At 38.0% G+C, this 235,577-nt stretch overlaps 30 protein-coding genes and 2 non-coding genes across 55 annotated transcripts; 14 read left to right on the forward strand and 18 right to left on the reverse strand.

The window, feature by feature from the left end:
* Nucleotides 1–461: 461 nt before the first annotated feature.
* LOC113777938 (3-ketoacyl-CoA synthase 6) lies at nt 462–2,380 on the reverse strand. The gene has a single exon (XM_027323173.1). It carries the CDS (start codon nt 2,265–2,267, stop codon nt 777–779), a length of 1,491 nt encoding a protein of 496 aa, XP_027178974.1. The 5' UTR covers nt 2,268–2,380; the 3' UTR covers nt 462–776.
* An 11,640-nt stretch (nt 2,381–14,020) lies between these two features.
* Nucleotides 14,021–19,979, reverse strand: LOC113777943 (probable dolichyl pyrophosphate Man9GlcNAc2 alpha-1,3-glucosyltransferase). Its single transcript, XM_027323180.1, has 9 exons — nt 19,317–19,979; nt 18,910–18,938; nt 18,311–18,640; nt 18,000–18,183; nt 17,790–17,897; nt 15,798–15,959; nt 15,266–15,405; nt 14,802–14,914; nt 14,021–14,698 (listed from the first exon to the last, which is right to left on the reverse strand). Exons 1-9 carry the CDS (start codon nt 19,977–19,979, stop codon nt 14,259–14,261), a joined length of 2,169 nt encoding a protein of 722 aa, XP_027178981.1. The 3' UTR covers nt 14,021–14,258.
* Nucleotides 19,980–22,653: 2,674 nt separating this feature from the next.
* Nucleotides 22,654–22,725, forward strand: TRNAQ-CUG. The gene has a single exon. It is a non-coding gene; the product is annotated as a tRNA-Gln (tRNA).
* Nucleotides 22,726–25,308: 2,583 nt separating this feature from the next.
* Nucleotides 25,309–31,263, forward strand: LOC113778165 (ubiquitin receptor RAD23d). Its single transcript, XM_027323463.1, has 12 exons — nt 25,309–25,555; nt 26,478–26,639; nt 27,056–27,103; nt 28,575–28,651; nt 28,756–28,854; nt 28,963–29,140; nt 29,725–29,865; nt 29,967–30,032; nt 30,111–30,158; nt 30,246–30,352; nt 30,477–30,555; nt 30,971–31,263. The coding sequence occupies exons 1-12, from the start codon at nt 25,490–25,492 to the stop codon at nt 31,085–31,087; spliced, it is 1,188 nt and encodes a 395-aa protein (XP_027179264.1). The 5' UTR covers nt 25,309–25,489; the 3' UTR covers nt 31,088–31,263.
* Nucleotides 31,264–32,791: 1,528 nt separating this feature from the next.
* LOC113777695 (30S ribosomal protein 3, chloroplastic-like) lies at nt 32,792–35,661 on the reverse strand. 4 transcript variants are annotated; one of them, XM_027322860.1, is made up of 3 exons: nt 35,305–35,661; nt 34,871–35,180; nt 32,792–32,912 (listed from the first exon to the last, which is right to left on the reverse strand). In XM_027322860.1, exons 1-2 carry the CDS (start codon nt 35,539–35,541, stop codon nt 34,899–34,901), a joined length of 519 nt encoding a protein of 172 aa, XP_027178661.1. In that variant the 5' UTR covers nt 35,542–35,661; the 3' UTR covers nt 32,792–32,912; nt 34,871–34,898. The 4 variants fall into 4 exon arrangements, with proteins under 4 accessions (XP_027178661.1, XP_027178663.1, XP_027178662.1 ...); XM_027322862.1 differs by lacking the exon at nt 32,792–32,912 and having other exon boundaries at nt 34,559–35,114; XM_027322861.1 differs by lacking the exon at nt 32,792–32,912 and having other exon boundaries at nt 34,559–35,177.
* A 1,712-nt stretch (nt 35,662–37,373) lies between these two features.
* LOC113777945 lies at nt 37,374–39,974 on the forward strand. The gene is made up of 4 exons (XM_027323182.1): nt 37,374–37,500; nt 37,599–38,779; nt 39,059–39,261; nt 39,401–39,974. Exons 1-4 carry the CDS (start codon nt 37,374–37,376, stop codon nt 39,972–39,974), a joined length of 2,085 nt encoding a protein of 694 aa, XP_027178983.1.
* A 4,013-nt stretch (nt 39,975–43,987) lies between these two features.
* Nucleotides 43,988–51,101, reverse strand: LOC113777392 (NADPH-dependent diflavin oxidoreductase 1). Of its 7 annotated transcripts, none has more exons than XM_027322429.1 (13): nt 50,848–51,097; nt 50,687–50,764; nt 50,493–50,597; nt 49,991–50,082; nt 49,485–49,669; nt 48,432–48,526; nt 47,785–47,859; nt 47,582–47,710; nt 46,815–46,946; nt 45,718–45,837; nt 44,959–45,175; nt 44,281–44,865; nt 43,988–44,189 (listed from the first exon to the last, which is right to left on the reverse strand). In XM_027322429.1, the coding sequence occupies exons 1-12, from the start codon at nt 50,992–50,994 to the stop codon at nt 44,336–44,338; spliced, it is 1,905 nt and encodes a 634-aa protein (XP_027178230.1). In that variant the 5' UTR covers nt 50,995–51,097; the 3' UTR covers nt 43,988–44,189; nt 44,281–44,335. The 7 variants fall into 7 exon arrangements, with proteins under 7 accessions (XP_027178230.1, XP_027178231.1, XP_027178233.1 ...); XM_027322430.1 differs by having other exon boundaries at nt 47,582–47,692; nt 50,848–51,096; XM_027322431.1 differs by lacking the exon at nt 43,988–44,189 and having other exon boundaries at nt 44,337–44,687; nt 44,836–44,865; nt 50,848–51,101.
* A 506-nt stretch (nt 51,102–51,607) lies between these two features.
* On the reverse strand, nt 51,608–80,314 carry LOC113778049 (protein SWEETIE). Its single transcript, XM_027323302.1, has 48 exons — nt 80,054–80,314; nt 79,617–79,824; nt 77,558–77,664; nt 76,938–77,174; nt 76,734–76,823; nt 76,577–76,661; nt 76,023–76,087; nt 74,810–74,917; nt 73,574–73,663; nt 73,391–73,471; nt 72,569–72,637; nt 70,708–70,833; nt 70,307–70,410; nt 70,003–70,135; nt 69,824–69,924; nt 68,702–68,812; nt 68,408–68,575; nt 68,170–68,256; nt 67,865–67,958; nt 66,924–66,992; nt 66,698–66,820; nt 66,550–66,618; nt 66,330–66,434; nt 65,984–66,072; nt 64,991–65,147; nt 63,990–64,139; nt 63,721–63,770; nt 63,479–63,578; nt 63,319–63,375; nt 62,709–62,776; nt 62,211–62,304; nt 61,523–61,743; nt 60,687–60,831; nt 60,513–60,581; nt 59,194–59,250; nt 58,964–59,050; nt 58,751–58,879; nt 58,441–58,644; nt 57,871–58,326; nt 56,712–56,777; nt 55,282–55,379; nt 55,087–55,183; nt 54,812–54,944; nt 53,948–54,258; nt 53,738–53,869; nt 53,486–53,647; nt 53,254–53,379; nt 51,608–52,907 (listed from the first exon to the last, which is right to left on the reverse strand). The coding sequence occupies exons 1-48, from the start codon at nt 80,216–80,218 to the stop codon at nt 52,197–52,199; spliced, it is 6,564 nt and encodes a 2,187-aa protein (XP_027179103.1). The 5' UTR covers nt 80,219–80,314; the 3' UTR covers nt 51,608–52,196.
* A 121-nt stretch (nt 80,315–80,435) lies between these two features.
* Nucleotides 80,436–87,064, forward strand: LOC113777895 (T-complex protein 1 subunit zeta 1). The gene is made up of 16 exons (XM_027323126.1): nt 80,436–80,576; nt 80,685–80,825; nt 80,921–80,984; nt 81,655–81,790; nt 82,329–82,480; nt 82,574–82,621; nt 82,808–82,900; nt 84,080–84,186; nt 84,268–84,382; nt 84,469–84,555; nt 84,689–84,893; nt 85,040–85,134; nt 85,995–86,063; nt 86,153–86,260; nt 86,348–86,466; nt 86,708–87,064. The coding sequence occupies exons 2-16, from the start codon at nt 80,692–80,694 to the stop codon at nt 86,781–86,783; spliced, it is 1,608 nt and encodes a 535-aa protein (XP_027178927.1). The 5' UTR covers nt 80,436–80,576; nt 80,685–80,691; the 3' UTR covers nt 86,784–87,064.
* A 1,024-nt stretch (nt 87,065–88,088) lies between these two features.
* LOC113778221 (uncharacterized protein DDB_G0275933) lies at nt 88,089–90,743 on the reverse strand. Its single transcript, XM_027323544.1, has 3 exons — nt 90,550–90,743; nt 89,560–89,707; nt 88,089–88,469 (listed from the first exon to the last, which is right to left on the reverse strand). The coding sequence occupies exons 1-3, from the start codon at nt 90,602–90,604 to the stop codon at nt 88,400–88,402; spliced, it is 273 nt and encodes a 90-aa protein (XP_027179345.1). The 5' UTR covers nt 90,605–90,743; the 3' UTR covers nt 88,089–88,399.
* A 2,758-nt stretch (nt 90,744–93,501) lies between these two features.
* LOC113777884 (14-3-3-like protein GF14-C) lies at nt 93,502–96,466 on the forward strand. Its single transcript, XM_027323109.1, has 5 exons — nt 93,502–93,618; nt 94,511–95,023; nt 95,115–95,237; nt 95,770–95,886; nt 96,190–96,466. The coding sequence occupies exons 2-5, from the start codon at nt 94,541–94,543 to the stop codon at nt 96,250–96,252; spliced, it is 786 nt and encodes a 261-aa protein (XP_027178910.1). The 5' UTR covers nt 93,502–93,618; nt 94,511–94,540; the 3' UTR covers nt 96,253–96,466.
* Nucleotides 96,467–96,959: 493 nt separating this feature from the next.
* Nucleotides 96,960–101,744, forward strand: LOC113777881 (ultraviolet-B receptor UVR8-like). The gene is made up of 11 exons (XM_027323104.1): nt 96,960–97,223; nt 97,310–97,454; nt 97,682–97,792; nt 97,889–97,949; nt 98,214–98,332; nt 98,834–98,919; nt 99,026–99,227; nt 99,476–99,529; nt 100,321–100,431; nt 100,798–100,854; nt 101,182–101,744. Exons 1-11 carry the CDS (start codon nt 97,192–97,194, stop codon nt 101,407–101,409), a joined length of 1,206 nt encoding a protein of 401 aa, XP_027178905.1. The 5' UTR covers nt 96,960–97,191; the 3' UTR covers nt 101,410–101,744.
* Nucleotides 101,745–102,260: 516 nt separating this feature from the next.
* LOC113777882 (GDT1-like protein 4) lies at nt 102,261–104,882 on the forward strand. 2 transcript variants are annotated; one of them, XM_027323105.1, is made up of 12 exons: nt 102,261–102,333; nt 102,423–102,491; nt 102,579–102,638; nt 103,063–103,110; nt 103,299–103,390; nt 103,492–103,528; nt 103,640–103,702; nt 104,054–104,122; nt 104,269–104,313; nt 104,412–104,473; nt 104,636–104,708; nt 104,793–104,882. In XM_027323105.1, the coding sequence occupies exons 1-12, from the start codon at nt 102,313–102,315 to the stop codon at nt 104,859–104,861; spliced, it is 708 nt and encodes a 235-aa protein (XP_027178906.1). In that variant the 5' UTR covers nt 102,261–102,312; the 3' UTR covers nt 104,862–104,882. The 2 variants fall into 2 exon arrangements, with proteins under 2 accessions (XP_027178906.1, XP_027178907.1); XM_027323106.1 differs by having other exon boundaries at nt 103,646–103,702.
* Nucleotides 104,883–104,921: 39 nt separating this feature from the next.
* LOC113777883 (membrane protein PM19L-like) lies at nt 104,922–105,993 on the reverse strand. 2 transcript variants are annotated; one of them, XM_027323108.1, is made up of 4 exons: nt 105,840–105,993; nt 105,585–105,762; nt 105,462–105,510; nt 104,922–105,336 (listed from the first exon to the last, which is right to left on the reverse strand). In XM_027323108.1, the coding sequence occupies exons 1-4, from the start codon at nt 105,970–105,972 to the stop codon at nt 105,172–105,174; spliced, it is 525 nt and encodes a 174-aa protein (XP_027178909.1). In that variant the 5' UTR covers nt 105,973–105,993; the 3' UTR covers nt 104,922–105,171. The 2 variants fall into 2 exon arrangements, with proteins under 2 accessions (XP_027178909.1, XP_027178908.1); XM_027323107.1 differs by having other exon boundaries at nt 104,922–105,342.
* A 590-nt stretch (nt 105,994–106,583) lies between these two features.
* On the reverse strand, nt 106,584–110,590 carry LOC113777880 (RHOMBOID-like protein 9, chloroplastic). Of its 2 annotated transcripts, none has more exons than XM_027323101.1 (7): nt 110,434–110,590; nt 109,343–109,716; nt 108,410–108,590; nt 108,133–108,298; nt 107,533–107,733; nt 107,248–107,402; nt 106,584–107,041 (listed from the first exon to the last, which is right to left on the reverse strand). In XM_027323101.1, exons 2-7 carry the CDS (start codon nt 109,674–109,676, stop codon nt 106,795–106,797), a joined length of 1,284 nt encoding a protein of 427 aa, XP_027178902.1. In that variant the 5' UTR covers nt 109,677–109,716; nt 110,434–110,590; the 3' UTR covers nt 106,584–106,794. The 2 variants fall into 2 exon arrangements, with proteins under 2 accessions (XP_027178902.1, XP_027178904.1); XM_027323103.1 differs by having other exon boundaries at nt 107,563–107,733; nt 110,434–110,587.
* A 1,555-nt stretch (nt 110,591–112,145) lies between these two features.
* LOC113778233 lies at nt 112,146–117,690 on the forward strand. The gene is made up of 13 exons (XM_027323558.1): nt 112,146–112,541; nt 113,058–113,155; nt 113,269–113,355; nt 113,432–113,603; nt 113,713–114,585; nt 115,025–115,167; nt 115,252–115,449; nt 115,531–115,621; nt 115,719–115,887; nt 116,435–116,545; nt 116,626–116,722; nt 117,008–117,126; nt 117,364–117,690. Exons 1-12 carry the CDS (start codon nt 112,320–112,322, stop codon nt 117,075–117,077), a joined length of 2,331 nt encoding a protein of 776 aa, XP_027179359.1. The 5' UTR covers nt 112,146–112,319; the 3' UTR covers nt 117,078–117,126; nt 117,364–117,690.
* Nucleotides 117,691–119,215: 1,525 nt separating this feature from the next.
* Nucleotides 119,216–122,748, reverse strand: LOC113778154 (thylakoid membrane protein slr0575). The gene is made up of 9 exons (XM_027323447.1): nt 122,367–122,748; nt 121,949–121,995; nt 121,631–121,733; nt 121,315–121,401; nt 121,136–121,219; nt 120,371–120,424; nt 119,920–120,000; nt 119,692–119,737; nt 119,216–119,575 (listed from the first exon to the last, which is right to left on the reverse strand). The coding sequence occupies exons 1-9, from the start codon at nt 122,679–122,681 to the stop codon at nt 119,520–119,522; spliced, it is 873 nt and encodes a 290-aa protein (XP_027179248.1). The 5' UTR covers nt 122,682–122,748; the 3' UTR covers nt 119,216–119,519.
* A 3,361-nt stretch (nt 122,749–126,109) lies between these two features.
* On the reverse strand, nt 126,110–128,316 carry LOC113777888. 2 transcript variants are annotated; one of them, XM_027323118.1, is made up of 6 exons: nt 128,240–128,316; nt 127,768–128,134; nt 127,651–127,695; nt 127,246–127,527; nt 126,928–127,091; nt 126,110–126,506 (listed from the first exon to the last, which is right to left on the reverse strand). In XM_027323118.1, exons 2-6 carry the CDS (start codon nt 127,997–127,999, stop codon nt 126,243–126,245), a joined length of 987 nt encoding a protein of 328 aa, XP_027178919.1. In that variant the 5' UTR covers nt 128,000–128,134; nt 128,240–128,316; the 3' UTR covers nt 126,110–126,242. The 2 variants fall into 2 exon arrangements, with proteins under 2 accessions (XP_027178919.1, XP_027178918.1); XM_027323117.1 differs by having other exon boundaries at nt 126,928–127,094; nt 128,240–128,312.
* A 3,777-nt stretch (nt 128,317–132,093) lies between these two features.
* LOC113776691 lies at nt 132,094–137,376 on the reverse strand. Of its 11 annotated transcripts, XM_027321746.1 has the most exons (9): nt 136,241–137,376; nt 135,082–135,369; nt 134,725–134,823; nt 134,005–134,085; nt 133,544–133,559; nt 133,396–133,455; nt 133,196–133,257; nt 132,747–132,790; nt 132,492–132,627 (listed from the first exon to the last, which is right to left on the reverse strand). In XM_027321746.1, exons 1-9 carry the CDS (start codon nt 137,172–137,174, stop codon nt 132,586–132,588), a joined length of 1,626 nt encoding a protein of 541 aa, XP_027177547.1. In that variant the 5' UTR covers nt 137,175–137,376; the 3' UTR covers nt 132,492–132,585. The 11 variants fall into 11 exon arrangements, 8 of the variants coding, with proteins under 8 accessions (XP_027177546.1, XP_027177549.1, XP_027177553.1 ...); XM_027321745.1 differs by lacking the exon at nt 132,747–132,790 and having other exon boundaries at nt 132,094–132,584; XM_027321747.1 differs by lacking the exon at nt 132,747–132,790.
* A 2,546-nt stretch (nt 137,377–139,922) lies between these two features.
* Nucleotides 139,923–141,443, reverse strand: LOC113777600 (allene oxide cyclase, chloroplastic-like). The gene is made up of 3 exons (XM_027322748.1): nt 140,893–141,443; nt 140,682–140,803; nt 139,923–140,538 (listed from the first exon to the last, which is right to left on the reverse strand). The coding sequence occupies exons 1-3, from the start codon at nt 141,107–141,109 to the stop codon at nt 140,137–140,139; spliced, it is 741 nt and encodes a 246-aa protein (XP_027178549.1). The 5' UTR covers nt 141,110–141,443; the 3' UTR covers nt 139,923–140,136.
* Nucleotides 141,444–148,172: 6,729 nt separating this feature from the next.
* On the forward strand, nt 148,173–149,924 carry LOC113777682 (protein rough sheath 2 homolog). Its single transcript, XM_027322844.1, has one exon. It carries the CDS (start codon nt 148,695–148,697, stop codon nt 149,868–149,870), a length of 1,176 nt encoding a protein of 391 aa, XP_027178645.1. The 5' UTR covers nt 148,173–148,694; the 3' UTR covers nt 149,871–149,924.
* Nucleotides 149,925–154,294: 4,370 nt separating this feature from the next.
* TRNAD-GUC lies at nt 154,295–154,366 on the forward strand. Its single transcript has one exon. It is a non-coding gene; the product is annotated as a tRNA-Asp (tRNA).
* Nucleotides 154,367–155,609: 1,243 nt separating this feature from the next.
* On the reverse strand, nt 155,610–157,252 carry LOC113777859 (geranylgeranyl pyrophosphate synthase, chloroplastic-like). The gene has a single exon (XM_027323077.1). The coding sequence runs from the start codon at nt 156,940–156,942 to the stop codon at nt 155,782–155,784; it is 1,161 nt and encodes a 386-aa protein (XP_027178878.1). The 5' UTR covers nt 156,943–157,252; the 3' UTR covers nt 155,610–155,781.
* Nucleotides 157,253–160,576: 3,324 nt separating this feature from the next.
* LOC113777823 (dolichyl-diphosphooligosaccharide--protein glycosyltransferase 48 kDa subunit-like) lies at nt 160,577–164,517 on the reverse strand. Its single transcript, XM_027323034.1, has 13 exons — nt 164,080–164,517; nt 163,850–163,986; nt 163,170–163,295; nt 162,907–162,960; nt 162,705–162,818; nt 162,320–162,375; nt 162,188–162,229; nt 161,991–162,066; nt 161,797–161,868; nt 161,566–161,691; nt 161,374–161,478; nt 160,927–161,010; nt 160,577–160,834 (listed from the first exon to the last, which is right to left on the reverse strand). The coding sequence occupies exons 1-13, from the start codon at nt 164,363–164,365 to the stop codon at nt 160,787–160,789; spliced, it is 1,326 nt and encodes a 441-aa protein (XP_027178835.1). The 5' UTR covers nt 164,366–164,517; the 3' UTR covers nt 160,577–160,786.
* Nucleotides 164,518–165,721: 1,204 nt separating this feature from the next.
* Nucleotides 165,722–170,104, reverse strand: LOC113778032. The gene is made up of 4 exons (XM_027323279.1): nt 169,597–170,104; nt 167,751–168,374; nt 167,390–167,565; nt 165,722–166,892 (listed from the first exon to the last, which is right to left on the reverse strand). The coding sequence occupies exons 1-4, from the start codon at nt 169,680–169,682 to the stop codon at nt 166,294–166,296; spliced, it is 1,485 nt and encodes a 494-aa protein (XP_027179080.1). The 5' UTR covers nt 169,683–170,104; the 3' UTR covers nt 165,722–166,293.
* An 8,203-nt stretch (nt 170,105–178,307) lies between these two features.
* LOC113777946 lies at nt 178,308–183,755 on the forward strand. Its single transcript, XM_027323183.1, has one exon. The coding sequence runs from the start codon at nt 178,308–178,310 to the stop codon at nt 183,753–183,755; it is 5,448 nt and encodes a 1,815-aa protein (XP_027178984.1).
* Nucleotides 183,756–188,386: 4,631 nt separating this feature from the next.
* Nucleotides 188,387–190,791, forward strand: LOC113777704 (BES1/BZR1 homolog protein 2-like). The gene is made up of 2 exons (XM_027322874.1): nt 188,387–188,821; nt 189,586–190,791. The coding sequence occupies exons 1-2, from the start codon at nt 188,588–188,590 to the stop codon at nt 190,303–190,305; spliced, it is 954 nt and encodes a 317-aa protein (XP_027178675.1). The 5' UTR covers nt 188,387–188,587; the 3' UTR covers nt 190,306–190,791.
* Nucleotides 190,388–196,270, reverse strand: LOC113777947. The gene is made up of 5 exons (XM_027323185.1): nt 196,214–196,270; nt 196,025–196,152; nt 192,908–193,221; nt 192,174–192,820; nt 190,388–190,444 (listed from the first exon to the last, which is right to left on the reverse strand). The coding sequence occupies exons 1-5, from the start codon at nt 196,268–196,270 to the stop codon at nt 190,388–190,390; spliced, it is 1,203 nt and encodes a 400-aa protein (XP_027178986.1).
* Nucleotides 196,271–197,323: 1,053 nt separating this feature from the next.
* LOC113778257 (anthocyanidin 3-O-glucosyltransferase 5-like) lies at nt 197,324–199,138 on the forward strand. Its single transcript, XM_027323593.1, has one exon. The coding sequence runs from the start codon at nt 197,436–197,438 to the stop codon at nt 198,846–198,848; it is 1,413 nt and encodes a 470-aa protein (XP_027179394.1). The 5' UTR covers nt 197,324–197,435; the 3' UTR covers nt 198,849–199,138.
* Nucleotides 199,139–204,593: 5,455 nt separating this feature from the next.
* Nucleotides 204,594–206,186, forward strand: LOC113778177 (anthocyanidin 3-O-glucosyltransferase 5-like). Its single transcript, XM_027323476.1, has one exon. It carries the CDS (start codon nt 204,630–204,632, stop codon nt 206,055–206,057), a length of 1,428 nt encoding a protein of 475 aa, XP_027179277.1. The 5' UTR covers nt 204,594–204,629; the 3' UTR covers nt 206,058–206,186.
* Nucleotides 206,187–209,706: 3,520 nt separating this feature from the next.
* On the reverse strand, nt 209,707–219,192 carry LOC113777752 (aminopeptidase P1). The gene is made up of 16 exons (XM_027322941.1): nt 218,730–219,192; nt 218,399–218,462; nt 217,758–217,897; nt 216,534–216,818; nt 216,303–216,425; nt 215,933–216,211; nt 215,355–215,441; nt 214,819–214,880; nt 213,713–213,779; nt 213,157–213,291; nt 212,941–213,021; nt 211,845–211,899; nt 211,578–211,682; nt 211,417–211,488; nt 210,567–210,691; nt 209,707–210,079 (listed from the first exon to the last, which is right to left on the reverse strand). The coding sequence occupies exons 1-16, from the start codon at nt 218,826–218,828 to the stop codon at nt 209,915–209,917; spliced, it is 1,944 nt and encodes a 647-aa protein (XP_027178742.1). The 5' UTR covers nt 218,829–219,192; the 3' UTR covers nt 209,707–209,914.
* Nucleotides 219,193–220,156: 964 nt separating this feature from the next.
* LOC113778725 (probable NAD(P)H dehydrogenase (quinone) FQR1-like 2) lies at nt 220,157–223,284 on the reverse strand. The gene is made up of 2 exons (XM_027324208.1): nt 222,518–223,284; nt 220,157–220,656 (listed from the first exon to the last, which is right to left on the reverse strand). The coding sequence occupies exons 1-2, from the start codon at nt 223,045–223,047 to the stop codon at nt 220,428–220,430; spliced, it is 759 nt and encodes a 252-aa protein (XP_027180009.1). The 5' UTR covers nt 223,048–223,284; the 3' UTR covers nt 220,157–220,427.
* Nucleotides 223,285–235,577: the final 12,293 nt, after the last annotated feature.

The following is a 235,577-nucleotide window of genomic DNA, read 5'->3' on the forward strand; positions in this document are numbered from 1 at the left end:
TGACACGCATTCATATTTGCTCCAGCATACATTATCAATATAGAAAAGATGAATCCAATAAATTAGAGAAAAATCTTTTGCATGGTTTTTTTATAGTAAATAGCAAGAAAAGATCTTTGATAGTAATATATTTGCGTGTCAAGAAATTCACATGGCTACTAATGAGAGCTAGTAGTTGTTCCGGCACACGCAGTCCCCCCCAATCTTGAAGGAACTGCTTTTAAATCAGCTGAGTTCAGTATCATACAAAGTAGTACCAATTCTTTTGAGCTCTTAAATTCTCAAATCTACTTGCCTGCTGACAACAGCTAAGCTGCTTCTTTTTCATTTATAGTCAACAGAAAAGAGTTAGCCTATTCCAGGAAAAGGACTCAAGCTTCTAAAAACTGGACAGTGGTATCTCCGAAAATACCAGTAGTAGCGAATTCATTGTGAACGGTAAAAAGGGAAATGAGAATACAGATGTCAAGAACATTTACTTTTGTGTGTTCATCCAATTATAAACGTGGTCTCAAATGGTACATGATATTAACTGATGATGGTATCTCAGAAAATAAAAGAAATCACAGCTTTTGACGTAGAAGTAATAAATTAAAATCTCTCTCATGACACCTACACCTAAATGCAGTGCAGCATTTTCTGCAGACACATTTGACAGAATTGAAAACGTAGTAGTGGATGAATATTTATGGCCACTTTAACAAAGTTCGACAAGTAACTTTAACTAACAACATCAACAATGATCATGAATAGCTTAATTAGCTCTAACCATTACTTCACAGCTTCACAACTTCCGGAATATGCACAGGGTACTTATCAATGCAGTCTTGCCATGGCCCCTCCATTGGCGCCTTGATTGTCCTGTTACACTTCCAAACAGCACTGTTACACTTAAATCCACTGCCAAATGCAATCTGCCAAACTCTAGCTCCCTTCTTCATCCTTCCTTTGGCTTCAATGTAGTTCAATTCATACCAAAGTGAAGACGAGGAAGTATTTCCAAATCTGTGCAACGTCATTCTTGAAGCCTCAACATGTTCAGCTGACAACTGGAGGTTCTTCTGGAGCTCATCGATCACGGCTCGTCCACCAGCATGGATGCAGAAGTGCTCAAAAGCCTGCTTAAAATCTGGAATATAGGGTTTCCATTTGGGATTGAAAATCTTCCTCCCAATAAGGGTGAATAAAAAGAGAAGTTGCTCAGAAGCAGGAAGGACCAGTGGCCCAATTGTTGTGATGTTGGACTTCAAAGCTTCACCTGCAATAACCATGAGGTCTTTTGATAGATTAATCCCAACTTTTCCCTGTGGATCTTCTTGTTCGTATACACACCTATAGGCCTTATCATCAGCGCCCTTGTGAGTTCGAACAACGTGGACCAATCGATACTTTGCCCGGCTCTTTTCGCGCCTCTTGTTGGATAGTAAGATTGCAGCACCACCCATCCTGAACAAGCAATTAGGAAGAAGCATGGCTCGTTCATTGCCTTTGTAGTAGTTGGGAGTAATGATCTCCGTGCTGACAACTAGAGCATAGGAGTTGGGATATACTTGCAAGAGGTCTCGTGCTAAATCAATGGATATTATTCCAGCACTACACCCCATCCCGGACAGATTGAAGCTCTTTATATTACTCCTCAATTTGTACTTGTTAATCACCATAGCTGACAAGGATGGTGTAGGAGAAAACAGGCTGCAATTCACTATCAAAATATCGATATCTTTAGGCTTGAGACCTGTTTTCTTCATCAATGAATCGATGGCTGAGAATATAACTGTTTCAGCTTCAGCTCTCGCATCTTCCATTGTGGGGTTTGGAGGGATATAATGAATAGCTGGTGGCAAGCAAGTCTCTTCTCCCAAGCCCGATCTTTCAAGAATACGCATTTGGAAATCCACGCTTTTTGGACTGTCCTTGAGGATCAATCTTGAATGCTCCATGAAGGTCGAGAAGGGGACACGACATGTCACAGGTGGCTTGTAACAAGCGTAATCTACTAAGTATACTGAACGAGGTTTGGACATGAAGTAGACCGTAGCTATGAAGATGATGAGGAATGAAGAGCATAGGACTTGGACGAGATCAAAATGAAGTGATCTCCAGATATTGAGCATTTCCTCGGGTCCTAATCTTAGGATCTCTAGCACCACTCCAGCCATGATGGGCACGAGCAAGAAGGTTAGAATGTGGTTTACGAGATACTGATAGCCGAGTTTAACATATTTTAGCTTGACTGAGCTTGAGAAATCAGGCAATATTTGTGGCATCTTGTTCCTTTTTTTTTGGGGGGGTCAGAGATATATGTAGAGGATGGATTGGGCTTGGGAGGGGGACGTTGGCGAAGTTGAGCAGAATGGGCAGAAGGGGTATGGAGGAAGGGTGGAGAGCGAAGAGAAAAAGGGGGATTTAAAGGCTAAAACTGGAGTTGAGATAGCAATGAATGGAGGCAGATGAGAGGATTAAATGAACATCTTAACGTCACACAACGCTCTCTTAGCTGGAGTTTTCTTTGATGTCCTAACCTCCCCAAACAATTTAATCTTTAAATTCTAGCATTTTCTTTCCGTATATACATAATCCTTTTGGTTTTTATGAAAAATTTTATGATAGTCGAAATATGGTACTGAATTTTACGTGTCATAAGGCGTGATTGAACAAAACCATCTTTTCTGAAAATCATATTTTTTGCAACTCCAATCCCCACGTCAGTACTCCCCCCAAACTTGCCCTTTTACTATTACAGTAAAGCAGTGCCTCCTACAAATTTCAATACTTAAATTCTGACTTATAAATACGTCCGGGTTTAGTGGTAGTAATAGCATTTAGCATGGGTTTATCCTTCTCTCTTTTTGTGATTATATGCTTCTGGTTCTGTCCGAAGTTGCCATATATACATGAAAAGCACCGTTCCCACTCAAAGAGGATATACAGGACGGGCACATGCGTAGGCCTAAGTAGCGCACATATTTATTGACTGTTTATCCACCAAAGGTTGCGTTAGATTTGTGTCGTTTTCTTCAAAACTTGGTATTCTGACCGTAGCAAAACCAGCGTTGGTGTTAATTATTCTTAATCAAAACGACGCTTTCTCACCACTGGTTCTGTCATCCTCACGGGCCTCAGTGTTTAGCGTTGGTGTTAATTATTCTTAATCAAAACGACGCTTTCTCACCACTGGTTCTCATCCTCACGGGCCTCAGTGTTTAGCGTAGAAATATTTCCCTGTGACAAAGTCGGGCGTACGTCCATGCTTCCTCAGCAGTACTTAGCTGCTTAAATAGTTTGTTTCTCTCCAAAACACTACATAAAATGGAATAAAACAGAGCAACCTGCAGGACTTCACGTTCATGAATCTTTTTTTTCTTTTTCAACTCATTATTGTGTAGGCTTTTGCATGTTAAATCAACAAAGTACACAGAGATCTGTCATTGTTCAAACATGAGAGTTAAGTTTTAAAAAAAAAAAATTTTAAAGAAAATAAAACAGGAAGCCATTTCTATGTTTCCTTCATTTTTCTCCCATTGATTTCTGTTCTGGGTGGGAACGGAGGGAGGTGGCAAGTAACTATCACAAACCATTTATGAGTTTCACATTATCAGATTATTAGAAGATAATATAGTGGTTGAATAAGAAATAATGATCAGAGATTACTTTCCCGACGGTTGGGGTAGTTGTAAGTTAAGTGCCGGGACAAATAAGTTCTCATGCCACCTTGAGGTTTAGCACAATTGTTAGAAGCTCCCTTTAGATATGAAATGTTGCACGTAACTCCCTCAGTTTGAGGTTATGTACAATGGATTGAGCCCATCATCCTGATACTGCAAACAATCCTCTTCGCAAGACATTTGTAAGCTTAGGTTCCGTTTGATAAAACTGAATCTGAATTCTGAAATCTAAATTCTGAAATTTGAATACTGAAACAATTAATTTGTTGAATTTTAAGCAGTGAAAAGAAATATATGAATGTCTGAATTTTAATGCTAAACCTATTTATACTGTTCGATAAACATTTATAACTGAATGCTTAATAAATTAAATTTGACAATTTTGCCCTTATATCTTTTCATCTAAAAAAGAAATAAAACCTTTGATTTAATTAGCTAAAAATATTAGATATGAAAATGATACTATTTACTATTTATTTTTAAATCAAATTAATATAAAAGATAAATTATATTATATGAGAAGTATAGAGAAGAAGTGAAAGTCATTCAAAAGGGAGAAAAGAGAAATAGAAAATTATTAGATAGAGAATATTAGTTTGTTTAATTATATAAGAATTTTGAACATAATTAATAAACAAGGGTAAATTTGGTAGATAAAATAAGGTAGTTGAAGTAATTCTATTGATTTTTATCAGAATTAAGCATTCAGTTAAGATTCTTGTGTTGAAAAAAATACACACAAGTTCAGCACTATTTAACAAGTTCAGCAAATGGATTTTCATTTATCAAATACTCAAAACATCTGAATGTCTGAAAAAGTTTAGATTCAGCACTTTTTTATATTATCAAACAGACCCTTAGTTATTCAAATTTGAAGAGCGCTTCAGGTAATTGTGGTATTTTACTTATTTCTTCTTTTTTTTCTATTAAAAATATTGGTTAAGAAATTGATAATTCATTTATGTGGTCAAGGGAGATAAGTGTAAGTATTTAAGTTTCGGGGAGCTTTTTGTGATTGCACCAAACTTCAGGTGAGGGATATACGATTTAACATCTTCTTTTTTTCATATTTCCCAGGTTGGGGGTCCAGTTCTGTACAACTCATGATTGCAAATAAACTACACTCATTAGCAAGTGTTGCTCAGGATCTATTAAATATTAACGGAGTGTGAAGCAAACCAGTATGTGATAATGCCATGTGTTTATCTTTTTTTAATACCTTTCTAAAACCCTAATAACCAGGGAGAGAGAAAGATGAATATCTGTTTTTCTAATTATAAGAGGCCCAATTTATGTTGTCTTGAAAAGAAGAGATTTATGCTGTCTTGAAAAGAAAAGATAATAAGAGTCGTAATAAACTCTAGTCGATGACATTCTTTCATAATTAATCCTGTTAAATCCTGTTGTTGTTGTTGTTGAGGTCCTAGATTCAAATCTCCTTTTAGCACTATCTATTTGTAGTTTTTTAAATCCCGCTCTTCTTTTATTAGCAAGAAAAGGAAAACTTCAAAGAAAATCATGGATTACGACCCAATGTTGGATTCCGATATCTAAATCTAAAGAGATCAAGCTATTGAAATTTAGATGAGCTGTTCGTGGCAATAATTATTTGAGCAAATTGCGCGAAATGTCACTTAACTATTTCGAAATGTCGGTTCTGATCACTAAACTTTTTTATTAGCCAAAAATGTCACTGAACTAGTAAATTTGTACCATTTTAGTCATTCCGTGTATTTATGCCGTTAGGAGAGACGAAAAATCACTTTTTTAGGGGCAATTTCGTCTACACCTGTTAAAAAATTTAGACCCTCCTTCTTCTTCGTCCTCATCTTCTTCCTCAAAGTCACAGCAAAAATTAGACCCACCTGAATTTCTCTGCCCAATTTCTGGGTCTTTGATGTCTAAAAATCAAAGACCCAGACTCCCTGGGCAGCCCTCTGAACCTCAGACTCCCGTGACTTAGTTAGTACAAAGCTGCCACACAATTCTCACGTGTTGATTCGGACGAGTCAGACTCAATTCCATCCCGCAAACTTGCCACCAGGCTGGCCACCGCGCCGCCATCCAACAACGCCGACCGCCCCTCCAGTGACACCGCCAAATTGCATGAAAAACATTCCCTTTTCTCTTTTCTTCTTTTTCCTTCTTTTCTTTCTTTCTTTCCTTCTCTTCTTTCTTCCTTCTTCCTGCTGTCCGCCGCCGCCCCCATCGCGTCACTGCCTGCCGCTCGATCTCCACCAGCCGCGCGCCACTCCAGTCGCGCGACCAGCGCGCCACGCTGCCTCCCTCCAGCTCCAACCCTCCGCGCGCCCATCCTATACGCCAGCGGGCAGCGCGCAGCAGCCGGCCACCTGGTCGCGCGCCGCCGCGGCTATCAGCACTCACACGCCGCACGCCAGCCGTGCGTCTCTTCCGCGGCCAGCGCGCGACGTCTCCCTCTCTGCGCAGCCAGCGCGCGCGAGCTCCAGCACCAGCAGCCATCAGCAGCTTTCTGCGCAACTCCACCGTGCGCAGATCCTCGCCGTGCGCAGACCCTCGCCGCCGCGCCTCCAACCGAGCAGAAAACAAAAATGGAGGGTTATTCTCTAGCCCTCTCAGCAGCTCCGTTTCAGAAACTGAAGGTTCCTGTTGAGAGGCCGTTTTTGCTTGAACAATGGTGGTTTCCATGGAAGAATAATCAGGTGGGGAGGGGATTTCGACACGGGATTGTCGACACCGGTTGATAATTGAAGATTTAAGAGCTAAATTAGGAATTACAGCGAAAAAATCAGGGGTTGAGCCATCGGATAAATTTGGGATAACCCCTAAATCCTTGCAAACTTGAACAGCAACCCGCTCTAAAGTTTGGCCAGAAGAAATCACCACAGGATCAGACATCAAAGACCCAGAAATTGGGCAGAATAATTCAGCAAGTGGGTCTAATTTTTGCTGTGATTTTGAGGAAGAAGATGAGGACGAAGAAGAATGAGGGTCTAAATTTTTTAACAAATGTGTAGACAAAATTGCCCCCAAAAAAGTGACTTTCCGTCTCTCCCAACGGCACAAATATACGGAGTGATCAAAATGGTACAGATTTACGAGTTCAGTGACATTTCGCGCTAATAAAAAAATTTAGTGACCAGAACCGGCACTTTGAAATAGTTTAGTGACATTTCGCGCAATTCGCTCTAATTATTTTAAATTTCTTTTTAATTCCATCCTCACTATAATCAGACACGACTTTTGAACAATTTAAACAACAAAAATGGTGATTGGATCAGCGGTAACACTCTTACTATTCACGCCAATTGACTTGGAGTATTCCTTTTTTTAAAGAAGACACTGAGGATTGACTTAAATCTCTTATCTCTTCGTTGCCCCAAAAACTACACAATCGAGTACGTACGAAATATGCAAAGCCGTAGTAGCAGTAATAATTAACGCTCTTGTTCACACCTAATTCAAGATTTTTACTCTTTGTGGGGAAAATGGTGGGTTTTGACTTCACACCTGAACGTGCAGCTGGAGAGAGCGATGGTTTCTCCCAATTGCAGCACTACTTTTACATTTATTTTAATCACATGAAAGTTGAAAATAAATGCTGCAGCAAACAAATTGCCAGAGAGAAGGTTTTGTTATGTGGATGCTAACAAGTAACCGTGTAGAATGGGTCTAGTCATCGCTTCCTCTAGAATTGACTTGTGCACAGCTTGGTTGACCCCCCCCCCCCCCCCCGTATTAATAAACCTTCGTTCCACTTGTACCCCTACACCCCCGTTTGGATTGTGAATCTGGGAAAAAAACTTTAAAAATATTTTTTCTTTTCTGATACATTTTTTCTTTTTTATCTCACGTACATTCTTTAGCTAGTGTATTAATTTCTACCCAAAAAAAATTAGTAGATTTATTCGGAGCTGTATTTTTTTTTTTTCATTTTTCCCCCAATTTTAATTGTCTCGATCAAAGCTTAAGACACATGCTACCTAATTTTAAACACGCATTTATGGTTTTTTGTATGTCGGTTTATATTTCATTCGCCTATCTCTAAATATGTAGAGCCATTAAATTTTTTTTTTTTTTTGGTGATGTGCTTCTGTTTTGGGCTGGTAGTACGCTCTTTGGCTTTTACTCTTCTTTACTCCTAAGGTTGATCCGTATCTTCTTTACCCCATAAGGTTTTTACGTTTAGTTTTTGCACAAGTTCATCGCGAAGGATAACTTCTCTCTTTGTTAAAAAAGGGAGTAAAGGAAATTTTTTCACAACGACAAAACGCGAAGTGACAAGGATATATACATGGAAGTGAAAGAGCTGGAAATTCACTCTAGAACCGACATTAATTGGCACACCGCAGCAGCAAATGCCCAGTGTAATTAACTCCAAGGGGAACCATAAAATGCAAAAGAAAAGAACTTTTCCTAATAAATATTGCACCAACACTTAATGAAGTAGTGCTTCTTGTGAAACTTCTTATCACGAGACACGCTGTGCTTTTAATAATAAGAACAATTTGCTTACCATTTCTGCTTCTGGAATCCGAAAGAAAATGGACAGAGAAGAGAAGCTCGCTCAATGGCCCCTATCAAGAATTCATTCCAGAGAAGTACTGTCTGACACAACATTAGTAGTTGCAATATTTTGGGTTGAGTTGGATGGTAAGACAGAAGAGATTGCGAGTAAGAGATCCGGATTCAAGATCTATAATTTATCAAAAAAAAAAAGAAGCATTATTTTTTATTTTCATAATAAAATGTACATTGATGTGCGACTTAAAGGAACGGCGAAAGAGATCACAATCTATGCTTGACTCATTCAAGGGCCAAGGGGAATTGCGAGGAATCAATGTTGCCTTTAAGAATCATACATTGATCAGCCAGCAACACCATAAGTTTACATGAGAAGCTGAAATGGACCATACTTCAGTTTGCACCATGCAGTTAAAAAAAAAAAAAATTTTCTGAAACTCTGAAATGAGAAAAGAATTGCTAATAATATCAAGTTATTTAAATATAAGGGGCTAGACGTATTTGAATTGAAGATGTCTGTCTATTTTATGGAAGAACTTATATTTGCATTAGTTCACAACCTAAATCGGAGTTTGCATCCCGTGTCATCATTTACACTTTGGCGATTTCGAAGATGATTAAAAGGTTAAGTGTGATCCATATCATTATATAAATCCATGAGAAATAAAAATATATAGTACGTACTTTAATCCTTATCTTATGGGTCAAACTTATCTATCAACTATCATGTACGCATTCAATTAGTACTTAGTATACAAGTTAGATTTTAGTGTTGTGTTACTCCTCGGAGGAAAGAGACCTGTCCTCAGAACTGTAGTTACGATTTACTACTACTTTAAGAGCAAGTGCCCAATAATCAAACTATTGGTAGTCCATGATGGCTGCAGCCTGCGACTCGATCGGGACTTTGTTTACAGCTTCATCTCTTTAATTTGTCCGTCCAGTTGCAGTCTATTTATTATATAAGCTAATTCCATGAACAATGTCGACATATCATGAAAATGGAGCTGAATGAAGATAGAAATGGCATTATTAGATTTCCGCTGCTAGTCTTGCATTGATCAGGTACTCATCCTCTTTCTCAAACTAAACACTATTCAAGAAAAAAGGTTAAAATCGCACAGTCGCAAAAATTGTTTTCCACGGGAATAACTTGGATTTACCCTTAAAAAATAAATAAACAACTTGGGAGGTTCAATGCGATTTTGACTATTTGCGTTCCGTTTAGGGTTCAAAAATGCGAAAGTGGACTTTGGACAGCAGGGGAATACTACTGTTCCTGCAAGACACGAAAAGGGAAAGACATGCATGCATGGAACTACGTAAAACAAGGGCAAAAAAATAATAATAATAATTTGAAAAGGTGAAGATTTTGCCAAGTGTTAACTTTTTTTTTTTCTTCAGTAGTATTATTGTCATCTCCATCCATAGATCAATCAACATTTAGTCGCCCATCACAGTAAGAGCGTTCATAAAAAATGGAAATGGCTTGTCAAAATGGGTCCAACCTGAAAACATATATTAATTGACTGACGCATCCAGTCTTTTCTTTCTACTCTGCTTTTAATTGTGTTGTTTACAGTTCTTCGGTCATCTCACAATTAACAAACGTCAATTTTTAGTTTCGAAACAGAAATTAAGCTTTGAAAAGTTAAAGGTTAGGATAATCTCAAGCCCCGCTGACACGTTATTTGTGATTTGTGAGCCAAGTTTAAGGATCTGTAATTAAGAATGGATTAGCCAAGTAATTAGTCAATGACACGACTGTTTTACAAAGTCCGCTAATTGTTAAGCACCTAGCTAGACGGTGTGTACTGGTACGAAGTATCCCAACACGACGACTTCAAATTAAAATTTACACGAGTACTTCTAAGTGGGACCTGGAAAATCACAATAATGTCAACAAATTTAAGCCGTATCATCCCTAAATCTGGACTTCCCAAGAGTTCACTTCAATTATATGCAATCCCAAATTTAACCTGAATTTCGTTTTAGATAATACTGGTATGCAGTCTACATTACTTGCAAGAAACCTAATAATAATCTAATTAAGCAGTGATTTCCGGCTTTCTTGCTATAGGAGTTGGCTTGTGCTTGTGGTTTTTTAAGGTGAAGACTCATACTGCTGGGGGTCCACGAGTTAATTAAGTTCCATAATAGGTACTTCCCCCCAGCGAGCTGATCTGAAGTTAAGGTGATTAAGTTGAAACTGGCAACTCGTTCTCCAGTTGGAAAACATTTTTCATGATCCATGCCTCTCTTCCCTACAAAAATCTAATGTCTTGTTATATATCCAGTTTGTGAAGTGGTCAAGTCATTAGGGACAAGTTACTTCTTCTACGGTCACACACCATCGAAAACTTCAGCAAGTCTGGTTTTGTTTTTTCTTTTCTTTTGACTGGCTCCAAGAAATTTCCAGAAGAGAGAGAAGTGCAATAATGCATGGCCCTAATACTACTTACTTATTTCAGTGGAAAATAACGTTGAATTGATTCGTGTACACTTTCATCTTCGTATGAATATTGAACAGAAGATCACTTCTTCACGTAGCCAGATGTCTATTTGGAAAAACTCACCCCGGCCATGTGTTTGTTTAATCAAACTTTAAACGTTAAAGGTAATAGATTAATTACAAGTATTTGTCGAACCATGTTACTAAGATCTAACGCATAAATTCGTAGAATTAAATTATGGGGATGATAATCTCTGACTACTGAAATCCATATGGGGTAAAAAAAAAAAAGGCTCTATGATGCTAGTACGTAATAAAAGCCGGACAATATGTGGATCTCCTCTGACGTATTCCCATAATCGGAAGCACATCTCTTTTATCTCATTATTTCGGGTGTTGACATGAGTCCCAATGATAATTACGTGAGTAATTGGAAAGGCTTATGACACTGGATATGTTACGTAGCCGAACTTATTGTTTTGGTTATATTTCGCTGTTATATACTATTCACTATAATCAATAATGGTTCCCAAAAGTAATACAACATGCCTCTGCCAGCCGATTCCTAAACCCAAACAATTTAATCAACATAATGACTCTAGTTTGAGAGTCTCCCTCACCAGTAATTGAGCTTTGAGAGCGCGGAACGCTGCTCAGCCCCAGATTGCATTTGTTTAACACACACAGTCACACACATATATACACCAGCAGACACACACACATATGTGTATATATATATATATATATATATATACACCAGCAGTTGTATTATCGTGACACCAACATTTTTTTTTCCCATTTTTCATTTTTTTTCCTTTTGATTTTACCCATTAAATCATTGAAGTTTAAGCGAGCGAGTTCAAGTAACAATCTCGGTTACTCATTTTAGTCAGACCAAAAATAAGTAGGTGGAATTTGGTCCATAGTCAAGTCGAACCCATGTGAACATAATGAACAGTGTCGGTCAAACGATATCGGTTTCTTCCCTCCTTTCTTTAAGGGAAAACGATTAGTGTAATAATATATATAGGTCTTCTTCTCTCCTTCGATCAATATCACTAATTTCATTTTCGACAATGAAACCACTCGGATTGGTCCCAGCCGACTCCATGTTTCATAATGCGTCCAACTTCTACGGCTGTCAAGAATTTCACACTTCGCCAAAAAAAAACCGAATTTACGATGCACTTTTAGTTTCTTTTTCTGCCATAGAAAACCCAAGCCATCAAAGAAAGTGTTCTCTCAGTTTCTTGTTGTCCTTGCTCCATCCAGGATAGAATACAACAACCCCCCCCCCCCCACCCAAAAAAAAAAACAACACTGGTTTAGGATCTTTAACAAGTTAATTGTCCTAAGTGAGTCGAGGGAAATTAGAAACGTTGCCCGTTGCTACATCTAAGTGAGTCGAGGGAGCATCAAGTATATATCTAGAGACCAACATGGAACTGAACCTGTTAAAATCGAGCAAAAATAAAAGATTGGAAGACTGGAACATTAATTTAACCAGGCATCCTGAGAACGTACGTGGTGTGAACTAAAACAGACTTCCAAGAAACAAATGCTTACAATTCCATTTTATGAAGATGATCTTGGGTCCCAATTGTTCTTGGCTTCTGCTGCTGGAAATTTTGGTTTGGGATAGCACTACTAGTTAGTTCGATCAGAAGAGCCCTTTCTTGCTGCTTAAATGAAATACGCACGTGTAACCATAACAGTAAGACACTTTCCATGCAACAACAACAATAAGAAGCCAGAAGGGACGTCTCAGTTTTTCAATGAATCCGCAGTCTGCATGCACGGCAAGCCTCTCCATATATACTCCAACCACCACTTGTATATATGGTTCGTTGTTATACAATATTTGATTTGAATTCCTTCTTATGTGAAGTAGAATAGTAGTGTATTCATCAAAAGAAGGAAAGAAATTTTTTTTTTCTTAAAAAGAAAAGATTAAAAGGCAGCTTTACTTTTATCTCAAGGCATGCTGAAAGAAATTTGTGCTGTCTACAAACAATGCGGCTTTTTAATTAGATATGAATAATAGAGTGAGAGTGGACCACACGCGGCATAATTTCTTTGGGCAATGAATGCAGCCCAATTAAGTGTGGGGAGTATTGGATTTTTCTTCCTCTCTTCTCTCGGCATACATGATACAACGTGTCAACTGTGATTGGGTCAACCACACCACACCACACGTCAACGGCTGGCGATTAAACATCAATAAATGTGTGGATGAACGAGGAAAGAGGTGCATCAATCCTTCAACCGCCAACCACTCTATTATTAAAGACAAAAACCCAAAATTTTGATGAGCAACAGCAACAGCAGCATGGTCTTATACCCTCAATAGTACCAGTGCCACCACACTTTTTCGTGGATAATGTGATCAATATGAAAGTCAACCCCGGTTTGATTTCATTTCAAGTTTTCAATCGCCGCTCTCGCAGACAAATTAGGAATGGTGTCAACCAATTTCACGAAAAAGGAAAAAGATGTGGAATCATTCCCAATCCGACTCCCAAACTGGTGTAGATTGATTTTCTGCATATTAAGGATTTACACCCCAGGATTTGTTCAGAATTGAACAAACTTTGAATTTTCTTATTTTGGGTGTTCCAATTGTTGATTAATCTTTTTTTTTTAATGCTCTAGCAAATTTTGAGGCGAAATGGTCCATACGGACAATGGCCTTGGTGCTTTTTTTTTTTTAATTATATATATATATAATGTGTTGAAGCAAACCATTTGGATAAACAAAAAGACAGAGACAGGATGTAATTATTTGGATGAAAGATTGCAATGAAGAGGGCTAGAGATTACAGCAATTAAACAAACAACGGGACAGGTTCAATTTCTGTATTTCTGTACAGAGAGAGAACTAGTCAAGAGCCAATTAAATAACATGAGTGGACATTTATGTATACGGTTCAAAGATCAGGAGAAACGACAAGGACCTTAGATTGTAACTTCCACATCGTAGTTGTGTGAACGAGAAGCATCTCTTCCCAGGCCACCCCACAACAATGAGCCACTGACAATCAATAACCTTCGGTCCTCAGTTGACATGTACCACAATAACATAACCTTCGCTACCTGCAAACCAAGAAATGTCGAGCAACAACGCATAGTCAGAAACTTCGATCAATTTCTTCCTCTCTACTTGCACATTTGCCTTTCATTTAACATGGAAGTAGTACTGATTTTTGCCATGCCATGGGGAACATTCTGCAGTTTGTCGTCCTTTTAAAACTAGCTGTTAAAAATAAGTGTTATAATCAACACGAGTAGTAAGATATTCATTTTCCAGAACTTCTCATCTCTATAGTACAAAAGTCATCTTAAACCAAATTTCAGACGATACTAGGTAATTTAGATAGCAATTGTTCCAATATGCACAGAATAAAAACTACTTTCCTTCAGATTTTCAGATTGATTAAAATAACATAACACATTAGTGCCTCCTGTTTTGCAGTCTTAGCTTCAAGTTACACCACCTTTTCTAGCTAGTAGAGAAGCTGGGGTCAAAGGTTACAAATCCATGAAAAAAAATGCGCCAATGTCTGTTGATTGCCTCTTCATACCGCCACTGACGTTCAAAGCCAGAAAAGCAAGGACAATCACGAGATGAACCACAAAAATCAGAGGTGTTTTTTGGCCTCTGTGGATAGAGCAGAGAGCTTGGATGGCGTCCATTGCTTAGTGTTGGTGTATAGAAAAATTACTACGAACTGGGAGAAGCAAAGAAGCATGATGACCGCTTCAAAAAGGAAAGGGTACTTCCTTGGAGGTGCTATCGTCAAGTAGACAACATGCAGCACTAGAAAGCAAGACAGAAGAAATAATCTTAATGTGCCAAAGGAAGATTGAGTCTCTTTTTTGTGTTGTCTCCCACCAGGCGAATGGTAAAGAAGGATAAAGAGACCATGTAAAGCAATGTATGGGATAATCAATTTATCCCGGGTAAGAAGAGGGAACATAGACACTAATGCATTTTGTGTCAGCCACAAGAGAACGAAAGGCTTTTCCATGGCCAAAAAGCTTGCAGGGAGGAGTGGCAGCAGGATGGATTTCTCATGTACTGCAAATTTACCAACAAAAGTAATGTACGCAGTTAGTACCTAAGATATTGTACCCCGATTAGGGAAAGACCGATGGATAAAAACATTGACATATTCAAGTACCTTGAAATGAGAACAAGTAGAATGCAAGAGCACTGTTCAAAAGCCCATAAAGGAAACTTGATTTTCTTGGTTTCCATATCAGCTGAATCATGGAAGGTAGACAAGCAGAAATGGTTGCAGTAAGACTCAGAAGTTTTAGGGGTTGCATATTCAACAATCTCTTCCACTTTACGAGGATTGAAGTAGTACACCAAAAATTCGCCACATAATCCTCATATATACCTCTTTCAAAAGGAGCCAGACGGGATAGAACCTGCATCAGTAAGCTGCTAAGATAGGCTTACAGGGTAAAGAAGTTTACAAGTGGCACTTTTACAAGCCTGCTATGACAACACTTTACTCCAAGAGATTCATCCTTTTGTTGTAGCAATAAGAATGAAAAACTACATCACATACAAGATATTTGTAACAGAAAGAAATAGACAACAGACTTATCAAAGACCAAATACTCACAAGCAGAAATGGTTGCAGTAAGACTCAGAAGTTTTAGGGGTTGCATATTCAACAATCTCTTCCACTTTACGAGGATTGAAGTAGTACACCAAAAATTCGCCACATAATCCTCATATATACCTCTTTCAAAAGGAGCCAGACGGGATAGAACCTGCATCAGTAAGCTGCTAAGATAGGCTTACAGGGTAAAGAAGTTTACAAGTGGCACTTTTACAAGCCTGCTATGACAACACTTTACTCCAAGAGATTCATCCTTTTGTTGTAGCAATAAGAATGAAAAACTACATCACATACAAGATATTTGTAACAGAAAGAAATAGACAACAGACTTATCAAAGACCAACAGTAGCCCTTTACCCCATTAAGATATGGTAATTTGTCAGTCTCTTCTATATATAGGATCTCTAGGGCCTAAAGCCTAAATTCTGCATTAACTTCAACATATATGTCTCACTATCCTTCACTAATTGTCTTAGTCCTTCTCTAGCAATGATAAAATAAAGAAATAAGACCAAGACAAAGCAAGAGCAATGGGATTTTTACCTCTAAGGATGCTTCTGCTGAATAAAGATATGGGCTCCAAACAACAGCAAAGGTCCCTAGCACTGCCAAGCCCAGTTTTGCCACCTCAATTACTGGATTTTGTTGCCTTAGGCATTTGCCCAAGAGATAGCTGAAAAATGCAGGAGCAAAGTATGCACTCATCTGCATAAAACCAACTCAAGATCAATGCTCCAAGAAGATTGATAAGCTAAGAAAGCAACAACTAAATTTTCGGTTTCTTTTACGCAGATGTAATGTATACATAATTTATTCTCCAAATACTTTCAAGACTCTCATTTCAGGGATATCTCCAAACCTCACCCTTTGATCCATAAATTTCAAATTTCCTAATGAACTTGGAAAAAATCTCTCACTGTCTCTAAGCAATTTTCTGACAAATTTAAATAGCTTAGGCTCAACTGAAGTAATTGATATGTAAGATGAGCCAAGTCAGATTATGCTTTAGCAGAGATAATATGCAGATCAGGAACGTCTTCTCAGATAAATATATATATACACGTATACATATATTCAAGTCCAAATTGATAGATCAGTTGACAAGCCAAAAGTAGGGTTGGACAACTAAAACCATGATTCTACCACATGACATCCAAATATAGGCGATTACTCTTCTTCTATTCCTGTAACTTTGAAAACACTGAACTTTAGAAGATATTTTTCCATTTCTCAAAAGTTTATTTTCCCAATAAGAAAAGCGACAATCCTTCACTTACTCCATGCTTCATATTCTGAAACATTCCAGTAATGCTTTAACATGTTATGTTTCATCAAGTTTTAATGCATCCCTACTCCTTCTAGCATATCTCCAATTTCCTTTTTCGTCAAATTCCAGATAAACAGTACTGTTCATCTTCTGTAGTTTGAGGATTCTCCACAAGTCCAGTTTCTAAAATGTATACCACTAGGCATGCTCTGGTACTTATTCAAAGCTATCAATTATCCCACCCCCCAAAAGTAGAATACAAGCTCTGCTAAAGCATCATGCAATTTCTGTAGCCATACCAGAAACAGACGTCAAAAACAATATTGTGAAACATTGTGTTCAACCAATCAAGAAATTGATGAAAAAATGATAGTATATGTTCCTTTGTTTTCTTCTAACTCTATCTTCATGCCTGGTCATGGTGCAATATAACATTCAAAAGCTAAGAAGACATGCCATATGGCAACATGATTCACTCGAAAGTCACGGGAACAAAAGAAGGGTACCTGTTTATGGTTGAGTGCAAGACTAAAAAGTACAGAACCAACAACATCTCTATCAGACAGAATTGCTGCAACAGCTGCAACAGTGAGGCCCAAACTAATACAATTGTACTGAAGAAACGCAAAAACCAACATCAATGCAATATTACTAGTATTAGAACAACCACCAAAATAAAAATTCCAAGCAAGAAACCATGTGGGACTCACTCCTACCTGAAAATGACCATGATCAATCAATATGAGACATGGGTTCAATAAAATCAAGGCAATGTGCCACGCTACACTAGTCTTCTCCTTGATAGGCTTCCCAGAATAATACACATTGATAAAATAAAGCACTGCAGGAAAAAATATCAAAGCATCAGATGATAAAACCGTCCACCTCATCAACAATTTCCTGCACAAAACACAACCCAATTCTCAAAATCTTCCCAAAAAACCAAAAGGGAAAAAAATCCAACATTTTAACACCTCCACTAAAATGAACAACTGCAGCATTTCATCGAATACATTAAATGCATTACCCAATGTAAGACTCATAGCCACGAGAAGTGTAAAGTGAAACAGATCAAAACATCGTAATAAGAAAGCTTTGATGATCAAGGCCCCAGTAGTTGATGAAAAAATGATAGTATATGTTCCTTTGTTTTCTTCTAACTCTATCTTCATGCCTGGTCATGGTGCAATATAACATTCAAAAGCTAAGAAGACATGCCATATGGCAACATGATTCACTCGAAAGTCACGGGAACAAAAGAAGGGTACCTGTTTATGGTTGAGTGCAAGACTAAAAAGTACAGAACCAACAACATCTCTATCAGACAGAATTGCTGCAACAGCTGCAACAGTGAGGCCCAAACTAATACAATTGTACTGAAGAAACGCAAAAACCAACATCAATGCAATATTACTAGTATTAGAACAACCACCAAAATAAAAATTCCAAGCAAGAAACCATGTGGGACTCACTCCTACCTGAAAATGACCATGATCAATCAATATGAGACATGGGTTCAATAAAATCAAGGCAATGTGCCACGCTACACTAGTCTTCTCCTTGATAGGCTTCCCAGAATAATACACATTGATAAAATAAAGCACTGCAGGAAAAAATATCAAAGCATCAGATGATAAAACCGTCCACCTCATCAACAATTTCCTGCACAAAACACAACCCAATTCTCAAAATCTTCCCAAAAAACCAAAAGGGAAAAAAATCCAACATTTTAACACCTCCACTAAAATGAACAACTGCAGCATTTCATCGAATACATTAAATGCATTACCCAATGTAAGACTCATAGCCACGAGAAGTGTAAAGTGAAACAGATTTAGGATCAAAACATCGTAGGATAAGGCCATGGAAGTAGCTTTGATAAGCAGTGAGCGGCGGGTAATCAAGGCCCCAGTAGTTGAGATCATTAATGGTGCTATTTCGGTACCATTCTTTAACGGGTAGATTAATGGTGATCTCCATCCAATGCCTCTGGGCCTCGTAATCACCGTACTTGGGCGGATTTCCAGCGCCGGAATATGGGTGCAGAGATACGCATACCCTTACTAAAAGTGCGAAAAGGCTGATGCCAGATGAATCAGGATCGCCACTCGGCCATGTCCTACAAGAATTTATGGACTATCATGTCATTTGGTCAAACAGATACTGACTAATGACGGTTTGTATATTCTAGTAGGCTATCATTGGGATGCTAGATAGTTTGTGCAGAATTTTGTGCAGTGTCATATCACTTTTATATTTATGTCAAGTATCTTGATTTTCATCTCTCATCCACTGAAGCATCAAGTGGATAAGGTCCTCGGTCAATGTCAGACAATTCAGTGTATGCCAAGATTTGTCATTGCTAGTATCTAGCAGTTGTACTTGTACCTAAGCATGTAAAGAAGCATATTACAAAGCTAACAAATAAAATAGAAGAGCAATGCAGACAAAAGTTCACCAAGCAACAGGAAAAGGAAAAACAGCACACTTTGTGTTTCCATTTTATGGAAAGGGCAAATTATCCAATTGGCCCTTGAACTCTTTGTCTAAGTAAAAATAAGCCCCTCATCTATTTTTTGCTGACTTTAAGTCCTCGAACTTGTAAAATTGGACACCCGTGACCCTTTTAGCCAGTTTCTCCGGTTTTGCAACCGGAAAGTGAATTCACACGAATGCCAGTATGCTTTTAAGAAGGGCATTTTTGTCAAAAGATTCAAAACTCGCGCGACGCTAGGGTTTCAGTACCCCCTCTTTCGATCTCTTCCACACACAGTAGAACACGGTAGCTAACGCACAGTTGATTTGAGGCCATGGTCATATAAATAGCTGGCTTTTCTACCAGAGACACTGACTTGCTTGAGCTGCTGAGTAGATAGACCCAGCACATCGTCGGGAAGAACTGCAGTCTCACCACCGCAGAGCACTACAAAGCAATTGTAGATTGAGGTGCCTGCTTTGTAGGCGAGTTGCTGATAGAGAATGCTCTTGGTGAGGGCAAGGAATGGGGAGTGGTGAGACTCAAATGCCGGAGGCTGGTGGGTATCGATCAGGGTAGCAAGTAAAGGGTCAACAACGCGGAGGTGGTGGAGAGCGGCATTGATTTCACCCTCGGCCGACAGGGGTTTGATGATCTGGGGCAGAACCCTAGCTGATTGGACAGCACTACGCCTCCGATTCTTGGGCATAGATGCCGTGGGTGTGGAAACTGTGGTGGAAGTAACAGCAGTGCTGGTCGACGCAGAGGTAGAGGTGGTAGTGGTGGTGGTAGAGAAGAAGGAAGCAGTGGTCGGAATAGGTATGGCAGAAGGGGAGGAGGAAGAATCAGTAATTTGTTGGGCTTTGGCCTCGGAAGTCTGCAGGGTGGGCATTGAGGAGGAGTTAACGGCGGTGAGAACAACGGGGGTGGTGGCAATGGTGTATTTTGGAAGGATTGGAGGGCTTCTGGGAAACGTCGGCATTGATGGTGTCCATAGGGGAGGAGACGAATGGGAGGGAGAGGGAGAGGTTGCGGGAGAGAGGAGAGGAGAGAGAGACGGCATCGGTGGAGAAGTCAATGAGGAGAGAGGAGAGATGAGTTGTTCCTTTTTTGCTTGACAAAAATGCCCTTCTTAAAAGCATACTGGCATTCGTGTGAATTCACTTTCCGGTTGCAAAACCGGAGAAACTGGCTAAAAGGGTCACGGGTGTCCAATTTTACAAGTTCGAGGGCTTAAAGTCAGCAAAAAATAGATGAAAGGCTTATTTTTACTTAGACAAAGAGTTTAAGGGCCAATTGGATAATTTGCCCTTATGGAAATGACCAGGAAGGAAGCTATGAGAACAAACCAAATGAATAAAAAATTCAAAGCTTTAATCTGATTCGTCAAATGTAGCCTTCTTGTTTACTGTTATCAAAAATTTCATCTAAAAAAGTAGTGAATGGTAAGTAAACCATTCCTCTAATGGTGACTGTATGATGAAAGTACAGGAAACAATTGATCAAGTGACTAAAATTTATACAACGAACAATCTAACTCTTAGCAAATAGTAAACATCCAATCATAGCAAGTCATTGAAGGAAGTAAAACAGTGGCCTATAACTTGTAAAGATTGTTTGAACGATCTAATGATTACAAAAGGAAAACAATTAACCACTGCAAATCAAACGGTCCAAAGTTAAGCAAGATATCAAAATTATTTTAAAAAAGTAAAAAATTTCAAATAAATTAAAACCTTAAAAGTTGCTTTGTGATTAAATACAGCTTAGCTACAAATGATAATTCTTTGACTGTTTCATTTTAATTATGTAAAATAGATTATATACATCTTCCCTAACACACACTTATGTAAAAAAGGGTTACAGGTACGATAACATGAAGTTGATGGGCTATTTTCGCATTTTATCTAAAAGCAAGTAGACCGGCCCATATGTCAAAAGTTTGCAGTCCGAACTCAAGTCATTATCATGGCATTCCATGGTCTAAAAATCATTGACACTAATACTAATACATATATATTATAGGGAATTTATATTTTAATTCAAAACAATAATATATACTTATATATATATATATTATAGTATAGGTTAAAGTATATGAAAAAGGCAAAACAATTCAAAGAGACGTATACTTATTAAAAAAAAAAGTTTATTTTGTAAGTATAAAATGAATTTTCTTTATTTTAATATCTTAAATAAGTTGAAATCAAAATTTGTTTACCTGTTAGCTGTCAATATATGATAAAAATTTGAGTAAAATAATTTAATTTATAATAATTTACATCATAGAGCAATTGTAAGCCTATTTATCAATATATCATGTTATACACATGCGTCAAAATTTTTTAATAGTAAAAATATAATATTTAACTGATTCATTTTCCTCAAATTTAGAAATTTTTTTCTTCCATCTTGTAATCCTAAAATTGTTGAGTGAGCTCAAGTCATTATCATGACATTCCATGATCTAAAAATCATTAATATGGCCCAAAATTCAATTAAATATACTCGAGTTCTACTTACGCCCCCATTCGAAGCCAACAGATCAAAACAGCTTCCACCTTCCATAGTGTCACGTCGCAGCACCGCAAGCAACCACAACATGAAGCAACTCATTCTTATAATATAGTAATAAGAAAGATACGTCGGGTACCAAAATGCTAGAGTAAATTGTACTTAGAGCAGGTATCTAGGCAGTGACCATCAAGGTAGAGACTATTATTAATCAAGTACCAATACGTTATCTTTTCCTTATGAAATGATTCCGTGTCTTGTATCTAATAAGGAAACAAGTTTTAATGAACCAAACGTTATAATGTTCAAGCTCAGTCTGAAATTCTAGTGAATTGGAACATTAGTAGTGTCCAAAATATGGCTTGAATTTCTAACGAATTCGAAGATTCTAATATTCAAGTTTGGTGTGAATTCATGATGAATTTGAAAAATTCTTTTTGAGATTAATTTGATTATTAAAAATTTCAAATTTGAATAAGCTTTTATCAGAAGAAACTGTCTGCAATAATCAAATTCAAGTAAATGGATATTTAATATATAATGCAATCGTGTAAAATTTGTGGAAATAATAATGACATTCAGATTTAAGTTTAGTATGATTATTTATTTATTTATTTTTACTTCCAATAGGTTGTGACCTCTCCAACCTTGTACTTTTTTTTTTTTTTAGAAGCTCAACCTTGTACTTAAGGACACAACAAAAGTTTAAAAAATGATCAGCATGTGTTAACATTACAAATTTACAATAGTGCTATTTCTATATATATTACATGGACGTGTGGATAACGGTCTTAAATAAGAGGGCTTTTTTCAAACGTAATATTTAAACTAGAGGACTCAATTGGTACATTTCACTTTGGTATGTTTTGAAGGACCGATTCATGCCTATGTAAAATCTTGTATTTGATACATATTGAACCAAATTAGAACTTTAACCTTGATCCTTTTTTTTTTTTTTGTTGGACTGTTGTTGTCAGATTAATATTGAATGAGTTTTGGTTCACTCTAGTCAAGTACGGAGTAGTTGTATCCATTTTTAAACCTATGATTGATTTCTTCCCTTGATTAATAGGAATTAAGAGAGATAGAGAGAGACCGAGAGAGCATCTAATACTAACTTCATGCTTGGGCTTTCATCAAATGGTCCCATGGTCTAGTGGTCAGGACATTGGACTCTGAATCCAGTAACCCGAGTTCAAATCTCGGTGGGACCTTGAGGCGCGTGCGTTGGTACCTTTTCACTTCGGAGGCCTGTTTTTGCCAACTTGTTCTTGGTGCGGAGATAATCAAGAAAATAACAGATATATTTTCTTTAAATGTAGACATGCTACTTATTTTGGAGCTTTGTTTTTGCCATTTGTTATATGCAATTGTGTGATTCTTTTACTGGAGTGAACTTGTGTAAAAAGATCACAGGATTCAACTCCTTGGTGTGGGGATTAATTAAGAAAATGACGGACATTTCTTTGAATGTAGATATTTAATAGAGGGCTGGAACCTAGCTAATCTAAGTCTGGATATTGGAGTTGTTAATGCTTCATGTTTTTAAAGACTTGATGCAGTTGATATTGCAAAGTGGCGAAGAGTGGGAGAACGATCTCATTGTGGATGATTTAGTATGCAAGAAATGACATAATAATTTAAGGTAATGAAACCATAATTTGTTGAAATTTGTAGCTGTCATCAAGGGTTTAGTATGGGTAAAAGAAGTGTGAGTTGGGACTTTGATTCTTGAAAGTCATGTTTTTCAGAAAATGAATTCTAATGTAATGGGTTTTTCTGATTTTGGCAATCTATTAGACAAGGCTCGAAAACTCTGTAAAACCTTTCAAGATTGTAAAATCTCTTATATTTGTATAACTATAAATTTGTCAACCTATGATTTAGCAAAACTTTGTCTTGATTTGGAATGCACAAGTGTACAACTATCTGGTAGGATGATTTCCCTTTCTCCATTGATCAAAGTTATAATTTATGATTTCAATGAATGAAATTTTTGTTTTACTCTTTAAAAAAATCCTTAAGCAATTATTACGCACCGAGTATTTTACATATTTACCCCTTGACATTTGTCGTATGTTTTACTTTAGAAGCATTATTTTGATGAACAAAATACGGAAAAATACACGTTGATTTAAAAATTCATGGGATCCAATTTGGTCCGCTCCGAGAAATAGAGTACTCGATTCGCATTATTTGACTAGGTTAGAAGAGGACCAAGCACTCGCTTATATACAAGGTGAGTTAGGATCAGAGAATTAAAAATCCATGGGTATTCGATTTGCCCTGCATTTTTTAAATTTTTTATATACAAAATATTATTTTTAGATCCAACTAAATAGTTTTATTGAGCAAATTACACCCCAAATATGAATGCCTGTAATTTGTTCACATGATTCATTTGTAAAGCTCATAATATTATTTTTTTCTAGAAAAAAGTTTAATTGATGTAGAATATGCATTAAAAAATGGGGCAATGCTTATAAAAATTTTCATTAGTTTTGGATTTTTATTTTTCTTTTCTTGTATTCTCTTTGCATATTTGTTTCTCCGCATGAGGCCTTTTTCTTTGGGTAAAATCTATATTGAATTTTAGATAAATATGTAAAATATAAAAATAAATTATTATAAATTATTTTTTAGAAAAAAATTAAGCAACGAGAAGGATGGGATGGTACTTACCAATCCAACTCTCTTTTAACGAGTACCTATTGATATGCGAAGCGAATAAAGATCAAAAAATGTGTGCCCACCCTTGTGTGCAGGAAGAGTGATAGAAAAGTGACCGCATAGTTAAAAATTCGCTAAAGGTGCGTGTTTTTTTTTAAATAATTTTGGCTAGGGGTCTAAACTTTCAAACTTTTTTCTTATCCTACAAACAGCAATTAATCCTCGCCAAATGGAATAATAAACTTTCTTCGTTTCTAATAAAGCTTGCCCTTTTGTACTATTTTTTTTTGGACACTTCACAAGATGAAAATTGAAAATATTTGCTTACAAATACTTTTGCATCAGTGCACTAAAATGAACATTCTTACAAATACTAAGAATGTTCATTTATTGTGAGAGTTCTTAATGTGGGGTAGTAGAGAAACGAAAAGCTACATGCAATTGATCAAGGTTTCAGCTATTGTTACTATTGTACTCTATAACATAATGGTATGTTTTAGTATAACAGATTTACATAGCAACACAACGTGTAAGTGTTCAACACAAGAATCTATGGTGCTACTCTGCACAAAAAAAAAAGAAAAAAGAAATCGTTGTTGCTTTTGCAATTTTTTTTTTTGGTTTTTTGCACTTGTTGTTTAAATGCATACTTTATTGATTTACTATATAATATATTGTATTAGTGCAGATTTTATAAAGTGCTATTTTGTCTGATAATTATAAAAGACCTCGATATCGAATTCTTGGACTCAGATAAAAGAGTCAAATATTTAATTAGTATCTTTAAATTCAATATTTCAACAATAACATTGAAAATATATAAGCATGATGCTACTATTTAGCTCAATTAGTAAGAATTTTAATCAAGTGACTTTTAAATCCTTGTTCATTATTTTGACATAAGCATTTTTTACTTGTTTAACTTGATTTTGAAGTTTAGAATGACATTTCATGCTAATGCATTGGCTTAAAAGAGCAGGCCTAAGCAGGGAGATACTCGTAAGATCCGATAAAGATTGGGGACCTTTACAGATTCTCCCGAACAACAGAGGCGAGTTGCACAATAATTTTTGAGTGCGATTTACCCCCCAAGTTGCCAGTATAAGAGGGGCCTCGAAAGTGTCTCAATAGCTGCCTTTTTCACTGACTTGAGCTCGCGATATTCCCCCTCTCTCTTCCTCTTTTCCACCCTTATCATATATTAAATTTTTACCTTTTTTTCTATAATAATTCACCGGCGGCGACCGGAGATCGGAGACGCCGCGTACCGGAAATTGTACGGACGCCAGTGGCAAATCGTAGCCAAAGATGAAGGTTTCAGTTAAGACTTTGAAAGGCACCCACTTCCAGATCGAAGTGAAACCCGACGACTCCGTACTTACATCTCTCCCTTCTATATCTATTTACAACACACTTCCATGCAGACATATAGATGTGAAAACTAATTTTCGTCACTGAATTTCGTGTTTCTCGAAGTGAATTGGGTATCTAGATGATTAAACTGTAATTAGGGTTTTTGGTGTTGGCAAGATTTTACTATTTTTTTTTCCTATTCACTTCTATTGGCGGCGCTTTCTCGGGATTTTTTTATCATAATTCTGGTGAAATGCTATGTTAACCATGCAAAATATTTGTTCCAAAAAAAACAAAGCGTATGTGGATGGTTAATGATTTATTATTTTTTCTTAAATCGGGGGATGTTACTTACAGCGTGAAGAACCTTGCAAAGTCGGTATTTTGAGCATAGAAGTATCTGCATTAATGCTGACATGTACATATGTTGTGACTTATCGGTATACGTGTGAACTGCAAGCAGAAGTATATGTGAAAAGTGATGTGCTACACCTCGTTATTATTATGTCCTGTATATCCCCTTCCGTCCCCTCGTCAAGTTTAAAAAACTCCAGTTTTGCAGTCAATCTCAAAGTCTTGCCTTTACCAGTGGCCCATGGCCCCTTTCCGCGTGAGAAAAGAAAAGGAAAATGCCAAATGCAATAAGATTTTTTTTTCACTAATATGTATTCTCTTGTGAATGGCTGATCGTGAGCTTAGAAGTTTTGGCTAATAGATGTGTTTCTCTGCATTTGATGCTGGTTCAGTTTGATCCAGCTTCATGCATTACATGTCTATTTTTTATTCCTATGCTGAAAAAATAAGTCCTTTTGAATTTGTACTTGGAGGATTACCTTGCGACATAATCGTGTAGTACAGACGCACATGAATCTTGCCTTGTGTTTTGTTGATTTCAGCTATACTGGTTATCACAGTGAGATGATGTTGTCACTGTTTTGTGTAGGTTGCTGATGTGAAGAGAATTATAGAAACGATTCAGGGTTCAGATGTCTACCCGGCTGCACAGCAGATGCTTATTCACCAGGGAAAAGTTCTCAAGGATGACACCACATTGGAGGAAAATAAAGTTGCTGAAAATAGTTTCATTGTTATTATGTTGACCAAGGTATTGTTGTGTTACATGCCCAACTATGACTTGTTTAAGGATTTTATCGTGGACAAAGCAATAGACGTCATGAGTTAGCCTTCATTTTCTGGTTGGGCTGCGAGCCTGAAGGAAGGTGTTGTAGGACTTAGTTTGAGTTGTAATGTCTGAGCACTATATAGTCCTTTCTTCAGTTTCTGAAGCTAGAGTCGGGAGAATTGGCATTGGATTGACCTTTGGAGAGTACTTGTCTTTGGCTAATCTTATTATGAAACATTAGTATGTTAAATGAGAATTATGTCATTCTTTTCCATATTTGAAGAAGAAAATTAAAGCTTGGCATGCATAAAAAAATAGTATTTGGAATTGATTACAGTTGAATCATGAATTTTATCAATTGGGATTGATTACACTTTGAATCATGAATATGTTTGCAGAATAAAGTTCCAACAAGTGGGGGCTCATCAGGAACAACTGCAAATACAGTGAGTAGAGAATTATTTGACTAAATCCTTCTGCAGATCTTTGTCATCTTCTTTTTCCTGTTTGATCTTCATTTCCTTTTTATGGAAAATACAGAATGAAGTAAATAATGCATATTACAGTTGCTTGCATTCGCATATAGAATATGACATTGAGTTGTTCTGAGTGATGTTTATGTAGCCTTATGAAGTTAATGGTCCTATTTTATCTTTACTAGCTTTATAGTAATTAAGGTGTATAAACGTATTATGGTTACTTCCGTGTTAGGGGTGCAAACGAGCCGAGTCGAGCCGAGCTTTGGCCTAGTCGAGCCGAGCCTCCAGTTAATTTTGTGAAGCTCGAACTCGAGCTCGAGCTCGACGAGCTCAAAATGTCAAGCTCGAGCTCGAGCTTAAAAAATAAAATTTAAAAAAATAAAAAATAATTATATATTTTTAAAAATGAATAAAATAATAATTTTTTAATAAATAATAAAATATTAGGGATATATGTGTAATTTTACTATAAAAATAAAAAATAAAAAATAAAAAATATATATAATTGAGCTCACGAGCCGCTTGCGAGCCAACGAGCTTAATGTTTTTGAGCTCAAGCTCGAGCTCGAGTTCGATTTAATTAGCTCGAGCTCGACTCGAGCTCGATATTGACCGAGCTCGAGTCGAGCTCGTGCTCGCGAGCTGCTCGATTCGTGAACACCCCTATTCCGTGTTGTCAGTTGCTTGAACGCATTTAATTTTACAGTTGAGGAGATAATTGCTTATGAGTAGTTCTTTAGGGGTACTCTTCTGGTGGGGGAAATTTGTCTATTGATATCATGTAATATTGCTCTTCATCATTTAGCTAAAAATTTGAAGCATGGTAGCATTCAGGATACTCATACTTTCAGTGGGAATGAGTAGATTAGATGCCTACAGTTATTGGACTTTGTCCGAAATTTCTAATGGCAAAGTATTTGATATTTGCATATCTATTATTAGTGCAATAAAAATAGAAGGATTAGGTTGCTGAATGGGAAGTTTGTAGTTTGATGGTCTCTTGATTTTAGTTCTTTGACAAGTAATATGCAGTAGAAGAGAAATTAGACCTTCAATTTGCTGTCAAGTTCAAATTTAGTACTTCGTCATGACAGGAGAAGTTCTGACTGATGGCATGTTCTGTCTGAAAAATGTTTCCTATTCTTTCCATGAGCAAGCAAAAGCACAAAATGGCAAGGTTGTTTTGGTGGTTGAATTCAGATGGTAACTTGCATATGGCCTGTATACCTATATATATCCTCTCTGATTGGATTTGGATCTTTCGATGGGAACACTCTTCTAGAATAATTGTTTAACCAACACATAGCTTGCTTCTTTTTATTTTATTGCTTTTTGTTGTTGTTTTTGTGTGTGTGTGTGTGCTTTTTTTAATGTGTGGTGTGTGTGCTGGCAAATTCTATACACGGAGGTTCTAGGGCTGAGAATATCATCTTTGTAGGTGCAACCTGCAACTGCTGCTGCTCAAGCAACTCAACCTGTGACAGCACCTCAAGCTTCTGCTACGAATGTGTCACCGTAAATATAATTTTTAATTTTACTGGAAGTGTTATAAATTGTCAGAAAACAGCTAGAGATTCTCACTTCTCACTTGAATTCATTTACCTCTGTACTATGTGCAGGCCTCAGACTGCTCCTGAATCAACTCCTGCTCCTGCTCCTGCTCCTGCTCCTGCTCCTGCTCCTGCACCTGCACCTCCACCTGCACCTGCACCTGATTCGTGAGTCTTTGTCATATTTTTTGTTGCTGTTGGAACTCTTATGTGTACTTAGCACTGTGATTTGGAGACTTGGTGCATTGAGTAATTCACCTTTTTTCTTCATAGCAGTTCAGTGACAGATGTGTATGGCCAAGCGGCATCAAATCTGGTGGCTGGAACTACCTTGGAGAGTACTATTCAACAAATACTTGATATGGGTGGAGGGAGTTGGGATCGGGATACGGTAATCCGTGCTTTGCGCGCTGCATATAATAATCCAGAAAGAGCCGTTGAATACCTTTATTCTGTGAGTATCTTTTATTTTTTTGGTTTGTGCGGGTCTCGTGTGTCTCCTTCAGGGCTATGATTTGTTTCTTCATAACAACTTGCACGGCAAATGATATCTTCATCTTATCCTGCTATCTTTGTGCTGAAATAGTGGCTTTATTATGGGAAAATGGTGATTGTGTGTACTTGACCCATTTTTTTGGCCTTGATGTTGATTCAATTTGATAAAAAAAATTTTGGCCTTGGAATTGATCAAATTGATGTGCTCATTGCTTTGTTTATTTTCCAAAATGCGATTGAATTGGTTGACAGATTGTGAGGAAGATTTTTTCTTTTGAATGATTTAAATATATGTGGTTTTACTGAAATTTAATTTTCTTCTTTTGTACTTCACTCTCCTCCTTTGTTCTGCAAGCTCACGAGTCAAAAGTTATGTTGCTTATTGAGTGCTAATTGTTGAAAGTGATTTCATTAATAGAATGATGTTAGTGGAGAAGTTGAAAGGTGTCACTTGCATTATAACCAATAATTCAGTGTGAATTTTTCTACCCTCTTAGCTCATACTATTACTTCTAACTGGAAAAGATCCTGAATTTGATATAGGGTATCCCTGAAGCAGCTGAAGGCCCTCCTCCAGCCCAAGCTCCTGCAAGTGCACAGTCAGTGAACCCATCAGCCCAGGCTCCACAACCAGCAGTACCTTCCAGTGGGCCAAATGCTAATCCTTTAGATCTTTTCCCACAGGTAGGGGAATTTATAAAGAACAGGTGTTTTTTGATTACAAGATTTGACTTCACATGTTTGAAGAGAAAAAGGATATACCATGAATTTTGAATGTGGATCAGGGCCTCCCAAGTGGGGGTACAAATGCAAGTGCTGGCAGCTTAGATTTTCTACGAAATAGTCAGCAGGTAAATAAGATGCTTTATCCAGGATCTAGGATTATGTGGGAGTAATGAGCATAATCTGATTTGTCTTTACCTTTCCAGTTCCAAGCTTTACGTGCAATGGTGCAAGCCAATCCTCAAATCCTGCAGGTACTGGTGGTAGACATCAAATTATCGTTTCGGCTATTTTAGGCTTTGCTTAGCATTGTAGGAATGACAGCTCTTCTTCACCTGCAGCCAATGCTTCAAGAGCTCGGAAAGCAAAATCCGCACTTAATGCGGCTCATTCAAGAGCATCAGGCTGACTTCCTACGCCTAATAAATGAACCTGTTGAAGGGGAGGGGTGAGCGCGTTACTGGTAGTTCTGTATAGATGTGTTGGTATATTTAACCTATTTGCAGATGCCTATATATTTCTTGATGCATGAAACTGACTAATGTGGTTAATTATGATTGTGCCGGTCTCAGGAACATATTGGGGCAACTTGCTGAAGCAATGCCACAGGCTGTGACTGTCACACCTGAGGAACGTGAAGCAATTGAACGTGTATGCTTATAAATCTCCTTTATTATTCACATTATGCGATAAGCTAGTTTGGTTTGGTTTGGTTTAGTTCATGATTGGTTTCACGTTGGAAATGCCAAGGTGTAGACCATGTTAGTGCTTGTTTGGTTCTCTAAGTTAACATGTTGAAGTTCCAAAGTACCTTTGCCTTGAAGTTATGGCTGGTTGAGTTCATTAAGAAACTAAGAAACATGATTAGGCATAAACCAACAAACACGTTAACTTATGTTTTAAAGTTGAATTTTGGTATTTTCTGTGTGTATCTTATTAATCTATATCATCTCCATTCTTTTTGTGATATTTATTTGTTTGATTAGCTGGAACCTTGTCCTTGAGAGAGATTAAATGCAAGTAAAATGAAATTTGTCATGATCATCATTTGATGTCATTTTGGCAGCTTGAAGCAATGGGTTTTGATCCAGCCTTGGTATTGGAAGTATTTTTTGCGTGCAACAAGAACGAGGAACTAGCTGCAAACTACCTGTTAGATCATATGCACGAGTTTGATGAATGATGTGGGATGAACACTGTACTTACCTCCCCAGTCTAGTTATTTAAGTTCTTTAATGTGCTTTGACTTTTGACCTGCCATGTGGATTAATTTTATTTCACCGTTCACAGTGGCTTAGCTTAACTCTGTATCTCTTGGATCTTATATAAAGAAATGTTTGGTATGTTCTTGTCATCGAAGATGAGCTTTTGCTTGTTTCCTTTGCATGTTTTCTCTGATATGGAGACGTTTCTTGCTTCAGCTGGGCAATTTTTATCGTCAACATGTGCGGTGATTAATTGTAAGAGCTTGATCCAGTCTCTGGGAGTAATGACTGGCGAATTAAGTCATTCTAGGCGGAATGAAATTCTCACTCAATAACTAATCCACTGGCAAGATTTGATCCCGGATTGCAATTAGGCAGTTTGTCTGTTAGATCTTTTCATATTAAGCGTTCAATTAGGTGAGTAGGGTGATTGCTTGTCAAGCTTCATACGGCTGGCTGAACAGAACAAGAGAATTATGTCACCAAAGGGATGGGGAATAGACGATTTCCTGTGTTTGAAGTCGTTATTTTTTCCCCCATTTCTGAAAGGTATATGAATTAAAGGACTTGGTAATAGTAATTCAGTATACCTTTTTTTTTTTTTTTTTTTTTTTTGCATAGTCTAATAGTATCCTATCCGCACAAAGGAGAGTATTCCAACCAAAACAAGAAAATCTGGACATGCGAATGTGCCTTTTTATTACCAGAACATGTCCATTCCCCGTCAAAAGCACTCAACACGCAATTTTGCACTATACGAAAACTATGGTCCGCGCTAGTTTGTTAGAATTGCTGAACATTGTGCTGGAAGCAGTATTTAACATCTCAGTCCAATTATCTGCCTTTGGTCGGATCTCACGACCCTTGGACCCCGACATGTTCTTTCTTTTAATGACTTTGAATAAATAATCTCCGTTTACACACACTATGATCGAGCAACTGTCATCTGATCAACAAAAATTTACCCAGTGTTGCAGGTATAGCACTCATGCAGTCCAAGTTTGTTGGATATTTTTCTTTTTTCCTCCCTAAGCAAAGTCAAGAAACCAAAAGAATCGCAATGATGGGAAATACAGCAGAATCGAAGCAAGAAAACAAGCCAAGAAAACGTTTTCACCCATGTCAACAAAAATTGTACCCATTGAAGATCATTTTCGTATTCACTGTGGCGCTTTTGTAATGTCAAGCATGTGAGATTAAAAAAAAAAAAACGTGCCTAAAGAATCTAACCTTTTTCCCTAAATAATCCATATCCAAACGGACTCTAAATTCTTTGCAAAAGTTTCCAACTCCTTCAATGGGTGGCCACGCTTACTACGGGATGAATTCTTAAACACACCTGGAACTTGTAGAAACCAACAACTGGTGATGAATGATGATTATTCTTGAACAGTGTATACAGGCTTCCACAACTGTTCGACATTTAACTATCAGTCACAAAACAATACAAAGCCACACACCCACAAAGAAGGCTCAAACATCCCATGGAATTTAAGGCTAAATGTTAGGCTCAAAAGTCATAGGCTTCTATAGGAAAAATATAATGCTCGCGTGAAATTAGTTAAATTTGGTTAGTTTTTGACAATTCTCCTAATAAAACTCCACAAGATACAGTTAACAATTTTCTTCACAAGGTTGCATTTGCTATATAAGCCGGTGTGTTTTGTGAAAAATTGCACGTAGAAAATGAATGTTGCCAATAGATTGAAGAAGCATAAGGTACAATGGAAGAAATATATTCTTTAGCAGTACCTGGGGATATCAAGTGAAAAAAACATACGGAGTTCAGGGCTTTAGCAGTACCTGGGGATATCAAGTCAGAAAAAAAAAGGCATATGGAGTTCAGGGTTAATATGCATTGATACAGCAAGCCATATCTCACATACGATCTTTGAGCAACATTAGCAAAATCAACCAATGTATAGATATTGGGTTGATATTAATTTATGTCATGTTTCCCTTCCTGCGATCACCTCAACTTTCAAACCAGATTCAAATTTTCATGCCCATCTCAATAGTGTCGTACCCTCATAAGAGATCAAGTATTCTCCAGAATTTTGGGCTTGGTTCCCTCAATCTAGATTTTTTACTTCAATTGTTAGACCAAATACAGAATCATACTTGCAGAAGCCCTAAACATGCCAGAAACATTTGGAACAGCATCATGTCAAGAGACTTATTGCAATCCTTGCACAGTTTCCTATTTCCTGATTTCTTTTTTGCCCACTACGTGACCAATTTCATCCATGCAAACCAAGACCCTGTCAGAAAGGAGAACTGCAACCTTAAATAGCTAAATATGACAAAAGTTCATGAACTTCTTTGAAAATGAAGGGTGAGTCAGAAAAACTCTGACTTGCTGGCACTTTCACAAATGAGCATGTTAGACTTTTTTGTGTCAAGTACAGGAAGCAGACAACTGGACTTTCTCCCACAGGAACAATAAATTAAAAGTCAAATAGAAAACAGAATCACTTTCCCCATGTGGTAAAAGATTAACATATCCTTTTAATGTTGCTTATAAAAGGTTTCAATCTCCCAGCAAATTACTTTCAGGGAAGCTTAAGAGCTTTATTCTACAACCCTAAGAACTAATGGATTTGAAACTAGTAATTCGCTGCAAAGAAATACTGAGATACAGAGACCAAGGTGGTAACTATTGTTTCCATCTAAGCACAGTGGCAGGTGTTCCCATGCCTATTTTAGTGTTCTTGAGCTACTTCACCTAGGACCTAGGTTTCAAATACCATGTCTTCCTTCTCATAACCTCAGAATGACCATCTACTGCTCTTGCTCAACATCCCCTCACAACCATTATCGACTCCTTTGCCTCCCCATCTCAAAAACAACTATGACCAAGAAAAAAGTTGGCTAACATCTCCTAATAGCTTGGGCATGTGATCTACAAGCAGCACAAAGACAGATGCATTTGTGATGACAAGAAGCTTTGTGTGGACTGCAAATAGACAAAAGCATGTTAAATTTTTCTTAATTTTTCTGTTTTATACTCAATAAAGATGAGAATATGAACAAAAAGGATGTTGTCTGCAGATTTTCCTATGCTTAAAAGACAAGCTATTTACCTAAGAACCTTTTCAACAATCAACAGTTCGTCCTTCAATTTTTCATTTTCATGCAACAATGATGAGATTCATATGTTATTTTAGGAGATTTATTAAGCATTGTAAAATGCATGGCTACAATTCACTATATGAGCTTAGATAAAGGAATTTGTACTCCATAGAACTTCAAAGCCATCATTTCACTTTGCGTCACATATGTTACCAACATAGATCTCTTGCAGTATCACAATATGTTAACAACAATTCTGAACTCAATGGCTGCCATGTAGACGTTCTCAACTTTCAATTTTGAAATAAGATCTATCATGCTTAAACGTACTTCCAATCCTGGAGGAAATAAATAATTCTTAAATCCACATTTCCGTCTGATGAGCAGATGTTTTGTGCCAATTAAATAAAAAGCACGTCATTATTCTCCTCATTGCGAGGGCAACTCCACCCTTGAAATTCCAAAATGCTCTAATGCAAATTCACCAATATCTTAGAAAATAAATGCCAAAAAAAATAAAAAATAAAAAAGATGGTATGGTGTTGGTAGTAGATAACAATCTACTTTGGCATATACAAGAAAAGGTGATATCCATCAAAATTCATAAGCAACAATCAAGCAGCACGAGAACTCTAATCAACAAGTCACAACAACAAGAGATGACTCAAGAATTTCTTCTGCTCAAGTACCTAGACATGAAAATCGCTCTGTAGAAGCTTACGCCAAATCTCCACCGCTCTGCTGCCACAAATTGATAATATCTGTGGCCTGATTAAGAAGAATGACCATCTGCTTCTGAGATATCCAGGGCTTACTCTCCAGCAAAAGTCTGAGCTCCTCCCAAGCATCTTTCCTTGGCCAAAAGTAGTAAGGACTTAGAGGGATTGTTCCATATCCCGGAATCACTTGGTCTATTGAAATCCCAATATTCTTCTGCATCCATACAAACTTTAAGACCAGCCTAGGTTTCTCCATTGGCTTCACAACTACTTTAAGCTTCTTAAAAAAAACCCCAACCAATTAGGAAAAAAATTAATCTTTTTCACAAGACCAAGCCTTTTTTCTTTTTCAAAGTAAAAAAATATACAAACTTGGTGTATAAAAAGAAAGGTAGATGTCGCACCTGTTTCTGAGGTAGGTTTGAGGAGATGGATTCAGGGGTGGGCGTATCCTGGGCAACTGCTGCTGAAGAGGCAGAGATGCTGAATGTTCTCCCCTTGTTCAATTGACATGAATTCAAAGAAGAGGGCTTGGGGATTTTGAGAGAGACCCATAACTTTTGACTGGGAAATGAAGATGGGGAGGAGGGCTTTAAATTGGAAAAACAACTAACAGTCGGTTGAATTGTTGTAGTATACATCTTTCAGAAAGTGCGTGAGATTATACGCGAGATTGTGTATATATAGCTTCTGGCAGTGCGGGCGAATGGCATGAGGATGACAAGACAGCGGCTTTGCCACTTCAAGCTTAGGGACTTGTAAAGTCGTGCGGTTTGGAGGAGTGGCAATTTATATGTCTGCATCAGCCTATCATGGCATATCCTAGGCAACTTACCGTCATCTGTAACTTCGCTGGTCAATTTTATGTAACTCCGAGGGTCCGTTTGGATTCCTTGTTTTTGCCTCTGTTTTCAAAAACTGTTTTTCACCATATTTATAATATTATAATATTTATAATTAATATTAATTATATTAATTATATTAAATATTTATTTATTTATTTATTCATATTATAAATATGTTATTTTATTTAAAATATATTTTTATATATTTATATAAATATTATATATATTATATATTATATATATTATACATTTATACATAATATATATATTTATGTATACTTATAATATACATTTATATTATGTATTATATATACTATAATATATTTATAATACATTTATATATTTATATTAATATACATAATATTAATTTTACATTTATACATAATATTAATATATATTTATAATATATTAATTTATAAATTTATATAATATTCATTTATAATTTATACATTTATAATAATATACACTTATATATTTATAATATATATTTATATTTTTATATAAATATATTTATTTATAAATATTTATAAATGCATTATAAATGCGTAAATGTATATAAATATAAAAATTATAAATTATAAATTATAAAAATACTCAAAAAATATGTTTTCAAAATACCTCTAAAAATAATCCAAAAAAATTTACAGTAAAAGTTTTTCATATAATTTTTTAAAAACAATCCCAAAAACAACTAATCCAAACAGACTTGTATTTTAAAAATGAAATGCTACAGTGTTGTTTTTGAAAAATAATCCAAAAAACAGCTAATTCAAACGGACCCCGAAGTTACCAAATTACAAGTGCTACGGGAACATCTTCTTTTTACATGCCTTTCAACAAGTTCTAGACGTTCTGTTTCGCACGGTTAAAGGAAGTAAGAAATTTAGTTGATTAATCTATTAACCATCTCGAGTTTTTGGGGTTTGCCATACACAGGTTGATGCAAAACTCCACGTGCATATCAAATACCTTTTCTTTTTAATAAAATAAAAAATGATTACTTACCTATATTTTCAATGACTCGAACTTGTGATATGTCAATTACAAGTGAAACATCAAACTCATGGAAGAGGAAATGTAAGAGAGAAAGGAATACGGAAAGAGAAATGTAAGAGAGGGAGAGATGTAAGACGGAGAGAGAAATGTAAGAGAGAAGCTCTGAGAAACTGTACGGAACCATGGAAGAGGAACTGAGAAAACCAGATCGAATAGGAGATAGTGATGAAGGAAGGATAGACGGTAGTGCCCGACGTGAACTCAAGAAATTTAAGCGCAGATCTTCAGGGGAAGTTGTTCCCAACCCGAGCCCCAGATCCGAGGATGGAGTGAAACCAGCTTTCACCGCACCCATTCCTCTAGCGTCACCTTGGTCCGAGAGGTCTTTTCTCGAAGCGCTGAAGGAGAAACCAAGCACAAAGGATTTCTACGACGGCTCTGAGGAGGAAATGGAAGTAGCTGAAGAAAGTCTAGAGGAAGAAAAAGACTTGGGGAAAGAGGCAGAAATCGCAGCCTAGAAATTTCCGAGAGTGGTAATAGAGAAAGGAAAGAATACCGATTTCTGGAAGCCTTGGAGGAAAAGTTTGATTGTGAAAGTTTTGGGACGAACAGTCAACTTCCGAGCTCTGGAAATGAAACTGAGAGAACTGTGGAAGCTGGATCAGTATTTTGAACTAATAGATCTGGAACATGGCTACTTCATCACTCGGTTCTTCAAGAAGGAGGATTATCAAAAGGTCTTAGGGAAGGACCATGGATGTTCCAGGGTAACTATGTTACCATAAGCAAATGGAAGCCAGATTTTAGGCCAGCGCAAAAGGATGTAAAGACAACATTAGCCTAGGTAAGATTGTTAGGTTTGCCGATTGAATATTATGTTGAAGACTTTCTCATGAAAGTGGGGAATATAGTGGGGAAGGCGGTGAAAGTGGACAGCCAAACTCTGGAAGTGACTAGGGGGAAGTATGCGAGGATTTGCGTTGAAGTGGACTTAAAAAAGCCACTAATACCATTTATTTGGGTGAACAATGATTTGCAAGCAGTTGAATATGAAGGGCTAGATGCGATCTGTTTTGAATGTGGCCAATATGGCCACATTGCTTCTAACTGTCACAAGAATTCCAACAATGCAGAGGGAACGGATGCACAGGCTAACACTGTGACTGGGGAGGGTCATCGGACAGAGAGGGTAGTGCCGGAGGCCAACCCCTATGGGCCATGGATGCTGGCGAAACAAAGGAGGTACAAGCCAAAAAACAGAGTGCAAGGTTTTAGGCCCCAAGAAGGAAGTGGACTGGGAACTGCCAAATTCGCTAAAACTATTGGAGAAAACCGTGAAGGGAAGAAGAAAAATTTTTCAAGAAAAGGAGACAAAGCCCAGGGTGGAGTACAAGGGCGGTATGAACAAGGGGAAACAAGCATGACACAATTTGGGAAGAAACCACAGGAGGAGCGTGAAGGCCCAAACAGTTGGGGAAACGGTTCAGGATCTAGGTTTATGGCTCTGAACGAAATGGAATCAGAGGGGCTAGCTCAAGAAAAGGCAACTTCAAGAGATGTCCTGAGGGATATCATTAACGCCATCCCAATCCCACCTGATGGAATAGTATTCAAGGGAACAAAGTCAGCATTGAGCAAACAAGGGAAGGAAATATCAAGGCCAAACAAGAAGGTGGAAGTTCTTGCCTTCAAAAAGCAAAAAACAACAGGAGCAAAAACAGGAGGGAAGAGCGAGGCAGGCCAACATGCTATTAAGTTTGTGGTTAAGGAGAACCGAGATGAAATCTGTATTGCTTTTACCCTAGGAGTTAGCAAAGAAGGGGTGGAATGTAAGCAAGGTAAGGAGAGGGAAAGTTGGTATCAAATGGTAACAGCCACTGACGCGCTGGAGCAGGAGAAAGCAAAAAATCTGGATCCAGGGGAGGGTTGTGGTATTGAGGGCTTTCACCTAACAAATCATGAGTTCCCAGCTCTTGTAAGGACGAATATTAGGGATCAGACCCAACATCACAAGGTGGTGACCAATATTGAAAGCAGGGTAAGTGCAGAGTAGGTGAGCTCGACTGGAGCAATGGAGGAGGGGACGTAAACCCATCCTTCCTAAATCTGCAAGTTAATAGTCTATATGGATACAAGAATAATTTGTTGGAATTGTAGAGGAGATGTGAATAGGCGATTCTGGAGGAATTTAAAGGAGATTATAAGGAAAAATGACCCTATCATTTTGATTCTAGTATAAACAAGAACAAGTAGTGACAAAGGCAGCATGATTCTACGGAGATTTAACTTTAACCAGATGGCTTTCGTTGAAGCGCAGGGATTTTCAGGAGGAATATGGATGTACTGGAATGATCGGGAGGTGGAAGTAGAAATAGTATCTACTAACTGGCATATCATGAATGTGGTGGTGAAAAATAGAGATGGGAATGAATGGTTGATGTTGACAATATATGTCTCACCAGAAGTAGAGTTGAGAAAGCTGCTATGGAAGTACCTGCAGGAACTTGGAGAGAAAGTCAAGTTTCCGTGGCTACTGCGGGGAGATTTTAATGAAGTTGTTGACTCAACTGAGAAGAGAGGGGGGCGACACTGTAGGGAAATACTTAAATAGCTTAATTGAATGCATTCGGAGATGTGAACTGATTGACTTGGGATTCAGTGGTCCAGCTCTTACATGGAACAACTGCAGAGAGGGAGGTGCCAATGTTGGGAAAAGACTAGATAGAGCGTTGTGTAATGGGATGTGGAATCTGGATTACCAGAGGGCTAGTGTTACTCATCTTACAAGAACTCACTCAGATCATCATCCGATAAGAGTGAATACTAAGAAGGAGGATGGACAGATGGGCAGCAGCCCGTTCCGGGTAGAGAATGCTTGGTACACTCACTATGATTTCTACAATCAGGTAGAGCAAAACTGGAACAATAATAAGGATTTGCTGGAGAATGTGAAGATATTTACAGAAAAAATCAAAAACTGGATTAGGGAAGTATTTGGTAACATTCTTAGAAAGAAGAAAAGATGCCATGCTAGAATTAATGGAATCCAGAGGAGTCTTTCACGAGCACCGTCTATTCGCCTGCAAAAACTTGAAGAGGAATTAATTGCTGAGTATAATACAATCCTAGAGCAAGAGGGGATAATGTGGCATCAAAGGGCAAAGGTGGAGTGGTTGAAATACGGGGACGGAAACACGAGGTTCTTTCACTTGTCAACTACTATTCGCAGGTGAAAGAACACAATACAAAGTCTGAGGGATACACAAGGAAAGTGGCAAGAAGACCCAGACACGGTGAGAAACATTGTGCTGAACTTCTTCAAGGACCTATACAGTGACAGAGACCAACATAGAATTGCCAGCCAATTTCACAGCTTTGCAACCCTGTCAACTAGGGAGGGAGGAAGACTGACCAGACCAATGGATGAAGGGGAGATTAAAAGGGCACTGTTTGAGATGAGGGGAGATAAATCACCAGGCCCAGACGGGATACCCGCGAATTTCTACCAAAGATGCTGGAACCAAGTAAGTGGCTCATTTATTAAGTGCATTCAACAAGTCTTTAGAGAGAAAAAACTCCTACTAGGCATGAACAATACATATATTGCCTTCATGCCTAAGGTGAAATATCCTGAAACGGTAGCTCAGTTGAGACCAATATCCTTGTGTAATGTATGCTACAAAGTCATTACCAAGATTATTGTGAATCGTTTGAGACCTATGCTAAAAGAGTTGGTTGGCCCTAACTAGGCTAGTTTCTGTCCTGAAAGATTTACAACAGATAACATTATAATCATCCAGGAAATGATCCATACAATGAAGAGGAAAAAAGGAAAAAAAGGTTATATTGCAATAAAAGTGGACTTGAAAAAAGCTTATGCCTAGGGATGGCAACGGGGCGGGGTTGGGGCGGGGAACCCAGCCCCGCTACCTACAAACTCTCCCCGTCCCCCGTTTCCCCCGCCCTGCTTAATAAAAATTTGTTATATATTTTATTATGGTTAAATTTTAGTAAATAATCGAGTACTAAAATATTAACACATCATCCAATTATTATTCATTATAATTTTACAATTGAAACTTATAAAAACAATCAAACAAAAATTATTTGAATACAATCTAATATGATGAAATAAATATAACTAAAATAGTCAAGTTTTCACTTTTTGCACAAATACAATCACTAATTCATTATTGTGCTTGTACTTTTTTTAAGAAAAAAATGTTATTGTATTAAGTGTAATTAGAAATTTAGTATAAATGTATTAGTAAATTTAGTATAACCAATTAATAATTGGTATTAGTACACATATATAATTAATAATATCAATTATATTATATATACTAATAGACATTATATAATACATATAACTAATAATATTATTATCATAAGTTTGTAACTAATTAAATTATATATTATATATATATAATTACATACATATATATATTTTATATATTTATTTTTTTAAAGCGGGTGGCGGGGCGGGGGATGGGGCGGGGGTACACTCCTCCACCCCCCGCCCCGTTTCTAAGCGAGGAGAAAAAAATTCCCCCCGCCCCCGCCCCCGCCCCGCGGGTGTCCGTGGTCACCCGTCTCCATTGTCATCCCTACTTATGATCGTGTGAGATGGGACTTTTTACAGCAAACCCTGAAATTTGTGGGTATTCCCCAAGATCTGGTAGTTTTAATTATGAATTGTGTGCGGGCAGAAAGCATGGAGATTCTTTGGAATGGAAAAAGATCAGAACCGTTCATCCCATAAAGAGAAATTAGTCAAAGGGATCCCATTTCCTCTTACTTATTCATCCTATGTATGAAAAGATTGAGCCACATTATAAATAAAACAGCAGGTGAAAGGAGATGGAGAGGGATGAAGGCTTCAAGATCAGGGCCAGAAATTATTCATCTAATGCTTGCGGATGATCTTTTTCTCTTTGCCGAAGCAAGTGTAGAACAAGCAGTGGAAGTGGGGAAGATATTGCAAGAGTTCTGTACTTTATCCGGACAAAGAGTGAACGTGAGCAAATCAAAACTGTTTGCATCCTCAAATGTCTCACGGCAATTGGTAAGGGAAATGTGCAGATTGACAGGAGTTAAGTAGACACAGGACTTGGGAAAGTATTTGGGCATGCCAATTCTGCATAATAGGGTGACTAAGGCTACCTACACAGAATTGCTGGATAAGGTAAGAAGCAAATTGGCAGGATGGCAAAGGAAACACCTGTCCTTTGCAGGCCGGGTAACCCTGATCAAGCCGATGATTACAACTATCCCAAATTACTCCATGCAAACCAGCTTGCTCCCATGCTCAGTGGTAGAGGAGATAGAGAAGACAACAAGAGGGACAACAAGAGGTTTTCTCTTGGGGGACAGCTCAAATCAAAGGAAAATTCACCATATAGGGTGGGGAAAGGTGACACAACCCAAAGGTAAAGGAGAACTAGGGATCCGAAGGCTGAGTAAAGTTAATAGAGCATTACTAGCTAAAGTAAGCTGGAGGTTTACGGATAGAGAAGAGGCGCTGTGGAAGAAAGTGTTAAGAGAGAAATATTGCGGAGGACAGGGAGACCTATTCGCAAAAAAACAGGCGAATCTCACGCTTGGAAGAGTATATGTGAAGGCAGTAAAGTTACAGCTAGAGGAAAGAAGTGGAGGGTTGGAAACGACAATCTTGCTCTTTTCTGGACAGAAAGGTGGATGTCAGATATACCACTAATTGAAGAAGTTGAAGTAGACTTAAACCCAGAGGTTCTGAAAGGAAGGTAGGAAAGTACTGGAGGGAAGGAGAAGAATGGAAATGGGAAGAACTGGAACGAGTATTGACACAAGAAACACTAGCTAAACTCAAAGGATACTGTGTGGTACAAGGTGAGGATAATCCAGATGTAATGAGTTGGAGCCCAAAAGTAAGAGGGAACTTCACGTTAGCTTCAGGATATGAAATCCTATTAGAAGAGGAGGACTTGGGGCCGAGAGGAGAGGATTTGGAAATAGAAAGGCCCAGAGAGGTGGCAGTTGGCAAATTACTCACACAAAGAGAGAAGAAACGAAGGCACTTGGCTCTGGATGATAAATGCCTGATATGCAGAGAGCATGATGAAACTACACTTCATGCTCTCAGGGACTGTATCTGGATCAAAACCAATTGGAAAAGTTTGGTGTTCCCACATGTTTGGGAGGAGTTTTTCATCAAGAACACAGTAGATTGGGTAGACTGGAACCTAACGCAAGAGGGCATAGGAGCTGGGGGGAGAGTGATGTGGCAGCTAATGTTCCAACTAACGGTGTACCATGCTTGGAGGGCCAGAAACAAATTTGCTATTGAAGGTGAGAACTACCTCCTTAAAATCTCCCCAGCAGTTCTGAGGCAAATGGCAGAACAAGCAAAGCAGCTTCTATTCAATGGGAGACGCAGATTCCCTAGGCAAGAGTGCTTTATAAGATGGATTCCACCAATTGAAGGAGTGGTTAAAGTTAATGTGGATGGTGCCTCGGAAAGAAATCCTGGCAGAGCTAGAGTAGGAGGGCTCATTAGAGATGCGGCAGGGATATGGTTAGGAGGTTTTGCAGAAAGTATAGGGGAAGCAAGCAACATAGCAGCTAAGCTATGGGGAATTCTTAAAGGAATGCAGTTGGCTTGGGACAAAGGATACAAAGATGTCATCAAAGAGTCGGATTCGAAAGTGGGGCTGGAGTTGATAGAAGATGCAGTGCCCACCTCGCCTTACCACAATTTGGTGAAGCAGATTAGAAACATGAAGAGCAGAGAATGGTCGTGCAGGCTGCAACATAGATGGAGGAAAGGAAACAGGTGTGCGGATTGGCTGGCAAAAGAAGCAATCCAGTTACAGTTACCAGGCGGACTAATGGAAGAGCCACCGGATGGACTAAGGGAGTTACTAGGAGCTGATATAATTAGGGTCACAACCCCACGCTTAGTACCTTGTTAATAGGCAGTTGCCTGTCCTTTGTATTCAAAAAAAAAAAAAAACATCAAACTCATAATTTATTAATTTATTAATTACAAGTGAAGTGTCTTCTTATTAACAAGACTGCACCTCATTGTCCAATACCTTACAAAGCATTGAACAAGGCTCCCAGATGTACACGAGACAACTAACTATTTAGCGGGAGCTGATTTTATAATTTGTTACAACTTTCTAGAGTTGGCAGGTGCATTCGTGATTGAGTAGTTAAAGATGGCACACGTCTCTGTGTCATCGCTACTTTGTTGAAGCATTTCCGATTTCTAAAAGAATAAGATAACTTTAATCAATTAATTGCCATTACATCTCAAGAATGCTATTTCCAAACATTATGAAAATGGAAAAGAACTACAGCTATGTATAGTTTATTTGACTTGCAGATATGAAAACTACAAAAATCTTTATACACGAAGAAGGATACAACATAAGTGAATACTCTAGGTAAAGCTTCCTCCTTCATTCCTGCAAAATAAAAGAAACAATAAGGGTAAAAAAAAAGAAAAGAAAAGAACAAGGATTCATGATGTAATATTCGCACTATAAACTTCTTTACCTCTAAGTCTTCTTACGTCTGTTTTCTCAGTAAAATTGGGTAGCCACGCATGCCCTCAAGACCAGGCTTCGACATGGTACTTGCCAGACTTTTCCAGCGCGTGAATCCACCTTGCAGCAACTTCTTTCGTAACTCCACCCTCTAAGGAAATTATTTCCTCCAGAGCTGCCAATACATCAGAGGGCATTTTGTTAGCAGAACCTGCAACGTAGACAGCAGCCCCCCCAGCAAGCAGATTCCAGATTTTCGTGCTTTGTTCTCGCATTTTATGTTGCACATACACCTTTTGTGGCTGGTCTCTTGAGAACGCAACATAAAATCCTCCACCTTTGTCCTCTGAAAGTACTCCGCCACTTTGTAAATGGGACAACCAAAAGTCTCGATATAAGAAGTCATTCTCCTCATTTCTGCAACCAAAAAAGAAAAGCACTGGAGCTGTCGGACCAGATTTACTTTGAAGGGCTCTTTCCTCCACAAATCCACGGAATGGAGCACAACCAGTCCCGGGTCCAATGAGAATAAGTGGAACTGAGGGTGAAGGTGAAGGAAGAGAACCTTTGTGAAACCATGCCGGAATTAGGACTCCTGTTCAATATAATAGTTAAAAAGTCAATAACCATGGGCTTAGTGGAGTTACTGAAAACACACTGCATATAATACTGTAGTGATGGACCATACTTTGCTGCGGATGAAGTCCAGCTAGCCATGTTGAACAAAGACCCTTGCGCGTCCTTTTGTATGGTGTTGTCCAAGACACAACGCTCACCGTCAAGTGTACTTGGTTTGGGTGAGCAGAATTAGAAGAAGAAATGGAGAAAGCTCTCGTCTTTAGTGGAGGAATTAACTGTACCAACCATTCAAGTGGCATTTGCACAGAAGGGAAATCTTCTAAGACCTGAAATCTCCAATGAAACGACACACATAATGTCAATGGAACACAAGAATAATCCTCCACATACTGCAACGAACATTCCAGCATTACACCAAGAAACGCCAAGAATTAGCATGTCAAGTGGTCCTAAACCAGCATAAATAGAAGATCATCATGTTTTACAAGTTCACATTGAATCAACACCATGTGATCATGCATAAACAGGTCTATAATGGGAGCAAACTCACTAAATCTACAGCCAAGCTCTAAGCAAAAATATCAGGCTCCATGACTCAAAATTTTCACTTTCGTGGGACAGATGACCTGAGAGAGCAAATTCATCTCAGTGACAAAAGATATAATAAATTGGAAATTCCACTATATATTTGGAAAGATCGCCAGTGCATCCTCTACAATGGACGTGCATTCCAAGTATCATTTCTGAAGGCAAAATTAACTAAACTGCCCATGTTATAGTGGAAGAAAGTAAACTGTCATGCACAATCAAACAGATCAAAAGGTAACTATCTCTGGTGGTTAGTTCATATTATTAATAAAGGTGGCACCTCCAGCACAGTTCTTCGTTCCTTTTGGTTGTATTGATATAGATCATCTCTTCCTTCAGGCGACGCAAAATACTGCAGCCTTTCCTTCTCATGTTGAGCACTGGCAAAATTACTCATGATCTGCAAAACTTCAGCATATCAGTTTTGCTCACCAATCAAAAGCAAATTGATAACATAACCTTCATAGCAAAGTAGAAGTTTAGAATACTTGATTATCTTGTACAAATACATGATTGGTTCCAAAGTCAAGACTTGTCAGATTCCTAGAAAGCAAATAATAAACAGGACAAAACAAAATATTTTGACCAGACTGCAAATATAACTTTAGTTAAAGATGACTGCAAATACAAATTAAACCACAAGAACAAGAAATGAACATGTACATCACACTCAATCTAGCAGTGCACATAGCTTTATCAAAGAAGCACGAGTGCAAAAACCAAGTAAAGTGAAGGCACATGGTGACATGTTCAAAGCTAGAAAAGTGACAGTTAAAAATTACAGGAGTTGTCCACAATGCATCGGAACGCACTGTAGTTTAGATGTTGAAGAGATAAGAGTTCCCCAACTCTAGATCATTAGGAAAAACTATTAACAAGTAAATTGTGCTGGGTAAAAGCATTTCTTTGTATAAGAAATTTGGTAATCAAAATAAAGAAAGAGTAACTCATGACTATTTTCTGAGGAAATACACTTGAAAATATACTTCACAAATCAATCAATCAACATGTTGACTCTTAATTACTGACTCAATTTGCATCAGTAAGCAAAACTATGAATTTGATAACTACAAAGACCACGTTAACCACCATGAAACTCTACTCAAACAGACATGAAAAATTTGTAGATCAGCTCTTACAACAGAAATTCAGTTATAAACTGATTTCATCAGTCAAAGTTTGTGCAGCGGCAGAATTCTCTGATTACCTTTTTAAAATGTCAGCACTTGAATATGTCTAAAACCCAAATATCTTAGAAAATAATGAATGCAGGATTTTCAAGCCACCAAGAAAGCAGAAGAACTAAAAAAAGAAAATTTGAAGGAAGACGTATAAAATGTCGACATTGAAAATTAAATAGGCAGAATTATATCTGACCTCAAAGAAATAGCGTCTGGGCGAAGCTGATGCAATATCCATTGTTAATTCCACAAAAGTTTTCAATTTCACAGGGATGTCCGGAGCATGGTTAGTATCACCCATGGAATTCTCTTTCTTGCTTGGTTGAACCTGGAAATAAGTAATTCTTAATTAGCACCTGAACAAGCAAAAAGCAACCTATCAAAGAACAAATCCATCTCATGCAAAATTTATGTGCATACATCCGGAATTGACAGCCATCACCAAGTAAGAAGAAGAGGGCAAACACTAGAGGCAAAAGGTGAAACAAAAGTAGACAGGAAGACATACAGTGAGAAGAAGGAGAAGAATAATTCCAAAAAAGATCATCTGACAGGGATTATCAGGGCACATAAGAAACTATCAATGTACTTCTCATTCTATAAGGATGAACCTGGAAAGAACTATCTATGGTGTCCAACAAGTATAATACATGCAACAAGTACAAAAAAAGTTTTCACAAAGAAGTGGTCATTCATTATGTCTAAATTATACCTCCATTATGATGCATCAATAACAAGTGTCAAGTAATAGCCATGACCAGGAAAAGATGAGTAACAAAGGAGAATGGATGCACAAAGAATTATGTGATTCAAAATTCAAAAACAAAGAGCTAGCGTATGAAGACAAACAACTCAAATGACAGCAACACAATAACGAAGCAAAATCAGGCTTCAAAGTTCCAATCTTAATACATAAATTCTGTAAAATGACAGAAAAACAACTACATTCAGAGGACTGCTTACAGTGATGTAAGCTTCTGGGTTCAAATTACAACGCTTCATGAAAGCATCAACTGCAACAGGATCTTGGCTGGGAAGCACCTCGAGAACATCACCAACATCATAGTGAATAGACTGAAACAAGGAAAAAGACTGTCCTGTGAAATATAGAACGTCAATTTTGCAAGTCATAAAACTGACAAATTCTGCCTGATTTCATGACTTACTGATGAAACTGCTTCGAACTCTAAGTGCCATACATCCTTGCCGCTACCTGGCCTAGTTAATGGGCAGTTTTCTGTCTAGACCAGTGAATTGACAAAAGCACAAGTAAAGTGTATGAATTTTAAAAAAAAATATTAAAGAACCAGAACAATAACATTTCTTTAAGCTGTCCTCTAGACAGGTTCCACGCAGTCATACATGCTTGACAAAAGCATATGCATGTATTCAAGAGTAGGAGTGTAAGTGTGTGGGGTGGTTTTTTTTTTTTTGGGGGGGGGGGGGGGGTGGAAAGAGTACATGTTTAACAGATGCCAAACATCCAGTTCAGTTTATGCGGGGCTATTTTTTTAATAAGTTAAACGGGTACTAGCACATGTTACAAGCACTCTTTATCAGTAAAAGCTTTAAGCAATTTGCCTAGAGAATTAGCATAACATTGTATATGTGCTGCAGCGAAGATCTAAGAATGGTTTGTGTAATAATTAAAGAAGCCCCAGAGACTGGAACAGGCAGCAAAGCGTTCAAGAAACATTCAAAGAAGTACGTTAGTCCAGAACTTCCCAAGCCATTCAAATTTTCCATGTCATGTCCCTAATATGTATCATACAGATTATGCTCATTACTTCAAAACTTCAAGAAATCACCATACCAAATTTAGAAAGCAATCAGGCCTCATCTTGCCAGAAGATTTCCCAGGGGACATTGAACGAGTTCTCTCGATCAGCATCTCAAGACTTTTGAAGTCTGCAACAGCCATAAGTTTCATTCTCAGGTGGATTGCATACCAAATGCAGACAATAGTAGACATGCAGGCATCCAATATCATAAATTTAAAGTCATAAGAAGCCAAAAATTGTAGGTAGAAAATGTTAGATTCCAATCATTTTTGTTCATTTATGGCATTGTATCAAGTACTAATCTTCTCTCTTTCTAAGGGCTTAATCTTCTATGTAGATGATGATTCTAACATGCTGTTCTATTTTAGGCAATGTCCTGGTTCGATTTTCAGCACCTATCATGATAACCAGTGCCAAATTATTGAATCGTGAAATAATCCAGTTCACATGTGGAAGTATGTGCTTGAATTTACAAAATAGTAAATTAATCTCCTCTCTAATTGAAGAAAAAGTTTTAACTTCGGAACTGGTGGCCAGGGGTTGCTCTTGCCCTAATCACTTTGATTTTTCAGTCACCTCTATTTTTTGCACAAATACCCCCATTAGCTTTGAAATTTCAACTCAGCTTTATACTCTGGGCTGCTGATCATGGTGCCATTGCCTGTTCAAAAAGGTGAAAAATTAACCAAGGAGAAAGGAACTTGGACAATGACGTCTAATAGTAGCTAAAGAAGCCACAAACTTGTGTTGAACAGTATTGATAACACTCTGAACTTAATCTTTATGCTCTACTTGTCCGTGTTAGAGTATGCTTGAGAAAGCAAAGGATAGGGCAACACAGAGAGAACAGCTATACTCTTCTAGAAGCTTTCAGTACTCTGCAAGGCTTACGGTATTGCGACACTGCCAACTAGAAGGGAGAATAGCTTCACCTTTGTACGTATTGGAAAATAAAGAATGTTTATAAGCTTGTGACTAAGTAGATAAACATGTAGCTGAATTGTATGAATAGGTGAGACAATAAACAACATACAGCCCCCAAATTAAGGGTTAAGTTCACCAACCAGTCTAAGGAAGCAACTCACCAATGGCGGCTGAACATTGAGAATTTCCTTTACCAACATCATGATATGTTATCTGTATCTTCGGCTGATCCACCCAAGTACCATTTAATGTGGCAGTATTTGGATCATTAGGGAACAAATTAGGAGCCTTATTGTACAATGTCTTCCACAATTTGGACATCCAAGGGTCCAGAGCTCCTTCATACCTATAATTGCAGCATAGTGGGTAACAGTCAGTTTTGGAAAAGCAAAGACAAGAATGCAAGGTGATAATCTATTTTACCTGACAAAAAGATTAAAGACATATCCATAAGCTCATTTAACTGATAGAAGCAGTAGTAGCAACAATATAAAAACTTGACTATGACATTTTCTATGTCCCATTAAGGAATCATAAAGCAAAAGCCACAATGTGAAGATATATATATAAATATAAATATATTCTATCTACCAATTTTCAATTCCTACCCAAAAAAATGCAGAAAAAGAAAAGATTTGGTTGAATGTTGCTAATCACAGAATCATACCCTGATGGATGCTGATCATCTCCAAGACCTCTTTCAATCAGGGATCTAGCACCAAGATCCAACAGTCTTTTGTCTAGCTTCTTCGCAACAAACTGCAACAAGAACACACAAAAATGATACGTAATTCAGCATTCAAACTAGTCACAATACACAATTGTTTCACAGTTACCATAGCATGAACTTGTGACAGTATTGAGAAATAATGCCAACTCTGCTTGCGTACGGACAAGTTTAAATAGAAGCTAATATTTTATCCTTCCGAAACAAAATATTCGAATTCATACTTGCAAATGAAAATCTAAAATGAAACGTCAAACTATAACGCATACTTTTCAGTCAAGAACGTTTATGCGCCAGCAATTAACAAGTGAAAATATTTATAGGCAGGCAAGATGAAAAAGCTCAAAATCCCAAGAAAAAACAGCAAAATTGAGCTGAGCGGGAGAGGAAGAACGGGAGTACCATAGGATTAACCTCCCTAGGGTATAGAAATCATCATTACATTATATTTCTGGTAGCTCGAATCACCCAATCCAAACACGCCATAATCAACTCCTTTAAGCCACTCCTTACTTAAACTCCTCTGCAATAAAAACCTCCAAAACCCCTATAAAAACCAAAATTTCAGCAAAAGCAAAATCCAAACACAAGCTCCCAATAAATCAGAACCAAAAAAGCAAAAAAAAGCGTATAAACCTTCATGGAATCCGGAACGTCCCCTTGGCCGGTGGTTGAAACCACAAAAATGACCGTCTCTTCAAAAGGTAAACTTTTCTGTAGCAGTAAATGCATGAACATAGGTACGTCTAGACAGAAAAAATTCGTGTATGCACGTACTAATCGGGAAAAAGGCGTACGGGTTCAAAGTCATCGATGCAGAGGACGGAGACGGGGCAGCAGCGGCGATCGGCTTCGCGACCTAATCGCTCAGCTGCGTCCATGGCATTTCCAGTTTCTGAAGCGTAAAGTATTAGCAGCTTCTTCTTGTTCGGCTCGTCCTCCATGATCGGCTAGGCGATAGACCAGCTTGCTCACAGCTTGTTCCGGTTTTCCCAATGCAGTGCTGTGCAGCCTTCTTTACAAAATTCGTTCCGGACTGGGACAGGAAGCCTACAGCAATGGGTGTGATCATTTAGGCCCAATTTCTATGTTGGTCTAGACTTTTGTGTGCGCTAGGCCAGGATTAAGATGGAGCCCATAGGCTTTGTAATGAATGAATGGATTTTGTGCTTTGAATTCATTTTTTCCCATTTGTCTGTTGAGCACCAAGCATTTGCTAATCTATCATTCATATTTTTTCAAGTTCTGGAGTCGAGCTAATATCCATCTTGTTAAACAATTTAAGGTTTGCTATATATTTTTTTGAAACCTTACGTTTTCCCAATTTGGTGTGGAAGATCATGGAGTTGCTTAATGATAATTGAGAATATGATTTGCGAAAATGCTACAATTCCTTCTGAGAGCACAGTACCATGATTCTGATCCACTCACATTATTTAGTGATTTAAATAATCTATTTAGTGATTTAAACTCTTAAAATAATCTAAGAGTTGATAATTATTATTGTTTCTCATTGAAAAGAAAACATTATTATTGTTAGGTAAACCACGCATCGAATTGTGGAAGTACAAATAGTGGTAGTATAAATCTGCTTCAGCATTCAGCATAACGACTGATGTTCTAGTAGGTCGAAATATATGAATTTACGACAACGAATTAAAGAAAGCAGAATTCTGATACTCAAAAATAAATTACAAAAAAAAAAAAAAAAAGAAAAAGAAAAAGATGCTGACACATGGCCGCGCAGCAAGCATTTCAAAATTTACAACAAACTAAAGAAATTCAATTTTCGGCGTGCTTCGCAAATATGCCACCTCTATGACTTCACTAAATTTGCCGACTGACACTCCACGGACCAACAATGCAGACTACTTCTGACAAGCATTTTTTCCTGGCACCTTTCCTAATGGATGGATCTCTTCTCTCCGTTCCAGCTACTACCAGTATCATCATTTTCATCTTATCCGCAAGATATAATCAGTTTATAATTTGCTAACTCCGTCCCCAACCCACTGCTCCATGTTGATCAGAAACTCTTCAAACGATGGATGTGAGCATCTTCAATATTTATTTCACCTGACCACTTCCCTGCTCTTCTCCATGATGTGTGGAATCAGACGCGAGTTGGTCATGGATGTCGTCCCTATCACTCCAAGTCCAACTTATTTTTGTCGCAAGACCCTGCACTGGTGCTAACATGGTGTTCATTGTCTGGATGACTATGTTCTTCAACATTTTGAAAATCTGGCGATGACAGACTCTCTTCAGTGCTGGGTGCTATTGTAATCTTTTCCATCTCACACGCCTTTTTGTACTCTTCTACTTCAACAGGACTAGTGACAGCTTCACTACGTGTCTGGCTTGAAATAACTTTGCTGCTGTCAGGTTGGAGACCATCAAGTTGCTCAGTACTGCGGCGATCACATTCAGGATCATGGATTTCTTCTACCTGATTTCTGACCATCGCAGAGTCCAAAATACCACCTGCTTCTGCTTCCGCATCTGCATCATTTGCAACAATGACTTCTTTTGCCTCATCTGAATCACGTGGCCTAAGGTGCCCTTCAAAGTCATGGATCGGAATAGAAGGGTTTTTAGTCGAGTCAGGCTCTTCTGAGGTTATGCTGGAAGTTGAAGCAGCTTCTTTTGTTGAGGCAGGAAATGATTGGAAAGTGTCCCAATCATCATCATCATCTTCTTCCTCGCTTTTATCATCCGATTCTCTCGCCAGGGATGATGGTGAACTTTGCTGCTTGGTTTCTTCTGTTTGTGCAGGAATCTTTATCGCTAATGGTGGCACAATAGGCTTCTTTTCTATTATATTCTGCTCCTGCTTCATAGAAGCACGAATAATATCCTGAAAGTGCAACATCTGTTTTAGATCTTGAAGTCCATTAGAGTTGAATAAAAGCGAGACAATGCAGTTCATCATGGGATTACATGGAAAGAGTACACAATACCATACAGACTAAGAACGTGATTTGCAAAAGAGACAGAAGGTATTGAAGTTCAAGCATAAGATAAGCATCAACAGCATGCACATAATCACTTCAACTGAAGCTACAATAAAAGAAGTAATATAGCTTTTCAGCAATAGTGCTGGTACAAGGACGTCATTTATCAAACAAGGGCAAAAGTGAAAACTAAAGATACCTGAACAAACATGGCATTTCCTTCAAAAATGTAAAATAAAGGAAAAATACCTGAAGTTGCTGTCTTCTTGTAATAGGCATTGTTAGCAGAACATCCTTGAAATAAACTCCAGATTTTGGACTCTGAGCAAGCTGTGAAACAAGTTTTATAGCTGTGCTTCTCAATTCATTAAGGTCCTGTGGGTAACAGAGACAATGGTGCTAATTTAGTCCAGTTTAAACGTTTTCAGAATTCAAAGACGCAAATCAAACACCGAGAGTCCAATTCTCAGCCTGGTGTTACCTGAGAAAGATTTTCCTCTGATGCTGAAAAAACCATGAAAATTGCTTCCAAAAGCAAACTTAAAATGCTTTTCTGACATTCAGAGTCTCTTGATAGTGCTTGGAAAAGCATTAGAATTTTTAAGCACTCCCCAACTATGGTAACTGATTCCCTGATAGGTTTCTGTAGTCATTTGTAAAGCATGTGTCAGGTTTCTTTAGGATGATTAGACAATAAAGTCTTTGAAGTGGGGAATACATAATTAGCTATCACCTCCAAAAATTTTTGGATCACAATGAGGAGGTCTCCGGCAAGCTCTCCAACAAAGAATATCTCAAAAGAGTTGCATGTATCACTGCTCTTTTGTAGCATGCTTTTCAATACTTGCAAGCTAATCACTTGAACCTGTACATGAGAAGTTTTGCATCGTGAATGACAAGTGACTACAGCTCAAAACCACACAATCAGTTGTTACTCAGTTACCTGTATGTTGTAATCACTAAGAACAGCCTGGATACATTGATTGCTATTGTATAAATCAGTTGATAAACTGGGATCATTTTCTTTCCCTTCACCAAAGGATTCAAGCTCAAAAGCTACTTTAGCAAATGAAACAACATGTTCAAGAGAAAAAGCAAGCCTCATCTGCAGCAATTTCCGTTGGTTGGACCTCTTATCCTCCATTTGATGAATACTGTCGACGCATTCATTAATCAAACTAACAGATGCATTTAGACAAGCATGGTTGATTGTTCTCAATTGGCAAACACCATCGTAATCAAGTTCAGATTTATCTGCGAATAAAACTGTTTGTCATCCCAGACATTTTACTCTAACATGGGACAAAATGATCTAACAGCATAATACATAACAAGAAGCCATATCCTGTGTCTTAGTAGGCTCTGCTAACTATGTTGATTTGCAACAGATTTGACTTCCTATTATATTCCAAGTACTAGGAACAAATTCTAAGTTACCATCAGGAAAACCATAGGCTCATGCAGGCCACTATATTCTATGAGAACAAAAAACATTTTTCACCATTAGTCTGTAAGAAGTGCCAAGAAAAGAAAATTAGAATATTATAGTTTTTCACCATTACTCTGTAAGAAGGGGCAAAATGGCTGCATGAGAGAATCTGAACCCCCCCCCCCCCCCAAAGCTCTCCCCCCAGAATAAAGGGGTATAGTCAGAATTTGATGGCCAGACTATTAGGTTAGTTTCTTGATCATAAAACACGGAATGCAAGCAAAAAAGTAATTGGAGATTCATGAATCACAGTGACTAGGATTTTCTTAGCATCAAGACGTTGCAATTGGAAAGCATACATCAATACTGGTGGCTTACCAACATGCCCCTTCACAATGGAAATGATAGACAGAACAAAGTCATTAACTCTGGAAAGGGACAATTCAGTCGATGCTGCTCCAATTGATTTGCAGCCAATTAAAAGAAAACCAAACAAAAGTTTTAACTGCATCTGCAATACAAGTTATGTTAAATAAGCAAGGTATAAAAAAATTTGGACAACATAAAAGAGAAAAAGACAGTATATTCTATCTATCTGATACCCCCTACTATAAGGATCATGTAGTTACACATGCCAGTACTTTAGAACCCACCTTACGATCAACCCGTCTCAGAAGTGTTGCAGCTGCACTAAGTGAGACCAAAACGGTATTTTCCCAATTCAATTGATAAGGAGAAGCTGCATCACAACTGAAAATAAAACAGCAAGAGGCTTCTCTTATATTCTATTACATAAGTTAATTTTTTATCTGAGATATGGAACCAAACAATGTTCATCACTTGGATACCTCGCAAAGAACTTGAAAAGAAATGCTAAACAAAGTTCCGAGGACAAGTATGCAAAATTTTCTTTTTCCACGAAATCCTTCGGGCAGTTCTGCAAAATCTGTTAAAATAATGGAAAGAAATGATGAAAATCTCAGAATCTAGCCTCATGATGGTAACCTGCTCAATCATAGAGAAGAACTAGAACATTAAGCAGAAAAATTTGGGCATAATAACTTGGGGATGAAATGTGATACTTTTAAATCATGGTTCAGAATAAAGCAATATATGCACACTGGACTAAAAATGAGAAACATACATACTCAGATTTTAATTGTTAAATCATTTAGTTTCCCATCTATTCAAGTACCACCTTACTTAATCCAATTAATACAATATGATTTTAATTTTATTCCTGCGCATTAACTGCATAGGCCTAAATTTTATCATATATGTAAATTATGCTGAACTATCTACAGTTATTTTGAAATAAAACAGACACTAAAATGTTCTGAAATCCTTCATAACACACTTGTTAGTTCTTCAGCTAGTCAATTAACTACCAGGTATTACGAAAAAAGGAAGAAAATGGAGAACCCTTTTTCAGTTTATCTATTAGATATTACCACAAAGCTGTAAGATTAACATTTTCATGACAAAGTTGATCCTGCAGATTTTGTGGTGTGATAGTTTGTTGTTTTTCAAGTACTACATTTAAATCTCAAAGTTCAAATACTCCAATAACTGAAGTTGTCTTTTCATGTGCTTCAGCTTCTTCCTATAGCTGGTAATGTAAAGGGATTCATGAAAACCTGTTTAAGAATTTGAAGGCTTTTTCTCTTTTTATCTTCCAAAGTATAAAAAAGCCAAAAGCTACTTCCTAAAGCACCTGAATGACTGCTTCTTGTAATAAACTAAAAATAAACAGAGAGGAACTCAAATGTCAAAGTCAGAATCAGCTGAGTTTAGGAAAAGAGAAATGAGCGTAACTCTTTTATGAAAAGGTTCCCTAAGAAAAAAGCTAAATCACACTGACCTCTCCAGAGTCCAGTCATAATGTCATAACCTCCACTGAAGTTTTTGAAATTGCATTGACCACTTTTAATGTTTTACATCACTTCATGCAGACATCATATATCACAATAACATCAATTGAAGTTTGTTGACATCATCATCTAATTAAAAACGCCCAAAATAGCCTTGCAGGATTAAATCAGGGAGGTCATTCGAGCAAGAGATAATAGCCAATTTTGTGGAAAATCACACTACAGAAATGGAAAAGACTGAAAAGGAATTGCGAATCGGATTAGAAATCATGAGGGCCAGGCATGTAACTGAGGCGGGAGGAGTTGCTGGTTCAAAAATGAATGTATTTCACGCAACAGTTATTATCCTCAAACAAGGTTCATGGATTTCTGGAAACTTTACGGGTAAAAGGACTTGTGAAAATCACCTTTAACATGACAGAGACTGCAAGACTATCCCATGAATTGCCTGCAACTATTGAATACAAAAAAACCTGCATACAGTGTAAATAATTTGTCACATAACAGTTTAAACAATTTGAGAAATTGTTGAATTGAACTAGAATACAGCAACAACACTTAAATGAATAGCAATCCAAGAAGTCAGCAACCAGCATGATTAAAATGGTTTCACATATTTCAGAATGACTAGAGGAGGACAAAGGCTTTAATGCTTATGTGGTGTTAATCCAAAGATACTGATTAAATACCAAACAAATGGTCAAAAACCAACAATCACACAAGATGAATCAAATGCAAATGCACAACAGGAAGAAAACATGACCAGCTTGCATTTATTTACAGATGTAAGTAGCAAAAACCACATCTGCTTCATGGGATATTTTCCAACCTGAAATTTGATGCAAGGTTGCATCTAACAAGCGAATCTGGCAAAGAGCTGCTCAGACTTGGAATGCAGTGGCTAGTAAAAGCTAAAGATAAATTTATGTCGGAGCATGAGCAATAAAGACCAAATCTTGGATTTTTCAGGCCAAGACAAAGGTGGAATCAGACCAAACTAAACAAAAAGATTGTGTATATTAAGCAGCACAACAAGATGGATATCCTCTGTTAAAAACAAAGTTGAAGCAATGAACTTCATCCCAGATACTGGACGAATCCTACAAATAAATCAAGGTTATTGCATCATAGACCAGTCAGTATTATCAAGTCAGAGACCATAGCTTTGATATCATGAGAAAATTTTTCTTTGTGCATATTAAGTATTACTGGTTCTTGCCAGCTATCCATGTCAGAAGCTTTACCATGGAAGTCAAAACTTAAAAACATTAAAACTAGACCATACACATATAGAGGCAATTCAACTCTAAGAACGCATGCAGCAGCAGTATCAAATGCTGAAATATACCACCTTTTGTTGTACACACAATCATTTAACTGCTTGAAGTTTCAACGATTCTAGATCAACACCATTAAGTTGACCAAAATTAACAGACTTTACTGCAAAAGTCTCAAAGAATATAGATCATCAATCTAATTAAATTGACAAAAATAGCAGGAAATAATAGCTGCAAGAACCCAATCAAAATAAATGTACAGCAGAATCTTGATTCTGGAGATATTTACCTGCAACAATTCTCTGCAGACATCCATAGTGAGATATCCAGCGCTGAAAAATCTTTCAATTGACAGAAATTGCAGAACTGGTAGAATTGTTTCGTATATCCTTGAAGTTACAGAACTTCCATCTTCAACAGTCAAATCAGCACTAAATTTTGACTTGACTGAACCCACTGGTATTACAACTTGATCACTAGATGTATCTTGCCCCTGAAATAGCACAAGTAAAGAGAAGCCCCATAGGAAATGAAATTCTTCTGCTCGCAACTCAACCATGCGGTATTCAGAAATGAAGTCACTTTCTGATTTGTCTTCAGCTGCTGAAGACCCATTTGCAAAAGGTTTGACTGGAGCAGCATCAAGCACCACAGCTTGCAGGATCACTGGCCAGGCTTCTTCTAAACAAGGCTGCAACTTGCTTGAAACTAGAGACGATTGGACTCCTTCAAGAAAAGCTTTCCACTGTATGCAGCAGAGGAAAAAATTAAAAGCTTAGGCAGTAAAGTCAAGACTTCTAAAATGGTTCATTCTTCCATCTTAAACCCAAAATTGTTCAGCAAAAGAACTTAAGCTCACGTTCTTCCTAGGAGGTAGACGAAACCGGATGTAACTATAGTCCTTCAAAACAGACAGCCAGTACAGCCCGAGAGTATCTGAACTTTTAGAAAATAAAGGTAATAATGCTTGATATTCGCCAGGCATCCTGTCCTTTTCTCGCCTCAAGAATCCATAGATGTAACATTTCAGGGAGGCATGGGCCGTCAGAAGTCTTATTTTGATCTGGAATACAGGGAAAAAATCAGCAGCTGGTGAAGACCTCTAACACATACAACATAAATAGATAATCTCCAGATGTTGGACTCAAAACAATTAAAGCAATATCAACCTTGCATGAAACCCATTCTGCAAAAGATGGATAATAAAGGTCATTGAATTCATTCAGGGGACGTGAAATCAATGAAAATATTCGCTTCACTGCAGCTTGATCTTGACTAATAACTCCACTTGTCAATATCTGGAAGTTCAGACATCATGATATATGCATCAATACTGCAATGAAAATAAATATGAAATGTTGGTCCTATAGACATTTCAAAACCTTTGTGGCCAACCGCAATCCTGCTTCCAGAAGAATAGGCCCAGACAATGTGTCCAATGCAGTTCTAACAGCTGATAGTAGTTGAGCCTGATCTCCATCAAACATAATAATTCTCAAATTGTAAATTCATGGTAAAGTGAACTGTAACAGCAATTATCAAATTCAAAACTAACAAAACCTAAGCAATTTAACTGCAAGCAGAATGAGGTTCAGAAAGACAATAAGCAGACCTGATACTGTTCTAGAAGCAGGTGTCCAGAAAGCTCAGGATCTGCTATCTTTTCAAACTGCAGGAAAGCGCAATCAACTATTAGATTGTTTAAATTTAAAACTTGCAAAAACTCAATATCTACCAAAGGTTAGGTATCACTTAAAAGAAGAAAATTGCTAAGAATGTAGGTCACAAGAAAACACATCCTGGTAGACACCCCAAACAGTAAGACTGATTGCTCGAGAGCACCTTTCTGCTAATCTATGGACTTCTCTTTTTTTAAGCATAATGACCAAAAACAGGACCAAATATATGTTAGCGAATATAACTGATGTTAGCTTCTCTTATATTTATCCAGTTGATCACTAAAAACAACATGGTCAGAAACTGTACTTCAGCACTGAAGAGAGGAAAATATATTCCTGAATGACAATAGAAGAGCTTTGGCTTTTGACAGAATAATATGAGCATTATCATCTTTCTCTTCGAGGCATTACTTAAAATCCAAATAGCTGTGTCAATCTTGCTTTTGGGGACAACTCAAAAGCGATCATGAAATTGCAAGAAGCATGTTCACTCAGAAAAGACAAGAAAATCTACCCTATTGCCAACTACGATAATAATGTCTTGGCAATGCCAATATTAACAAGCCAAAAATCTCATCTCACAGAATGCAAAGCCAGAAAATTTTTTTCAGTGATTTATTTACTCAACAAGGAGAATCCAGATAGCACAGATGTTATACATACCGCAAAGAAGACCTTAAAAATTACAGAAAGAAATATCTTATAGTAACACAAGAATCCACCAATAATCCCAAAAAATTAGAGAAGGTATTCCATTAACTTGGGCTGGAAAATGGTTGTGCAGTATCAGCAATTAACAAAATATTGTAGTCATCAAGGAGTTCCATGTAAAAGCAAATTAACAATGTTGAACAGACATACATGTGAAACTAATCCACAAATATTAGCAAAACAATGTCAATGAGGGATCTTTATTACAAAGAGCTAGATAATCAATCTACATAAGAAAAATTTTGCACATATCGAGGCTTTGTAACACACAAATGGTTGCATCTCAGCTAAAAAGTTCAATCATCTATAATGAAAGGTGTAGCTAATATGTCAGTATCAAAATTATTTCCCAAATACCAAAGTCGTGATAATAAATAATCATTATAAACAAACCAAGAGTAAAAAAAAAAAAAAAAAAGAACCAAAGGACATCAACCATGAATGTAAAAAATTAATTCAAACAAGTGAGCCTATGTGCTCACAGCTGGACGACCAATTAGAGCAAAAGCATCAGAATTACCATAAATCACATAAAGAGTACCTTATCTACGATTGTACTCAAAAGTGCCACACCAATGGGCCTCATGTTCTCAAAATGGATAGTGCTTATCTGCAACATAAGAAGGAAAAACGTCACTATCTTGAGGATGTTGTTGCAGTTCAGCATTGTTAAAGAGTTTGATTAGAAGATAAAGAAAATATACACATTCTGCACCTGATAAGCAAGCGAAATCAGCTCTTGCAATTGAAGAACTAGCCAGTCTCCAGAAGCTATAGAATTAGCAGTAATGGTTCTAGCCAGAGAGAGGTCAAAGTGAGCAGGGTTATTTCCGACAGCTCCAGGAAGATGGCTCAAACACCTATATTCCAAACAAGTTTCGCTAATGTTACATTGAACAAAACAAACAACCAAAAACAAAGATATGAACTGCTACTCTCTATCAGTAAATCAGCTTCCACAATGGTTCAAGATGGAAGTTAGGTTTAGAATGCACATCACACGTATAGTACATACATACACTACTGCATCAGTCCCCTACTTGTGCACTCAGAAAGTGGAAGCAATACGATTTTTCTTCTGGTGAGCACATACAATTAACACTTTAGAGTCAACAAATTTTAAAAAATAATCTGTGTTGATGATAGATAAGCATGTTGGACTTTGTTAGATTATCTATGGCACAAAGCCCCAAAGTTTATGCCCATGCTCCTATTTGCAAATTAAACAGATGTACATACATGTATTTCACCTACTTAGAAGAATGATCCAATAAAATGTTGGTCATTATTGGAAATTGACAGTGGAAGCATTAAGATAAAAATTAATTTGACACTTTAAACATAATTCTCGATGTACTTTATCCCAGCACCAATCCTAAAGTTTTTGATACTTGCTCCAATATAATCCACCATAAGAGCAGCTGCAACCTTGGCTCAAGTCAATCTCCATGTTCTCATATCTTGCGTAAATTTCCACACAATTTGCTTCTTAGTCCCTATTAAGTTTTCGACAACGTGCAAGTGAAAAAACACAAAAAATAAGCTACATACTCGGCTGCAAAAATTCTGGTGCGATATCTTAGGTGCTTATCTCTTGCAGAGCTGGCACCAGAATAATCAAGTGCATGACCCTGACTAGGCGTGCTCCTTGGGCTAGAAACCATATTTTCATCATCTTCTCCAAAATTTGATCTTTCCTCTCCACTTGGACCGGTTATAGAATCACTATCCATGTTATTACTGCCAGCATCCCTTCTTGATGATGTAAGAATCTAGAAAATTTAAAATTTTCCATATTAAACAGAAAATCAGCACGACAAATATTTTCCCATGAAGATGTAAATACTGACATCAAAATACCCATAATGTAAAGAGAAGATAAAAATATCAAGTGAAATCGATAAAAATATGTATATGATATAACACTTTCAAAAAAGAATCTTCACATAATACATTCTTTACATGATGAAAGGTGATAATTTCAGGATACTCAAAGTCTGAAATATTCTGCTTTTTATACTCAGATAGCATGAATCCACTATATGAACGTCTCTTTCTACTGAAAATGTTTGCAAGGAAATTTGAAAATGCATAACCATGGTCCTTAAAGGATCATTTATTCAGTTTTCGCAACACCAAGCCGTATCTAAGATGAGACTTCACAAATCTCACTTGTTCGACTCCACTCGAGCACTTAGCTACAAAATTTATAACCGGCAAGCGGATAGAGAAGGAATACCATGTGGCGGCATATTGATAACCAATGGGATGGAAATGATGGGCACGAAGCAAGGAGCAATCGCATAATTGTGGTACGAGCTAAATTAGCAATCCTACAAAAGCATCAGAAGAATTTAGAGCAAAATAATTAATCAAAATGTGCATTCTAATAAACCACAAATAAACACACTCATAGATACATATCTAACGATCAAATATAGGGCAAAGAACAATTAGTTTCATTCAACTTTGTGATGGAGTTAATCCTGAAGACATCAAACAAAAACAGAGTAGAGAATCGATACATTTAGAACCACAGAAAAGTGCAAAACGCAAGCATTCTCTCTGAGAAAACACAAAATTGTACCAAGAAGGCAGATAGTAAAACATCAGAAATGAGCACACATAGAAGCTGTCAATCTCTTAACAGAGTTGTGATCCTATTTTATCAACTGCAGTCAGGTCAGAAGCAAGCTATTGAATGTTATAATTTTAAAAAGCACATTAATGAACTTACTCAGTATCGGTTTCCTCATCCAACATAAGAAACAATGCGTCTTCTATTGCTTCACCAATAATCGATGCCTGTTTACAACATCATAGCATGCGTTTATGAGAAAAAATCTAAGTTAAGGCTTCAACTCTTGATATCTCAATCAATATTTATGTAAAATATTGTCATGTTTAGTGCTCAAAGTTGCCTTCCATTTTAGTGGGTACATGCAAGTTGTAGAGTTTCACTTATGTGCATGTTGGGGGAATAATTTTCAATTGCAATAAGCTCAAAAGAGAATAATTTTTAATTGCATTCAATAGTCGAGTAGCTTGAGATAAAGCTGAATTAAAGCCAAATTAAGCACCTAGCTACTTGGATTTCTTTGAACTCAAATCAAAATTGTAGTGCATTCCATCTGACAGCACTTTTAGCCAAAAACTTAATTGAGATATTACAAAGCAATGAAGCTCCATAAAATGGACCAAACTGAAATAAAAGAAAATTATGTCATGCGGTAAGGAAAGCCCCTCTATTGTAGATTAATTCTCATTCTGCAGCATCACGGGTATGATCACCCATTAGTCATCAAACATTTGAAATATAGGGCTACAAGGATGAATTAAGCACTAACCGGATCTTTTTCAATGAGATGTCGTAGTGTGGATAAAGCAAGATGCCTAAGTGTTGGCTGTCACAAAACAATTTAACATGTTTCACAGGTATTAAACTATATGAAAAACTTAATCAAGAACTTTTATAAATCCAGGCAGAAGATACAGCAGGATAAATACTTGTCTGGAAGACAGAGTAGGGAGGAGAGCTTGCACGTGCGAATGCACTGTAACTGCTTGTGGAGCAAACAAAACAAGCTGCTGCGTAAACCGAACACTCCTACCAGGATGACAAGAAAATATCTAAAACCATCAGGTCTGGCTTTCAAGAATATTTAATCTAGTAAAGGTTATATTATAATTATTTGCAATGGCAGAATAATAAGAGCTCCAATAACTCTAAAGGTAAAGAGTTTTCATACTCAAGAAGTGTCGCTGTTTCTTCGCAAGAGCTGATCTCTGCTACAACAGACTGTGCACAAGAAATATAAGAACGTGAAACCAAGCTATGTCAAACTTTGCAATTAAAACATATTAACTAAGAAAAGATATGAAGTTCTTCAGTGAAAACAGGTGAAATCAAACTATGTCCAAAGCATAATCAATATGTATTTTGTTAATGTAATGAAAGTCCTTGCAGAAGATTTATCCCACAAAAATTTTCAAATTTCTGGAATTTGAAGCAACCAACCTTGCAGCGTGAGAAGAAAATACTGCCAGGTGAAAGTTCAGGTCCAAGAACAGCAACTATAGCATTTATAAGGCGACCCACTCCCTGTTGCAGGTCGACCAAACCACTTTCCTCGGATAATAGAATATCCAAAGAAAGGGTAAGTGTTGCCTGCAGGAAAAATGAGAGAGTATGCAGAAATTTAGAAACTTAAAAATCAAGGAACTAATGAAGGCTCCATCATGTAGAAAAGATGTGGATGTTATTTCTGTAATAAGTAGATACAACACACCACTTATTTTACAAAAATCTTCACAGTCATCATTTGGTGTAAAAGCAAATTTTTCAAAGTGTTCAGCTCCAGATTTACCAAAATTGGAAAAGCCCCTTACACCGCGTTTGTATAGAACCCTTGATTTTTACTCCACTAAAGCACTAAATATAGATCACAATATCTTCATCAATGTATGACAGTAATTCTTTGATGTCTTAGCCAGTGATGCTCATATATTATATCTCAAAATTTTCTACAACAATAACTTTCTCTAAAATTTCTTATAAAGTTGCCAATGCAACTAAAAATGCTCTGATACGTAGACAACTATAAAACAATAAGTTCTGAATGAAATTTAGGATATGTAGGTAGCTACATGGCCCCACCACGAAATGAAAAATTTATCACAAAAAAGTTTTAAGAAAACCTTGTATTTAAAAGCTTGAACCATTCACAGCACTCGTAATCCTTACTCTTCTAGTCAAATATTCCTCAGGATAAGTACAATAATGAGTTCTCACAATATTCAGAAGTTGAGAAATTAAAAGCTAAATGAGTGACTGATAGCAAATGCCTACCCCCATCTCAAACCCAAAAAGAGTGACTGATAAATAAAAGAAAAAAATAGAGGTGAAGGACAATGAGAAAGATGAGCAAACCAACACAGAAGTGTGAGACCATTGTCCAGCTCAATTTAAGTTGCTAACTTAAAAGCTTAATGTGCATTTGAGTCCATGTTCACATATACCTGTACATGTGATACATAAGACAAGCCAGCAGCTTCAATGGTTAAAAGAAGTCCATGCAATGCCCACATCCGCAAACTAGTGACGGCATTCTTTGAGAGGGAAGAAATGCAGTTTACAGTGGCAGGTACGAGACTTGACAATGCCATTCCTCCGGCACTGCAAACAAGATTAAGGATGTGAAACCTTCTTGAGTTCAGGAATACAAGGTTAATGAAATGATAGCCCAAGTACTAAATCAATACGTGAAAGCTTAGATGATAAAGGAAGCAGAAAAAGATACTACTGCAAGTTGCTCACAGAAACTTCTGAAGTAAAACATGTCAAAACAGATTACCCCTGATTTCAACATTGACTTCAAAGCCCTTGGAACTAAGCAGACTATGAAGAGTATTTTACAGAACTTAGTGATTAAATGTCCGTCTCACAATAGTGGTAAACTCTTTTGGGACAATCAGATGACAAAAATGTGGCCAATGGAACTCGAGCTAAATACTGAGGTAGCCTAACCAAGCTACATTGTGTAGTCTATGGACTGAATTTACATCTAAACCTTGCATTACGGGATTGCAACTTAAACAACAATAACAGAATAAGTGAACAAGTAACTCAGTGGCATTTATCTGCAGTAAATGAGCGAATTCTCATATTGCTATAAGCCATAAACATTCACCGATCACAAAAGAACTGGCAACAGGGCAAGAAGAGCCATCTGTCAGATACAGAGATGCAGTCATGCAGGGTTAAAACTTCAGACGTAGAACTTCCTACGATGCATTATATCAAATATGAGCAGTAGTTGGATGACCTTTTCCTATCTATACAACACCTTTTTGTCTTCCAAGCAATTTGTCAACAAAAAACATTGATATATTCAGAAAGCAAATGCAGAGAGCATTGACAATAGAATACAAACTTATCATGCACAATAAATAAAATAATACACACAAGTATGTATGCATATATACATGCAAAGTGCATAATCTCACACCTACCTGCGATGGATACTGCCAAGAGCAAGAGCAATTGATCCAGAATAGTGCACATCAGCAGCCCCATTTACCTCACTCAGAAGCAACTTGGTCTGTTCATTGTATAACCGTAGGAATAAGCCCAAGTTGGAAGAAGGAAGACAACAAAACAAGAAAAGCAATGTTGGAAGAGATATAATGAGAAAAAACCAACGCGCCATAGCCTAGAATAAGAGGACAGAGTGGGGGTGCTGGAGAAGTAGGGAAATTAAGTTGCTATATGGCAGTAGAAAGGATTATCTAGTGCCTCTGGCACTACTAGATTCCTAAAAGAAAAGTAAATCCCAGGGTGACAGTGCGCCAATCTTACCAATCTGGCAGCAAATATATCATTTCCAAGACGAGCTAAGAGACCAAGACCTTCTGATGATGCTCTGCGTTGTGTAGCTAAAATGTCACCCTCGGCCAGAATGCTCTGTCAAATACAATTTTCAGTCTCTCTCTCTCTTTCTTTTCTTTTCTTTTTTTTTTGAACAAGGCATGTAGCTATATACTTCTCAAGCAATAAAACAAACATACAGCACCACAACCTGAAAAATTGACTGTGCTGCAGTCAATATCTCCAACCCTAGTGGCTCAGGTCGTAAAGCAAGCAAAGCCTGAATAAAAGCACATACATCAGGTAGGAGATAAGCCATAACAAAGGCATTTTGACATGTATTTAGATGATAGAAGCACCTTCAATCCAGAGAGTAACCCCACACATATATTTGTGATACTGGCAGTCCGCCAAGACTGTTTTTTCCCAGCTTTAAGACACTGCTCCATCATGCCAAGAAGCGACAACATCCCACTGCTATCCTGGGATAAAACACAGGTGACTAAGCTGACTGCAGTCCAGCATTTTGTGGTTTCTTGAGCAAAATAAAGAAAATTAAGGCAAGCAATTAACCATCAAAGCTACCTGTGAAGCAAACATGGTCCCAAAACAGAGGAGCATCTGATTTACCAACATCTTGCTAACTGTTTCCGGCTTCATGATAAATTACATAGTATCAGAAATCCAGGTACAGGCAACAGTGGGTGGGAACAGAGACACAAAGAGAAACATTACGAAAAAGACAGAAATCAGTATTCTTGCAAGAAAAATTGAAGCAGATCAATATAAAACTTTTTTTTTTTTGGTTTGGGATCAAAATGAAGCAAAAAAGAAAACATAAGATCAACAAATGACCATCGTAAAAACCAAGTCAAGATCGATAAATAGCCCAAAATATGTTTTTTGCAATCACTCAAAATATACAACTAGGTTTTTAAACCATTGAAACAAAGATTTACAATGAGAGCCATCAGAAAGAATTCTACTTAATTTTCCCACCTTTTGTTGATTCCCTAGTGCTAAATAAAAGTAGTGCTCAACTGGTACAATTCACCAGCTCTCATTCATGTATTAGAGAAGCTCTCATTCATGTATTAGAGAAGTGGTTATCCATGTCAGTCATTTAAGAATTTCAGTCAATACATCTTTCCCTCATTGGTGCTTACAATACTAATGCTTCTTTTTTTTCCCTTAATACCTTTTTACTGATTTTAAGCTACCTTTGTCTAATGTATGTAATTATTTGCACAATATCAATTTTAAGTTATTAGAATTATAGCATTTAAGGCTGATGTATATAGCTGTTGATGGAATTTTTAAATAGCTTCACAGTTTACGAGAACCAAATGAAAAGTGCTTCTTGCATTGGTCCTTCATAAGATTGCTAAGGTTTGCTATAGCAGCCCTAGTGAAGGCATTCTTTTGGTTTTCTGCTAAACTAAAGTTGCAACATGAATTGATGTCTACATCCACCTGTTGTACTTCGGTCGCTGCCAGTGCATATTTCTTATGAACAAGATTTTTACCTGAGGGAAACTAGGAGGGTCATTTTCCCAAAGACATGGCAATACACCATCTTTTCCACCTTGAAATGACCTGAGTTCATCCTCAAAGGAATCCCTGATCAATCAAAATTAGCACATAAGAACCCTCCTAAACTAAGAGAGCAGATAAATTAAGTTTCAGCCCTGGAAAAGGAAAGTCTCAAATGCATTATGGAAAGTTGGAAAGTTAAATGAAATCTTTGAAAATAGTAACATAAAAAGAAGTGAAACCAAAAGGGTTCATTAGAAAGAAAAGAAATGAGTTCCATGATTTCCAAATCAGACACCTTCCAGGAGTCCAAGGTCCCAGCCATGCATCTCTCTTGTCCAACAGCATTCTCAAGCATGAGCTTTCCTCGCATCTAGAAGCATCCCTTTTAGTAGGAAAAAAGAACAATCAACTTCCCCCAATTTGGATTTTTTTTTTAAGTGAATATCTTTACTGTTACTATAAACAGGATCATTAACAACTTTAAAGAGAAATATATAATAAGTAATCTGCAGAGAAGTTCAGCAAACAATTACCTAAAAGGAGTAGTGCATATCTGAATAATATGGGGGTGGTCATTCTTGTACGCTGTTGGATCCGCTAGTGATTGATAAGCTATTAGTATCCTTATGATCAAAATATCAGTTTCAGCTTTAACATTTGCCAGTTCCTTGGCAGCTAAGAGTGATACATAGGACAATGCCCTACTCCAAAATATAGAAGGCATTTAATAGTATTAGCAAACAAGATGCTTAAATGGAATTTAAACCAAACTTCAGGCAAGCCCATATCTAAAGCCACAAAAAGATGAATTCAACAAGTAACCATACCGACTGAGGTATAACAACACAGGTTCAAGTAAAATCCCCTTGTTCACACCATCCGAAGAAACAAAACATTTAATAAATGCTGTAAGTGCTTCAATTGCCGCAGACCAGACGCTACAAAACCAAAAAGGGAGCTACATGTCAAATCACGAAAAGTAGAAAAAAATACTTAATTCTGGTCAGTAAAAATTTTGCCAAGAATGCAGCAAACAGGCTATGGTAAACACCAAGAAAAAGGTAGACACTTGAACTAAAGAATCAACTGGCGATACTATTTAATGTCTTAGCTTCATGAATACCAACTTATCTAGAGATGGTAGAATATACAGTTAAGAAATACAAAAGCTTCTTCCAATAGAAAACCAAAAAGAAGTTGAAGCAAATGATGGTAAAGAAGAAAATTCTCAATAATATCATGGTGACAAATTGTCACAGGATACAATAGTAGAATAAACATATTTTTCTAAAGGATCATGCTCGTCTGTCACAAAAAACAGAATATCTCATCAAGGTAGCTCGGTCATTGAATAAAGAAAATGAATGCTAGTGCAATGAATACTGTGATAACAGAAAAATGACCGGCTACTGTAGAAAACAAATTTGCCACATGATCAGCAATCTATAAGTCATGTCATCATTTCAACAGTTCAACAAAAGATAGCTTTTTTTTTCTGCGTTACCGTAATACCATAAAACCAATAAATCATATACATGGAATCGTGCTGTACTACACCAGCAGTTATTTTATCCACCTGAAGGAATCAAAAGACGTGTGAATTTATTAATATCAAAGCTGTAAACTCAGCACAAATTTAATGGTGTTGAGTACGGTATTTCTATTTCTGGTTATTGTTCTACCTGTCAGGTTATTGTCCTACCTGTCAGAGATTAAATCATTAGCTCTCATTAAATTAAACATAGCCATTGCAGCACTAGGGTGCCAAACCGTATCCCAACAACACAACCGTTCTTAATTATTATATCATGGATTTCATTTTAAGCCACAAGAAAACTGTAACCTTGAAGACTCTTGAAGAAGGAAATAGCACAATCAGTTTCATACAGTATTATAATTGCAACATGACGGAAGAGTAAACATAACCAATGAAATACGGAATCACAAACCATATTGAAGAACTCAGATCTTCTCTTTGACTGATATCCAGATTTTTATTAAACAAGGAGGCCCAAAAAGAAAGGACGTCAAAAATCTGGTCTTCAAGTTCCTGCATCCACAAAAGTAGCACCCAGAGAAACAAAATTTGGAACTTACATAAATAAAAAGCTAAAGATAGATTATCTACCTCCCTCGGTATTGAAGCCAAAAGTGAAGCTACAAGTGTCCATCCTGCTTCTTTTTCCACTGCAGCAGCTACATGGTTCCGACTTGACTCCATCAGCATTTTTTTGGAGACTTCAAGTATAGATCTTGGTAATCTGCATCCCAGACCACATCAAGTAATGATACACTACATATTGCTTGTCATCATGCAAGAGTTAGAGTTACAGTCATGCAATAAATTGGCTGCTACCAAAAAATAAAGGTACAGATTTAAAAACACTCTTGATCCTCCGAGATAGCATGAAGGAAGTTCTAAGGGGAATTACCTGGCTGGATAACCAAGTGGCAACTTTGGAGAGATAGATACCAAAGCTGCCAAAACTGCAGCCTCCCCGTGTAGACTCTCAAGCTCGAATTTCAGATTCATTCCCTAAATGACACATGAATTGTGACCGAAAAGCCATAGTTAAATACCATATGTGCAATGAGGGAAAAGTTGAAAGAGAGCCAATGAAACATCTCTAGCACATGGAATTGCAGCTGCATTTATTACAATCAGCGTCTTATCAATGCCAAAACAAATAAAAGATGCATAGCCAACTTATGAACCAAAATCCTTTTTTTTCTGTCCAAGATGGCATCACCAAAAGGCAGTAACAGCTGAGAGCATTAACCAGATGCTAGCAAATTTCCTAATAGTGTTACTTAGTATTCCTAAACAAATTACCTTCTCAAATGAAACATTTTCTCTCGCTGCACTAAGCATTGTCACTGCATACGAAATCAAACCACCAACACAAGAGGGATCAACCTCCACAAGTGAACGCAGTGTCAAAGCAGCCTCAACCCGTACCTGCCATATGTTCACGAAATATAATCAGAGGGGAAGGAAATATTACAAGAAATAAAATAAGTCTATCACCACAACTATTAGGAAAAAAGTACGTATGCATGTGTGTATGCGCGCGTGTGCACGGACACACATACACACTCTCTCTCTTCCAGTCCTTCACTTTCATGGTTCTTTAAGTCAAAATCTGAAGGACCATAGGCTTTGGCATCACTACCTAACAAGGATCACCAAGAAATGAAATGTGTTTGCATCTCAAATCCACAGTATCATGTAGGGAAGCTCAACCCCCTTTTACAAAGGCCACAAGAATATTAGAGAGTGGAAGAAATATAGAAGATAGGAACTCTGAAAACAGCCCAAGATGGTGTGAATAAAGTTCTAGCATCATACAAAAGTTTGCAAGACATAATAAAAAGACAAAAATCCAAGTAATATCTAATAAATCACAAAATGATGCTCCCAATATCTTCCTGTAATAACCTGTTAATCAAGCAAAATACACTACTACAAAATACAATGTCACTGCATCTAGTACCAAAAGCCTAGTCTGCTTGATGATTCTTGTCTTTCTTTTGATTTCAAGTTCATGGCCAAGATTTAGCATCAGCACTGGAAATATCACCAAACTAACAAATCTCAATTTTTGAAGGAACTTTGCCAACCGCGAACATGTTGGGACTAAGCTTTGTAAAATGGATTTAATGAGAAGAATAAAGAACTACTAAGCAAAAGATGAGAAGTCCATTATTTCCAAATCCTTTCTATGAACCCAAACACCCGAAACCCATGGTGTGGAACCTGGATGAAGAAAGAAAAACTAAACTACACTGTCCCAAGGAATATCTCATTCCATCATTTGGAAAAGAGACATTGAAGCAAGACAAATAGCAGAAGACCAACAAATGCTCCACAACAAAACGCGTGCTGTATTTTTGTGTTCCAGATATCTTTGAAAAACAAATTAGAGGAGGCATCAATGATGCTATCCTGAAATAGGAGAAAAAAATTAGGAGCATGAGAACCATGAACTTGTTTTTATAAGTTTATTACCAAGGCTTTCAATGCCTAAAACCCAAAACATATTCAACCATGCACAAGTGCATCAGGTAATATTGCATGCCCAATAGTAATAAAGCTCAATCCCAATATTTGTATTTTCACTAAACCTATAAGTGACAAAGGATATACTTTCTTCTCTACCTGGTCATCCAATCAATGAGAGAAGGTTAAAGGATATGATTTTCGTTGAATCTTTTGCCTAGTTTTGGAAGATATTCTTCAATGCCTATTCATATTCATCATGTTGATAGAGGGTAAAGAAAGCAGTTGCATGAAATCCCAAAATGTCACCACAGAAACAAGCAATTTATTCTGGTTCTTGGGATCATCTCCTCTGGAGAATGTCAAATAACAGCACTAAAGTACCAATCTACCATTGATTTTGGCAACCCAGCAATAGCCTAAATATTACAAAAGATCCCCTTTTAGTAAAGAAAATCAAAAGATGAAATCCCCCTTTGAAGATACTTAAACAACTTCAGACCAATAGAAAGTCAAGCTCAAGAACATCTTAGCTTCATTATCTTTAATTCCTACTTGCAAGCCAAAAATTCGACGCAAGCAAGAAGATCTTCTATACCAAGACAAATGAAAATAAAATCATTGTGATATAGAGAAAAGGGGGGGGGGGGGGGGAAAGCAAGGCATCAAGACACATCAAGAGTGAGAAGCTAACCAGAGGTGAGTAATGTGAAAGTGCAGCGACAACCGTGTCATCGAGAACTTCCTTAAATTCTTGAGGAACCTGAATGACGAAACAGCACACCAACAAGACCAAATCCATTTGTAAGATAAACAAAACTTCACCAACAAATTCAATAATTTATATGCATATTTAGTCTTCCATTAATTTCTCCAAAAGATGGAGCATTTTATTCAATATTGAGCAGCAAAACATGAGAAAATGCAGTTACTAATGTTTACTAGAAAACAAATATAACAAACCAGAGTATGAGTGTATGACACAGAGTAGATAGAGAAATTAGTATAACTTAACTGCTATCATAAACACATACAGCTAATCTTCTTCTCCATGGCAGAAACAGGAGGTTTACACTGTTACTCAAAAGGATTTTTGTTCACATTTCAATTTTAGTGCAAACTCAACAATCACATTCTGGCTAACAATTAAGGTTTATCAATTGGAATTATCATGAACACATGGGAGGCATTAGATATATGAAATAAACTTCACAGTTTATTAGAAACTAATCTTATGGAATCTGATTATTATGGAATCTTAAGAATTAAATTACTATTTAATTACAGAACAACAGAGCTGCTGCATTTGTTCCAGAAAATTTTTCTTAACATATAATTAGTTACAAACTTGTAACTAAGTAGTGAACTGTTAAGAGCTAGTTACCAAGGCCAATAAACTCAACATTGTTTCTTTTCTTATTTTATTTAGGAGTACCCAACGTTGATAACTTTCTCTGATTAAATTTCAAAACTAGACTTTCAATATACACTTAAATGTTAATGTTATAATGTTCACCTCCCCCAGTGTTTTCAATGTATATGACAGAGTGCGTAAAGCAGCAATGCGCATGGAAGGAGTAGCATCAGAAGACTGGAGCTGCACAGAGAAAATTAACCATGTAACTACAGCAAGCTGGAAATTCAAACTGCCAATATCTATTTGGACAATAATTGTAGATTTTTAACTGCCCTAGCAAACCTGCTTGCCCAAGAAAACCAAAAAGCTTCTCTGAGTAGGTTCGCTCATTTGATCAGTGACTCCCACTCGAAGAATATACAGAACACATGCCTGCAAACAAGGTTAAGCGGTTTAATTCCATAATCTGGACCAGCAACGGAGAAAAAAAAAGGGTAAAACAATGCAAAGGCATATTCCTAACTATTAAGAACACACAACAGGGCAAGAAATCAAGATGCTAGTTGAATACTGGACATAGAACACTACTTCAAAACAGAATTAACTAGTCAATTCATTCATTGGCTATTAAGACATCTGTTTGCTGGTTCAAACTGCATGCACAGTCAAATCTTCTCATCTTTCCCATATGCAAACAACTTACCCTACCAAGCAAAATTACTACCATGAGCTTAAAAAAATATAAATATAAATAAAAAATTTACTATCACGATAGTATGGGAGAACGCACAATAACCACTTATCTATCAACCTCTCATACAAAAGAATCGTATTTGCTTTTCCATCGCATTAAAATCCATACCCAAGAGAAATTGGAACTACTAAAGGAATTTGGAGTAGATGATCATAAGATTTTCTAAATCAGAATTTCTGTAAACAAGAATTCAAGAATATTTCTCCGTGTACTGCAGAGATACTTGTAGCACATATTCTGTTCAAACTACATAAATCCTTTCACGAGGAGGAGAGCAAGCCTAGATAATCTTCAACAGGACTTGACAACCACAATACAAGTCCCCAGTGACAATTAGGCATCAGAAAGTGCACCCTTAAAATATTCTGTTAAGTGCTTTTCACTACTTCAAATTTTCTTAAAAAATTTTGTTGGAAATGAATGCTGTATCATGTGTTACTTCCACGTGGCATTAATAGAGCAAGAAGAGATCTCTCTCGATCTGATAATCATGGTTCAACCTCAGGATAAAACCTCTCCATCACCTATGTTCAACCCAGTCAAACTGATAAAATAGCAGGAATCACATGCCTTGATAAGTCTAATGTACTTTAAATCATCCCAGATGCAAAGGGTTGGAGAATAAAAAGGCTGCTACACATATATAAGCACAAATTCCAGGTACACTAGGGTGACTGCAGGGAACCTAAGCCACCATGCAAGCACTCTTTTTTGCAAAAGACTATGTACAACATCATACAGATATACACATTTCTTTGCAGTATAATTAAGGGCTGCTTCAACTTGAACAGTTTTAAAAATGCTGCATATCCTAAAAAGCATACCAGGGCTTGAGCATCAACAGTATTATCATCTGTATGAAGCATGTCTATAACCTGCACAGTGAAGCTCTGAAGCTCACTATCGGGTTGAAGATATCTCAACCGAATGGCCTGAAAGATCAAATCCGTGTTATAGATAAAATATCTTATCCCCAAATACAACTGGATCAAATTAATCAACAGTTGCTTACTGCTTCTAAAACCTAGATGACAAGCTGAACAACCACAAAGAAAACATCCACACAAAGAGAGACACAATGCAAAATTTTATTCCAGGAAACAATTAGATCAAATTAACTGAACAATTGTTTACTACTTCTAAAACCTAGGTGACAAATTCAAATTATTGTCTTGCTTTATTTGTGAAAGAAGAGATATAATTCAAAATGAGGATTTTCCAAGAAGTTGTGCTATGAGTTACATAAGAATTCTCCTAAGCCCTCTGCAAATTTACATTGTCCTTGTTCTATGGCAGATATGCTCAGGAGGTATAGTGGGCCAGTGCTGAATATATAGTACTTTTCTGACTTCTGAGGATTTCAGTACTTTGTCATCCTGGTTAAGCGTTTACAAACAGTCAAGGGTACAATTGCACCTCATGGTTAGTCAGGCTAATATTAAACAAGTTTAGGATAGATGAGAGTAATTGGTAAGCATCCCATTCCCATGGAGAACAATCTCAAAAAAGCCACAGAGAAACAAGGGATGGAACAATTTGACCCTTCTTATCATCCTCTTCTGCTCTTTCTGCATCTTTTCCCCTGGGTGAAGGAAATTTAAGTCTAATAACAATTCACAAATGAAGAAAGGAATAAAGGTTCTTAAGTAGCACAATGTGCGTTTTTATTAGCTTTATGAGAAGAGTGAACAAGAACTTGCATGCGATATCTTCTTGGAATAAGGCCACAGTACCATGAAGTGGTAATTTACACATGAAAGAATAATTGTGAGGAAGCAGAAGGTAAGAATGTTGCAGAACGATTAGAAAACTCAGACCTTTTGTAGGTCTACGAGTTTTTTCTGTTAACTTGTTTCTTCACAACTTTCATATCTCAGGGAACAAAAAAGATATTCTCAAAGCAATTTCAAAATAGCATTTGTGTTGCCAGCAATTTTCATAGTAACCCGAAAGCTTCCAAAACACATCGGAGAACTTTTATTTTCTTTTTTTTTTAATTAAAGAAGCAATGTTGGAGTAATAAGGATTTACAGTTACCTGTAAAAAGGAAACCCATGATAAGGCAATGCCAACACGTAGTTCCTTCATACGAGGTCCGCTAGCTGGATATTGAATCAGCGGTCAGATATAAAGTAAATCAATATAAGAGTAAAAAGCACTAGCAAATGCAATACGAAGAATGCTTCTGGTAAAGATAATTCATGACCCAGTTGAAAATTATTATGCAAATACTTCAAATTCAAATTTTCAACCCAGACCACTAGAGAAATTTCAAAAGCACAGGATTGAAAACCAAAATAAAAGCTATCAGTTCAATTCAATGTCTTGAAGTTCCTTTGTTTGTGCCTGATGGGCACAGAACTTGTGATAAACCACACAAAAGGAGCATTTTATGATGCATAGAAGTAACATTGTATGCATTCCATTTCTTTGATGGTTCCAAACACCAGAGGACTAATTATAATTAATTGGAACTTAGGATACATCGATGAGAATTTCAAGAAGATGAACTTGAAAAGAGTAGTACGCCAAGAGCCACTCTGAGTAGCAATTCAAAAGCATTAGGAGTAATAGAGAGAGCAAAAGAATACCTTTTATAAATGGCAAAGATAAGTGCCTCTGCAGACCTCCTTCAAGTTTTGTTGGACTACAATGTCCTTTCCCCCTAGGTTGCAACTAATAAAAATACTAAAATCATGAGCTCTTGGCAATACAGGATGCAGAAATCTTATGGAAGAAGATAAAAACCTGTGCATTAGGATTCATTCCCAAAGCAAGCAATGAGCCTAAAGCTTCAGCAAAAGAATCCCTAACTGATGATACAGAATCCTCAAGGGCCTACAGGTGGTAGGTGGAATTAGAATACTAAACTGTATCCCTACAGCATCACATAAAAGTGTAGAACAAGAGAAAAAAATTGAGGAGAAGATAAAAGGGCATCATATTTCCAACCTTGACACAATGAGACGAAGAGTTCTCAAGTTCTGCAAAACCTAATCCTGGTCCTCCGATGTTCGCAAAAGCCTTTAGACATCTCGCAGCTGCTTTTCGGACAATAAATGACTTATCCCCCAGAGCTATCCGTGTAATAACTCGGAATGCCTCTGTATATGCTGAAGCAGCAGCATTGCCACCAGAGCCTTCCAAGGCATTTTGAAGCATGTGTAAAGCTTCTTGTCTTACAAAATCCTGAAGAAGCTGGTGGTTAGATATGATGTTAACAAAAAAAACTACTAGGAAAGAGAAAAACACAAAGTTAATAGCAATGCAGTCTTGTTGAAAAATTAGTCGGTATAAAAAGACAAGCCATCCTAGCAGCTTAACAAGTTGCCCAACATCCATATTCTATAAGTAACCTCCAAAACAGAAGAGAGATACTGTAAGCAACCTTAGAATGGACAAATAATAGTGCAAGCAGAAAATAAGACATTTAAACAATTCATTTTAGTGCAGGACTTAGGAAATAAAAAATGTTTGCACAAATAAATATGTGCACAAACTCAGCAAAGCTGCATCAGTAAGGAAAAAGAGCACAAATCAGAAAGACACTGAACCAAATTCAGTTTCAGTACCTCATTAAATTTCAGTAGCTTCGTCACAATAATAGTAGTCTCATATAATCCAGAAGTTATACGTCTCCCAAAATAACGGTATAATTCTCCAAGGCATTGTGCAGCACCTGTAAATGTTGCAGAAGGGTCATGAATTTTGAATGCCAAGTGAAGTTTTACGTGTAAATAACAAAGCAGAGAGATGCTGAGAATTCAGACAATCCAAAATTCACCTGCATGAAGAAAACAAGTAGCAGAAGGACGATAATACATTGTTCATTTATAGCTCAACCAGGAGTCGGGAATCAAGACAAACTCAACCTCCTAAGCCACTACAAAGAAACATGCGATGGCTCAATTGAAACAGAACCAAGTTCTATGGATACCATTATACATGTGCAATACCATCCAAAGTTCAGGATTATTACCACCAGAGAAGACTTACTATATGAAGCTAAGTCTAAAAACTGGACCAGGTCTAACATGTTTATGGAAAACAACCATAGTTAATTAGGGAAAACCTACATGTGAAGTAGAGAACAAATAAGAAAATGCATATCCTGTTTCAGTTCAGTGATATAGAGGATGCATTTTTCAGTCATGAAGGAAAGAACATGTGTATTGCTGGTGCAGGCTGTGTTCTTTCTTTTTAGAAATCCATGTGTTTAAGATGTTTGTCGTAAGCTCCTTAACTCTCTTTTCTTCCAATTTAAAACTTCAAAGTTCTTTTCCTTCCACATTATCCATATAAAGAGCACCCAAATCCAAAAATGCACATATAACTCCTTCCCACATAAAGTCAAGCCAAGAAAGAAGACTGTTCCAGTTCAAGACAAAAGTGATCTCAAAAGACAGGTGCTGAAAGGTAGGAATAGTAGACAGGATGTAATTTAATAGTTCTTTTTTTCAGAAATTTAGACCAGTTGACACATGCATTTTTCTTCTCCGAAATGCCACCACTGTCCAACCAAATGCAAAGAGCTTTCCAGGACAAGTAGAGTACTATTTCTGGTAGAGGAAGTTTTCCATATTTGTTCCTCATATATTGATTGAAACACATTGTATTGGACGATAGCTTATGGTTTAACAGTACATATACTAGACATCAATATTAACATCCTGTCAGTGTTACTTTGAACAATGGAAATAGTCCCTATCATGTCCTCCTCACAGCAAGGCTCTGTTCTTAGCATGGACAGCCAATACTGTCCCTTAACTGCTCATTACACAACAAGTCCACTCTAAAATTAAAAGTAGCGGTAAACTGATCCGGTCAGTCCATCCCAATCATTCATACTAACTTTCCACAAGCAATTCAATAATTTCTATTCGAGGAAAATGTTCTCTTGGGTGGCAGCACGAGGCAGACAAGTCTAACAACAAAGTGACTTCAAAATCAAAGCCAGCCACAAAGTTTATGAATTGAATCTGTAAAGCCAATGCAGACACCTATGAGTTAATTATGTTAACAAAATCAAATTGTATAAGACTGGAGAATACAAAAGACACCAATGCCTAGTCTGGTCTCTGTACACAATGCATTAGGATCTTAGGAGTGGAGATACAACTCAAGGCATGTCTCAAAGAAACATTTGAAACATCAAAATCATCTTTCCAAATAAGCAACAACTCCTACATCCCAGAAATCGTCTGTATTTCCACGACAACTTAATGTGCATACTCATGGAGAGAATTCTTCAGGGGAATTCTAGTAAAAGTAAGCAAGATTAACATCCTCAGCAACACATGCACCCAGAGTTGGTGAAATTGGTATCCGAGAAAGCAATTTGACCATACTAGAATTCCTAGATGCAGTGCTTCTTCCTGTATGCTGGCTATTAGTACTAGTGGAATAAGATAGACCGTTAGTCTAGAACCTCTAGGTTATATCCTTTTGCTCAATAGCATCATCGGCAATTGGAATATACCAATGCACTGTGAACTACAGGAAGATTCTCTATTAACAAATCAGAAGATTTGGTTATTGAAGATTTTATCACACCATATTTGCATGTAAAGATCAAGAAGAGTAGATATAACCATGAAATACAAAACCATGAATGCGATAGTATTGACAAACCAGCAAGTCGTTGAGGTTCGCTCTTCTTTCCATCCGAAAGAAATCCCTGCAGGCTGCTCACTCGTGAATATATAGAAATGCCATCCCCCTTCAATATAATGTTGGCCATTGCCACTGATGCCAAATGCCTCACCGGCCTCCTTGCACCAAGTACAAGCAGAGAATAAAGAGCATCCTCGCATTTTCTTTGCCATAGCAATATAGATTCCTGGAAGTTCCCCATATTTGAGCAGAATCACCCATAAAACACAAAAAAAAAAAAAACAAATCCTATGACGTCCGATTTCTCATAAAGTTTTAAAACCAGCTCAAACGAATACCATTGACAACCGACATTCAGATAAACAGTGCTGAAAACAAAACCTACTAAACAAGCTCGAGAGAACTATAATATCTAAGAGGTCATAAGAAAAAGGTGAAATGGGAAAAAGAATGACCTTAGGCTCTTCGTCAATGGCGGCAATGAGATCAGATAAAAGATCAAAACAGAGAAGAGGATCGGGAGGCTTGTGGGCAGCAGATGCAACTATGGACTCCAACTGGGCAACTAAAACTCCAAATCGAGATAGTGGAACGTTCTCTCTAACGTAGTTCCTGGCCATGGTCGCAGCTGGAAGAAGCTTTTGTTCACTGGCATTTGAATAACATAACAAGACGATAATTTTTGTCAAGCGAGGATGGATCCGGCGGGTATGGAGCCCGCTTACGAGTTCGCAATTTTACCATGTGCGTTTGGGGTCAAAAAAGTTATTTTGATAAACTATAGGTAGCCGAAAATAAATCATTTCACACCCAATTTATTTAAAAGGTAAATGGACCAACTTTTCCAGAAAGCCCTAAAACCCACTTCTCCCCTTCACTCTCGAGAAACCCCTCTGTTTTTTCCCTCCTCTCAAAGCTCGATCCCTTCCTTACTCCGCCACCCGGCCACCCAAAATCTCGATCCAGACTCGACAAAAGGTAATATACTACTTCTCCACCTCTTTGAGTTCGACCTATGTGGTTGCTATAGATGCATTATTATTGTTACACTGTCTAGTATGCCCAAGTTTTTGTTTTGGGTTGCAGAAACAAGATGTCTCTTCGGGTACTGAATCCGAATGCCGAGGTGCTCAACAAATCTGCTGCCCTTCATATGAATATCAATGCCGCCAAGGGTTTGCAAGATGTCCTCAAGACCAACCTTGGCCCCAAAGGCACCATTAAAATGTTCGTGCTTCGTTATTCTTCGCTGTCTGTATTAGGTCTGAAGTTTCATTCACTTTTATCTTAATTTGTGCAAAATTTGTACATTTTCTTGCCAGGCTTGTTGGTGGAGCTGGTGACATTAAGCTCACTAAGGATGGTAACACTTTATTGAAGGAGATGGTTAGTTATTCAACTTCTGGTACTTGGTTGTGTTTACTTTTACCTGGTTGTCAATTGTTTAATTCGCTTCTTGTTCTTTCTGTGCCCTGTTTTGATTTGTGTTTTTTGTTTGAATTGGTTCAGTTCGCTGTTCTTGAATTTTATACCTTTGGGTGTGAATGCATAAGTAAAAATGCAGGGATTTGGTATACCATTCTATGATACGGATGGAAATTAAACCAAAATTGAATAGGTACTTTAACTGCTTGAGGTAGTTGCTGAATTCGGTATGTCATCATTTCATGCATTGTGGACATCAACAAAAGCTTGTACACAGGAGGAGTGCATATTGAGGGGGATTGCACCTTTGGCAGTAGATTAAGAATGGAACTTAGTATAGGATATGATTTAGGAAACAAGCAGAAGATGCTGGCCTTCATTAATTCTCTGGTATTTTGAGTGGAGAGTTGCCTTTTTTTTCCCTTTTCTAATATACATCTGTTGACTTTGTGTATTGTATACTGATTGTTGAATTTAAATATGAATGATAAATCCCTTGGTGCCCTGCATGGGTAAGGTCGTTTCATGTGGATGTATATGTTACTGCTGCCACCATAACCATCTCTTCTTCATCTATGAGCCCCAATTCGTTATCTTTTTAATGGTAATGAAATCTGCTTGATGGTTGTAGCAAATTCAAAATCCAACTGCAATAATGATTGCAAGGACGGCAGTTGCTCAAGATGATATAGCTGGTGATGGAACCACTTCCACTGTACTTTTTATTGGTGAACTTATGAAGCAATCTGAGCGTTATATTGATGATGGTTTGTGCCTACTGTCACTTTATGTCATCCTGAGACTCTATTCCTTGGCCACAGTATTTAATCTCTGATCTGTTGACTTAGTATCTTATTATAGATGAGTCTTCGCAATGCAGTGTGGTTCTTTCTGCCTTTTTATCTGAATGAATTCTATGGAAATTCCTCATTTATATTTAAATTTCATACCAGCATGTATAAGATGCATATTATGAGGTAATACATGCCAGTTATTAGATTCATTTGTGTTCCTTTCCATTATATTATTACTCGTCCCCCCTTCCCCAACCCCCCCCCCCTGGCCAAAAAAAAAAATCTTTATGATGTATCACTACCATTATCTTCGTTGTGTTTCCTTTTCTATTAAATGATGACATTTTGTAAGCTGTGGTGATGATTGCCACCTCCTATCAATGGTTGGAGATTTGTATTTTATCTATAAATGCTTGTATTTTCATGTCTTCTCTTAAGATCTTCGGGATACCAAAATCTTTTTTCCTCGGGGGGATAAGTTTGCATGTAAAAGAAAAGTCATTTTCTACAGGGACGCATCCACGTATTCTAGTTGATAGTTTCGAAATTGCTAAAAGGGCAACATTGCAATTTCTTGAGAAGTTTAAGACTCCTGTTGTGGTGGGCGATGAGCCCGATAAAGAGATACTAAAGATGGTAGCAAGAACAACTTTAAGAACAAAGGTACATTCTTCAATTCTGCCCCAATATTTTCCTCCTTTTCTGATATGATTATTCAATATGCTTGTTTATGGTACGAGTTTTGGTCTGGTGTAGTTGTATGAGGCCTTGGCAGACCAATTAACTGACATAGTTGTAAATGCGGTAAGTTCTCTTTCTTGTTGTTTACAGTTCTAATTGTGCATTAGATAAATGCTGTTTCAAATGATAAAAAAATCAACTTAATTAGATATGTCAATCTATGCCATGTAAAAACCTTTATGTTGAACTATTTATGGGTGGTTTTTGTTACACATTCATGTCTGAAACAGTTTGATTGCTTTGTGGTAGGTGCTCTGCATTCGCAAGCCTGAAGAAGCTATCGATCTTTTTATGGTTGAGATAATGCACATGCGCCACAAGTTTGATGTAGACACTCGCTTGGTATGTGAATGCAGTTTCTCTTAATGTTTGCTGACGTTGATGCCTTGTTTTTCAATTTGGATTCAACAATACATATGTTGGCCTGTTTCTTTGGGTCGCAAAAATAGCGTACTTTGATAATTATTTAGTCCTTAGCATGATCAATTTTGACTTCTTTCAATCATAGAAGTCTGTATACTATCCACTTTGGGATGCTAAAATGTTATCCTTGCTAGGCATAGTCCTGCCATTTTTTCGGTGAATGGGCTAACAATTGTCTTATACAGCATGAATGGACTATGCTTTCTAGTTATGGCAGCTGAGAGAGTTGGGCATATTGTTGTTAGGGGGATACCCGCAATATAGCAATTTGGAAGGCAAGAAATATTGCTGTTGCTTGAAAGTTCAGTAAAATATTCCTATATGACAAAGTTAAGGACTCTTTCAGTGATATGCATGGGATGGAACTTGACCTTTCTTTAGGATTTTATGATTAAAAAGGAAAAGTGAAGGTCTTAATGGGGGAGGAAAGATGAGAAATGAAAATATATGGGTTATTCCTTTTCTTCATTTTTTTCTAATATTAGACATTAATAAGTAAAACATGACTTCACTTGTATGGAATTTGAGAACGAAGAATTCAAATGAAATGAAGTGTATCGAGTATGTTACATACTTTTTTTTGTGGTCAAGAGAATTACTGTATTAAGGTGGTAGGTTCTAATAGAAAGTTAAATGAACACACTTTCCTTTGCTATGGTTCATTTCTTTCATAAAATTGATAGAAATAAAACTAATAGTGGTGATTGTTTCTTTATAAAACTTCCAACCTAGATAATCTTTTCTTTGAGACTCCTCTCCTTTCCATTTCTCTGCCCATGGAAAAAGCATCAGTAGGGCTGTTTTTAATACATATTTGCCCTTATTTATTATCTGCTTTTGAAGATATAAATGAAGAGAGAGTATTTTTGCATGTGCTCTCCCTAACTTCCCCAGTTGTTAGATAGCGTGACCTTTGTTTTTGTTTGAATGGATGGCTACGTTTGTACATTCAGACTAGAGACTAGATGCACTTCTGTGCAAAATTTTGTAGTTGTATGCTTATTGACGCATGTACATGTGAGTTAGTTGAGAGGATTGAGCAAAAATCCTACAATTTGTACGTATCAGTTCCTAATTGTGAATTGCTTTTAATTCTAGGTTGAGGGTCTTGTCCTCGATCATGGTTCCAGACACCCAGACATGAAGAGGAGAGCAGAGAATTGTTATATTTTGACTTGTAATGTGTCCTTGGAATATGAAAAGAGGTAACATACTTAATTTGACTATTTGGTTGTATGTGTTTGTTGTTAATTTTTGTATTCACAATTTAAGTCTTCTTTGCACAGCGAAGTAAATGCAGGATTTTTCTACTCAAATGCAGAGCAGAGAGAAGCTATGGTTGCAGCAGAAAGACGATCTGTTGATGAAAGAGTGCAAAAAATTATTGACCTGAAAAACAAGGTGACAAATTTGGTGGTACTTCAGTGCCTGTTTAGTGCTGAAGATGCAGTATTGTAGTGTCACTCTTATGCCTGTCATATCTACAGGTTTGTGCAGATAATGAGCACAATTTTGTTGTCATCAACCAAAAGGGGATTGATCCCCCATCATTGGACTTGCTGGCTCGCGCAGGGGTAAGCTTTTCGTCATGTTGGATGTGTCTCTAGAGGATTTGTTTATGCCATAAGTAAACCTATGAAACCAAATGGAGATGATGTTTTGCTTGGAGATGAATCCCTACTGATTTTAATATGACCTTTCCGGTAGATAATTGCACTTCGAAGGGCAAAAAGGAGAAATATGGAGCGATTGGTTTTGGCTTGTGGTGGGGAGGCTGTTAACTCTGTTGATGGCCTAACTCCTGACTGTCTTGGTTGGGCTGGTTTAGTCTATGAGCACATTCTTGGAGAAGAGAAATATACATTCATCGAGAAAGTTAAAAATCCTCACTCTTGTACGATCCTTATTAAAGGTATTTTAAGATGCATCTTCTTGTCTGATCTAGTTGTTTGTGGTGACCATTTACAATTTTTGTACTTTGTTTTTTGGCTTTTCAAAAAGAGCAATAAGTTGTATAGATTTGACCATCCACTGATGGTACTGCCGGCTGTAATACAGGTCCAAATGATCATACTATTGCTCAAATTAAGGATGCTGTCCGTGATGGACTAAGAGCAGTAAAAAATACTATTGAGGATGAGGCTGTTGTACTGGTAAGTTTTTGCATTCATCAGTGCATTTGTTTTTTGGCTAATGCAGTTGCCTAGTGTCAGATATTTGTTTCATTGTGGGAGGACATACCTCTTAGACTATAGCATCGGTTAATTAGGTTTAAATTCACATTAGTCAAGCTGTGCAGCCTGTAGAAGCCAATTTTTCTTCGTTGAATGCTGCTTACTCGTCTCAGTGTATCACAAATGTTGGCTTAGTGGCTTGTTGAATTTGTGATAAATTTGTGGCTAACAGTAACTGTATTATCTCGCATTTGCTGCTTTTCAACATTATCTGCTATTTGCTTGCGTGGATGATCAGTGAATGCTTAATGGTTTGCATTATTCAGCATAAGAAAGTGCTTTGCATGGACTTGTGCTTTAAATGTTATTTGACATTTGCCCTAATATCTCACATGCAGAAATAGGTTTAGATATACCTTCAAGCATGACATTCTTCTGATTCAAAATACTTCTGGCTTGGAATCCTGATATAAGATGAGTTGTATTAGTTTCAATGCTTAGCCTAATGGATGGGGGCTGAACTAGATTATTACCTTCATTTTTTTTGCATCTCTTTCTTGGTTTTATGACTGATGAATTATTTTTTATAATCTCTTGGTTTTTTCTTCTCGTTCAGAATAATTTTGAGTTTTAATAATTTGCAATGCATTCCCTGATGAATGGGGGCTAAACTAGGTTATTTCCTTCATGTTTTCATAATCTGCAATTCATTCACTGATGTTGAATGGTTCTAAACAAGGCTATTGCTTTTGTTTTCATGACTGGTGAATTGCTTTTTATCGCATCTGAGTGTTCATCATTTACTAAGTGGCATATTTTTTATCATTTACTTGTTTCAGGGAGCAGGTGCCTTTGAAGTTGCAGCTAGGCAATACCTAGTGAATGAAGTGATGAAAACTGCTCAAGGGGTACATGTCATATAATTTCTGTTAAATTTGTTGTTGACTCTTACTTCTATACATCCAAGTGCTTTTTGCTGACCGCTACATCCAAATAGCGTGCAAAACTTGGTGTGGAAGCTTTCGCTGATGCCCTTCTTGTGGTTCCAAAGACACTGGCTGAAAATTCTGGCCTTGACACCCAGGATGTGATCATTGCTCTTACAGTAATCTCTCTGTGCCTTTTAAACCTGTAGCATTCAAAGATTTCAAAGAGGGTTTCAATTCATTGTCACATGTAACTGTTTTGGCAGGGTGAACATGACAAGGGAAACATAGTGGGCCTAAACCATCATACTGGAGAACCAATTGATCCTCAAATGGAGGGTATATTTGACAATTATTCTGTGAAGCGACAAATTATAAACTCTGGGTATGTTGGGCACATTTTTCTGCAATAAGTTATCTGTGTATATGTGGCATGCCATTTGTCAGCGTTATAAATCTGTAGCACCATCATTGGGATTGAACTCACTGGATCTAATTCAGTCAAAAATCTTTTAACCTGGCTATAGACGTAATTTTGGTTTCTTCATGGTTGATGGTCATTGTTCTTTTTCTTTGGGGTTTCTTTCCAAGAATGGGCGGCTCATTTGAGTACTTTTGTTGTGCAGCCCTGTCATTGCATCGCAGTTGCTTCTTGTGGACGAAGTAATTCGTGCTGGGCGTAACATGCGGAAGCCAAATTAGATTATCTTAAGGTATTATATTTTGGTGTATTGATGTCATTTTTGATGTTGCTGTTTACCTTTTTAACCTGGAGGTCATCAAGGCAGCGCCAAGAACGAAACACTGTAAATGAACAATTTGTTGATGTTCAGTTAGTAGATTTTTGTTGCTGCTCCTACAGATTGTCTGCCTTGTTGGAAATCGAGTGCCGAAAAGATCTGCTTTTCTTTTCAATATGACTTTGTTAATCACATTTTAGGTCAAGATTTGCTCGTTTTCACAAGCTTGCTAATTTTCTTGAACTGAATGTCTTGTTATTATAATTGGTAATAGGAGTTGACTTGGTTTTGGCAAATGAAAGGTTTGTTTCTCCGACTAGTTATCACATGTTTCCTGCTAATCCCAAGCCTCAAAACCTTTCCGTACTCGCACGATCAAACATTAGTCCGCGGTCACGGAATTGCGAGTCGTTTCGATTTCTGAAAGTTTTCTCCCCCACGATTCCGGATACATACCTTGACCTGTATTCTTGTCACAAACGTGTAATGACCCCAAAATATATTGCTTAAATTTTAGCCATTCGACCTGGTTGGAAACCCGAATCTTTGAAATTCTAATCCCACCTATGGGAGAGTCTCCATTGCTGCTCTTTTGGCCACTAAAACCGTGTCCAAGACTTTGCTAAGCTTTAATATCTGAATTTCGCGTTTGTGATGGGTTTTGAAGTCCAATTGAGGAATTAATCAGGGCAAGTATTTGAGTCAACTTGGATGAGATATTAGCATATTGTTGAGGATGACAAGTGTGGAGTTGAGGCTATTTGACGCTTGTTAGTTGCAAAACTTGAGTGTAAATCACCTGGGGAAAAGCAAAGTTAACTTGAATTAGTGTTTGGATTTGGTCATTTTCACATGCCGCAATACGAGTACAAGAGGATCACACTCGGCCAGGGTTTGAGTCATTGGATGCTAACTTGACTCGGGACTAAAACAGAAGCTGCATGCGTAAATGATAATGAAGCACGTGACTGAGAAAAACTACAGATAACTAAACGGGTATGGCTGGAGAAAATTGAATAATTTTAGTTGTAGGAGAATTAAATAGTTAATTGGATGGCTGATAGTTTTATTTTATCCATGTGGATCCAATCCATTTTCTAATTGGCTGCAATTGGATTGGGTTAATTTCATCCATAATCCATTTAAGTAAAACCATTAACAAACCAACTATCCATTTTGCCACCTCTGTTTCTAGCTAACATCAAGTCAATTCTGTGGCAAAAGGGGTGCCTATAACGCTCAAGGGGCTGCATGGATAGAGCTTTGATGACGGAAACGATAAATTCACTTTTCATCACTGTTTGTGCACCGGGCAAAAATTAGGGGATACAGTCTTTGACACTTGCAACATGCATATTTCACTGTTTCGAGGCCGAAATTCCTAGACATGCTCAAGAATCTCTAAGCTCCATTACAAAAATACAATATGCTTCTTCACCTACAGCAATCCAATTCTCCTGTTGTGCGCTGCCACCATCCGGCAGGCAGGAGAAAGTTGCCATAAACACTGCTTTGCCGCTGGCACTGGAAGTTCGAATAGTAAAGTGGCTATCATCAGAGTGAATGAACTTTAAATACTCAGTGATCCTTTCTTTCTTCTCGAAGCATGTAATCTTTCTTCATTTCTTCCAACACTAAGTCATTGGTGCTACAAGAACAGAAAACAAAAGGAAATAAACAAACTAAAATTTGAGAGGCTGATCTAAATAGGTTAACAATCTATCAAACATTTCTGCCACCGTGGTTTGTAAACAATACAAATGTTAAATTACAAGATGAGCTTATTCACAAGAGTTAAATAAGTAAAGTAAAACGAATGCCCACAAAACCTTGTGATCTGATTTCATTGTGTCATCCTCGAGTCTAAGCTAATTGTCTAGGCTTTTTCCTTATCTAATCCTTCTGTGGGCATAGGGTCCATGAAGTTGGAAATAAACTTTATGACAGCATACAAGTATCTTTTTAGATAATAATTGTTTTCTTGCAACACAAACCAGAACAGGAAGAGCACGAAAAGCAACAAAACTAAATATTAAATTATAGTTGACACTAGGAACATCTCATTGACAATCTTCGGGAAATTAGGAATACATCATGATGTGATTGTAAACTCTGTTGTCAAACATTTCAGCTCTGTTAGTACTGAATTATGTGACTCTTGAATTGAACTCTCCAAACCTAGCACAATTAATGTCGTTACTACTTGACATCACCAAATTGCATACCATCATGACAGGTATGAGTTCTTATGATGCTGATAGAGCACCCAACAAAACGGTGGCAAATAAGCAATCAGCAGGACAACCTTGTAGTGATTCTAATAACCATGTGAAAGCTTATTAAACTTGAAGGTTAACCTTGAGAAATGTTAATTGGTACAACAAAATCCAGCAGGGATAAATGATCTAAAACTGTGTCTTTGTATGGCCTGTATATTCATTTGAGATTTTACTTTTATAAGTGATCACTAAGAAGCACTGAAGAATTTTCTTGTCAATTTAACTTCCTAGAGCATCCTGTGTAATCTGGAAACATGATTGAAGAAACTTCCTCTCTCTCTCTCTCTCTCTCTTCCCCCCCCCCCCCTCCTCCTTCCCTGCCTGACCAAATATCGCAAACTATACCAATATCCATAACCCTATGAATATATGGCAAAAATAGTTAAAGTTACATAAGCATAAAACCATTAGCATCCCATCCATATTGAAAAACCTTCCAATAGATTTGATCAAACTTACAACTGATGAAGGCATTCATTCAATTCTTTTGCTTGCTTACGGCATTGCCAAACAACAGATAATGTTCTTCCTGAAGCACATTCAGCGTACTTTGCAGTGTAAAGATCACATTCTTTAAGTGCCTTCTGCTTCATTTTGCTGCGCAAAGCTGAAATACAGAGATAAATTAATAGTTTGTACAACTAGAAAAAGAAAATGCCAATAATGCAGAACCGTGATTTGCCAATAATTTCACATTACTAGACGGGGAAAAAATTAAAGGTAAAGCTAAAAGCTCGGGCCATCCGGGTTAGCCCGAATGTTGGTTTCCAATCATTGATTCACATATGACAGGAATAGAAACTGCTAAGACCCGAAAAAAAAAAATATATATATATATCACTGCTGTACTGGGTGGAATAATTTATCCAGATTTTGCCTTTTTATCTGAAATTAAAGGGAAAAAAAAAGTTTCGGTGATTTTAATAGACTCAAATGACATATATAGACTTCTAGGAAGTCACTTTTGAGTCTATTTTAATTATATCTGCAGTCTTTAATTAACGAAAGAAAGAAGGAGAAAAAATGAAAAGCATCTCAGCACCACTCATAGCAAGGAACGAGCCATTGGCATAATGATTCTTCAGTATAATAAAATTCAAAGGAAATTTATAAAAAACAAAAAACAAAAAAAAAAAAAAATCCAGCTCCGAAGCAGAAATGTTCACCATTTTGGTTAATGCATCGTCCAGAATGGCTGAAATTGTTTAGGAGAAAGAATGTTATGTAAAGTGAAAACAAAACTACAAATCATGCCAACAACAGTCCTCAAAATTCTAATAAAACAAAGAAAAAAAAAAGAAGCAAAACTTTGAAAGAGGAACTGCAGCAACCTTTCTCAAGCAATTGAATGGGAATGGGAAAATGGAGGTTAATAAAGTTCATTTCCTCATAAATATTTGATTAAGCTATAAATAATTGATTTCTAATTACTTATTATGGTATGTTTACCTTCTTCGACCTTCTTCTTAACGTGATTTTCACGGGCTTCTTGCACATATCCCATGTATCTTCAGTGGAGAGCAAAGCTGTGAAGGCTTTTTCTTTGTTTAGCAGAAGGAACTGTTTCTCTATCGTGCGGCGATCGTCGCCGGTCTGCGCCAGACTCGACTTACTGGGCAGTATAGGACACAGAAAGCTGCAGCCACCACTCGAGCACCGACGACGTCGTAATGGTGATGAACCCCTAGGCAACATTTTGGCTAATTGCAACTTGGTCCCAATAGTTGAACAGCATGCCTGTCCTATCCCTCAACTCTTGTTAATACCACCTTAGTCTTTTAATTTTATTGTAGATTGATTAGGGACATAAAATTGAGAAGTTCAAAAAATGATTAACGTCTCAACTTCCACGTGGCGGAGAAGGATGCCTATATAGCTAAAACAACCAAATAGATTGGTCTAGTAGTCTGTATATATATATATATATATATATATAGTGAATATTCTTTTTTATAATTTTCAACCATCATTTTATCTCACATATATCACATTTTTAAAATGTACTATAGTAATTTTTTCTTAATAACTCTTGAAAAGTTACAATTCAAACAAAATGTTAGCTTTACAACAATACTTAAGGTTGCAAATTTGTGTATGATGAGTGATTGCGTTTAGATGTTTGTTGTTCTCTAATTGTTGAAAATATCCAACCCAAAAAAAACAATGTTAACAATATCTTAGCGTAATTGTGTATAATTACAATTCAAATCCAATAAGATAATAATAGTGTTTTTTTATACATTATCGATGTATAATTTTTTTTGTTCGCTAGTATCACAAGAAATTACTAAATACAACTACATATTAACTACCTTTTTTTACCCTCCCATTCCTCCCCACCCTCTTTCCCACCCTTAACTACTGGATATAGTATTCGAATTATGAATCTGAATTTGGCAGTCAAAAATATCCTAAGAATCCTCCCTTGATCAGTAGGTTGTTAAACTGCATGAATATGTGAGTATATTCTAATAAACTTAAAAAAGAAATAGAGCCACAAACAAAATGGATAGCCATATTTTAACACATACAAAGGGGATAGCCATTTTTCAACATTATTATGTTCATTTTCTTACCATTGTAGTTGTTGGCATAATATTGATTAGTTATAGTAGTCATAATGTGATCAATAGTCAGGGGAAAGCAATAAAGGTATTCCCACTATCAAAATTAGCATTCGAATCATGTGTTTGATAGTTAGAATAGTAAAAGGGCAAAAAATATAAGAGAGATTTTTAAAATTATGAAGGTGTTAAGTGATATTAAAGCAAAGCTCGGGTGAGATTTGTGAAATTACCCCTAAATTAAATGTAAGTGATAAATTCTAAATAGCATATATTACACTAGGGTTGCAATCAAGTCGAATCAAATTCGAATAATGAACTACTTAGAGTGAAAATGTTTGAACTCGAGTTTATCGAGTTATTTAAAATTGAGTTCGAGGCTCAGTTTAGTTTACCTTATTCAAGCTTGAGTTCAAATTTATTTTATCTTATTTGACCTCAAGTTTGAACTCAGTCAAACTTAATCGAGTTATCAAACTCGATTTTTTGGTAAATCTTATAATAAATAATTAAAAATTATATTACAAATATATTACTCAATAAGGCTCGATAAACACTCGAATTTTGATTTTTTCAACTCGAATTCAATTTGATTATCTTATCGAGTAACTCGAACTTATTAAGTAGTTCAAACTTGATTTAAATTCGGTCAATATCAAACTTGAATCGAACCTTTGAATGCATTACTCGTGAATTCGAGTCGGGTAGTTTGATTAATTTAAACCCCTACATTACACACCAATTAAAATAATCCAAACCAGCATCCATGTCAAATTTTGATGCTCAGGTCACTCTTATCCACGCCAAACTTTGATATACATCCGGAAAACTTCGAAATTCATGCCAATCATATCCACGTCGAACTTTCGTGTCAAAACTAAATGATATACGCTTAAATCATATCCACGTTGTAGGAGGACCTTTCCTAGTGCCAAATGGTAATGGGTAAACCTGTTAGTCTCTGAAATAAAATTATGAAAAGCTGAATAGCAAGTAGCAATAGGATAATTACAGCGTCAGAATCACAAGGAAAAAGGAGAAAATGTCTCAAACGATACCGTCTCAGTGGGGACTGGGGAGACTGCAAGAGAACGGCACGGGCCACGTCATAGTGTCAATATTGTAAACGGTGGTGGGCCAGTAGGTTTGAAAATAAGCGACCAAGTCCTAACATGCCCCAGCCACGCCCACATCCCCGAAGGAAAACGAAAAGCCCAATCTAGTCTTCCCGGCTCCAACTGTGACACAGGATTTTGAACCCTAAATTTGGACACAAATAAAGCAAATATAGGCACTAAAATAACAATACGCAAAAATCACAACAAATTAACACAAAAAAAATCACAACAAATTTGGACACAAATAAAGCAAATCTAGGCACTAAAATAATAACATGTAAAATCATAATAAATTAACACCAAAAAAAATCACAACAAATTTATACAGTATTTAAAAACAAAAATCCTATACCTTATCGATCAATTGAACATCTCATGATTTTCAATCGATTTTTGAATAAATTCTGGATATCACACCAAAAAAATGCCACTTCATTTTTTTAAAAAAATTATTTCAAATAATCTACCATTCCAATACACAATATATTACCAAAATAGTCTCATGCGCCAATTTCAAATTGAATACATCTCCACCATTAACTGCATCAGTATTGGCTATTGAGCATACAATCAAAATTGACTAATCAACCAAAAAGATTTTGACTGGTCTCACCGCCAGCGTGGCACCAACTCGCCCGTGTCCGTCTGCTTGTTTTTAAAAAGCCTCAAATATAGCAAACTCCGCCACCACATTCCCAGCTGGCCTTTTCTAACTGGCTCTTGTCCTTCTCACGCCACGGCCCCTTCACTTCTCTCCATCTATTGTTTACTTCCTTGATCCTTCCAACCATTCCACCCCTTCGCGCAGCATAATTTCGTCGCTGCATCGTCTAGAGGTATCTTCGATTCTCGCCATTTTTAGCTCTTGGAGCTGTTATTCATGACATGGATTTTACTGGTTAAGTTATGTAGCATGTTTTTATTGCGAAACAGATCTGAAAAGTCATGGACTGAAAAGTTACTGTACTATCAGTTACGCTTGAACATGTGTTTTTGGTATATCATTTTTTTTAAGTGTGTTTTTTTGGTGCGATCTGATTTGGTTTAACTTTTAGTGTCATCGTGTTTATCCACGAACGTAACTTATCCGACAGTCTTAAATTAGTTGAATATCTTACATCATTGCATACTATTCTAGGATTATGACATTATGTAGCACCAATCTAATAGTCTAGTTTAGTTTTCTCATGTCTATCAGCAGAATTTAAGAAAAGAAGAAATCTAATTTCCTAGAGTTAATTTAGTTAAATCTCTTTCAGTCTAGGGATACTTTAGGATCATGTATACTTCCCAAGTTTTGAGTTTTAATTTTTTACTATTTGTGAGGAAAAAAATTGGGTGGACCCGACGACTCAAGTTAATAGTTGAATATCACTCTTGTTACACTATGTACTGTTGCCAGTGGAAATTTATCAAGTTAAATGTTTTCATGCTTATCTGGAAATATGTAGGGGAAGAAGGAATCTGAGTTACCTGGTCTAAGACTAGTTGTATGTTTCAAATTTTGAGATGTTGTAGGATTGTGCACGCAGATAGAATTTTTAATTGGTTCCTGTTTAGGTACAATCATTTGGATTTTGTTCCCCTTATTTTTTGTTTTGTTGAAGATTGTTTAGTCCATAGGTGCAACAAAACCCGTTAGATGTACTGAATTTCCATTCCATTTGTGAGTTTTGTGTATGTGCAGTCAGTTTAGTTTTGAGTCTGAATGGTTTGAAACAACTGCAGATTTTGCTTTTGATCAGTATATAAGGGAAAATGTTGCCTCCTGCGTCTCGCGATGAAAATGTTTACATGGCCAAGTTGGCCGAACAGGCTGAGCGGTACGAGGAAATGGTTGAGTTTATGGAAAAGGTTGCAAAGGCTGTTGATACTGAGGAGCTAACTGTGGAGGAAAGGAACCTTCTCTCTGTGGCTTACAAGAATGTTATTGGTTCCAGGAGGGCTTCCTGGAGGATCATCTCTTCCATTGAGCAGAAGGAAGAGAGCCGTGGGAATGAAGATCATGTGAACATGATTAAGGAATATAGAGGAAAAATTGAGGCTGAGCTTACCAAGATCTGTGATGGAATTTTGGGGCTTCTTGAGTCCCATTTGATTCCTTCAGCCTCTGCTGCTGAGTCCCAGGTGTTTTACCTGAAGATGAAAGGTGATTACCATAGGTACCTGGCTGAATTTAAGACTGGTGCTGACAGAAAAGAAGCTGCAGAGAACACTTTGGTTGCTTATAAGTCTGCTCAGGTTAGTTTTACTCCTTTTTATAGGTGTTGCTTTCTATGCACTTAATAAAGAGATTAGTTAGTCTCTGAATGATAAGCTTCTCATCATACAGGATATTGCTTTGGCTGAATTGCCTCCCACTCACCCAATTAGGCTTGGCCTTGCTCTTAACTTCTCCGTGTTCTACTATGAAATTCTTAGCGCACCTGACCGTGCTTGTAGCCTTGCAAAGCAGGTAATTTTTTTTTTCATTTCATTGTCTTTTCACGCAATACTCTTTAAATTAAACTTTGTTCAATGCTGGTTGTCCTTTCATAAAGTGCAGTTTTTGGCATCTCTTACTATGTGTCACTGAACCATAAATAGGATTTGTTTGCCTGTTATAGGAACTTTGGATTTTGATCTTTGTATTCACCAGTGGATAGACACCTACTTATGTAAACCTTGGAAAGAGCAATGGACTTGCTAAAGAAAAAGATTGTAAATTGAATGGGTTTTTTTTAAGACAATCAACCTCCTGGCAGATGCTGCTAGTCCTGTGTTTCAATTATTCCCCTCCAAGGTCTAAATTTACATGAAGAAGCTTCTGTTATGGATGTCAAATTCCTATTTAGAAGCCAGTTGTTTCATGTGAAGGCTCTTGTGACAAAATAATCCATCAAACTTAGGTTTAGGATGTGCAACCATGAGCATTCCATTACCTGTCAATTCTATTTCATTGGTCTTTCTTGTACAATTTTTGGCCCTAATATGGATCTTCATTGCAGGCCTTTGATGAGGCCATCTCTGAGCTTGATACACTGGGCGAGGAAACATACAAGGACAGTACATTGATCATGCAACTCCTCAGAGACAATCTAACTCTGTGGACTTCTGATATTCCGGTAACGACTTCATTTTATGCCTTTCTTTCACACACAAATGTGAGGATTACATGCATTAATTGTTTGAAATGTGTATAACATTACTTGGCGGGGTCTGAAGTGAATATGTATTGGATTTAGTTGCATATTCACTAAGTTACTCTTGTAAATATTTATGTTACGCTAGTCAAGGCTAAAATGGGTATGAGAATACTTCTAAAATAAGAGGACATCTGCAGTCTGGGTTGTTTCTTCTGTTAACTTGCAATCCGACTGTTCTTTTACTGATTGCTGTTTCTTGATTGCATACTGTATTGATTTCAGGAGGACGCTGGGGATGAGATCAAGGAACCATCAAAACTTGACACAGGGGAGGGGCAGCAGTAATGAATTCGTTATGTTAGAGTAGGACTTTCTTTGGGAGATTACTGCAAGACATGATGATTTGGTGGTGGATCTCAGGGCTAAAATGATTTACATACATATGAAAATGTTACTGCCGAAAGAAAATGGTTTTGGGTTCATATCTCATCAACGGTTGTAATGCTACTTGTTTAATTTGATGATGAGCTGAACTTGGATTGGCTTGGTATTGCATTTACTATCTATTTCTTGCTAATTCTTTTTTGTTGATGCGGTCTAAACATTGACGGATCGAAGAAAATTTTGATACATCCATGGCTTTGTATGGAACAGTGTTTTTTTGGGCTGAAACTAGTTCTTCAAATACAACTCTACACTGTAAAACACTCCAAACACACTCCAAATAGGCCTAGCAAAAACACAAAAAACAACAACAACAATTTGGCGTCAAAACTTATTGCTGTTGCGTCTTCGGACCTTTGGTGTTTCCTGGTCTACCTATCCTATTTCAATTTGTCATTGCAGCCGCTTACAAAGTTTGTGGAACGGTGTCGTGGGCCGGTACGACGCAGATAAATTGGAAGTCCATGGAAAAAAGCAAAGAAGAATAAAAACGATTAGTTTGATTAAACAAAAGTGCCCGACCGGCCAAAAAACCAAAGAAAGGTTGAGAAATGGAACGATGACGGGTATCGTCTTTCCCGGTCCAATACTGTTGCAAACTCCATTTGATTAATCAATTGGGCTTTTTTGCATTTTCAAATCAGGTTCCCACTTTCTATTATTCTTTTTGAATCCCAAAATCTTTGAAGCACCAATGACAATTCCCCCAAAATTTATTCTCTTTAGTACAATTCCAATGCGGGGTGTGGATAAGACTCTGAAAGGCACAAGTCCAGTACTACTGTACTAGTCCAGCATCCTCCTCACTAAATACCGAGACAGAAACTAAGCATCGCCTCTATGGCCGCCTCCAAAACCGCCGTTATCGCATGGTCATCTCTCTTCCTGTTTTGCAATGCATACTCATCTAAGTTCAGAATTAACAAGGTTAATTTTTGCATTTGAACATTTATTTCAGGGGTTCGGGAGAAGATGGGCAGTTAGGAATGGGTAATAATGAAGAGAAAGAATGGGTTTGCTCCATCAAAGCTCTTGAGCCCTTCGACGTCTGCTCTATCGTCGCCGGCAGCCGAAACTCCCTTGCCATTTGCAACGACGGCAAGGTACTTAGTACGGTCTTTAGTTTAGTTGCAGTAATAGTGCAGATTTTTCAGCTTGTTGAACTGTCACTTCATAAAGATTGTTCCTTTCTACTTTATATTAAGTATTATGATTTAGCAAATCCATATCTGGACTTGGACATAGTATTCTTTCTTTCTTTCTTTCTTTTTCAATTTGTTTCCGGGAACGAAGTTTGGATTCACTTTTTGTGATGGGCTTGTGGTATTAGTTGTTTACGTGGGGTTGGAACCAAAGAGGGACACTGGGTCATCCCCCAGAGACCAAAACCGAAAGTATTCCTAGTCAAGTGAAAGCTCTTTCCAAAGTTAAGATTGTACAGGTAGTTATTTCACTTTGAATTGCTAATTTTCATGATTATTAATGGATTAAGATATGTGACGTCGTATCTTAACTTGGTTTAGTTAATTTATTTCAGGCGGCAATTGATGGTTGGCATTGTTTGGCTGTCGACGATCAAGGCCGGGCTTATGCTTGGGGTATAGTGTGTTTTTTTTTCCTTTTTTTTGCTCTCCGTTATGTTCCCTTAATTTCTGCAAAAAAGTGGGATGGAAAGCATGATACGAGTTGGGCTTTGAGAATTATTCTTAAATTTTACTATTTAAGTAACAAAATGATGTTGGCAGGAATCTTTTCTTCTTCCTTTGTCTGTTTTTTGATAATGTCTCATTTAGTTTCTAAACTTCTAACATGTTGTTCCACCAGCGTGACTCTCCTAATAGGATTGGGGAACCTTTATGCAGGTGGGAATGAATATGGACAGTGTGGTGAAGAACCTGAACGGAAAGCTGACACAGGAAAGCCTGTTAGGAGGGATATTGTGATTCCCCAACGATGTGTGCCAAAGCTTACAGTTCGGCGGGTGATTTATTCTATCACGTGTCTCTATAACTTGATTTCATATTTGGGTAGCACCCGGGTGTCTTCCCTTATTGAATCATACATACCTAGTCAAATTGCTTTCAAGAGCTTTAGATATTTGGCAGTGCATATGTTGAATTCAATATAGAATATTTTGTTCACTCATTCCTCATTACTCAACATGGGAACCAAGGGTTTGAAATGATAGAAAGCTGTTACTTTTCAGGTTTTAAATGTACCTGTAGAGTATAATTTACATCTGAAATGTGCAAGAATTATTTCCTTTTTATATAAGATGTGATTTTCTCTCTTTGTGAAGTTTTAAAGTTTGTTTCTTACTCACTGGGGAATTGAGTCTCTGGTGGAAGATTCACAGGAGATATTCCTTTTCACTTGGAAGTGGCATGTTTCAACCTGAGATGATTTAAAATGCTCTCTGGTGAAACAATATTTTGGCATCTTTCTTGGTACTTTTAACAGTTTAACATCCTTTCTATGACAGGTAGCTGCTGGTGGTACACATTCAGTTGTTCTCACACGGGAAGGACATGTATGGACATGGGGTCAACCATGGCCTCCTGGGGACATGTATACTCCTTTTGGATTGATTTTTGCTGACCTTCATTATCTGTATCTGAGAGCTTTCAGGATTCAATTCTTGAATTTGTTTTAATTTGTTTTTCTAAACTTACAGAAAGCAAATTTCGACTCCTGTTCGAGTACAAGGTCTTGAAAGCGTGAGGTTGATTGCAGTTGGAGCTTTCCACAACTTGGCTCTTCTTGATGATGGAATCTTAATGGCATGGGGTAATAATGAGTACGGACAACTGGGGACTGGTGATACTCAGCCCAGATCACAACCTGTTCCTGTCCAGGGCTTGTCTGGTCTTACTTTGGTATATATTTTAAACATGAAGTCATTTTCTTCTTGTCATTTTTCTAAATGATCTGCTGTTACTTAGATAACTTTCTATGTAAAGCCTTTTGTAATTGATTTCCTGTTCATGTATTTCCAATACTACATGACGGTTCTTTGTTTCATGCTATTTTAACATCTTAAATCACATAAGGTACGCAGAAGCATGTCTCAGTGATTTATGACATTTTCTCTGCTGAATTTCGTGACATTCTGCTTCCTGTTCAGGTTGATATTGCAGCTGGAGGGTGGCATTCTACTGCATTGACAGATGAAGGAGAGGTGCTTCTCCTATTACTTACTCCATGGTTCTCATGTTTGAGATTTGTGGTTTGTGGCTTCAATATTTACTGACGTGAATACATGTGATTGTTGTGTGAATGGAACTGCCAAATCAAATATCATCCCTTTCACTAATCCCAACTGTGAATTGCACATGCAGATGTCTTGTAGGTCATCTGAATTACGATTCTTTTTAGCAACTAGCTTAACCATGCCGCACCTTTGGACCTGTTGTTCAGTTTCTAGGCACCACGCTTTCTTCTAATGAGTTCAGTTCCAGCTTCTCTGTCAATTCGTCATTGAGATTTGGAGTTTCTAAGTATTTTTTTTTTTAACATTATATGCCAATTTGAAAAGGAGAACAAAAAACATCAATATCCTTGTGGATCTGATATATGGAACCAGAAATTTCATGCCTCAATATCTTTGCGTGCTTTGTATAAAGACTGTCAGTTTTGAGTTCACAAGTGTGTGAAATTTCAAAAGTGATTCTGTTTCTAGCTGTAAAAGTAAGTTATGCCCTTCTTTTTGGCCCATAAGCCAATGATCTTGGGAAATATATTCGGCATTTCTTTTTGTTCAGAAGTTCTTGATATGCTTTCTAGTCTTCATTTCATTAACTGATAATAGCCTGATGATTTGTATGATCCAACTTTTCTTTTTTCTCTTTTCTTTAGTTTTTGTTCTGTAGGGGCGACATTCATCATGGTGCTGTGAATTTTATGATTTCAGTCACAATTGTAGTTGAGCATGAATGTTCTGATTTACTAGAGAAGAATTGTCTATGGCAGGTATATGGTTGGGGCCGAGGGGAACATGGGAGGCTTGGTTTTGGAGATGACAAAAGCAGTAAAATGGTGCCCCAAAGGGTTCAGCTTCTAATATGGGAGGACATTGTACAGGTGCTGATATGAGAGGTCTTTTTGAACTTATAAACTTTGTTAATGATCTTACCTTTCGGCTTCGGTGGATGATGGTTATCAGTGTTCATATTATGTATTCTTTCAGTGTTATGTATTCTTTCTGAGTAGTCGAACAACATTCTTTCAATTCGATGACTTTTACAGCTTCTTTATGGTGGTTTTTCTGATTTAATTGCTACTCCTGTTAGTTATCTCTCTAGCCCTTGCTAATTGTCGTATACTATGCATTGTTATATAAAACTACTGTCAGGCAACTGCCTGTGAATCTCTGCTTTTAAAGTTCAACTTTCTTAATATTTCTGGTTGTTTGGAAAAATCTTAAGTCGGAAATGGTTGTTGATGCAGGTGGCCTGTGGAGGAACCCATTCTGTTGCTTTAACACGTGATGGCCGCATGTTTTCAGTGAGTACTCTGACATCCTATGTAGAAGTCTAGAATTCCAATTGAGTTCCATATCCAACAGTATACCATTTTTCTGTCGATTTATGTATAACAGGTGATTGGCGGCGGCTATTTTGCTATCTATTATAACGTGTGCGCGATATACTGGAGCTCTCTAGTAGGAGAGCTAATCATTTTATTGTCGGAAAGTTTTTTGCATGTTTGTGTGGACTCTGGGAAATAGTGCATGTGATCGGACAAATTGACTTGATATAAGATTATATGTTTGTTTCAAGCACTAGATACAGTAATATAGTAGCAATGCTGACTTGTCTGTGCTTTGGGCAGTTTGGGCGAGGAGACCACGGACGTCTTGGATACGGAAGAAAGGTGACAACAGGCCATCCATCAGAAGTGCCCATAAACATCCCTCCTCCCAGAGATCTTAGTGAAGGTGAAGCTGAGGGAAGGTGGTGTGCTAAGTCTGTTGCTTGCGGTGGCCGCCACACACTGGCAATAGTAGAGTGGCGCAGCCGGGAATCTGAGCAGTTACCGCACGCTCCAACGAGCGTGTAGTGGTATCATTGTACAATTGCGTCATTTTCGGAAGAATCTTGTCTCGTGCTTTGCAAATTCTGGCAATTGAAGCAGTTTGGTAGTATTATAAATTGTTTGTGCACAAGAAGTAAAGACAAAATCGCCTCGGAAGTTTGTTTTAGACTAGATGCCGGACAAATGGACCATAAAATTTGCATGAAAGAGAAGGTTGGGGTTGGAATTTGGTGCAGCAGGTGTAGGTAGCGTCTCCCCAGCCTTGCCTTTGTTCTAAGCTACCTGGGTTTTTGTATGGGCTAATCAGATAAATTGATGCAATCGCAATATTAAAAATTAGCAACTCAGTTTGAGCACAATCGTGAGTAATTTTGTTTTTTTTTTTCCCGTCGTGTTTTTTTAACACTTCGATTTTGGCACTGGTTATTGCTAGTGGCGACTTGCGGGTGTCGGTAAACCTTCACATAAGATTTGAGACATTCGACTGCAAAGTGACTAATACTGCGGGTGTTGTGTGCGTACTTTTCGTCCAAGGTGAGTGCAGGAGCAGAGGAAGAGTTTACCTTGCCTTCCGTCGGTTTGTAAGCTCTATTTGATTTTCTTATTTAAATATTGACTTTCCTTACCCCCAAAAAAAAAAAAAAAAAAAAGCGACAAATACTATTAGAATCCCGCAGACAACGAGCTGGCAAACAAAAATAATTAATTAGCCATCGACCGGTGATGTGGTAATTCAGATGAGACTACAAGCCAATGGCCATTGCCACAACTAGGACAGGTAACATCTAACGTGTAAACCTTGATCAAACATGTCAATTACACTTCCCCAAAAGCCACAAACCTTAAGGCGGGCAAAACACAAACGTTGACTGCTGCTACTCCTGCCACATTGCTCTTCGCTCACCAAAATCCAAACAATCCGTCGAAATGAATTTGCCAATGTTTCAGGTGATTCTGCGGCATTAGTTGCATCAATGAAAGAACTCTTTTAACCCCTCAATCTTAGTTGCATCAATGAAAGAATCTTTGCCTTTCAGGGCTTCGGCAAGTCTCTTATGATGACAGTTCTTTCTGAGGTTGGTGACAGAACCTTCTGTGTCGCTGCTGTAAGTATTATCATTATTGTTTTAAACTTCGATTGCTGCTGCAAAAATTTGAGCTTTATTCATCATAACATCGCCGTGTTTTGGAAGATACTGGCAATGCGTCATCCGTGGAGTAGCGTTCTGTGCGGTTGCCTTTCTTCTGTAATTGTAAGTGCAATTTCTTTCTTACTTCTTGCTCCTTCCTTTTCTCTCATCAGTTTTCTGATCAAAAAGTAGGAGATATAGTACTCTTTGTACCTTTGAGAAATTTCTTAGCAGAAATATACCTGGCTCACTATCATCATTCTCGAACCTTATTTACGTAATCCAGACAAAGCTACATGCTCAGAAGTCAGAACTTTCCCGTTTTCCCTCCACCCTCAAGCCACAAAGACGGAAAGAACACCCAAAATGAAAAAGAAAAGGAAACGCACTTGCTTTTGCTTGGTGAGGAATAATGAAAAATGGTGTTGCAGTAGGAATTCAAAAGAATTTATTGGCCTGATATTATTCATATAAGCGACAAGAAACGAACGATCAAATTTTTTAAATCTTTCGTAAAGCTTAAAAATGTCTTGCCATGTATTTGTAGTTGACGACTACTCTCTCTGCTGTTATTGGCTGGGCTGCTCCAAACTTGGTACGTGATTCTTTTAGCCGTCCTCTTTTTAGCATACCGATGGTGTTCGTATATGATTAGTTTTGCGAAGAAAGTAACAAACAAAATTTGTCGAATGTTTTCCTTTTTGTATGCAATGCTACTCTTTGTTTCTCTAAACAGAATGCCTTTGATAGTTAGACTTGATATATTACTACTTTGTTTGCAAGATTCCACGTGAACTGGCTCACCATATCACCACACTTCTCTTCTTTGGCTTTGGCCTCTGGTCTTTGTGGGAGGCATATAATGAAGATGACGAGTACGGCCTCCTTTTTTTTTTTTTTTTTCAAGAATGTGTCAGAATAAAATTATCAACTCAAACTTTCACGAGTACTAACTGGATCATTTCTATTTCATCAGCGACAACGAAGAGTTAGAACAAGTTGAAAAAGAACTGGTCAGTTACCCCTCTGCTGCATCTGGTACGATGATGTATGGCTTGGGTCTAGAGTTGAAAATTCTAGATGTGGTCTCTTAATCCTTGTTTCTTTTTTTTTTTTTCTCAAAGAATCAGGGCGCTGCACCTAAGGATACTACTGGTGAAGGACCGAAAGGCAAAGAAGGTAGCAAGGTAAGGTCATGAACATTGAGTTCATGAAGCCCCTAATAGATTACATCCTCTTTTTTAAGTTACTTGTTAGTAGGATGTTTAAATTTGTAAAGACAAAATTTGGTTAGATGGTTAGTTTATACAATTTCTATCAATATGTGAGGCATTTAACCTAAACAGAAAGCCAGATTGATTTCCTCTGGAGTATCCAAAATGGTCGTGTTCGTCCGTGGAATAGCCTATTGCTTGCTTGTTTTGATGTTCATTACTTACTAGTAAGAGTTCTTATAGGTTATGTAAAGCCCTGTTACCAGCGTAAACTTTAATTACCGAAGGGGAAGCTGTAATTCTGAAACGATACACATTTTCTAGGTGGCTGAGGACTTGAAAAAGCAGAGGAAGCCATTTCTGACAAATTTCTTCTCACCTGTCTTCATTGAGGTTTGCATTACTTGTTTATGAGTGATTCTACTTCTAACCAATGAGTCTGTGATTCTAATCTGGTGTAAAAATTATGTTGCCAACATGGCAGAAAGAACTTCATGCAGCATAGCCAATTTGATGTTTCTATCGTCATGTTTTTTTAGGCCTTCTCAGTTACCTTTTTTGGTGAATGGGGTGACAAGAGCCAAGTAAGTATCAGCTGGGAGGTGTATACATTACGTACATTGACTATCTTGAATCAATGTAATGCTCACGATTTACCAAATTTGGTTAATGGTACATTCAGCTAGCAACCATTGGTCTTGCAGCAGATGAGAATGCCATAGGAGTGATCCTTGGTGGAATCTTGTGAGTTTCCTCGCTCCTCATTCTTTCTTGGGAAGGGGGATGTTTTTGTTGGTTAAGTTAAGCAAAATGTTTATAGGGCTAATGCTTAATGACACCTCAAATGGGAATAACGAAAATTGACAAAAGAAAAATCAAGTCTTGGGATTCTATTATCTTCTGCAGAGCGCAAGTACTGTGCACCGTTGCAGCTGTTGCTGGGGGAAAGAGCTTAGCATCTAAAATCTCTGAGAGGCTGGTAAAACATTCATTCTTCATCATCAAATTTCAGGCAAAATCTTTACTAGGATTAATACGCTTATATTCTTGCGTTTTGATACAGGTTACGATGGCAAGTGGAGTTCTTTTTCTGATTTTTGGTGTGCAATCCTTTCTGTCGACTATGTATTGATCTACTCCATCATATGTATTCTTCAACGCAAAATTGACAATAGAACAAGCAGTCAACATGGAAATTGTAGCTCCGACGCAGACATGACATTAAGGAATTTGGGATTCATAACGTATTGGGATTTTGTAGCTCCACATCATTCTCAGAATCATGCCAAAGCAAATTAATCGCAAAATTTATGTACATTCGAGGCCAGTGATTCTTGCCTCAGACTTCAATTAGAAATTATCATGCTATCAAAATGTTACTCAGTTTTTTTTACCTCAGAATTTCACTGTTCTGCCGCATCCAGAACTTCCATCCCCTTGTTTCAGACAACAGCAGGGGTGCGCCTCGTCATCCCAATGCCACCATATCGTGTCCCATAGCCACCGTAAGCAGGTCCAAATCTCCCGCTACACATCCCACCATGCAGTAGCAGTAAATACAGCAACTGACTCAGTAATGACAATGTGATGAAAGCCTCCAATGTTTGCTGCAACTGACTCGTATTTTGTGAAAGACAAAAATCATCAGCATTCCATCTTTCATGTAGGAAGACTGCTACTGATAACACAATAAGAAGCTTCGATTCAAGTAAATATTAACGTGACCATTTACCAGTCGTTTCCCTCTATGCCCTCCCAATATGATCTGCTTGCACACAAGTCTGCACCAATAAACTACTTAAAACGAGTGAACAGAGTAGAGGAGGAGTAAGGTTTTGAGCAAGGCGATGGATACCCAAAGGCAAGAGCTGTCATAGTCCATGATATGAACGCAGAAGAGGCTGCACCGGCCAGACTGTCACTGTGCCAAGCCCGGAGATGGATGAGCCCAGCAAACAGAGAACATGCTCCAATTACACCGCCAATCAATGCAAACACTAGCAGAAAGCTTGTAGACGGATTCCCTCCCAAATCTGTGTGTTAGAGACTATGGGGATCAAAGATTACTACTAAGTAGTTATTGCAGAGAAGGGAAGTTAGTACAACTCACGGGGATGATCCTGTTCACCGTCAATGTATTTGTCGAGAGACCATCCTGCTAATCCCAGTACAATTAGATGCACGACAGAGTTGACAGCTAATAGAGGTCCCATTAAGCTTTTCCCACCCCTTCCAACCGCCATGCTGAATCCAACCTCAAGCTGTATCCTCAAGAAAAGTCCTTTCTCTTGTCTTGCTTATGTCTGTGTAGAATCAGTGTGCGCGAGCGCGTGAGAGAGAGAGAGAGTTTCTTTGGGCTATAAATAGAAGGAAAGCTGGATGTGTACGTGTTTGCCCGCGGGGTGCTTGGATGTAACAGGTGTTGCAACGCAGGTGGGGAAGTACTTGTGTTGTTAACGTGGAGGCTTGAGAAGGAAATGATTACCAAATTATGGGCAAACTAGAAAGTTTGCTGCTTTAATTAGGAGCATAGCGTTCAAGTTCTCTGCCAATCTTGGCTACATCATCTCGTTTAACTTGTGTCAAAAGATTTTGTCATCACACGACATGGATTTTGTCTTCTACTATTTCTAGTATAAGAAAGTAAAGAACAACGAACAGGAATCAAGGCCGGGACGTTTATCCAAATTTTTCTGGGCAACTAACGCAAAAGGGAAACGGCATGGAAGAATATCTGACATATTGTGGGTTCCAAATAATGCAAGTTTGATAAGCATAGGACCGTAGCAGACCTATCTTTCGACTTCAGTCTTCTGCTGTCGGTAATTTGCTTTATTGAAGGAAGAAACACATCGACAGAAAGGATTTCAGTATGAAAAGTCCATTAGGTCCTCGTTGCTACAGAAAACAGGCTCTAAAGAGACTCTCAGAACACATACTTAGGTGAGGTAAAATTTAGCCTAGCAGACAGCCGTACAAGGGTGAAAAAGGGCTCTGAAAAAGGGTATTGCAGACACCCATACAAGTTCTTGCATATACGTAGTTCCTTCTATGGAATATCTGCTTTACATACCAATGTTGAGATCGTCTCCAGCAAGAGAGTAGAGTGGAGGATCAGTTACAAAGAATACAGAGCTCCACAGCAGGATGAAGAGGCAGAAGTAGACAACTGATTTACAAGAATCCGTGTATCTTGTAGTAAGTCTGATTCCTTCCTCTTGACCACTTTCTGAAGCTTTATCATCCACTTGAATCGTAGGACATGTGAGAAAACCATATGCTAAACCTGTAAAAGCTGCTCCTACATTTGTCCTGCAACATCACAACTGAGTGAACATACTGCAAAATTGGACTTACTCCTTTATTTTACTGCTGTAACAATTTTTTTTTTTCACATATTCACCAATTGTTATAACTCTTTTCCTTATAAACGAGATCACGAGCTCGTGTATATATGGTTGCAGTTAAATTTTAGTAATAAATATTCATTTTCGTTGTTATGAGTCTGGAGTACTAACCAGTCATCAACAGGACCAAAATTGCTTAGTGTACAGCTGAGACAAGTAGCAATTATCACTTTCTGAAGCATTTTTTTAGGACCATCATCCACCACCATGTCTCGGTTCTGAATCTGATAGGCAAGCCATGCTCCAATTATAGCAAAAACCGGACCCTAAAAGAAAGGTTTGATTAGAAAACGTCCACAGCCATAAGGACAGCAATTAGATTATTCAGTAATGGAGATCTCTATGACAATGAACGACCAATTAGTAAACTTTAGGATGAATTCTGCAGTTGTGCACCATTATTTTAAGGGGTGAGATGCTGTTTACCGTCCCGCCTACAGTTGGATCTGGTGTATGAAGAAAGCTGATCAGATTGCCAGAAAGTCCCCCGAGCACATATATCAAAAAGAAGGTTACTGAGCCATATGCACGGCATACTTCAGGCCCATAGGTCATGAGCATCCAACAACTAAGGGCGATATGGAAAACTCCAGAGTGCTGCAAATTAAAGGATTTAGTCCTTGTACCCAGAATCTAATCAACAAAGTACTCTACTAAACATGGAATTAATCCTCAAGGATTTCTACTCTCCAGCAGCAAGTCTGATCTGATCCCATTTTTTCATTGCTTATGGCTAGAATACATTCTCAAAAAAAATTTGATGTACTAAGCTTATCATAACATGTCATTACATGTCTTCAAAAGCAGGAGTTAACTAATAGTATCCGCTGAGTGAAACAAAGTAATGTTTCATTGCAGACTCCATGTACTAAATCATTAGGTATGATAGTCCTTTCAACAACTCTTTTTTTAAATTACTGCTGCTTCAGTATTAATCTAAAAGAATGGAAAGCTAATAACTGCAAAGAAGCACGAACCCAGTTTTCAATCTTGTACCAGAAACATAGGTGTTACTAGCCTCCACCATTCTCCATCTAGGATCAAATGATTTATCTTTGCTCCATAGGCCATTGGAATTGAAAAGAGCTGTAACTCAGAGTTCCTAATTGGACTTGCTAATTCAAACAGGAACACGGCAATGTTTATAGAAGCTAGTAATCCTCTGCATCAAGATAAGATCTATGAGTTTAAAATACAATAGATCTTGAGAAGCTACAAATATAGACTTGCTTAGAATAAACATTAAAATTAGGGAGAGATGCCGATCCTTTACATTAAGTAAAAGTTGGATACTTCGTCATCTGAAATCTTCTGAGCAACCCCAGTCAACTGCAGATGAGTTCTATAATTCTTCAATTGAGAACTTTCATAGACTCTCTTGACGTGAGAGCTTGGTACTGTTTCACAAGATTTGTCTCCAGAAGAAGAGGAAATATACTTTGTTGAGTTTGCATCTGAATAAGGATTAGTAACCAAAACTCAATTTCCTTTCAGACATGAAACCCAGTGAACTAGAGCTAATCAGTAAACAACGGATATGTATCATAATTAGCACGATACTATGCATGAAATTTAAAAGGAACACTTGAAATATTTTTCCACGTCTGAGGTGAAAAAAAACGTAGTCAACATGTCATTCAATTGTAAAACACATTAGCGGAATTAACTTTTATATACCGTTCATCAAGTTAATAAATATTCCCTGCTCTCGCATTTGAATGTCTTGGATTCAATTGGAAGGAGTTTCAGTAAGTAAAAAAAAAGTTGGTAATTGTTGAAGAAAAAAGAAAGAAACAATAAACCTTGTTGGAGCAACTGATGAAATGGTCAGACATGTGGCTTGGAACTACCATATTGCAAGTCAAGAATTTTGAGTTATTAAAAGTCTTCCTCCACTGTGACAGTATCAGGAAGAGGAAGGTTTTTCAAAGCTTGAATAAGTACTCACAAAACCCTGTAAAATATATCATATTTTTTCACACGTGTACCACATTATTCAAGAAGGACCACAAATTATCGGAAGATTAAAGTAGACATGATACAAGATGTGAACTCTTCTAGTTTGTTGAATATTTTCGTCTGTCAATCCTTCTCCACTTCTCCCACCTCCCTTTTTAATATTTTCTTTGAATGATTTTTTGACAACAGACTCCAATCCTATAGCAAAAAATATAACATGTAGCTAGAATGACTTGCATCTCATTACCTTCAGTGATTTTCCCAAGGTATTCTTCTAGAGCTGCCAACCCCTTTTTTGCTTTTAAGTCATCGCTTGCATCAAATGACTGCTTTCTTTTACCGAATGATCTTGAAGAAGACTGCATACCGTCATTGTGGAGCTTTTGGAAATAAGAATCTAAGGATCTCAATTGATTTTCAGAAGAGCTTAACGAATCGAAGACTCTGCATAATTTCCCACCATGTGAACTACTACAGTAACTGGAAGCTAAAAATCCACCTTCCTTCTGCTGCCCAAGTGAAATCAATGTAAATTTTCCTCGTAACAAGGCTCCCCCTTGCATCATCGTGTAAATTTTCATACGAACCGAGACAATATCATATAACACATTTTATCTCCTCCTGTATTAATTTGAATTTAAATGAAGATCAGATAAAGAATGAAATAAGTGGTTTCAGGAACTCTTATTAGCCCACATCTACGAGTCTAACTTCAAACGAACACTGAAAAAAAAAACTATCTTGTAAATACACCTGTAAGTAACTTTTGATTAGACTTATTCATTAAAACTTTCACCAGTAAGGCATCGGCCTAAAATACTGTTCTAAGTAAAGAGAAAAGGTTGCCTCAGCCACAGCGGCATATCTTCAAGTTAGATGTCAAGATGTTAACTACACAAGAAAAATTCTAGCTACCAGCGAAACAGCAACAGCTACAGCTTAAGTTTCATGGGCCTGAAGGTCTTCTTGTTCAAACAAAATCATTATATTTATACACATCTAAGTTCAAAAGAAATTATAACCATGCCATCCTGTTTTCGTCCATGCAACGGAGAGAAAATCATCATGAACGCATAAAAGCTTGAATGAGGGACCCAGGAAGCACGAACTTAACTTCCACTAAACAATTCGAACTAGTTATTCTTTCTAGATAGCAGAAAAAGAACCAGAATATGGTAATTTGCTTGAATCGATCGTTCAAGCCTATATACAAGCAGTTCATCGACGCTAGTTGTTACATAACATATATGTGCAAAGATACCAGCGTATTAGACAGAGAGAGTAAAAGTATATGACGTTAAAAAGATTGTATCCTTTCAGTTTCAGATAGATAGTTACCGGGTGGACAGACTGGAGAAGCAGATTCTTGACTGACATCAGAAAATGCCCGGAGGAGCTACTACTTCCATTAATGCATGGGGTTTTAGTTGTCGCAGAATAGAAATGAAATAAAACGAAACTCTTTTCCAAAATTAGAGCGCGACGTTATGGTAACCTTATCTTCGTTATCCTCCCATTAACTGTGTGCCAGCCACGTTTATGGACTCCAATTTTCTTACACCGCTGGAATTTGACAAAAATTTCCCCACCGTTTTAGTCAAATCCACGATAAAAATCTCTAGTGGGACAATTCCAATCTTTTTTTTTTTTTTGGGTACCATACAATATAAATACCATAAAAAAAGTTAGCTTAGTTTATGGAGTTTTTGAGAATTTGACATCTTGAACAATGAACAAAAATATTATTATTGATTAAAATTTTGTTCTGACCGCTAGCTATTGTACGTGCATTATTGGAACGTTTCCCCTTATAGTCTCTATTAAATCAACAAATAAGTCCACTACCATTCTTCCCCTTCTAATTTTCTCTTGTAACGTTCCCACTCAGGCCTACCTTGGGAATGAAGGAAAAGGAATAGTACAAATGTTCAAGTTGCTTGAGAGTTTAAGAAACTAACGAAGTGTTTTTTTTGATATATATATATATATATATTTTTTTTTTGAGTTAAATGTTTTGAATTTAGAATCTCCTACTTACAATTCTTTATTTTGATCACCCAACCAAACCCTTCTCATATTTTTTTGACATATTGACTATTAAAAATTTTGTTTTATTGATAATTGGCATTTAGAAGAGAGTTGGAATGCAAGAGAGGGATGAATTCAACGGTTCGGGAAAAGGAATGCAAATGAGAGGTTTTAAACAAATTGTTCTCAATTGATTTTGATTTTCCTTCCGCTTAAAATTCTTAAACAAATTGTTCTCAACTAATTCAATTATGGTTCGTGTCTTCTCATTTAGTGTTAAAAAAGCTATTTTAATGAACAAATAGATGTTCTTATTATGCTTATATGCTACAATAGTAAATTTTTGTGCTAATTATATATGAGTAAATCTTATATACATTGACAGTGTATATATTATCACTTTTATATTCATGACATGTGTGCAAAAGTTAAATTTCAATTTCAAATTCAAATTTTGTATTGTTGTCGTTCATTACACACTGTCACTGTAGGAAAGATTAATCAATTATATATATGTTAAATGAAAAAAAATAAAGGAGATATAGATAAATTTAGAAGTGGGACAAGAATAGCTTGAAAATTAAGACAGACATAAAAAGTTATCTAATCATAGTTTAGTAATTATGGTAAGATAATTTAGTAATTATGTTGAAATTTAAATGATATTTTTGTCGAGTAAGATAGAATCATAATCTAAAAGTACCTTGACACCTATTCGTCAATTTCAATCTTTTTGGGTTCAAAAAAATCTAAAATTAAAATCTCAAGATCAATTAAAGCACACAAAAAAATAATTTTTCAAAAACAGCCAAAACCAGTTTTCAAAATCAAGTCTTCCCTATGTATTCTTTTCTTTTCCATCCAAATGCGTTCATCTAAACCAGGCCTGAGCAAGTATAAGCGCAAAATCCTCTGTGGGTCTCCTCTTTTCATCGCTCTGGACTCCAACCAAGCTACCTCCAAACGAGGCCTAACAAATTAGCGGAGGCTAGCGCCAAAAATTGAAGGGAGAGAAACCCTAATATTGGCGCAATAACATAACAGGGCCAAAATTCAAATGACCCGCTCTCACTCCTCCGCAAAATTATCGTCCCATTTCTCCCTCTCAAAACCAACGTCCAAAAACTTGAGTACGACTACTGAGTACTGGCAAGCACTTTCTAGTCTAATCCACAATATTTTCTTCACCAACGGTGATGGCGATTACTTCAACTTCTTCACCCCAACCTGATCGATCTGTATCTGTTAAAAAGAACAAAATTAAGAGTCCCAATTCAAAAGTGGACTATGAAAATAAATCCCACAAGAAACTGTCTAAAAAGGACCTCTCCTCGCCGGCGAAGCGCAACAATAACCCTGGAATTCGTTTGATTCACGGCCGGATTTATGATTCGCATAATGGCAAGACTTGTCATCAGGTAATCTTTTTACATAAATCCCAGAAAACTTAGTTATCAGTCGATGAAATTTTCATGATTCGATAGTCTAGAGAAAGCAGAAAAAATGGGTAAATTTTCAATTTAAAAGGAAGGTTATCTGCCAAACTTGGTAGTTTTTTCTATTTTACTTATTTATTTATTTATGTTTTGATTTGTGGCTGATGTAGATATGGTATACCTGGATTGCACAGATGGCATTATAATTTAGAAGTGTAATCTTATGTTTTTGGTTTTTTTAGAACTTTTCCAGTTCAGAACATTGACTTGATTGTAGGTGATATGATTTAAGTAGTAAAATTAGATGGCAGCTCATACTTTTGGCTCATTCTTGACAAAGGCTCTGGTTATACTACTCATACTTTTTTGGGTACCGAAAAAGCTGACGAGCATACGCACCCTGAAACCCATGTGCAAGAAAAGTTTAATAATTAGCTTTATCATTTGATGCTAAGCCTTTTATGCGTTTCACTTACTTTGAATCTTAATGTTTTGAAGTGCCGGCAGAAGACCAGGGACTTTGCAGCTGAATGCAAGAATATGCAAAAAGACAAGCTATGTCCCATTAAATTTTGTCACAAATGCCTACTGAACAGGTTAGATGTGATAATATCCCTCCAAATGTCAGACAGTAATTTACTCTTTTCCATGTTCTATGAGGAGCAGAGGAGTTTACTGCAGTATGCTATTCTGATTATTTCCAACTTAGGTATGGTGAAAAGGCAGAGGAGGTTGGAGTTTTGCAGGACTGGAGTTGTCCAAAGTGCAGAGGAATTTGCAACTGCAGCCAGTGCATGTAAATCCGTATTACGGTTTTTTTTTTTTTAACATGCTTACTGGGTTTTGCTTTGATGTATTTATGCAATGTACAGGAAGAAACGAGGTCACCTCCCTACTGGTATACTTGTACGTGCAGCCAAGCAAAATGGGTTTTCATCTGTTTCAGCAATGCTGCAGGTAAAGGGGCCTATGACTTGTTATGAGGAGAAGTCTGTGAAAGGTATTGATGCCTTGCCAAGAAAGAGAGCTGCACCAAATAAAATGGTTGGTAATTGCTATTAGCTTTCTATGGGAAGCTGTAATTTCATGTTGCTTCGCATCTTTGATTGATTGAGTTTTGTTGTTTCTCACAACCTATTTATAATATTATCAGGAAGTGATGACCTCTTCACCTAGAAAGCAGGGCAAGGAAAATGCTTTTGATGGAAAGATCAATTCTAACTCATGTGCTTCACCTTTGGCCTCAAACCAGGTTGAGAAAAAGTCTAAGAAGGTCAAGGTGGAACCTTCCAATGAGATGAACAATGGTAGTGCCCGTGGTCACGTAGAGGCTAATGATTTGGCAACAAAGCCAATGAAGTTCCAGGGAAAGCGAGAAGAAAAATATGGCCTTGATGATGGTTCTTTACAAAAAGAAGCTAGTTGCATGGGTGGTGAGAAAAAGCCGAAGAAAATGGCAGTAGAGGGTTCAAATGGCAAGCAGGACGGAAACATTCTCAAAGATGGTACAATTAAGGAGCCTATTAATCCTGAGGAAAAGAAGCTGAAAAAGTTAAAACAGGACAAGCTTAAGGAAATGCATAATGGCAACAAGAATGATAATGCTTTTGTGAGGAGGACTAGTCCTAGAAGGCATCAAATATCAAATGGAACTTCTAAAAAAGTTGCCAAATCTAAGAATGATAGTGATCCACCGGAAATGATGCAATGCGATGCCAAAGTTTCTGTGCAAGGTTTTGCAGAGTCCACCAATAAGAAAGAGAGGAAAGAGGAAGATGTTATTGGTAGTGAAGTTTTAGCATCTGATGATAGGAAAAACAACAATCATCATGGAACCCATGCTGGAACAGTTTTAGAGACTTTGCACATTGACACAAAAGATCAAAGGTTTCAAAACAGTGATATGGAATCTGGCATTGTATTGCCCCATGGAACTGAACTGACAAGTGTACATGACATTCAAATACCACCAGAAGATGTTGGCAAAGCCTTGCAATTCTTAGAGTTTTGTGCTGTTTTTGGAAAAGTAAGTGATTACTCCTTTAACCTGTTCTGTATTCTGTGGAATTTACATTCACATCAAAAGCTTCTTCTCTTACAGAGCACTGTTATGTAGCACCATGCATATTTGCATGTGGATTTTGCCATCATTTTTGTTTTCATTGTTTCTGGCCTGGGGTTTTAGATTTGTGGATCATGATAAGATGCCGTATCCAATTATCATTCTGATTGCACAGGTGCTTTCTCATTTGCTGTCATGTAAGCTATTGTACCTGCCTGTTAGGATGGAGTTTTGTGATGATCTATGTCAATTCACGCGTTCTTAATCCTTCAAAAGCCTTTTTGTCGCATTTTGGCTTTTGTTGGTTGTATTTCCTTCTTCCCTTCTTCACTAGTCCTCAGTATGAACAACAGGAAACTTTGTCCTTTAGTTTTGAATCTGACTCCTTTGTGTTCTTTAATAGGTTCTTGGAGTGAAGAAAGAGCAGCCAGAATGTGTGCTCAGAGATTTGATATACGGGAGAAGTAGTCGTCGAGGAAAGTATTCCGTGACAGTTCAGTTTCTTATCAAGCTCCTATCTGTAATTCGAAAGGACAGGGGACAAACGTATGGTTCTTTGTCTAGTTAAGTCTTTTTGAATAATGCCTTCTCCTTTCACTGAAGCATTTTTTACCTTGGTAACTTTTCTAGATGTTTACCACTAAGCCCAACGTATGGGCAAAATTCATGGATCAATGCACTAACAGAGTGCATTTCTGAGTCTGGAAGCATATCAAAATCACTGGACCTGAACGGGCTAGATAAAGGGGCCAATGGATATGAGAATTTAAACTCTTCGAAAAAGCTTATTATCTTAAATCTTTTATGTGACGAAGTTCTTGGAACTCTGTAAGTTGTTAAATCGTATTAATTATTGACCTAGTACTTTATTGCCATACATAGACTACTTATTATTTTTGCTGGGAGCAGAAAGATACGGAATTGGATGGAGAATCAGGTATCAAAAGCTGCTGAAATAGCTAAGGAAGATAAAGAAAGAGTTCTTGCTGCAAAGGATAAGGTAAAGAAACAATAATCAACGTAAAGTTCTTCTATAAGATGGAAGAACCAACAGTGTCTTAAAAACCGCTAATCCAAATTATTCTTGTTTTACACAGGAGAAGCGTTTGAAACAGAAAATACAAGATGAGATTGCCAAAGCAATAATCGAAAAGAATGGTGATTTTCTTTCAGTTTCAGAGCATGATGCTGTCATTTCTAAAATTAAACGTGAAGCAGCACGAGCTCATAGCGAGCTGCTGGAGTCAATTGGATTGCAATCAAAAAGTAGGTCCTCAATTTATTGAACAAATTTCATGTCTGAATTTTGAAAATGTTGGTGCAAATTGTTTGATTAGTATAGAATGATCTTCATCAAGTCAAATGTGTTCCATCAGTTAGTTCATTAGTTTTATTGAATTCCTCATTCCTCTACAATTTCTGTAATTTCTAAGGAAACAATCATGGATTAATCTTGTTTTGCTCATGCCTCTAGTTGGTTTTGCAATTCTGGAGTCAATTCACTGACTGACTTGACACTGATTTGCAGAGGAATAAGTCCTCGACATTTTTGTCTAAAATAGTACAGCTTCTATTCTTCTATGCTTCTCATCAGTCAAGTGGCTTCTGTGACGAAGTCTAACTGATTCAGAGCAGTGTTTGACATTTTTAATACACTTCCAAGGATTCTAGACATCTTTAATTGTTAAAGCCTTATATAAATGTCCAATTTCTAAGTCGTCTTGAGCGTGCTGCTGAATCAATAATTTTGCGTTGATAGCTAAATAGGCACGACAATTGGTTATAATTTGACCTACCTGCTTTGACTGTGTAGATAATCAATCATCTGATGCTGTTAGGACAGAGCCTGTCTATTTGGGAACTAATGGTCATGCATATTGGAGATTAAAATGCCTGTCCAATAAATCTGACGTACTCCTTCAAGGTATGTTCTTAGTGCACTATCTTGTAATTCATTTCAGCCTTTGGCTATTGAATCCTCTGCTTCTTCCTCTTAAAAAATAGATGTAGGAACTGGGGATACTTCTGCATCAGATGAGAAATGGTTTGGTTTTGAAGAGGAACAAAAAGAAGTACTTGAGAGGCGTATAAATAGTTTGAGGTAAATTTTCGTTATATTCTCCTATTCATTTGTTCCGCACTCCTAAATATCAGTTAAGCAGTCAGCACTTCAGCGTATTTAAGCCAGGGATGCTAGGACTTGATGGCCCAGTTCACCAGAAGATTTTAACTTCAAAGTTCAAACTAGCTGTTATGGTTGTGATTTGCATGTCTTATACAAAGCAGCGTAATCTGAATTATCACTGTACTAATTCTGGGTTCCTTATGACATTTTGCATCGTGATGTAAAGGTCAATCCTATGTAATTAGGCTCCTTTGATTGCAGAGGAAAACGGCTAAGGGCTAAGAGGGTTCCATTGCAACAGCAATCCCAAAGTAACGGAAACTTTCCGTAGGCAATAGCATGGCACTTTGTTGGTTCAGAGAGCCAGGTGTACATTAGATGTACGATAAATCCATCATGCTGGTATTATTATGTTTGATTTTCATTTCTTCATGGGTAATCTGAGATCAAAAAGCATAATCATTGTAGAGCTAATATGATATACTTGTCATGAATTGAGTTGCTAATACTTCATTAGGAAGAAAGAAATTAGTGGACGACTACAATCATTTCCAACTTGATTTCTAATTCCTGAAATGATGCCGGCGTAATGTATCTTGTGTCACTGTTGTCTGCAGGGATGCAATTTATGGTCAATTACTTCTTCTTGATGCTTCAAACCTGGCTGGGTGGATTTTCCCTACTTTTGGCAGTTTGTGAAGATGTTCATGTACTTGTACCTTGGCATATTCATGTCGTACTAATGTGTAACTCGACTGATATTTTGCATATTTTAGCAATTCTGAGACTACCTTCCTCTGAAGGTATCTCGTATTGTCTCGGGCGAAGTTTGTATTGCAAGCTGAATTGGGAGCTGCATGCTAATATTGAAATCTTTTGTTTTACATTAAGTCAAATGCTATGAAACTCAGTTTGGAGAAAATATTTATATTCTTGAAATTGGAGTAGGCATTTTAAAGTAGGTTGTTGATTTTCAGACGGGATTCTCTGTCCAATATTTTGTGTCCACTTTTTTATCCAATATAAAACTACGTAGTTCCACTTATTATATCTGCTGATGTGGCACATAAAAAAGAAATGTTGTTTGACTGTTTTATGCTTCTTCTTTTTTAGGTTTCCTTTGTTTATACAACTTTGTTACAATTTTCAAAATCTATTGCTACCGTTATAATTCTCAAAACTTGTTGCCATCGTTTTCTGTCTAGAAGACGAAAGAAGTTTCTTCAACAAAACAAATTTTTTTCCTTTTGGTATAAGTGAAAGCAAATAATTTTAGGAACCTTTATCCAATAAGAAGATAGAAGAAGATGCATAAAACAGTCAAACAGTCTTTTTTTTATGTGTTACATCAGCAGATATAATTAAGAATGGCAATGGAGGCGGGTGCTCACAGGCACCCGCACCGCAAGGGTAGAAATGGGGCGGGGCTGGACAAAATATTTTACCCTGCCTTAAAACGGATCGGGGGGTGGGGAAACATACATCCGCTGAGGGGAAATATTTTGCCCCCGCCTCCGCCCCGTCCTTTGCATACAATTAAAAAATATATATATATAATACAATTTTAAATTTTCTAAAGTTCCACCCTTACTTACAAGAACAACGTTTTGCATACAATTAAAATATATATATATATATATATATATAATACAATCCTAAATTTTCTAAAGTTGCACCCTTACTTACAAGTACAACGCTAGTCAGTGTCAACGGCCGCCGCAACAATTGAAGAAATTTCTTGGACTATTGTTGATTTGTTTCTAACGCCCCCTCCCCCAAAAGACTAAGCTATCCAATTCCAACCTGTTTTGCTCCTAACCTTTTTTTTATTTTGATCGGTTCCCTTCCTCCGCACTGAATGTAACTTGACTTGTTATAGTTTATTTCCATCTTGACAGTTTTTTAATCTTATTTAACACTGTTTACAATTGTATTATTGTAAATAAACATTTATGATAAGTTGATTTCTTCCCCCGCAGGGGAAACGGGGCGGGAGGTGAGGGGCAAGGGGCGGGGGGTGGGGGAAGAATCTCTCGCCCCAACCCCGCCCCATTGCCACCCCTAGATATAATAAGTAGAACTACGTAATTTTATATTGGAGAGGAAAGTTGACACAAAATATTGGACAGAGGATCCCGTCTGGTTGATTTCTGTCTCAAGCAATCCTTCTTACTACTGCAAACGTAATTGATTAGTTTTTAAGTATCAGAGTCCCAAAAGTTCAAAAATCTGGTTGATTGGAGATCCATAGCCTTTGTTTCCTAAAATGAAGAGAGAGAGAGAGAGAAAACTGAAGAATTCTTTAAAACCACATTTTTTTTAACGTAATGATCCCTCCGTAATGAAAATTATGCGAGCCCTTTTTTCTTTTCTTGTCTTTGTTTGTCGAAAAGGAAAAAACCTAAACTTGTTTTGCATATCATTAATGAAAAGATAAGTCAATCAATTAGTATAAGGATAATGCCAGTGTCAGGCATAAAGCAGGTTTTGGAGAGTTTCCACCATGCTTCATTAAGATATCGTTGAAAACAGGGGGAAAAAACAGAGAATTATCCCAAAAATCTCAGCAACTCTCGATAACATCATGATATCTTTAGAATTAGAATACTAAATAACTAAAAATACCAAGCAATTTCGTGAAGTCCTTTCTTGAGGACTGTATGAATCAATTTCCTATACATAAAATTACAAAATCATTAGACAACCTAAGCAAAACCCACAGCTTATGTTTCAAGTACAGGCCGGATTTGATGCTGGGATATCGCAGGACGGTCTACAGTATTGTGTTAGAAATAAGTCGAATTTCATACAAATCTTTACCTCCCTTCACTGCATCCAAAAAGGTTAAAACGACTAGTTATGAATCATTCCAATGGAAAAATGCTCTTGAAATATGATTGTTTTTCTGCATAATGCATGCCATCATTGTGCATCTCAGAACTTACCGACTTCAGCTGTTATCCCGGGTCCAAAGAAAGATGCAAATTTTGCCTACAGTTTAAAGACACTGCTGAATTAGTAAGCTCAACCAAGAAAATTAACTACATGGAGGTTGCGGGCAATCAAATGGACACCGGATCAGCTATAACAGAAAAACGATACATCCAGCTAAGCTAACAGCCAATAGGTGTAGGTTTGCCAAATTTGCATCATGAGTTGTTGTTAGTCCTCACCTGTCTTTGTTCAAAATCTGACAATTGTAGAGCTTTTGCCTCAAATACCAATATTAAACAGTATTTACCATCCTCAGTAACCTGAGACAATGAAACAAACAAGATAACATCACTGCTTCATTAACAAGTCACTGAGGAATAATATGGTCATATCAGTGGCTATTAGTATGTTACTGAGGCCATCAAAAGGACGTGCAATTTAAATGGCTCATGCAATGTCAAGCAGGCTCTTGATTTATGTGTCTAGATATAAACCACACTACTGCTTTTGAGAGTGTCATGTCTTGCATGTTTTTTAATCATAATAGATGTCCATTTCTTTTCTTGTAGATAATCATAACAAATGGTCAGATGAAAAACTTGTCATGATAGCATATGGTCACGCATGCTTCGAACATTAGCTGCAAAGTGTGCTGTTATTGAAAAAGAAAAGGAAGCTCAAGAAGCATACTTCTTCACGAATCATCTGTAAAACTGGAGCACTTCTTCGTGGAATTCCTCCACCCTAACAAAAAGAAGACACGGGTCACTTCAATGTTTCCTTTTTTCCTATTCTACAATATCATTGGAAGAGGAAATTCTGCATTTAAGTTGCATGAAGCAGGAAAGAGTGCCAAACTGAAGCACAATCAATGCAATTGATGGTCTTAAGAAGCTATGGCATTTTTTATAACTTGCTCAGATAGCATTATTAACCACTAGAGTGATATACCACAAGTTTCAAATATCATTCATAAAATGGCAAAATCCCTCACCAATCATCTAGGCAGTAGCTTCTAAAAAGATTCTAAGCTTGCTGCAGTTAACAATTTGAGTGCCTGAGATATTTTCTAGAGTGTCTCCTGCTCCTAGTTCATGTAATTCGTTCTTTTCTTTCTCTCATTTTTTTTTTTGGGTTCTACCCCGGAAAATTGCAAAAGCTGATCTAAATACAGAATAAAAATCATTTGAATACATCATTGTATTAGAACTCATCCTGACTAGTATTCTTGACTCAAATTCTCAGAAGCATATAGGCCTATCCAATGAGGTTTTTAGGTCCTCTTTCTGCCTTTCCAACCCAAAAGTCAAAACCTTTCCACTTTTTCATTCTCATTGTTCATGTTGGGGTTTTTTGGGCGAATACATGTGCTTGAAGGGGGTGCGAGGCTGAGGCTTGGGGTTGTGGACTCAGATGAATGTAGATAATTTTCTGTTAAAATAATAGGGAAATTACCTGACCATACTGGAAAATCCTTTTCAATGCCTCGTCTAGGTGCTGCTCATCTCCATAACGATATCTTGTAACATCACTTCTGACCTAATAAACAAAAGACACGACTTTGCATGATTTTACAACCAAGGAAAACCTGATATGCGTGGTTCCTCGTAGCATAAGCCATATTTAGAGTTCACCTGCTTGAGGGTTGGGGTAGCACAACTTTCCCGCAGCTTTTGAGCATCTGAATGGGTCAAGCAGGGCACAGGTTTAAGCTCTGCATACTGCATAAAATAATGGCTTTAATACAACGGAAAACTTTGAATATAACTTGCCAATTTTATCAGCCAGCAAAACGCAGAGTTTATAGCTTCTTTAGCCGATGACTGAAATCATTTATGTAACAGGAGTCAGGACACGCCAATATCTTGGAAGTATAAAGAATAAGAAATCTTTCCTCAAAAAAAAAAAAAAAATTTTATTGAAGCCTTTCAATAACAAACAAGCATTCACCTTGAAAGCCATTCCAATGATTGTTAGTGGAAACCCATATGTAAGCATTAAAGCAGACCACTCAGATCCAGGAAGGATGTTGAAGTATGCCCCAAAACCATACCTGTGTTATTTTGAAAAAAGATGAAATTAATTGAAGATGCACCTTGAATGATCACGATAGACTATGAAAGAAACATTATTCTGTACATAAGACAAAAAGATTCTAGCAATTTGGAGATATCCAATTTCATTAGATTACTACAAGGCAGAATAAAGTAGTTGGGAATCAACAATATATGTTATGAGCAGCATGCATTGTTGGTGAAATGTGCTTACGAGAGAAGTGTAATTCCACCACCTAGGCCAATCACCCCGAATGAGACCTGCAATAGTTGGCAATACCGTAAAAATCCTAATTTGACAGGCTGGGCACCAGATTGATACTATCAGAAGTGTCATGTAAATTGTACTACATCACAATATACAAAGAAAGCCAATTTTATAGTTGTTTGTTCCAATACAGTATTCAATTTTGTCCCCATTTCCAGTATATCCACACGGACAGCATTGCAAGTTGCTCTATCAAGCAAAATCGTATAAAAAGAACAGAGAATTAAGATAGCACAAACGCGCAAGAGCCCTTAAATACTCATGGCTATTGTTTTTGTCCGACCCAAAATGTCCACTTTTCCTAATAATCCTTATAGAGGGGGAAAAAATAGAAAAACTAGATAAACCGCCTTTTTAAGTGTACCTTGGCGAGGGAAAACTCATCATCGGGAACAAGGGACTTGTCGGCGGAAGGGGTGCTGGTGGTGGGCTGAGTTGAATCGGCCGCTTTGAAGATGGGTCTGAATCGAAGATTATGATGATGGGTGGTTCTTTCTTGAATGATAGCATATAAACTGGAGTCTGGTCTGCTATGTGTGGTTGCTCGGTTTAGATACTGAAGATAGCTGCAATTGCAACATTGCAGAAAACGTGGTGAACATGGCACAGTCCTTCCTCCTCCTCCTGCTGTAGTTGGCAAGGATGGTGTTGCTGCCATTGCAGTAGAATTCATGGCCATATCTGCTGAATTTTTTGGGTTGGTGAGATTAGATTACCCAGACAAAACTTTGCTAAACCACTACAGTTATTGGTTGTGGAGGGAACACGCTCTCAGCCGCCAATTCTTTCAGTTGATGATGTGGCGTTCTTTTATCTTCTCGTTTTTCTTCTTTATTTATTGTAATTTATCCCTTTTTCCTATTTTATTGAATTCATTGATTCAAATGGGAAAAAAAAAGAAAAGAGATGCTAGTAAATTAAATAACTCATTATTTTCTTCTTCTTCTTTTTTTTTTGGTACATTTTCTAGTTGTCAAATGAAAGTTATGCTGACTTCCTCCATTATTATTTACAAAAGACCTAATTTAAGGCTAGTTCAAAATTTTGCTAATTATTAGGTTAATTTGGCAATTTTCACAAAAATATCTCATCTTAGACGTGACATAATAGTACCTATTACTTTTAAATATGGCTTTTCTTATAAAAAATAATTTTGCCCTCTTTTTTTTTCAAATATTGATAACAAAATTTTGGTGCCTCTGTTAAAAACTTACTAAGGGAATTATTTGTTTTCTGTTATTTGCTTTTGCATTTTATTAATTACGAAATGGCCGCCCCAACCCAATGAAAAGAAAGGGGAAAAAAAACATGCATTGTGTTCAAAAGTTCACTGGACTTCTGAAATCAGCCCAATATGAATATGGCTTCATTTTGTGGCCCACAGATTAAGTAGTAGGAGTTTTGGTCTTCAAACCAAGTAACGTGTCCTTTAGTCCTCAACAGGTTTACAGCACAATAGCTCTTCTACTTTTAAGTTCATCTTTCATCATCTAATTTTAGCTCTTCTACAGGTTCTTTTCAGGAAGCCTAGAAACTTTCACAACCCATCTGTAAATCCGAAAAGAAAAAATGAAACTATTCGTGGCCCATTAAGAATGTTGGAGGGAGTTGTGTGCTTTTGTCCTCCATTACGCATTTCTATGTTATAAAATTTCTTAAAATAACAAATGCCCCGCTAAGAGAGATATTTTAAAATTTTAAAAAAACTTTTAATTATTGCATGAGATACACGTGTCAATTGAAAGATGGTGTAACAAGAGTATAATAGGAAAAACTATAACGGAAGATCCTTTGCTGAAGTTGAAGGAAGGAACAATGCAATCGTTGCAGGATAGACACTTGTGTTCATTTCAACAAATTTCAAGTAATTTGTTCAACAATATAAATCATTAGAACACACAAAAAAAAAATATTTTTTTTCATACACAACGTTAAAAAACTATATATATATACCATGCAATCTGAATTTTACTTTTTTGAAATTTTAAAATTTGGCCAATCATGACTATGAACCTTTGCTTTAAGGCAACTATTCCTACCTCTGTTGCCATGGAGGGAAATAACTTGAATCCTGCATTCCACAATTGCTTAAAAAACTGTTAATTTTAGTCCCAGAAGGGGACGGGTTTGCTGGAGAATATCTTTTTCTTTTTGGAAATAATTAGAACAATGTATAAACTACTAGGGGTGTTCATTAACCGGTGATTGATAATTTGGTAAAAAAATTTTTGAGAATTTTGGAATTAATTTTTGAAGACCAATATTCAATTATTATCTAAGTTTTAGTTTGGTAAATTGGATATCAATAATTGGATTTCGTCTGGAGAATCGATAATTCAGTACTGTCTTAAATCTAAAATGTCAAATATTAAGTTAAGACATTTTATCTCTCTCTAAAAAAATTGTTGCACTAAAATAATATCTGATACGTTTTTCTAACAAAATTGAATCAATTTGGCTAGTAATATTATGCCAGATAAGTAGTTAGTAGTCAATACTGAACTAATTACGAATTACGAATTAAGTATATAGTAATGTGTGTGTGTGCGTGTATATGTAACTAATATAATATATATAACATTATATTATAATACTATAATATTACATATATATAATATTATAATAAAAAACAATATATATTATTAAAGTTTCTCAAATTCGGCCGATAATTTGATGAAGCATTTTTTCATATTCGTTTCCAAATTGTTTTATTAAACATAATAATAAACTATATTTCGATTTTACCGAAATCCAAAATTCAATCGGTCGATTTTTCCTGATGTTTTTTGAACACCCTTCCTAAAAACTGGTGCATGGATAGAATCCAGCGAACACTTGGGTTGCATTAACAAAATCATTTCTTGTGTCCGCTTTTACGCAAACTCGTGCAGCCAGCCATTACGTTTGTCATTTGATAACACTCCCCCTTGTGGTGAATTAATGCTTGAAGTCTGGAAAGAATGATATGTTAACTACGAAGCCAAATTGTCACGTATTAAATTGTAGTAGTAAGTACATGAGATCCAGCCCCCACGTGAATGGTCCAGCGGTAGCGCCTCTCACCAGTGATCCTTGAGGTCACAAGTTCGAGTCTCCGCTACGCTGGATTCCTCCGCGCACTTAACGTGTTCGGGCCGGGTTGGAGCGCCGGATCCGGATCGCAGGGAATTAGTCGGGTCTCGTAAGGATTGAACCGGACACCCCTGTGTCGACCAAAAAAAAAAAAGTACATGAGATCCAGAAATTATTATTACCATTTTTTACCTAGCAGACCACCCACGACATGATGCACCGTGTCGTGACTGCCATAATTGTGCAGAACAGATGGAATCTCACGGAAATCCATTCATTGAATTGAAAGAGGAAGTACAACATTTCATCCATCAATGATCAAACAAAAGGCAAAAAGCAAGAGCGGTGATAAAATGAATGAAACACTTTACTACTGTGTTGGATTATATGTATGGTTCATCTTTTGACTGAATTAGTAAGCTGGGGAAAGCGGAAAAGGGCTCAGAAACTGTAAGAAAGAAAGTAGAAAATGCAATAGACCAGAGGAATCCACTCAGCCAGAAAAGCAAGCACATGACCCCTATCAAAGCATCACAGTTGCAGGTGCATTCATTCTATTCCTGTTTTAAGGAAAAGAACTACTTTTATTGCTTCCCTACGTTGTTGCTCCTCTTTTTCCCTTTCCTTGGCAAGCTTCCTGTTACGACGCGATATGACGCGACTGACTGTGCATCAGAGAGCATCTTCCTTCCTTCCTTCCTTACTTCCAATAATGGCTCTCCACTATGTCTAAGTCTAACCTCCTCGGGTGGTGGTACCAAAAAAAACAAACAAGGGTTGTACGTCAATTTGTCGAGCAGTCCCAGAGAAAAAGAGGAAAGGAGGATGAAAAAGGGGAAAAGGGAAAAGAGGATCCAAGAGGGCCGATAATAGAGAAGGGGTTGTGCCAAAATTCTCGAGCAAGTTACAAAAAACATGCACGTGAGACCTCAAAGCTTATTCCACTTCCACCAAAATAAAAACAAAACTTGGACGTCACTTTGGTAACAGAAGAACTAATTTCGCATTCCAACCATAGCATTCAAGAAGTAACCATGAAATGAAAGTGTCTTCACCTTCACCAATTTATGACACTGAAAATAGAAAGATATAGTACTAATTAATAATCTTTGATCATATATAGGGTTCACCCAAAGAGTGAAAAATAAAATTCAGGGAACAAGTTGGATTATTTCTGATGCCGGGCCGACGCAACAATAACAGTAGTAATAGTAGTAGTAGTATTTGCTCTCTTTTGACACCCATTCATGCAGTAAACAAGCACATTCTTCTTCTTATTACTGCTTGCTGCTTTGTGTTTCTCTCTTTGCCTTCTTCTCTTCCACAAACTCCACGACAAACATCCAACTTGTTGCTTCGCTTTCGTCTTGTTTCCTTCACCATTTCTCTTGGTTTCTTCCTCTTCCTCTGACGTTTCCTTCACTTCTCCCACCTGTAAAGCTTATTTTTATGAGCTTCAGTTCATTCAATTAGCTGGGAATTGGAAATAATTATTGAAATCAATTCGGAACGACCAGATAAATAAATTTTGATTTGGACTAAAGTCAGGGTTAAAACTGTGGAAGGATTATGAAAAACGGTACCTCACTATTCAAGTTGGATTCTAAAATCCCCATTTCTTAAATATAAATGTCAACAGAATTGAAATAAACCCTGTTCGATTTTGAAGTAACTCCAAAGAATACCATATTAATTAATCTCTAGCTACATACAATAACATTGCTGGTTAACGTGAAGCACGTACGCAATCAAATTTTCTTTCTCGTACCAAGTACACTCAAACTTATATATGTTGCTCAATAGGTACTACTTGGAAGATTGTGCCAGCCATTAAGCGGTAACCAGTGACTTACCACATCAGATTTAATTTTTTCACTAGAAACCGGAGAGTCGCTACGCTTTATTGACCTTTCTTCAATTGAAGGAGTAGGAGCAGGGCTAGGACTATCTGAACTGAAGTCAGGTGGGGTGCTTTGAGTTCCAATGTCTCTAGTACTCATGCTTCGCATTTTCTTCTCTGCAGTTAGATATTATTAACACGAGCGAACTTTAGACCATAATATTGGATGGTGATAGCTAGTTTTGAAACAATAATGTCATACTCACGGGTCAAATTAAAAGACTGGCAATTCTAATGCTACGGGTCGGCAAGAGGAACATGAATTTACTACCTTGGAATTGAATTTGAACTTCATCTTCATGTATGGTGATAGCTGGCTTAGTCTCATATTGTCGCGAATGAGTCGGATAAATAAGCGGTGCAGACATTGTAATTCTGCTGGCTAAGTTGCGAAATGATCTTGCACTGAGTGTCTTTGCCGACAAACACTCCAATGGAACTTCTCCAGATAAGGGGTTGCATATATACTTCTCTGCTTCATTCCACTTGGAGTTAAGAGCCAACCCATCAGGCGACAAGTGCTCCCAACTATACACTGTTTTCGCTTGCAATGCTGCATGAACGACATAGATTCTTCACCACAACGTTGATTTTTTTTTTTTTACAAAAAAAAAAAGAGAGCTTTCTTGAGAAACATGCTGGACTTAATTTTGCTTGAAAATGAACAAAATCTTACCCTTAAGTGCATTGGTGAATGAATATGTCGAAGGGTCGATTTCCTCTGAGCAAAAGAAGACGTTAATAAGACGTCCAATTATTTGATTGGAGGAAGAAGAGGGGTTAATCAAGTTACCTCTAAGGGTATAGCCGGGAGAAGAAGCTGTACTAGAAATGGTTATGTTTGATCTGAAGGACCTTGCATCTTCTCTAAAACTTCGAATATTTGATGCTGAGAATCTTCTTGAACTTGTATTTTCGCGGCTGATTCGAGCCTTCAGAGCCCATTCATTTAAGTTGAACTCAGACTCATCTCTTCGTCTTGATCCTATAGGAGTAGTAAGAGATGGCTCCATCGCAGATGCCATGTCACTATGGAAATGCTGATTCTCAAGATTAATACGCCTTTACCTTGTAGCAACTTACTGCACACTTTTATAGTACTTGAATTTCAAATATGACAGAAAGATGCTTGACAGTATCCATTCAAAACCATTCGAGTCCTGCCAAAAAAGATATTCAAATTCTTCAACCAGAGACTAATAAACTTCCGGTTTTTTTTTTTTTGTGGTGGTGGTGGTGGGGGGGGGGGGGTTCAGGGTTCTTACTTCTTATGCGGTACAAGCCGGATAAGCTAATACCAAATTGACACATGGACACCAGGATGGACCTTGGCATGCAAGATTTTATTCAGAATATGGCTTTTATATCAAAATGTTGGAGCATATGCACATATGGAAGAAGTTTGTTGTAGCCCTCCAATTCAAATTTAGTGGCCCTTCTTTGGGATAACAAATACACAAGTATTTATAGAGGAAAAATACAATAAAGATCTCATAGTTGGCCAATGAAGTTATAGCGACTGTACAGAGGGTGTGGTCACATTCCCACAGCGTATTGTGGTTTCATTTGCTAAACTGGAAGATGAAATAGACTATCCTCCTGGCTAGCTGTGTCCTGAAAGGCTGATGCAGCAGTGCAATTAATTAATGTTCTGCAGAGAGACAGGGTGGAAATTGAAGTTGATGCAGATCTAATTTGAGATGTGAGTTAATCGGCTGCAGGCTAACTGCTTTGATAGCCAGGAAATTGATGATGACCGATCCCATGTCCCGATTAAGTTAAATCTATGTTATCTCATTTTCCATGTTCTTTAGTCCATCATAGCTCTCACGTATTGATACGTTGCATGGTGAAATGACCCTTCAGTGAAGGCGATTGCTTTGGAAATTGGAAATTGGAAATTGTCAACCGCAAACCAAAGAATTAAGGAAACACCAAAAGAATGGAATGTCTTATGTATACGTTTAAATGGTTTTGCAAATCAATTGAACTAGAGTTAGACGTTGTTGTTGTTCATTCTTTTGGCCATTTGCATTTGCAGTGGTACACACAGGTCAGTTTGGCTCCCATTTTCCGTTTGTCATTTTGTTTTTGTTTTTTGTTTTGGGACATCAAATAACGGAAAGATCATTTGTCCCTGGGCGTTGTTCCTATCTTCAACTTACCAAATGAGATGGGTGACATTCAATTTAAATCCACTTGACATACATGCAGCCCAAGAGTATAATGCAGGGACAATTTCGAGAGGGAGGAAATACAAAAGGATGGAGTCGCTCATTTTATGGTCCCATGTCTATCACAAAACAAAAATATACAGAAAAGGCCCGAGGGGAACTGCGCTTGACAGGTAAGCTCCTAAAGCCGTAAGACGCTTTGGTTCAATCATCACGGGGGAAAAAAAAAAAAAAAAAAGAGTAATCATCAAGTGAGGCACTGTTTGTTTTGAGTGAATGGGAGGAAAAGAAAAGGAAATAGAGGGATAGGATTTTTGATATTTTGAATGATTTTTGAGGGAAAGGAAGGGATAAAGTTTCGTCATTTTTTGTCGGCCTGCTTTCCATCCAAAAGTGGACGAAAATGAAGGGAAAGGGCATTTGAATGAACTCAGACTTCTTATGCTCTCGTATCTTTTATTTTCCGCTAGAATCCTTTCTTTCCCTTTCCTTCAATCCAAACGGTGCCTTAGTCGAGAGCAACTTATTAAAGGTTATTTTTGCCCCGCTGATAGTGCGTATATTAGAGTAGAGTCCACAAATAAGTAATATATACACCGTTAGTGCACTTGGGATTCTTCGTGCCACTATCTGATGCCAAATCAAGTGGCAGTCTCACTTAGGGGTACAAATGACCGAATCGAGTCGAATTTCGATCTAATCGAGTCGAATCTCAATATAATTTTACAAAACTCGAACTCGAACTTGACTGGCTCAAAATGTCAAGTTCGAGCTCGAGTTTAAAAAATTTTTTAAAAAATATTCTATTTTTAAAAAATAAATAAAATAATAATTTTTCTTAATAAATAATAAAATATTATGTATATAAATATAATTTTACTATTAAAATATATATATATATAATCGAGTTCGAATCGAATCGCGAGCTAACGAGTTTAGTATTTTTAAATTCGAGCTTGAGTTCGACTTGTTTACCTCGAGTTCGAACTCGAACTCGATGTTGACCGAGCTCAAGTCGTGCTCGGATTCGAGCCGCTCGCAATCGGCTTGCGAGTGGTTCGATTTGTTTGCAACCCTAGTTTCATTTATTACGTGAGGGTAGAAGAAATTTAAATAACAGTACATGGTAACTTAAATGAATAAAACTCTTTGCACAAATATAGAAATGACACTGAAACAAATGGCAATGAGGATCCCATGTGCCGTTAGTGCATATAAAATTAGAATAAATTTTATATATACTGACGGTGTATACACTATCACGGTTGGATATACGACGACACATGTATAAAATTTGAGTTTCAAATTCAAATTCGTATTATGTGTCATGCATTTAATGATGAAAGTGTATACACTGTAAGTGTATAGAAGATTAATCCATAAAATTAACTTAAGGTAGGTTTAAAAGAAGCATAGTACAAGGACGTAACGGAGAAATCCTTGGACGGTGATTCAGAATTTTTACTGATCCAGTCAATTTGGATGACGGAAGTGATAAAGAGCACAAGTTGCCTGGACGGACAAGCAGTTCAATTATTCAGCGCAGGTACTTCCGTTTCTGTGGAAAATGCAACTTTTACGAAGGGGCCTAGAGATATTGTACAGCATTTTACCGAAAAAACCCACACCAGGTTTGAAGAAGTGAAGGAAATAAGTGGATGATATGGTGTAGAATCAGTGAAAGGTAATTTTCAGCGGTGGGCTTGAGATTTTTGGAGTGGAATTGAGGGGATGGAGGATGATTATTTTGGTGTGCATGTGCATTGGCATGTGGATTGGGAGTTGTCATCTTCAGCATCATGAGAAATGAAATGAGTAGCCGGGTCCCCACCCCACCCCCCCCCCCCGCCCCCAACCCTTAGCGTAGCAGCGGGCAGTACTTTTTAACTCATCGCCCTCAGTTTTGTCTCGTGTTTATGCAAAAGTATGTTTCACACCAGCAGCGGATAAGGTCACTTGTTTCCTGTCTCCTCCTGCCTCCTGCCTCATTCATTCAATCCTTCCTTAGAACGAGTTCCATTACTCTCTATACATGTTACCCCTAAGATTCTTGTCCTCAACAAAATCATCCGCTCCGCTCGAATAAATTGATAATTTAAATTGGCAATTCGTATCAAGCAACAATGCGACATTCAACCCTGTCGATGCCGGCGTTAACTGGCTGACTGCAACCGCTGAAATGAATTGTAAAATTTTAAAATTCAAATTCCAAATGTGCAAAATATTCGACGCAGCAAGTTTCGTTTCAAGACTGCCAACGTGAATGCGACCTCCGCAAACAACTGCAAAAACTAGTCCCACCCTACCACACAAACACTTGCCCTAACGAACACGGTAACACGCATGCCTGCCAGAGCATCCTGTCACACGCCCATGAGGAAGGAAAAAGAGATGAATGATTTGCTCCGAATTGCCACTGGATCCAAAAATGACCAGCAACTTTAACTTCCAAGTTCTTTTTTGAGTTGGAGGAACTGATCAGTACTGGCCAAAATCCCACCATTTTTTTCCCCAAGTCACGGAATTGAAATCACCCCTATACCACATAACACGTTGGGCTTGGCTCCGTTGGTTTGATGATTTTCTAGCAGCTAGGACCAACGCATATAAGGACCATAGATTGATACCGTAGCCTGTTGCCTTATCGGATTAGGATTATTCCTGAGTATCACCTTTCGTGGGCCATAAAAGAGATGTCATGAAGTCTTACTTTCCTTCAATAGCGCATTTCCTGGGGAAGAATGTCTAGGCCTTACATTACCAGACAACATAGTCTGTAGTACTAAAGAACTTTCAATGCCCCCGGATGGGCACAGGAATAGCAATAGGAAGTTAAAATCTCACGAGATGTTTTCCCATGCGACGGCACCAACCAGGAAAGCAATTGAGTCGGTCATCTGATCGACCCAATAATTTAAGTAATAAAATTCAAGATAGGTAACCTATAAATAAATAATTCGTTACAACTATATATCTGTTGAAGTGTAACGCCCTTCAGATATGTACCCAGTGGAGGAAACAACCCTGCTACAAACAAGTGTTATGACAAGTGAACAGTTTCAAGTATAACATTCTATATGCACTGCAGAAACATATTTCTGCCCGATCCGAGCACTTACACTTGGGAAATATTAATTGCAATCTCTCCATAGCAGCCAGAGATGGCATAAGGCGCTGAACAAGCGGTCCAAATCTAACATCATCTGCCAATACAATGCGGAGCTACCCCTTACCTTAAAGAGTGTCAGATAAAATGCTGATTTTCTCCACCAATAGAAAGAAAAAATGAGAGCACCCAACCGGTAGAGCTTGTAAAACAGCAAATCAACAGCCAAGGCTCCTCAAGCAGCAGGCCCGTAGCATTCGCTTGATGTCTTGATGAGAGACTTGAACATCTCAAGCTTCAGAACTCTGCTGACAGCCACACTACTACATCCTTAATGATACACAGAAGCTTTGCATGAAATGGATGAAATTGACTGTACAACAAAGGATGAGCTTTTCCATTAGACCAAATTAAGAAAGTGCATCAGTAAAAGAAATCAAGCCAACGCTTTTCCACCAATAGATGATGCTAATACCAAGCCTATCACAATACCTTAAGTGAACCAACCACAGACCTAGTTGTCAATTTTACCATTCCTGCACCATCCAAACTATAACATTTTCAAGCTAAGGGGCAAGTAAATTGAAATATACCATGTCTGCAGTGGTGAAGTTTTACAAAGCTAGCATTATCACATCAGAATTCTTGAAGCGATGCTGATAATTGCATCATTCAAAATCTTACAATTCAAAGCAGGGTTTATCCTAGATATAGCCAACTTTTTCCTGTTATACCAGGAACCAATATTCAACTAGGCAACAAGACCAAATATCAATGGTAGCCAATAAACCTGGTCAATTCTTCCCTGCCAATATCAATCGAATTCATCGAAAACTCTCTACTTCCCCCAAAAATATGAGAACTCACAGGAATCTCATGTAGAGGGCAGTTTATAATTTTAGATGCACCAAGAATTAATCAAAATTCAAAATCATACTTACTCGAGATCATTGTCCTGGTTGTGATGTATTCCATTACGTATTGGGATGACTGAAGCTTGAAACTACAGACACAGTTACAAATGTAATTCTGTTAGGCTTAAACCTAAAATGCCAACTTTAACATTTTCACTCAAACTTCAAAGTTAATCTGTAAGAATAAAAATAACAGATCAGAATAACAAACTGTTTAAACTACTTACTCAACACCCACGAAACTCAACAGGCACCAATTAACCATCCATTTCTGGATAACTAATGGCCTATAAAATATATTTGAAAGTCAGGCACTAAACTTAGATCTCTCAAAAGTAAACTAAAGTTGCTCAGGCAAAAAAGAACAGCACTCACTTGGAGACAAAACCACCTGAGACAATCATGAAATTGCATAAGCAAACATGCTTCCTGCATAGGTCAAAGGTATAAACTTGTGATAAAAAACAAAGCAAAGGGAGATGTGCAAGTATGGCTGTAATGGTAAAGAACAACCAAAACCACAACTTACTCCAATAAATATGCATGCAACATTTACCATGATAAGCCAAAAAGAAGTTGCATTCTTCTCAACAAAGCAAGAAAGAAACTTGCTGAAACTTTGTTAGTACACGAAAAGGCAGTCCTAAGATCTAATTTTCACCAAAAATTGTCATAGCACAAACAAAAACCTTTTAGTTTCCTCAAAAAAGTCACCAGACCATGCAACTGTAGAGAACACGCGAAGGAAATTCAAATGAGTACACGACAACAATCTTCAGTAAGTCTCAATTGTAATAGGGAGAAAACATCATATCAGAACTTCAAAGACAGCATACCTTGCCCAAGAACCAAAATGGCATTGGCAGACAAAGGTATAATTTCTTGGATCTTTTCACTGACAAATATTGCTTGCGTACCTGACCACCGAAAGTATCAAACCAATAATTATCAGTAACACCCTGAAAACAGATTATTCAATACTATTTTTTTTCAATGCAACAGAAGGCCGATTTTTAATGTCTTAAACAAATGCAACATTTTTATTATTATTATTTTTTTGGCGGGTGGGGTGGGGTGGGTGGATAAGGAGGGCTGGGTCGCCTCTGGAACCAAAATCTAATTAGCATCTGAGAAAGTGCTAAGCTAGAATCTTTTATCAGTAGGCTCCAGACAATGACGACAATAAGCATCCAGATTGTTTTGGACCAGATACCAATAATGATGACACTCTACTATGAAATACCGTAACAAAAGTACATAATAAACTTGAAAAAAAAAAAAAAACTTTAGAGACATAGCAATTCTTAACCAAGAAGCAGAATCACATTGCTTTGGTGGATGGTTTATGCATACCTTAACCATTTAAGAAATGTAAAATCAACTCCATGAAGAGCGGAAGCTCAGTGAAATAGAATACAGACCATACTCACAGATGCACATACCCATTTCAAAGCAAAATTATGAAGTTTTTAGAGTCTAAGATGTTTAAGTAATAGAATTTCACAAGCAGATTAGTGCAAATTGAAAACCAAGTGTTTAAGACAGCAATTCCTCACTCTCTTTTCCGAGTGTTCCACTCATTGAAGTCTCTTCATCAGTCAGAACAATCATCTGCACAGTATATTGTCCATCTGATATCCAAATAATCTGTGATCCTGCGATTGATGGAAATTCATTTAGCTTTGTATAGATGGTAAAAGCAAATTCATCATGAAGTAATGGTCAAAATGATGCACTATTGGGGAAACAAACGATGGCTACCTTTCACCACTGCCCTCAGCCCCCCCCCCCCCCAAAAAAAAGTAGCAACTCGTGAGAATCTAGAGGACCATCAGGGATGTTTTTGCATGTTCTCGAGAAATTACATCCGGGTATTCTTAAACATAAAGATAGCTGCAAATTATTGGACTTACCAGGGAGAACTGCCAGTTTATGCACTCTAGCGGTCTGAGTTAACTGTGTTGTATGAAAAGGACATTCTGATCCATGCACAGAATTGGACAAGCACATGAGATGAAGATCTCCATCAGAATCCAAGATTAGAAACTTGGTAAGTGATAATACATGGATTGATATTGCCTTTGGAGACTTCACTGGCATCTTGACATATCGAAAACTTTCAATTTGCTTGCCATTAAATGCTATGAAACACACACCCCAATCTCGAGTATCTTGTCTCAATGTCATGGTCCTCGGCTTCACTGCAAGTTAGAACGCACAATAAGCAGCTGTAACAATGGAGAGATGAAGACTTTTAGAAATCTCAGAATCATGCGGCTTCTAGTTAACAAGAGAAGAATTTTAAGCTACGTCCAACGACATTAATAAAACAAGAGAAGTAATTCCACCCAATGAAATGCCTAAGCTGTAACATCTGTGAATGCTGCAAATGCCCCATTCTTTACCACTCCAAGAGAGTCTTTTTCCATTTTCAAAATGCCATATTTAATTGTGTTAGGTCATACTACCAAAAGTATTGGCTGATGGTTCAGATTCTATTTAAGAACATGAAACATTATCTGCAATGCAGTTCTAATAAAACCTGCACTTGGAAAATGCTGAAAAGAACAGGAAAAGTTGCCAAATGCAAGTTAAGACATTCCTTATCTCTCTCCTCTTCTGAAAGATAAACTTGGAGCCCCTTGATCCACTCCACTATTTTGCTGGCGAATGCAAATGTCTAAGCTAACGTTCAACATTCATGGTTTCCAGCACCAATTGCAGTTCATTTGGCATCATTCGTTGCCATACTTGTGATCAAATTATTATATATCTAAAGATGGGCTAAAAAACCAATACAACTAAGAACCAAAAGCCAGTACTTTGGGTCAAAACATTCATGCTTAAAACAAGAAGAGCCTTGTCCAGTAACTGCAAGCACGTGCAAGATTCCAAACAAGCTAAGCACCAAATAAACTACATGACTGACAATTGAATGGTGAGGTAAATGCAAGCAAAAAACTAATCCCACAATATAAATTCACTCCGACGACAATAAAGATCCGACCTCTACAAAGTTTTCAAATTCAGGTACAAAGTTAAATAGCGCCAAACCAAAACCAACGAACTCACCAGATTCAGACCGCTTATCCATCTTTCCTTCAAACTGGCCATTCGAAACCACACTAACTGCCCCTTCAGGCCCCATATTTTTGCGGCCAGAGTTGCTAGAATGAACCGCATGATCAATTCCATTTATTCCCTGAACCAACCCATTTTGCAGCTTATTAGCTTTGCTAACTTCCAACTTACCAGCATCCTTGTTGTCCATTCCTCCATTTAAATTCCTCCTAATAATACTACTACTCACTCTCCCCTCTCTGTTAACCCTCCCTTTCACCAGTGGCCGCAAGGGGAAAAACCTAACCCCATTCTCTTCTCCCAAAATCAAATGCCCAGACGAGACACTCATGGAAAAAACCGGCAAGACACAATCAATCACAGCACACTTCATCAACTTCACCTCTTCAAAATCCGCCTCCAATTTGACAGCAAAAACCCAAATCTTCGAATTCGAAACAGAATACATGGTGAAAAAATTACTCCCACCCGCCAATTTCACCGAAACGCCATGAGAAACCGCGAAAACAACGCCATACTTGTTATCATCGAACCTCAAATCCGTATGGTTAGATCGAACCTTGAGCTTCACAAACGCCTTCCGGGTAGGATGAAAAATAAAGAAGCGGAAGAGAACAGCTGTGCCGCCGAGGAAAGGCGAGGAGGTGATGAAAATAGAACGAGGGTTAGGGTTAGAGAGGAGGTGGAGGAAGGCAGCGGAGGAGGTGGGAGAAGGGACGAGAGTGGAGGGAGAAGGGAAGGAAGAGAGGGAGAGAGGGGAGAGAGAAGGGTAAAGAGACAAAGAGGTGTCGGAATGGTGAAGGGCGAGGGAGTTGGAATTGGAATCGAAGAGGAAAGAGGTGATGTGGGGAGGTGGAGAATACTGGGCAAGGAAGGAGAAAGATGGGTTTGGGAGGCTAAGCTGACAAGCTTGGACGGTTACCATTATGGGAAACGCGGGAATGGGAATCGGAGCTGGAATTTGATTAAATGTAGAAGGAAGGTGGCGGTTTTGGCCGGGAAATAATGCCTTGTTTACTACATCTCAGGTGATGTCTCAGCCCGAGATGTTCGGCCGGCGGGAAGAGAAAATAAATTTTCGTACCGTCGTTGACCGGTTTGGCAACATGAGGAGGGGCTGTGTTAGAGCGGGGACACTGCCAATTGTCAGAGAGTGAAATTTGTCTATGTTGACTTTTGATCCTATATCTTTTTTTTTTCGGCCTTTTTTTTTACTGAATTTAAATAGTAATTTTTTTAAAAAAAGGGATAATTTCAAAAACCTCTCTAAAGGTTTTTAACAGTCTCACTGAGTTTGTTTGGATAAGAGTTTATTTGGATGATTTATTTGAGATATTTACTGTAGCACTTTTTGTGATGGGATGTATGTGAGATAAAAAGGTGATTGGGAAGATAAAAAGGTGGTTGGGATTTGTGAGAATAAATTTTGCAAACCAAATAAACTCAGTCCAAACAAACTCAGTACTGTCTTCTCTTGATATTTCTAAAATATCATAAGCCTCCCTTTGTCAGGTGATTGGGGTCCAATTATTGCATCAATCATGGAGAAATGATTTAATCACTTACACAATTGAAGAGATATTTTGCTATTATGTTTACATGATTAGTTAAATTGTTATTAATCTAGTTTAACATAAATAATGAAAATTTATAAGTTTTTTGTAAAAGTTTCTAATATGCCATTACAAAAAGGGGCCAAATATTCACCTTTTTGTGATTGATAATTGATGTGTATGACTAGAAGCAATGATTCAAACTTTAGTGATTTTTGTGAAATAAGAGAAATGGAGCTTTTTTCAGCATATCTAAGGATTTATGAGACTTGAAGAGAAAATTTGGTCTCAAAATTTTACTGGTTGTGAACATCTCAAAATTAGCCTCTAAGATTTTTTTACTCTTAAATTTTGAAAAATTTTATTATTTGATTGCAAATGTTAGGGTAGTTCTTAATAATCATTGCTTAGTAGTGACCCTATAAGTGAAAATAATATCTTGGATCAAACAAAAAAAAAAAATGAAAAACATGACATTATGTAGTTGGTTTATGTTCTATATGATTTGCTTCATTTAATGATCGGTATTCAATTATAGTGTTTTTCCTTTTTTCATCTTGATTGTTACTTTTATTATCATGGAAAATAGGTGTTGGTGTTGAATGAAATATAGGTAAAAAATTGTTGGTTGTATGCTACTAAATAAAAATACCTTTTAATGATGACAATTTATTTCTTGATTGAGATTATTCAACAAATGATCCTTTTTTAACTGAGATGTTGGTTGTAGCAGGGTTTTATATAATTTTAGTCTCTTGTAGTAGAGCATGTTACTGATGTGTTATAATAGTATAATATTACACGTGCAATATGCAGATAAGACTTTGAGTTGATAAAGTAGTTGTAAAAGTTAGAAATATATAGTCATTCGGTTATACTATATGAATGAGGTAATAGTTACGCAATTTTGAAATCGGAGCATTACTTGTGCAAGTAATTTCACTTACAATCACACTTGAGGGTAGTTGTGGAATCAAATTGTTTTCGCTCTCCTAATACCAATTTTATATTGTTTTTGTATTTGAATTGGACTGATTTGTCATCTGTTAATTAATTTTAGGGGAGGTTTTCGATATTTTGAAAACTTCAACGGAGGACAGTGGAATTGTTAGAAACGTCAGGGGATGTTTTTGAAATTATCCATTTTGAAACGAAAAAATGGCAATACTTGGCGACATTATTAACGTTAATGGATCAGCTTTGCGGTGAATCACGCCAATTCCCTTGAACCTTAGCAAAGAAATAAAACACACGCGCGCGTCTTAAACCCGTCCAAACTAATAAATGCTACCCATTTGTTAGATGTTGTTCGACGGATTCTCCTATCCTGTTTTAGTAAGACACAGGACTAAGTACATAAAAATGAAAGATTGGACTAAACATGAAATTATGTATCGTTCTTACCCCAAAATTTTCATAAATTTTTGCACACAAAATAAAAAAAAAGTAGTGTTACCTTTTTTTAATATAAGGGTGCATGACAGAGTAATCCTTATGAGGTAGTAATAAAATATTATACCATCATTAATGGTAACAGTTCGCTTCTATTGTTTTTAGCACTCTTGGCATCTCATTCTTGACTCCTTGGGCTTATTTTCCTGTCACGTGAAATCTACGCTAATTTCAACACTGTTGTGTAGGAGTAAAGTTGGGTTGAATGGTAAAAAAAAAAAAGATATAATTGTAAATAAGAAATGCTGAGTTTAAATCTTTCACTTCTAAAGAAAAAAGGATAAAAAAAAAAACTGTTGTATAGATCACGAACACAGAAAATTACGAGCAATATATCTTATACGCAGATGAACGGCTTTTGGTGGGTCTTTCTAACTTCTGATGTAAATTATTGCCCGTAACACCACAATTTTATGATTTGGTTATACTAACCAAAACTTTTCCTACATAATATGATGATTACAACAACCATTTTGGTACTCAAATGTTTTTTTTTTTTTTGCCCTTTTCTTTGGGAGAGGTGGCGGTGGTTGGTGGGAGGAGGAAGAAGACGATAATAGTACTCCAATGCTGAATATCGTCCTGCTAGTGCTAGTGCTAGTGCTAGTCAATTTCAAGTTCCAATACAATAAAAATAAAATTGGTTCAAATCAAAGAAAAACACGTCACGAATCACAATTGCACCAATTTCCGAAAGGCACTTTTATTTGCATAGACCACCACGAGAAGACCAGTACAACAAATCATAATAGCCTTTTGTTTAATGGCGTGGCGGGGCTCTATAGTTTACTACGTTACATGTCGAAAAAGGAGGACCAAAGGAACAAAAAGAAGACTCAGCAATAATTAATCATCACAGCATGGGTCCATCGTCGTCATCAATTAGTTTGTGAAATTGGAAACGGTGGCCCCGGCCTCACAAGCCTTTGCAGCAGCTGATGGCTCCACCGCGGGCGACGGAGTAACCGGAGGTCCCAGTAGCTCACTAGGTAGATCCGGTATACCCTTCAAGTAGAAAGTGTAGAACAGCTTGAAAGGGAACACAAGCTGCTGCAGTTTGACTTGACCGTACGCCCCTTCAAAAATCCCTGATCCACCGGTCACGGCTAGGTAGGTGTCCTCGTAGGTCAGGTAAGGCCCCTGAACGGCTATGTGACCATAGCCACCGAAATAAAAGCTGAAAATTGCTTCGTACCGGTCACCCTTTTTCTCGGGTTCGTGCTTGATCAGAATGCAAATTCCTGCTGTGATCCCTAACCGTTTCTGCAGGCACCCGCTGTATATCTGTGACGTACCAAAAATTGTTAAGACGCTTGATTTCCAATTTGAGTGCTTGCATGCGCTTGATCAGACGAATATTTTTCAAGAAAGTAAAACTGAAAAAAGAGGGAAAAAATTATCCCATAACCAAAAGAATGCTGCTTTACTTTGTTGGTGAAAGGGATGAGATCGCCTAGAGAATTAACGTCTTTTTGGCTCAATTTCAGAAAGGCAGGGCTTCCGCGGTCACGTTCGTTGATCTCGTAGACATTCAGTTCTTGAACTTTAGCTGAAAACCAAGTGCACAACAGTCGAGGATTAAACCAACCAGATTTGTTTAATTGGTGATCGGCTCAGAAGCTAAAAAATACTACTTACTTGGTGTTGAGTCTGATGGGGTGCTCTGGCTCTTGCACGTGAAAGATCTGCAGGTGGCTGCAGAGTTGGCGGTGAGGCGAAAGTTGTTAGAGATCAAGGGGTTAGAGAAGGGCTTAAAGCTAAGAATATTTTGGGCGGTGGGGGAGGAGCTGGTTAGCAGCTTTACGGAGGAAGAAGCGGCCCTGAAAGCAGCGGAGGTTGAAGAAGCGGCAGCCATGGTGTAATCTGGGGCTATACACTGTTCTAAGTTTTACAGCACTACTGCTTTGATAAAGAGGAGGAGCGTGGTTCTTGAGAAAACTTGATGGGTTGATCAAACTGATTGAAGGCTGCAGGCTTTTTGCCAGGGGAGGACCATATATATGTGTGTGTGTGAACTGGAGAGTGAATAAAAATGTGGGAAATGAAATGCTTATAGGATTGGACGGTATGGACTGTGGAACGTGTTATTGGTTTAGTGCGTAGGTTTTGAACTACTATTGCGGCTCTGGTTAATGGCTATGGGCGCTGCGATTTGCGAACATGTCTGGCGGTGCGTGAGAACTGATGAGAAGTGAGCAGCAGTAGTAACTGTTGATTATGGGATGTGGACTTTGAAGATTCAACAAGAGTCAAAGGGGAGCTTTTGAGATAAGTCCATGCTGATTGGTAAAAGTAATGAAAATTGGTTTTGACAAATGTGACAAGTGTTGCTATAGCAGAGGAAAATGCAGTAGTCCTGCTACTTTGGTACTGTTACTTCACACGCTGAAAACTCGAGCAGTACTTAAAGATGCTACATTAGACCTAGTGCCGGTACCAATTACAATCACCTAGTGCTACTTAAAGATGCTACCTTTTTTTTAATATTTTCAATCATCTTTTTATCTCATATACATCGTACCACAAAAAGTGTTTTATTTCAAATAATACATTAGCCAAACAAACTGATTATTTTTTTTGTTGATCAATTTCTACAGATTTATGTTCTACATGAAACCAAGATTAAGATCACTTAAACGTAACCAAAACTGATTTTTGGGGCTTACGCTTGCAATACAACGAAGCACCGAAATTTCACTTGGACTATTTCAAAGTCGCCTCACCATTTTATGATAAAGCTAATAATAATATGTTATTCATGTTCTCAGGAAAAAAAAAAAGGAAAAAAAAGAGAAAAAGTGAGAAGCTAATAAAATGTTAGTGAAGATAAGTTCTGTTCTTGTCCCCTGTCGTTTCCACCAAAATCTCAAATGTCAGGTCCCAGGAGCAGCCGAACCGATGGATGTGGTGGGGCCCTAGTCGGCCTTTATGGTAGAGACCAAGAAGAAGGCATGTTTAAAGTTCAAAACAAGAACAGTGTGGGTCACTCACTACTTTTAAAAGCCTGACCATAAGCCACATAGGCCCATGTGCATCATGGACTCATTTTTTTTTGTTCTGTGCTCGTGGCCGGTTAGTTTTGTTTAAAGTCAAATTGGGTCGGTGAGCCTCTTTTCATGGACCCTTGAGCTTTTTTTGCGTGTGCTCTGGTACCCAAAGAAAAAGTTTGACTTAACTTTCTCTGCAAGTAGAGCCATGCTGCTGGAGAGCTAAGTAACTAGAGATGAAATGGGAAGATGGAAGGGATGGCAAGCAACGTGTCAGCGGAATTATGGGCAATCTGGAAGGGTGGCATGGGACAAGGGATTTAGGAAAGTGATCATCGAAACCGATTCCCAAGTTGCATTGGACTTGATCAACTAGTGAATAGATATACAGATAGATACATGTTTTCGTAATACTTCAAACTTGAGTTGTTGATTGAAATAGATGTATAGCGTTTTATTGAATGAAAAATGACATGGCATATGGTAAAATTTCAAACCTAACAGAGTCTGCAACGAGTTTCTAAATCCCAATATTGAAGGCAATTTGGGACTAATCAAAATTGTGCCTAGGATATATTATGATGATTTTCCTGAAAAACTCGCAATCCAGGCGCAGTAAAATCTTGCATCTCAGCTTTGCCCCTTTCCGTGTGTGGTTCAATTTGTTTGGATTGAAAATTATTTAAAATATTTTAATATACTGTGACTAGCTTAAAATTTTTATATTCATTAGTGTATGTATTAACTGGTTCAAAGTTCGAAGCATATCATATGTCAACACCAGATATAGAATGATACAAATAACATCAAACTCATAATTAATATATACATTATCAATATATATAAAATTAAGGGAAAATCGTCCAAAACGTCCCTCATATTTTGTAAAATGACTTTTTTCGTCCCTCACTTTTAAAAGTGTAGTTTTATGTCCCTTACATATTTATATCGGTCAAATTTAGTCCCTAACTAGGTTTCCGATCATTTTTTTGCCGGAATCCATCACGTGCAAGGCACGTGATCATTTTTGAAGGGTAAATTTGTCAAATTATATTTTACATAATCTAATCTATAGTCCTCCACATTTTATAAAACAAATTTTTTCATCTCTCACATTTTATAAAATGATTTCTTCATCCCTCGCACTTCACAAAATGAATTTCTCCATCCCTCACATTTCAAAAAATGAATATTTCCATCCCTCACTAATTATGTGTGTGAGGGAAACCCTAAAAAATATATATATGTGTGTGTGAATACATTTTGTTTAAACACATGTATATGTCTATTTGATTTTGCTTAATAATACGAACAGCATAAATATATGTATGTGTCTATTTGATTTCACTTAACAATACGAATACCATATATTATACGTGATCATTTGATTTCATCTGGTATTAGCTAGTAAAAAATCTTGCATTCATTGTCAAGTTGACCAATAAAACTATTTTCGGTCAAAATACAATAAGAATATGCAAATTAAGGTTCTATTGGTAAATATTAGTCATAATCATACAAAAAGAGAAGATAGCCCACAAGTTGGGCCCAATTACATACATGTGTTTATACTATTATTATTAAGCAAAATCAAATAGACATATACACGTGTTTAAAAAAAATGTATTCACACACATAATTAGTGAGAAATGAAAAATTCATTTTTTGAAATGTGAGGGATGGAGAAACTCATTTTGTGAAATGTGAGGGACGAAAAAATTTATTTAATAAAATGTGGAGGACTATAGATCAGATTATGTAAAATATAATTTGACAAATTTACCCTTAAAAAATGATCACGTGCCTTGCACATGATAGATTCCGGCCAAAAAATGATCGGAAACCTAGTTAGGGACTAAATTTGACCGATGTGAATATGTAAGGGACATAAAATTACACTTTTAAAAGTGAGGGACGAAAAAAGTTATTTTACAAAATATGAGGGACGTTTTGGACGATTTTCCCTAAAATTAATCTCCGTTGCAATCTCGACACATTGATATAGCAAAGTAAGTTATTGAGGAAAAAAAAAGTGCATAAAGAAATCTTTCTTAATAATTTTTTTTTCGCACTTCCATCGGAAAACGTGGAAAAGTTATTGAAATTGTAGGCTATATATATATATATATATATATATATATATTTTTTTGGACTCAGTAATCTGTTTTTCATTTTATTTTCCACACCTTGACTTAAACTGGGACACCGATCAAATCAAAAAAATGCTCAACAAAACGGTTAAATGGCCCATCAAAGTTCAAAATTTGTCCCATTTTTAGCATACTAGGTGTCGTGGGCACCTAGTGCCTTAGTAAGCTTAACCTACCATCCTGTCCTATAGATTGATTAGAATTTAGATTACGATCACAGTTATAGGGTAACCCCAACTCGTAGAAAGAAAAGACAGAGAGATTAATGGGTAGAGGAGAAAAGCATTCAAGACCTGAGGCTGAGGAAGTCCGCCACGCACCACATAGAGGGCGACATATACATATAGAGATAGGATAGGGGCCGTAGGGCGTGATAGAAAGGAAAGGGCCCCTCCAGCCTCCAGGCACCAGCCAAAGACAAAGGAGGTTCCCTTACAACAGATCCGAGAAATGCGTTGATGGGTCTCGCTTCCCATTGGGATTTTGCAATTCATCCTTACACCCTTCCACTCTGCACGTGTTCCCCACGCTCCTCTCTGTACCTCCCCCAGGCTCCAAGTCCCAACCCTTTTCCTAAATGAAAGGACAAATTATATAGAAAATAATATTAATTGATCATGGATTTAAAATGTTAATAATGGTATCAATTGTGAATTCTAAATTATGAAATCACTGAATAAAAAATAAAGTATTACTAGCCTTAAAAAGCAAATTATGAATTTAAGGCGTTTGGAAGATTGCTGCAAAGAAAATAATAGGAAATTGGGTGATAATTATAGAAAGTTAGAAGCTAGCTACAGGGGAGGGAGGGAAAGAGAATAACGACAAGTTAAGGAGCAGTAAAAAAAAGGACGGTGAACTATTACAATATTGGACGGAGAGAGGGGAAAATAAATGATATGATTGTGGGGATATGACAGAAAGAATGACATCGTGATAAGAGGTCTGAAAATCATAGAAAGCAGCACATAACTAGTTAGCAGGTAAAAAATAATAGTTTTTAACAATTTTGAAAATTTTAAAATTACAAAGATTATTTTAAATCTACATTAAAGTTTATGAAGAACATTATTCTATAAGCACTCAACAATTTTAGGATTACAATATGGGCGAAACTATTTTTTAAAATTAAGGAAAATGAATTAGTCATACTTTATATTTTTAATGTTAAAAATTTTGATATATGGGTATAGCATGATATATTGATAAATAAGTTTACAATTGCTGTATCATGTAAGTCGTTATAAATTAAATTATTTTGTTCAAATTGTTATCATGTATTGACAAACAATAGGTTAACATAATTTGGTTTCAACATATTTAAGATATTAAAATTAAGAAAGTTCATTTTGTATTTACGAAATAAACTTTTTTTAACATGTCAAACATACACTTCTTTGATTTTTTTTTGCCTTTTCATATATTTTATCCTATATTATAATATATAAGTATTGTTTTGAATTGAAATATGAATTCGTGCATAGCACATGTTATAATGCTAGTTTTTCTGTATTGTATAATCTATTACTCTTTATTATGATTAATAGTTGCGGTAGATAAACTAGCATATCTTGCCACGGTAGAGTTTGCTGATTCTCCGATGATAATCGACTAGGTCTCATTTGGGAATTGGGATCATCCAAGACAAATTTTTTGTGATTATTTTTTTTTATTTTACATATATTAAATTAATACAATATATTTATTTTATATAAGAATTTTATAAAATAACAATTCAAATGGACGCAAAGATTATTGATAGACATACTAGGTACTGTTCAAAAAGTAGGTTCACATCCCAAAAATGTGAGCACTAGTGCTTCCGCCATTGACGTTAACATTAATGCTGCATATTGTCACTCCATGAATTGCAAAATTTAAGCAGTTGCAATCTAGGGTAAAAAAAAAAAAAAAAAAATCTCTATGTCATCTTCAACCATCTTAAAGGGGAACAGTTCATCAATCAAACGCCACAGTAACTCTCTGTCTCTCTCTGTGGCTCCGTATTGTAAAATTCAGTAGAATCTAAAGGAAAGGGTGTGCTAGGCAGATATAGTACAAGTAAATTGTCTTTCAACGTGACACCATTTTAGTACCAAAAAAGGGTGAACTTCTTAGCTATGAGTTTGAAGGGGGAGAGGAGTGTTAATATTGTCTCAGCACATTAATATTCCATATTACAGTGAGTATGATCTGTGATACGAACCAAGACGCCATTGAGGGGCTTGAATATGAAGGATTGAAGGTTGTCCATGTTGTTCGAGTCAAGGAGGACGACAAGTGACCCTTCTCTAGTTCGCATATTGGTTTAGCCGTTGTTTAGTTGTTTAGAGTCTTGGTTAGTCATTTGTTGCAAGGAATAAATTCGGCCAGCCTAACTAAAATATAGGAGCCGAATTCTAGGTTCCTAAAATGAAGGAACCTTAGTCATGTTTTTCTAATTCACTTTAGGTTTCTACTTGTATGGCTATAAATAGCCTATCCAGGATCATGTTTTATTCATTCAATCATTCAATTAATACAGTACAAATTGAGAGTTTCTTGGTTTCTCCAAGGCTTCTTGAATATTTTAGAATTTCTTGAGGTGTTTGTGACTTATCAATCTAGAATCACACTAGATTGTGGCGTCCTCTACTTTTATATCAAAGTTCGATAATCACGTGATTAACGAATTGAGATTATCCGCTCCAAATTTAGTATTCTCTTGCTGATCATGAGTCTAATCTCTTACGAGTTTCGTCACAAGATTGACGACGTTCGTGTCAATCTGATTTACAAACCATTATTGGCTTTGGAAATGCAAGACGTAATTAAATCAAAATTAGAGCATGAAAAGACAGACCAGCTGAAGAAACGTAAAAAGATGACAGGAGAGCATGTTAAAAACAAAAGAAAGTTAACTTAGAGGAGCACGAGTACCCACACAATTGTGTGTACTGCTGCTTCGCTGGGGAGGTGAGGGTCTTGACCCTTGACCTTGAGGAGGAGGAGGAGTTCATTAAGAGGCTAGAGCAGAGGCAAGTTTTTAAGTTTGATAAAAAGGCAAGCGGCTGATGGAGACAGTTCAGGGTGGGGGTGGGGGCGGGGTGCTGGGCCATTACCAACTGAGCAGTGAACCCCATGGGAAAATTATCATTGTCCTTGGCATTCCCATTTATGTTGTGTAAATAATTGGAGCATGGCACCACGGTTCTTGTAAAAGATGAAAGAAAAATCCCCAGAAAAAGGATATCTTTTCCTTCTTTTTTCCCTAGTAACTAAGGAGCAAAGGAGTCAGTAGTAGTTTGGAACAGCTAATATTGCACTTTGGCATCTTTCTATCTTTGTTACTATTACTTCCCCAAGTGGCTAATAGTAAGAGAGAGAGGGAGAGGGGAGCCTTAGCAGCTACGCAGATGCGGCAGCAAAGAAAGAGGGCCAGTGGTACAGTATACACAACTAGGCCTCACTGTCCTGTCTTGTCCACCACAATTCTGACTCACTCTGACCGCCCCCTGCACCTCCACACACCACCCCTACCCCTTTCCCTTCCACTCACACTTTTCCCCCTCACTGTTGCAGGCCCCCTCTGTACCCGTCTGCCCCACCGCCACCCAGCCTCCAACCCCTTAGTACTCTCCTTGACGGCATCACGTACCAAATATCAACACACCTTTCCTTTTTTTTTCTTCTTTATTTTTTTCCTCCTAAACACCTTCACTCTCATGATCCCTTTTCTAAGCTACGACATGCATATATGCGCAACACAATTCTTTTTCTTTTCAATCAAAAAAGGGAAGAAAAAACCTTTCGGCCTGACCAAGTATGGAAATAGTTGTTGGATTTCCTTTTTCTTCCGTTCCCATGCTACAAATTTGTTTCGCTACTAGAAAACCTGCTGGTTTAAGAAACGTACGTGTAGGGTAACAATTTCTGGCCTGGCGCGTTATCTTTCGCTGGGAGCCGATCCCAATAGAATAGTGTGTGTCAATCAAATAACAATCCCAAACTTTTCCCCTCACCTCCCTACGGAATATACAAAACCCCCGCCCCCCCCTTCCCACAACGCAGAAAAAAAGCCCTACTACTAGACCAGTCCTATTTAACCCCTCGCCTTTCTTCGCGTCTCAGTTGTTAAGCAAAGATCCCCTCCTTTCAACACCAAACAACATCAAACATTTTTCTGCTACAATCATCTTTCCTTCGTAAATCGATCTGTAAGCATAGAAAAGGGAAAGAAAAAATGAAGGAAATGTCATATACAGAAGGGTGACCATTCGGGGTCCTCTTGAATTGCAGCAGAAATGGTTATTATCGTTAGGAGATGAAGGAGAGGCAAAGGTGGCAACCAGAAGAAGACGCACTCCTCCGCGCCTACGTTAAACAATATGGAGCCAAAGAATGGAATCTTATCTCTCAACGCATGGGGAAAAATCTTGACAGAGACCCCAAATCCTGCCTCGAACGTTGGAAAAACTACCTCAAACCTGGGATCAAGAAAGGCTCTTTAACCCCCGAAGAGCAATCCCTCGTCATTTCCTTACAAGCCAAGTACGGTAACAAGTGGAAAAAGATTGCTGCTGAAGTCCCTGGCCGCACCGCCAAGAGACTAGGCAAGTGGTGGGAGGTTTTCAAAGAAAAACAGCTCAAGCAGCTCCAGAAGTCACAGCACCGCCAAGAATACACCGACCCTGTTGCCGTCTCCGCCGTTTCCGGCAGGGCCTCACCGGAAAAAGCTGTTCAAGCTGGCAAGTACGACCACATTTTGGAGACTTTCGCAGAGAAGTACGTGCAGCCAAAACTTTTTGCATTCCAGTCCCTTCCATTGCCTCCCGCTATCATGCCTAACCTTTCCCTTCCCGAACCGCCTCCGGTTCTTTCTCTTGGTTCTGTCGCGATAACAGAACCGATGAATGGTTCGGCTGCGACAATTCCGTCTTCTACCCTCCCTCCATGGATGAATACTATGAATATCACCCCGACAACGACTTCTTCTTTGACCTCATCGTCTTCCACTCCATCTCCATCGGTCAGCCTCACTCTCTCACCATCTGAACCGGCTGTCCTGGACCCGGTTCAACCGGAAATGGGTTTGCCGAGCCGGTTCTTTCCGGTTCAACAAATGGGCGCTCTCATTCAGTGCTGTAAAGAGCTGGAAGAAGGGAGACAAAACTGGGTTCAGCACAAGAAAGAAGCTACGTGGCGTCTGAACCGGTTGGAGCAGCAGCTGGATTCCGAGAAGGCCCGGAAAAGAAGAGAAAAGATGGAGGAAATTGAAGCCAAGATAAGGTGCTTGAGGCAAGAAGAAATGGCCTTTCTTGGAAGGCTTGAAAGTGAGTACAGAGATCAGCTGAGTTCATTGCAGAGAGATGCCGAGGCTAAAGAAGCAAAGTTAATGGAAGCATGGTGCAGTAAGCATGCTAAGTTAGCTAAGCTTGTTGAACAAATTGGCGTCCACAGTCATGGGTTCACAACAACATTGGCTAAGGACTTGCGTTAATTAGTAATTTAGTTCTAGTACTAAAAAGATGTGGACAATTTTCATGTTTACCAATTCCCGTGTCTTTTTGCATGCGATTTTATGCATGGTCTCTGTTTTTACTTTGGATGGTTCCTGAATCATAAGTATAATATAAGTAGAGTATTAATAAATGTCTCTTTTAGCTTCATTCGTTTTTTGATTTCTTCTTCCTGTTACTGGAAGACTGCTAAAAAAAAAAAATTAATAATAATTTCAATGTATAAGAGGATACAAGCAAAGCAGCACAACTAGTATTTTGTTGTGATTTTTGGTGCTGTTTGAAATAGCGTAGACAAAGTAGTGTCTTGGGAAGATGCTGTGGGTGGTCCTGCGGTCGGGGTCGCAGTGAGTGGGTGCCTATGGAGGGGTAGAAAGATAATAATGAAAGCTGCTGAGGGGGTGCTATACTGCAGTGTGATGTCTAATCTGTTTCCACATTTTTGTTAGCAAAAGAAAAGAAAGCATCACGAAAGAAGAGAGGACTGCATTGGAGGACCTGCTTTTAACTTTAGCTTTTAGGGTTTACCATTGGACAAAGTCCACGCAGGGGCAGGGACTTTTGATTCCATTCCACGCATTAAGAAAAGGACTTTTGGACCTAGTCCGGAGTTCCGCAAGCGTTAAATACTTGCCTACCCGTCTCCTTTTTTTTTTTTCATCAACAAACGCAGTAATTAGCCCACCCGTCTCCTGAAAACAGCATTTTAGGTAATTCAATTAATTGTCAAATAAACATCAGCAATCCTATTGAACTTTTGGGAAGTATTTGCTTCCTTGTCTTCTTGCTTGGGTAATGGCACTGGAGTTGCAGGAGGAGATTTGACACTGGCCAGCGATTTGGTAAAGAACTATTGGGTAAAGTGGTGCCTCTGCATTTTACATGGTTGCTGATTCTTGATAAGGGTTAATTACACTTTGCCCTTCTGCATTTGGCTCCTAATAACATTTTGCCTCTCAGAAACTTGTTGCGATTAGGAGCAAGATAAAGTTATATTTTGCATGACCTGAATATTTCTAACTAATTCTTGAATTCATATAACAGTTGTAACATAATAAATACCTGTTCCTTTAGTAGTTGTTAATTTCATTTAAACACAATTGCACCATGCACTCAACCTTTTAGCAATAAAAATGAATTAGATAATTTGCAAACAAGAAGTCTAAGCAACTCAATGTGCTTCTCCGTGTTAATAGCAATACTTATTTTAGATGAAATAAAAATAATTAGTGCATTTTGAATAAAATTTATTTGATAATATTTTTTTACCGTGGCACTCTTTTTTTTTAATGTGGTTTATACTAGATAAAAATGTATTGAAAAATGTATTTAGAAAATCTCAAAAATTTTTGAAATAATTTATAATTCGAATAAAATATAAAGCAAGGTATAATTGAGGTGTAAAAATATCAATTCACTTTTTATTGACTCATGAGAATCTTGTGAAAGCTTCAAGCTAAACAAAAATGATCAAAACTGATCCATTTATAATTTAAAGGAAGAAAGATAAGTAATGAAAAACTCATATGGTAGTTTTGGTAATTTGTTATTTATTTTTTACACCACGGCACAAATTGTCAATTCTTTGATATTTTACCATTTTTTTACTTGTTAAATATTTTATATCATGTAACTTCATATTTTTTTCTAATAAAATGTTCCATATTTTGATTAAAAATATAGCATTATTCTAGTTACATCATGTAGAGGCATTAATGTCATTTTGTCAAAATTTTCGATGAAAAACTCATTATTAATATTTGATTAGTCAATGAAAGTGGCAATATATATATATATATATATACACACACACGCACGCGCACACACACATATTTGAAGTTGGAGACAACGCGTTACAAGGATCAAATTTAAGGGGGCAAACTGTAATTAACCCACTTGACAATGAAGAGTTGGGGAAAGTACATCATGTGACTGGTTTTCTGCTCACGGGCGATGGTAGTTCTCCGAGAAAGTTAGGGTGGTTTTGGGGATTCAATCGCAAGTTGAAGTCCATACGTTCAGATGAAAACAATCTATGCGTCCTTTGTGGGGTGTAATCTTAGTTAGTCAGTCCGGGATGAAATACTTGACATGACTAAACATTCCGAATCTGTGGTTACTACATGCTGCAGAACAAGAAATGGATTAATCCCAAGATCTGGCAACTCAAGCTGGCATTAGATAATATCTGAAAATTTTTTATCTAATTCATTCTGCTTTTTTCGCACTGAAATGAACATGTATGTGTTCACCATTTTCTCACTGAGATCTACTGAAAAGGTCTTCTTCCACAAACATCGCATAAATCCCAGTCTGCTTGATCTTATTCATTACAATGCTCACATTATTAACAGTTGAATGACTCTACTATCCTTACAACTTAAGATTAAGATATTTTACACATATTTGCAGAGAAGAGAGAAACAATCAAAACATTTACTAATGAAATTAACCCTAATTTGGAATTTAAAAAACAGCTAATTTGCCATATAAAAAGGGAACTAATACTAGGTGCATTTTTTTTTCCAATTAATGTACTTGATAGATAAGAGGAGTTACATATGACGTACCCGGTAAATAAAACGATTCAAACATGAAAATTTCATTAAATCGACCTCATGATTAGCTCTGATCTACCTCATGATTTATCTTAGAGCTAATCTACGTGAAAATTTGATCTTTATAAAAAGATAAATCCTCCTTTAAAGCATCTAATTTTGTCGTACATTCTTGTTTTCTTGGACCATATTGGTGGTTCTTCAACGTCTTTATCTGCACTAGACTCCTCCTAATCCGAGACAATTGAGCATGAACAATAGCTAATTTGGTAAAGTCAAAACAAAGCATTTTCGCCGAAGGATCCAAGTCTCTTGTCTTGACCACAGAAAGAGCTTACTCGCTCCACATTGCAACTTCAGTTGCTGCTGCTGCTGCCTATGAAGAGTCTGCACTCTCCCTTGCGAATTTCATCCCCAAGGACTTGGAAGGTCCCTAGTGGCGCTGGGGCTAACAAATTTCTCTTTTCCGGTGAGAAAAAGTTAGTCTAAGTGTGGCCGCCTTGCACCCTGGACAAACTTAGTGGCAGTGCACGAAAAATACGTAAATTCTTCCCTTAGCTCTCGAGGCAGATACCCTTGAGAGGATCAGTTAGCATCACGGATTCAGTAATGAACAGCATTTGCACGCAGATTGGGACCCCAATGAGGGGAAGGTAGCAATCATGGCTAAGAAATATACTATTTACATTAGCATGTCGATTATTCTTATGCATCGACGACCCCAGGAAAATTAATGAGTTCGAGAAGCCGGTTGAGTAGATTTCAAAAGTTTTTTCATGCACTGCCACTAAGTTTACCAGGGACAGAGGAAATGATTAAGCAACGAAAGATCGATCGATTGTTCAGAGAAGGGCTCATCCCTGAAACAGGACACCATGACACGCTTGCTCCTAACAACTGATGAGAAACGGCTAATATTCCAATGAATCAGACATTGCCAGCCATTTAGTTGTTCTGCTTTAAGATAGATAGCTGTAAAACCGTCCATAGTAAACTTATCATACTATTGAACTATCTTGCGGAGATTCCGGATGTGTATGATCGTGTCCAACAAGGTAAAGAGAAGTTCTTGCTTATATTCGTCCGTCCCATGATTACACTCCTCTCTTTTATATACTTCAGCATGCCAAGATCAAATGATCAGAAACTCAGTCAGCTATGAACAGAATAACTTCCTTCCAACCTCAGATTCTGATTTACACTTCAAAGACTTGGAGAGAAACCAACGTGGATCATCCATGCAGCCAAATACTAGTGTGAATCTTGTATATCATAACTTGTACAATAAATTTACATATTCTATTTAAATGCAGATTATTATTTCTCAAGAACTTACACTACTGTTTTGATAAAATTTACATTAGTCATCAAATATCATGGTTTACAAGGGGAATCGGTAAAACTGCAGTTCGGATGGCGCAAGCCATCTATCTGCTCATGAAGCTTCAGGGGATACGTTAAAAATCACATATTTTTCCTAGAACAAGAGAAACTAAGAGAAGAAATTACTTGCATTTATATTTGACAATATTAGCCAACCAAAGGCAGGTTATAAAGTTGTATAAAATAAAATTCTGTATCTTGTTTGTATCACGAACACCCGCATGCCATGCCATGGGGAAAAAGGCAAAAAGAAATTGCAGATTCAAAAGGGCAAAACGGGTTTCTTACTGGAGCCTTCAAAAGAGGCTATCGTTGGTTTCGCCCGACAGAGTTTATCTATCTGATTCCAAAAGGTTGGAAGGTGAGCCCGGCTGTCCACCCACTCACTCAAATTTTTGTTTTTTGATTCGTTGGAATTTGGAATGCACAATTTTAAGCGAAAGTAGTTGCGATAGAATCAACAAGTCGTTGTAGTATAGTGGTGAGTATTCCCGCCTGTCACGCGGGTGACCCGGGTTCGATCCCCGGCAACGGCGATATTGAGACACTTTTTGCTTCGATGAAGACTTGACTTTTGCCAGGCCATAGAAGTTGGGCTGGGCCGGAGCATTTCTACACCGCCTCAATTTATCGACAAGTTGGACTTCGAGGACAACTCTGAGATTGTTGTGAGGGCTAGAACAAGAGTACAAAATGGATGGATGATATTTATTGCAAAGGGGTTCTTTGATTTGGAGAGGGAGGGGAGGGGGGGGAGCACGCGTTCCACGAGGGTCTTTGATTGAATTAAATTTGGTTGAATTTATTTTAGTTAAATGGTTCTTGATTTGGTGCCCATACACACCTCGGAATTAAATTTGCGCTTTTCCTTGTTGAGAACGACGACTTGAATCAAAACAGAACACTACTATCACGGCAACGAAAAGGCAAATATGATTGATGGCCACAGATAGCTGAAGAATCTTTTACATTCGAGCAAAAGACCAAGACAACGAACGAGATTTCGGATGACAAGGACATGATTTATATGAACTGCTTTTGCAAAGTGCAAGATTCACGATACAAGGAAGAAGTAAATACAATACAAGGGCTTAGTTATGAATCTTGGTCTGCCTCAAAGCTTATGCAGGAGTCGAATACAAGCCAGCCATCTTGTGGCTTGTGCTGAAAATTCCTTTGATCATTTGCACATTGGCTTTTTCTACTCGACTTGAATGCTATAATTATTCAGTTTCATCTCTTTCCTTTCAAAGTTTCAAGGAACACGGTCTCTTTTACTCATTGTTTTACTTGCGCGATTGAATTGGAATTGGGAAGAGAGATAATTTTTTTTTTTTTAAAAAAACAGAATTGTATAGAATGATCATTAAAGTCAAAGGTATGCTTATTTTGGTGCAGGGTTTCGTCGGCGGGATCTAGATGGAATAAACTAATGAATCAGCAAAACGTCCCTTTTATTAGTGGATTGAGATTTGAACATTTTGCGTGGTTATATCATATGCCCATCTGATGATAATGAATGATAAAGAATTAGTAGTGTCTAAGAGCTGGTGAAGCTCTAAATTTTTACTAATTTCTGATGCTGATAAAGCCTTCTCCAGGTTTAAAGGGTGAATAAACTGGTTAGAAAAGAATAGAAGAAGCGTCCAACTACTTTATGCATGCTCCACTCAGCTGGGGAGATATAGCTCGGTTGCTCTTGCAATTGGGTCATTGCGTGTTTAAGGGTTAAACAAAATAACACAAGATTTTACTTCGGGGACAAAGACAGAGGCTTCAAAAGAACAATTAAATTGACGGTCTTCAACTCTCCATTCAAGAAATGTGCAAGAATGCAAGCTGAATTTGAAATCTTTTGATATCATAAACGCAATACATTAAGCACGGAATATTTTACTAATTACTGTAGTATAGAATTTCATTGAAGACAAGAAGTTGTTCATATGATTCATCAATTATCCCGGTAAGCAATGTAACTGGCTAAAGCAATCAAAGGAGCAGCCTTCTCAGGATCAAATTCAGCTAGTTGATCTTGAGCTTCTCTATTCAACTTCTCAGCAAACTCTCTAGACTTCTCAATCCCAAGTAGCTTAGGATAAGTGGTCTTATCAGCCACCAAGTCCTTCCCCGCTGTCTTTCCCAGTTCCTGAGAAGATTTAGTCACGTCAAGAATATCATCCACGACCTGAAACAACAATCCAATACACCTAGCAAACTTTCTTAATTTGGCAACTTGCTCAGCATTTGCACCGCCCAAAATTGCCCCCATGACTACAGAACCCTCCAACAAAGCTGCAGTCTTGTGAACATGGATAAACTCCAAATGCTCCAACCCCACATCGGACATCCCCTCAGAGCATATATCAACCATCTGTCCTGCAACCAGTCCTTCACAACCAATAGACCTGGCCAACTCACCAATCACTCTCACAATTCTTTCAGAAGGAACCCCTTTTGTTGCAGTAGCTATATATTCGAAAGAGAATGCAAGAAGCGCATCCCCTGCTAAAACAGCCACATCTTCACCAAAGGCCTTATGGTTTGTGGGCTTCCCTCTCCTCAAATCATCGTTATCCATGCATGGAAGATCATCATGCATCAAGGACATAGTATGAATCATCTCAGCAGCACAAGCAGAAGGCATGGCAACAGATTCTTGCCCACCAAAAAGCTCACAAGCTGCAATACAGAGCATGGGGCGGACTCTCTTCCCACCAGCAAGAAGTGAATACCTCATGGACTCGTGAATCTTCAAAGGGTCCCTGAGCAAAACTGCTTCTTCCAAGGCCTTATTCACAGAATCAGCTTTTTGAAGCACATAGGCCTTAAAATCGAATGAAGGTGAAGTTGGAAAAATCTGGTCTTCTTTACTTTTGCTGCTCTCTTCCTGGGGAGCGTTTGTTTGTTCTTTGGTTAGAATGGCAGCAATGGAGAAAGAGGAGAAAGGAATGGCTGTTTTTATGATGGGATTTGGGAGGAAGATAGAGAAGGGAAGCTTGTTCTTGAGAGGGTGATAAAGATAGGAGTTAGCAGAATTGTGTCTGCTGCTTGTAAGATTATTGTAAATCGAAGGGGTTTGTACCCATGTTGCACTTGAATTCACAAGGCTCATTTTCTTCTTAATTAGTAGCAAGGATTTGGCTTCACTTCTTTCTGTATGAAGAGAGACGCAGATGAAAGCAGAACACTAGAATTCAGCAACTAAAAGGTTGGAGGATTTTAAGAATTTCTCGTGGGTTGCAAAATGAGTTGTCTAATTATGCGTATTTCTATATGTTGCATGAATGAATGAAGAAGAACCTTGATTTGGTGGCTGAGAAGAGAAGAGAAGGAAGTCAATCTAGAGAAAGAGAAAGTGGGAAGTGGAGTTAAAAAGGGTGGGGGAATGGGTCGGGTTTGGCAAACTTGGGAGGATATTCCGCCATTGCGTTTCATACATTTCAGGAAGGAGGATAATGACAGATGGCCCTCCGACGTTGGAGATAATCCTTGATGAAATGCTAGACTTGCCCAACTTTTATTTTCCCAGCTAATTGACTAGTATTTTGAAAACGCGCAATAATTGGACTCCAATGTCAGAATCCAATAACGCATTGTCTCATTTGATTTAAGGCGTTAATCAACAGGTGTTTAATGAAAATTGGTTTTGGAAGAGTCTCAATTATTACCCTTTTTTTATAATTATTGATTTGAGGCAGTTCTAAATGTGAAGATACAGATATAAATGACAGTACATGCATTGCATTTATATGGTAAGAAAATCTTGGTGGGAGAAAAGAATATTTGTTATTAATTTGATAAATTGCGCTTGTTAACCTGTTATGAACTTATTATCCCAAAAAAGAACAGAAAATCTTGGTAATTAATTCTCTTTCTTTCTTTTACTTCAAAATATACATATGTATATGTATGTATGTATGTATAAGCAAGCACCTAATTAATAGTTTATTCAGGCCTTGTAACAGGTACATGTTGAATGGTGAGTAATTATTTCCGAGGGTTTTATTTACTCACTGTATTTTAAGATCTCGAATCAAGGTCTTTAAGTGCCCAAACAGTGGGGGAACTGTATGGTTTCCGGTGGGATTAGAGGCAAATCAGTTTAACGTGATCAAGTAGGAAAGAGGGGCCGTTTTCCCACTTGTTTAAGGGGAAGCAACCTGTGTCGTCTAATCCCATGCGATTCAAGTATTCAAAATTCTGTGCACTTCACCAATTTAATGATATGATATTGATGGGCACAGCGTTTTTCTGTCACTTTTTAGAGTGGGATCCATGCATATCCGGACTCTGTGCGAGGAAGAGAGCTTGATTAGGACTAATTTCTATTGGTTCGGGCAGGGGCGGTCACTAACTCGCTACAACCACCAACATGACAAGGAAGCTTAGCTTTGAAAGGATACACTGTACATACACTTGACCAAGACGCACAAACAACACAATTCAATGAAAAGCCAAGGAAGGGCCCGGCATCAAAGCCTGGCTCTGCCTCTCATTTACTATTTTTGGGCCCGGCATTTTGGTCATGAGATTTGGCATGTAAAACGCCATACTATCAAACTCGTGGACCGGGGAAAGGGGAAGGGGGGGAGGGTGTTCCGAAAATGATTGATTAATTATGCTGTTCTTTTTATTTTTATTTAATAGCAACAATCTACTCTACTTCTACTTCTATACTATAAAAGAGGGAGAATTTAATTGAGTTTACAGAGGCATTTAAGACAGCCTTCAAACCAGACAACCTTCTGAAATTTTTAACAAAAGGATGCACTGTATTTTCCCTTAATGCGTCGGGTTCCTTACTGTTTCGAGTCGAATTTGAACTCCCGAACCATCAGCCGCCTGCATGATTTGTCGATGAATGACGAAACTTAGCAGATCTCATGAAACATACACCTCCTCATGTGTGATGTGGGCATGATAAGAACTCAGTTTGGATTCCTCATTTTTTTGGAAAACAAATTTTTGTTTTTTTATATATATAATGCTACAATAATACACAAACAAAAATAACTATAAAAATATCACATTCATACAATATATTAAAATCAACTCCAAATATACAAAAAAAATTAAAAATAAATAAAATCTACACCATTTTCTTCTTACACCTATTACTATCACCCACCAACGCCACCCTTACCCATCACCGCCACCATCCCCTTTTTTTTCCTCTTTCCTCTCTCTCCCTCTTCCTTCTCCTCTTTTCTACCTTTTCTCTCCCTTTTCCTGCCACACCCCACCCCTTCCTTTCCCCTTCCTATGATTTGGCCATGATGTTGTTATCACAAGCCTTGATTTGGTCTCAGCTAAATTGGGAAGGGGGGAAAGGGAGGGGAGGAAAGAAATAGAGGAAAAACATAGGAGGAGAAGAAGAGAAGGATGAGTAAGAGGAAGGGGGAGGAGGGAGAAGGAGGAAGAAAGAAAGGGGATGGTGGCGATGATAGGTTAAAAAATAATACAAAAACTTTTAAACTTTAAAAATATTTTAAAAACACCTCCAAAAACTTTCTAAAAAACTCCCCCAAAATACCTTAAAATATATTTTAAAAAAATACCTTAAAAAACTTCGTGAAAAATATTTACATAAAATATTTTTTATATACACTATTCTAGTAAAATATTTTAAAAATATGTCTAAAAACATTTAATCGAAATGGATACAAGCTTATTGCCGCGTTGCCAAGAAGCTTGTTTATAAGCCTTTTTTTGTTGGTGGGGGTTGGGGGGGGGGGGGCGATGGGGAATGCATGTTTACAAGCCTATGTATGTATACGCGGTGCGATGCACGTGTAAACAAACTCGGAACATTTTTTTAAGGCCGTAGCATAAATGCAATTGAAGACAAAAATGTCAAATTCGCAATGGCGAACCCTTTACTTCACCAGCCGACACGTGGGACGTGATTTTGTCCCTCACAGCCCAACGCCTGGACCACCAACCCCATGAGGCCATCCATGACCAAACCTATATCTATAAAAAAGAAAACGGCAGAGATGGGTTAGGTCCTCATTGGCGCTTCGGGTTAGGAAGATATCCAAAAAATCTGGACCAGAATTTCGTCTTAAACTAATGATCCCCGCGTTGCATGCAGCAGGCCCGTTACTACTTTGGTACTCAACACTGACCCGAGTAATTATTGTGTAAAGCAATGGAAACCCGAAAACCAGCCGAAACACGTTTTTCTCGCTTTTGATTTCTAAAGCCATGCCGCCGGACTGCCTCTCTTCACGCTATTTTCACACCTGGCGGCGATGCGGCTATTTTGTTTTAGAAGACAGAAAGGACAGAACATGTCAGTGGACGGAGGCAAAGTTACAAGTGCAATTAAACTCAAAACCCCCATACATACAGCAGAAAACAATACAACATTATACGCTTTTCTCTCTCGTTAGATCCATCACTGTAGGCGTAGGGTAACCCCCGCAACATTAGCAGTCACACGAATGATGTAAAAGATCAAAATTTATCAGCATAAAGAGTAAACCGGAGATCATACGTCCACCCCATCCAATAATGCACATTCCTCTTGGATATTCAAACCCCTTCTTTATCATAGATTTTAAAATCCTCCCTTTCCCATACTTCATGGTCAGGTTTTCTGAACTCCCGTCTTTCCCCTTCTTAATTCCCCTTTCTTTGTTGTGAGTCTTAAAACTCCCCTTTCACCTTCCCATTGTAAGGTTCAAAATGTCCCTCAAATCTTTAAACGTATCATAACATATTTGCTGCCGGTTTCTCGTTCATCCTGCTATAACGTAACTACGATGAATTAGGCATTTCCACAAAATGGATACAATCAAACGTGCCTCGACTATAACAATTAAGTTAGTACATTTGCTGTAGATGTAAACGCAAAAAATTCCTCTCTTTTACCCATGAATAAAATGGCCTAACATGGAAAAAGGCGCCAGATAGTATTCTGAATTACGGACAAAAGACTTCCTCAAAGTCATTTACTTGCTGTAGAGGTATACAATACTGAAGATGAAGAAACCAAGCATCTGCAGTCAGCAAAATTTGCAGTCAGCCAAGAATTCAGATTCATTCCACACAGAGAGAGAGAGAGAGAGAGAGAGAGAGATGGAGAGAGTACCGTGGAAAATGATGCTCCATAGTAAGGGAAAGCCGTTGTTATAAATCTTTCATATTCATTATGCCTAAATGGTCGTACCGGAATCTGCAAAAGATACAAGGATCTCAGTGCTTAAGATAAACAAGGAAACTTTGTTGAATATGGACCCCACAGCAAGACATTAACTTATTTGCTCTACACACTGTCATAAATAAACTATACAACAGTTAATCATGCAACTCAGATACCCAACTCTTGCCCCTTCGCAATTTTCTTAACCAGTAATGGAGGCTTTTTTTGCAAATTAAGCTTGACATAGTTTCTATTACGTTGCCGTGTCAGTCAATTATGTATAGCTTAGCTCTGTTTATGATTACCAACAACCAGTTTTCAAAGGATCAACCTAACTGCAATTGCCTTTCCAGAAATCAGCATAAGGACTTTTCCACAGTAAGACTGCTAACTTACCTGCTTAGAAAGTGATAAGCTTGTATAGCCAAGCCTCTGATACTCAATCTTGAATTGAAAAACTCCATAAACATCTGGCACCTTAAATGAAGTATGATATAGCCCCTGCAAAGGCAGTTTACCAGGTAATGTATGTAAAAGACAGGATAACAACATCCAGTATAGAAATCCCAGCGGTTGTGAAATGGTTACCTTCTCATTGGTTGACAAGGTTTTTAACACATAAGGACTCATCATATAGAATTGCACCTGCACATCATTTGCAACATATGGCTCCCACCGTGTTCCAGACCACTCATATATCTCAACAAAATACTCCTGCAAAAAGACAATAGGTTGAAGGAAGTCTAGTTGGTATATTCTTCTTTTCTCATACTAAAGACACAGCATACAAAGTAAATGCCTACTACTACAAAGCATTACCAAGTCATCATTTATCCTGTAAATCGCAGGTTCATCTGATTCACCAACTTTATGGTGTCTAACATTGACAGCCTGAGGCAATAAGATTCATGACAAACCAAAAAGAAACTTGGTCATAAACAATAACTTCATATTAGCAACACAGAAATCAAAGTTGGTGATGAGTATTTCTGGACATGCATTTTAGAACTCACCTTGAGGTGTCCCCTTTCATGGAAAACCCACTTGCTAACTTCAACCACAAAGCGTTCATTACCAGATTTATCAAACCTGTTAACAACAGCAGTGTTTTGAAATCAGAGACAGGTAAAGATATGTGTATAAATAAAAACAACCTTCAAGCTAACTGAAGAAAGAGAAGTCGAAGAAGATAATGAAGAGATTCACCCACTTCTTTGAATGTCCAGCTCTCTGAACACCTGCTCTTAACAATCTGAAACACATAAAGAATTAGATTTTATCAGTCTAAACAAGCATGTATGAGGATAGAAGGTTCAGAAAGAAACGAGCATCGTCAAAATACCTATTACTGAACAGTTCCAATGAGCCAGAAATCAAAACTCGTGCATTATTCCTGGCCTGCAAATTCGAAAGCGCATGTCTAGTTATAGAGAAACAAACTTTAATACAATGTATGCTTTGTAAGAAAACCATTACATATCTCAAAAACTTTGTCCTTCCAATTATACTCTGCTGGGAGTTTTTTGCTTTTTAAGATCTCTTTTTAGGCTTCACAGCATCAGAGGAGGTTTACATACATGGAATTCCCAGAGGAAAAGCACCTCCAAACATTAAATAGCACAACCAGATAAAGTCTGAAGATATTTCTATGACAAATTATCACAATCCACTTTGATCATACATCTAGATAAATGAAAGTTACTAAACAAGCAATGCAAAGAACATACCTGCAGAACTGAAACTAATGAAATAGCAGATCCAGAAAGAGACGGAGGGGTTGACAACTTTGAGTTAGGATTGGCAGAATATGCTGTAGAAGAGGCCGAAAGCACCTTCAGAACCTACAAATGAAAAAAAATGAATTTGCAAATTGATCTTGAAGCAGAATCAAGTTGAGTGAAGCAAAAGACAATTGCAGCCTAAAATTACCAAATTATTTTCTGGGTTCAGCGAGTGACCAATCCCTTTGAAAAGTATAGGTGCCTGTTGCACATATTAAAGAGAACATTCAATTACTTGAAAACACTAACTGCGAGAAGTTAAGTTCCAAATAATCAGATGTCATGAAGTCCAATGTAGTGAAGCCAAACACAGCACGAAACGTATTAAGCCACAATAGTCATGCGATCATGGAATATACAGATGTTAGAACTCAACTCAAGCACAACTTAAGAAGGAGACTCATAACTGACCTCAATCTTTTCTTTACCCAAAATAACTTCAGATTGGATAAGTTCATCAGAGACAATCAATGTATGATCTCCCTCAGTATCTGAGACAGCATAGCTTGTGTGATCAATAACCACAGCAGAAGGATCCTATGAAATGGGATAAGTGATATTGTTTCAATAGAATATTTTAGCATGGTTAAAAGAAAATTTTAAAAAAAAACTCAAATGAAAATAGTGAGATGCAGTACCAAAACAAGAAAATATATAATTTCATTAAACACGATAATGAACATGCCAATGTACCAACAGGATCATAAATGGCAGCACAGTGCATAGAGATGCAACTTTTTACAACTCGAACAAACCTTCATATTGAATCAAAAGGTTTATAAAATGTTTAGATAATGGACATATACAACAATTTCAGCTGCCCAACTCAGATTCCTAACTGACAGCTAAAACCGATAACAGTAGATCCAAGCAACTTTATCTCATACTTTAGTAAAACCTGCCACACTACAACAATCGATTAAAATGGCATCAAATAACAAAAATGCAGTTTCTAAGACAACCATCTGTTGATAATCCTTAAGCACATCTAATTTTCCATTCCATGTCCAATTTTCCACGTCCACAGCAATATCAGACCGATATGCACGAATTAGAATTAGTAAAATGATCAAGCATGTGCTCCTCTATACCTCGTCGAAATCCGCACCGCACTCAGCGGCAATGTTACGGATCAAATCGGAGGCATTGGAATCGGCGGCCACAATGACGTCATGACCAGAGTCAACAAAGCTCAAGACCGCCGCCAAATCCAACGAACCTCCAAACCCTATTAACAAAAACAATTTCAATAATTCCGATACTAAGAATAAAATTCAAGTACACACGGATGACACCATTAAGATTAAGTTAACTGACTTACGCTCGGTGGTGGGAGCGAATAGAATCAATCCATCGTACAAGTACTGGCCGTAGCGCTGAAGGGTCAATTTGGGATCATCGGCGAGCTTGAAATCGAGGTCAAAACCGCGGCTCTGAAGAGAACTAAAGAAGATGGAGTGGGAGGATTTGAGTGAAACGTCATCCAGCAAAACTAAAATGCGCCGATCGGTAGGGTTTTCGGCGGAGAATGCGAGAGTTAAGATTGGAAGCAATGAGATCGAAGAGAAGAAAATGAGTGATAATTGGAATAATTTGAGATTTCTCATAGTTTTTCCCTTCTTTATTTTTCTCCCCTAGATCCAGTCCCCCTTAGCTGCTGTGGAGTCAAGAGCTGAATTGGTGTTTGGATTGGCAGTGGGGAGAAGCTGGAGATGAACTGAGGAGAGTGTGAATTCACTGTTTTACTGCTGCTTTCTCATTGGTTTTTCCCTTTTTTTCCTCTCTCACAACGCATTCTCATTGGTTATAAAAGAAATTATTACGTAGTACTAATACAATTGGACAGGGGCACTTCTGTCTTTTCAATCAGGTTAAAACCCTTTCGTTTTCCTTCTTAGAGTACAACATGGATACGGGGCACAAACGGTTGCTGGTTGTCCTCATTTTGCACTGCGCGTAATATTGGTTAAACACGATGTAACTTTTTTTTCACAGGATGTATTTTCAGAACAGATAGTGATGAGTCCCACACTTGGCGTGAAAATCGAGTTACATGATGTAATCTCAACCGCACAAAATTTTGAGAGTAAATCTTGGCCCTTAACCGTGCAGGGACGGTCATCAGTATGACCGTCCCTGCCCCAAATCCCTACAACATCGACGGACACCGGTTTCGCTGAACCTTTTTTTTTTTAAATTATTTTCTAGCAAAGAACGGATTGAGATTTAAGAAGTGGAGATAGAAAATGGTGACAAAAATAGTGGTGAAAAAGTTATTGGACTGAAATTAATATTCCGTTGATTTTTTATTGAAAATTTACGTGAAAAGGTTGCGTCCGACCGTCTAACGGAAATTTTTGTGAAAAGGTCTGATGCTTGGTAGGATTGGATGGTCTTCTAGTACCAGGCCTCGGTCGTTTTAAAAGAGCAGCCCGATCTTCTATTCTACAGCCTGTGTCATTCTCTATCATATATTTTATTGTATTGCTATTTCTTCTATACAAATATCATATTTTAGTTCTTTTTTATTTCCTTAAGATCCAATAATTATTAACTAAGTAATATACAAAATTTAACAAACTCAAAAAATTAAAATGCATAAAAAAATGAGATTTTTTTTTGAATTTTCTGCTGTATTTTAAAATTTTTTATTATATATTACTTTTTTAAAAATGTTGTATTTATTTTTTATTCAATTAATAATTATTGGATCTTAAGGAAACAAAAAAGAACTAAAATATGGTGTTTGTATAGGAGAAATAGCAATATAATAAAACATGGAATAGAGAATAGCACAGGGTGTGGGACGGAAGATCCGTAGCGCATTTTCCCTCTAATAATCAATCGTACAAATCCTTTTCTCTTTTGTGCTACTTGATGAAGTAACTGAATCCAAGTGTACATTATTAGGCGTTCTATTATGTTGCAGAATTTGCTGTTTCATCTCTCATTTCTATTGCGGGAGTCAGCACCAAAGGATATCAGGCTCCACCTGATAGTCATTGATCTTCTTTAGCATTGACTTGTATTCTAACCTCCTAATTGACCCTCCCTCTCTTCTAAGACCTGGCTGCCCGACTGGGATTTCAGTTCTCGAGTATAGTAGCCAGATTTTGTTTATTTGAAATCAGCAGCCAAAACTAGTGGCGCAGAGACTACTGCAGACCACCATCAGCTCCGAAGATGCAGCAAGTTTATTTTCGCTGTTCTGCAGCCAAAACTGGTAATTATTGCGACGAGACCACCATCAGATCCATATGTGCAGCAAGCCCATTTTCGTCCAGGGCCAGAGGCTATAACTAGCATGCAGTGCACTTCGGTATACCTCTCGGACTTGCATGTATTCATGGTAGTAAAATCTACCAAAATTACCAATCTATTCTTACATCCATGTTGCTGATAAGGTTTTGAATGAGATCTCAATGATAAAGAGTTCACACACATCATGCCAATGTGGAACGTAAAAAGTATGGATTTCAGTTGTCAAAAAGAAATAATGCTTCAAAAGAATAAGCCAGCAATGTCGGTGAATCTGTCATATCATCTCTGCTTCTTTTGTGGCTGCAATTCTAGCATTTTCTCGGTCATGCCTGAAATTCCAATACAAAGGTGTGTAAAATAAACTGCACAAACCAAATGGAACTGCCATCATGGAGAAAAGCCCTTTTGACAAAGCTAATGCTTCTCTTCCGGACCCTACGACAGGATCAACAGACTTTGCATCGTAGCCGTACATCTTTTCTGCAAGAATTCCAACCACAGGAGCTGCAAAAGAAGAAAATGATACTTCGAAAGCTCGATCAAATGCATAAATCATGGTCCGATGTTTCACAGGCACAACCTCAGCAAACATTGGACCATTTGTAGCAGTAGCACACCAGCTAATGGTAAGGCCCATCAAGAAGAGTGTGGCAGCATATGTCGAATAGCTGCTCACAGACTGCGGGACAACTCTCAGAAGGAACCATGAGAATGGAATGCCCATGAAAGCAGAGAACTGAGCGCACATGACACGCCCTGAATGTGGGTACAAGCGTGACATTTGATCTGCAATTATTCCACCAACAAAAGAGCCCAGTGCACATCCACCGGCAAAGAGACCAACAAGGGCTGCTGAACTATTGTGATCAAAACCTGCAGAAGAATTTGCAAAAGATTCTCTACGTCAAGCAAGAATCATTTGCAATAGATCTCTATGACAAGCAAATAGACCATAAAATTAATTTTAGCACCTTAAACCCAAAAACAATCGTTTGTGGTTAGTGAATTGTGTGTGGTAGCCTCGCAGCCAGGTGGGGGAAGGGGGCCTTATTCATTTATCCATATCGATTGGAAGGAGGAGAGGCAAAAAAATTGTCTTAAATCCCAGGCTTTTTTTCTTTTATTTTAATTATGTAAGGTAGATCCCATCCCGGCTCATATCTCCTCCTAAACGTACTACAAGCAACTTCTCTATCCTCATAGTTGAATTCCCAAAAGTTTCAATGCATAACACCTCAAAGTGCAGAGGTAGGAAATCAAACCAATTCAATTTCAGAAAAAATGAAGAAAGGACCATAATTACGTGGATCTGAAGGTGTAATAATAGGAATCAACAGGCAAAAACGATGGGTACTGCATGTCAAGATTACCAATTAGTTCAAACCAAAGCGTCAAAAATACTAGGGCCGTCCAAGGCAGTGAACCAACAACACCCTGCAACACAATGTATTGAAAAGTGGGAACTCTTGTAACAGTTTTCATTGCTTGCCATGATTCCACCCAAATTGATACTGAGTTAGCATTTCCCTTATCCATCACCTCATCCCTAAACCAGAAAGGAAATCAAATTATTGCACGGTGGGAGAAAGCTTGACAGCAAACCATCAACAGATGACTGCATGAAATGATTTTCTATGTACTTGAAGTGAAGGCAGAAAAAAAAGAGGGGCAGACAATGAGGTATTTGACATATTCGGCACCCACAAAGATACAGGGTGAAGTAGCTTGTACCTTGACAAAGCCTTGCCTGTATCATGGTCAGCAGTAGTTCTTCTTCTTGGGTCAGCAACAAATGCATGAACAAGAAAAGCAATCAAACAACTCAGCATTGCCATCACCATGAAAGCAAATCTCCATCCAGGTATACCCCAGAAATCATGACCGGCCATAACTGTAGCAATAGCTCCCCCTCCTATACCGCCCACAGTCCCAACAAGATTTAGAAACCCAAAGCCAGTCCCTCTCGCACCATCCACATAGCTATCGGCAATGAAGGACTGAAGTGCTGGAATCACAATAGCCAGTCCAAAACCATTTACTGCTCTCCAGAATGCAACTTGCAAAAAATACTTGCTAATACCTACTGCAGCTGTTGACAAGGCCCAGCACAGAGTGCCAACTGCAAGAACAGTAGGGCGGTCATAATTAATGGCTAATATACCTGCAACTGGTGAAGCCAGTCCCTGAATGAAGTTGCGTACAAAAGTCAGATAACCAAGATCAGATGGCCCGGCAGAAAAAGCTTCGCTGACTTCTTTGTAAACAGATGGAAGGAGATTTTCATCAGCTCGCTCCATTATAGCAGCCATGTTAATGATAATCAGCGACAGGGAAATCCCAAAAAGTGTCCTGGTTCTGTAATTGGAAATGTGACCAAATTAAGTACAGAGAACAAGTACCTTGTATAAACAGCCAAAATTGACATTCCATCAGGCCACCAAGCGTATTTACTTGAAGAGATATTGTGAACAATGATGGTATGATAAAATTCCTCAATAAGAATTGGCATCTCGACTTCACGGGCAATAGTGAGAAAATAGATTTTAAATAAATAAGTGGATGATATAATTACCATACTGATACTCTTAGAAACTAAGCAGCTTACATACATGTACAACTGAAAGATCCAGGAGGAAATACCATGATATAGATGCAAAACCAAATCTATACAAGTGAAGTAGATAACAGGAACAACTCTTCAATACTTGATGGTCAATAGGCGACTTGAGAATTTAAAGCAAGCACAAACACTGTAGGTAAAACCTTCCAAACTAGTATATGAGCCTGGTAATGATCTTCACTGCTAGCATTTTTTGAAACCTGTATGCATTATTTAATCAGGCAGACTTCCCTAAAGTAGTAATTCAATTTATTCATGAAGTGCATATTGGTGCTTCTTTCACCTGGTTTCACTAAATTAAGTTGTTTAGCCCCAGCTGCTTCCTCAAGTAAGCACAGATACACAAAATCACTCCACACACACTTCTGTATTATTGGGCAACCTTACATTTCTAAGGGCAGTCAACAATATTATAGATCTCCATTTTCAACAACTACATCCTATTGATCACCTCGATCAGATACGAAAATGCATGCGTACCTCAAATTCAGTGAAATTGGAACAAAATATCACAATTAGACGAGCATATTAGTTCAACAATACTCCACCCTGTCAACTCTTCTAATATAACTCAAATTTGAACTCTTTTCATGGTATTTGACAAGACAAACAGCCCCAAACTCCTAAATAAGCAGGATTCGTAGTAAGCCAAATATCCTCTCTTTTTTTCGTAATATGGATTTTTATGATGCAAATTGCCAAATTCCACACGAATTACGACACATTTTCTTTTCTTGTAGTTAATAAGAACTAGAAAGCATTTCTTTCCTACCGTGCTGATAATTTCTAACCAAGAAGTTAACACTGATAGCATCATATACACCAATCAAACAGTTCTCATACCTTAGTAAGAAAAAATCGTAAAAATTAACATTTAGGACAAACAGGCATTAGCAAAGTAACGAGTTTTAAGAGCTAGAGCTTTTCACACAGTCAAAAATGCCAAGAAACACTTACTTCATTGTGTCTGGGGATCTTGGAAGCAGAGAGTTCGATAGAAAACCGACACGGCGAAGTTTATTGGTCCGAAGGCTTGAGCCCATTAATCAACTAAAGTTTATTCTAAATTTTGGAAAAAAAATACCCAGATAAGAAAACTCCGATCTGGGTTCGCAGCAGCCACTGAAGATCATCAACATGGCAGGGTGATTGTGACGCCGTTGACCCAATATGAAGGCGATGGCGTCACGGAATCCCCTTTTACTTTTTGGCCTCGGGGGAAAATTTTCAAGAACGGATATTAAAGAAAGGTTACTCGAAATTAGTTATTAGAAAATGTCTGTCCAGATTTCAAGATTGTTTATTCAATTTACAGGTACTATTCAGATCAGATGGGATTATAGTTTAGTATTGCAGGTGCAGGCTAACTACAAGTGACTTGAATCATCTTTTGACTGGTGTATCCAATGCACCAATGCGGATGCACTCCATATTTGTTCATGTATACATATAATATGGGTGTACGTTTACTTTTGGTGGGAGGCGTAGGTGGTGGCAGTTTTTGTCGTTTTGATTGGATTGGGTATTTAGGACTGCATCACGGGATTCCTGGATTCTTTTATTCCAACCTGAGATCGGGTCCATTTCATAGGATTTTGCCATTCTCACTATACTCTCCTTGTTCTTCTACTATCATCCATTATTTTTTTTTCATATATAAGATTACAAGAAATTCACAGTAGCAATAATAAAATGAATAAATTTTATTATACTAACAGTGTATGTACGATTACGACTGAATGCACGATATGTATGTAAAATTTGAATTTAAATTTAAATTACGTTTCATACATTTAATAGTAAAAGTACACACACTGTCAGTATATAAAAAATTAATCCTAATAAAATAACTCACAATTATATAATACCGTTTATAATTGTAGCATACAGTTCACAATATTGCACTATTATGGTGAGTGCTTTGCCAAATATTAGTACAAAATGTATTAAGAGAAACCTAAATTTGGAAGTCTATAAAAGCCTCTTAATGCATTCAATGCTATAAAAGGATGGACAAGGTTAAAATAGATTCATTTACAATAGCTTTTGGCCTTTTGCTTTTCCTTAAAAAGGACAAAAAAAAAATTTCCAAACGATAACAAATAAAAAAAGGACAAAAGTTGAAAGGCAGAAAAGTGTTATGAGGAGCGTACTTGCACATTCATCTTATTTCTTAGCCCTTTTGGTTTTGGATGAGCCTATTGATGTCACACATGAAATACTATGATTTTTCTTGTCCAAAAAGAATAAAAGATGATTCCATTGTGCAATTAATGAATTTGTGCAATAATTTATGAATTCATGAAAACTTTTGCAGATTTATTTTGTTTACCCTCCTAGCACAGAGAAAAATAATAATGACTGACCGGGTCTAGACTCTAGACTAGTTGATATTCTACATAATCAAAATTTCCGTATTTCATTTCTTACGCGTAAAATCTTATGCTCTCTATTTCTACATAGTAGTAATAATAGAAAAGGCCCAACACGTGGTTGTCTTTTGAGCCGTGGATTTCAGCGCCGTTGTTCTGAAAAAGTTTCCCATCCAAACTGAAAAAGAAAAGTCGAGACGAGGCACATTTGAGTTATAAACCCATACGTGGGGATGTGGCGTGTTTGGGCTAAAACTAAAAGGTGGACAAAATTTTAGGTTGGGATCAAGTCTAGCCAAGTTGATTTGTAAATGCCGAAAAATCAGCATTTTTCATTTGTCAAAATGCGGATGATGTTTTGAATGATTTTCTGAAAATTGTGAAAAAGTTGTAATAGCTAATTCTATTTATGGTTTAAATCATTAAATTCATTTTTCTATATTTCCCTTCATTTTAGATCATGAATTAGTAACTACACCTATTTTTTAAAAAATCCCAATTGTGTCCAACTTTCCATTTTTTTGAAGAAAGTTTGTATAACATTAAAGTAATCCGAGTCATATAATCCTTACATTTAAATGATGAAAATATTATTGTGAGTGAGGTCATTAGGTTGTTATATGCCTTGCATTCAGGTTCTAGAGATCAATTAAGGTCAGCTTTCAAACTTCGATGCCTAAGATGCTGTCCCTTTTTTTAAGTCTCACTAATGTGAGTTTTCTTCCCCCATGTTAAGTGTGTTAATTTACAGTAATATTGAATTGTAATTCCCACAATTTGTAAATTAGTATTGAGTTGTGATTTGTGATTTGTTTATGTTACTCTCAGTATTACATTTCTTGTAATCTGAAAAAAAAAAAACCCAACTTATGATAACAAAGCACTCGCATTAGAAGTTTTTTTTTTTTAATAATAATCCACCGCAACCTCAAACCAGACCTTATTTATTTTGCATAATTTTTTTCTGTTAACTAGTGTTTTCTTTTTAAGTCATTGTAACCTCAAACGGGTCTTATTTATTTTGCAAAGTGTTGCTGTTAACCAGTGCCGTCTTCTTGTACCATGTCAAGATTACATCATAACTAGTGGGAATACCCGTGCTATGCACGGTGCTAATATTATTGGAAAAAAAATAAAATGGTGAACAAATAAAGGTGAAAAAATTTTACCAATAAAATTAAAATATAATATCTGTTTAACAATAGTTTGAAATATAATAGAATGTATATATCATTCAAGAACCGTTTTTTTTTGGTTGTATGAGAATTTTTTTTATCATTGTATGAGAATTGTTAACAAAAAAATACAATAGTTAATATAGAATAGCATCAATAGAATTTAATACAATTGTGTTGTAATCAAATGAAAAATATGCACCAATTGAATTGTTATTAGCACTCATAGTTAATGAAGTAATCCCTATATAAATATATTTTGATACATGTAGTAATTGGTAATCTATAAAATAAAATAAATTGCTAATCGATAAAATTGCTAAGTTGTCTATAAATAGCATCAATAGAATGTAATACAATTGTATTGTAATCAAACAATTGTAATACAATTGTATTGTATTGTATCTATAGTTGATTTAGCAAGATAGTGCAGCCAAAAAGTATGTATGTAAGATGAGTATGACGATATAAGAAGCTGTATATTTACCATGATCACGCAAAATCATTGGTGATGTGGATACCTGGCGATCTTGAGGACAGTTAGATTTTTCATTTCTTTGATCTAGAAATAAAATATATATTAAATTAAAAATCAATAGTTTATGTATTTATTTTATGTGTAAATAGTGATACATTGTATGAGAACTGTTAACCAAAAAAATACAATAATTAATATAAAAATAGCATCAATAGAATTTAATAGAATTGCATTGTAATCAAATGAAAACAATTACAGAGAAGTGATTACCTGAACTAAGGAATGCAGTTTTAAATGCTCAAAAGTGCCTTGACGATTGCACATATGTCAGGGGCTTTGTGAGTTTTTTGCTCCTCTTGAATCATTTTCTTTTTTCTAATTGTAATATATTACTTGCAGGTGTTAAGTAGGACTTGGCTCTAACCTTTCGTTTAAGTACTTTAAGCAATGAACTATTTATTCCATGAGTTGAATTGTGCTGTTGCTAGATAGATGAATCACGTAGTTGTAATTGTCATTGTTGATAAAGAAAAGAAAGGCTAGAATGCAATTTTGCCAAAAGGATTTCTGACGAAATTAAAAATTAATCCAATTTTAATAATGGACGTATAGTGCCTTAGTTATTAGTAGTATCTGAATTGTTTTTCTCCAATTATAAACCATTTTTAATTATTTTTTTAATTATCAAAAAATCTTTTTTTTATTTCATGCACGATCATTTTTGGAATAAAATTATGAAAATAACTATCGTAACACCTATTTTATGTGATAAATGTGCAATAAAAAATAATTAAAAAAATTTCAGTAATACAAACAAATAAATTTTTATAATATACAATTTATGTTAGAAATAGTAGTACCTTCAATCATGAACCTATACCATCCGCAATTATATAAGCAAGCAATACCTTTTTATCTTTGCTTTACAGTGTAACAATAAGCAAACAACCGTTCATAAGATTTTGTAAAAAATTTTCAGAAATAATGGATGATCAGAAAATCAATGCAATATCATTCATAACAAAAAGCAAAGCAAAAGCAAAACATACTTAAAAGGCAGAGGGGACTGACCTGGAAAATTAAGTCGGCCGCAAGAAGGTTGATTTCTGCTGGAGTTTCTGCACATAATATCTTCCATTACTGTTCACAAAAGGAACAAAATCAATACATTTACAAAATCAATAGAGAACCCAAAACAAATAAGAAACTGAGAGAGAGGGTGAGGGAATTAACTCGATAAGTTAATTAAGTCGATCAGTAAAAGGAGAATTTGTAGGAGTAATTGTAGGAGTAATTGTAGGATGCGTTAAGATAGTGGGATAGTGGGAGTGAGATAGTAGGAATATTGATTGGTGATAAGGTGATAGTGGGATAGTGGGAATATTGAGGTGGGTTATAACCTACTACTTTTTTATGTATTAAAATAAATACAAAAATCTAGAAAAAGTATGACAAGTTTAAAAGGCATTGAGAGGGTTTCTGCTAAAAATCCCTTCCTGAATACATATAGATATAGATAAGCCCCGTTCAATTCTTCTCGAAATTTCATTAAACGTTTTATAGACAGGATGGTAACCCCACATTGGAGCACAAACTCAACATTACATATCCACTGTGGGTGCATTTCTATGGTTTAGAATGAATTGGAGGGTCCTTACTGATAATTGCTTGACATACAATTTTGGGTTTAAAGTGGGTATCATTAGGGGTGTGCATCGAATTCGAATTTGAAAGTTTGAATTAAATTTTTCGGAATTTTGGCAAAAGAATTACCAACTGATTTCGATTTCGAATTCACCAGTTCCGATTTCGATTTCGATTCCGAATTCACCGAATTCGGAAACCTTTTTTCTTTTTTTTTATTTTTTGTTTAATGTATTGTATATATATATAAATTTTATATTGCATATATTATAAAATATTATAAAAAATATTATTATATATATAAATATATATTAACATACATATTATAAAATGATATTGAAATAAAAAATATTATTATATATCAATAAATAACTATAAATATTTATATATATTATAAAACGAAATTGAAATCGAAAATTCCGATTTCGATTTTAAAAACTCCATTACCGAATTCAAACCAAATTTGCATAATTCGAAATCAAAAATTCCGATTTCAGTGCCGCTCCCCCCACCTCTCAAACACCAACATTTTTCTATGTCATAATAACCACTCAATGAAATTTTGTAAAAATCATTTGTGACATAGCAATATAGCATAGGTTTGTAATTTTAGTCAAGTATGTTGTAGGATTTGCAATTGTTTTGTCAAACCACTAGGGGTGGCAATTCGGGTCCAAATCAGGTTGGCAGGTCGGGTTCGGGTCAACCCGTCAGAAAAATCTGTTGACCCGAACCCGGCCCGTCAACCCGTGACGGGTCAGGTATGCTGGCCCGAACCCGAAAATTTCAGGTTGACGGGTTGACGGGTCGACCCGAAATGACCCGAAACTTAATTTTAATTTATTAATTTATCACTGTAATTTCTAATAAAATCAATTTCTCACAAAATTAATTACATAATCAAGTAATAAAAATTTAAATAAATAATTCCAAACCAAATCTAAAATAAATTAAACACCGTAAAAGTGTTTTATCCCAAACAAAATATAAAATAAATTAAAACAGTATAAAAGTAAAAAATAATATAATATATTATTTATCCAAATATAATAATTTCAACTTCACACAAATTAAATAAATTCATTTAGGATTAAGTAATTAATGCCTTTGAAAAAAAGAATAACTTAGTTTAGTTAGATAAAATTATTTTTATGTTTATTAAATTATTTTTAATTCGTAAACGGGTCATATCGGGTCACCACGGATTGACCCGAAATCGACCTGTTTTCTTTTCGGGTTCATCGGGTCCAACCCGATTCTGACCCGAATTCACGAAATCTCAACCTAAACCGATTAATTTCGTGTTAGATTCGTGTCGTGTTTTCAGGTCGTGTCGAAAATTGTCACCCCTACAAACCACGACATCAAGGTCCAATTTCAACCGTGTTTGTTTTAATTAGTGCGTGTGTGAGTTTCTTTCAGTTCCTGGAAAAAAAAGGGTCCAATTTCAACAGTGTCGTAATGCAATGTATTAATGTATTTGGACCCTGTCATAATAAGTACGCAATATAACCAAATGAAACCTAGTGAGTGAACCATTTTGTCAATTAACTATCGTCGCCCGGTTAATCCGATCCAATGGCCAAAGTTATCCTTTTCGAAAAATGAATGTGGTCATTTGGGACGAGAGAAGTTTATAGAGGCCCACGTGGGCTTGTTCCAACTTCCAACGCACGCACCCAAAAGGGAACAGCTTAGTCTCGAGACCGGAACAATTAATGGAACGGGCTGTGGTCCCCAAGTAAAGGCACGCCTAATCACACGTGTGGTGGCAGCCAAGTCTTGAAGTGGGCCGAACCAGCTTTCTTTGCCTCCCATCTCTCTCATGTGCCCACCGCCCACCACCCACACGGGCCTTTTAAATGCGGTTCAAGAATCACAATTTTAGAGGGATATTATGAGTAGTATACCATATGATAAAATTAAAAATACTTCACGCATCAGCAAATTTTTAGTTGAGTTTTTAAAGTTTACAGTTGAGCCAACTATTGTTAGAAAATGTTCATCCCAAGTTGTCCCAACAGCACAAGCTAATTTTTTTTTGGTCAAAGATACATCCTTGTGTGACTCAACTAGCGTTTGCTTTGCAAAAAATTTGGACATTTTCTAATAAATGTGCTTTGGGGGTCATTCATAGGAAATAATTTAATTTTATTCAGGCAAGCAATATTGTTCTTTGTCAAGTGCCACTCTTAAAAACTGGTTTTTCAAGACTACATGGTGTATGATCGGTTTAATTAGAACGTGAAGAATTTGCTAATATATATTTTTTTAAAAAAAAGGGTATTGATAATTTCATTAAGAATTAGTAAAGGCCTTTTTTGCACAATATGAATGGCTGGGCCGAGCCAAACAACGAACTAGGACTATACAGAGAAATGGTAGGCCCAGGAGCACGTGTTGGATAATCTGAAACGACATCTCAAATGTCCGACTTTGGTCCCGCCAACCCAACAGGTGGGGCCTCCTGTAGCTGGGTTCTGTGTCGCACGTGTGGAGCCGTCTCAGTATTATTTTGGAGTCGGAAAAGATATTATTATTTTACTATTGTTTTTCTTTTAAAGGTAAATTATGAATATCTGTCCTTGGAGCCTGTAGAAGAGTTTGATTGAGAACAAGGACCTCTTCGGCTTCCCATGTTCCTCGATGGCCCCATTGTCCGTAGCCTAGACTCATCGAACTTCGTCGTTTTGTCCATTTTTCCCCTTTGAACTTGGTGATTATTAGATATAGCACTAGTATTTCACAAAAAAATTGGTTTTTGTTTTCATTGAAGGTTAATGAATTCATTATTTTTCTATCAACAAATAAAAAGGGGTCATTTTCAATTTGGCCGGTTGCCACCACAGGGGATATTTCAAGATCCGCACTTGATGAACAGACTACTGCATATTGCTATTTCAAGGTCAAGCCCCACAAGTTCTTGGTTGTTTTGTTGTGTAAATTGAAACGATAGACCAGATGACTTCAGTAATCAATAGCTTTAGCAAGTATCAAAAGAACTGATCATGATTCCCAACTTGAATGAGGGTTCAAATGTGAAAGTTACATGTTAAGCCCACACACGCGATCAATGGTTATGTTTGTTTATCAAGGCACGCCCCAAATCTATGATGGATCACAAGCAAGATTAAGACCTAGCTGACCTTTCAGGATGAGACTAATGATACTAAGGCCTCATTTAGAGTCGCGGTGGCTTATATATATGGCTTGTAAAGAAGGACTTTTTACACAAATATTTTTAATAAAAGGATTTTTAAATTACCAACTGTTAGATTTTCTATGTTACGAAAAATTAATTATCAAATATTTTAAAAGTAATTTGAGTACTTCAAAACGCCTTTTTTTTTTCTTTTAAATGCACCGTGAGGATGCTCACCTCGGCCGCCCCGCATGTCCGAGGTGACCTCACCTCGTCCGACATCAGAGCTCACCCGTGCCTCGGGGATATCCCTTAAGTTCGGCCGGATCCCTAGTCTACCGTGTAGGTGACCTCGGCACCTCCACCTCAGCTGCACGCGGACGAGGCAAGTCACCTGACATCATCCGGGATCAGTGCTTTATCTGAAAAGCACTGTCGCACTTAATGACTACTGCAAAGGACTCCTCGTCACCCTGTCCAGGCGGCTACAGTGTCAGAGTCAGACCTCCTGACACGGGACAGAGCCGTAATGACCAGAGGGTGGGTCCCACCAGCATAAGCCCTCCGCTTTGTCCTCTACTCTCCCTCTATAAATACCCCAGACACACTCCCAACAAGTAAGCACACACTGTTCATTTGCTCATACTCTAGCATATTTCTCGTTCTCATACTAACTTGATCGTCGGAGTGATCCCAGGGGAGAAGCCCCGCCATTCACTTCGGACAAGGAGGTCGACTTCGGACACACGAATTCACCTCACCTCATCTCAGAGAGGACTGATTCAGGTCGGCTTACTTATCCACCAAAAATCACCTCTTCAATTGGCGCCGTCTGTGGGAACGAGATAGCTATTAAAATGAGATCCACGCGCTCCAGAAGCGGAAGAGTTCCCTCAACTGGGGCTGGGCAGACCTCGGGTGCCCAGCAAGACCGCATATCTGAAGAGCCAGGGTCCCAAAGGACCCAGCCCAACAATGAGGACGCCATCGCCAAGATGGCCGAGTTTGTATCAGACAACCCTAACATTTTTGAGGAGCTAGGAAGGTACCTCAAAAGGCAGGGGAAAGAAAAAGCCGAGTCTTCCAAGAGGAGACCGACGAAGTCCCCTGAAGTGCCCTCAGGCGAGGACTCCGAAGATGGGCGTCTATCTCGGAGCACCTCCAGGCGAGTCTCATCCAAGGCAACCTCCAAGATTGCCTCCATCTCCCGAGCGTTTTCTCGGGGACTACTGGGAAAACGAGCCGAGGACCCACCTCGGCGCCCCGGGGGCCTAGCTACTGACTACATGAGGGCTCCGCCCTTCACTGATGACATCAATGGGGAGATGGTACCCCCAAACTTTAAGCTTCCAAATTTGCACACCTACGACGGCCGAGGTGACCCCGAGGATCACCTCCGCGCCTTCATCTCCGCATTCCGACTCTACTGCGTCCCCGACGCCGTGATCTGTCGGGCTTTCCCCATCTTCCTGCACGGGACCGCCCGGAAGTGGTTCTGGAGTTTAGAACCGGGGAGCATTTCCTCCCTGGATGAGCTGATAGACCGGTTCATCCACCGCTTTGTGTCGTCTCGACCAATAACAAAGACTTCAGCTTACCTCTTGAACCTGCAACAGGGTCAGGGCGAGTCACTTCGCTCGTACGCCCAAAGGTTCAACGAGGAGAATGTACAGATACCTGACCAGAACGAGCAAGTAACTATTGCTGCCTTCACCAACGGGTTAGTAGCAGGGATCTTTAACACCGAAATCCATCGGCAGTACCCCCGTACACTCCGGGAGCTCTGGGAAAGAGTGGACCAGGGAATCCGAAGTGAAGATGTAAATCGCATGAAGCGAGAAGCCCAAGCATCTCGTACGGGGCAAGATCCCCGGAGGAGGAAAGACACTGGCCGAGGTGAACCAGGCTCAAGTGGCACTTCAAACCAACCCCGAGACCGCCGAAGTGTCTTCGACCGGATCGTGAAAGGCAGATCGTCCACCTCGGACGCCGAGCTGACGCCCCTCAATTCGAGCCGGACCCACGTCCTGGCTGTGATGAGGCAGAATCACCTCGGTCGCAACCCTCCCGAAATTCCGGGGAGGAGAGATAAGAGGAACTCGAACCTCTACTGTGCCTACCACCGTGATGTAGGGCACGAGACTGAAGACTGCAATGACCTGAAGCGGGAAATCGAAAATTTGATCCGGCAGGGATACCTGAAGCAATTCGTCCGCAAGGATGGAGGCTTCAACCGAAGCGTCTCCCACCGGGAGAACCGAGGCCCCCGCCGAGACGACCGACGGGACACGAACATGCATTGCCGAGGTCCCGAAGACCGTAGGGAGGACAAGCAGCCCCCACGCGATGGCTCACCGGGCTACGGCCCCAACATCGCCGGGGTGATCAACACCATCGCGGGAGGACCAACGGGAGGAGACAGCCAGAACTCCCGGAAGCGGACCTACCGCCAGGCCGAGATGGAGGTGGCCGAGCCGAGCTCTCGGCTGTCCGAGGTCATCACCTACGGTCCCGCTGACCCCGTTCCTGCGGCCTCCAGCAATCATGAAGCTCTTGTGATTGAAGTCCTCACCAACAACTACGTAGTCAAAAAGGTCTACGTAGACCCCGGAAGCTCGGTAGACGTCTTGTACTACCGGACTTTCGAAAGTTTGAAGCTGACAAGGGAGCAACTCACTCCTGTCAGAACTCCCCTCGTGGGATTCGGGGGACACGTCGTCCACCCGGAAGGCATGTTGACCCTGGTGGTAACAATCGGGCGTCATCCACGCTGCCGAACTGTGCCTGTCAGTTTTGCAGTGGTCAAAGCAGACTCCCCCTACAATATGCTGATAGGCCGGCCCACGCTCAATGCCTTGAGAGCCGTATACTCCACCTACCACCTGAGCTTTAAATTCCCAACATCTGCGGGGGTGGCCGAGGTAAGCAGCGATGTGGGCGCCGCCCGGGAGTGCTACCTCGCCACCATTCAAGCAGCAGTCACCCCCCGGCCCTCACCGAGGTCAGAAGAAAAGAGGCCAGCGGTCCTCTCCATAGACTGCATCGACCCTCAGAAGGCAGAAGAGCCCAACAGGCTGGAGCCCGGGGATGAAGTGGAACTGGTGGTAGTGGATGAAGCGAAACCTGACCAAGTGGTCCAGGTAGGGGCGGGACTCCCCCCACCCCTGAAAGAAGAAATGATCTCCCTGATCAAAGACCACCGAGACGTCTTCGCGTGGTCCGCGGATGAAGTGGTCGGAGTGCCACCCGAGCTCATGACTCACCAACTCAACGTTGACCCGCAGGCCCGACCTGTGCGACAGAAACGAAGGCACTTCGGCCCCGAACGTAGCCAAGCCATATCGGATGAGGTCGACAAGCTCTTGCCGGCCAAGATGATCCACGAGGTCCAATATCCCACCTGGCTGTCCAATCCAGTCATGGTAAAAAAGGACACCGGGGGATGGAGAATGTGTGTCGACTTCACCGACCTCAACAAGGCCTGCCCCAAAGATTGCTATCCTCTGCCAAGGATAGACGCCCTCGTCGACGCGGCGATGGGGTATGAAATCCTCTGCTTCCTAGATGCCTTCAAAGGGTATCATCAAATAGGAATGAGTGAGGAGGAACAAGAGAAAACGGCGTTCTACACCGACCGAGGTACTTATTGTTACACTACCATGCCCTTCGGGCTAAAGAACGCCGGGGCGACCTACCAAAGGCTGATCAACCGACTCTTCCAGAATCAGATCGGCCGCAATGTGGAGGCCTATGTGGATGACATCCTCGTTAAAAGCCTCACCACTTCATCCTTTCTGTCAGACGTGAGGGAAGTCTTTGGTGTCCTGCGAGACTCGAGGATGAAGCTGAATCCCAAGAAGTGCGTCTTCGGCGTCACCTCGGGAAAATTCTTGGGGTATCTGGTTTCCCACCGGGGAATCGAGGCCAACCCCGACAAGGTGAAAGCCATTCATGACATGTCTCCACCCCGGAACATCCGAGAAGTCCAACGGCTGAATGGACGCCTGGCCGCGCTGAATCGCTTCCTGTCCCAATCAGCTGAGAAAGCTCTGCCTTTCTTTAAGGTGCTGAAAAATGCTGACCAGTTCGCCTGGACTGAGGAGTGTCAGGCTGCTTTCGACCAGCTGAAGCAGTACTTGCATCACCTACCAACTCTCGCTTCACCTCGGCCCGAGGAGAAGCTCTACCTCTACCTCTCCGCAGCCGACGAGGCTGTCAGCGCTGTGCTCATCCGAGATGAGGGCACCCAAGTGCCGGTCTACTACGTCAGCCGAGCCCTCCGCGGGCCGGAGACCCGATACACGCAAGTGGAAAAACTTGTGCTGGGGCTCGTCCACGCAGCTCGGCGGTTGAAACCCTACTTCTTAGCCCATCCCATCTCGGTCAGGACCGACCAGCCCATTCGGCAAATATTGGTGCGACCCGAAGCTTCTGGTCGCCTCACCAAGTGGGCTGTCGAATTGGGAGAATATGACTTGTCCTACGAGCCACGCACCGCCATAAAAGCTCAAGCTTTAGCTGACTTCCTTGCTGAGCTCACCTTCACGGAAGGTCCGGAGTCCACTTCAGCCTTACCCGAGGTGTCCACCTCATCCCTGTGGGCATTGTATGTCGATGGATCCTCTAATGGAGACGGCTGCGGAGCCGGACTGCTCCTGGAAGGACCTCAGGGGGAGGTTTGCTCTTACGCCCTCCGCTTTGACTTCCCGGCCACCAACAATGAAGCCGAGTACGAGGCTCTAATCGCTGGACTCCAGCTAGCCCGCAAGCTCGGCGCCCAGCAAATCCACGTCCGCAGTGACTCCCAGCTCGTGGTACGCCAAGTTATTGGTGAGTACGAGGCCAAGGATGAGACCATGCAACGGTACCTCTCCAAAGTTCACCAACTCACCTCGTACTTCAAGTCATTCGAAATCCAAAGGATCCCTCGGTCCCAGAATAAGCGAGCCGACGCCTTATCCCGGCTGGCTTCCACTTCATTCTCTGACCTCAACAAAACCGTCTTGGTGGAGGTCCTGAGTGAACCAGGGTACGTGGAAGAGGTGGCCTGCCCCGTGCACTCTGAAGAAACTTGGATGACCCCGTTCATCCTTTTCTTAGGTCAAGGAGTCCTTCCCGAAGACCGAGCTGAAGCAAGGAAGATACAACGCAAAGCCCCTCGGTATGCGCTCCGCGAGGGAGAACTATATAAGCGCTCCTACCTCGGCCCATGGTTGAGGTGTGTCACCCCCGAGGCAGGACGCGAGGTCCTCCACGAGATCCACGAGGGCCTATGTGGGGCTCACATCGGCCACAGGATGCTGGCTAAGAAGGCTATGCTCCTGGGATATTTTTGGCCCTCACTTCGGCAAGACTCTCAGGACCTCGTTCTCGGCTGCCCTTCCTGCCAAGTCCACGCACCCGAGCACCACCAGCCTTCAAATTTCATGGTCCCCATCACTTCACCCTGGCCGTTTGAGCAATGGGGGACAGACATCATAGGTCCCTTCCCCAAAGCCGTCGGGGGTTATACTTTCTTAGTAACCGCTGTGGATTACTTCACCAAGTGGGTCGAGGCCGAGCCACTTCGGACCATCTCAGGGCTGGCCATTCAAAAATTCTTTTGGAAGTGCATTATCTGCCGCTTCGGCATACCTCAGATCATCATTTCGGACAATGGGAGACAGTTTGCCGAGAACCCATTCAAGACTTGGTGCGAGAACCTCGGCATCAAACAACACTTCACTTCGGTAGGCCACCCTCAGGCCAATGGTCAAGCAGAGAACTTCAACCGAACTCTCCTGCATGGTCTCAAGACCCGACTACACCAAGCTGGGTCATCTTGGGTGGAGGAACTCCCCAGTGTCCTGTGGTCGTATCGAACCACGCCGAGGTCAGCGACGCAAGAGACCCCATTCTCCCTGACCTACGGCGCCGAGGCGGTCATCCCGGCTGAGATCCTTACCCCCAGCCCTCGGCTGGCAGCCTATGCCGCCGAGGTGAACGACGAAGAGAGGCAGCTGGACCTCGACCTCGTCGAAGAACGAAGGAACCTCGCCTCAGCCCGGATAGCTTCTTACAAGAACACACTGGCACACTACTACAATGCCCGCGTAAAACATCGTAGATTCCAACCTGGAGACTTGGTTCTGAGAAAAAACTCGATCAGCCGAGCTGAGCCCCAAGGCAAACTGTGTCCGAAATGGGAAGGCCCCTACCGGGTTGTCGAGTCTAATCTTAAGGGATATTGTAAGTTAAGCTACCGAGATGGCTCATTAGTGCCGAGGTCTTGGCACGCCGAGAACCTCAGATTGTATTATGTTTGAATTTTTAATCAAGTTATGACTTCGGAAATTGTGTTATTCTTCAACATCGGTATTACGCTATCAAAAAATAAGGGGGACAAGCAAGGGATGAAGTCAAAGCAAAGCAAGAAATTAAAGAGCTGAGATGAGAAGAAACAGACTTTCATTCAACAGAGGTGTTACAAAAAATACAAAGCCGAGGTCTGAGTGCTGCTCAACACTTCACCTCGGCCACCCCCTTAGAGCCTACGAGCCTAAACCCCCGTATCGGCTGCATCCCCGGTCTTGGCTCCCTCCCGGGGATCCTTTTCTTCGGCCTCCTTTCCGCCGGAGTGAAGTTCATCTCCATGCTCTTTGCCGACGTCTCCTTCGACGTCGTCCCCTCCGGCTTCGTCTCCCTCAGCGTCCTCTCCTCCAGCTTCTTCCACTTCCACCTCCTCGAACACTTCGTCGAGTTCGGACAACCACTTGTTGAACTCGACCTGGACTTCGGCCAAGTTCCTTCCCGCCTGGATGCCTTCGGCCATCCGATCGCATAGCTCCTTGGAGTCCTCGTTATAGCTGGTATGGTTTTTCAGAGACTCCAAGACTTCGGAGGGGAGGTGAGCCGCAGCCTCGTCAACGGCCGATGTGAAGCCAAACATGAAGTTAGGCGTAAGTAGTTGGCCGAGGTCCTTGATGAAGGCCTCGGACTTCCGAAAAGCGTCTACGGCCGAGGCTCCGGCACCCTCGAGAGCTTGCTCGTGGGATTTCTTCACCTCGTCCCCCCTCTTCTGCTCCTCTTCGAGGGCCGATCTGAGACTGTTCATAGTAGCCGCGGCCTCCTCATCTCTCACCTCGGCCTCCTTAAGCCGTCTTTCGAGCTCGGCCTTCTCGGACTCGGACACCAACAGTTTTTTCTCCAACTTGGAGATTTGATTTTGCAGCTTGCCGGTGTCCTGTTCCTCGACCAGAGCACAGTAGCGGTGTGCCATCTCGGCCACAAAGGCCGAGGTGGAAGCTGTGGACACCATGAGGCTCTGGACCATCTCAGCCGGAGTTAGTTTCTTCATAAACTCCAAATCCCTTGGCAAAGGGGAGTGCATTACTAGCTCTTGGGCGACCCGAGGATGCTGGCACCTGTCGTTGACAGAAATCTTCCAGTCCGGGCACCAATGCCCGCCGGGGTGCGTCTTGTCGTCTCCGCGAAACACTGGGGGGCTATGGAAACGATTCCATAGCGAGGTCCCCGACACCGGGTTGACTGGAGGCTTCAGCTGCTTGCCTCGGCCAGAAGGAGGTGTGACTGTTGTGACAACTCCAAGGGGAACTCCCTCTGGCACGGACGAGGTGGACCCCGTAGCAGCGGTGGCCGAGCTGCTTTGACCAACCGGGGTGGGAGTGCTCTTGGCCGCCGAGGTCTTGGCAGCCTGCCCTTGCGATTTCTTCTTCGGCGGAGGTGCCGACGTCTCATCAGAGCTCTTCCTCTTCTGCCTTTTGGCCACTTCGGACGAGCCCGATACGACGATGTCGGACAGTTTAGTCACTGCACAAAAAACAAATATTATCATATGTCTTAGCCGAAGTGAAAGCAAAGTTATGAAAGAAAATTACAAGGAATCTTAAGTTTGGTGGAAGTGAAGGGAGCTCTGTCAGGACGGAGCAAAGCTCGGCTGATTCCCCCGTCAACCAGCACGGCTTCGGGGTAGTCCAGACTGTATATCCGAAGTCCCGACCTCATCAGCTTCTGGAAGTCCTCCTCCTTGGCATCCCCAGCGGAAGGATCGGCCTTCGCTTTGATTGGCCTCCACCAGAAACCTCTAGGGAAGTCCACTTCGGACACAAAGAAGAAGTCGCGTTTCCAATTCTTGATCGAGCTGGGAGAACCGACCACCAACTTCGGAATGGCATTGTTCCGGTTGCTGACAAAAAACCATCCCTTGTCTGTCCCGTGCGCCTTAAGGGTATAACATCGGCGGAAGAGGTCGACAGAGGGAGCCACCTCCTGATGTCGGCACAGCATCTCGAACCCTATAATGATGCGGATCGCGTTCGGGGCGAGTTGGGTAATCCTCACGCCGAAGTGACGAAGCAAGTCCCTGAAGAACCTTGACGTGGGCATCCTCAGCCCGGCCTCTAACTGTTGGACATAGATGGCCACTGTGCCCAAGGGGGGCTTTTCGGCTGAGTCATCAGCTCCGGCCGGAATGATCTCGTACCCCGACCGGAAAGGGTACTTGTTCATCACCTTCACGGCCCTATCTCTTCGGATGCGACTTCTAAACTTCGGCATCTTGCCGAAGTCGATGTTGGCTAGGTCCTCGGGAGCGACAGGCTCCAGGGCGTCCTCGTCGTGTGGTGTCTCGGCGCCGAGCTCCTCGTTGTAGTCCACCTCGGAACCACCCTCGCTCATCTCGGATGACTCCAACTCCGAGGCTGCCCCACTGGCTCCCGCCTCGGTTGATCCCTTCTCAGAACTCGGGGTCGACCCTTCCGAACTAGATGTCGTCGCTTCTTCCCCAGGATCCGGCCTCACCTCGGTCAGGTGGCTCGGAGTTATGGTCTCTTTGTGGGTCTTAGCCGTTTTGGCCATGGGTGAAAGACGAAATAAGAAAGAAGAAGGGTACTTACTATTGCCTACGGAACTGGACGAAGTGGATGACCTCGGATCTGATCTCGGCTACTACTCCGATCTCGGCTACTATATTGACCTCGGCTACGCTCGCGAACTTTGCGGGTCTCGGATGAAAATGAAAGGTGTGAGAAGTGCGATGAGGGGGACCCCCCCTATTTATAAGGGTTTGGGGAGAATCCGAAGAGGCGGCAAGAATGCGAAAGGACGGCCACGTTCGAATTCAAAACGTCGTGCCTCCCTCTCTCCTCATTAATACCCCGTCCTTTCAGCTGACACCCTCTGCACGAAACGTCCCACTACTTCACGACGCGACGGTTACCAGTGACCACGTCCTGTCAACTGACACGTCCACGTGTCGCGTCCCCGCATCTTCCGGGGCAGTTTCGGGACTCCGGCTCTCTACGACTTCGGCACAAGAAAGCCTCGGAACCTCCCTAGCCCGGAGCTCCCGAGGCTTGGGGGGCTTATTGAGGATGCTCACCTCGGCCGCCCCGCATGTCCGAGGTGACCTCACCTCGTCCGACATCAGAGCTCACCCGTGCCTCGGGGATATCCCTTAAGCTCGGCCGGATCCCTAGTCTACCGTGTAGGTGACCTCGGCACCTCCACCTCAGCTGCACGCGGACGAGGCAAGTCACCTGACATCATCCGGGATCAGTGCTTTATCTGAAAAGCACTGTCGCACTTAATGACTACTGCAAAGGACTCCTCGTCACCCTGTCCAGGCGGCTACAGTGTCAGAGTCAGACCTCCTGACACGGGACAGAGCCGTAATGACCAGAGGGTGGGTCCCACCAGCATAAGCCCTCCGCTTTGTCCTCTACTCTCCCTCTATAAATACCCCAGACACACTCCCAACAAGTAAGCACACACTGTTCATTTGCTCATACTCTAGCATATTTCTCGTTCTCATACTAACTTGATCGTCGGAGTGATCCCAGGGGAGAAGCCCCGCCATTCACTTCGGACAAGGAGGTCGACTTCGGACACACGAATTCACCTCACCTCATCTCAGAGAGGACTGATTCAGGTCGGCTTACTTATCCACCAAAAATCACCTCTTCACACCGAAACTCCAAACAGGCCTAATCACCCTTTGTTATATGGCAAGGATATAAAAAGCCAAAAAAAAAAAAAACTAAAAACATAACTGGGAGCAATCCTCTCTTTCTTTGGGGGAGGTATATTGATTACCTTGGAAAGTTGTTCAATAATAATCTCGAATTTACATACATACTCACGAATGCTCATTTGCTCCTGAAAAATCATCATCCATGTTTCGCTTTAACACCTTTACTAATTGGCACCATTGGACTTAGCCGTGAAATCTTTGTCAGCATTCACAATAAAAGAAGATAAAGGAGATGATACTTGCTCTTATTTTTAACTCTTTACACTTAGCAGTAAATTGTTGTGAACTTGCAAGGTATAGCTATAAACTGTGATTTTTTTACATGTAACAAATGCATAATTTGCTCGCATATAATAAATCAAATCAGTAATTTTACTCGATTCTCTCAACAACGTTGGTCCAGAATACAAAGTTGTGTTTGGATTGTAATTTTCTGGAGTTTTTATAGAAAATGTACTGTAGCGATTTGATATATGTAAGATAAAAAAATGATTGAAAAATGTTTTAAATGTTTCAAAAACTCAATCAAATAAGCAGAAATATAAAAGTACCTGAAAATGAGTATAGAGCGCACGAAAGTAACTGTTAACCATTTTTTTAAGTGTAAATAGGAGGTATTGAATTCGGGACCTCTCCATGGAACTCCCTGACTTGAGAGTATTTTAAGCAACTGATTTTAGAGCATCAAACACAGATTTAAGTGTCTCAGAAATTCCAAAAAGAAAATAGAAAAATAAGAAAATAAAGGGAATATTCACGTACTTTGACGACTTCATGAAAACGGAAGTACTCGCACGTGTCAAACGCAGCAGTAAAGCCAGGTGTTCAAAACGACGGCAGTCATGGTAAAACATAGTAGCAGAGGCAGCCACATTTTCAATAAAGTGAGGGAACGAGGGATGCCCCTCGTGAGCAATCTGCCAACCCCCCATCCCCACCCCTACCCCTCTAGCCAAACCGCTTCTTCAACTCCTTCATTCGTCATCCACCTTTTCACACTCAATCCTATTCTCGTCTAGTCTAGTTTTCCTCTTCAAATAATACTACTACTAGAGAATATATAGGAGGCAAACGGGTGGAGGAAGAATCAAGAAAGAAAATCGTAACATGACAGCTGCCGGCGGTGGGTCATCATCGGGGAGGTTACCCACTTGGAAAGAAAGAGAGAATAATAAGAGAAGAGAAAGAAGGAGAAGAGCCATAGCTGCCAAGATTTTTTCTGGCTTACGAGCTCAGGGCAACTATAAGCTTCCTAAACACTGTGATAATAACGAAGTCTTGAAAGCTCTCTGTTCTGAGGCTGGTTGGATTGTTGAAGACGATGGAACTACCTATCGCAAGGTAAATGACACTATTTATTTTTACAAATTTCTCGGCTTCAGATCTGTATCCATGCGTATTTATGTTTTCTTCTTTTTCCTCAACTACAATAGACTGGGATGTTCATGTAATATTGTTATTTTCTTGGTTATGAGAATATCGCAAGTATCGATTTTGATGTATACTGCGGAGAAATTCCGATAATCTTTGAAGGTTAATTTTTGTCCTGCTAGTATGATTATAATTGTTTGCTGTTTGGCTGGGATCCCAGTGGGGGGTTTGATCCGTGAAATTACTTGTTGACCGGGCAAAATTTTTTCTCTACTAGTTGGTTCTTAATTTACTGGTTTTTAGCTTCATAAGATAACCTGCGTAGTTGTAAAACTGGGTTTGAGTTCCAAATAACTTTTTATTTTTTTCAATTTTAGTGTAGGCTGTAAGGTGTTCATGATTCCCATAAATGACTGAGTGTTCAACTTCATAACTTCAACTGCCATTTGCGTTGAATTGTTTTCTGTCCAAATGGTCTTCTTTTCCTGCTTTCCTGAACTTAAGCAAATCTGCATTTTGTTTTTGCTCTTTATTAGTCCTGTTTTAGATTTCTTTCTTTCCTTTAATTGTTCGACATTTTTCTTTTGGTAATTAGTGTGATCAAGAGATTAGTGCACTCCTGAAAGAGATGGTTTGAAGCACTTTTTTTCCCATTGCCTTATAGGCTAGTCAGATGGTATTCAAAATTTCAACTCATTCAAATGCTAATGTTCGCAATGATCTGATTTACACAGGGAGGGAAACCACCCCTGGTTGAGTTAACAGGTGCTTCAGCTAGTATCAGTGCATGTTCATCTATCCAACCAAGCCCAGCATCCTCTTCCTTTCCTAGTCCTGCACCTTCTTACCATGCCAGTCCTGGGTCATCCTCGTTTCCCAGCCCCTCTCGTGGCGATACAAACCCCCCATCTTACATTCTTCCTTTCCTCCACAATTTAGCTTCCATTCCCAACTCCCTACCTCCTCTACGTATATCCAACAGTGCCCCTGTAACCCCTCCTCTTTCTTCCCCAACTAGAGGTTCAAAGCGTAAACCTGATTGGGAGCCTCTTTCTCATATCAAATTACCGCCTTCATTGCCGCACTCTCTTTTTGCTGCTTCAGCACCATCGAGTCCTACACGACGTCAGCATTTCACACCTGCCACAATTCCAGAATGCGATGAGTCTGATATATCCCCAGTCGAGTCTGCTCGCTGGGTGAGTTTCCAGACAGCCCCAGCTGCTCCATCTTCACCCACATTCAACCTTGTGAAACCTGCCACTCTGCAAAATCATCAGGATGTAGTCGATGGTCGTGGACAGTTTCCCTGGGGTGCAGGGGCACAAAGGGGATGTGGCTCTGAATTTGCATTTGAGAGTTGCACAGTGAAGGCATGGGAAGGTGAAAGAGCACATGAAATTGGGGTGGATGACTTAGAGCTCACCCTGGGGAGTGGAAAGGCCCATGGTTAAGCCTCCTGTCTAGATAGTTGATGATAGAAGATGAACGCAAAAGGACTCACTAGGGTCTTCATATCTGCATAATTTCTTATCACTACATTGTAATCTGTTTCTGCTGGTGGAGGTCTCTTGATCTCCTCTTTGATGCTTGCTGCCAGATTTGCTTCCGCTATGAAGTCACAGACTTGTTAGCCTCCATTGCTGTATTTTCAGATACTGTCGACCACCAAAAAGCATTACTCTTGATGCATATAATGAGGACTGGAGAGTAGAGGAAGTAAAGGGGTGGCGTAATATTTTTTCTTTCTTGTTTATATTAGATTCTTTCTTTAAGGTTGTCACTGATTAGAGGACATCTATTCAGTTAATTACTTGTCACATAATTTGGGGCTGGAGAATGTGTTTCTCTTGTAGACATAACTAAAACGTTGAAATTGAGTTGATTAATGGTTGATTGATCAGTATTCTTGCTGGCAAGTTTAACAGCCATTTGTTTCTTGCTTTTGTGTGTTAACATTTGCCAACCTAGTCTTGAGTGAAGTTGATCATGGAAGAGCGTGATATTGTCATCTTGTTTGTCCGATCGCCTTCAAGAGGTGATGACATGGTACTAAGTTGAGATTGGAAACATCCTCCAACAATCACTGCAAGGTTTAGGGTTATCAGGTTTAGAAATATTCCAGCTCAATAATCACTGCAGAGACATTTTCAGCTTGGTGCCAAGAGACTTGTGGCATTAATCGGGTAAGAAAATTGATCATATTTGTGACTAATGGAATGCAAACAGATTGATGGTTGAAGAAACAGAAGAAACTTTGCACACCAGAAGGGAAAGGAAAGATAAAAAGGAGGGAGGAGCTGAAAGAGACAGATCCTAGTTAAGTCCATTTGTTACATGATGATAAATAGATGAAGAGGGATATGATTATTGTTATCCAAATGCGAGTAATACTAAACTGTTATAGTTTCTGCAATTTGTTGGCTTCGTGGGTCAAACTTGAAAGGAGAGCATCTTAGAACAATATAATAATACCTCTAAATAGGGGCCCTTACCATGTGCCTGTCAGCTGTGTGTGTGTGCGTGTTTTTTTTTTCTTTCTTTCTTCTTTAAGTTGTAACCCCCCATGTGACCATTCTCACGCGTGATGTTACAATGTGTCAACCGTATTAATAACTTCAGCTAGAAAACAAAAAGTGAAATAGAAAAACAAATTTGCAGTATCTTTGGCGTCCAATTCAACTTACCTCAATCTCCATATCCGATGATACAACATACAAGGAGGGTTCCTTAATCTAGTGAAAAGCTGCAGACAGTGACGGAGCCAGGATTTTTTTTTTGGGGGGGCCAAAATTTTTTCCTAATAAAATTATCTTAATTATTATGTTCAAAATAATTTTCTTCTATTTAAATATATAACATCTAAAACTATCAAATATTAAATTTAATTATATAGGCATGTCTATTCATAAATATACCGTAGAGTTATAACAAAAATTAACAAAAAAGATATCCTTTGATTAAATATCTTATAACATCACAAACCATCCAATTTGCACATTATGAGAAGATGCTCTCCAATATGTCACCTATGCAATATATATATATATATATATATATATAACCTTGTAATATAAATGTAACTATTTTCAATTAAAAAAAGATAAAAGTTATGTTAGCATACTTTGAAATTTCAACATCTTTTCTTAGAAGTAAATTGAGCTCTAAGCTCTTTCATAAAACTAAATTCATCTATGATTGAATCACTGCTAAATTTTTCAGCAACCTTCTTTTCTATATACACAGTTAGACAATCATTCAAGAAATTATCTTCCATCTTGTTTTGGAGCTTTGTCTTGATTATTTTCATAATTGAAAATGCCCGCTCTGAAGTTGCAGTTGATACAGGAAGAGTAAGAACAAGTCGAATCAATCTATCAATAACATGATATATCACTGATTTTCTTGTCTTCACCAAGCCTTGACATAACTCATTAATACCAGATAATTCTTGCAATTCAGGATGATTTGGAATGTCGAGCTCAAAATGTTGAAGTTCTATTCTTAGACGTACTAGTTCTTGCTCCATAAAATCATTTGGATAGAACTTCTCTGCAAGTTTACAAATATCATCAATCTTGAACAGCATAAATCCATTTCTAGGATCTAAAGCAGTGCTCAAAATAAGCAATTCCACGGTATGATCATTAAACCTGCTATGTAACTCTTGCAATTGATAATCAATTGTTGCAAGAAATATATCCACTCGATAATAATGCCCCACACTAATCTCATCATGATGACTTCGAGATCTACCACGTCTTGCAATATATTGAGCATTCATACATGGGATATCAATTTGATGTTGCTCACAAAATAATTTAACTTTCACCAAGAAATCATCCCATCCCGAATCTCGAAAAGTCTTCAGTAGCTTTGTTGTGCTTGAGACAAGATGCATTGCATTCAAAATATCTTGAGATTTATGTTGTAATGCTATATAAAGAAGATGAGTAATTTCCATAATGTCTTTCATAAGATGCAAAGTGAAAACAAACTTAAAGGATAACAACTGATTCAAAGCAAAATTTGCATCTCTACGTTAAGAGTATGAACCTCCATCTACTGCAATGTTACTTAAAACCACACAAGTAGCATTGAACATTTTCAGTAAACTAGAAATAGAATCCAAATGAGAACCCCAACGAGTATCTCCAGTTCGTTTTAAAGTGCCAATTTGATTAAGCTCCCTTCCAGTTTCAAGTTCACCATTAGCAATCTTAGTAGCAACTTCAATTGCTTGAGCCTCCTTTAATTCATCATTACGTTTGTTAGATGCAGTAACAATGTTGATAATGAAAACTAAATTGGAGAAGAATTGGTGAACAGAAACTACTTCTCTAGAAACTGCAACTAAAGCAAGTTGAAGCCTATGAGCCAAACAATGAATGTAATAGGCATATGGACATTCATGGCAAATTAAAGCTTGCAGGCCATTCCATTCAAAGATGACTAATTCATATATATATATATATATATCATCTCTCATAATATAAACTAAAATTGAAAAAATTTAGGGGGGGCCAATTTTATTTTACACACATATTTACATATTATGAATTAAAATTCTCAAAACTTAGGGGGGGCCATGGCCCCCCTCTGCCCCCCCTTGGCTCCGTCATTGGCTGCAGATGCACTTGGGAATTTAGGAGTTCATACAGTTGGGTATTCAATCTACCTGCGCAAATCCGAGGGAGAAAGCTTAAGTGCATTCAACCCGATTCAGAAACATACGTCTGTCTGACTTCAGGCATGAGCTCAAACACTGAACCTAAGAGCAATCTATTATTATTATTTTACTGGATACGATAGATCTACACTATTCTATACTAATATACTAAGGCGGGAGGAACCTGAAGAAATGTCCAAGAACAATTCGGAGGGGATTAATTTGAGCAATCTATTAAACTATACTAAGTACTATATAATAACTTGTTTTCTTTCCACGTAAAGCCTGTCTTGGTACAATTATCGTCAGCATCAGAAATATGTTGCGTCGGTCGCGCATTGGGTCAATGGACTTTCCTCTCTGTAGTTGTACTTCTATCGTTGAATGAATATATACAACGAAGCATGCTCAAAATGGCAAAAAATTTTTATTTTTATTTTTTAACTCTTGTGTTTGTCCTCTGCCGCTCTACCAATATGAATGTAAACAAGGGTGGGTCACGGGTCAAAGTAAACTCTTTTAGATTTGTATTTGAAGCCAATAACAAAAATTATACGGACAGGGGAAGAGTGGAAGACTTTCGCTTTTAACGGGACTAATAATCGTACATGCATTTTCTTTTCTCTTTTTCATTCTTTGTTGGCTTGTTAGCCTTCAAAATGGCTGTAAAGATACTCCTGTTCAGGGTTTATAAAAGAGGTCACTACTATACTTTTCAAGTAATTTCTTGAAAAAAGATTGCTCATGAAAATATTGAATTTCCTTAAATTTAAGTGGTTCATTTAGATGGAATTGGTATTGGCGCTGTCGTAATTCTTTCTTGACTCAATTAGGCGTGCAATATTATTAAATTTAAGGAGCATTATTGTTCTTTTTATGTGATTAAATAAAAAAAAAATCTAGGATTTCAGATCTATATGTATTTGTCTCATGTTTGTTTGATGTATTTTTTTTTGTTATTAGTGCAGATTTATTGAATGAAACGTTCTTTTCTATCAAAAAGAGAGAGAGAGAAAAAAAAAATCTACGGGAGTTTCATTAACAATTATGAGAATCAACATCAGCTCCCTCATCTAAACTCAATTCTCATTTCTCAGCACTAATTTCCTTTCGTCAGGACGTTAATCAAAAGTTGATGACTGGCCAAATCTGTCAAAGCTCATAGTACACATTTCTGACAAATAATTATAATCATTTCAAACTCTAAAATGATTATTGCTCCCTTTAGGTTAATTTTGACAACATCTGTTAAAGATAATTATAATCATTTTGAACTCTAAAATGATTATTGCTCCGTTTAGGTTATTCTGAGAACATCTGTAAAAGATAAATTACAGGCACGTCTTAGTTAATTTTGGGAGCCGTTTAATTTATCACTCATATGCATTTTCTAACTTCCTCTTGTTAATTCAACAAAGGAAATGCAATAATTTAGATTTTAGAGCGGGCTCCATCCTTCGTCAGGAAGAGCCAATGAGCTTCTCAGTGGGCTCACAATGCCTTCCTTTTACAGGAAGGGCCAGTGACCTGTCGAGTGGGCTCCATTGTGAGTAAGCATTTTGGATTGCCTGTTAGTAAGACCACGTTCGGGTGGTAGCCGCTTGGGCCCAACTAGATCACTGATCTGGGCTACGTTGTTATTGCCTAACATTCAATTCTGCACCATGTGTAAGAGTTCAGATTACAAATAAAATTGTGTCCGGCCCAAGATCTTTTAGCAATACGACAGCGTTTTAAGCATTTTGGCGCTTACCGCTAGAGCTGTTAAACGAGCCGAGTCGAGCTCGAGTATACAATCGAGCTCGACTCGAACCTCTAATCGAGCTAGCTCGAGCTCGCTCGATTAGTAATTCGAGCTCTACAAGGCGCTCGAACTCGACTCGATGTGCTGATAGAAAACTCGAGCTCGGGCTCGAGCTCGAGTTTTGAAATCGAGCCGCCGAGCTCGAAGCTCGAACTCGAGCTCGCCATTCAACTTCTTAATTTGGCTTGGCACCACTCCAATCTATTTTAGTACTAGTAGCAGCAGTAGTATTATTATTTATTTATTTAAAACAAAAGCCAAAAAAAAAAAAAAGTAAACCCACATATGCTTTATGTAAATCACTTTGTCGAGGGGGTCATTAACCACATTTTGAGTACAACATCCTGCTACATTTTATCATTATTATGAACATGAACAAACAAATGTAAGCAGAGCAGAGCAGGGACTGGAGGGGGCAAAAATAGCAGTAGCAACAGCAACAACAACAACGATGGTCATAATAATAATGATAAGAAGAAGAAAGGAACACGGATGGATGTTCTCGAGTACAAAATTTACTTTAAAATCTTGGAAATAAATCTCTCTCGCTGCATATATATATATATATATATATGTATGTATATATATCATATACACTTGACACTTGTCCAGTGTGAAAGTGAAAGAGAGACTTTTGCTCAAGCTCCTGTATTTTTCGCCTGAGGAGCATTAGCAACTCAAAAATTGGCCACAGATCTACGTCTGACCAGTTTCACCAGCATTTCCAGGCCTGGTATTTAACAGAGGTTGCAATGCTTTGACTACGATGCTCATGTTGGGTCGGAAATCAGCTTCATATTGCACGCACAACGCAGCAACAGCAACCATCTGCATTTCAAAAATTAAAAAAACCGCAATTGGTGCAAAATGGACACCTGCTTTAATTTACTTGACTCTCTACAAATAAACATGACATCCCAGGTGGCTCCGTATAGCGCTGCTCCATATGGTGGTTGCGGCTGTGAAACGGGAAAGAGATGACAGAAAGGGGAAATCAAAAATTAGGGATGGCGCCTGGCAGTGAGAATGAAGTCTGCAGGGTGCGGCGTGAGAATGGAGGCTGCGGAGTGCGGCGGCGTGAGAATGGCAGCTGCGGCTGTGGAACGGGAAAATAGATGACAGAAAGGGGAAATAAAAAATTAGGGCTGTGGAACGTGAGAATGGCGGTGGTGAGAATGGAGGCTGAGGGATGCGGCGTGAGAATGGAGGCTGAGGGATGCGGCGTACGGTGGCGTGAAAATGAAGGCTGCGGGGTGACGGCTGTGGGAGGAGAAAATGAAAGACCAAAGAAGGAAAGCATGAATTAGGGCTACAGACGGACGGGAGATGCCTTTGACTAGAGTAACCCATACACATTAAAATGACAAAAATGCCCTTATTTTTCGAGCCTATATATTAAACGAGTACCTATTAGAGCTCGAGCTCGGCTCGTTTCTCTCTGTTAACGAGCCGAGCCGAGCTCTTATCGAGCCGGGTCGAGCTCGGCTCGCGAGCTGCTCGGTACGATTAACAGCACTACTTACCGCTGATTTGTCTGGCACACCCTCCTTAGAGTTTCTAGAAATATATTTGAAAAATAAAAAAAAATCTCTCAGCAGAATAATCCGTCCATTCCAGCATAATTAAGACCCCTGATTAAAGAAATTACTTTGCCATTTAAAAGATTACGTTAAACATTTTCGTGTTCGGATACAATCTTAAATAGCGCGTATCAATTTTGACAAGAACCTTATAATATAAAAACACAGTTGACAGCAGGATAAACGAAGCATGGAGTGAAGGACAAAACCGGATTCATATAAAATTTCAGCTATTGCCACATTTGCCAATATTGCCCCTCCCCCGTCAATTTCTTGTCTCTGTTATACCAATTGCAAGTTGCATTATTATTGCACAAGTTATTTAGCGAGATTTAGTTTAATGTCCATAATGACAACGAAACGCAATTAAATTAATATGCACTATATGAACACTTGGTAATAAAAGACAAGGATTTGGTAATATGCACTGTATGAAGTCTTTATATATAACAAGTATGAAAAGCAGAATTACACACAGCTTATTAAATTAATTAGATGTTTAGCAATACACTGTAAGTTATCACAGAATCCATGGATAACGCAAAGCTCCATGTGGCTATTGTCTCAAGCCCCGGCATGGGCCATGTCATCCCGGTCATTGTTCTAGGCAACCGCCTCGCCACCGTCCATGGCGTGCGAGTCACCATACTAGTCATCACAACAAGCAATTCCGATGAAGAGTGCCGATTCCTCAAAACGTTGACCTTGTCAACACTTGTCCGTGTTATAGCTTTGCCCCCAGTAGATATCTCCGCCAAAATTACTCCAGCAACTGCTGCTGTCACACAGCTATGCATGTCCGTCCGTGAAGCTTTACCAATCATCAGGTCAAGTATTGCTTCGATGAACTGCTGCCCAGATGCCCTCATCCTCGACCTGTTTTGCCCCTCGGCCATACCCATTGCCCGGGAGTTCAACTTGCCCGTTTACGCATACGCTCCCACAAATGCATGGTCTACCACTCTCTTCATGTACATCCAAGTTCTTGATAAGGAAATAGAGGGTCAATATGTTGAGCAAAAAGAGCCCTTGAGGATCCCGGGTTGTAAATCGGTTCGACCGGAGGATGTGGTTGATCCGATGTTGGACCGGAACGATCAGCAATACCATGACTACATTGAGCTAGGGATTGGGCTTACAAGGTCTGATGGTATTCTCGTCAACACTTGGGAAGATTTGGAGCCTACAACGCTCAAAGCCTTGAGAGAAAACGAAACCTTGAAGCCAGCAGTTAAGGTATCGGTTTACCCAATTGGTCCATTGACGAGACCGGTTGAACCATCTAGTTTGAAGAGCAAAGTGTTGGAGTGGTTGGACGAGCAACCTGTTGATTCGGTAATCTATGTATCTTTTGGGAGTGGTGGAGTTCTTTCAGCTGACCAGATCAAGGAACTAGCTTTTGGGTTGGAGCTGAGCCAGCAAAGGTTTATTTGGGTGGTTCGACTACCCTTAGATGGTGGTTTGGGCAAATCAGATGATCCCTTAGATTACTTGCCTGATGGGTTTCTAAACCGAACCAAAAATGCGGGGTTCGTAGTCCCACTGTGGGCTCAACAAGTGGAAATACTGGGCCATCCATCCGTCGGGGGATTCTTGTCTCACTGCGGATGGAACTCCACTTTGGAGAGCATAAGCGCCGGCGTACCAATGATTGCATGGCCACTTTATGCTGAGCAGAAACTGAATGCAGCCATGTTAACCGAGGATCTCGGCGTGGCGGTCCGGCCAGAGGTGTTGCCAACCAAGAAAATGGTGGAGAGGGCAGAGGTTGAGAAAATGGTGAGAATGGTAATGCAACAGAAAGAAGGCCAGGAGATGAGACAAAAGATGAAACAACTCAAGTCAAGCGCGGATGATGGTCTAAGCAATCGAGGGTCGTCGTTTAGTTCGATGTATAATGTCCTTGATGAAATACGATTAAATTCTCGCAATCAGAATCATTGATATTAGTCATTCTAGGCGGTGATGCATGCATCCACGTGATGAGCTATGAGAAGCAAATAATTGTTCTCTAATAGCATATGTGAATTGGAACTTTCACTGTATTGACAGAAGCCAATGCATTTGTGTAGACTAGTCGCTGTCTGTTATGTTATGTAATCCCTCCGCCCCACTTTCATAGTCTTATTTTCTTTTTTCGTCTGTCTCAAATTGTAGTTCACTTTTCAATTGAAGAATGTAGTTGTATTTTAATTTTTCTAAAATACCCTTATTCAATGTAAGTTGTTGTTACTATAAACCTACTCCATTTAATGAGAGTTGATTCTTTTTTTACCATCAATTCAAGTTCCCATAAGGTTGTACTCTAATTAATGTGAGGGTATTTTAGAAAAATAGCTACTTAAATTAATTGTTCCAATAAAGTTAACTACTTTTTATTAAACTGTGTGAAAAAAGAATCAGGACTATCAAAGTGGGACGGAAGGAGTATTAAAGATATTTGTTAATCTAGTAGACTCATTAGTTAATCCTTTGATCGATGTAGGTAGACCTAATTTCTAGAAAGCGAAATTTACTACGGCTGCCTTTATTATCTAGTTAAGAGTCCTATTAAGTTTTAGAACCTTATCTAACGATTAGTTTTAATACGCACACAGACACATGCCATTTAATTAGTATTGATTTTGGGTTAAGATGATTTTGGTGCAATAATTTTACACATGCTAGTTTTTGCTTTTAGCTGAAAATAAATAATAATGTATTTAGTTTTTGTTTTACATCCAATTAAGTAAATAGAGTTACTAACTATATATATACCTGAGTTGTTGTCTAGCTTGCAAACAAATCATAAGCACGGTAAATTATGTATTGATAACAAAGTCACGGGCACATATAAGTGTTTTCTCCAATTGAATTTGTGAAAAAACTCTGAGGACTAACTTGAAATGAGATATAAGAATGAATTTTAAATATTTGATATTGATTTTTTATAATAATGTAAGTGAGAGGGGTTAAATCTGAGACCTCACACTTACATTCTTTTCTCTAATCCACCCGACATATTCATTTTTCTTGCAAATCAAATCTACAAAATATAACCAAGAATTCAATGATCCAAATCCATATTCAATTGACTAAACAATTGTTTACTCCTTATAATCTTATTTGTGCTTTGACAACATGATGTATTGCCTTTAAGAGATAGTTGATTTGTAAGTCAAGTTGTTTGGGTTAGGAATACATTTTTCTTAGCTAGTTGTTATATCTTATCCATTTTAAATTATAAATTCAGAGAAGATGCGGTGCTCCAACGCCATTATTCAACTCCATTTTCCTACACAATACACATATATAATGCTAATTCGTACATTACAATGATCTAAAAGAAGCTAATCAATACCAAGTTTCCAAATTAAGCAATCTTTTCCTAGCCAATCAACATACATTGGAAGAAGATGCTTAGCTGTTCAAATGTCCAAATATATGAACAACTCCAAAAGTATACAAGCAACAAAAATCAACAAGGGGGCGTTAAATCAACAAAAATTATACAAGTCAGGAAATTTTAATACTTTTTCTCCCTCTAACTATAGTATTCTACCAAGAATTACTGAAATTACTCAGTATTCTGCTTTTGATTACATTTTTTTGAAGCTTAGGAGTTGACAAACAAGCACTTGACTGGGAAATTGAACATCAAAAAACATATTAAAAATGAAGAAAAGTACTAGATTGAGCTTTTGCAAACTCGTGTTGCTTGAGCCTTGATGTTCGAAGGAGCTGTCGATGCCACGGTGATGAAGACTGACGGTTGAAGCATGAAAGATAGAAAAGCAGCGACTATGGCGATTAGGGATTTGGTTGCTTAAGGTTAACTATTAAGAACAAAAGATGGAGCTTTGGAGCTGGTGATCGTGTGGGCTTATCCAATTTTTTGTATCTTTTCCCTTCTTTAGTTTTTTGGCTCGATCAAGATTAAGTCAAAGTTTTTCTTAAAAAAATTTAGGCAGAAAAAAAAAGATCGAGTTTAATCAAGTTTTTTTGGGTTCACCGGCCAATCTCGGGTGTTAATTGGGTTTGACTGAGTTTTTAACCTTTGAGTATTTGAGCAAACTTGAACCAGATGCTTGACCGATTCTCAGTTCTACTGACCGGTTCAATCCGAGCCTAAAAACACTGTTTATAGTAAGGCCAATTGTCAAGGTACAGATCTACCCCATTGAACCGCTGGGCAGACAGGTTGAACATGGTTGTTTGAAGAGTGAAATGGTCGAGTGGTTAGATAGGCAACCTGTTGATTCGGTGATATAATTATCTCTTGGGGGGTTTCTTTCAGCTCAGCAAACCAATGAGCTGGCTTTGGGTTTGGAGCTGAGCCAACGAAGATTTATTTGGGTTCTTAGGCCACCTTTAGATGGTGGTTTGACCAATTCAAGCGACACATTAGACACTTGCCTGAAGGATTCTTGAATCAAACCCACAAGATTGGGCGTCGTGGTTCCAATGTGGACTCAACAAGGAGAGATCTTGGGCCACCTATCAGTTGGGGGTGTCTTGTCTTGCTGCGGGTGGAACACGATTATAGACAGCACAAAGGGCTGGCGTACCCATGATTTCAAGGCAACTTTATGCGGAGCAGAGGCTGAAAGAGCACAAGGGCTGGCTTACCCATGATTGCATGGCCACTTTATGCGGAGCAGAGGCTGAATGCCTGCACGTTAGCGCGGAGGAGCTTGGTGTCGCTGTCCGGGCTGAAGTTTTGCCTACCAAGAAAGTGGTGGAGAGGGGGGAGATTGAGAAAATGGTGAGACTATTGATGCAGCGGAAGAACGGCCTGGAAATGAGAGCCAAAATGAAAAGTTCAAAATTCAGTGCAGATAATGCTCAAACCAATGGAGAGTTAGTCATTCAATTGGATGTCTGAGGCTCTTCAGGAAATAAGACAAAAGTCAGGAAATTAAAGTGGGATGGAAAATTTTGTGGTCTGGTGGGTGATTGTTCATTATTGCTGGTGCATGATCACCTCCTGGCCGCATCCATTTCACGGGCAGCGAATCAATGTCGTGCAATCCCAATCAATCCATTTAAAAGTTTTCAATCGTCACCACACATGAAGGCAACTAAGATAGGCGGTCAATATTGTGTTGCCAGGAAAATTATTCATCCACAAAGTTCTCGTCAAGCTTAAAGTGACCCAAGATTGTTAAGTGCATGCGTAAATTCTAAAGGGGTGTCTCACATATCGTAATTTTCCTCTTGATGATCATATATCGGAATTTTACATTAATCTAACTTCCGTATCTTCGAATTTTGAGACCCTATTCGATTGTTGTCGGCCTATATCTACGTCCAGAGTAAAAAGAGAAAATTCAGGACCTGGTTTCTCAAGTGTGGAGCCTGTTTCTATTTTCTTATTCCTTTTCCTCATTGTTCCTCGAAGAAGAGCCCAGGTCCGTGTGTTTAAGTTTTAAAGTCATCTAATTCTAACTGGGAAAGTTGTATTGTAAAAGTTGAAGACAGTAATTTTGACCATTCTGAACATTCCAACCTTCACTCTTTTTCAACATAATACATACAATTCAGGATGCAACTTGCAAGAAATTCTCAAAGGATTTTTACATCGTAAGCGAGTCTAAAATTCTAAATCGGTGAATTATCTATTGCCTAAGGAAAGACTTGAGCTTTGAAGATGGGGGTCAAAGCTTCAAAAGTTCATTTGTCCACATACTTGAATATTTCATCACACCTGTATACTTCCATTGAGTACGACCGTGACTATATATGTCCGTTTCGATAAAATAATTATTGCAGGCTTGTTCGAGATGAGATCCAACGTTAAGTTTGAACTCATTAACCTTTCGTCTGCTCTTCTACCCCAATAATATCTCAGAGAAACAAAAGGGATAGATGCTGTAACGTGGTACATATATAGGAAGTAAAAGTAGCGGTCAAGGCACCAAGTACATATGAATACAAGGCCCCAAGTACATATGAATACAAGGCCAAGCACTAAAACCAAGGTGATGACCATGTGGAATCAATCTCAACACAGCAGAATCGCTGATATTTCAGTTATTACTCGTAAAAACATTCAAAGTTTTGCCAGATTTCGCCTTAATGTTTGATTTGTTTCATCGGAGGTAACGTTAAATCCTATATATGTGGATACCATTCTATATCTTACCATCACCATTTCACCTTCTTAAACAGACTATAGGGAGGTGACTCTATTGAAATAGGCAAAAACCGATGGAAGGTTAGTAGTATAAGAAATCAAACTCTGATAATATGATATGACTATATGTATGTGTGCGTGTGTAGGTTATATGTCGACATTTGTATAGAAGAGGGTAATCAATGTTTGAAGCATTCTTTCATAATTGGTCGTTTATTTGTTTGTTGTATTTATAAGACACTACTTAATTGATAACTACTGAATTTAGATTTAGAACGGGAGGGATAATCGTCTCTTGAGTTTTGAGAACATTATGGATGCGTCGCTGTTAGATTGTCAACCATGCTGCTGCAGAAGATAATGCTTTGTATATCCTCTAGTTGGTCACCTGCCTATTCACCCTTCACTAGTTAATAATTATCATCGTTATCGTTAAAGTTTGTGGCGGCTATGAATTACTGTTGAGAGTAATGGTGTATGAAAGGAATCTGTGGAAGAAAGACACATGCTATGACAATCATGACAGTGCAGAAGGCAACGAGACGCCCTTTTAACAAGGGTAAGGAGTTTAACTTATTCAGCCGGCGATAAAGCCATCACCAATTTTTTTTTTTTAAAAAACCCAACCCAACACTTGCTCTTCACTGGCTTCTTCCCACATCCTTCCAAAAAGGACGACCAAATCGAATATGCTATGCTCATAAACTTTCGTGTAGTTTTTTTTTTCTCGCCTTTTGATTGCTACAACGTTGGAAGTTTGTATATGAACTACTAGTATAATGGACTTCCCAAGGCGTCATTACTTGCATGAGTGGCCCCTAGACATCCACAAAAATAAATTTTCTTAAAATTCGCCTTTTGAGGCTGTTTGGATTGTGTTTTCTAAAGAGCTTTTGAAAAAATTACTTTAACATTTTTTAGAATGGATTGTTCGATAAGATAAAAAGGCGATTTAAACATTTGTAAAAGGAATATGACCAAAAAATTTTCTTCATTGCAGTCCAAACAAAGCAAATTTATACCTGAAAATGTATACCTGTACCTGATCCTTTCCATGCATGTTGGCGAATTTTTTTACTGCAAGACAACAAGAGGGTGTAGAAATTAAGTTACAAATTTTGCTCCGATAAGGTTAAGATTTGCTTGTAATTTAAAAATAAGTTGCAGTTTGTCATCTTGCAATTATGCTACTAAAATTGATAAATATCTTAGTCTATCAAAATCAATTCACCGTGTTACGTCGTAGTTGCATTTGTGGAACTAGGACATCCCACTTTAATTGGGAGGGAGTGCAAAATGGAAATGTCTTGGCAAACGATAAGTTTGGAGCCAAGTACTTAATGTCAAATAGTTTTTTAAGGTAGATAATCACATTTACAAGTAAGATTTTTAAAAAATTTTCACGGTTTTTTTTTTTTGAGAGGGAAGTATTTTTAGGATAGCAAATGAGATTATTGAAATTATTTTCGTTTGGGGAAAAAGGGGGGGTTGCGCGCTCTTGGCACCTTGGTCGTCGATTGATATTCCCTTGTTGAACTTCCTGATTCTATAAAGGCTGGAACCTTTCTTTTTTCCTTTGTAGCTGTTGGCGTTCACAATACGACTAGCCAATGGATAGCCAAAAGCTTCACGTTGCCATTCTCGCAAGCCCCGGTTTGGGTCATCTCATCCCTGTTCTTGTGCTGGGAAACAGGCTAGCAACCCATCATGCTGTTAAAGTTACAGTACTGGTCCTCACAACCAGCACTTCACCAGCAGAGTCTCAACTGCTCAAGCCCCCATCCGGTCCAAAAGTAGTGGACACAATTAACATTCCCCCGGTGGACATCTCTCACCTAATTGATGCCAACACTAGGGTGGTCACACAATTATGCATCATGGTACGTGAGTCTCTACCGGGTGTTCGGTCCACAATCGCGGGCATGAAGCACCGGCCGAACGTCCTAATTGCGGACCTCTTCTGCACGGAAGCCTTTCCGATTGCAACTGAATTTAACATTCCCAAGTATTTGTACATTCCCACCACTGCATGGTTTACCGCATTAACTTCGTATTGCCCGGTGCTTCATGAACAAATAGATGGTCAGTATGTTGATCAAAGTGAGCCGCTCCAAATCCCCGGTTGCAAACCGGTCCGGCCGCAGGACGTGGTTGACCCCATGCTAGACCGGAACGACCCGCAGTACAGGGAGTACTTGAGGCAAGCGATGGAGTTCCAGCTGGGAGACGGGATCTTGATGAACACTTGGGAAGAGCTAGAGCCCGTATCGCTTGAAGCGTTGAGGAGAAATGAATCTTTACGGGCAGTTGTGAAGCCACCGGTTTATCCCATCGGACCGCTAACAAGACCGATCGAGCTGGCCGGTCCAAAGAGTGAGTTGATCGAATGGCTAGACAAGCAGCCACATGAGTCGGTGATATTTGTCTGTTTCGGAAGCGGTGGCACTCTATCAGCTCAGCAAATTACAGAGCTAGCTTGGGGTTTGGAGTTGAGCCAACAGAGGTTTATATGGGTGGTTCGACCACCAGCAGAAAATGGTGCGGATGAGTCGTTTTTCACATCGGGGAGCGCTTCTGATGGCACCCCGGATTATTTACCAGAAGGGTTCCTCAGCCGAACGAAGAAGACGGGTTGGGTTGTACCCTTGTGGGCCCAACAACCGGAGATCTTGAATCATCCGTCAGTTGGGGGATTTCTGTCGCATTGCGGATGGAACTCAGCGGTAGAATGCATCAAAAGTGGTGTTCCAATGATTGCATGGCCGCTTTATGCGGAGCAAAGACTGAACGCCACCATGCTAACGGAGGAACTCGGGATAGCGGTCCGGCCGGAGATTTTACCAGCTAAGAAAGTTGTGGACAGAGAAGAGATTGAGAAATTGGTGAGAACTGTGATGGAGTACAAAGAAGGAAAGGTCATGAGGGATAAAGTTAAAAAACTGAAGAATAGTGCTGAGAATGCACTGAACAAGGGGGGATCCTCTTACGATACCATGTGCAATCTCCTGAGAGATATTCAGATGAGGTTGAGGTTTTGAGATCCATGGTGTAATGAAATAGTTCTAATGGTACATGGTAATGAACTGATGAAAATGAACTAAATGTAGTGGTTGTACCCTTCGTGTCAAATAAAATGGTAACCAGGCAATTTCCTTATGTTTATCTACTGCAAATTTGATGTGTAATATACAGTTACTTATTCCATAAATTAGCCACATATACACTATATCTTAAGGACATGTTTTGGTTGACTTTGAGAATACACTTGTCAGGTAGTTTCTGTAGGAACTCAAGGCTCATCTTCGAATAGAAATACCTGCGGAATCTGGCAATTACCACTCACTATTTTCTAGACATTAATCAAGCAGGATTGGTAATTGACCCAAAATAGTCATTGTTTATTAAAAATAAAAAAAAATCAAACATGTTCATTCATATATGTATTAAAGAACTAAAAATCTGTGAACTTTCTGCACGAACCAACCAATAGTTATCGAGAAAGGAAAATCAACGACTCACATGTTGATTACTCAAGAGTCAAGAATATGGCTTCAAAACAAGTATAGTTTCAATACGGCCATCATTTTCTTTCGCATCTCTTGCTCCTTTTAAGCTGGCTACTTTGTACTATAGAGAAAGTCGCATGAGGTTGGTCTCTGGTTCGTAGGAGACCCCCGCTTCATGAAAAAAGTGATTCATCAAGTCATAGATTCATCATATCGGTTGCCCAGAACTCTTGACTGGTACAGCAAGCCAATGACTCGGTTGCATTTCCTGTACGTCGTTAACATTTGTAAAGTCTGTTTGAAAGACTTCTCCTTCATCCAGTTTTAATTTTTAAGCTACCCACCTCGTTTCGTCGTTATGAATACATGGACGTGTATGGACGCAGACATCTCTTTCTCTCTGATATCAACCGTAACGTCAGGAGTTTATGAGCTAACCAAATTAAAACTTTTGAACAAAAACATGAGTTTAAAATGATTAACCCAATTTATTTAATAACACCATGAGCTTAAACTTATATATATACTAGTTTTTTCAGCCTCACGCGATGCGTGAGGATGCCCTGAGTCTGTGTTAAACAAGTTCAAATGAAGACAAGTGAATTAATATAAAATAGTTATATACTAAATACATGATGGGTGCTAGTAATTATGGGGAATTTAACTTTAGGTAAATTGGTTATTGTCATTATTCGTTTACTCAATTTATTTATGAAATTGAAGAGATTTTTGTACCTACTGGACTTGGACTACTAATTGACTTAATGTGAGATATCGATACGATATATTAGTATTGATATGTTAGTATTTCATATCTGCAATAAATTATCAACGATCTAACAGTCGTCATGTGTGTGAGTGTGTATTTTTTCCTAATTGCATTGATAATTAAGACCTTGAAATTAGGTTATCTAACATTCTTAATGTAGCATTAATCAGTAAGTAATGACAAAAATTAGGTAGAATTATAAGACATGGTTATCTAACTTTTTTAATGTAGCATTAATCACTAAATAATGCCTAAAATTATAAAATGGGTTTATCATTTTCTATTGTTTGCTATACTTGAATAAGCTTTCAAACATATTTAAAAATATTTTTAGACCAATGTAAAATTAAATTAATTTTTTTTGTATATTCAATGGCTTTTTTCTTTTACATTAATAGGTCTGGATGCATGACATATAATTTTTATTCAATTGTATCCCACCATGAGCTCGGTTTATATATACTATCATTTCTTTAAATGGTGAATTCCAAATCGACTTGTGTTTACAGATAAATTGAAATAAAATGCTAAAAAAATAAAGGATGGATCTATTTTACAAATAGGGTGACAAACTCGTGTTTAAAATTGAAAAATATGTATTTATAGAATCATTTTTTCATACTTGAAAGAAAAAATTGGGACTATTGTAAAAGTTCAAAAACTATCTGTGTTGTCCACAAAAGAGAACAATAAGTCAACAAAAATTAGGGTCAAAAAATAACAAAATTACAAAACAAGCAAATATAACATACATGTTGAATGAAGGGAAAAATAAATGGCATGATTAAAAAATATGGCAAACACCTCAGGCTAAACTAATACTCATAAATAGCTAAGGTGGCCTATCTCTCTGGATCACAAGGGGCAACAATGACTCAAACAAAAGAGGTACAAAAAACAAATAAATTACAAAGGAACCACAATACTATAGCATGCATCTTCCGGTGTCCTGAGTAAGAGAGAAACAGCAAATGGCATTATCGAAAAATGAAGCACCACTAAGGCTAATGCTAATCACATGAAGAGGAAATTGCTGCCACGCGGACAGAAGTGAATTTCCAGCAAAGCCACCACCACTGAATGACAAAAGACCAAAGCGCCCCTCAAGCTCACACAAATCGCACTATAACCAGCCCAATTTCAGTGTAGCAATCCGAACTCCCGCTTTTAGTATAGTAAAGATATATATATATATAGTTTTTTATTATGTACCTTTAGGATGCATGATAAGTAGACAAAATATAAGGGATGGACCCACTCCAAATTTTAAACATTATTATTTTCCCCCTAGAAACTTTAGCCAAAGAAATTTTAAACTTTTTTAGATAACGGACACCCAAATCTACGGCTTATCATATGCCTAAGTGTACAAAATAGAAGAACCTTACACACACACATAAGGGCTAATTAAATCCACACCCTCCATACTAAATCCACACCATATACACTTATTAAAGACTTGTGCCCGTAGGTTTTAAATTTATTTGATACTTCTTGTAGTTTCAAGAAACATATATTTATATAATAAAAAAAAGAAAAAATATGGTTACATTGTTAAAAACATATTTTCAAAGATTTTACAAGGGCATAAGAATATTTACTAATTTAAAAGTTAATTTAGCAATCCAAAATTTTTAATTATTAAATTAAAATGTTCACATATTTCAATTCCATAAAATTAAAATCAAGCAAGTTCCAAGGTGAAATATGCAATCATATTGACTTACTAGCAATATTTACCATTTTATTATATGCAAGCTTAGAAGAAAGTTTAATAATAATAATGAAAAAAAGGTAGTAGGTCATAAGAGGGAAGAGAAAAAATTTAAAATAACTTCAGAGAAATATAAATTTTGGAACGACAGAATCAAGAAAAAGAGTTTCTATAAAAGACAATAAAAATTTGGGTGTGAATTTTTTTCTGTAGAAAATATGTTCTTTTAAGTCTCTTTAGCAGAGAATCGGAATATATTCATTATTGCTTACCTAATACTCGTGCTATAAAATGTATAATTTTTGGAGTGTCATAGATTCTGACGGGGATTACCTACTGATTAAATTACCCTCATTTTAACATTAGACCCTCGAGCAAGGATTGGTCCTATTAACGAGATTTAGAAAGGACTCCAAATGATCACAACAACCAAAAGTGTCCTAGCCGGGGCTAAACTTCAAATTTTGACTCCCAAAAAAGTTTCGAACTCCGATACAAGAAGCACATTTTAACAGACCTCTTGCCCATGATGCAGAGATTTCAATATACGTTACAAGCGATTTCCTACGACTAGAAACTCATTATAATTGAGTTGTTAGAACTCATCTGAAATGTTTCGTTTTAATTTTTCTTCAATCTTAACAAGTTGACTCATTCGCCACAATTTGTGCTAGCATAAAGCTCATAGCAACACGATAAGAACCGAAATGCTACGGACTGAAAGAGAGGCCGAATATGAAATAAGTAGAATGATATAATCCATTTACACGAGGAATGTGAAGACCGACAACATCATGGAGTATGCAATGTTCGGACGATCAGAAGGTCAAGGTGGTGAACATGGCCTTCAGACGATGGAAAAAAAGGTTCAGAAGTCTGCTATGAATTCAACCCCAGAGGAGATGCTCAGCAAACACAAACAGGTTGAGTAGCCTTTTTGAGCCAAGCCTTCTCAGATTCATCCAAATATGGAGCGAGGATGTCACTACATTTGGAATGATAATTATTCAACCATTCAATTTCTTCAGGTACAAGTAGACTAAAGTCGATCAATTTCGTTTGATACGGTGCCTGAAAACAAAAATATACGACCTCAATGCTAACTCTTACCAGAATAAGAGCGACACAAACTATTGAGCAAAATGAGAGGGAAGCATGCATGAAAAAATGCAAGCAAAAGGCGCGCCGACATTAAGACTTGAGGATGGCCTAACATCAAATACCAAAAAATGCAATAAGAAATAAGTGAGCCTTCAATGCAAAATACTTGCCAAAAGGCTTGTTTCTAATCAAAATTGTATTTCCATAATCCAGGGTGAAAGATGCACAGGCACAAGTGAGCCTTGTGCCTTGGAAGACGCATGTGCACTTTAATTTTCACATAAATGTATAACACGAAAGGGGATGCGTGGAGTAAATTTAAATTACCCAAGTTCAGTTGCTGGCTTGTTTTGAAGTCATAAATGTATTCCCACAACTCTAGGTTCAAATACACGGACTTCAATTTAGACCGGAATGTACAACACCAAAACAGATCCATTGGAACAATTTAACTTACCCATGTTATATGCTCGAAAGTTAAATAGCCTTTGTCATCAAAATTGAACTCTGTATCAGCCTCCTTGATGATAAGCACATTCTCCAGTCTTATACCAAAGTTTCCATCCTCGTAATAACCAGGTTCTGAAATATGCTATTTGAATCACTTATCTAGTGTGTAGAAATCTCATTTCGAATAAGCCAGTATTTCATGCACACACAATGGAAATTACCAACAATAGAGAAAGAAGGAATTATTCAAATATGCATATAACACCATAGGAGCACCTGAGAAACCAATTTTCCTACATATGAATTTGTCTACTCAAGTATTTTCAGACCTTTATGAGATGTTAAAGAAGCAACTAGACACTAATTTCATAACATCCAAGCCTCTAAGTGTATGGCGATTGTGCCGATCCAGGTATATTGGCTTGCTTTTACATAAATATTATTCCGAACAAGCAAAATAAATGACAAATCCAATAACAATAAGAAAGGGCATGCGACAAAGCACAAGGTATGGGACTAGACATGGAATACCATTGATGGTTAATGTTTAATTTCCTTTATCAGAAAAAGCAAGTTAACATGCATTATGTTGTCAGTGAAACAATGCCAAGTTAGCTTAACTTTACTTCCCTCTTGGTACTTATTTTAAGGTTGTAGGTACCAACTAAAGACAGAGACCCTCCAACCTTCATCTTTTGTTTGCTTACATGCTAATCCGCTTATAAGTATGTAATATATCAAGTGCGCACAATAAATGAGACATAAGTTATCAATTATATGCAAGTCTGTTTCGAAACAAATTTAGTCAACGAGAAGCATGACAGTATAAAGATGAGCAACAGGATAGTGACACTAACCATCCGTGACAGTCATTGAAGCTTGTAACGGCACATTACGAGCAGCAGGTCTGAAACTAATTTGATGGGGTCCTAACATTACAAAAATAAATACATTAAGATTCGCGGATAGCCTGCATTGATACTCTAAAAACCACTATAAAAATGCACATACTAACTACCTTCATGAACATTTAAGTAGGAACCAATTCCATGACCAGTTCCATGCCTATAATCAAGGCCATACTTCCACAAAGGAATCCGAGCAAGAACGTCAAGAGTATTTCCTAGAAAAGAGTGATTGGAACAATAAGAAATTGAATTCCTCATAACATCACAAAACAACAAAGCTATCCACTGCATTTTCCAAAATATGGAGGACTACTGCCTATACAATATTTTACTACTAGTCATCACAGCACTGAGAAAAAAATTAATCAGGACAATACCATTGGTTCCACTTGGAAATTGAGCATTACCCAATGCAATGTGACCCTTGAGAACCTATGAAATAGTTTCCAAAAGAAGGCAATATTTGTCAGTTGCAGAAATGGGTGTTTATTTACGTGCGTGAGGTAGAGATGTTGGAAAGCCAGTAAATTTTGGAACCTTCCTTTTCAAGCATAAAGCCATATCAATAAAAATAAAAAAGCTTAACGAAGACATAAATTTGGGCAAAATCATTAAGTTAATAAAGTTAATAAACAGGACTAAGATCTAGGCATCAAGACTGCAACACTCAATAAGACCTTTTCACTTTAGATTCCTAAACTAATTTAGATAACAATCAAATAGCTCATAGTCAACTAAACAAGAAAAAAAGCTTGTTGCTAGAATCACTTTCAAGATTTTGAAACTGCCCTATCATTTGTTTCACAATGATTTATGGACATCACGAAAAGCAGCTCGTACTAAACAAGAGCCCAATCAACTCAACCAAAAATTCATCCTAGCATATCAGCTGTCTGTTATGCACATCTTTTTTTCTTCTCAGCCTTTCTGGCCAATTCTCTTAGGTAAGCCAAATTATCTTAAGGGCTCATTCTCTTTCTCTTTCACTGTGATATAATGGCATATCCATCTTAGGGGGCAAAAAAATTTTTTTTTTTTTCTGGACTGTTCATAACTCATCATGTTTTTTCTTAATTGACCAACATTTACCATACAAGTCATTAAAGCTTACTCTGTCCTATAGGTTTCCATTCCAAAGTGGATACTGAATGGGTGGGAAAGAACTCCTAAGCATTTTGACATTGCTAGATTGCTCGCTACCACTTCATATAGCAAATCTTATGTAACCCCACAATCAAAAAATGTTACAAGAATGAATGATGCTCTAGGACAATTAAGCTTTAAATTGAAAGTCTAAAAATACATCGGATTTAAAGAAAATCAACCATCATCTATGTCAGTATAACATGCTTTGGACATATACATACTTCATCCACTAAACAAATGTCATCATAACATGCTTCGAATATACTCATTGTACTGAGTAAACAAAATAAGGACTCACCAAAAAAAAAAAAAAGCATAGCTACATACCGCAGTATAACATGCTTTCTCGTGTTTTGTGGGTTTTCCAAAATGAACTGTTCGAGTTATATCTGTTGTTCCATCAAGATACTTCAAAAACAACATATGACATCAATTAAAAAGATCAATGAATTAGAGAGACTAATAAAATGCAAATAGAATTGAACATGTAATTTAGCAATTAATGAATCAAAAACCCCCTGCTAGACAAGGAAGTTGCTAAACCTGCGCTCCTGAGTCAAAGAGGTAAATGCTATTTGGATCAAGATCGGCACAACTTTTTGCATCAGGTGTATAATGAATAATTGCAGCATTTGGACCAACTGATGAAATAGTTGGAAAGCTTAATCCTCTAAAGTACTGCAACAGAAAAAGGAACGTTAAACTTAGATATATGAGAGAGATTTGATGTTTTCAACATTGAAAAAATCACAGTTATTTAAGCTATATAGTTCAAAACGACACAAACCAAATGCATGTAATAAAAAAGATCCATTAAGGTAAAAATACAGCCAATATTTTAATGCTATCCCCAGAAAAAAAGATGTGATAACAGGACTGTACTTTTATAGCATGTTACAACAATTAGATGACAGCTTTCATCTCCAACATAAACAATGAAGCTAAATGATATGTGAAGATTTGTTCCAGAAGAATTGCTCAAAGGGATGAAGTTGTTTATATATATGTCCTTGTAACCACTTCTAAGCAAGTAAAAGTAATGAAACAAAAAAAAAAAAATCACACAACAAAATATCATGGCAAATCTACATAGTTGTACCTCTTTGGACGCACGGAACTGCTCTAACTTATCACTTGCAGACACTTCTGTTAGTCTAGTGGTGTTTCTGCCAATTATTCAACAGAGATATCTCAGCAAAAATACTCTCCCTGAGAATTATTCAGACTAACATGAAAAAGAAAAATAATCATGGTTAAAGCCAATTTTTGACATTGAGTCACTAATAGGGGTGCAAATGAGCCAACTTAGCTCGAGCGCCTACAAGTGCGAGATCAACTCGACTTAAAGTATCTATACTCGAACTTGAGCTCATCGATATTGTTGCACCTCATCAAGCTTGATTGAACCCAAAGCTGTTCAGTTAGTTTCAAACAAAAATATTTAACCTACAGAATCAAATTCAATCAAACTCTCAAAATATGAATTTAGACTAAAAAGCTTTGATCTTATGACACTTCAATTCACTAGATATCTAAGAATTCCTAGCTGCTAATCAAAATTAATCAAAAGAAAATTCATATTTGTTTTCCACACAAAACAAAGGGGACAAGGAATAGAAGAGGTGGTAGTGTTAGGCATACTTCTAGAAGTTTTTGGTGCCATCAGTTGAACAAGACAAGTGGAACTAAAAAATGATATTTGGTATCTGATTGGAAGAAAGGGAGAAAAAGGTGAACAGAGGAAAGGCTGGGTGTCTACACAAGTGCACCTTCCAATTCTCTTCAGTAAAATAAGATGATTAGAGGTTCAGAAGCAAAAGAGTGAATGAAATAGATGGCTACAAGAAGAAAAGCAAGTGATAGACTTCATTCTCAAGTTGTATCAAGATCCTTCAAGAGTTCAAGATATGTTGTTCAGATCTAACTCTGCTGGCTTTGCAGCCTAAGCTCAACCACTGGTCAGGTATTGAGCCGCTCATGGGTGCTCAGTGTCAAATTGTAGAGGCTCAATTGTAAATTTAAGTATTAACACATTAATCAATTGTTAAACCATGTTAAAAAGTTTTCTTGCATCAATCATGTAATTGACAATGGTTTTGCCTAACAAGTATGAAATAGACAACACAACTACAGGACATGAAAGTCCCTGAGCCTTGTAAACAATCTGACAGTGTGAAATAAGAAGCGAAAAATACTGCTACATACACGTCCTTCTTAATATTTTCCGCCTCCAAGAAGTAACCAGAAGCACCATATAACTCCTGCACCTGTAAATAGAGAAGAACCAGAAACAAATATCTAAGAAAAATCCAACAAAGATGAGAAATTCTTCAATCATAACTTGGAAACAAGGTGGAATGACTTGTTTGTGTTAGAACAAGTTTTAACAAGGCAAGATGAGCATCAAGCACAAATGCTTTTACAGTATGTAAATATTCATCTAAAATTCCAAAAAAAAAAAATGAAATTAAATCTTCGAGAAATAGAAACTATCAACAGATAAAAAAAATAATATCTAGGAATGAAACTACGACAAAATTGGCACTTTGGCAACTCTCTACGAAGTAGTAGGAATGATATGTATTTTAATGCAATAAAAGTTCATTGGAGACCATTTCTGTCTAATAAGCATTGTTTCTCAATCAAAAAAGAGCTTCAATAATAGACAAGTATTAGGAGATAAAGAGGGGAATGGGATGAACATTTGATCAACACTTAATAAAACAACAATTTCCACATACCTGCTTATCCAACCAGACAAGATATTGCACAACGGCAGCCCCATCTCGTATGTGTGCTTTCTTTAATCCATCCATCTCAACAGGGTTCTAAAAATCATACAAATCAGCTTTTCAAAACATAGAACTACAGTTTTATGGACATATCACGAAATAATGCAGCAATTTTGGTTATGTACACAGTCAGCAAGCGATCTTTTAGTGAGAGCCCTTATAATAAATTTTTCCACAGGTACGACATACTTAAAATATTAATTTAATACTCCAAACACAGCATAATGGTAGAAGGGGAAGCATAAGTTTCATTAGATCAAAAGAAACATTACAGAGAAATAAAGAACAAAAAGTCTCGCATAGTGAAAAATAAGTACAATAAGATGGGCATTCTTTACCAAATTAATCTACACGTTTGTTGCATACAGTTGAACTACTGCACCAAGATCAATTTTACAGTCAAATAGTCAAATGAGGCCATAAAATTAGTTCTTATCCATTTCTTTATGGTATAAACATCATCTACCATGAGTCGAACAACCTAAAATTTAGCATATCTGACATCCTTCTTAGAGAAGTTTTTATACCTTTAGAGCTTTTGCAAGAGCCAAAGGTGACTGTTGTAGGAGAACCTCGTTGGTATTCAATTTTGAATATAAAGCAAAGCAACAATTTCCAGGATCAACCCAAATGAAATTAGTACTACTGCTATTGTTGTTATGGTGCCCGCTTTCAGATATACTAGCTCTAGTAGCATTAGTTGAAGAGATAGGTTTGAGCTGATCAGATGCAAGTAGGGTTACATCTGAGGTCACAGCACCATAATCACGTACTTCAATTCCATTTTCCTTCATAGTGATGTTTACCTGAGATGATGTATGTTTCTTAGACTAGATACAAAGAAAGTTACAATAGAATACAATAAATTAATTGAGATCAAATGCTATTAGAAGCAACCTCAGACGATAACTTCCTCTGGTCCACATACAAGAAAGCTGAGTTTAATGTTACCACTGCAAACGCATGAACAACTGGGCAGTAGGATACATCAGTGCCGCGAATATTATAAAGCCAGGCAACCTATATGGTTGTAATTACATTAAATTGCAAAACAAGCTGAAGAAACCAATATTTTTCAGAAAAAATCGACAATTGCAAAGAACCAGACCACAAGCACCAGAGACTTACCTCATCAAGAGTTGTTATCAGTATACCACGAGCTTTTTCCTGCACAAGGTTCTCTCTCAAATCTTTTAACTTGTCTGCAACAGAACGACCAGAAAATTGTGGAGGATGCACAGCAACAGGATTCAGTTCAAGTGGTGGGCGGCTAATCCAAACTTCATCCACCAAGTTTCTGGGTGTCTGAATCAACTTTTGCTGTTTCTTACTAAAAGCACGCTCCCATTTCTGTGCAGTGTCTACTGACACACACCAAGGATCAACACCAATGGCAGCATCTTTTGGTAAATTCTAGTTTGGCAGTTAACAAACACCAGTTAACGTGGTGAATGAGACAAGAAACAAAATTCTAATACTGTAGCCAGCAGTAAATCCAAATTGCAATATCAAGCAACAACCAGCCATTTTTGGAATGCAAGACGTGACAAGTTACCACTACAAACAAGTAAAAGAAAAAGTAGGAATCAAAATGTGAACCATTGTCAACCCAAAAAGTGGCAAAACAAACTGATGTTGAGAATGCATTTATCAAGCAAGACCACAAGTTCCAAATTTCCCTGCACTCAATGCCAGTTCATGTGTTCTTTATCAGCCGAAATAAACTATTTGTGCAACTCCAGCATGAAATTGAAGGATGTGGAAAGTTGATTGCAATCATAGGCACTGATCTTTTGGGATGCAAGAAGCTTTCTCACGATTTTGATAATCCCTCTTAACTTTTTTCCTGAATATTTATTTTTTATTTATCAATTTGTTTTTTATTTTTATTCTTATTTTTATTTTTATTTTTTTGGGCAGGGGGGTTAGATATGAGGGTGATGGACCCAACAGACTGAGTACTATATTGGCATGCAGTGAAACTAGGAAGTTTCCACAAAGTAAGAACGATTTTGGTTCTTCATTTGAAAGAGGAAGAATTAGCTGAGACAAATTACCAAAAAACTAGGAGTTGCCATTCGTGCTATCGTTGTGAATGGTAAAAGTAAAACTGCTTCGGTTATGCAAGAAAGGTTACCCCGTGAATGTAGGATGAAATAACATCGTACTGTTATACAACCCAACTAGCTAGAGTAGCTAAGCTGCAACTGAAGTCCTTGCAAGGAAATAGGTTTGAAATGCAGTATACAACACTTACAACAGATTGGGAGAAGTTACATGCAATGCATCACAAAACTTGGTTTTTCCATATCCACATTCTTAACAATATAGTCGCCATGTAAAAGGACTCACATCTGCCATCCAGATATCAACAGGCGGGTCTTCTCCCATGCGCATGAGCTTCCACTGATCATTAAGTTCATGGGCCGCCTGGAGAAAGTACCGCCCATCAGTCCACAGTCTTGCTTCTTCCATAGTTACAAGTGCCAAACCTAAAATAGTGGAGACCACATTTAATAAAAGTTTCAACAGCTAAAATCAGCAAGAACATTTTCAAAAAATGTCCATTCACGCACACAGACCCATACACACACCTAACTAGCCTTCCATAGCATTTTTCTGCAACAATACACGGTAACAGCACAAAGCTCAAATTTGGTGCAATACAAAGTTCAATTTGCTAACAATGGAAATACACCAAATTTGAACTAGTGTCTACGAAATATATAAACAACTTCAGAAACTCCAGAAAACTAAGTTCAATAGTTACTATTCCCAGCTAGAGCTCTAAATCGAAACGTACAATTAAGTAAAAAGGTCACCGATTAATCTTCATCTCTTCTTGCGATCAACTAATCAACTAAAGCAATTTGAGTTAAATGTCAAGTCAGATTGATTGCATGAGATAGTATTTCTTGTTCTCCAAAAGTAGCAAAAACGTTTGTTTCATACAACGGTAAGATGTGAAAACAAAAAACAAATTGAAGACTAACCAGCACTTCCGGCGAATCCCGATATGAATGCGCGCCTCTTGTCCCTTGCAGATACATACTCGCTCTGCCACATCGTTCTACCATGTTAGTATAAACGAACGGATAGCTAAATAAGAGCAGAAATCGAGCATCAAAAATCAAAGGCAATGAAAGTAACATCTAAAAACGCCAACAATCTAGAAGTATTAAAGCATCTGATAGAGCCATAGAATTTCAAATCAATCCGCTTTAAATGTCCAACAGCGGACATCCAAAAAAAGAGAAAAAATGGGAAAACGAGAGCAAATAAAGTTAAAGAAGACAAGGAAAAAAGTAAATGAAAAGAAGAGACCTGGTGATAATCTTCGGACGGAACAAGCAAGGCATGGAGAGGGGGAGAGTGAGAAGCCATCAGAGACCTCAACGAAGCCAATTTGTCCTCTTCCGCCATCGATGCTGCTCTTTCTCTCTTCCCCTGTCTGATTTGACCTCTTTGTTTCTTTTCCTTTCGATCTCTCTTGAGAACTGAAAGTGCGTGTGTTTGGTTTTTTTAATATACACTCACTACTTAGCAGAGCGCTGCAACTAGCTAACACTAGAGGAGCGAGAAAGAGATGGAGGTGATTCGGCTTTCGGCTATGGATTTGCCAGACCTTTTTGAGTTTTTAGTTTTTAATCTCGATTCTCTGCTTTGGATTTGCGCGACCTTTCAAGTTTTTATTTGGAGCGCTGGTAAATCCCCCCAAAATATTGGACGACGGACGGAAGTACTACGGGCCAACCCCAAAATATTGCAAGTCGTTGAAGTTGTAGTAGCGTAGACGGTGCAAAGTGCAAACTGCTATCCCACATCAAATACAGGATTTGGATTCGCGCTAGCGCTGGCACTCCCCGTCCTCCAACGATCGAATCTCCATGAGTTTACACGTGTTATACGATATCTTTCACACATCATCCTCTTTTTAGTGTGTTTGGGTGTGTGATTATTTTTAAAAAAATTATTTACATCAGGCGCATATTTTTTATTATTTTTAATTTTTAATTATCTTTTTATCTCACATGCATAATGTATTACATCACAAAAAATAGTACAATATTTTTCATAAAAAATGTTCAAATAATCTTCTATCTAAATACAAAAATCCATTAAATCCGATCCAATGATAATAGTTGGAGAACAAAAAGAAAAATCCACTTTACTTTTTCTATTCAAATATTTCAGGTTAACCAAAAAAGGAAAAATAAAGTTCGAGGCTCGACGGTCACCCTCACACAATGCGATAAAGTGTCCTTTTTTTCTCTATTTGAATTGCTGATACCCTGAGATAGTGGTGCTTGGATTGCAGTTTTTTTACCAAAACATTCTTACGTTTTTTGTAAATACATTTTTCAATCATTTTTTTTATCTCACATACATCATATCGACAAAACACTCCAAAAAATGGCAATCCAAACAATAATTTTTCAAGTTCTTGTTTTCTTTGGCAGTGGTAGGAAGTTAAATGGCAATCCACAATTTTCATATGTAAAAAGATAAATTTAACTGCTACAAAAGTATTTTGGTTTAATGTATAAAAACTAGAACATTAATGTCTAATAAATGTATAGGGTGAAGATTTAGCATGCAGGGGCATGGACTCAGCCTCTCCCTTTTTATCTTTTTCTAAGTCAACTTCGTTGCTCCAGTTAAAAGGTTTATTCAATTATTTGTCAAGATCGTTGTTAAAGGAATATAGGAAATATACATTAATTTAATCAATCGAAAAACGATCTTCTCCATCAACGAACTGATGACTGCAATTACCTAAAGAGAGGCATACAAAGAGCAGTATAGACACACTCTTCTAAGTTCCAGATTATAAATAACTTTTAATCATGTACATTTTCGACATAGAAAATGATTCTACGCGCATCGGACAATGGAAGTAACATCACAAAAAGAATGGGAGCCTCAGATTCAACATGAGGCCGTTTGTCACTATCAATTTACTCAGAACCATGTTTTAACTCGCAAGCAAGACGGGGTAGGATAAAGTCTAAAACCACATTGTCAAATTTGTGCAAGTTTCTTCAATACCGCAGCCATATACTTTCCCTGATGCTCTGCCAGGGCCAACTCTATTTCGGTTGGCTGTCTTGTGCCATCACCAGCAAAGACTCCAGCTCCATATGCAGAACCCCCTCGAAGAGAATCCATTTTGAACATACCAGCTCCAAAGGTGTATCCAATGGGAACATAAAGCATTCCATGATGAGCCAACTGGGTGATTGCAGTCCAACTGCGATAAACATACCAGCTAAATAACCATTAGCCATCAGGGACATAAACTTTTCGGTCACATAAAAGCATATGGCATCATTGACCCTCCTTAGCATTCCAAAACCAATAATATACTAGCACAAGAACTAAAAAACAAGGCACCAGATCATAAGCAAAGATCTGTCTTGCTCTCATTAATCTGAAAAACTTGCACTAGATGAATTATCTTCTTGGTAAGTAAATCCATAAAAACGTAAAGGGAATTAAATATGGCATCCAAGATCACAAAATTTGCATCAACGGATCCAAGCAACACACACACACACACATATTTCTTGGATAAGAGAGAGAGAGAGAGAGAGGAAGAAGAAGAGGCTAACTACATTGTAAGAATCAATGACTTGCCTTAATGTCTATCTCCCCTGTATGACATGCAGCAAGGCATGACCAAATTACTGAATCTACTATCTATGCCACAATTTTACTTACAATAACCCATCAATTTGGTTATTTCACCTTAAGATAACCTCCCTTGGCCCAAAAGGATTTTGATTGACTAGCATGTTGAAGATTGAATCCACATACAAGGTAAGTAATTTAACTCTTCTTATTAGCACTACAGCACTCTATGAGGAATATCAAACTTGACAAGGATTTAAAACTATTAGCCAAAAAGGATTTACTTTCTCACAATCACCCACAAACTCCTTTATTATTACCCAATAAAATTGTCTTTCAGCAGTAAAATGCATAAGCATTAGAGAAAAAGAGCACAGTTTTTAAGGTATTAGACTATTGTTCATGTGTTTAATTCCTAATCAACATTTTTAACGATTCAAAGATAAATTTGTACATATAAGTGAAATTTACTCCAGAATGGACATCTGCAAGCTTTTGACATTCTCATTGCTTTCACAAGCATATATTAATATCAAATTCAATAAAATGAAGTTACCCATCTAACCCCCTGCTCAATCCCAAATGCCCCAGCCCAACAAAGAAAATGGAAGAAAAGTCTCTCACCAACTCGACATATCCTAGAATTTATGGAAGTTAAAGCTGTTAAAAAATAACTCAATACTTCATTAATTGGATGACAGAGCTGGAAATGTTTCACAATTTTTGTTCCTGCAGTGATGAATGCATTTATTATATGACAAGAGGGTCTGATACCTTCACATCAGGGCTCTTGAGTTTAGGCCTAAATATTACTGTAGCTCCATCAATTGCCACCTATATAGCAACTTATAACTAATGAATCATGCTAAAGCAGATACAATACGATGATAATAATGTCTTCAAAGTTTAGCCTCAGCAAATTGAAAGCCATAAATATTGACTCATGCAATTGAGGTTGAAAACAAAATAAATCTCTTCACCACCCGAAACAAGTTGATTCAATCATCATTCTCCAATAATAGATTCACATTGCTCAGCCATATTACATTCTTTAGACATCCGCACCAGTCCTTCTCACACATTAAATCATTAATATCACAAACATGGACATAAATTTACGAGCTATGATTATCTCTACACGAAATTCGTTTTCCCAAAACTGCTGAGAGCTTTAACCAATCCACCCCAACTCCCAACATCTTCAATGAATAATTTAGGCAAAATCTAACACTAGAACTAACATGCATATGTCTCCGTCAAAAAATCTAAATAGTATAATCTAATAACAAAATAGAGCATGTGCTACTACTTCAAGATCTCTTCAGAGTGCGAGAACAAACCTAAAAATGGCTAATTAATCGGTTTTTTATCAGGGCGGACACGAAATGGGAATCATAACAAATTGAAATTAAACTACATATATCTGTTCTAGGAAAGAATTCACCGGTAAGCTTAAAACAGATAGGGAAAAAGACGCTTACGCAGTGGTCTCTTGACCACCTCCTTGCGTCCCAGTACTAACAAAAAACCCGGCAGGCTTTCCAGCGAGCTTCTGCTCTCTCCACAGCTGGCCAGTAGAATCAAAGAAAGCCTTCATTTGGGCGGCCATGCATCCATACCTCGTCGGAAATCCAAACAAGAAGCCATCAGCCTGTGTCAAGTGAGCCGCCGAAGCAATCTCGGGAATCGAATCATCTTTGGGCGGGGCCCGCATTTGGGCCAACACATCATCGGAAAGGGTCTCCGGAACTCTATACAGAACTGCCTCCACCCCCTCCACGCTGTCCACCCCTCTCTTCATCCGCAGCGCTAGGCCCTCCACGTGGCCGTACATTGAGTAGAATACTATGAAGAGTTTAAGATTGGCTTGAATTGGGATTTCACTGACGGCGTCGGTGGCAGGGGTGTCGTCGGTGGGTTCCACTTGGGGAAGTGGACGGTGGCTGTCTTGGGTGGAGGAGGGTTTGGGACCTTTTTGCTTGCTAGGGACGCAGCCCCCTCCTTTTCCCATTTTTAATTGATTAACGGAGTTGCGTTAAGGTCCAGTGTGTGACTATGTGTTATATAAGCTGTCTGTGCGAGTGAAAAATGAAGAAGTGAGGGAGTGGGTGGATGGAGTTGGTAAATGGTGAGGTTTATGGTGGGGTGGGCGTTTGGGACTCTGAAGGATCGGAAGAAGAGAATCGTGGAAAATCAGGAAGGCCGACCAGGGAGAGCTGAAATGGCACATTGGCATGCGAGTGGGATTTTGTTTTGATTGCGATTGCCAAGTTTGGCGTGAAAACGGGATATTATCCATCTTCTCTGGAGTCCAGAAGTTTTTTCACGGGATAATTTTAGAAACCTCCCCGAGGTTTTTGATAATTTCACCGAGCTTAGTTGAAGTTTTAAAAATTACATCTATCTCTTTTATTCATCTAAAATCATAATACTAGTCTCAACACTTTAATAAAACTCCCTTGTTAGATATGCATAAATGAAAAATGGATTTATAATTTTTTTTTTCCTTTTCTCTTCTTATCCCTCCTTTTTTTTATATTTTTTCAATAAACTCACAAAACTATAGTTATTGATCATAGTTGTTATTATTACCAAATGCTGAACTAGTAACCTTTTTTTTTTTACAACTTTGAATGTTTTCTAACATTTTTTGTCAATTTTTTTTTAGAAACAATAGTAACTCAAAAAAAAAAAAGACCCAAAATGTAGTCTATCATAGTAATACAACTATTGTCATAATTGCTCATAAAACAACAAATATCGTTATTGAAAACTTGATACTATTTCATTATATTTGTTTTACAATTATTTTTTAAAGTAATTTAAAATTTATAAGCTGCGGGCATTTTAGGGTATTCATTTAAAATTTTGATCAAGTCTAATATTTGATTATCAAAAGAAGCAAGTATAATTTTTAAAACTTCAAGGGAATTTAATGAAATTAATAGAAACCTCACAGAAGGTTTATGAAAGTATCCCTATATATATTTTTTTTATTTAGACCTTCAAACAAAAGAATATCCGCTAGTGTTTGGTCTGAAAGGATATTTGTGCTTTGCAAATACTCAATGAGGAGAGATGTTTTTCATTTCACGATTTTTGTCACCACTTTTACTTACTAGTGCTAATATTTCACAAGATTGGAAAAAGAAAATAAGGAAAAACAAAAAGGAGAGAAATAAATTATTGTAGCTGAAAATTACCATTTTTCTTGTTGGTTTCCAGGTCTCTAGCTCAGTTGATAATTTGGATTTAAATGCTAGTAGCAAGCAAAGACGGAGTGAAACACTTAACTTGGGCAAGGGCCAAAATGAAATTTATTCCCACCGGAAATTGGTAACTTGGTCAGGGGCTAAAAGAGTAGTGTTATAAGTAACAAGAGAAGGAGTGACAAAAGTAAAATGGAAGAAACTGGTCCTTTTCTTTTCATTTTCGAGTTCCCTTTTAGGTTTGCACAAATGGGCGATCCCACCATTTTCCTCAAGTAGAATGGAATTGGTGAAATGAAGTCCTCGTTGGGACACAATAATAATTTATCAGTTTTAATTTATGGAACGCTCAAAACGTTAACAGAAGAGAAGAGAGGAGAAGGGGGGATTTTCAGAATTGAACAACTACTAATTGAGAGAGTTTCCTTTCCACCCGTTGTACTTGTCTATGTGACAGCCCAACATCTGGCAGCCCAAGTGCTTTCTTTTGTGCACGTTTTAAAGTAGACTACAGGCCCAATTCCATGAAAAATCCATCCATTCAGGCTGCGTATCCTCCTTTTAGCTCGTACTAGTTCATCCATTCGGGAAACTGGAGATTGGATGGCAAGAATTATCCTCCGAGGATTGTACTTTAGCTTCTATTAGGTGCCGAGGAGGAGTCTGAACCATGGAAAATCTTGAAAGAATGGACAGCGGCTGAAAATGGAAAAGCATGCAAGAAATGGCTTCTAAATGTTAAATTGTTCAACCGTTTCTCTAACTTTTGCAAGTTGGCAGCTGTATCATTAACGTTTATTGACTAAAGATGAAGCAAACACCTATGACCTAAACTACTGAACTTTGGACCACTGGGAAGCATGGCTTATTGGCTTTTTACCAAATTCTGATTGATTTCCTTTTCCGAAAAAAGTAATATGTAGCAGTACTACTATTAAATGAAGTTAATGCTAATTACACTTTCCTCTTAGCTAGGTGTATACCCGAAGGGAATGATGCTTTTTGAGCTACAATTTTTCCACTTCTTCCAATAAAAAAAAAACTTTCCCTTTAATTTTCAATACTCCCAGATTGATTCCAAATTAGCTTTTAGACTAGAAGTGTGAGTTGCTTATGTACTACTAGAATAATCTTACTGGAGCACTCACAACAAAAAAAAAAAGAAAAAAGAAAAAAGAAAAAAAGACAAGTGCAGTGCTAATTTCGAGTCTTAAACTAATAGCATGACTAGATAGATTCCGGATCGAGTAAGTTGGTCTTCAATCGTCTCTTCAACACCTTACAAGGTGCCGAGGACCACCATTTCTCACTTTAGGTGATCTTCAAAAGTTTCCACAGACCACTGTTTTCGGATCTAGGACACCTGAATGATCTATCTCGAATGCTTTAATGCTGCAAATCTATATTTCAAGAAATACATGGCAAAGCCATGAGTTCAACACGTGTTCAGTAACTCACCTAATCTGTATCGAAAGAGGATCGGTTGTTCCAGAAGACCAAAAATGGCAAGTGGTAACCATGTGCTAAAGCTTTGTTGAAGGATTACAGGACGCAAGAAAGAAAGACAGCTAGCATTTTATGGAACAATATGATATGATATGTTGCACAGTTAATTAATAAGCAATGAAACAAGATTGCTTGGAATGCCACATTTCCACTTGTCCTCCATCCACGTCTTGTACGTTTTTCTCATAATCTAATCATCGATTAAAGATTAATTAATGGTTGCTTAAAGCGTAGATTCTTTGACTCTCTAGATGTTAAATGAAGCTATGCTATTAGCTCTACACACCTTCGCTGGTGGGAAGATTTGTTGCCTTCCTCAAGTATGGACAGTACTCTTACTTTAGCACGGGTGCTGTGTGTGGGCTTTCTTTTTAACCTTTAATGAAAGTGATGAACTAGCTTGCCCTCCAGTCTGTAAAGAATGTCCAAAACAAAGGCTTTCTACTTCTCCATGTCCTTTCAAGCATTTGACTATAATTCCTCAAGGGTTTTTCTGGGTGTCCGATGATCATTTGCTAACACACCTAAATCCCACACAATCTATCATGTCATGCGTATTATATACTTTCTCAAATGATTTTACTTTTTTAAAAATTTAACATATAAAATATATTTTAACGAATGTCCGATGAGTACTTGTTAGATAGATCCGTTCATTAAAGCAATAGACAAAACTTTAAGTGAGGGCAGTCAATAGAGTTGAATTGGCCCGAGTGCAGCTCATTTGGCCTCAAAGAAATGAGGCCGAGTCTATTATAATTTTGAGTCAAGTAGAGATTGGGCATAGATTTGATGCATGATTAAAATGTGAGTTATAGGCTCAGCCATATTAAAGTCTAATCCGTTATTATTTATATATATGCACCCTAATATATATAACTATAAAAGTATTATTTTTGAAAAAATATAATATATAATTAGACTATTAGTAATTAGCAGAGAGATAATTAGATTCACTAAATATATTATTAGTAATCTATTCATGTATTTTTAAAAAATTAGATACAATTATTATTGAAAGATTTTTTTATTTATGTACTTTTAATGAACCTTTTACTAGATTATGTGTAGTTTTAGTGTTGTAGATTTCAAATTAACTTTACTACTTAACAGTTATAGTAATAATATTAAAGAAATTAAGAAATAATAAGTGAGTTTCGACTGAGTCCAAAATAAGCTCAAAACCCTAATATATTGTAAGTTAAATATGAGAGCTTTACATATATAAGTCCGAAACTCATGGCGTAAAACCCGAATATCTTACTAATTAGATGAGTCGAGTTTGGATTTATTAAAGTCCGATTCAGATAATCCGATTGATAACCCTACCTCTTAAGCTGGTGGTCGGCTCATTAGCCTTCTAGTTATGTAGATCAGTATATGTCAATTACTCCTAAGCACCCAACGCGCATTTTCCATTGTCTACTGGCGGCCTTAATCAACCTGATGTTGTCGTGTAATTGGGGATGGTGGATTACGGGCGCGTTAACACGGGCCATGCTACCTATCAACGTCAAAAAGAGCTTAATTAAGTTAAGACAGTACATAAGTCAAAATCTACCTACATTATGGCTCAAATTAAGGCGTAATTTGAGGGTTGTTGAATTCTAAGATATAAAATACATTGATGATCCTATCCCTGTGCTTCTGCATGCGTCTTAGAAATCGCTACGGCAAGCAAATTGGCTCGCAGTCAGAGGAAAAGCTAGCTTGAAGGGGCTAAGCCTGCATGGTAAGTGAGGAGGGAAACACGGAAGGAGATTGTTTGTGGCACATTATGACATTACAACACAAACAAAATTGACTAGCAGTATTTGATTTCTGTGTTGCCTGTGGTGAAAAAAATTTGCCATTGATCGTTATCCATTGCCAATATAAGGACTCACAAATCCCTAAATATTCATTCAGTCGTGGGTGCGTTATAGCCTCTACTACAAATCATTATCTGCTCTGGTGTTTAAAAAATGTTACAAATCCTAGCTGCATCAATTCTTACCATATTTTTATTCTAGGCAAGAAAAGAGATGCGTGGAAAGCATTCATCCGGAGAGTGTAATTTAAATTATGATGGACGAAGAGCGTACATATTTGTTACACTAGTGTTTGCATTTATTGATGCAAACCAATGATTGCCAAGTTATGTTATGTGTCAATTGAGAACGTTCCTTAGTTAGCCTGGCTATGCGCAATTTCGGTCCAATATTTTGTTCGACTGGGAGTTATTCTGACTTGGTCAGAATCACCTGAACAAGTCGGACTACTCCTCCAAGACTGTGAGACTTCTGTCCCAAGGATCACAGCACGATTTTCTCCAGAAAATCGAACCTGAGACCTGCTCCTAAAGAGGAGAGTAAGGAAACGTCTGAGCTGCCCGGGGCCAGTCCATATTTGATTATACCAATTTCCAGCTATGATGATGTCCGATACTGTGACGAACATAGTGAAGTCCATATTATCTACATTGTCGCGAAATTTGATAACTTCACATTTGTGACAGGAAAAAACTCGAGTAATTAAGTACAACAGAACGTTGTAACGAATGTGCCAAGGTACTGGGGCTGTGCAATAAGGGGGAAGGTCATGAAGACGTTGAAGAAGGTGGAGAGATAGCAGGACCACCATATTTTCTGCCCATTGGGACTTCATTAATGGTTGGCCAGTTAAGATTTTGTTCACCCGATGCAATAAACAAACTTCTGCTGCATCATTATGCTTAAAGATGGAATAGTTAAGTTAACATAATCAAGATAGTGGATTTGATTAGCCAGAATCCCTCTCTGTGCTCCAATGCATCATCTATAATGGAAGCTGGAAGATGGGAAACAAGGGCTAGAGCTGTCGGGATAAACATGACAGCTACTAGTTTAAGCTTAATCATCAGTCAATGAGACGTACAATAAACAACTCAAAAGCAACCAGGGAATCCTCCCCATACCATGCGCATCTTTACTTTACCCCGGTTTATTTTAATAAGAAAAAGAAGCCATCTAATCTAAATAAATAACACGATTAACCCAACCTGCAAGCTGCGAGCTTGGGAGTTAAGGACAACACCTCCCTAAACTAAAGAAAAAGAGAGAAGCCCTTCTCTCTCCTAACTCGATCCCCTTCTCCATCCTTATCCATTCTTACCACCTTTGTCATTACTTTAGTCGATCGTCTAGTTTACCACATAGTAAACTCCTAAACCTCTCGGTCTTATCCTTGTTGTTTAAGATAATCCCAACTTGAAATAGAAAAAAACCCTCTTCTAGACGCATCATCTACCTTGCCTAGAGAATGAAGATGGTAGGCAATAACGTCGTCACGATCCTATAGGCTATGGGGGCCAAATTTTATGGTGGAACTATATTATAAATACCCGATGGTTCTTGATGTTCGAGAGTTGGACATCAAATCAAAAAAAAAAAAAAAGAAAAACTCAATCAAATGGCATTGGAGACACTTCTGACAATCCTCATAATAACCATTTCCTTTCTCCATTCACAAGAGTGCGCGTCACTCACGAATTTTTTTGATGGGGCTGGGGAGGGGAGGGGTCCAAACTGGCAATGGAGCTCGTGCCACGTGTCACAATAAAGGATGCCTTTTTCTAGAAAGTGTCGTGTTTCCATCAGTATTTCTTAATAGGGGATATTGAAAAACCTACGCAATATGAGCAGGTCCAGTGAATTGAACCCTGCTGCTGGCCGGTTGCAAATATCATGACGCATGCCAGCCGTTGGTAGCTGATGCAGTACATTTTCTCAATTTGATTGGAAAAGATAGAATCTATTCTATTCTTGGAAACAAATTTGTTGGCTATGATAAAAAGGAAGAAAGTAATTCCAACTACAGGACCCTCACAACCAATGAGAGAAGTGTATTTTTATTGCACAATCCGTATTCATAAATGCTGCACATACTACTGAAAGTCGTCGTGGTAGGCCATCAATGTACCGATTCAATCTCCAATTTTTTTTGTTTTCTTTTGGATAAGATTACAACATATGATTCACAATATATAGTGGAAGTAATTTAAACTAAGCCATAAAACGTAAAAATTTATATTACTACAAACTAACTCGGATGCAAACAAAAAGGATTTACATAGGCCTTTTGAGGATGCAATAAAAAGTTTGGCATAAAATGAGGGGTTAAAAGGTACCGGCCGGGAATTCAATAGATTTGTGGTGGTTAAAGCGGCGAAGTAGTTTCCAGTTTGTTTCAGGCTGTGGCTTTTGAGAAAATTGACTTCCTGACCTTCTTGTTCTGCAAATTTATTGGATGATACTACTGCTAGTGTGGGATGAGTATAGTTGAGCTTTGACAGTCTTTTCTGAAGCACCTTTATCATATGATTTATCTGTTCAACAACTTTATCAACGTTGTACTCGACTTTCTCAAAAGCCTCTGTGCTCACACCAAGTTTTTTACCGACGACTTTGAGAAACTACCCACCCGCAATAAAATAAAACATCATCAGTTTGACAGAATAGGAGCATAGACTTCGTCGACCATTTTTTTTTTTTTTTTTTTTATCTTCCATATGATGTCCGACACTAACTTCCAAAAGCAAATGCCAAAAAAGTGGTTCCAATAAAAGATGCATCTAACGTGGTAGAAAAAAATGACCAACACAATTCCCTGAAATATAATATTATTATTATGTCCTTCCACGAACAAAATGTGTTCCTTTCATTTTGGCACCAACTCCAAGATAGCATATTTTTCAAAAAACAAGAAGTTTTTTAAATATAATAATATTACAGCAATATATAAATAAAAAAAACTCATAAAATATCTCATTCATACAATATATTAAATATTTTTATAAAAATTTTTCATATACACTATTATAGTAAAATATTTCAAAAACAGCTAATTCGAACTGAGACATGAGTTCTCCAATCGTAAGTATTCCAAATGTCACCACCATCAATCGCCAAGGCGGCTGGCGGTTAAATTTTAATCTTCCCCCCACCCCCTCCCCCCTCCCCTCTCCGGGGGATACGGGATGGTAAACAGAATGGTAAATGGCGATAGGCAAATAAAAGGTCCATGTAGGGGAAGAAAATTGAGATAGAATGTCTGCATCAATTGAAAAGTTACACGTGGACGGATAGAATCTGTGGTCCCATTCCGGGATTGTGGGGTGATGACACGTGGATAAGCTCTGGGTTGCACCCATGTGCTCTCCTCTTACCTTGGCGTGGAAGCTGTCTTCTTTGCCATGCTTTCTCCTAAAGTAGTTTTTCCAAATTTTTACACCTTTTCTGGTTTCCTCACCACCATCTTGCAGAGGTCCACTCGTTCGATGTTCCGTCAATCGGCTTCAATTTGCACTGATTCTTCCGGCTCTTGGGCTTCTAAACCGCGTATCTTTCTCTTAGAAGATAAATTACTGCGTACTTCTCATTGATCAAGTGTTTAATATTAAACCTTCTTATTTAGATTGCTGTTTTTTCTAAGCAATTTTCAAATTTTTCATAAAACACATTTATCAATCACTATTTTATCTCGCACGGATCATGTCGCTACAATATATCTTCTTATAAAAACTTAAGAAAAAAGCAGTCCAAATGAGTTCAGTTCATGGGCTTCATCAATGGAAAAATGAGCATACGGAGCAATTCTCCTACTCAGAGAGCACTTGTCTTTTAATTGGGCAACTACATAGTTTGTTAGACAAAAAGGACGTTTTTTTTTTTTTTTGAATTAACAGTTGAGTGTTAAAAGTGAGATGGTACCAGCATCGCTGTCAAACTTTTCTTCTAGCTGTCCACTGAATTTCGTGCTCTAGCATGAGCTTTTCGTTTTTGCGGGGAAAAGGATGACAAAAAATGTCTAAGATTTTTAGGCAAAGATTGCTCTTCGCCGAATTGCCTTTTGGCAGTAGTTTCTATCAAGTGGGAAGATATTGTAGATGGACAATAAGATGTTATCAAGTGCTGTGTTAGGAAGGCAGCTTCGAATTTAATAAACCTTTCAGAAGTGGTAGCATAAAATATCAACGATCACAGTTAAAAGGCCGTTGTCAACTTTCAATTTCACTCTTTATTTTTTGCTTGAAACAAAGATTTTGAGCCGCAAATAACTTATCGGAGGTCAAGTTCACTATTATGAACACTTGTAGTTAATCAATCTTTGTTCGATTGACTACTGAAGGGGTGATTCTTGGACGGTCAAGCCAAGCTGATCTAATACGTCCCCTTCCTAAGCGAGCTGACTTTGTGATATACTTTTCCTGATACACACACTAGATGGACCCTTGTTCCCCCCGGAATACCTCCGATGATTAAGTTAATTTTGTGATAAATGAATAATGAGAATAAAAAGAGTAGAGTTCTTACTATATTTCTCCCTCCTCCCCTTCTGAATAAGGGGGGAGTGGTATTTATAGGGGACAAGTTGGAGGAAGGAATAGTGGGCTCCAACTTCGTAGGAACTGACAGGGACTGAGCGTGTCCAATCTGATTCGACAAGATGGAGCAGTAGACAGGTCCCGTCAGATGTCTTGTCCACCATGCAGGTGTCAGGTTCTCCGATAAGATCTCGGATGTTGTGTCTTGCACAGCACCAATTCGAGGCACCAGTGGATGTAGAAGTCACCTCGGTTATCCGCATGCGATGTCTAGTCGAGATGACCAAAACTGGTAGCGATCCGTCCCAAATAATAAAGGATCGATGCATGGCCATCCTCAACTACTTACTTTGTCCGTAGCTAAAAAAAAATCGACGTCAATAAATACTTCCGATTATTGTGTTCCCGACTGATTTTGAACAATGGCTGAAGAGCAATCAAATTGATAAATGTTGCATGTGATATAACTTGCCAGAGTTTATAGTTCAAATGATTTAACTAAACTAGAAAATAAGTAGGACAATAATTCTTTTCTGATAGCCCGAGACAGAAGAGACATCAACTTCATAAACAGGTATTGAATAAAGTTGTTCAACGAGTTTCCTTTCATGTTTTCAGTTCAATTAATGTCGAAACCGTGTTGGGCCATTTCAAAAGAAAAAACTTTAAAGGACAGACAAAGTGCTCTTCATTTTCTCGACTGAACTCTTGGAAACGGTAATCAAGTTCTTCATGCATTTCCACCATGTTAGTCAAATCCTCCATGTACGTCCCACAGCATTCGATCAATCAATAACTTATCTGCTTTCTTCTTTTTCTTGTTCATCTGAAGCCGACATAATTGTCATGTTTCAGTTTGCTTGGACAAGGAGATAAGGAATAAAGAGAGTACATTCTGTACATGAGGGAGTTATCCAGTTGCAGACAGGTTGAGAACAAGATGAACCGAAGTACATGTTCTTGAAGGAAAAAAAAAAAAAAAAAAAAAGAAGATAAAACACCCCAAAAAGTGTGAACAGGATTGAGAAAAATAAGATTATCCACCCTTTTTTGCCGATACGTGTCTCCTTGTAGTTCAAAACATGATAAATGCTGCTCACAAAATCAAGAAAAGGTTTCGACAAATTACGTTTACTTTAGGGTTGGCAAATTCAATTTCAGGGCACATATTTTTGCTACATTTTAAGTTCAAAAAGATTTAGAGTACTAATTTTGAAGTGATTAACAGTGCATCTCTCAATTTAGACAAACCAACACACCTAATAAAACAATTGAGTGATCCAAATAGACGTAAAAAGTACATCTCTCTGGTTTTAAAACATTCTGAGTTTGGAACGGATATTAAGCTATTTATTCAGGAAGCAGAAATGATGCAGCGTAATTATGCTAACGGTTCATAACGAAAACAATCTGAGTTGAATCTTAGGAAGTACAACAAGTTAGTTAATCAATAACTTTTGAATCATAGAAATATTACTTAATAAATAGAGTAGCGCAATCTGCTAGCTTAGCAAACGTACACCCCAATATGCTAAACTGGAGGGAAGAAGAGACAATTAATTAATGATCTATATATGCTCGCACTTCCTTGATTAATTGACATATAATAATTCTTTATAGTAATTAATATAGCCAACATTTGGTCTATGCATCTTAAGGGTTGTGTGTGTGATGTAATTGCATATGTCAGGTGTCAAGCTCCGGGCAGTGTCATGTGGTTGTGATTAGTGAAGATGCTGTCAAAGTTTCACTATTTACAACTCTCGAGCCACGCGTGTGAACGTGATTAAAAGCCATAACAGTAGTATTAGCTAAACAGTCTTTAAGTTAATTTAAGCTAATAAAGCCGGGCTTGATTAGCTTGCTGCTGATGATGATAGCCATAGAAAGAGGAGAATACCACCCAATTGGACAACAAAAGCAACTCAAATGCCCAAATCCAGAGGCCAACCGTACTCTTTGTTTAATGACTTCGAGGCGGTCAGCTTTGGGATCCCAACCTAGTTAATTCATCCTCACTATTACAAAGTACTCCTGCTGTATTACTTTGTACCGTCGACGTGGTGCTTCGTGGTTTTCTGTTCATAACTAAATCAACCCCCCAGTCTAATCGCCCTTTATTGTCTACCCAATCAAGAAAGTGAACAGAACCTTCTCCAGACTCTAGGCCTAAAGTATGTGTCTACCAACAACAACAACAACAACAACAACAACAGGATAAAAATTACCAACTACTCCCTCCGTTTCACTTTGATAGTACTTTTTTTTTTCCACATAATTTAAAAAAAAAGTAGTTAACTTTGTTAGAAAAGTAAATTTAGATTGCTATTTTCTTAAAATACCCTCACATTAAATAGAGTATAACTTTATGGGAACTTGAATTGATGGTAAAAAAAGAATCAACTCTCGTTACATGGGGTAGGTTTATAGTAACAACAACTTACATTGAATAAGGGCATTTTAGGAAAATTAAAATACAACTACATTCTTCAATTGGAAAGTGAACTACAATTTGGGACAGACGAAAAAGGAAAACAGGACTATCAAAGTGGGACGGAGGGAGTATTTAGAAAATGGATTAGGTTGATGGTTATGCTGACTTTATGTTTTGTGTATTGGGGTGCTTGAGCATGTAAGCCTAAATGTGTCTTACTACTATTGCTCTGCATGATTTTTGACACCTTTGCTCCTACACTAAATTTAGTTATATTACTTGTCGGATATAAATCATGAAAGTTTAGCTTGGAATGCGTATAATATGACGAATGTTCATAGTTGATATATGTTTAAATTGTAAGCAGTTGAATCTTACGTGTTCTCCAATTGCTCCATCGGAGGGCTTGCCCAAAAGTAAAAATTCAAAATAAGATAGCTCATCAAGAAATAGTAACATCAAACTGAAGTGTCCCTATAATTCCTTATAGGTTCTTAGAATTTTTTTTAAAAAAAAAAAAATTAAAAAGAGTATGGTTTATGTAGAATCATATTCTTTTTTGAGTTTTTTGTTCACCTCGAGGTACAAGCATGAGATGGTGATTTCTCTGATAAAATATTTACCCCACTTGTTAAAGTCACTTCATTAATTGTCATGCAATATTTTCATTAATTGTCGAGTGTTATATGCAAATAGTTCAGATTTGTCACAATCAATAAAAAGAGCGTAGGTGGTAACTCGCAAAAGATTTTATTCAGCACATGCTTTCGGAATATTCTCCTTGAATCAAGAACCTCTTTTTTTTTTTTCCTTCCTTTTTTTCACCATATGTTCTATTTCAAAAGTGCTAACGATTGCTTATCACAAAACTGCCCTGTCGAGTGGTGCATTAAAATACAACCATCACAGCAATTACTCTCCTTGGAGTAACGCACTACTGCCTTTTCATCCCCATCCTTTTTTTTTTTGAAAGCTTTATAAGGTCCACCTCGGTATTATCCAGTCGCCGGTTATCTCACTATAGACAGGATGCGTCATGTAAATTTGAG

This window comes from Coffea eugenioides, chromosome 7 (genome assembly GCF_003713205.1).
Source record: "Coffea eugenioides isolate CCC68of chromosome 7, Ceug_1.0, whole genome shotgun sequence".
NCBI lineage: Eukaryota > Viridiplantae > Streptophyta > Magnoliopsida > Gentianales > Rubiaceae > Coffea > Coffea eugenioides.

Bases quoted from the DNA above. Each gene is read 5' to 3' on its own strand.
- LOC113777881 (XM_027323104.1), top strand. From the start codon at position 97,192: ATGGCCGCCTCCAAAACCGCCGTTATCGCATG. The intron at 97,224-97,309 runs GTCATCTCTCTT...CATTTATTTCAG, and splicing joins AAAACCGCCGTTATCGCATG to GGGTTCGGGAGAAGATGGGC. The intron at 98,333-98,833 runs GTGATTTATTCT...TTTCTATGACAG, and splicing joins CAAAGCTTACAGTTCGGCGG to GTAGCTGCTGGTGGTACACA.
- LOC113777946 (XM_027323183.1), top strand. From the start codon at position 178,308: ATGAGATCCACGCGCTCCAGAAGCGGAAGAGTTCCCTCAACTGGGGCT.
- LOC113777888 (XM_027323117.1), bottom strand. From the start codon at position 127,999: ATGGCATCTGCGATGGAGCCATCTCTTACTACTCCTATAGGATCAAGA. The intron at 127,696-127,767 runs GTAACTTGATTA...TCTTTTGCTCAG, and splicing joins TCCCGGCTATACCCTTAGAG to AGGAAATCGACCCTTCGACA. The intron at 127,528-127,650 runs GTAAGATTTTGT...TCGTTCATGCAG, and splicing joins ATTCACCAATGCACTTAAGG to CATTGCAAGCGAAAACAGTG.
- LOC113778221 (XM_027323544.1), bottom strand. From the start codon at position 90,604: ATGGGATATGTGCAAGAAGCCCGTGAAAATCACGTTAAGAAGAAGGTC. The intron at 89,708-90,549 runs GTAAACATACCA...TCTGTATTTCAG, and splicing joins TAAGAAGAAGGTCGAAGAAG to CTTTGCGCAGCAAAATGAAG. The intron at 88,470-89,559 runs GTAAGTTTGATC...CTGTTCTTGTAG, and splicing joins AATGAATGCCTTCATCAGTT to CACCAATGACTTAGTGTTGG.
- LOC113777938 (XM_027323173.1), bottom strand. From the start codon at position 2,267: ATGCCACAAATATTGCCTGATTTCTCAAGCTCAGTCAAGCTAAAATAT.
- LOC113777882 (XM_027323105.1), top strand. From the start codon at position 102,313: ATGAATTTGCCAATGTTTCAG. The intron at 103,529-103,639 runs GTCAGTTACCCC...TTTTTCTCAAAG, and splicing joins AACAAGTTGAAAAAGAACTG to AATCAGGGCGCTGCACCTAA. The intron at 104,474-104,635 runs GTGAGTTTCCTC...TATCTTCTGCAG, and splicing joins GTGATCCTTGGTGGAATCTT to AGCGCAAGTACTGTGCACCG.
- LOC113777947 (XM_027323185.1), bottom strand. From the start codon at position 196,270: ATGGAGCAGCGCTATACGGAGCCACCTGGGATGTCATGTTTATTTGTA. The intron at 192,821-192,907 runs GTTCATACTCTT...ATCTTATGAAAG, and splicing joins TAACATTGCAGTAGATGGAG to ACATTATGGAAATTACTCAT. The intron at 190,445-192,173 runs GCATTTTCAATT...CAAATCTGGCAG, and splicing joins CAACTGCAACTTCAGAGCGG to CAAGCATCAAAGAGGAGATC.
- LOC113777883 (XM_027323107.1), bottom strand. From the start codon at position 105,972: ATGGCGGTTGGAAGGGGTGGGAAAAGCTTAATGGGACCTCTATTAGCT. The intron at 105,763-105,839 runs GTGAGTTGTACT...TCTAACACACAG, and splicing joins CGGTGAACAGGATCATCCCC to ATTTGGGAGGGAATCCGTCT. The intron at 105,511-105,584 runs GTATCCATCGCC...TTATTGGTGCAG, and splicing joins ATGACAGCTCTTGCCTTTGG to ACTTGTGTGCAAGCAGATCA.
- LOC113777600 (XM_027322748.1), bottom strand. From the start codon at position 141,109: ATGGCTGCCGCTTCTTCAACCTCCGCTGCTTTCAGGGCCGCTTCTTCC. The intron at 140,804-140,892 runs GTAAGTAGTATT...CTTGGTTTTCAG, and splicing joins CCCATCAGACTCAACACCAA to CTAAAGTTCAAGAACTGAAT. The intron at 140,539-140,681 runs GTAAAGCAGCAT...GGTACGTCACAG, and splicing joins TCATCCCTTTCACCAACAAA to ATATACAGCGGGTGCCTGCA.
- LOC113778165 (XM_027323463.1), top strand. From the start codon at position 25,490: ATGAAGGTTTCAGTTAAGACTTTGAAAGGCACCCACTTCCAGATCGAA. The intron at 26,640-27,055 runs GTATTGTTGTGT...ATATGTTTGCAG, and splicing joins TTGTTATTATGTTGACCAAG to AATAAAGTTCCAACAAGTGG. The intron at 28,652-28,755 runs GTAAATATAATT...TACTATGTGCAG, and splicing joins TCTGCTACGAATGTGTCACC to GCCTCAGACTGCTCCTGAAT.
- LOC113778257 (XM_027323593.1), top strand. From the start codon at position 197,436: ATGGATAACGCAAAGCTCCATGTGGCTATTGTCTCAAGCCCCGGCATG.
- LOC113778725 (XM_027324208.1), bottom strand. From the start codon at position 223,047: ATGGGAAAAGGAGGGGGCTGCGTCCCTAGCAAGCAAAAAGGTCCCAAA. The intron at 220,657-222,517 runs GTAAGCGTCTTT...TGTTTATCGCAG, and splicing joins GGTGGTCAAGAGACCACTGC to TTGGACTGCAATCACCCAGT.
- LOC113778049 (XM_027323302.1), bottom strand. From the start codon at position 80,218: ATGGCCAGGAACTACGTTAGAGAGAACGTTCCACTATCTCGATTTGGA. The intron at 74,918-76,022 runs GTAACTGTAAAT...TTGATCTTTCAG, and splicing joins CATGGGTTTCCTTTTTACAG to GCCATTCGGTTGAGATATCT. The intron at 73,472-73,573 runs GTTTGCTAGGGC...TTCTCTGTGCAG, and splicing joins TGGTTTTCTTGGGCAAGCAG to CTCCAGTCTTCTGATGCTAC.
- LOC113777945 (XM_027323182.1), top strand. From the start codon at position 37,374: ATGAAACTGAGAGAACTGTGGAAGCTGGATCAGTATTTTGAACTAATA. The intron at 38,780-39,058 runs GTAAGTGCAGAG...GTTGAAGCGCAG, and splicing joins TGACCAATATTGAAAGCAGG to GGATTTTCAGGAGGAATATG. The intron at 39,262-39,400 runs GTTTCCGTGGCT...CTTGGGATTCAG, and splicing joins GAACTTGGAGAGAAAGTCAA to TGGTCCAGCTCTTACATGGA.
- LOC113777752 (XM_027322941.1), bottom strand. From the start codon at position 218,828: ATGGCGGAAGAGGACAAATTGGCTTCGTTGAGGTCTCTGATGGCTTCT. The intron at 216,212-216,302 runs GTTGCTTCTAAT...ACATCATCTCAG, and splicing joins AGAGGAAGTTATCGTCTGAG to GTAAACATCACTATGAAGGA. The intron at 213,292-213,712 runs GTACAACTATGT...TTTCTGTTGCAG, and splicing joins AGTTCCGTGCGTCCAAAGAG to TACTTTAGAGGATTAAGCTT.
- LOC113778154 (XM_027323447.1), bottom strand. From the start codon at position 122,681: ATGGCCATGAATTCTACTGCAATGGCAGCAACACCATCCTTGCCAACT. The intron at 121,220-121,314 runs GTGAACTCTAAA...TTTGTTTATTAG, and splicing joins CTACCCCAACCCTCAAGCAG to GTCAGAAGTGATGTTACAAG. The intron at 120,425-121,135 runs GTAATTTCCCTA...TCTTTTTGTTAG, and splicing joins GGATTTTCCAGTATGGTCAG to GGTGGAGGAATTCCACGAAG.
- LOC113777392 (XM_027322429.1), bottom strand. From the start codon at position 50,994: ATGGAGGACGAGCCGAACAAGAAGAAGCTGCTAATACTTTACGCTTCA. The intron at 47,711-47,784 runs GTAAGTCATGAA...TTCACAGGACAG, and splicing joins AGTTCGAAGCAGTTTCATCA to TCTTTTTCCTTGTTTCAGTC. The intron at 44,866-44,958 runs GTATGGTCCATC...TATATTGAACAG, and splicing joins TGGACTTCATCCGCAGCAAA to GAGTCCTAATTCCGGCATGG.
- LOC113777823 (XM_027323034.1), bottom strand. From the start codon at position 164,365: ATGAGAAATCTCAAATTATTCCAATTATCACTCATTTTCTTCTCTTCG. The intron at 162,230-162,319 runs GTATTTTGACGA...TATGTGTTTCAG, and splicing joins TTGGAACTGTTCAGTAATAG to ATTGTTAAGAGCAGGTGTTC. The intron at 161,479-161,565 runs GTAACCATTTCA...CTGCCTTTGCAG, and splicing joins CCTTGTCAACCAATGAGAAG to GGGCTATATCATACTTCATT.
- LOC113776691 (XM_027321745.1), bottom strand. From the start codon at position 137,174: ATGGTAACCGTCCAAGCTTGTCAGCTTAGCCTCCCAAACCCATCTTTC. The intron at 135,370-136,240 runs GTGAGTTCGTTG...TCTAACTTGCAG, and splicing joins GGATAAGCGGTCTGAATCTG to TGAAGCCGAGGACCATGACA. The intron at 134,824-135,081 runs GTAAGTCCAATA...CATCAATCGCAG, and splicing joins TAAACTGGCAGTTCTCCCTG to GATCACAGATTATTTGGATA.
- LOC113777704 (XM_027322874.1), top strand. From the start codon at position 188,588: ATGACAGCTGCCGGCGGTGGGTCATCATCGGGGAGGTTACCCACTTGG. The intron at 188,822-189,585 runs GTAAATGACACT...TGATTTACACAG, and splicing joins ATGGAACTACCTATCGCAAG to GGAGGGAAACCACCCCTGGT.
- LOC113778177 (XM_027323476.1), top strand. From the start codon at position 204,630: ATGGATAGCCAAAAGCTTCACGTTGCCATTCTCGCAAGCCCCGGTTTG.
- LOC113778233 (XM_027323558.1), top strand. From the start codon at position 112,320: ATGGCGATTACTTCAACTTCTTCACCCCAACCTGATCGATCTGTATCT. The intron at 112,542-113,057 runs GTAATCTTTTTA...AATGTTTTGAAG, and splicing joins ATGGCAAGACTTGTCATCAG to TGCCGGCAGAAGACCAGGGA. The intron at 115,888-116,434 runs GTAGGTCCTCAA...TTGACTGTGTAG, and splicing joins AATTGGATTGCAATCAAAAA to ATAATCAATCATCTGATGCT.
- LOC113777943 (XM_027323180.1), bottom strand. From the start codon at position 19,979: ATGCCGACGTTTCCCAGAAGCCCTCCAATCCTTCCAAAATACACCATT. The intron at 18,939-19,316 runs GTGCGTTAGCTA...TTTATTTGTTAG, and splicing joins ACCATGGCCTCAAATCAACT to CTTTGTAATATGCTTCTTTA. The intron at 17,898-17,999 runs GTAGGAGTGAGT...GCGTTTCTTCAG, and splicing joins TTGATCATGGTCATTTTCAG to TACAATTGTATTAGTTTGGG.
- LOC113777880 (XM_027323101.1), bottom strand. From the start codon at position 109,676: ATGAAAATTTACACGATGATGCAAGGGGGAGCCTTGTTACGAGGAAAA. The intron at 107,734-108,132 runs GTACAAGATTGA...TTTAATTTGCAG, and splicing joins TAGTAACACCTATGTTTCTG to CACTCTGGAGTTTTCCATAT. The intron at 107,403-107,532 runs GTGCACAACTGC...CCTTTCTTTTAG, and splicing joins TCTCACCCCTTAAAATAATG to GGTCCGGTTTTTGCTATAAT.
- LOC113778032 (XM_027323279.1), bottom strand. From the start codon at position 169,682: ATGGGCTCAAGCCTTCGGACCAATAAACTTCGCCGTGTCGGTTTTCTA. The intron at 168,375-169,596 runs GTAAGTGTTTCT...TTCCAATTACAG, and splicing joins AGATCCCCAGACACAATGAA to AACCAGGACACTTTTTGGGA. The intron at 166,893-167,389 runs GTAATCTTGACA...ATTCTTCTGCAG, and splicing joins GCTTTGGTTTGAACTAATTG to GTTTTGATCACAATAGTTCA.
- LOC113777859 (XM_027323077.1), bottom strand. From the start codon at position 156,942: ATGAGCCTTGTGAATTCAAGTGCAACATGGGTACAAACCCCTTCGATT.
- LOC113777884 (XM_027323109.1), top strand. From the start codon at position 94,541: ATGTTGCCTCCTGCGTCTCGCGATGAAAATGTTTACATGGCCAAGTTG. The intron at 95,238-95,769 runs GTAATTTTTTTT...TCTTCATTGCAG, and splicing joins CTTGTAGCCTTGCAAAGCAG to GCCTTTGATGAGGCCATCTC. The intron at 95,887-96,189 runs GTAACGACTTCA...TATTGATTTCAG, and splicing joins TGTGGACTTCTGATATTCCG to GAGGACGCTGGGGATGAGAT.
- LOC113777695 (XM_027322860.1), bottom strand. From the start codon at position 35,541: ATGTATACTACAACAATTCAACCGACTGTTAGTTGTTTTTCCAATTTA. The intron at 35,181-35,304 runs GTGCGACATCTA...GTTTTTTTTAAG, and splicing joins CAAACCTACCTCAGAAACAG to AAGCTTAAAGTAGTTGTGAA.
- LOC113777895 (XM_027323126.1), top strand. From the start codon at position 80,692: ATGTCTCTTCGGGTACTGAATCCGAATGCCGAGGTGCTCAACAAATCT. The intron at 80,985-81,654 runs GTTAGTTATTCA...TGATGGTTGTAG, and splicing joins ACACTTTATTGAAGGAGATG to CAAATTCAAAATCCAACTGC. The intron at 82,481-82,573 runs GTACATTCTTCA...GGTCTGGTGTAG, and splicing joins GAACAACTTTAAGAACAAAG to TTGTATGAGGCCTTGGCAGA.
- LOC113777682 (XM_027322844.1), top strand. From the start codon at position 148,695: ATGAAGGAGAGGCAAAGGTGGCAACCAGAAGAAGACGCACTCCTCCGC.